Source organism: Astyanax mexicanus, chromosome 16 (assembly GCF_023375975.1).
Source record: "Astyanax mexicanus isolate ESR-SI-001 chromosome 16, AstMex3_surface, whole genome shotgun sequence".
In the NCBI taxonomy this organism is placed as follows: Eukaryota; Metazoa; Chordata; class Actinopteri; order Characiformes; family Acestrorhamphidae; genus Astyanax; species Astyanax mexicanus.
The window spans coordinates 26,048,576-26,336,933 of record NC_064423.1 but is presented as its reverse complement, the minus strand read 5'-3'; the positions used below and the strand labels follow the sequence as shown (position 1 = coordinate 26,336,933).

The 288,358-nt window shown below is 37.1% G+C and overlaps 7 protein-coding genes, 1 long non-coding RNA gene and 3 other non-coding genes across 16 annotated transcripts; 4 read left to right on the top strand and 7 right to left on the bottom strand.

The window, feature by feature from the left end:
* The first annotated feature begins 113,131 nt into the window (after positions 1 to 113,131).
* On the top strand, positions 113,132 to 118,259 carry LOC111192568 (uncharacterized). The gene is made up of 3 exons (XR_002650018.2): positions 113,132 to 113,448; positions 116,649 to 116,712; positions 117,775 to 118,259. It is a non-coding gene; the product is annotated as an uncharacterized LOC111192568 (long non-coding RNA).
* A 20,179-nt stretch (positions 118,260 to 138,438) lies between these two features.
* LOC103043353 (phospholipid-transporting ATPase IF) lies at positions 138,439 to 222,107 on the top strand. Of its 6 annotated transcripts, none has more exons than XM_049465652.1 (31): positions 138,439 to 138,768; positions 160,582 to 160,698; positions 163,918 to 164,007; positions 166,105 to 166,185; positions 166,426 to 166,533; positions 168,043 to 168,171; positions 168,579 to 168,682; positions 169,896 to 169,943; positions 170,082 to 170,146; positions 171,218 to 171,299; positions 171,427 to 171,577; positions 172,993 to 173,190; positions 173,719 to 173,877; positions 174,884 to 175,059; positions 176,478 to 176,546; positions 176,679 to 176,752; positions 177,125 to 177,228; positions 179,759 to 179,940; positions 183,733 to 183,936; positions 186,085 to 186,238; positions 189,466 to 189,568; positions 190,742 to 190,887; positions 191,008 to 191,067; positions 192,363 to 192,490; positions 193,419 to 193,557; positions 194,788 to 194,853; positions 196,646 to 196,749; positions 198,341 to 198,506; positions 201,558 to 201,643; positions 214,052 to 214,182; positions 219,515 to 222,107. In XM_049465652.1, exons 1-30 carry the CDS (start codon positions 138,742 to 138,744, stop codon positions 214,152 to 214,154), a joined length of 3,423 nt encoding a protein of 1,140 aa, XP_049321609.1. In that variant the 5' UTR covers positions 138,439 to 138,741; the 3' UTR covers positions 214,155 to 214,182; positions 219,515 to 222,107. The 6 variants fall into 6 exon arrangements, with proteins under 6 accessions (XP_049321609.1, XP_049321612.1, XP_049321614.1 ...); XM_049465655.1 differs by lacking the exon at positions 219,515 to 222,107 and adding an exon at positions 205,770 to 205,901 and having other exon boundaries at positions 214,052 to 214,130; XM_049465657.1 differs by lacking the exons at positions 201,558 to 201,643; positions 219,515 to 222,107 and adding an exon at positions 205,770 to 205,901 and having other exon boundaries at positions 214,052 to 214,130.
* A 701-nt stretch (positions 222,108 to 222,808) lies between these two features.
* On the bottom strand, positions 222,809 to 238,032 carry mccc1 (methylcrotonyl-CoA carboxylase subunit). The gene is made up of 19 exons (XM_007256778.3): positions 237,700 to 238,032; positions 237,066 to 237,109; positions 235,813 to 235,946; positions 235,491 to 235,586; positions 233,755 to 233,876; positions 233,501 to 233,648; positions 233,217 to 233,338; positions 232,494 to 232,605; positions 232,240 to 232,321; positions 231,848 to 231,975; positions 230,484 to 230,667; positions 230,255 to 230,364; positions 229,878 to 230,094; positions 228,842 to 228,928; positions 227,900 to 227,949; positions 225,425 to 225,562; positions 224,977 to 225,084; positions 224,228 to 224,299; positions 222,809 to 224,143 (listed from the first exon to the last, which is right to left on the bottom strand). Exons 1-19 carry the CDS (start codon positions 237,750 to 237,752, stop codon positions 224,015 to 224,017), a joined length of 2,136 nt encoding a protein of 711 aa, XP_007256840.3. The 5' UTR covers positions 237,753 to 238,032; the 3' UTR covers positions 222,809 to 224,014.
* A 1,647-nt stretch (positions 238,033 to 239,679) lies between these two features.
* On the bottom strand, positions 239,680 to 244,947 carry LOC103044869 (lysosome-associated membrane glycoprotein 3). Its single transcript, XM_007256786.4, has 6 exons — positions 244,572 to 244,947; positions 243,290 to 243,519; positions 242,257 to 242,376; positions 240,709 to 240,781; positions 240,248 to 240,418; positions 239,680 to 239,883 (listed from the first exon to the last, which is right to left on the bottom strand). The coding sequence occupies exons 1-6, from the start codon at positions 244,630 to 244,632 to the stop codon at positions 239,747 to 239,749; spliced, it is 792 nt and encodes a 263-aa protein (XP_007256848.3). The 5' UTR covers positions 244,633 to 244,947; the 3' UTR covers positions 239,680 to 239,746.
* Positions 244,948 to 247,013: 2,066 nt separating this feature from the next.
* kng1 (kininogen 1) lies at positions 247,014 to 252,126 on the top strand. The gene is made up of 7 exons (XM_007256787.4): positions 247,014 to 247,368; positions 247,509 to 247,625; positions 247,972 to 248,041; positions 248,453 to 248,628; positions 249,623 to 249,730; positions 250,769 to 250,867; positions 251,573 to 252,126. The coding sequence occupies exons 1-7, from the start codon at positions 247,171 to 247,173 to the stop codon at positions 251,885 to 251,887; spliced, it is 1,083 nt and encodes a 360-aa protein (XP_007256849.3). The 5' UTR covers positions 247,014 to 247,170; the 3' UTR covers positions 251,888 to 252,126.
* A 1,037-nt stretch (positions 252,127 to 253,163) lies between these two features.
* cart1 (cocaine- and amphetamine-regulated transcript 1) lies at positions 253,164 to 256,631 on the top strand. The gene is made up of 3 exons (XM_007256801.3): positions 253,164 to 254,020; positions 255,738 to 255,821; positions 256,467 to 256,631. The coding sequence occupies exons 1-3, from the start codon at positions 253,910 to 253,912 to the stop codon at positions 256,572 to 256,574; spliced, it is 303 nt and encodes a 100-aa protein (XP_007256863.1). The 5' UTR covers positions 253,164 to 253,909; the 3' UTR covers positions 256,575 to 256,631.
* A 2,231-nt stretch (positions 256,632 to 258,862) lies between these two features.
* On the bottom strand, positions 258,863 to 267,750 carry ncl (nucleolin). Its single transcript, XM_007256788.4, has 16 exons — positions 267,607 to 267,750; positions 265,031 to 265,132; positions 264,768 to 264,912; positions 264,336 to 264,464; positions 263,798 to 263,926; positions 263,448 to 263,603; positions 262,904 to 262,990; positions 262,593 to 262,716; positions 262,089 to 262,225; positions 261,788 to 261,914; positions 261,537 to 261,685; positions 261,230 to 261,356; positions 260,910 to 261,055; positions 260,559 to 260,685; positions 259,608 to 259,897; positions 258,863 to 259,479 (listed from the first exon to the last, which is right to left on the bottom strand). Exons 1-16 carry the CDS (start codon positions 267,622 to 267,624, stop codon positions 259,415 to 259,417), a joined length of 2,058 nt encoding a protein of 685 aa, XP_007256850.3. The 5' UTR covers positions 267,625 to 267,750; the 3' UTR covers positions 258,863 to 259,414.
* Positions 259,974 to 260,111, bottom strand: LOC125782331 (small nucleolar RNA SNORA75). The gene has a single exon (XR_007424948.1). It is a non-coding gene; the product is annotated as a small nucleolar RNA SNORA75 (small nucleolar RNA).
* On the bottom strand, positions 262,800 to 262,868 carry LOC125782334 (small nucleolar RNA SNORD82). Its single transcript, XR_007424951.1, has one exon. It is a non-coding gene; the product is annotated as a small nucleolar RNA SNORD82 (small nucleolar RNA).
* Positions 263,681 to 263,748, bottom strand: LOC125782333 (small nucleolar RNA SNORD82). Its single transcript, XR_007424950.1, has one exon. It is a non-coding gene; the product is annotated as a small nucleolar RNA SNORD82 (small nucleolar RNA).
* Positions 267,751 to 277,277: 9,527 nt separating the features above from the next.
* nppc (natriuretic peptide C) lies at positions 277,278 to 281,790 on the bottom strand. Its single transcript, XM_007256789.4, has 3 exons — positions 281,517 to 281,790; positions 279,375 to 279,673; positions 277,278 to 277,752 (listed from the first exon to the last, which is right to left on the bottom strand). Coding segments are annotated over exons 1-3 (387 nt in total). The 5' UTR covers positions 281,604 to 281,790; the 3' UTR covers positions 277,278 to 277,751.
* Positions 281,791 to 288,358: the final 6,568 nt, after the last annotated feature.

Sequence of the window (288,358 nt, the reverse complement as noted above, 5' to 3'; positions counted from 1 at the left end):
AAGTGGAAGATGGATGATCACAAGCCATCAAACCAAGCTAAACTGCTTGATTTTTTGCACCAGGAGTGGCATAAAGTTATCCAAAAGCAGTGTGTAAGACTGGTGGAGTAGAACATGCCAAGATACATGAAAACTGTGATTAAAAACCAGGATTTTCCACCAGATATTAATGTCTGAACTCTTAAAACTTGTTTTCTTTGCATTATTTGAGGTCTGAAAGCTCTGCCTCTTTTTTTGTTATTTCAGCCATTTCTCATTTTCTGCGAATAAATGCTGATGTTACCTCACACAGTGGACAGCGCAATGGGCGGGAATGATCGTGACTGGACCGTGACATCTGGCTAGATCTCTTCATGCAAACAGTAAAGCAACTCATTCATGTTCAATATACGAGGACCCACATAAATATCCCACAGGTTAGTGCAGCATTCTTCAGCTTCCAAAGGACATGAGATAAGAAGTCATGGGATGGGACGTCACATGTATACATTTTAATTTCATTTAAAAGAATAATCTGAATGAATTTTATTCGTACAAGTTGTCTCTCTGCTGCCTGAGTGCGATTCCAGGAGAAAACAATAATAGTGACACTTTCTTTTCTCACAGAACACAATACACACTTACACACACACACACCCTCCCTGCTGAATGTCTGCCAGAGAGAGCGTAGTATTTTGTTTCTAGCTTTGCGGTGTGTAATTTTGTTTTGATATCCACCTGCTGTCACAACTCTGTGGCAGCATCACCCTCCGCTGAGGCGGAAGAGGGCGAAGAACGACTGCTCGCAGCTGAAACAGTAATGCAGCATCGGCGGAGAGAAAAAAAAGAGGGAAAAGTCTGGAGAATGCTGAGGTGCAATTTGCCTGAGCACAGCCACAAGTGCTTTTTCTATTGAATAATGTATTCTCCACCCCACGGTTGCCATTTGTCCTCCTCTGCATGTTATTATGGCGAAGGAAACACACACGCACACAGCTACACACACACACATTAGGTCTTTTTATTGCCGCTGTGTGTTTTTCAGGAGGTAGGCTGAAGGAGTTGGGCCTGTTCTCCAGTCTGTGGTCATGGCGGTGATGGAGTGTGAGCGTTTCTCTCTGTCTCCGGGGACTCTCCGAGCTGAGAGGATTAAGTGGATGGCATATCAGTACAAAATTCACATCAAAAGGCTAAGTTGGGTCAGCTCGAGGGCTGCAGGCCTGTAGACCAAAGGGATTTCAAAGCCTCCTCCTTCAACAGAAACCCCTTTTTTATCTACAGCCACCCATCGTGTTGGACGTTGGAGCGTGAAAATGGTCAGATAGACGCATCTTTGTTTTAGGCTTTGTGGATGTGTGCTTGTGAGAAGATCTACTGGCTCTTTAATATGGGGCTCAACCAATATGAACCATCTCACCAATACTGATACAAAATTTTAGAAGCAGTTCAGAATTTTGATAATGATTGTCGGCTGAAAAAAATACATATACAGCTCTGAAAAAAATGAAGAAACCACTTCAGTTTCTGAATCAGTTTTTCTGATTTTGTCTTTTTAGGTATATGTTTGGGTAAAATGAACATTTTTGTTTTATTCTATAAACTACGAACAACATTTCTCCCAAATTCCAAATGCAAATATTGTCATTTATTTTTCAGCATTTATTTGCAGAAAATGATAAATGGCTGAAATAACAAAAAAGAAAGTTTTCAGACCTCAAATAATGCAAATAAAATAAGTTCATAATTATAAAGTTTTAAGAGTTCAGAAATCAATAATTGGTGGGATAGCCAGTTTTCATGCATCTTGGCATGTTCTCCTCCACCAGTCTTACACACTGATTTTGGATAACTTTATGCCACTCCTGGTGCAAAAATTTTGATGGCTTGTGATCATCCATCTTGATATATATATATACAGTCTATTCAGTTCACAGCACATTGGTCTGTAAGGACACAACAAAAGGACAGCAACATTAGTAAGTGAACAATATTGCAACATGTATGAGCTTTGTAAGCCAGAGGTAAAATAACAGGGTGGTAAATAGCTTGCAAATTAATCACATTCCCAGGTTCATTTATATGATTTACTCCATGTATATCTCTCCCTCATGCACACACACATATACACAAACACACACACACACAAGTTGTTATAATTGGCACATGTAGCTAGATTGCATTTACTCCATTAACACTCTCAATTATCATTATAACTTAAAGTACTAGCCTTTAATTCAATTTCTTATCATGATTTTAATCATAATTAATCAGAAAATATTGTTGTAATTAATACAATGGAAAAGTTGTTGACACCACTAATACAAATATAGTTTTATTTTACCAATGTAACATTCTTTTATTAACATTTAATGATTTAATGATTAATACCGTAGTCTTCAGAAGAGTCACCATTAATCACATAATTCACTGGTGATTAATCTGATTTTAAACTGACACCACTAAATATTACTTAATATTTAAACTGTGTCTCAAAGAACAACTTAGCGTAGGATCTACTGTATCTAGACATAGTGAAAACAATGTAAAGAGTTTAACCTAAACCAGATTTAAAAATCTACATCCTGTAACGCATTTATACAAGTAGCAAAACACCTCTATCATTACTGCCACCACTCTGCCCATGGTTTTCTACATGTCTGACCTGCAGGTCACCTGCTGACCGCCACTAATCCCCGCGTTAATGCCACGGAGAGGAAGTGAGAGCCGGGCATTTTTTAAAGCCTTTCACTTGTTTCCACTGTTTGCATGACTTGCGGTGGTGGAAAGGGCTTCCTCTGCAGGACACGCTGACACAAGCTCGTTCAGCCTGACCGCACCTCCGATCAACTGAACTACTTTAAACCCAGAAACACTCCTTCCAGCCCAACGCATTTAATTAATCAGCTGTTCCACAACTCTACACTATACATTACTCTGAGAGTGTTTCTTCTGAAACCAAGGAGAATCATTGTAAATTTAAGCTTATATTTTGTTGGAACATTGCTGTGAGGAGGATTTGATTGGATTTATTCCCTCAAAAGAATCAATGAGGTCAGATACTGATGTTGAATGATAGGTTCCAACTCACCCCAACTCAAGGTATTGAATGGAGCTCCATTACTTCAGAGTTCCGACTGTCTAATTTTAATGTCTGATTTTGGGCAGTACACAGCGAAACACGGACCTGTGTACATGACCTTAGGCTTAAGGCTAATTTATGTTCACATTTATGTTAACATACCCTATACTTCTGGGGCTTCAATAGGCAGTTCCAGGGCCAGATGTGGCCCGCAAGCATGAAACATCTGGCCCGTGAGATTGTATGAACTATAGTGAACAATAATTTAAAAAATGTAAATAAAATAAAATGCTTCTCTGGTGAGCTTTTGTTCACATTCCTCCTCTGTCTCTCTGTTGCGCTCGGTGTGACTTTAGTTTCCGCCCGTTCTCATTTTTCCACCGATTCTTGGGCGCTTTTTTGTGGTCCGCAATGTAATGGCTTGGAAAATCCATCTGGCCATCTGAGGCCAAACCTAATTGCCGACCCCTGCCCTACACATTAGCTTTATAGCTTACACCATAGCATATGGCTATTCTTCTGTTATTTACAAGGCAAAGTCGTCACAAAGCAGCTTTACAGAAATTTGAAAACAAGACAAAATGCTTGAAATCTAAAAAAATTGTAACCTCCAGGTGACGGTGGCATGAAAAACTCCCTCAAATCTGGAGGAACAAAGGTTTCTAAGGGGGGCACATCCTCCTCTGTTGACCACTTATACCACTTATAAATGAAAGTAAAGGTTAAAAAAGTCACCTGAACACCTGAACATAAGGCTATTGTTATGCACTGGTTAGGCCTGGTCACTGAAGTGGCTGCCCACCACTATAGGTATGTGTTCTCAGCACCCTAATTTACTAGTGTGTTTGACTTGTGTTGACTTCAATGGATGTGGAGGTTGAAATCCATTGTACTGCTGTGCAAATAACTGTAAACTGTGTTTCTATTTTCAGTATCTGTTTATTTTCCAGTCTCACTTAACCTCGTCCATTTTTTGCCCAAAACATTTAGCAATAAACTGCAGCTGGTCAGAATAACAGCCACCCTTTTGCACCTGATACTGCTGTGTAATCTTCCTCGCTCCTGGCGGTGGGGTGTGAACCCCAGCACGACTCGCTGGAGCTGGCGGCGTTTCAGTGGCGGATTGAAATGTTTATCAATTATCGCTCCATCAGGACGAGCACTTCACTCCGGTAATTGAATCATTAAATAATTTCTGTTTCCGTGGGAGATGCAGCCGCCGTTTGCAAACACGCTGTCGTCCCGGGTCCCCCGGCAGAGTGCCGTTTGCCAGATATGTTTATTAATTTCCCCAAACTGCCCCCCTCCTCTTCAGAGCGCAGAGCTGTCAGGCATGGGCCGTGGCAGCCGTGGGTCTATCTCAGCTGGAGATCTCTCCATTAGAAATAAATGGAAGTGCTGTGCTGGAATAGAGTGAGAGAAAAATGCTCCCTGGTGAGTAAATGTGTTGTTAGTATGGGAAGTGGGAGTGAGTGCATGTGTTCTGGATGGGATGGGGGTGGGATAAAAACATAACAAAACAAATGTTTTTATTGAATTGTTATCACTGGCGCACAGCGTTGTGACTGGGAATACAATGTGGGAGCAGTTACGAGTGCTACTGTCAAGCAGATGTGGACACCTAGTTTCTCAATACAGTACAAAGGATTGTGTTATCGTTCTTGGTCTGCGATGTTGAACCATATTATAGCCTATTTAAAAGCACCATAACATTAAAAACACCTTGATATTGTTTGAGTTCTGGAGTATGTGGGGCATCAAGACAAGATTTTAGCAGCAAATCACCAGCAAAAGTCATGTTGGGATCTGCAATTCATTTTCCACAACATACTTATCTAATAAATCTGATTCTGATTGTAATTCTGGTCCCTTTATACCAGGACAACCCAACAAGATTTTTCTAAAGTTTTGAAGATTCTCTGTATATGTTGTCTAGCCAACACATTTGGCTCTGCTAAATAGTTACTAAGGCTGTACTGCAGAGATGGTATAGTTACTTTGAAAAAGTAATCCGATTACTGATTACTGATTACTCCTTCAAAAAGTAACTTAGTTACTTTATGGATTACTTGATTTTAAAAGTAACTAAGTTACTTTACAAGTTACTTTATTAGTTACTTTCAGCAGCTGCAGACACCACCTCCCGCCGCCTTAACATAAAAATTATGACCAGTTTTGCAAATACTCCCTTTATTGGAAAATGCATTTTTAACAGCAACAATATATTTCTAGACATTTAAAGTTGAACTATTTCCTGAAAAAATAACTTTTTTTTTTATAAAAATAAAAGACCATTTCTCTTGAATTAACTTAACATAAATATTTTTTTCATAAGAAATAAAATATGATCTTTCTTGATTTCACTTAACATAAATACTTGTTTTTATAAAAAAATATATAAAATAAAGAAAGTCTTTCTTGACCTGACATATTTAACACTGTAAAACTGAACACTGAATCTGTTGTTCACTGCAGGGCAGTAAGGAGTGGTTTTATAAAAAAAAAAAACTGTGTATATGGTCTAGGCCAGGGATTACATATATGCGCTCTGCAGCACAGTAAACTTGCAGACCAATCACGTGTGGTGTAAAATCTTCAAACACTCAATCAGATCTGTGCAGACCGCTGCCCTGGCTTGTGAATTGGGACACGGCTGGGAAAAAATGCCTTTATAAAGAGATAGGGAGCCCGAGAAAAATGAGAATGGGCGAAAACTAAAGACATGCCCAGCACAAGAGAGAGAGACAGGGGAGTGCGGTGAGTAAACCAATGGTTGTACCTCATTAACAGAAGCGAGACGCGTGTGATTGGGGAAGAGCGGAGGGGGATGGGGATGGGAGCGCAGTGTCTGTGTGTGTGTGTCTGTGTGAGGTGGAGAGAGAGAGTAACGCACAGTGACTTGGATAAGTAACTTTAATCTGATTACTTAATCGGAAATAGTAACGCATTAGATTACTCGTTACTGAAAAAAGGCTCAGATTACAGTAACGCCTTACTGACATCACTGCTGTACTGTACCCATTAGCCTGATTAAAGATTTTTTTTTTCATTTTCTGCATTATTCTATTATTTAGGGCCATGGAGTTAGCATGCTGGCTACCAGGCTTATCCAACATCACTACCACAGTGCTAGCCTGCTGGCTGTCGACCTCATCCGACATCACTGTGGCATTAGCAAGCCAGTGATCATGTTTGTCCTACTTTACTAGCTTGCCATTTGCATGCCTGCTAAAAGGCTGGTGCCACCCGCTAACAAGATGTTAGCATACAAGCTACAGGCCTCTTCCAACATAGCTAACATTGCAGAAGCACGCCGTCAACCAGGCTTGTCCTACATCACTAATATGGCGTTAGCATGTCAGTGACCAGGCTCAACCCCAAAAAATGGTTTGTTGTCTGAAGGCAATGCCATGCTGCTACTGAACTGCTCTGTGGCCGTAAGTATGATTAACTAACCGAATTGTGAAAAAAAAAAAACAGTCCCAGTCATGTTTGTAAGCACTCCATGCTGAACCCTGTGCTTAAGGAAAAGCTTCTAACACCTCAACATAGAAAACTCACTGTTCACTAGCTCCCTAGAATAACTCACCCTTGATGGGTGTCATTGGAACCAAATAATGAATGTTATTCCATTCACCTGATTGGTTTTAATGTTTTGGCTGATCTGTGTAGTGTGAATGCAGATATTTTAGACATTTTCTCCTCTATAACAAGTGTGGGAGGGAAACGCCTGTGACAGTAATGATGACTGGCATGATGATGATGACGATGACAGCGACAATGATGGCACTTAATGGAAGAAAGCTTTCGCTATAGTGTGTACAGTCTGTCAGTGAACTGCTATGTTCTGCTCTAGTGACCCAGAGACTCTCACAATATTACTACACTGACCTGGCTTCACTACAGTGATCAGACTAAAAATACAAGGTACACTTCCAGACCAGTTTATCAGAATCCCCTTTTCTAAGCAAAAAATTCTTATATAGTGGCCAGTAGGTGTTAATAATAAAGCGGCCAGTGGTAAAAAGCACAGATTAGAAGCCCTATTTTAGCGAGCTATAGCTTGATTTAGGGTGGTGTCAGTGTGTCTTATCTATCAAAACAATGGGAAAAGTACACCTTGCATCTCTTGAAACACACAAACACAGTCATGTAATATACAATAAACCCATCATCGTGTCACTTGCCATTCCTTTAAGAGCCAGGTGCGCTCTGACTTTAGCGGAGTGATATTTCTGGGGTGCAGCTACCTGGACGTGTCCAGTACTTCTCAGCAGAGAAAACTTACCTGCTCTTTTACGCCTCGTTCATTCTGTTTATTCTGGCAGGAACTCTGGGTTTGTGCACTGCTGCATGTCCATGTGTGCATAATAAAGTGTGCTTTTCATGCGTTGGGCACATGCCTGTGTTAGTAATTAATTGCCAAGATGTCTGCCTAGGTTCATTTTAGTCAGCGGCGCATCTTGATTCCAAAAGTGTTTTCTGTTTCCAATATAGCAATACACCAGAAATGTACCTGAACACACCTATTTTGACAGTATCTGTGTAGATATTTACAAGCCCCATTGCTCCATTGACTGTTGGCGGGGTGTAAGGTATGAGCATCATAACACACCAGGGCCCTAGGTGTTTCTAATAAAGTGGACACTGAATGGGAACACAGAAACTGACCATTTTCGATCACTTATTTTCATCACATACTAATAATAAACAGTAATGAACAGTAGTAATACAGTGCGTCTTTAAATACATTATAAGCCCAATTATATCTATCACGACACACTGTACTTCATCACTGAAACACTGTGGTTGACCATAAAAGAATGTAATATTTTGCATACACCGTTCACGCAGTTTAAATACGATGAGTTGGCTATTTTTAGCTGTAATTACATGCCTCGGTTGCCAGTTAATGTTCAGCGATGCTTAGCCCTGAGTAATGTAGCAGCAGAATCAGGCTAATCACACTGCAATTCAACATTAATAATGTTATAAACAATCATTCTTTTGAAAATGAGTTACCACCCTGACACATTCAAACAAGTTGTTGGGTAATTTGTTCAATATCAAATCTGTTACACACTCTATTGCATCATGTTCTGTTGACTTATCAGCAGAATGCACTAATGAGCCCTGGAGTATAGCAGTAGTGTTAGCAGTGGACGAGTGTAGGAAGCCTAAAATCCATAACAATCCCTTTTTCAACCAGCTATTGAGGGAAAATTAACAGATTTTTCTAAATAATTCAGCAGCAAGTTGTAAAAAAGAAAAAAAGGTCACTTAAAGAAAATATGCTGGTCAGTGAAATTTTCACAGATCGGTGATGTTGTGGTTATGAATTCATTTATTTATTTATCGACTAAATTTTGGGATGTAAATGTGTAAATGTATTTATTTATTTATTTATATATTTTTTGACAGGACTTTTCCTTCAAAGTACAGAGAGTTGAGTTGATCACTGGTGTGAGATGGAGCCCGTAAGGTTTGTGATTTGTAATTTTAAGGCAAAAAGATGGGTAATGGGGAAAGTGTCTGACTTCACAAACCTCCCATCGCGAGTGTGTGAAATCCGCAGCATGTGTCTCGGTTCCGATTCGTCACCGCTGCGCGCGCACTGTTCCCAAATGTCCTGTAGTTACATTCTTCAATTATTTTCTCCTCTTTAATGTGCCAAGAGTAAATCGATATTTAGTCAACCAATGTAATTGCTCTTCGTGAAATGCACACTCGTGGTGTTAGAGAAAAAAAAAATCAAAGCGGAGATAAAACGTCCTGGGGCCGGATGGAGATTTGCATATTTTCCTGTTCTCTTAAGGCTACATCTACAATTTGACACACAACAGATCCAGCTGCTGAATCTGGTGGTTTTTCTGTCGGGAGCACTGGGTTTGCAGAAATGCCAAAATGGAAGACGGAGGCCGAACAGTCGGGGAAGTTCTAACCCTAACTCACAGCGAACGGGCCAGTGCTTGAGGAACAGCCAAAGTAAGAGCAGCAGGAAGAGTTGAAAAGTTTAAAAATTGAATTACCTCAGTGTTTCCTCTGAACACAGTTGTTGCTGAGTCAGCTGAGACACATTAGAAATGTGCTTCTTAGGTTTTTCACTGGAGCTATACAGCTAATAGAGTTATTAAGCAATATATGCTTATGTTGCTCACCCTCCACTACAGATTACGTTGAAGTTTCTAACAACTTCAATTGCTCCTGTAGCTAATTACCTGAATATATTAGACCTATGTGGATGTATTATCACTTTTTAATAATTTAATAATCATTTATAAGTTGCCTAACCAAAGGAGGATGGCCCCCCCTTATATATTAGCCTTGATAGCACATGTGATAGTACATGTTACATGAGAACCTTGTTCCTCCCAAGGTTTCTTCCTTGTCCAGGAAGTTTTTTCTTGCCTCTGTTGCTCACTGGGGGCTCTGTGTTATAGCTATATTCTCTGTCCTGCCATCACATTTTTGTTAAGCTGCTTTGAGACAACACCAGTTGTAAAAAGCTATATATAAATAAATGTAATTAGATTTGATGTAAACCAATTAGCATGGTGCTAACTGCAAATCTATAAGTGGAAGTGTTCAGTAATCTCTAACAGACTTATTTATCTGTGTCAGACAGTGTATAATAAACCGTGATCTATAAACATGAACTTAAATACAGAGCAATGCTGACAACAGCAGCAGAATGTAGCATTTGATGGAATAATTGAGCTAAGTAGCTTTATCTGTTTGCATGTTTCACTGTCCGGCCTAAAAAGACTGGGATGTACTTCCAAAACTAAACTGTTAATTAATGTCATACTGAGTGCCCATCCATGAGTGCATTTCAGCTCTTCCAGTAGAAACAGATACTATTATGAAGTTCCTTCTATGCCACTTCGAATAGACAGAACCCACAAAGAACAAAAAACCACAAAGAACAAAGAACCACAAAGAACATTAGTGCATCTATTAAACACAAAGAGTGACAACTCAACGTGTACATCACATCTGCAGAAAATATTAATAGTTCTAGTGAGCACAACGTCAGACCAATTAGGAAACTATCTTTGTTACTTCTTCCGTTGATCCGTTCTGTCTCACTCGATTATTTCAAAAAAGAATGCAAGCATATTGATAGCTTTAGGGCAGGAGTCAGCAATAGGTGGCCCAAGGGCCAGATGTGGCCCGCAAACATGAAACATCTGGCCCAAGAGGTTGTTTGAACTATAATAAACGATAATGAAAAAATAATAAAATGCTTCTCTGGTGAGCTTTTGTTTACAATCCTCCTCTGTCTCTCTGTTTAGTTTTCACATTCTCGTTTTTCCGCCTGTTCCTGGGATCCCTATCTCCTTATAAGGTCGTTTTTTTTCCAAGCCGTGTCCCAATTCATTAGCTGGGGCAGCAGTAGTGTATTGGACTGCGACCCTGGCGGCACGGGTTTGATCGCGTGTTAGGAGTGGTTTGTTTATTTATTTATTTTTTCTTTCTTTTATCTTGAATTTATCTGTGTTGAGGTCCACTGTTCAACAATTGGGTTCAACAACCTTCTGGAATGAAGAGCTACTATCCCATTACACTTCATTTTCCACAACAGAAAATATCTGGCCCATGGCCAAACTTAATTGCTAATCCCTGTTTTAGGAAGATGCTCTTAAGGAGAATCCTGCATGAGACAAGAGAGGTGGGATGTCTGCTTTTAGGGTAAAAGGGGAATAATGAGTAAATCATTTATTAAGGGGAATGATTTTGAGATGAACACATTCTGACTGGGTTTAAGAAATGATCCAGTATGAAGAAACTTAAATTTGTTTAACTTTATATTTACTATCCAAAACCACCAGTGAAACTACCACCACCATGTGTTTTCTGAGTTTCATATGCAGTGTTGATGATGGTAAAATAGTGACATATCTGAACAACTTATCTTCCTTCATCTATAAGACTTTATTATAACAGAGCATGCACTGCTGAGCTTTCTCTGAACTATTCCTGTAGACAGAAACATCCGGAGGTCTGGCTCTGTAAAAATAATGTGAGCTCTCGTCTTAAGCTGCTGCGCTGCTGGTGAATAGTTAAACACAGGTGGCTAAAAATAGCAGCCTGTTGATTATGCGGATGCTAAATTGAGCCTGTGAGAGGATTTGAAAATAAAGATTTGAACCATCATGAGCAAATTAGCTCAGCGTATTCATGAGATCTAGCAGCTGCCTTTGCACTGAGGTCACCATCTAAAATCGGCCTCCGTCTCAGTAAACAGCATCCGCGATGTTTTCTTAATGCGAGCCTGCACAAGCTAAAACTCATGGTTGATAAAATTCTAAATAATCACAAACATAGGGCTCATACCTGTTTACACTGGGAGGGAGAAATTAGTGCAAGAATAATGTGGGATTAGACAAGAGAAAATACTGACTTATTGATAAAATAAATATTTCTGAGAAATGTTCTTTTGTTATTTGTTCACCCTATTTAAAGATTTTATATATTATGTTTGATGTAGTATGTAAACATATGTGTTACTATGAAATAACAACATTTTGGGAGGAGAAACATGCCTGAAGAACCTCCCTCTTCCAATCTACCATCCTATAAACACCATCCTCCTCACTTACCTATCATGACAAGCCATAAATCTGATCACCCATTCGCCACACGGCAAATTACAGTCCAACTACCGACTTATCCATGAACCTCCTATACCTCACTACAACCATTTCTTCCAACACTTTCTACGTTTTTGATAGCGCTCTGTCCACAGCCTTAGATTAAGTTTAAAACTAGGTTTTGGATTGTGGTTAAAGTTAGAACAAAGGCCAGAGTGATGGTCAGGAATATATTTAGGGCCAGGGTTAGATTCAGGCTTTGGACTGAGGTTAAAATGAGCATGTTAGTGGACATGGAGCATGTTAGTGGAAGTGGTATTTTTCATGTAGAGCTTTTGTGTGGTTTTAGTTTAAGCAGACTGTGTTTGTATATTGTTGTGACTTAGATGAAGATCAGAACACATTTAATGACCAATTTATGCAGAAATCCAAGTAAAGTAAAACACTTTTTCTTGCAACTGTAACATATTAACAGTACTATCTATTTAATGTTAATGTTAAAGTGATGCATGAAAAGCACATCTTTATTGTATTTTATCTATATTTACTGTAGTGTATTCAGTTGCTTTTTGTTTTGTCATGTGTTACTGATACTTTGTTAAGAGTCTAGTTACAAAGGACCACCTAAAATAAAGTGTAATTAAGTACCAATTAAGTAATAAAATATTACACCTGTTTTTTTTTTGTTTTGTTTTTTTACAGCAAAATACACACGGACATCATAAGTGGACCTCAGGTAAAAATAATAATAGAAAAATAAAAATAACAACAGGAAAAGTAAATAACAATAATTACATTTAAAAAAATCCTAAAATTAATAATGTATAAGAAGAAATAGTATATATACCTTTAATGCTAATGGTTACACCCTATAAAGGAGGTGTGTGGGAGAAAGGCAGTTGTTGCCAAGAAAATTCAAGCGCACCGCGGCCTGTGGGGGGAAATCGAGGCGGCTTTTAGCAGACAGCTCAGGTAGTTCAGCTGGGCCTGAACATGCAACCCAATGCCAAGAAACCTAATCCTATTAATAAAACAAAAATCAAAGCAAACATGGCAGCACTAACCCCTGCGCCTCCCCTGCCGTGACCTCGGCCTGCGCTGGAATCTCACCACATCCAGACAAGCTCGGACAGAGTGTGTGTGCGAAACTCTGCAGGCCTGACGAGCAGGTGAAGGGTGTGTGTGTGTGTGTGTGTGTTAAGATCATTGTTTTCCTCCAACAGACACACACCTACTCATATATATTGGCTTGTTTGTATAGCTTGTCAGAGATGTGAGGTCATGTACTGTACATATTTCATATGTATTACATTTGTATAAGTTTCTATACATAATAATATTATCTGTTACTATACATTATTAATATAATGTAATATATCATATGGACCAGTTTTAGTAGTGTCCGTGTAAATGTATTTATTGAAGTCATTTTGGAGCCTAAATATACACACTGTACTGTCTTCTAATGAAATAGAGTACGTTCCTAATCCTGATCATAATAACACTTAGTTACTTATCTTTGTTCAGTCCTGTTCACTTTAAAAAGAAAAAATAGTAACTACTAGTAAGTCAGAGCTTTTACTTACCTGTGAGAGTCTATCCTTGTAGAGGGGAAGAGGGATTAAACCTGTAAAACAAAGAGACATAACATTTAAATGTTGCAACTGAGAGTGTGTTGTTTGTTTTATTGTTCATTTTCTTTATGTACAGGGGTTGGACAATGAAACCGAAACACCTGTCATTTTAGTGTTGGAGGTTTCAAGGCTAATTTGGACCAGGCTGGGGGCCATTCTTCATTAATTGCACATTGCACCAGTGTGAAGAGCAGAGTGTGAAGGTTCAATTAGCAGGGTAAGAGCACAGTTTTGCTCAAAAATTGCAATGCACACAACATTATGGGTGACATACCAGAGTTCAAAAGAGGACAAATTGTTGGTGCACGTCTTGCTGGCACATCTGTGACCTAGACGGCAAGTCTTTGTGATGTGTCAAGAGCCAAGTTATCCAGGGTAATGTCAGCATTTCACCAAGAAGGATGAACCACATCCAACAGGACTAACTGTGGACGCAAGAGGAAGCTGTCTGAAAGGGATGTTCGGGTGCTAACACGGATTGTGTCCAAAAAACACGGCTGCTCAAATCACAGCAGAATTCAACGTGCACCTCAACTCTCTCAGGACAATAAATTATTGTGGTCTAAAACCAGGTGTTTCAGTTTCATTGTCCAACCCCTGTATACTGTGATACACTAGTACCCTTGTTTTTACCTCTTCAGGACAGTAAAATGTTCTAAGGTGAGGTGGTCTGTCTATGTCTCTATACAGTTTGTTTGATTGTTTCTTGGTTTTAGTTCCGCGTCAGTATGTATGCTTGAAAATTCGTAAAAAAAAAAAATATTGTTGGTGTGTAAAGGCTGGCCCTGTCTCTGAACGCTCGCCCTGCACTAACCATAAAGTCTGATTCCCATCCTATTTATCTATAAATCACATGGACTGCTACGAACAAGCATCAGGGAGCTGCTTTCAAGGAGAATCCCGCATGTTGCAGGAGAAGTGGGATGTCTGCATTTGGAATAAAAGGGAAATCATGAGTAAATCTGATTTTTTTCATAAATAAAATACAATAAGGGGATGGATTTTGTTCTCTTGCCTCTGATGACAGGGCTTCCAACTGGCAATTGAGCACTATGGGACCAGCTGGGATGCATTAGTGTTTTCTGTTGCTAAGATAGCAATGCGCCAGAAATTTACCTAAACACACCTTACTTAATACCTTACAAACCACCATGCCTATCGGTGTAGATATATTGATAAGCTTTGTTGCTATTTATCAATCCATCCATTTATATTTGTACTATAGTTCATAATATTTATTGGGAGAATGCTCAAAATATTGCAGTTTATTATCACGTTAAAATTAAATACCATATGATGAGAGCTTTTGCGGAGAGAGTATGCATTTATGTAACAGCTCTTTGGCGCATGTAGGCAGCAGCTAATCACCCATTAAGTGAATGCAGTAGGTGTCCTCCTACATCTGGAGATGAACCCTGAGAAGATCCAGTGATGTCAGGATTTGGTAGAGTTTCACTGTGGAATTGAGCAGAGCTGTTCTGACTGGTCTCACATGCCATACATGAAGTGTTGACGGTAAGTAAACCCAGCTTGTGGTTTATTTGATTGACTGGCTTACATTAGAAACACACTCTTCTTCCTGAGATAGATCAACTGAGTCTGTCACTGTGTCTCTCCAGGTTGTAAACTGCTAAGTGTTGGACAACATGAGCAAAACTATTAATTTATTGGGGTGACCACATATCAACTAAAATAATGTAACAACTGAGTGACATTACACATCCCAAGTTCTAGGGATTTAGAGATCTCGTTAAAGAGAATATGTAATTGAATTGAGCATGAGAAAAAGTACTTTTAAAATTGTGGTGATGTCTTCTTTCAGAGTCAATAAATCTTGCAATTTTTATGCTCTTTTTTAGCTCTCTTCAGTTCTAATTCTGCGTTTTATTGGTTTAACAATGTGCAGATATAATATCTCCATGTTTGCAGTAGCTGCTCTTGTATTAGCGCCATTAGAAGTGCCATAATTGATCATATACTTATTACAAACTATCTGAAATCTCTCATAAAAATCTTTCAAAACACAATTTTTTTTTTATAAATATATTTGGTTTTGCAGGGATTGCCACAAAAGCACATTGATGCCTTTTATTAAAATGTTTTGTCTCCTCTCCCATCAGAAAATCTACTTTTTTTAATTTAACACAAAAATCTCGATGAGTGCTGCTTTAAAAAGAATGTTTTACAAATTCAAACATCTGAAAACAATGACTGTGGGGAACACGGGTGCTGAAATTTGGGGTAGGTAAGATGGTTTTAGGCTAAATACTTACCTAGCTAACTAAATTCGCCTCAGCTAGCAATCCAAACGCTGTAATCCATTTACTTAGGATGTTAAAATACCAAATATTTTTTTAAATGTTTGTTGGATGTTCTGATTTTGATACTCGCTCAATACATTTGTTTTCAGTTTGTCGTTTTGCAGTTTGAAACACCTGACACAAAATTTTTAGTCTTAGTAAAAAATGCTGCGTACCAGTGTACACTGACAATCTATTTAAAAATACTATGAATATATGAAACCAGAGGCCAACTTGACAAAACTACTGTCACCTGGACTAACACAACATGCAAAAAAAAATCAATTCAAATGTTGGCAAATAGAGCACATACGTGGAAAAAGAAAGTGAGGAAGAAGAGATAAGCCTAAGCCAGTCCTAATGGAGTACGCTCAGTCGTTTCCTAGCTTGCTATCAGCTTCCACTTCTTGAAATAGTTGTGCACTGGCAAGGAGGGCGGCTTATCTCCCGCTTCTTTTATTTACACTCAACAAGTCAGAATGGGTGAGAAAACAGAGGAATTGTCTGCTGAAAGTTTCACTTGCTGGAATGGAATGACTGTATTTTTCACAGGGCCACAGAGTGGTCACTTCGGCCAAGGAGAAAAGTCAGAAAAGAGGAAAAACACACTGCTGAGATGGAGTCAAGGCCTCGTTTTGTGTGGGGCCACATTTTTATGACTTTTTCTATCCGTTTAACTTTATACTGAAGTATTGGTGTGGACCCGATTCAGAGACAAACCGCATACTCCTTGAGCGGCGGGCCTTTGTCGGCACATGAATGCTTTTTTTTCAGCGGCGGCATAAAAGGAGCTCTTTTCACTAAATGGTGTATCTCTTCTTTAATGTGGAAAAACGATACCTCCAGTGTAATCAAATGAGCTGTTTACAGGGATTAAGTTGTAGCAGTGCTGAATGACAATGTGGCCTTTTACACACACACACACACACACACAGGCCCTCTCTCTGGCTTCCTCGGCCGCTGCCCTTCCCTTTGGACCGTCCACCACAAACATTTGCTTAGGTTAGGGTTTTTGTGTGTCTCTCTCTCGCCTTCTCTTTTCATACACTCACGTTAAAAGAAGTCAAGGCAAAGGGCTTTTTTTGGGGGGGGTCGTCTTTTTGTGTCGGTGCTCGTGGCCTCTAGTCTTCCAGTCTGGGCGACACGACACGACACCTGCTACAGAACGCACGCGGCTGGAGAGAAAAATTAAAGGTCTGCAAAACTCTTCATGGAGGCCGTGAAAATTGCCTTTTGTCTTACCTAATGAATATATCTTTATGGTGGGAAAGGGCAGAGGGGTTTGCTTTTTTTTTGGATGGGGGTTAGTTGGGGGGATGTGGGGCGGGGGAATGGGAACTGCCCCGCATAAGAATGGCCAACAGAAGAGGGACGTGTGCCTTTGAAAATGAGTTGGCGTCTGGGGCGGCCTCCGTGTGCATTGAAGGAAGCGGTAATTAACGTATAGTGAATGCTCCTGAAAGCAGGATGAATGGGGGGGGGGGGGTTGGTGGCGACAATGCAAGAGTTTAGGAGCTGAAGCTGCAGTAAATGAGAGATTGGAGGGGGATGTTAAAAAAAACATAGACGGACACCAGGATATCACCTAGGATTAAACAATCAACTATAAGAAGTGGGTTCTATCAAAATAATCTGTAAACTATGTAACTTTGGTGGAGCGGTAAAAGACCTCTCTGTCTTTTTTAGGTTGTTAATATATGTTATGAGACATAAAAAAATTGTGTTTTGTTATTTTAAAATCCATTAAAACTATCAAATATATAATTTGTAATTTCATAAATATCTTAAAGAGTCATTTTTATCCAAAAATAATCATTTGTGACACCTTCACCATCCATTTCTGACACCAGCCTAAAAATAAAATAAATAAATAAGTAATTTCTTAATTGTAATACTGGCAAACAGGCAACTAATCAGTGTATATTTTTATAATTAGAAATCTCTTTAAACTAACTCAATCTAATCACTAAATAAGAGATCATGAGGTCAGTGATTTGCACCCTACTACAGCCTGTGAAAGCTAAATGTGGTTTAAAATGCTCTGTATGTGCTGAATTGTCTCCTTCTGACAGGCTCTTTTGTGTCGAGAGTTTGTTTTGTGTCACTCAGCGGCGTACAATAGTCTGCGTCTGTGCTGATGTCATTGCTGCGTGCCTCTGAATGGCCCTGGCTGAGCGCTGTATGGATATTTTTAAGTGTGCATACTATTAGAGCTCGGGTAGCTATGGAGGAAACAGCACATAAAGATAAAGGAGCAACTTGAGACACAACTATCACTCACACTCTGATAGACACACACACACACACACACACACAGATCAGAGTAATCTAACCTATTCACAAACCCTCAGGTGACTTAGTAGGAGAGCTTCATTCAGATGTAATCAGATTTCTTCACTCAGCTGCATGAAATATGTGGTATTTATAGGGGAGTATTGATTCCACATGGAGATACGTAAATATTGAACTATTCAATTGTTACATACTGTACTTTTATAGGAGTGAAAACAGATGCATTCCTGTAATATACACAATGCCTATCCACAGGACCTAGTTTTGCTCTGAAATTAGCTTCAATTCAATATGGCATAGATTCCACAAGATGCTGGAAACATTCTTTTAAGATTCTGCTCCATATCAACATGATTGCATCATGCAGTTTATTTTGATTTCTGTGAATCTCCCGTTCTACCACATCTCAAAGGTTTTCAGTTGGATTCAGATCACTGGAAAAGCTACGGATCCCATTGTCAAGTTCATAAAAGCAACTGAAGAAAACCTTATTGACTCATTGCTCCACTGCAGCCTCAGCTTTCTGTTCTTGCCTGAAAAAGTGAAACATAACATAATTTTCTGCTGTTGTAGCCCATCTGCCTCAAGGCTGCATGTGTTGTACATTCTGAGATGTTTCTATGCTCACCACAATTGTACAGGGTGGTTATTTAAGCTGCAGTAGCCTTTCTGTCAGCTCCAACCAGTATAACCTCTCTCATTAACAAAGTGCAGAACTTACGACCCGTGTGCAGAACTTAAGCTCAGTTGATGTGTACTGTTTAATACGCCGTATTGAGGAAAGTGCAGACATTATTGTGCTGAAAAGTTTAGCAGATCAGCAGATCTGGACCTACTTAAAACAAGGCCTTCTGGCACCAACAGTCACGTCACTCCTAAAAACACGCAGATCACTTTTGGACTTGATATTTGATTTCCTGACACATTGATTTTATCCTGCATTGCAATGCTGCCTTTTGATTGGCTGATTTGATAATAAATATTAGGCCAAAGCCAGTATTTGCCAAATTACAAATACACACTAGGTCTGTCATAATAATTAAAATTTGGATAGATTGTAAAATATATGGACACAAAATAAATTTTCCTTGCCTCAATATTGCAGATTATGTTTTTATTTGCTAAGAAAGGTAAATGTACATATGCTTGCATTTTGGCACAGTTGAATTACTTCCGTTTTATTCTAATGATTTAATGTATTCTTTATTTAGAAATATTTATTTCTGAATACTCTTGAGAAGTATTTATTGCTTTTTGTAAATAAGGAAACTGCATTTATGTGTTGATAAATCCATGTCTGTCACGGATGACCCAGGCAGGGAGACGAGGAAAGCGGACACAAGTGCAGGTAAGAACAAAAGGAAATATTTAATAAATAAATAACAAAGATAAACAAAGAAACAAGTAAACACGTAACAAAGATAATAAACCAAAATAAACGAGGGAGACTAGAGAACATAAACAAACTAGAGATAATAATAATGATAAACAAACAGGGAATATATATATGGAGCAAAACTAGAAAATAAACACAAAGCAGGGTATATACAAGAGAATAACAAGGGAAACTAGAAATAAACAGGACTAGGAAGACTAAACTGAGCAGGGCAATAAACAGGGAAATTAACAAGGAACAGAGGCTATGAAAAACGGAGAAACTACGAAACACGGAGAGACAAAACAACAGGGGTTAGTGCAAAGACCAACGGAGACAAAGTGGTAGACGAGGGCTATTTAAAGAAACAGGAAACACTATAATTAGAAACACCTGGGGAAGGGGCGGAGCTACAAATGAGACACAGGTGGAAAAGTACTGAGACAGGAGACACAGGGGAGCACAGGTCACGTGGGGAAGACACACAGACACAAGACGAGACCAGGATGTGACAATGTCACGCCTAAAATGGTCCTAAAATTGCAAAAAATATTTTTTTATATTTTTATTTTGGGACAATATGCTGAAAATTGTCCGACCGAAAATGGTTATTGTGTGACAGGCACAGCTAATATGCACATAGAGGTTTCTATCAAAACAACTTCTTAAAGCAATAAAATAAATCATCCTTAACATTGACACTCAGCTTTCACTGCACAGAAACAACACCTGGGCTTTAAATGTCAAGCACGTTTTCCCTGAATTATGCACCGGGTAAACCAACACCCACACACACACACACGCATGCACGTGCTAACGTGTCATAAAATCGTCAAAATAAAGCAAAAAGAAGGGTGTTATCGGCTGGAGCTGAAGGTGTGATGCTGGTGCTGCTTGGTATTTGGCCTTATCTTCGTTAGATATATGATGTTTGTCTCCCAGTAACATAAATTGGTTGTTGAAGGCCTGTTTGCTGGACAGGACAAACACACCGAGCTACACCTTCAGAGTGATTCAGCAGATGTGTGTGTGTGGAGTAATCACAGTGTTAGTTTAGTTTAGTTTAGTTTAGTTTCGAGCTGATTCACGCTGGCAGTGCTGGAGAAGGAGGTGTTCTGAGTGTGCTTGGTGATGGATGCTGTGGGAGGGGATTCGTTTGCTGACTGCAGATCCGTTTTTAATCACTGATTTGATTTAGCAATAGTGCTCTATTAAAAATCAGCTTACATCATCATAAAACAACCTAAAATAAGCCAATAGGTTTATTAAATCCTGCTAAACAACTAATTATTTGACTTGATTATTTAATTTCAGGGTTCTTTCAGTATTTTTTTTTGGAAATATCCACAGAATGTGAAATATCCACAAAACTGATGATTTTAAATGGCATAATGGCTACTTGTTTAGCAATTAAAATGTGTGAGATGCTACTGGACGAGCTACCAACACTCCACCTCTACCGCAAAATCTGAAAGAACTGTGCGAATATTCAAGCTGCATGCGATGGATTATTACAAAACACCATTAGGAACCTCTACAACATGCTAAGACATCAAATATAAACTTTACACTACTTCTGTACGTGTTACTCAATAAATATGACGAATTTTAATCATTTATTGTTGCAATTTCAGACTTCCTTTTGGGTGAAACTATTTTTGGAAGCATTTCTTGGACAAATTTAATGTATTCAAACATGCATTTTGTCAGCCAGATCAATCAGACAATCAGTGATGATGAGAAACGTATGGAACTGTAGTGCAGAGTGTATCCATGACAACAGCCTGTTTCTTGTTTGTTCTTTTATCTGTGCAAAAATTTACAGTACCTTTCCTGATCGCTTTGGAGTGAAAGTTCACGCCGTCCCAGTTTTGCTCTGTACACATGTCCTATCTGAATCAGAGCGGTTTAAACATTCACACAGGAAACGGCTCTTACTGTGTGTGTGTGTGTGTGTGTGTGTGTGTGTGTGTGTGTGTGTGTGTGTGTGTGTGTGTGTGTAAAAACATGAGTGGTGGAATATGTACATACATAGGTCATCTGTGTGTCAATACATGGAGAGCGTCAATAAAATGACATATAATATTATATTATTTTTTTTTTTCATTGACCATCTTTAAAGGTTTTAGGTTCCAACAGCAACACAACTTATTGCTAACTGAATTTCTTCAACTGAAATGTGTGAGACACTTTTAAAGGAAATTCATACTGAAATTCATCCATTTTATGGGGATTTTGACATGAGTACATACTAGAGATTAGATACACATTTATTTCTTAATTTATTTATACATGAACTGTACATAAAGCATAGTGCAACCTTATGAGACATGATTGGACTTGCAACATACTGCACATGTGTACATGCAATAATGAGCTCAGCAGTGGGTCAGTGAGATCAACACTGATAACCGATATCCATAAATATTAAACAGTATGATATGAATATAATGAGGGCACATGAGTGAAGTGGCACGCAACACCTAACGTGCACTTGAGTGCGTGCCAGGAGATATAACAGCCATTTAGAACGACAAACAGTTTGCAGAGATTGGCCGTACTACTACTCCCATTTGTTTAACACACACACACACACACACACACACACACACACACACACACACACACATACATTTGCACACACACAGGAGCAGCATTAATGAGGCCAATGTATGTTTATCAATGACTAAATTCCCATAAACTGAACAAGTGTGCTTCATCCACTGCATCAGGAAAGGAAACAGGAGTCGAACGATTTGTTAGAAATGTCAAAAATAGATTTTGTTGACTTGTCTGAAGTCAGTTCACCGCAGTTTAATCACATTTAATTACCTTTTTATGCAGAGTATTACATGTATCTGTTTAATTACCAAGAGGAAGTTCAGCTTTATCCTCAAAATCAACTAGCCAGGCCCAGATTCATTAACGAGCAGACGCTGTCAATCAAGCGCTAAAACAATGGATAATTAAAAAATCAATTTAGCTGGGAAAACAGGGATGGGGACGGATGGAGAAATCAACAAAGGGAAAAGGAGAGCCTATTAAAGATGGGAGCTGAAAGCGCCGCTCTGTGATTCACCATTATGGTCCCTGTTTTTATTCTTTTCCCATCACTCCCTGCTGGATTCTGCAGAATTCTCACGCGGCCGTCCCACAGCGGTGTGTGCGTGCGTGTGGGTTCGCTCACGTGTGTGCCTGCTTGCATACGCTAATTGTAAAACAGCTCACAGAAAAAAGACAAGCTAATACATGTTTGGTGTCTAATTTTCTGCTTCTTTCGTTTTACACTAGTACCCTAAAGCTAATGTAACTAACAAGTAATTGAAGCTTATACCTCACCAATTAGCATAACTGCATGATAACTGTATGCTGTATGCTAACACTATGTCACCATACACTGTTGGACTTGCTATCAACACTCCACCCCTACCACAAAATCTGAAGGAACTGTGTGAATATTTGAGCTGCATGGGATAGATTATGGCAAAACACCATTAGGAACCTCTACAACTCTATGCTGAGATATCTGGCATGTTGTGTTAAACATACTTTACACACTTCTTCTGTATGTGTAGCTCAACACATATGACCAAAAGTTGCCGATATCAGTCTACATTTGAATAGAATTTGAATTAGCCATTTAACTCAAAATATAATTTATGACACTTGAAAATTGCTGAATCTTTTGATGTAACTATGGATTAGGCATGGATTGTTTGATTTTATAGAGATGAGATAAATTATGAACTGGATGGTTTGTGGACAGTTGCTAAAATGCTGCTAGGTGGCTGGTAAGGCATTGCTAGGTAGTTTCTATGATGCTAAATGGTTGCAATGATGTCCTACATGGTTGCTATGGTGTTGCTAAGTGGTTTGGTGTTGTTCATTTGCCATTGTGGATTATTATTGTGTTGCTAAGGTATGGCAAATAAATTGACTGATTTGGAATTGCTAAAACTGTTCCTAAGTTTTATGCTAATACTGTTAACTATGTTATTAAATTTCAGCCCAAAAATACAATACATTTGGTAAAAATTACTGTGTCTTCAAGCTTTTGGCTATGTTATAGGTTGCCAATTCTTTGGCTAAATGATTTGATTGTTTCAAAAGCTCTGAAGAAAATGAAGCAATGGATTCAAACACAATAATTAGCTAACTTTTGTGAGCCTTGTTTAAGAGTTGTTACCAGTAAATTCTGTTTATCAAATGTTTTGCCAACATTGATTAGCTTGCTAGCTAGCTTATTGAAATAGCCAGTTAGCAAAGTAAGAAGTTATAGGCCATTTGAGTAAAGGGCAAAGTTATTGACTGGAGAAATTGTAGCTACAGCCACAAACAAGAGCATGGAAACACTCCCCACACATACACTTCCATTCTTATTAGCAGTAGCTAAACTAGCTGCAGTATTAGCCTCCAATCCAGACCTGCTCACTCCTCATTTGCCTGTTAGACAAGGCCAATCCCTGGACACCTCGTATAGTTCTCACATGCTTATGCCCTTCTCATCCCCTTTAGATATTTTTAAACCTTCTTACAACCGAAACTCACCGAAACTACTTTCTACTCGGCAGTAAGCACATTAATATTGCCTCCAATCTCCAATCTGCACTTATCCCCTCAGATTCCCACCACTTCCCCACCAGCTTAGCAGACCCTCCATTTTTGAAACCGTGTGGACAACCTTGCCGTCATGAGTTAAAGAAGTAATCATCCTAGCTAGCCTTCTGCCGCTAGCCACCGTATACAATAGCTCTGTCAGACAGAGAGGATGTGGTAATGGAATTGGTGGGTAAACACAAATAAACTGTACTGGGGTGAGAAAAGCTACACAAAAAAAAAAAAACTAGACAGGAAGTCAACAAGAACACAGAGGAAAAGTGTAGCCTACATTGGGAGTTTGTTCTATTCACACGTATTATTTCACTTATTTATATCACAATACATACATACATTAGAGTGTGTGATTGAGAGAATTGATGGAAACTAGCTTGTTGTATAAGACAGTGACATGCAGTAGTTTTAGCCACTCTGCTAACTCCCTTTAGCTCAATTACAGAACAAATAAACAAGATTTGCCTCAGCTCAAGCCTGGATCATTAAACCTTTACTCATTCTCTCAGCTGTAAAAACTAATTAGACAACATGATGAATGATTACAGCTGACTAATGAGTGATAAACTCCCACAAAAGACAAAACAATCTCATGACAAACAATGTGTTTACATTGGCAACCTTTTAATTAATGGATCTAAACTCGATTCTCTTTTCTTAATATTTCTTTCAGTACTGTTACAAGTGATTTATTGACTTGTCGAGTTGAGAGAGTAACTCACAAGAGCATCTGTGGGTGGAGCCTAAAAAGGTCAATTACAAATCAACTGCATGAGTGAAATCATAAAGCTACAACAGATATCAACATCATTGCTGTTCAAGTGTGACTGATATGAGTTGACCAACAAGAATGGCTTAAAATTATGACATGGAAATTGAATAATAAAAGTTAATTTCACACATGATCTTTATTGTTGCTGTGTTACAATGTTTAAAGTGTTTTGTTTTGTGTTTATAGCTTCTATAAGCTTCTTTACAGAAGGTTATTACACCACATGAATACACCTGATGCCTGAGACACTGTTTTATCATAGATTTAAGGAGTTTTTTTTGGTCAGAACCAAAATGATATTCAGTATATTAAATATGGAGGGATACATGCAGCAAAAAATAGCTTCCAAAGAAAACATTACAGATTTTCATTATTTAATCATCATCAATATTATATGTGAAACTCAGAAGACACACATATAGAGAAAGAGTGGGTAAAAGATATATGGGACATTCCATTTTTTAAAGTTAAAAACACATCCACAATCAATGCATTAGACCCCACACACATACCCCACATATCAGTGCAGCGTTCTTTAACTTCCATCGACATGAAAAAAAAAAGTAAAAAAAAGTCTGAACACATCCAGCAGGAATTTTAATAACGTATTACTCTATGTAAAAAATATCATACTTAGTGTTAAGGTTAAGCTAGCTGTATTTATTCATATCTCTCTATTTACCTATCAGCCTATCAGGTCCGCCAATACTAACACTTTCTAAGAGGCCCTGACCCACCTTGTGCGAAAGCATTATCAGCTCATTCATCTTGGAAGTGTCTCAATTCTGGCCCGAGTGTTTGCGCTGAGTGCTGATATCAGCAGAAGGGGAACTGGGTGTAGCTCTCTTTGCATTCTGCACCAAAGGTAAACCTACAGGCCGTCTTATCAAAGCCCTGTCGGGAGTTCAAACGGAAAAATGGCCGTCAAACAGGGAAAGCCTCGCTGGAAAAGGATCATATATAGTCGATGCCGTCTGCAGTGTGAACACAGTGAAAATCCTTAACTATCAGCTTACGACAAGCCAAAGAGTGCAGAGTAAAGACATCATAAAGTGATATTTTAGGAACATACGCTATATAAAGTTTCTGCTTTTAAAATAAAATAAAGGCAGTCTGCCAAAAATATGATTTGTGTCTGAATTTTACTTCTTAAATTTTACACTGCAGTTCCATGGCTAATGTAGCTGGTAATATACATTTTTACTCAAAAAAGTAAGCATGATTCTAACTGCATGCTTAAATCATCACAGACTTGTAAAAAATATGCAATAATATAGTATAATAAATAACTAATTATAAAGTCAACTAAATGGTAAAGCGCTGCCACTATGAGCGGGAGGTCGCAGGTTTGAACCCCCGCTCATGCAGCTTTGTCATCAAGCTCCCGGCGCTCAGAGGGAGCACATTTGGCCCTGCTCCCTCCAGGTGGGTAGATGGTGCTCTCTCCCCACATCACTTCTTGGGTGATGTCCGCAGCACAGGGCGTCTGTGAGCTGATGTATCAGAACCGAGTCGCTGCGCTTTCCTCCGAGTGCTCTGGCTGCTCTTTTCGAGCAGCTGCGGTGGCTGACTTCACATGTATCAGAGGAAGCATGTGTTGTTCTTCACCCTCCTGGTGTGTTGGGGCATTACTAGTGAAAGGTGGAGTCCTAATAAGTGGGTTGGGTAACTGGCCATGTAAATTGGGGAGAAAATGGAAAAGAAATGAAATAAAATTATAAAAAAATAAATAAAAAAGACACATTATATGGATAAACGTGTTGGGACACCGGCTCGTTCATTGTTTCTTTCAAAATCAAAGGCATTAAAAAGAGTTTATCCTTCCCCTATTATTTAGGGAATACTTTCTTCTATATTTTGGAGCAATGCTATGAGGCTTTTATTGTATTTAGTGACAAAAACATTACTGTTTATCCACCCCATCAACCCGTACTCATCCCAAAAATATTGTCCTTAAGCATAATGTCAGTAGTAATGTCTAACAGCCTGCCTTTAGTGCTACTACATACATAATATAAAACTCTTTTGCCATAATTATGTCCAAAACCCTATCCCCTTTGTAGTGCACCATAGTGTACTGTTATAATCCCACAATGCATGTTAATATGCACTAACCATGTACCATACCTGACATGGGATGCCTGGATACCATTGTGGGACAGTCAGAGTGCTTGTGGTAAAGATGTGGAGATCTGTGCAAGAGCAGTAGCCATACCAAACCAAATAAAAAATACATTTTAGTACTTTATTGAGCCAAACAATTCAAATTATTAATAAGAACTTTGTCACATTTTGTCAGTGAGTATAAAGTCAGCGAGTATAAAGTATGTTTGACCATGTAATTTGACCCTAGGTAAATGCCTGATGGCGTTCCAAAGATGCCAAATGAATAGTCTTGCCTAGAAGTACTTTACTTCTGTTCCCTATACTTGTGCTCTATATAGTGATCTGGATTTTACAAATGTATCAGTCTATTAATGCTAATTGGTGGGTATATGCTTCTATTAGTTTTGAGCTACATTAGCTTGGAGACAAACTTCTGACACCAAACGTGCCTCAGCTAATCGACTACATTTGAGGTAAATTTGTTGCTTTTTTGACAAAATATTGCATTAAAAAGCACCTTCTCTCTCTCTCTTCTTCTCTCTCTCTCTCTCTCTCTCTCTCTCTCTCTCTCTGTCTCTCATTCCAAACAGAGCAAATAAGAGTGTGTGATATTTTTATAAACATATATTTTTTCCATTATAGCGCACGCAGACACTCCCAGAAAGAGGCACTTTTCTGCATGTATTAGAGGTGAATGGTGGGATTATGTGAAGCATAGGGCCGGGAGATAACTGCAGGTTCATTAAAGCGCAGGAGCATTCCCCCATTTCACATCCAACAATGTTCAATTGAAACATGGAGCTCAATTTCCATAAGAAAAAAGGGCTTCTCTGAAACCTAATGTCGCACAGGTAGAGCAAGCCCCCACCACCACCACCAGCACCACCCTCCCCTCCACACTCCACTCCAGCAGAACCGTCTCAACCCTCACCACCCCCCACCATCCAGCCCCACTTATATCACCTTCATTAATACTCTGCACTTTAAACTAGGAGGGGGGAGAAGATTCTGGAAAAGCTTCAATTATGCTCCAGAGCAGCCTCAGTCGCCGCATTTATTAAGTGGTAATTTTGCTAAGCAGGGCTAAATGGAGAAAAAAAAACTTAAAATGCAGGTTTCTGGCAGACATAAAAGGTAGCGAACATCCCTTTCTCTTCAACCAGCCCCGTCTAATCCAAACAGATGAGAGATGGGCCCTCGCTTAGAAGTATGGATTATTTGTTTACGGGAAGCTAAGAGCACTGCATTTTTAAGATTTGTGGCGTCACCGCCGCACCAACAATATAATCGTATATTCTCACGCGCAACACCGTCTGCAGTTCAAAGAGGAGCGGTTTCCAGCACATTAGGATTATTAATCAGTCTGCACTCTCCCAGCGTTCCAAATCCGCAGAGATGCTCTAATTGTAACTCGGAGGAAACGGGGGTGGGTCTGCAGAGTGTCGTCAAAACCTGACCTTAACCCACTGAAGTTCATGGTGGAAAATATAGTCTATACAACCTTATGTACATAATATACTTCCTGGCTGAGGGTTTTTATCTCTTTGTGGGGACCAGATCACTGCACAACTGCAAAAAACTGTACAATTTAGAGGACTCTTTAACCCTTTATGCTCTGTGACAGAGTTGTTTCTAAGTAAAACAGGGGGGGACAATTTAGTACCAACAGTGGTTGTGAGGAGCTTAATAATTAAACTTTTTTTCTAGGTTGTGTTGTTGGGTTGTTGTTGTTTTATAAAGAACTGTTGCAACAAAATCAAAGGTGATTGCCTGAGTAAAATGTTCTTCGCATTGGTGGAAACCTATTTTAGATTCATAAACTGATTTTATAAAACACCAAACATGGTTCATTATGTATAGTGTCTGGACACACTGTGTTAGGAAACTTATTTTTATCTATTTCTTTTTTAACAGCCGTTTAGCTCAAAAAAAGGAGTGTTTTTGATAGTCATGGCCGGAAAAAAGGGTTGTTTTTTGTTCTTACAACAAGTGCTTCAGCACTTAAGTATGATTACTGTTTTCACACCTGCCCAAATGAACCGCACCAAGGGTGAAAACAAACCACTTAAGAGAAAAATGAAACTTCTTGATGTAAAAGTTTGCATAGCTGCCAACTGGTATGCGCTATGGGTTTGTGCACTGCTGCATGTCCATGTGTGCGTAACAAGCGAGGGTCTATGTTCGATGAGCACCGGCCTGTGTTGACAATTCACGGCCAAGATAGGAATGAACATCTGACTGTTGATACCTGTCTAGGATCATTTTAGCCAGCGGTGCACCTGTGTTTTTTGTTGCCAAGATACAATATGTCAGAAATTTACCCGAACACTCCTTATTTCGAGACTATATAAAGATATATACTGTAGATATATTCACAAGCACCGTTGCTACATGTATTTAAAAGGTGCAAGGTGTCAAAATAGACTGTGCGCAGGATTCAAGACTGGACCCACGTGTTCAGAATCTCATCTTTTTTTACGCTAAAGCTTGTGTGTACATGACTATCCGATGGGTCTGAACTCATTAAAGGCTTTCACACAAACCTGTGAAGTTCATCCAGCTTGAGTGCACACTGCCATTATGGAGACATAAGAAATGTGTGGTCCAATTTAAAAAACAGTATTTAATATTTAATTTGTGAAATAAATATTTGCATTTAAATAGGAAAAAAGAGCAAATGAGAAGTGTAAACAGCATACATATATATATTTTCATATTATTAGTATTGTTCTAGCACATCCTCTGGATCTTCACAAATTATGTATATGCTAACAGTAAACAGTTGGGGACAGTGCACTTACAGAGATGCGGATTATCTGCTTTGATTAATTTTCCTCTCGTGGTTAATCCTGCCATAACTCACAGCGTTGCGTTTTTAACAGGCTCTTACAGCGCGCTGTGAAAGTTTGGTTGTAATTATAGAGTATTTCTTTCTAATTGGATAATAATTGGTGCAGGTGCAGTGATCGGGGGCTTTTACAGCTTGTGGCGTTCAGCCAGGATGAAGCTTCAGCTGTGTGCTTTATTTCTCCTTTTCATCCCATGCGTTTTTAATGTTCACGGATAAAAAAAAGGGGAATATTTGATGTTAAGTCACAAGAGGTCACGTTAGCATTTTAACAAAACAGCTCTAATCCTGAGCTCTAAATCTTGCAGTGAATTGTGTTACTACACATACACACACACACACACACACACACACACACACACACGTTTGTTTTTATACTGTGTTTTAAAGGTTTGAGTCAATTGTTAGCAATGGGAAACAGAGGCAGCAGCTCTGTACCGGAACCTTTTACTGAAAGAGGCACAGTAACACAGATCAAAGATGTAGTATAGATGCTTTATAGATGCTCACCTAACATTCAACTGCATGTCTATTAAATGCAACTGAACTGTTCGGTGAAAGTAAATTATACTTTATTGAATGTAACCCCACATCCACCTCTAACCTGAACTCAAATTATAATGTTAGTTTAAAAATAGTTTAAAGGTTTAGGTTCAAGGTTCGGTCAGGGTTAGAGGTTTTAGGGTTGATTAATGGTTAAGGTTAGGTGTAGGATTAGAGTTGTAAAGTGTAAGGATTGAATCTGTACAGAATCATTCCCATTCAACTAAGAGTTAATTTGCATTTAACAGACATTCAGAAATGTTAATTGAGCATCTTTGAGGCATCTATAATGGATCATCCAAATAATGTGTAACCAAAGACCCAAATTTTACACCAACAATAAACAGAATACAAAATGCTGTTCCCGTAAATGACCTGCTTATGCACCTTCAAAGCATGAACGCGTAGGTCAGTTTCCTTGGCTGAGAAGCACAGAAGCGCCGCACCATTTTTTTCAGACAGAGCACACCTGGTTCTTAAAAGAAAAAGCAAGTGACACACTGATTGGTTTGATGCACATTACACCCAAAAACACACCCATGTTTAATTAAGAGAATTAGTACATGCCTTTTGCGCACAAGTCATATTTTCGCATCCTCACAATACCAAACACACACTGACACGCCCTAAATCAAACTGCACAGGGTGCGGTTGACAGCTCACCTATTTTTTTGGCCATTCACAACTAATTTAATAATCACCCTTTACAATTTATAACTCATTTTACAGTCAGATTTAACTGGTCTCAGTTTTTTTTCCAGAGCTGTTGATTTGAGCATTCACAAAATTTATATTATAATCAGTTTTAACTGATTACAATTTGTTTTACAATCAGATTTGACAACACAATTTAGAATCAGATTTAACCATTCGCTACTCATTTCATAATCAGATTGAACTGATTGCAACTCATCAAGATCAGATATGACATTTACAACTCATTTAAGATCAGATATGACATTTACAACTCATTTAAGATCAGATATGGATTCAACAGATTTTATTATGACATTTGTAGGCTTTTCCTTCTATATAACCAGTGTGAATTATTCAGTGTGGGCTTCTAGGTCAGTAAAATGATTGTGTTTCTACTAAAACATAAGGAGTGTCCAATGAAATGTATTCGTTGATAATCAATTTCATCAAAAAGCTGTCATATTCTGTGAGATGTGAAAAGAAGATGATTTGCTAAGTTTGATTTGGTGTCAGTGTTGTTTGGAAAGAAGAGATTACTTCTACTTTCAGTTTGACAACCATCAGAAGTGGAAAAATGGTGTAAAGAGATGGAAGCGAAGGCCTCCAAAGACATGGAAAGTCGTGCAATTCAGGCTCTATTTCAGCAGTGTGTACAACTGGCCCCGGGGCCCATTTCAAGTGCATACCGATTTCGGGGGAAAAAGCGCTCTGGAACATTTCTCAAAAAACAAACAGTTCAAGTCAACACATTTTGAGTGGTGTTGTTTCGTGCATAAGTATAAAACCAGAAATCATTTGGTATTTGTTAAAAAATTGTAGGCAAGAATTTATATTCAAATTGCGAGTGTGTAAATTGGCAGGCCCGTTCCATTTCCATCACATTTCAGGTGAGATTGAAAATGGGACAAAAGAGGCTAGTTGAGGAGAGGAGGCAAAAATAGGCCTGAAAAGAGGGGGGATGACGCCACCTTTTTGGATAATTTGGAAGACCACATGTGATCTGGCTGTCAGAAAAGGGAGATGAAGGAGGGGGGAGGGAGGGGGGTGCACCAAAACGTGAAAGCGGAGAGAGTTGTAATCTATGTCAAAACAGCGTTTAATAGGAAGCACGTAGGGAAAGGGGCGGAGGGAAAAGAGGAGAGCCAAAAAAAGCCCACATAAAGAACAGTGTCATTCACCAGCAGCCCGGTCCGCTCCCTCTCTGATGAAATGCCAGTTTTTTCCGGGGACAGACGGCCTTGTGTTTAGCCCAAGCTCCAGACTTTGGCTTCAGCTCGGCTTCCGTACACTCCCTGCAGTCGTACGCAAACGTGACCGGGTTATTTTAATCGTACAAACTCACCGCTATTAATGCCTATTGATGGATGAAGGGGATTAACTATTTTAATTATAGCAACTATGAATTGGGTTACTCTAGGCGTATTAAAAATATATGAAACTAATTTAGTATCTAAGTTACTACAAAACAATAAAACTGATACATGATTTCTGTATCTATCAGTAATTTTACAGAGAAACTGCTTAGAGAATAACTAAAAGTAGATATTCAGTATATTAAATAATCCCTACAAGAAAATACAAAATAATTAATACTTCAATCATTCTTAAAACGTAGTACATTCTTACTGAATAAAACATTCAAATAATTAAATATTGATTTAAATAATTCATATACATTTTTGAATAATTCATAGGCAACATAAAGATAACGTAAAGATATTATTTAAAAAAAGTATATATGATACTGATTCATTAAAGGTTTGTACTGAATAATTGAAAATATTAATTAAGTACTTCATAACAGATACTGAATAATTCACACTGAATCATTCATAGTAGATACTGAACAATTCATACTTATCCATACATAGTAAATACTGAATAATTGATATTGAGTAATTCATAGTAGATATTCATACTGATGAAAAAGTTCATAGTTGAAGCTTTGTATTTAAGAGCAACTACCAAATATTTTGGAAGATACTACTCATTTTAAATAATAAAAATATATTATAAAAAAAAGTATATATATATATATATATATATATATATATATATATATATATATATATATATATATATGTGTGTATATATATATATATATATATATATATATATATATATATATATATATATATATATATATATATATTCTGATATGTGTGCATGAATAATAAATAAATAAATAATTACTTCATTAAGCAACTACAGTAAAACCTTTTGTTTGTAAGGGTTACATAAAATGATAACCAGCTTTTTCTTCACTTTCTGTCTGTGCTGATATCTTCACGTTTCTAACAGCTCAACAGAGGAAAATCCAAGTTTCATAATCTTTCTTATCTGAGGAATATGTGTGATTTATTAACCAGGACACAGGTTTGCTCTTCAAATGTTTCCTCTGGTTAGAACAGCGTTTCTGAACAGAGCTGTGTGTCAGACGGTCACTTCTGCACTTTTGAACTCTGGATATTTGTCTTTTCCTGTGTGCATATCTGATCTTCATCAGTCGCCTTTTCTTCACACCAGTGATGGAGTGAGTCTTCATCAACATCAGAGGAGTTACAGTGGAAACTGATAGAGCTACAGGTAAACGAGTGTGACAATCCTCTTCCAGCACAAATACTGCTGACATCAAACATGATACACAGAGAGAGAGAGAGAGAGAGATAGAGAGAGAGAGAGAGAGAGAGAGAGAGAGAGAGAGAGAGAGAAAAGATGTAAAGATATAATTTACAATAAAAGGAAAGAAGAGAGAGGGACAAAGAAAATGCATAGACCAAAAAAGAACATTACAAAATCATCAGAAAGTGAGACAAAAAAAGGAAATAATGGAAAAGTGACAGATAGAGGACAGAAAGTAAGAAAAGTCAAGGGATTATTGAAAAAAAAGAGACATAAAAAGTCTGAAGAATATTTAAATCACATACGGTTCTAGCTTACACCCTGTGCTAGGCATGTCACGGTGCTCATTGCTATCTTATACCCCCTCAACAGTCTATTGTCTATAGCCTTGCGCCGTAATGTTAAAATAGCATTGGGGTTTGTGACTAGATCTACACTTATGGTAGAGGTAGTCTGAAAGAGAGGTGTGTTCAGGTAAATATCTGGTGTGTTGCTATCTTAGTAGCAGAAAACACAAGTGCGTCACTGACTGAAAAGAACCTAGACAACCGTCAATTGGCAGACGTCCATACCTATCTTTTCCTCTCCTATTTTTAAGTCTTTATCACTTGCAGTTCAGATATGCCAGGCAGGACAAGCAGTGGCCACGTAATAAGGGCTAAAATCTCAGTGCCAACTTCCACCACAGAACTGGGAGTGCAAACACACCAGACAGTTCTGAGAGTTCAACTCTGTCATTTTTCCTGTGGTACAATTCTGGCATTTTTCAGAAGAGCATTTTGATTTGCTATTTTCTATGAAGTGTAAAAAACAGATCAACTGTGTACTGTATATGCTCTAAGTCAAACAACAAGAATAATATTAAAAATAAATAAAATAATACATTATATTGAATGAAACTGTTGTGCTTAAAATTTGATACGTCATTTATTTATTTGTATAAAAACAAAAAAATATTTTTTTTTGCGTTATTTACACCGCATATTCAGATCTTTTATGCAATATTTGAGAAAGAAAGAAAGAAAGAAAGAAAGAAAGAAAGAAAAAGAGAAAGGACAGAGAGAAAAGACAATAAGAGAAAACTAAGACGAGTTGGCTGGAGACAGAAAGCACAAGAGAGACAAGAATGATGGAGACAGAACGACGAGAAAGAAACAAAGAGAGGGAAAAAGAACTCCAGAGCAAGAAAGAAAAGAAAGTGAGAGAGAGCAAAAGAGATAGAAAGAAAAGAACAGAGAGAGAGAAGTTGATGATAAAGGTGTATTATGTTGGATAAAGGGAGAAAGGGCAGAACAGAGGAGCTTAATGAGCTTCATTAGAAAGATCTAAGTTTCAAGCTCTGGGAGAAATCAAATTCAAACGGCTCTCTGTGTCTCCCTCTATCTAGATCTCTCTCTCTCTCTCTCTTTCTCTCTCTCTCTTCGTGTTGTATCCTGCAGTGCTGGAGTGCAGCAGAGTGCCGGTCTCTCTGATCAGAGAGTTTTAGGTGGTGTCCGTGCAGATAAAGCAGGATTAGTGAGGCCTACTGAGCAAATAATTGCCCTTGCTTTGAAATCCTGCATTTGGAGAGAACGTATACGCCGAGCTTTCGCCACCGAGAGCTCCATCTCACCTAAGAGCCGCCGGCTCGGCTCTGCTAATTTGATTGGTCTCCTTTAATATGTTGTTGATAAAGCGCTAATCAAAACTTTGACCCCGTTTTTCTGGAGGCACCTCATGATCCACGGTGAACTTCGATGGAGCGAGTTCAATTAATTAGTTACTTTGCCTTATCTTCGCTTTCCCTCGCTCTCCATCAGCTTCCCTTAATGAAGAGCACACCTGTGGAGCAGAGCTGTCCTTCGTCCCCACAGAATATTAATTAGAATTAACCAAAATGGCAGGCGTTTATAATTATAATTACATATCCACCTCGTCCACTCAAGCGAAATCCCGCAAAACACTTTATCCATTTAGACTTAAGCTTGTTCCAAGCACTCTCACAGTGTTGCGTAAGATAAGTGAGAGATTCGCTTCTATAGAATCAATACAGTGTACAAATAGAAATGGTGGACTTTTCCTTTTGTAGATAGAATTACACTAATAGCTCTACATATAATCGCCTACTGTTTTTTTTATTTTGAAAAAAGATTAAAGATAGAGAAAAATAAAATTACACTTTATCCAACTTTACAACATTCAGCAAAAAAAAAAAGTTTCAAGGTTTTTCTGTCAGGAGATTTGAGAAGATTTAGAGACCCCTCTGGTGGGAATGTGTAATTGCACCAGGCATGCAAAAGAGTACTTTTAAAACATGCATTGTGGTGCAAACCCCATTTAAAGTAACTAAACTTAAGAGCTCATGGAGGAACTCCCAGAATGCTCTGTGAACACCCTTTTCTCTCTTATTTCGACTATTTAGGGGGTTTATGTTTTTGTGGTGGTTAAGCGAGTGGGTAATGAAGTTTATGTGTTTTGTTTAAATAAAATAAAGTCAAAGATAATTATGCTTTAGGTTCTATGCATTCATATGAGTTCAGGTACATGTAAGAAACAATTTCTGCAGTTGAAGATAATAAGTTAAAGCGACAGTCTGTAAGTTTTTGGGATTTGGGCATTTAGAGACCATTCCGGCCTTTAAAATGTTCAAGATTTCGTTAACCCTTAAGAACAGTGGTTCTCTATATCATCACTGCTGGACAAAAACATTTTTTTTTATGAAAGACAATGTAAAAAGGTTTTGATCCAGTTAATTATGAAACATTTCTTTGGTCCATGTATCACGATATTTTGGTACAATGCAAAAACAACAAAAAAATAGAGATTCTTTTTTGTGTCTGTGTGAAAGTCATACTATGCATATTGTTTTTCTTTGAATAAACCTTTAATAAAGTTATACGTTTTTCTGTTTTTCTCTGTCTGAGGAAAGTTCACAGCGAGTTGATTTAGAGGGAGTTAATTCAGTGTTTGTCTCACAAGGCTGCAGATGTATCATGATAATCCCACCCTCCATAACCACACACACACCCCCCAATCCCCAAACTCACCCCACACTCACCCCCAAACCACTAACCCCCAAACCACTCTCTGAGAAATGTACACAAAGCTGCATTTACTCAAGATGTCATCAAGAACAAGTGTGTGTGTGTGTGTGTGTGTGTGCATGTGTGTTTTGTGTGTTAGAGAAAGCAACGTGTGCTTTACACACATCTGACTTGGCCAGTACTGGTAAAAAATTTGATCTTCATTCTGTATGTTATTAAAACTTTACACTAGATATTAATGGTATTCGAACTTCATACTGATCATTACTGTTATTAGAGAGTTACTTAAATATTATTAGAACTTTACTTTAGATATTAATGTCATTAGAACTTCATACTGGTTATTATTTTTATTAGAGGGTTACGTAATATTATTAGAAATTCATTAGAATTATTAATGGTATTAGAACTTCTCTAAGTTAATGTCGGCGTCATTAATGTAAATTCTGGATTAAAAACATAGACCTATCATCCTTTCTTCAATGGGTGGGACCAAACTGCTTTTGTAGATCATGAAGAGATTCAGTAAACCTTCTATTTGTCAGGCTGGTGTGTGTGTGTGTGTGTGTGTGTGTGTGTGTGTGTGTGTGTGTGTGTGTTACATGTTGAGATATTTATATATTTATCAGTCTAAATGTAAAAGTTATTTTGGGTGGAAATTCAGGCTTAAGGAACTTGTTGGACATTCCCAAAGCATGCTGCACACGCTCCTCCTCAGCTCTGGAGAAACGCAGCTTCACATAATTAAGATGAAGTGGATGATACTGATTGATTTGGCCGTGCAGAAGAAGTTCTAATGCAACAGGAGGTAGTTTCTATGCCGTTTAAAAGCCGCAGCTCTTTTTGCTCAACTCAATCTCGTTCTCCCCGATGGAAACTTTTCAGCAGCGAACAATACCTAATTACACATTGAGATAAACACATCAAATGCCTGTTTCAATTGTTTCAGACACAGATTGGAGCCAAATTAGAATAAAATTGCTCCTTTATACGACTTTTCCGCCTTCAAAAAGTGACTCACTGCCACAATGACAGGACGGTTTAATTTTGTAAATACACAATGGCTCTTTGTCTCTTTTGATGCTTTAGTCTTTTAAAAGCTCGCCAAAATCATTTTTTATAAAAAAAAAAAAAATTGCATTATTAATCAGCACGGCAGCCTACGTTTATATCATGTGAAAACCCCAAATGTCATAAAAGTGCAATTTTCCTTGTTACAGAATGACTGCATAAATACCACATGTCAGCATCATGTTTGAAGATGCACCACATGATATCTTTGTCATTAAACAGGGCGAAATCGTGCTTAAAGACAACCCGCACGCTTTACTGTCAAAACACACTCACGTCGAGTAAAGGCCCCAACTGAAGGCTGTAATTTACAGAGAAATTAATTATCTTGATTAATTCAAACTTCTGCAAAGTGCAGACTTGAGATGGAGAGAGAAAAGAGAGGCGGTGATCATCTGCTAAAATCCACAAACTGAAAAATCCCTCCATTCTCAACACAGGTGAGAATAAAAAAACTTAAAAAGCTTGAAAACGTATTTTTTTTTTATAATTCAGGTCAGATTAGTTGACTTTGCGTATAAAATACAGTTCAGAGACAGATAGATAGGTAGATAGATCTATTGACAGACACATTGTCATATGGATATGTAGACATGTGGACACAGATAAATAGGTATGTAGATAGACAGACTTATACTGTAGATAGACACACAGATAGACAAACCTGCAGACAGACAGATAAATCAATAGACAGAGAGACAAATAGATCCATAGACAGACAGACAGATAGACACACAGACAGATATCTATCAGAAATCACAGCACATGTGTCAGTAAAGCTGTAAGTGTGTCTGTGTGTGTTTGACTCGGCTCTCGGGTAAAGGGAACAATACACTCGGGCCGAGAAGAGAAACAATGGCCTCGGCTGCACAGATAGCATCAGTAAACTTCTCCCTGGGAGACGGTGGGGTGGGGGGGTGTTGTCATGGGGGGAGCAGGGGGCACACGGCTTCACACTGACTTTAGTCCGGATTCATCTCACTGCTCTACAGACGACCGGACACTTGGACAAACAGCAGCTGTACGGCTTTAAAGAGCAGTAAAACCAGTAAAACTACACACTGATAAATGTGAATAATCTCTGCTCTGATTGGCTGTTTTATACTGTGTGACATTCAATAGCGGTTCAGAATGAAAATTCACAGCATTCATACTTGCATAAAAATGTGGTAAAAAAAACTATATTATTTATGCATTAGTTTTCTTTTTATTTAGTGCATTACTTACAAACTGATATATTAAAAAGGCATTTTTTAAATGATTGATTAGTGTGTATGAATTGTTCACATGAATTCAGTGAGTTTTATTTTTTGCTTTGATATTTTAATAAACAGTTAACTAACAAATATACAAGAGGCACTGATTTATGATTTATTAACAGTATGAGTATGAATTATTTGCAACCCTTAATGTAAAGTTTTACCACATACTGTGACATAATTTGTAACCTATTACTGGACCATTAGTGTAATTAAATGATTGCAAAAACATAGTGTTTTATGATAATTATAAGGGTAAAAAAACTTATTATTTAGCATTAATTTGATTCTACAAGACCTTTAAAATTCTTAAACAGGACCAGATGAAAATAAATCAACCTCAAAACTGAGAAATTGTGTAGAACTGGCCGCTCTTTAAGCTTTTGTCCACAGCAGGCCTGGGAGAGCCTCCAATCTGACTGTAATCTGGCATGGTTTGTCCTAGTTCCCCCGCAGTAATCCAGCATGCTAAATTCAAAGGAATTTCAAACCATTACAGAGGACGGTCACACACACACACACACACACACACACACACACACACTGATATTTATATGAATATATAAGGCAATGCACATCACACATAAACCAGATTCCTGGTTTAAAGCATAAAACCAACGACTCAAAGCAACAACATAAAGTTTTTACTGCCTGGTTTTAAGTGTTTTTAATGACAAATAACCATTAATTATTTAATAATGAACTATATGATTTAAGAGTCCATTGGTTGGAAGGCAGTTTACACCCTGGACAGGGCACCAATCCATCGCAGGACAGACAGACACACAAACACATTCACTCACACACTCACAACAAAAGGGGAATTTCTTATTTACTACCCATTATTAATTATCTACTACTATGATTATACAATATCTACCATGATTCACTTCTCCAGTCTTAAAGTCTAAAACGATAGTTTCACTCCTCCAGCCTTAAAGCTCAAAGCGATAGTTTCGCTCTTCCAGCCTTAAAGAGATAGATTCACTCTTTCAACCTTAAAGCAACAGTTTTGTTCTTCCAGCCCTAAAGCAATAGTTTCACTCCTCCAGCCTTAAAGCTCAAAGCGATAGTTTTGCTCCTCCAGCCTTAAAGAGATAGATTCACTCTTTCAGCCTTAAAGCTTAAAGCGATAGTTTACTCTTCCAGCCTTAAAGTGATAGTTTCACTCCTCTAGCCTTAAATCTTTAAGCAATAATTTTACTTTTCCAGCCTTAAAGCTTAATGCCATTATTTCACTCCTTTTGCCTTAAAACTTAAAGCAATAGTTTCATTCTTCCAGGCTTAAAGCAATAGTTTCACTTTTTCAGCCTTAAAGCTTATTGCTATTGGTTCACGCCTCAAGCCTTAAAGCCTAATGATATAGTTTCACTCCTTCAGCCTTAAAGTGATAGTTTCGCTCTTCCAGCCTAAAAGCTTAAATTGATAGTTTCACTCCTCTAGCCTTAAATCTTTAAGCAATATTTTCACTTTTCCAGGATTAAAGCTTGATGCCATTATTTCACTCCTCTAGCCTTAAAGCTAAAAGCCATAGTTTCACTCTTCCAGCCTTAAAGCGATTTTTTCGCTCTTCTAGCCTTAAATCTTAAAGTGATAGTTTCACTCCACAAGCGTTGAAGTTTAATGCCATTATTTCACTCCTCTAGCCTTAAAGCAAAAAAAGCCATAGTTTAATTCTTCCAGCCTTAAAGTAATAGTTTCGCTCTTTCACCCTTAAAGCTTAAAGTGATAGTTTCACTCCTCCAGCCTTAAATCTTTAAGCGATAGTTTCACTTTTTCAGCCTTAAAGCTTGTTGCTATTTGTTCACTCCTCCATCATTAAAGCTTAATACTATAGTTTTACACTTACAGCCACATAGCAATAGTTTTGCTCTTACAGCCTTAAAGCTTAAAGCAATAGTTTAATTGCTCTAGCCTTAAAGCTTAAAGGGATAGATTCTCTTTTCCAGCCTTAAAGCTTAATGCCATTATTTCCCTCCTCCATTCTTAAAGCTTAATGCTATAGTTTCAGTCCTTCAGCCTTAAAGTGATAGTTTCACTCGTCCAGCCTTAAGTCTTAAAACAATATTTTCACTTTTCTAGCGTAAAAGCTTAATGCTATAGTTTCTCTCCTCCAGCCTTAAACTGACAGTTTCACTCATCCAGCCTTAAAGCTTTAAGTGATAGTTTCACCCGTCCAGCCTTACATCTTAAAGCGATAGTTTAACTTTTCCAGCCTTAAAGCTTATTGCTATTGGTTCACTCCTCCAGCCTTAAAGCTTAAAACGATAATTTCACTTTTCCAGCCTTTAAAGTGAACTTATCAACACATACAACGTCTAGGCATTTTACACTTTTTTACAACTCACTCCTGTTACAGACATGGTTCTTTAAAAAAGCTATTTCAATTCGGTTGTTGGAGCTAAAATAATGTCTAATCTACTCGGAGAAATAAAACTTCTCTTTCAGAAAGAATAATAAAAAAATATCTAAATAAAAAAAAACTTTTGAGTTCAGAGAAACAACACTGGTTCTGATGGTGAGAAGTTTGGGGTCTGGAGACAGAAGGTTTTGGTGGCAGATCTGAGAAGGTTTAATTAATTTTAAATGGCACTTTTGGAGGGTTGAAGACTGGGCTGGAAAGCCTTTGGAGTGGTTAGTGCCTGGCAACCAGCGGCACTAATCTGTGCCCTCCTCAGCAAGCTCATTTGAGAGGCTTACATCAGCATATAGGCATGTGGAGGTGGAACCCAACTGGGAAGAGAGGACATGGAGGGGGGAGTACAGGGGGATGGGGGGGTATGTCATGAGTTTGTAAATGCAGGTCAGTCTGTCCCAGAAACGCCTGAGCATGCCCTCATCACCCAGACCACCAATCAGTCTGTCTGAAACCTGCTGCTGTAGTTTATACTCCTTCATTAATTCAGTTATATGGAATTACTCACATCAGTAGACATAGTAAACTACAAAACTACAAATACACATAAAATCAGAAAGTGCAGAAAAGTAGAGCTAGAAAAGCACAGTTAGAAAAACAAAGATGAACACAGTTAGACAAACACATCTACAATATATTTAGAAGAAATATAAAAGAGCACAGTTAGAAAAATACAGTTAGAGAAGCACAGTTAAAAGAACACAGTAAGAACGGTTAGAAGAGCACAGTTTAAAAAGCACACGTATAACAGTACAGTTAGAAAAGTTTGAAGAGCACAGTTAGAGGAAAACAGCTTGAAGACCACAATTAACATAATAAAGTTATGAGAACACAGTTAAAAGACCACAGTAAAAAGAACCGTTAGATAACGAGAGTTTGAAGAAAACACCTAGAAGAGCACAGTCAAAAGAGCACGATTAGAAGAGCACAGTTAGAACACCATAATTTAAAAAATACAGTTAGAAGAACACAGTCAGAAGAACACAATTATTAGAATACAGAAGAGCACAGGTAGCACTGTAAGAAGAACAGTTTTATAAACACAAAGGAGCACAAATAGGAGAACACAGTTAGAAGAGAGCTATTACAGCTAGCACAGTTAGTAAACCATAATTAGAAGAATATAGTTAGAAGAACACTGTTAGAAGAACACATTTAAAACAATACAGATCACAGATAGCCCTGTAAGAAGAGCACAGTTTTAAGAACATAGAAAAGCACAATTAGAAGAGCACAGTTAGAAGAGCACTGTTGAAAGAGCACAGTTAGAAGACCATAATTGAAAAAATACAGTTAGATGAACAAGAGCACAAATAGAAGAAAACATTTAAAGAAGAGCACTGATAAAAGAGCACAGATAGAAGACCACAATTAGAAGAATACAGTTAGAAGAACACTGTTAGTAGAACACAGTTATAAAAATACTAAAGAGCATAGGTTGACCTGTTAAAAGAACACAGTTTTAAGGGCACAGAAGAGCACAATTAGAAGAACACAGTTAAAGAAGAGCAAAGGTAGAAGATCATAATTTTAATAATACAGTAAAAAGAACACTGTTTTAAGGGCACAGAAGAGCACAATTAGAAGAACACAGTTAAGGAAAGAGCACAGTAAATAAATAAATAAACTGAGATTTGGGTGAATAAATGCACAACATCTTTGTCTGTAGTAAAGCAGTGCTGGAACAAATTGTCTTACTGTAGCATTAACACACTTACACACAGCACATTCACACTTTCCTCATATTAACTAGAAAAAGACACAGAAACACAGAGAACTCTGTAACTGAGTGAGGTTAGCACTGTTTTCTACACTTCCAAAAGACCCTTGTACACTGGAGGAAACTGCTACAGGAGGAGTCAGGTCCGGCTGAACCACATGGCAACAGCGCCTTTAGCTCAGCTTAACATTGGACTCACAGCTTAACATTAGAGTCTCAATAAAATAAATTAATAAATAGAGATGTTCTAAAACTTTTGACCGGGAGTGTATATATTATATAATTTAGTTCAATTCTGCGGTAATCACTGGCCGAGCATCTAAAGTGTCTCCTGTCTTTCAGCCTCGGCGATCTCCGTCCTGCTCCCGATCCAAACACAAAAAGCTGCCAAAGCTCTGCAGGAAGGAGGAGGCTCTGTGCTTTTTTGGACAGCAGAAGTGGAGGAACAGTCTTTTCCTTGTTGAGGCCGAGTTGCTGGAGCTTATCACGTCCGCGGCCAACATGACACGAGGGTCTCGATAAGGCCTTCACAAACGCAGCCTTTATTTCCCCTCTGCAACATGAGACTCGCACACACTCGCGTATGACTGGCAGGGACATCCTCAGCAATTCATACTCCATTCACACGCGCATTGGGGAACAGTCAGGCTAATTTGCGGAATTAATCATTCCTAAGAGTTAGAAGATGAGCTGTAAGATGAGTTTGGAGATTGCTCTGAGTGCACTTACTTTTGACTGGCATTGATATTTCAATTTGGAAGCATTTGAAAATAAAATTCTGAACTTCCAGTAAAAAGATCACAGAGTCTCAGAGTCTCAAATTACAGGATTTTGGAACATTATGAAACTGAGAAAACGTTGGAAAAGTTAGTTTAATTTGCAGTGGTGTTAGCATACGCTTATTACATGTTTGTTACACCTTTAATACAACTTTATAACACACTCAGCGGTCTACAAAGGCCTGATGATATCTGTGTTAATTTTTTGTTTAACAAATATAATTTACAGTTGTGTACAATTATTATGCAATAATAATAAAAGGTGTTTCTTGTGTTCACACTAGACTGTGTTTTAACACATTTTATTACTCAGTTATTAAAGTTGAATTGTCACAAACAATAGTCATATACAGTGAGATCAGTAGTGTTATATTAAACTGAACTGTTCTTAATTCAGTGAAGTGAAGTAAACTGTATGTATACTTAAATGTGTTCATTTACTTACATTAGGATGTTGTGGTTATCATTATATTCTTAGCTCAGTAAACTGTTTATTCCCTTTTGTTAGTAATTTTTAAGTTATTATGATCTGCATCTGTATCAAAATCTAAATTAGTTTTAATCAGATTAAAATTACTCAATTGAGACAAATATAAGTTCGTATAATGTTTTATGAAGTTAACCACAAATTTGCGTGAATTTGCAGGGGACATAGGCATACTTTGTATAAAAAATAGAATTAGAGTTGAGTTGCTCATTGTTTAGATGTTGCTGATCTTGCCCTTTAAGAAATAATTTTCCTCCAAACACAGTTTTATCTACTTTTTAGTACTGAATCAAAGCCACACAGACAAATAGTCCAAGTGATTTACCTGCAGATTATATGCAGTTTCTGAGATTTAATTGTAAAACTGTACATAATATAGAATGTTGTTATGTTAGTAGTTGTCTTGTTGATTGCTTTGCTTGGATAATTTTGTAGTCATTAAAATAAAAAAATGTTTTTTTTTTATTGTTAATTGTTGTTAGCATTGTTCAGTTATGCATTAATATTACAGTTATTGTTGTCATTACTGTTGATGTTGATGTCTGAAAACACAGTTTGGTCCACTTGCTGTTGCTTTTAAACCAAACTAAACTGTTTTTTTATGGACTTTATTGTGTTGAGTTTTAAATAGAAAATTATCATATATATATATATATATATATATATATATATATATATATATATATATATATATATATATATATATATATATATTGTTGTTGCTGTTTATGTTACAGTTGTTACAGTTTTTATGATTATTTTTTGATAGTGATATTCAGTTATGTATTATTGTTATAATTGTTTGTTTGTTACAACACAGATTAATTAACTTTGTTAGTCACTAATCAAAACACAGACTAAATAAAAATAAAAACACACAAACATATTATTATTACGTTTTTTTTTTTAGCTAAGCTAACTGCTGCAATTGAGTTTCCTGTTCAGATGGTGATTTTCCTGAGTTTATAAATTTAAAGTTACTTTTGTAAAATAACCAATACTTCTACTGCTGCTGCTGCTGCTGCTGTTGTCGTTGTCTTTGCCCTGGTTCACAATAGAAAACACATTTGGTCTATTTTGACAACCACTCACTAGCTCACAATAAATTCAACTAAATCAGAAATTCGGTCATGAGTTTAACAAAAACATTATTTTCCAGGACTAGAAGTTAGATCACTATTTGCTAAACTAAACTAAACTAAACTAAACTAAACTTTAAACTTTAAACTTTGTACTGTTTATTAACATATTCTGTTATGTTGTTTTTGCTGTGTTTTTTTTTTTTACGCTTGCTCACAATCCACAACAATATGCTCTCATAAACTTCTGTATCTCAGCTCCCTCCTGCTGCTGCTGTTGCTGCTTTTGCTGCTGGAGACTACTGACTGTATTTACTTCATGGTTCAGTGTCTTGTACTGATTTATTGATATATTTCTGTATTTAAGGTGCAGGAGTTAAATAAAAGAACAACAAGCTAAATTACATTAAAGCCACTCAGAAAAGGTTTTTTTAAAGTATGTGCTGTGTTTAAGCTTCCTGTTTAGAATTATAATTGTCATGCAGATGACTCTATTTAATTGACAGATTGAACTTTAATACAGTTTAATAACAGATAATACTGTTGTTGTTGCTGTCTGTCCTTTGGTTTACAGTAGACAGAACAAGTTGGTTAACTGTGTAAAACACTAATTAACTGTTAATTAATGTAAAATAGAAATCTTTGGTTTTATTTTTGTTCTTTTCCAGGACTAGAAGTTAGAGCACTATTTGCTAAACTAAACTAAACTAAACTAAACTAAACTAAACTAAACTAAACTAAACTAAACTAAACTAAACTAAACTAAACTTTAAACTTTGTACTGTTTATTAACATATTCTGTTATGTTGTTTTTGCTGTGTTTTTTTTTTTACGCTTGCTCACAATCCACAACAATATGCTCTCATAAACTTCTGTATCTCAGCTCCCTCCTGCTGCTGTACACAACAGTATGCTCACATTCCGTTATTCACTATTAAACACTGACACTTCAACTTCAAACACTGTAAATCCTACTGATAAACTTTCTCATACATTTCTGTAACTCAGCTTCCTGCTACTGATGCTGCTGGAGACTATTGACAGTATTTACTTCAGTTTCCTGTATTGATTTATTGATATATTTCTACATTTACAGTACATGAGCTAAAAAAAGAGCTAAATAAAATAAATCATCAAGCTAAACTACATTAAAGCCAGACAGGACAAGTTGATAACTGTATAAATCACTAGTTAACTTTTAATTACTCGAAATCAGAATTTTTTTTTTCACTTTTGTTCTTTTCCAGGACTAGAAGTTAGAGCATTAAACTAAACTAACCTAAACTAAACTAAACTAAACTAAACTTAACTAAACTAAACTAAATTAAAGCAACACAGACAATCATCCTAATAATGTTTTTTTCTAGCTTAATCATGTGTTTAGTATTATAGTGGCCACATAAATCACATTATTTATGGACAAAAGTAAACTTAATACCTTTTAGTAACAGACTGTTGTTCTGTTGTTGTCATTTTTTTTTTCGCTTGCTCACAATCCACAACACTATGCTCACATTCTGTTATTCACTATTAAACACCTACACTACACTACACTACCTACTACAAACACTGTAAATCCTACTGATAAACTTTCTCATAAACTTTTATATCTCAGCTTCCTGCTGCTGCTGCTGCTACTGGAGACAACTGGCTGTATTTAGTTCCCCGCTTCAGTGTCTTGTATTGATTTCTGGATATATTTCTATATTTAAGGTGCAGACGGACTCTCTGGGCTGATGTCCACCACGCTCTGCGAGAACGGAGGGCAGCACATTTACTTTCGGTGGGGAGAATTTGTGTTTGTAAGGAAGGTTCCTGGGGGCTTTGTTTTCGGGCCTTGATGTGTGACCAGCCTCCCCTTCACCCCCGGCCCATTCTGCCCGCGTCCTGCCCACCCATACTGACCCAGCAGGGGGAAGGGTTTCAGAGGAGACTGAATCAAAAGCTCAAGGAGAAAAAATTGCTTTTGAGGGGCTCTGATGTGTGGGAATCGAATGAGGGGCCGTGCTCAAATCCCGTCTCCAGGCAACGGCGGGCCGATATGCCGGGGGAATATCATTAAAGTTGGAAAACTAAGCGCTCTCCCTGAATTAGTCGACCTAATCAGCGGAGGAGCTTCGTCTTTAGAGTGTTTTTTTTTTCTTTTGTTTGTTTGTTTGCTTGCTTGTTTGTTTGTTTGTTTAGAGATGAATATAAAAAAATACACAGAAAATACAATATAATAAAAAAAACACAAAAACATAAAGATGACACTTGTTAGCTTTTTTGCTTTTTAGCTTGTAAATGAACAAACTTTACTCTTGAGTCATTTTCTGTAGTGAACTGTATGTAAGCGTAGTGCAGCTTTACTGAAGCTCAGAAATAAGGCCACTCTAAAAAAAAACTGAAAAAAAGAAAAAGTGAGGGAGAAAAAGCAAGGAAGAGGTGAAAAAAGAAAAGTGTGTGCAGGTCGGTGGTGGGATGGTAACAGCCACCGCTGCAGCTGGCCCTCCATCACAAGATTAATAAGTTGCCGTCTCCAGGCCGACCAGAACCTAGTGGGAAACATCCAGCGCCTCCGTGAATTGTGGCTAACGGCCTCAGCAAAAGCTGGCCCGGGTTTACTGGCCCCTGCTTCTGCTTTTTTTTTTTTTTCTTCATCCTGTGCTCCTAAAGTGGAGAAAACATCTGTGACTAGAATGATGTCACCACGAATGATGGACGTACAGAAAGTTCACGAGAGCAGTAAGAGACAAAAACACCTCAGAGGTTGACGTGGCCCAAAAGTTAGCATTGATTAGTGAAATTCTAATGTTTTAATTAGTTTTATCATACTTTAAACACATACAAACTGAGAGAAAAGAACTGATTTGAGATTTGAGTTTTAAGATTGATGCTAAAAAAAGGCGGAAAGGTGAATCATGTAATAAAAAATTGTAGAATGATATTCTTTTGTATTTTTTTTTTTGCAGCAAAAAAATATAAACTTGATAATTCTACCTAAAACATTTCTCAAAATTGTTGTCTTGGGTCTGAATATTCTGGGTTTGTATGTTCTTATTAAGATAAATCGTTTTTCAAAAAACCTTGTTAAACCTAAGCTAAAAATCTGAAAAAATATATATATATATTAAAAATAAAAAAAATGATGCCATGGAAGATAAAATTTTTGATTTTATAAAGAATAGAATGGTTGTAAGATGAGTGAAATGAGTGTAAGATAATCACAAATGTTATTCACATAAGTCTCTTGTGTCAACAGTGAATCCTTTTTGAAATGGTATTGTTTAAATATCTTTAGTTAAAAAAAGTGAATTCATATTTATCCATCTTAAATGTACTTATTTAATATCATTGTAAATGTTTTTTTTTATTTAATAAAATCCACTGTACATACTGTACTGTATTGTATTTTACACAATTTAATAGTTATAAAGCTTAAAGAGTTTCTAACTCTCTGTAGAACTTTCTCTGATCCCCTGGGGCAGATACTCTGGTTCCACCCTGCTGTGGGCAATGCCGGGGCGGCTATGCAGTGGCACTGCCCCCTAGTGGTGCTTTTGCCCCCTGGGCCTCGCTCACTTCAGTGCACTCTACTACTACCGGCTTTTGTGGAGCTCAGGACAATGCAAACAAGGTCCTTTTCTCCAGCTCACACTCAATCAATCCTTTTGTCCGGCACGCTCTTCTGAGCCTATATAATCGAATAAAGACGATCGCAATAGAGAAATTTAATCAACTCATCAGCAGCCAGTCAGAAATCTCTCGGCACTTCTCAGCAGTGTGTGTTTGGACACCCTGTTTTGGGCCGCGGGGTAAAGAGAGAGCGGGCCGCGGAGACGGTTCACGCTCTTGACTGTAGTGAATGCCGCTTTGTGCGCCAGGGCCCATAAGTTTTAATGAACCCAAGTCGGCTTTTGACATCTAAACTGGGCCTTTGATTCAGGTTTCGCGGCACTGTAAGGAATACAGTAGGTGTAATGAAGCACAGCCCACAGCAGATAAGGTCCCATATTATAGGTAATCACCACTCTAATGCAACTTTAAAACCAGAGGGGAAAAAAAATACCCAGGTGATTATTACTGCATAGCCATTGTGTTCGCGCGCTCTAAGCGGAGCAGAACACATGTATTAGCCGTCATATTGGGAAAAGGGTGATAATTACATCAAATTGCTGGTGTCACAGTGCCATTGAACTTGTTTCTCTCCATCAATACCCTTGCAAACTACGTTGGCACACTTTTTTCATAGGCGGCTAAGGTTCGTGTCATGCTAGCTGTGGGCGCCACTGTGTAAAGTGCGAGCTAACACAGTGAACACTGATCATTTCCTAGACATCTTTTTTTTTTTTTTTAAGTCAAATGATTGGATACTTTTCCTTCTTTACTCTTTTTAAAAATAGGTCTTATGTTTATTTCAGAGGTCCGCTTTATACATTCACATTTGGGGATATATTTGGATTTTGCAAACAAAAAAATACATACATCATACATCAGTTCATTTCTAAACCAACACCAGTGCAATAAGGCTAATGTTAAGCTACTGTAAATAATGATTGGAAAAGTCTGTGTCATAGCAATCAGATTGATGTCGTTTGAGCAAATCATCTCACAGTCGTCTTAGAGCATCTTCATCTTCTAAGTTTCTACCAGGTTCTTACAGTGTTATATTGTTGCTTTGTATACTGAACATTTGGTCTGATTAGTTTTGGTATCAAAATGTAGTTTAGTGAGCAGACTAAAAAACTTCTAACTATATCCTGTTGTCATCATATGTCTTTGTGGGCGGAGTCTCTTTGTATTTCATATTAATTCAGTTCTAGAAAAGTGCTTTCACATTGCAGATAAACCAGACCATAATTCAGTAGATCCAGACTGAGACCACCTCTTTTGGTTGGAGTACCCAAACTGAAATGTCCAAATCAAAAAAGGTAAGTTTGAAAAGCCCCTGTAAACTGTATGTGTTTCTTATGCTACACTCCATTTAAACTGGCTTCAAATACAAAATTCCAACTGGAACACTCTTACAAGTCAGATTTCTTACTTAGATAGTCCTTCAAGAATCCTGAGTTCATATTCCAAGATAGACCAAGATTTCACTGTTTACAAAATTCCATATGTGTCCTTTAATAGTTTTCATATATTTTATATGAATCTATAATGTATAACATAAATTAAATAACGGTTTAAAGAAAAATCACTTAATGGAAAGGTGTGTCCAAACTTTTCCAGTTATTTACAGTCCATTTATTGGGCTTCCAATCTGGTTTGATTGTATTCATTCTGAGTATCAGCAGGTCTATTTTATTTATCTTTTTGATTTGGATTTGTATAGTTTTACATGGTTAACTTACATGCCCATTTAACTAGCATTTCCTTTAAAACACTGAAGTTACATTACTTAATTTGTGTCTTATGTGTTTAAAACTGGTGGCCCTGAATCCATTATAATAAAGTGTGTTCCCAATGGTTTAATTGGAGCTTGTGCTCCCAGCTCCCTTGCGATAATTAACGAGTTCCTCCCAACCTTTCTCAGAATCATCCTTACCCCAATAGATGAGCAAGGACGATTGACTGGTATCTTCTATTTCTTGTATCATTATCATGCCAACAGTGCTTTCTTTCTCACCAAGCTTCTTGCTGATGGCCTTGTAGCCTATTCCAGCCTTATGAAGATCTACAAGGTCTTGTTCTAGACATTCTCTGACAGTTCTTTGGTCTTGCCCATGGTGGATGAGAGTTTTGAATGGAAGGAACTGACTTGATAGGTGTGATAGGTATTTTTCATACAAAGAATGAGGTGAGATTAGGAGTAGTTTCTTAAAGGGAGAGGACAAATTTGTTTGTCCTTTTGTTAGAATCCTTTCTGGTTGGTAGGGGATCAAATACTTATTTCTCTTAATCAAATGCAAATTAATTTGTAAAAATTATTTAATGTTTTTGTCTTTGTAAGATTGTAAACTTACAAAATATACATACAGTAAAGTTATACTAACAAATAGACTGCTTCTAGAATTGCTAACAGTGTTTACATACTACATTAAACTTGCCAGCAAATGAGAAAATCAGTCTGTACATAAGGTACTCAAGGGGACCACCAGAATGAAACACGTCCAGTAAGGGTTCTCCTGTGCTGTCTAGCCTTTCTCTTCTCTGTGTTTTGACGTCACTTCTCTGGCTGGGGTACAAGGCCTCATGGTATCTGCTGATCGGCCGCTGCCCCCGGTAAGACAAACCCGCTCCCAGAAGAAAATTAGCGCATTTAGCTGTCAGCACCAGGCTCGCTTTTCAATCCAGACCAGCAGTGGGAGAACCGCTTTTTTTCTCCCCTCTCCCCTCCCTCAGCCTTTCTTTCATAGGAAATGTGATCTCTACATAGCTCAAAGATCAAGAAAAAAGGTGTAAACTGTGGATAAATGTGATCGACTGTCCTTCAAGTCTGCCTCGAGATGCCGCAACCAAATTCAAACTCGCCAGGAGAAGCTGGATAGCATTTTTTATCTGCTCTTAATAACTCTTAAAAGCAGGTTGAGTTACAGAGATCTAAATGTAGTCTAAATGTAAATGAATTATGAGTTAATGTATATAGTCTGGGGTAAATGTAAAAAGTAAGGTGTATATAGAGTATCATAAGTAAAGTGTAAATAGTCTAGCGTTGGGGAGTAAGGTGTAGTAAAAGTAGAAGTAAGATGTATATAGTCTATCATTATGAGTAAATATACTAGTATAAGTAAGAAAGATGTATATAGTCCAACATAAATGAGTTAGTTGTATATAGTTTGACACACTTTAGCATTCAATGTTTTTCGTTTTTTTTCCTACATCACGAATTATCACCAAAGTCATCCAGACTATGAAGGAACACACGGCGAATCCTGTATTAAACTTAAAATGTTAAACAAATCAAAATAGTCTGGGAAGCATTTAGATGTTCTTATCTGGGGTTAAGCTGTTAACTTGTGGTTTCTGAGGCTGGTAACTCATGATGAACTTATCCTGTGTAACATAGAAATGTCTTGGTCTTCCTTTTTTTGGGGCGGCCCGATGAGAGCCAATTTCATCATAACATTTATGATGGTCTTTTAGACTGCATTTCAGGATACTTTAAGAGTAGTTCTTGCCATAATATGGATTATAAAATTACTCAAATAGGGTTATTCACTGTATACCAACTCTACCTCTTCACAACTTTACAGTTGATTTACAGATCATTGTTAAAAGAAGGAGAGGAGATGGTACACGATAGTTTAAGCTTTTTCAAGATGTCTTATCTTTAACATCTATTATGTGTGATATATTCTATTTAGGTTGACACAGGTCAATTATATTGCCTTAATGAGGGAACATCTGGCTTACAGTGAAACTCTACCAAAGAATCTCTTGTTATTTTGGCTACAAAAGGTCAAAGATATCAAGAGATCTTCATACAACTGATCATTATGGAGGGATGTCTAAAAAAAAAATATGACATATTGCAAGTGACCCTTCTAAAATATGGAATTAGGTTTTCTGGTCAGATTAGACCAAATTTAAAATGTTATGGGTTGGTTGGGTTGGTAAAGTAGTTGGTGGGACAACAGTTGGATTCAAAAGTCTATGAATGCTATAACTAACAGCATCTGTGTTTTGCCAAAACGTTATATTTAGATCAGAATCAGACAGTTCACAGCTGGAATCTCATTAAAGTTTCAGCATGTCCTCAAGCTCTGTATGTTTACGGCCTAAATTACAGAAGGTTACTGTAAAATACAAAGTACTTAGCAATTTGTTTTGTTAATTCTGTAAGCTAGACAACAGCTTGTGTTCAGGGGTAATCTTTTTTACTGCTTTGTTGCAATTTGAAGCAACTTTATCCCATATTTTGAGGAGATATTACATAAATTGCACAGCTGGGACACACAAAAAAGGTCTTGTTTACCTAACACTTCCTGATACGGTACATTTAACAAAAGTACATTTCTTTTAGGTGCAGGGCCTCATTTATTTGCATAATGTGTGTGTGTGTCCTCCAGCTCAGTGTGTAGTCTTATACACTAAAAAACAGAGGTACTATATATGTACTTTCTTGTATGTAAAGATACACTTTATATAATTGTTCCCTTCAAAGGTATAATATTGGTCTTTAGAGGGTCAGATATGTTCCATCTAAAAGTACAAACTTATTCCTAACAGCAGAAAGTACAGATTTGTACCATTTAACCAGCCAAAAGGTACATTTAGTATTATGTATTACTGTACTGAGAAACAATATATATTTGAATTATACATTTTTAATGTGAAAGCCAGACAATTTCGGATTATCAAGCTCTTGACACATTTTCATTTGATGATAATGTTTATAATCTTTATAATCTTTACTGGTACAAAGAAGTACTTATTTTTCTTAGTGTGTATCCACCAGGTCTGTCTTCCTTTGGGTACTATACTTTATATACTTTTGGGTTATACTTTATATAATAGTTGAATGCCTGGCAAAAGTGTTGTAGGACATAAGAGCAAGTTACGGTACTGTTTTCTGCAAGTGCGTTTGATTGTTGGGAGAGAACTGTAATGCAGAAATAGTTTTCCCATGTAAGATTTGTATTTTTGTTCAAATCTGATTAAACACACCAAACAGCGGAATTTGCTGTGTGAGTGCATATCTGTCCAGGCTGACAGTCTCTGTGTTACAGCTGCAGCACCAGTACCACTGCTGTATGTTCACCTGTCCCAGGGAGCTGATGAAGAGTGGCGTAGTGTGTGTGTGTCAATGTACGACTGATCTAGTGACTGTGTGCCTGTGTGACTGAGGCAGTGACACAAAGTGTGTATGCATGACTCTGTCTGTGTGTGTGTGTGTGTGTGTGTGTGTGTGTGTGTGTGTGTGTGTGTGTGTGTGTGTGTGTGTGAGCGTGTATGACCCAGATCACATTGAGTCCCGCTGCTGCGCAGCTCTTCTCGTCTATCCGTCTCCGCGCGGGCGGAACAACACTTCGTTTGTACCTGCAGAGGAGGACACTCCTGGGAAACAAACAGATGAGCCGAGTGCTGAATAAAAAGCCTCGCTCTGAATACGAGCCTTTCTCTACCCGTAAACAGAACTGCATGAGAAACACACAAACTATCAGGAGCATCACACTTAACCCTTTCAGCCCTGGGGCCCGGGGCAGCCGAGCGAATCTCTGAGGGGGGGAGAGCTAGAGGGACTTTACTTTGGGCTTTTTTTTATGAATTAATTTACTCAGGGCACACAGAGAAACCACATGCTCACACTGCTAGAAAAATTCTAGGAAATCAGAAGAATGTTCTAAGAAAAGAAATGTTTGTTTTCTCTTAAATTAAAGGCTTGTTAGCATTAATAAAATGCAAGCTTTAAGTGCAATGTTTGGGGTCTGAAGTTTGTTTCCTTAGTTTTACCATTGCAGCTACAAAGCTAACTCAGCTAGCTAAAAAGTAATGAAAGCTAATATAATATCTTAATATATATATATTCTCACAGAATGTTAGCTTAATCCCAATGAATTCAATAAGATGCTATACCAATGTTTCTGGTAGCAGATGTAGTTTTATTCTTGTCATATGATTATTTTCAAGCTATAGTGCTCACTTTCAGCCACTGAAATATAGCTAAATGCACAGTACCAGTCAAAAATTAGGATACACCTTGAATTCAGTGTTTTTTCCTTAGCACTAGTTGAATAATGTACTAATTTATATCATGGCAAGAACTACTCAACTAAGTAAAGAAAAAAAGTCACAAAGACTATCAAAAACATTATGATGAAACTGGCTCTTATCAGGACCACCTCAGGAAAGACCAAGAGTTTCCTCTGTTGCACAGGATAAATTCATCAGAGTTACCAGCCTCAGAACCCGCAAGTTAACAGCACTTCAGATAAGAGCACCTAAATGCATCAATGCTAAATGAGTATTTTGGTTTGTTTAACACTTTTACTACATAATTCCTTATGTGTTTCCTTTAATCAATACAATCAACACTACAGCAAATACATGTAAAGTTAGCCACTGACACCAATGCAGGACCACTAAACACACAATGTAGCTTAAAGAAAGCATCGGATCCCCAGCCCTGAAACATCAGCCAGCGGATGCAGCATAACAATGGTAGTGATGAGTAAGGAGAGTGCAATTCCCACCCAGGGAGGACCTGGCCAACTGAGCTCTCTCGGGCTCTGGCTGCTGATGGCCAGCTTGTGATCCTTTAGACCATAGTGTTTAAAACAGGCGTCATGTTGGGGTAATGAGGTTATTCACAGTTAAACCTGAGTGAGTGTTGAGTGTTGTCACGAAATCAGCAATGCTTGGGAGAAAACTGTTCCTTAGGTAGGATAATGTAGTCATTCGCGTATAACTTATAAATGTAAAAAATGAGAAAGTTTCATTTTTATTAGTAACGTTTCACTCAAACTGGATTTAAGATTCAATTTGCAGTGCTTTTTGTGCGGAATTTGATCTGAAACGTTTCAGTCAATGCGATTCTGCCTGCATACTCAAGGACACTTCTGTCCTTCCGAAACTGGAGAATTTTTGAATTTTGCCACAATGGAAGGTCCTCATATCAACCCTGCCAGCATCTTCTTCTAAGTGTTCCAGACAATAAACAATTGAGAGCAGTCTTTCACGTCTAATTCTGACTCAAAGCAGGGAAAAGTTGGGAAAATTGCGAAATTACGACAGACTCCGTCTCCTGCCTTAAAGTTTCTGGAGTTAGCTTCAGATCCCCATTATCTTCAGCGGGAAGTTAATTAAAGTGGCAAAGTTGAAATCAATGGGGGATTTCTCTCCCTGCGTCCTGGTCCCTGCATAAACTGATGGTCAGGAAAGAGTGATGGGCATGACAGGACTTCATAAGATTACTGACGGAGACAAAACCTCTAATGACTGCGGCCCGCCCGGCCTTGGATTACACGCGGCGCTCCTTTTCCGCCTTCTCTTCTGGAGCGGAGAGGCAAAGCAGCGAGTGAAAAGTCCCCCTTCAGTTCATAATGTGACCACGTCGTGTAATTCCACAGATCATTACCAACTTTCCAAAACTTAATTTCACAATTACACATGCAATTAATTAATAACTGTGCTGTCATTACACACCCCCTAAAGTATTCCCAGCCAGCTTGGAATAAAGTGGTCAAAATGAACCGTGGGGGTTGGATTGGTGGGAGTTGGTGGGGAGAGAGAAAGAGATTGTTATTAAAGGATTGTGGAGTTAATCTGGTAAGAAGCTATGGGGCGGATAGGGAAGAGTTTTTTTTTTTTCTGAAGCACTGCAAGCGCTCGCTCTATCACCGGGAAACGTCTAGTGGGATATGGCGGCCGTTATTGAGCTGCATAGAGAGTTCCCAAAGGAGAAATTAATGAGAAATTAATGCTCACACAGACACACATACTTACTTTCAAAGCACACACACACACTTATACACACATACACACACTCAAACAACATGTCACATAGGTCCATGAGCTGCCATGATCACACACAAGACTCTACTGGTGTAAGCGTGTAATTGTGCAAGCGATCATCTGCACAGTCTAAAAAGCACAGAATTGAAAATAAAACAGTTTGATCGGTTTTATTAATCACACAGCTGGTCACAACTGAAAAAAACATTAGGCAACATCTCATAGCCCCCCAGTGGTCATTCTGTCAGCTGACTGGTTAAATAAGGTTTACTGGTGTTTTGCTCTTGTTGGATACGCTGTGTTTTTATTTTCACAGCTCACAAAGACTGAATGAATAGCAAGAATGGAGTGCAGGGATGCAATGGAATGCATCTTTTTGTTATTTTTGTTGTAATGTTTAAATGTTGTCTGTAGTTTATAGAATAAAACAACATGTTAGTTTTACTCAAACACATATATACACACATCCGTCAAAACTTATGTGGTGTTTTTTTCCCAGTGCTGTATATTGTTAAAATCTTTTTTTTTTTTTTTTTCGTTTTTGCGAGATGAGTGTCTCATCACCGGGTTATTGATACTGAACCTTTACATCATGTATAAACTGGTAACTAAGTTTCACCTCGCTTATAAACTAAGGTTCCTTATTCACTCAGCACCCACTGACAAGTATGTTTCTTTAGGGAAGGAAAATCGATTGTGCTACGGCATCAGTCCAAATAAGCACTTTTAGCCTTCGGTAGCACATTTCTATCAATACAACTATGATACTGTGTCTACTAAGTGCTTCTACCCTGATGGCAGCCCGTCTCTCCTGTGTGCAGAGTTGAATCTGTCAGGTGAGCAGCAGGATCGATGCAGCTCAGGTTGGAACAGGCTCCAGTGTTGACTCTGCAGCTCCACAGGTGTTTTATTACCCGTCTGACAGCACCGGGCCGGCCGATGTTGGTGGCATTTAGAGCAGGGGGAGAAACTGCACGCTTTGTTTCCGAAACGTTCATGGACAGTTAAAGGCGCTTTTGACAACAAACCGCAGCCCCGGCGCCATTAACCCCTCTACAGTTACGCCGAGATGTGCGTGAAGGGGATGAATTAATAACGATGGTTAAACACTTCAGGCTCCGCTTTAAAGGCTTTTTGTAGCGCTAAACACACGCCAAGGACTGGAGAGGTGAGTCATAACAAAACATGAGCTGACCTCACACTAACACACTCTCTCTCTCTCTCTCACACACACACACACACATTCATTTTTATACACTGTCAAGACTTCACGATAAAAGTTACCAGCAGGAGCTATAAGTGATTCAAATTTTAGACTTTTATAAGCAACTCTTGGTCATATACAGTATATTGAGCTACACATACAGTACATAATCAGTGTGTAATTGCTAGACAACATGCTAGACATCTCTGCATGGAGTGTTAGTAGAGTGAAGGTGTACCTTTGATATTTTTTTGATATACCTTTGACCATTTCCAATACCATCCCACACATTTTCAATCAGGGATAGTGATGGAATCTGGCGATGTGGCTGGAAATGGCATAATATCTGTGTCTTAAAAGCAAGCTCCTGAGACAACAGCAGTATGTGGATGAGCATTGTCCTATTGGCATGACCATTCAGAAAAGGCAGGCAGACCCATGGTTGTAGAATCTTATTGATATAATGTTGGGCTGTTGCCTGTCCAAAAGTGATCTGGCATTACACGGAAACGAGCCCCACACCAATAAACTATTGTTCTTGGCGTTGACCACAGTGCCTTCACACATGTATTCATGGGCCATTTCCATTACGACAAAAGCAGAATGGCAGAGAGTCACCTACTGTGATCAGAACACACACACACACACACACATACACACATACACACACACGTTCTACTGAATATTCTGCAGTGTCACTCTGTCTTCTCAGAGATAAGAATGTTTAAATGAAAATGCTTAAATGACAGGCAGTCACCCCTGTAATGACAAACCTGTAATGTGTGTGTGTGTGTGTGTGTGTGTGTGTAATTAGTGATGGGTGAGGCTAATTACTGCTGAAACCTGAGGAATCTCTCTTTCCTTACACTCACTTCACCTGATCGATCAGATGACAGCCATCAGAATCTTCTGGCCTCTCTTTTAACTCTATACCACACACACACACACACACACACACACTCTTGTACCATGTTGTACAGTGTCGTACAGTTCTGTATAATGTTGTACAGTGGTGTATGCTATTGTACCATGCTGTATGTTGTTGCATGGCATCATCTGTTGTGTGGTGCTGTACAGTGTTGTATAGTGCTAAATGGTGCTAAAGGGTGTTGCATGGTTCTGTATGGTGTTGTATGTGGTTGAACTGTGCTGTATTGTGCTGTATGTGGTTGAACTGTGCTGCATGGGGCTGTATGTTGTTGAACTGTGCTGCATGGTGCTGTATGTGGTTGGAGTGTGCAATATGGTGTTGTATGATGCTGTCTGGTATTGTATGTGGTTAAACTGTGCTGTATGGTGCTGTATGTGGCTGAACTGTGCTGTATGTGGTTGGAGTGTGCTATATGGCGTTGTATGATGCTGTCTGGTATTGTATGTGGTTGAACTGTGCTGTATTGTGCTGTATGTGGTTGAACTGTACTGCATGGGGCTGTATGTTGTTGAACTGTGCTGCATGGTGCTGTATGTGGTTGGAGTGTGCAATATGGTGTTGTATGATGCTGTCTGGTATTGTATGTGGTTAAACTGTGCTGTATGGTGCTGTATGTGGCTGAACTGTGCTGTATGGTGCTGTATGTGGTTGGAGTGTGCTATATGGCGTTGTATGATGCTGTCTGGTATTGTATGTGGTTGAACTGTGCTGTATGGTGCTGTATTTGCTACTGCTGTGTGATGTATGGTGCTGTATATTTGTGTATGGCACTGTGTTGTATGGTGCTTTATGGCATTGCACTGTGTTGTGTGGTGTTTTTTTTGGCAATGTATGGTGCTCTTCTGTGTTGTATCAGGTTGTATGGTTTTGTATGGCGCTGTATTGTGTTGTATAGGTGTGCCAGGTGTGGCAGAGACTGCCATTCACGGATTGGGCTGTACAGCCACTCTCGAAAATGCAGTCAGTCCCAGGAATGGCACCATCGTCTCATGAGACGGAAGGATGCTGACAAAGGATGCTGTTGTAAAGGTTCTGTTTTTAATGGAGGAATCCTTATAATCTGAAAAATGTTTCTAAATCATGTGTGTAATAATAGGCTTCATACCATTGTAATATTGTTATAAAACTCTGTGTTTAGAGATCATGTCTAAAAATTCCTATTTTAAAAGTTTCTACACAGTTAGAACCATTAAACTGAAAGATTCTAAACTCAACTAATCAATTAGGTTGTAAATGAAAATTGAATAAAGTTAAAACTGGGATAAATATTGGCTAACATAAACTCTGCCTCAATGGATGGGCTACAGTCTCTAATAACAGAAGGGTGGAGCTACAAGGAAGGGGTTTCTGATTAAGTATCCAGACACACATATATTTTCTGAGGGTTTGCCCTGTCTGTTCAGGGATAATATAATTAGTTATTGTAATTTTAGCTCCAATCCTGTGAAGGAAATACCTGGGCTGTGGCCAGAACGTGGCACCTTCCTTATAGCTCCACCTTTGATTCAAAAAATAAGAGGGTGGGTGGCTGTTACCTAGACTACAGGGTCTCATTTTACCCCGTAGCCCATTTCCAACCTGTCACCAAATTACGCAGCGCCGGGGCAAAGCTTCAAAGAGCCAAGAACGAGGCTGTTAATGTAATGAAACTGTACACTCATCTATTGACAACATGCTGTGTCAGCTTGGAAGTAGGACACACCAATTCCGCTCTTCTGCTCTCGGCAAACATCAACATCTTACGTTTTAAAAGACGACTCCCAGCCCCAGAGCCTCCCAGCAGCACCTCAGTAATGAAGACAATTTTATTTCCGAGGAACATCAGGCTGGACTTCAATTTCAGGGCAGGAAAATTAATTGAAGTGTATGTTAAGATGCTCGAGTTCAAGAACAAAGAGAGATGGGGTTATTTGTACTATCAAAATGAACCGTTTGTATTTTATTTTTATATTTTGTTTACAAATACAATTAATAGCTTTTTTTCTTCATTTTAAATAAATGAATTTCTAAAACAACCTTGCTTTAACATTGGAAAAAAATCCCACTCCTTCATGCAGTATTCTTTCAGCTTTGTTTCAATTTCAGTTTTTCAACAGAACACTCTGATACATCCATTTATCCATAGTGGTTAACAGTCTGTTTTTACAGCAAATTTAAAATGTGTTTGAGCAAAAGTAATCATACGTTTAAACAAGCAACGCAATGCAAGCAATGCATCTCTTCTTCAAAGTAAAATTTTGAACTGTCTAAAAGCAGAGCAACAGCAAATGTGACAACTTGCCCCATAGGCAGGATTAACTGTACCAGAATTTGGGATGAGCTGTAACAGCGACTAAACTACCTGGTAAAACTATACAAGCACAGTTGATTCAATAGACTTCTATGCAGAGTGAATCAGACAAGCTTTCTGAACCTAACCTCATTAAATATATGTAACAATACTGAACACTATACACTAATGTAACATGAAACGTCAATATCATAAGGATCAATCTACAGTACATTCCTGATCAAGCCATGTCCATAAATGAGGGGCGTTTTATTGGATGTATTCCGTAAAAACTACCTGCACCATGTGTGGAAGTTGTAGATTTAGTTGTAGTTGTACTTGTAGTTTTTGATCTGAACAAAGTGCAGTCCACATTGTTCAAAGTACAGTAGACGTCTTGAAAACAGTAATATAAAAATCAAGATTCTCACTATATAAAACATATAATATACTGCATGTGTGTGTGTGCGAGTGTAGATATGAAACACTATTGAGTTTCCTGTGACCTTTGACTCCCAGTAAAGCAGCAGCTGGTTAGCATACTAAAAATGCAGTCCACACACACACACACACACACACACCGTACAATTGATTTCTCCTCTTCTGTCTTTTTCATTTTCTATTTGTGTCTATATCACTCTTTCCCTCCTGTTTGTTTTTATCTCTCTTTTTCTTAATCATTTACTGAATCATTTGCATTTCTCTCTTTCTGTGACTCTCTTTTCCCTCTCTCTCTTTCTCTCTCTCTCTCCTGCACTGCGCTCCACCTTGTAATATTACCCAGCTCCTCTGTATTGTTCTCTTATCCTCTTGGTAACTGACACACTTTTTTCTGGGTTTTCCTGACAGTCGGTCAGCTCCCCTGCGCTCGTCCCTGTCTCTGACCCGTCCCGTCCGCCAGCCGGATAATTCAATCCGTCCCATTGAAGGGACGGGACAGATCCTGCTGCTGCAGCGCTGCTGGATTCGGCCTGGTTGAATTACGATCAGGTAAACTGAGTAATCAGTGCTTGAGGGAACATGTTTTTTCTCTCTACAGCAGGATTAATGAGTCTTCAGGTAAAACACACTGCCCACGCTGCTGCAGGGAACAGGCCAGTGTCCCCTGGGCCATGTGATCTTACCTGAGCTCAGGTAAATCTGACTGGGGCGTCACCACTGACTGGCTTTGTTAACCCCTTAAGCTGTGCGGGTCTCTGTGGAGCTACCCCTTGGTTACTCACTCCCATAACTACAGACTTACACACTCCTTTCACATTCATCACTACAGAATAATTCATTCTAAATACTAAAGATCCTGAAAATTTCATAGTGAATAGTAAAGAATTGACAATAGACACACTTTATATGCCGAATACTTCCTAGTAGGTTAATGCAGATGTAAATGTAGATACATAAGAATATGTAGTAGTTACTAAATAATGAATTGTACATCCTGAATAAATTATAGTGGACACTAAATTCCTACTGGATACTGAATAGTTAATAGTGGATCCTAAATAAGTTATAGAAGACCATAAATAATTAATAGTAGACACTGAATAAAGCAAAGTAGGCACTAAATAATCAATAGTCAATATAAAACAATACATAGTAAATACTGAATTATATATCATCATAGTGGATTCTACATAAGACAAGCAGATGCTGAATCATTTATACAAATCCAGTATATACTGTACTGTATATACTAGAATAGTTCATAGTGGTTACAGAATATTTGTAAAATCCAGTAGATACTAAATAGTTACTACATAGTTACTGAATAATTACTAGTAGATACAGAATAATTCATTCTACATACTAAGGTTCCTCAAAAATACATAGTGGATATTAAAGAATTCACAATAGACACACAATCATTAATACACATTATATGCTGAATACGTCCTAATAGATACTAAATAATTTATAGTAGATAATGAAGACAGTGATTTATAGTAAATACTAGAAAATGCATAGTAGATACATAAGAATTTGAAATAATTGTTAAATAATTAATAGTACATCCTGAATAAATGTGTGGACACAAAATTCCTACTGGATACTGAATAGTTAAAAGTGGATCCTAAATAATTTATCGAAGACACTAAATAATTAATAGTATTATAGACACTGAATAATTTAAAGTAGGCACTGAATAATCCACGGTTGCGATTAAATAATACATAATAAAATAATAAATAATTAATAGTACATTGTGAATAAATTATAGAGGACACTAAATTCCTACTGGATACTGAATAGTTATTAGTGGATCCTGAATAATTTATAGAGGAGAGTAAATAATTCATAGTAGACACTAAATATTCCATAGTCGATATAAAACAATCATAGTAAATACTGAATAACTCATAGTGGATACTACATAAAACAAGCAGATGCTGAATAAACCAGTATATACTAAATAGTTCATAGTGGTTACTAAATATTCTTATAAATGCAGTAGATACTAAACAGTTACTACAATTGTTACTAAACAATTACTAGTAGATACAGAATATTTCAAAGAAGATTCAAATTCATAGTGGATACTGAATAATACACAGAAAAAAGAAAAATACATAAAAGGTTTGATTTAAAATAGATACTAAAGTATGCATTGTGGATATTAATTAATACATAATTAAGCAATAATACACTCGAGGTTTGTGCTATAATGTGTAATATTGGCACCGCTGTGCTGCGGTCGTAGACATGAGGCAAAACAGTGCCAATATTACACATTACAGCACGAACCTCAAGTGTATTATTGCGATTATACTGAAGTTCCATTATCGCTGTTTATTTAAAGAGTTTGAATTAAAGAGGACGAGAAAACACAATCTGGTTGATTATGAACACTCAGCGAGTTAAAATAGCTCCATTGTTGCTCTGTGTGGATAATAGTTACTGAATAATCCATAGTAGGCACTACATAATTCATAGTGGTTACTGAATCAATCATACTGGTTACTAAATCATTTATGGTTTATACTGAATAACTCTTATTGGAGACAGAATTATTTATTGTAGTCAATGAATGTAAAAAATATATAAAATGTAAAAAAAGAATACATTTTACATAAAATAGACAATTCACTCATTTTTATCCCAGTAAGAAGATATGTTCAGTTAGTAGCTATAGATTGGATTGTACTATAGTCCATGCTTAAGGGCATGCTGACCTTAAGTGAATGTCCTCAGAGCTGCTTGAGACAGCGCTATTCTAATGTTCAGTGCTTTTCTCCTTTAAGTGGGTTTATACCCTAATATTAACCCACTCATTACAAGCACGTCTGGTGCCTCTTGTACCAGATATTTCTAAACATGTAAGAATATTTGTGGATAAGATATATAAACAAATTCTACATGAAAAGGAGTGTAATTTAGTAGAAATGGTGTATTTTCAGTACGTTTTCCTACATCAATCAGAAGACATTTTGAGCGGTGAGAGCTAATGTGTGAAACTAGCAACTCATTCAGCTAAAACAAGCGGCACAATAAAAAAAAACAAATTTCTTTAAAAACAATATTAACTGATTGGTTCCTTCGAGACACGGTTGCTAAGGGTTACCAGAACAATTGCTTTTAATCCCTCTTAAATTGGGATGGCAGCGCTGGGATTAGCTTTCCAGCTAAATTAGAACTGTTCCTTTTAAGTGCATCTCCAGTATTTCAGCTAATTTTCTTGGCTGGTTTTAATCAGTGGTAATAAAGTGTTGTAGCACTAATGGTTATAATCTCACAATAGATTTATTTTAACATTCGTTTTTTTTTTTGACACAACAGAGAAACTCGGCCTACATATTTGGCTAGTTGTAATCCTTCACGTCAGATCACAGCTACGCTAACTGCTTAGGGGTCCTTATCAGAGGACTGTCTTTTTGCTCCTCAAACATTCAAAAAATGAATTAAGATTTTTCATTCTTTTGACAAATTATGATATGTATGAGACTTTAGACTAAACAGAAATCATATTTGTAAGCTTAATCATTCGTTATGCTTTTAGGTGCATGTATTTTTTTATTTTAGTGAAAAAAGATATAACAGCCTAACCACTATTCAGATTATAACGCTGTCCCTTAAATTTATTTTAATGCACTTCTTTACGTATTAAAAAATTAAGGGACAGTGTAGTCCATACTCCACCATGGGCTCTTTTGGGTTAAATAATATAAATATAATAATATAAAATTTCAAGCAAGTGTTCCTAAAGTTGTAAATATGTTTTTTATATATATGTGCTTACTATACAAATAGTTAATTATAGAACCTAAATAGTTTATAATACTGTCAATAACTCATTAGCGCTACATGGAACCAAACCTTTGCCTCCAAAAAGGGAACTTTATATCAGAAGCAAAAAACACTTACATGCCTTTCAATAGAAGTCTATAAATATATGCTACATATATTTTTGTCCAAAAGTTTTGCCAACCCCTGTAATTCTTCCAAGTATTTCACTCATGAAAGTATTAAAATTGTCACAAATTATTGCAACTATCCACTACAGGACAGTGTGTGAATGTGTGTTTTTCATTTTATTTGACTTTATTTACAGATTGTAGGTGTGATGCATTAGTGCTGGAGATAAAACTAAATCTGTTTAAAAATATATTTCGTGGGTCTACAGCTCTGTTACAACCATTTTAACTATTCAAATTCTTTAATGTAATTTTTTAATTTACATATAACAAGTACAGAGATATTCCTACAAGAAAATTTACAAATACAAGTTAGGAAATTGTTATGTTATTAAAATATTTACAGTCATGTGCCCTGTTTATCACAACAAGAAAAAAAAATGAGCTGCTCAATTAATTGTAGGTTTTTGGGTCTGACCTCTTACTGGTCTATCATTTTAAGAATTATTCAACTTAACAGGCAAGTCTGCTGACATTGCAACCCCCCCCCCCCCTTCCTCACCTAGCCACCGATAAAAAATATATTTTATGTTTATATTTTTTAGGTTCATTCAGAGTAAATCTTGAAAAATAGTTTTTTTATGAAATTAAAAAAAACATTTGTTTCAATGCTGCAGACACAAAGAGCACATTTAATGAATATTATCGCTGAGACATTCACCAACGTGGCAAGAGCAGAGTCACTCCAGCATCCAGTCTGTTCTGCTCGATGCCAAGGTGTAAAGCCTAATGACTCTCTTAAATGTGTTTACTTTAAGCTTGAAGCACAAAGGATTAAAATGATATTGCATATTGCAGATTTGAGTCCACAGAGGCAGATATCAAGTGTCATCAGAGCATTATGATTCAGATTTCTGCAATTATGGCCTCAATGGGGACAGCTTTGTACATCTCCATTTCTCTGGGCCCTCGCGCGCTTTCTTTCACAACACTATTAAGGAAAATTGGCTCTAACAAGCTAGGCATTGTGTACAGGCTTTTTGAGGCCTTTGCTCTATACGCTGCTAATCTAAGAACATCATTATTTCTATTGAATATGTTATTATAACATTTTTCTCCTCTTCTCTTTATTTGGACTCGGTGTATCAACACCGAGACGTGATCCGCCTGATGCTAAACATTACGGCTTTAAAAAAAGGGCCACGACAAAGACGACATGCGCAGTGCGGTCGGATCACCAGAAAACAAAATCAGAGATGGACCAATTTTGACGAGCCCAGCACCAAATCTGACCATTCTGTCCTATCCATTACAGAGAAGACAAAAGGAGATGACACTTTAGTCTTCATTTGGAAGGAATTAGGGGTGTAAAAATGCAGGGATCATTAGATATAATGCTACATGATGCGAGGTGGTGTAGAGGACACTCTGGTGTGCTGGTCAGAGCGAAAGAGTCTTCAGCTGTAAATAAACAGGAAACAACGCTAAAGTTCACTAAAGGTCTTAGTATATGGCTTGTGTAGATAATGTTCATGTTCACCTGTTTTTAGCAAATGTAATTACAGAATTGGGGGTTTTCTCCTCACTTATGTAATTATGTTTGCTAAAACCAGGTACACCTGAACTTTATTTAATATGTTAATATGTTAGGAAAGCTCTATGCAACAACATCCCACAAGATAAAGCATGTGATTGGTCACAGGAAAGGTTTAAGAAATTTCTACTTTCAGTTTACCTCGAATCATTACCCATCTGTCAAAAGTGCCATCTTATCAGTTTTGCAGCTTTTGACCGAATCTGAGGAGAAAGTGTTGCTCTGCTTGATTCAGAATTTATTCTACTTCTCTCAAAAGTCTTATCACCAAAAAATATCAGTGGCCCAGTTCCATTACGCAGTGCCTGTGCCATAACACTACCTCCACCATGTTTAACAGATAGTGTATTATATGTAGTATTTTATATCATTTTATTTGCTATTTTTTTCATTTTCTCCCCAATTTACACAGCCAATTACCCAACCCACTCATTAGGACTCCCCATATCACTAGTGATGCCCCAACACACAAGATAAAGCATGTGATTGGTCATACTTATCAAGAAACAGTATTTTAAACTGTGCAATTTTCTTCCAGTAATCATGGGAAGGACTACAAAATGTCATAGCGCCACCTGCTTTGTGCTCCTGTATGAAACCAGCAGAATGAAAATGTATTCATTCTGCTGCTAATGAGTTAAACGAGTAAGAGATCTGAATGGCTGCCATTAGCAGCCAGAGTCAGAGAATATAAATATATATATATATATATATATATATATATATATATATATATATATATATATATATATATATATATATATATATGTGTGTGTGTGTGTGTGTGTGTGTATGTGTGTGTGTTTCTGAATCAGTTTGCTATTTATAGGCATATGTTATAGCATATGAGTAAAATTATTATTTTTTTTTTTATTCTATAAACTACGGACAATATTTCTCCCAAATTCCAAATTAAAATATTCACAAAGTTTTAGGAGTTCAGAAATCAATATTTGGTGGAATAACCCTGGTTTTATCACAGTTTTCGTGCCCCTTGGCATGTTCTCCTCCACCAGTCCTACACACTGCTTTTGGATAACCACTCCTGGTGCTCCAGGAGCTCAGTGAATGCCAGCATAGTATCATGATAACAAGCCCAGCCATGAAATTTACTCACTACTAAATATTCTTATATATATAAATATTTTAACATTTTTGGCCTTTGGCTCACCACAAACCCAAATACACAAAATTTGGATCCATGTAGCAATAAATAGGAGTTCTTAACAATAGTGGAACTCTTTAGTCACTATAAAGTACCATTGTCTTGCATATGAATACATGACCATATGAAATATGTTTAACAGAACAATATGCAATTAAATGGTTCTCGGAATTTGGTAAGTTTCTATAAAGTACCACTGCCTTAACTTAACTACCCTTCAAGAACCATTTTTTCAGGGTAAAAGACTTTCACAGTCATGAGATCTAAGCACTAACTGGAGGTCTTGACTCTGTTACACAGAGCTCCTCACCATCATCATCATCATCGTCATCGGAACACTAAAATGGAATTTGGCATAACTTTTCTTTCTATTTCTCCAGTACATTTTCACTAAAGCTCATGGTGGCTAACAGATTCCTAACGCAGTTCAGTTAGTTTTCTGGACATGGATTAGGCTTATTACTGGTCTATACAGCACAGTGGATGAAGATTCTCCACTGAAAGAGATATGTAGTCTCTGTCCAGATTCCTAATACATATCAAAATATATGTAGAAAAAATGTCCTTCAAGGCCCGTGACAACGAATATGAGCAACGTGCTGTGGATGTGAAAGGAGGTGTAATTTTTCTAGGAAAAAAAGAAAAAAAGGACGGTCACCTCCACAGATCAGACTAAGGCTGCTGGCCAATGGATCCGCAGCGTCCTGCGGGATTTACCACACCTTCATTTCAGGACAGAGGACAGACACTAGGAGTAGGACAAGTGTATGTGTGTCTGTGTGTGTGTGTGTGTTTCTCAGAGCAGGAAAAAGCAGCACTTTGATCCTGGCTCAGGTGACCGTCTCCGTACAGGTAGCCCTGATCGCGGCCGGTCTCAGGGGAGGTGTCTGGTTGACCAGAAAGCTCAACTTTAGGCATCCGATACCTAAAAGATGGTCTTTCAAGAAGAGAGTGGGATTGGCATTATTTTCCATCATCCTGTCACTGCCCTCCTCCCTGCCCCCCACCACTGCCCCCCAGTGCAGTCAGGTCTCCAAGGAGCATCACCGTACACACAGCTCAGCTTACACTGTCAAAGTTTGCAAAAAATATAAAATTATCATTTTTATAAATCTCAAAAATGATGAAAAATGCTTTCATGTATAAAATATACAGCTCTGGAAAACAAATAAGAGAGCACTTATAAATTATGAGTTTCTTTGATTTTACCAAATTGAAAACCTCTATAATATATAATCAAGAGGAAGGTGGATGATCACGAGCCATCAAGCCAATTCAAGCTGAACTGCTCGAATTTTTGCACCAGGAGTGGAATAAAGTTATCCAAAAGCAATGTGGAAGACTGGTGGAGGAGAACATGCCAATATGCATGAAAACTGTAATTAAAAAAGAGGGTTATTCCACCAAATATTGATCTCTGAACTCTTAAAACTTTATGAATATGAACATGTTTTTTTTGCATTATTTGATGTTCAAGAGCTCTGCATCTTCTCGACATGGTTAACATGTCTTCTGTCTTGAACATGAAAGGTTTAAGAAATTTCTACTTTCAGTTTACCTCAAATCATTACCCATCTGTCAAAAGTGCCATCTTATCAGTTTTGCAGCTTTTGACTGAATCTGAAGAGAAAGTTCTGCTCTGTTTGATTCAGAATTCATTCTACTTCTCTCAAAAGTCTTATCACCAAAAAATATCAGTGGCCCAGTTCCATTACGCAGTGCCTGTGCCATAACACTACCTCCACCATGTTTAACAGATGGTGTATTATATGTAGTATTTTATATCATTTTATTTGCTATTTTTTTCATTTTCTCCCCAATTTACACAGCCAATTACCCAACCCACTCATTAGGACTCCCCCTATCACTAGTGATGCCCCAACACACCAGGAGGGCAAAGACTAGCACATGCTTCCTCAGAAACATGTGAAGTCAGACACCGCCTCTTTTTGAACTGCTGCTGATGCAGCATTGCCGAGTAGCATCACATCGTGTTCGGAGGAAAACTCAGCGACTCGGTTCCGATACATCAGCTCACAGATGCCTTGTGCTGATTGACATCACCATTTGAAGTGATGAGGGAAAAGAGCGCAATCTACCCATTCAGAGAGCGCAAGACCAATCGTGTTCTGTCAGGGCTCCGGTAGCTGATGGCAAGCTACATGAACAGGGTTCGAACAGGATGGGGTAGTATTTTACAGATCATAAGTATTTTCCTCTTTCTTTATAGTTATATTTAGAATGATTTCATCTGTCCAAAGAATTTTATTCCAGATCTGGACATCTAGCAGTTTCTAGCAGTCATGCCTGACTTTCTGTTCGTATTCGGAAGTAAACCCGCAGTATTTGAATTCATAAGGCTATCTATCAATTGTCTCTCACCTTCTTGGGAATGTTTTTGAGTTGACAAAATGATTTTTCTTCACATTAATAAATTATGCAATCAAATACTTAAGTTTCCAATGGTCTTAAGGCCTTACTAAGACCTAATGATGTTGAGAGTGTATCAAATAAGAATATACCAACTTATTATTTGGCCTCTCCATATATCTCTCTGTTGTATGTTGTTGTTTTTTATTTGGATTACATATTAAGAGTTCACATAATCAGCTACTAAATGTAAATTTAATGCTTAGAATTAACTCCAGACCTCTTATCTTCAGAATTTGTTATGAAGGAATGAATAAAATATGTCACAGCTCTCCATAAAACTGCTTATCACTTAATTCTCTAAATACTTTTGAGACATAAAAAGAAAGGGACATTGTAAAAAGTGTCAACAATTTATACAAGGGAGTAAAAAGTCAATTCAAGTGTAGGAAAATTGTACAAGAAACTAAAAGAAAATTGGAAGAAATGATACTGACTTATAACCCTGACTAGGCCTGTATTCATAATTATGTAACTGACCTTTTGTACAATATATTGATGCAACCCTAAACATGGCAATTATATTTTATTGCATGTTTTTTTCTACATAAGAAAGCACACCACCAGTGTTTTAGTCAGTCACACAATGTCTAATGCATCGGTAATAGTGGCTCCATGTGGCAGATGAAAATATTTTAGATTAATATATTATATATTAGATATAATACATTTTTGTATATATATATATATATATATACAAAAATGACCATTTTATTGCTTATCATAATAATTTAAAGGATCATATATCATTCACAAAAAAATAGGATAATCACCTTGATGAAAATGACAGTAAATATGGATGTTTGCTAATGTTGGCCATGTGTACAGTGAGGCATAGTGGCAGTAGCTGGAGGTAAATAATAATAACGGACAATAATCCATCTTCAGTCCTGTCACACTACGCAGCTGTTTGATTATGAGCCACAGACTATTTATCTTAAATTATTAAGGTGTTTTGCTCTTCTCCTGAAGCAGGTGCTGCCTCCATGCAGATGGTGGAGGTGAATAATTGATGAAGGATGTGCAGGTAAAAAAAAGAAAGAAAAAAAATGGCGCAACAGAATGATCTGCACCGTGGGGCACAACACGACACCATACTGCACTACAACAACAAACAAACAGCAGAAACACGCAGCGTCATCCGGTCAGACAAAGCTCACAGATAGCATGAATAAATAATTATATCTAACTGATTAGATACAGTAGAAGAAACAAGCATCAATAAATATCAGTACATTCACAGCATATGGACATGAGTGTTGGGGCATCTGCTCATTTACTGTTTGTTCAAAAAACAAGAATATTAAAAAAAAATAGTTTATCCTGTAAATGCCTCTACGGTTCGGATCATTTTATACCTACATAACTATTTATATTCCAGGAGCAGGTTTTCCATCCACCAAGTGTTGTCTGAAAAATGGCTTAGCACTGCTCTTCCAAACTGTCTGGTGTGTTTGGACTCCCAAACGATGGTGGCTTGAAAAATTTAGCACTCAAACTGTACAGCTATTAAAAAAAATCACAAAAGGCTGTAAGGATGATTTGGCTAAGACTGAGTTAAATCTCCTGTCTGAACTGTAAATCTAAACTGTAGTGATTTATTACGTTATTAAGTTATGTAAGTGCACATAATAAACAGCCTAAAACAACTGCCTTAAAAAAAAATCCATATTTCAAAAAAAATGCTACATTAGGGATCGGCAATTAAGTTTGGCAGTGGGACAGATATTTTCCAAGCCATTGCATGGTGGCCCACAAAAAAAAAATCTGTTTTGGAAAATAAAGGTAATGGGCTGGTTGAAGTGTTAAAGACTAGTAGCTCTCCCGCCCAGAAGGATTTTGAACCCAATTGCAGAACAGTTGATCTCAAAGAGGGTAAACCCAAGATGAAAGGGAAAAAATAAATAAATAAACACACCACTCCTCATGCGGGATCGAACCCGTGTCATCAAGGTCACTGTCCAATACACTACTGCTGCCCCGGCTAGTGAATTGGGACTAGATATAAGATTTAGTGTTAAAACTTGGTAACAGGGTTGGTTTTCTAGAAAGGGATTAAGCCTAGTACTATACTAAACATCTCTTTCAATGTAGACTCTCAACACACTAGTGCTACTCGGCTTAATTCTTTTTAGGAAATAGCAGATCTCTGCTGGAGGCTCCAATAACTACAGAAACACACTCATTAAAACCCTACATTAGTTTGATCATACATTGCACAAGTGTTCAGTTGCTGTTCATTGTTCTTAAACCCTATGATCCTATGAGTAAAATGCTGCATAAAGATTCCATAAAATGTAAAAATGCCAGCTCTTGTGTAGACCATGCCCACTTCTGGTTCCAAAATAAGGAATGAATCTAGTTACAGATATACAAAGAACCCCTCACTAAAACCAGGTCAACTCTGCTTTAGCTGCTGCTGTAAAGGATCAGACACACTGTAAACACTTTAAACTGGTTTAAAACCTGATGCTGAAGCACAGACGCCTAAAAGCAGAGGATTTTACTTCACTCCACTGTCACATTATCAGAGGGTGTGATCAGGCGAGTGAGACAGGTGACAGCTTTCTAACCCAGCACGCCCTGAGGCAGACAGCAGCTGAGGCCTAACGAAAGTTAGACCACAAAGGTCAGCATTACGAGCATTTAAATAATCCAGTACTCTTTTAAAGCAGCTTCTTGAACGTGTTTACCACCAGGCCATCACCGCGGTGGGCTTATGTCACTTCGGTGTGTGTGCCTGCTCGTTTGTTTGGGCGGGTATTTTTTTTATTCTATGTTTTGTTTTGGTGAATTGGATTTAGTGTCAGTTTGGAAGCGGACTTGCGTTGATGAACACTTGTAAGCTCGTCCGTTTCCTCCGCCCTCCAGAAAACCTCCCAGGCGCCGCCGTTTTTTTCCTTTGGCAGGTGCGGCAATTCAGCCCTCAGCCCTCCGGCTCGGCAGGCCTTATCTCAATTGGACAGAATTCAAAATTCCTTGTTGGTGTCAACTTTTCTTTAAAGGAGCTTGTCAGAAAGCAATGCTTTCTCGCTGGTAGGAGGATTAATGTCCCATACATAAAACTAATTTTATTGCGCAGACTAACCTCCTCAGGCAGTAGCCCGGCGGAGATAGAGAGCCGAAATCACTCCATGTATGTTTAAGTTTTCCAGCCGTTATCAAAGCCTGAGCCGCAGTGGCAACGCAGCAAATTAATCAAAGCACATTTTCCTCCTTGACAACAAGCGCAGCCATCATATTTCACTCAAGAAAAACGTGCAATTACGCATTGTGTGATTACAAGTGGTTGTATCTATAACTATTTTCTTTTAGCTGAGAAGCTCTTTGATTTATTTTACTCCTCCAGTTCAAATTATCCTACAAAACAGAGTGTAATGAGAATACAGAACAAACAAGCACTTTGAAAAGGTAACAGCTTTTTCTTTTCCCTTTTTTGTTTGTCTGTAATGAAGCTTTCAGGTAGACACCATCGTCGCACAGACGCTTTAATGACTGATTGATTCTCAAACGCTGAATATATGCTTTGATACTCAACGTAATTCAAACCCAAAGCCATAAGATTAGCTCCTTTGGCTTTGATGCGACCGTCCAGCCCCCGTCGTCAGAGCAGTGTCAGTTTTTATCCCAGCAGGGAGTTAACACCATAACGCCACGTCCCCTATTGGTTACAGGGGAACAATTGAGGAATATGAAAAAGCGGAAGCCCTCGTGCTCCAATATCGTGTTTTTTTTTTTTTTTTTTGTTCTTCCGCTGGGTCAATGGGGCAGGAACGGAGCTGCAGAACCCTGGGGAGGGGATGGAGACGGAGGAAAGATCACCGAGCGAAGCTCGAGGACAGAAAAGGATCCAGCACCACCCAGCCCCAGGAGACCCGAGAGGAACAAGACATCAGGTACACACTCAGGATGAATAGACAAAAAACAAAAACACGCAGCAGCCTGGCAAACGTGATTTCATGATTTCATATTTTCACTGTAAAATTCTGAACACCCCATCACTCTACCTGTCACATGTCATGACATCGCTGTTTTTAATTGTGTAATACATTGTTATACATAAGACTGGAGCACAAACTTAGATCATGCACACGTATTTACTTATTGACATACTCAGTATTTGTAACACTTTATAACTCTACTCATATTATCTCATATAGTTAAGAAAGAGTTTAGTTTATTTTATCACTTTCTGATAACTTTTCAAAATTATTTTGTCAATAATAAATAATTTGATGCTTAGATATATAATTTTTTTGACATTTTTATTTTCAAAAGTTGCTTTTTTGGCTTATTCTGTCAAATAATGCCTCTAAATAAAATATTTTTTTCTAACTATTGACTATTGATTTATTAATATAATCTGCATTTACACTGAATGTCTAAATAATTTTCTTTTTTGATTTTGCTTAAATTACTTTTTTTTCAACCTGTGGAGTGATGTGGGGAAAGAGCGCCATCTATCCACCCAGAGAGAGCAAAACCAATTGTTCTTCGTCAGGGCTCCGGCAGCCGATGGCAAGCTACATAAACAGGATTCGAACCAGCGATCTCCCAATCATTGTGGCAGCACTTAGCCCACTGGATCACTCAGAGTCGTATGTTTTAATTACTTTTTAAAGGTTTTACTTTATATATTATTGCAATAACACATTGTAGTAAATACATACACTGAATGTCACATGTCATGGGACAGAAACTAGTATCGTGTCCCATTAATTTTGCCATGTACCATGGAATCTACAAAACACTACACTGACCTGCAGGATATGCATGTGGGGCTCCTGTTTTGAATGTTTATTTGACTACTGCAAAAGGCACTTGGTCTCTGTTCACACGGATGGTTCTAGCCAGACGCAGCTGGTCACAATTATTATTGTGCTGTTCACTGTGTGGTAATGCCTTCTATGACAAATTCATTAACTAGCTGATGTCTCACCACCAACTTTCCAGTGCCAAATGCCGTAATGAGTCTCATACTTTTGCTCTTATCTCAACTGTCACGAAGGGGGTAGGGGGTTGAGAGGTTGGTCATGACATAAAATAATTGTTTCCCTCTACACTGGACCCCCACCAATTTGCTCTGCAAGCCAAACCACCACACTGAGGATGCCATGTCCTCCACCATTCACCTGTGAATCACACCAGGACAGCAGGGACACTTACGAATACGTTCATCATTTTTAGCTTAGCATCGCCAGACACTAGTCAATAAACTCCACTACTTAGACTAAAACCATCACTCTGCAATCGCTTCCTAGACTTTCTGACTAACAGCAGGTCTCAGACAGTCAAAATCCCTCTAAACACTGGAGCCCCCCGGGGCTTTGAATGAGACCTCTGCTGTAGACCACCCAAAACAGTGATCACATCATCATCGTCGTTTGCTGATGACACAACAGTTGTGGGGCTCATCTCCAGGAACAATGAGATAGCTTTCAGACAGGAAGCAAGACAGCTTGAGTTCTGATGCAAGGACAGCTATCTCTCTCTGAATGTCATCAAGACAAAAAAATAGATTGTGAACTTCAGAAGGACTCTTTTGAGAACTCTCTGGTCACTCCATCAACAGAAGCATGAAGCCTTGGGGTAGTAACAGATGACCAGTTATCGTTCTCAAGCCATGTTGCAAAGCTGACTCGGTCTTACAGATTTCACCAGTATAACATCCAAATAATTAGACTGTTTCTCTCTCAGGAAGCCACTCAGGTGCTTGTGCAGTCTCTTGTCATCTCAAGACTTGACTACTGCATCTCTCTACTGGCTGGTCTTCCACTGCGAGCCACCAAACCCCTGCAACTAGTTCAGAATGCAGCAGCACGACTCGTTTCCAATCTTCCAAAGTTCAGTCACAGAACTCCTTTGCTGCTTTCCCTCCACTGGTTGCCGCCCACATCAAATTTAAAACCCTGACGCTGGCCTACAAAGCCGAAAACAGACCAGCTTCTTCATATGTGATGGCACTGATGGTCAAAGCCAGATCAGCACCAAGAGCTCTTAGAGCTTCCAGTACGGCTCAGCTCGAACCACCATCCCTCAAAACTCACAGAAAACAAACATCCCAACACTTTTCTGTGCTAGAGGACCAAGGTGGTGCAACGAATTTCCACTGGTTGTCAGAACAGCAAAGTCACTTCAAACACTGACTGAAGGGTTCTAAACAATATCAAGCTTTGTGTATCTCTTTATCCTAGTCTCTACAAACTAGCTATGGATATTTTAAAGTAAACAACAAAGTACTGTTGTAGGTCGCTCTGGATAAGGGCGTCTGCTAAATGCCTTAAATGTAAATTTAGTTAAAAACAAAAAGCACAAATAGTTAGGAAATATGTGTTTGGTTAATTATTTCTTTGTTGTTAAAAATGCTTATTGGCAATAAGCATTGTCCTTAACAATGGAGCCACATTTGTAAGAAACATGCATTTGTGGGATGAGCAGCAGAGCTAAGTATGTCAAATTTGCCAAATCCTCTATGCCAATGCCAAACATCTTATTCTGCCATTGACTCATTTGGTGTTTGACAATCTTCTTGGATTGTCTTCTTCCGTCGCAGACATCTTCCGTTATATGGAACTTGGCCTTTAGTTTGGAGATACTGGTACTAGAGCTCACTCTAAATAATGCCACAACTTGTTTTTGCAGAACACCAGCTTGAAATTGCCCTATCACATGGGACATATCAGTCAAACATGGCCAATTAGGTGTCAATCAGGTATCATTGAGGACCTAGGGTCCCAGAAGGTCAAATCAAGTGTCAATAGCAAAAGCCAAATAATCTGTTTGTCAGTGGCAGAGAAGATTTGGCTAATTTTCATGATCGCATCCCATCCCATGAACGCATCCCATCTCATCCATCCCATACTCAGCTGCTCATACTACAAATGCATGTTCCTTACAAATGTGGCTCCTTTTAAAGGAGAAATTAACAGGCTTTCCAACAGTATAAGATTTATTGGCAAGAAGCACAAGTTACAACAAAAAACATAATCTACTAAACACACATTTCCTACAATTTACAACTAAATGACTTAAAAAAAATCTTTTTTTATGTCAAATTTGAGCAGATGAGGCAATTAATGTGATGAATCACTGTTAAATTATGGGAGAAACTGTGATCCAATATTTAAAAAAGTCTTCATTATTAGCATAAAATGTGGAAAAAAAGTGTAGAGATAATAAAAAGTAATTTTATTGGGATTTGGTTGGTAGATTTAAGAACACTTCTGCACAACAAAATAAAAAACCCTGAGTGAAAGGTACAGACAGAAAGTCAGCTTTAGAAAGCAGGAGCCTCAGCTGAAAGACCTTGGCGAAGCTATTTCTGCCGGTGAATGTTCGGCACTTTTTTTTTTTTAAAGCCAACTAAATATTCACGAAGGAAAAAACGCGACAACGTTGGCCTTGAGCTGCTAGTGCCGTATATTCTGTCACATTCTTTGCAGGACATTCAGCCCAGTCTATCAGAGTCATTCTGTTCTGAAAAGGAGAGTGAACACACACACACAAACTCACACACACTCAAGCACACACACGCACACTCTGAGTGCAGGAATGTAGAATGGCATGTTTAAAACTGGGCAAAACCTCAAGGGCCTCACATTACCCACAGTGCTGTAATGGGCATCCACGGGAGCAATTACATTAGGACTTTACTGCTGATGAGGGCTCATGTCACGCTCACTTAAATTCAGCTTGGCTTCGGTTAGCATGGGTTAGCTTAGCACCGCTTAGCTTAGCAACTGGTCCATGCTGCTTTTAAAGCAGGCCTGGCGTCAAGGAAGATCGCTGGTGGGATTAGTCTGTCCTTGGAAGACCCCCTACAAACATATATTCAGGCTGAATGTAGCAGTGATGTGCTCCTCTGACCAAGTCAAGTTCATGTTCACAACTGACCTTGTGCTGTGAAATTACTTCATTAAAAACACATTTGTAATACTGTGGTACTAGGTCTACATGCTTAACCTACAGTGAGAGAGGTTAAAGAAGAACAATAGGGTTAAAGAGTGTTAGGACTGATGAATCACTTTTTAATCATTATCATGATGTGAGTTTTCATGATCAACACTTTAAAAGAGCTGTGGTAATAGCTTGAAAAACAGCAAACCTAAATTGGGTGCAGCAACAGAAGAAGTTCTTCCCGTTACAGACTGTGCTCATGTGACATACAGTAACAAAGCTGGAGGCAGAGTGAGGCAGAGCTTCACAGTGAACAAGCACACACACTCCTTAGTCTGGGAAAAATGCAGAGTGCAGCCAAGCCAAGTGCAAATAAACCTTTGAAGAGCTTAAATGATTTAAGATCTTACTTTTTCGGATTCCACAATAATATATGGATATCCACCAGCACGGTCAAATATAATTGTCTTTTCCATACTGTGCACCCCAAGAGCGTAATCAGCATAAAGTAAAGCGTAAAGTACTGTAGTACTAGTGCTGTAATTATTATTATTATTTTTTTTTTCTAACTGCCACTTTTATTTCATTACATATTTCATTACATGCATAATTACTTGTTACAATCATAAAAAATATTCGGAATCATTCCAAACCCACATTGTCACTGCCAGAGTGGTTGCTGCTCTGCACTGTCACAGGGTTTGATGAAGTTTCTCATCACTAAGTAAATAAAGTGATCAAACTGATCTTATAAGAAGACCTCCCTGCCTTTCACTCAGAGAACTTTCCACTGCTTTCTGTAATAACTACATAACACAGTACTATAATTTAACTTTCAGTACTTGAGTACTACATTGAAGAATAAACTACTTGCAATGCATAAGTATAAAATAATGTTACGTACTTAGAACTTAGTAGTGCTTTCACTTAAACTTTTACTTTAAACTGTTATTTTTTTGATGAAGCACTTGTACTTTTACTCAAGTACTTTTTACATCTCTGGTAATCAGACTGGTTCGAGCTGACAAAAAGGCTACCATAACACTGAAATAGCCACTCTTTACAACTGTGTGTGTGGTGTGCAGTAAAGCATCAGAATATTATCAGAGCAATCAACACGTCCAAGGCAGACAACATAAAAAAGCAAGATGCTAGTCTGACTGTAGTCGCATTTCGAATCTTCTCCAAATGTGGTCTGGATGTGATTTTAAAAAATAAATAAATAAATAAATAAATAAATAAATAAGTAAAAGTAATCTCAGTGATTTTTTTTGCTGACCAAATTGTTAGAAATTAATCTGGATTCAATCTAGATATATTATATATTGCATTTGGGCTGGCAGTCACATACACTGTGCAAGAAATGATATGTGTTCTGCTGGCTAGACACAAAAACAGAGCAATAAAACAAATGTCATAATGTTAATGGATCTAATTTTTGAGAACATACATTAAGAGTATTTTGGAAGCTCTGGTTTGTTTGATTTCTTTTTTCTACATCTAATACTACTGACTTCAAATAAAGGAACAATACATCTATATTTGATAGTGAATAAAAGGCATTAAAGGCATTAAAATATTTTATGAAAGTTCTAATTTTTTTTAAGATTAAAGATTACATTTCACCCCTTTTTTAACATAAATCAGAACGAACAAATATGTTCTATTTGTCATCTTCTATAAGTCCTTTTGTTGGACTGGGTTCCTGTTACACATTTCTGTTACAAAAATGGTTTCAAACTATAAGCTGTTCTTTTTTAGAACCTAATTTTCAAGAGTTCAAGATGTTATGTGTTATATTCAATTTTATAATGCTTCATTTTATGCACAAATGAAGAAAACATACACAGACTCAGGGATGTTGTATGAGTGTGGTGTTCAGCGCACCTGTAGACACTGCAGTCATGCACTGAATGAACCAGCATAGACGGAGCACGCCACGCCAACCCATCTCCCCCTCTCCACTGCTTAACAAAAGGATCTTCAGGTCTAACAGAGAACAAATGTGATTTCAGTGCTAATCAAAGCGGGACGGCATGCTTTACTTCCCCCAATATAGATAAGCAAATGGATGTGAACCCTCTTTCAAATCATTTCACATGGAGCCCCCCGCTATCTGCTTTCAGGCGGGTCACAGCGCCGTGAGAATTAACAATCATGCTGGGCTGAACTCTCTGCTTTAGGGGTTAAGATACGCAGCCCCGCTCAGGTTTCAGTCTGACTGACCAGAGAGCATGTCAGTCACCTAAGCACTGACCACAGAGGAGAATCACTGGCATCTGCTGCAGCCCATAATTCAGCATTAGATATTTCATATTATTTTATTTTAAACTGTTGGTAAAAATGGACAAAAAAAGGAGATGTGTATTAATAATGTATTAATAAAACATGTATTAATATAAATACAGTGACGTGTAAAAAGTATTTGCCCCTTTACAAATTTATTTAGTTTTTGCTTTTTTGTCATACTGAATTTATCAAATACTGAATTATCAAACAAACTTTAATATCAGACATAAAAAACTTGAGTAAATATAAAAATCACTTTTTAAATGATCATTTTATTAATGCCAAACCAATCTAGCCCTGCGTGAAAAAGCATTTGGCCCCTAAACCTAATAACTTGGTTGTGCCACCCTTGGCGGCAACAACTGCAATCAAGCTTTTTCCCTGTGGAGGAATTTTGGACCACTTTTCTTTAGAGAATTGTTTTAATTCAGCCATATTGGAGGATTTTCAAGCCTAAACAGCCTGTTAAGGTCATGCCACAACATCTCAATCAGAATTTGACTAGGCCACTCCAAAACTTTCATTTTGTCTTTTTTGTTAGTTTTTTTTTATAGCCGTTCAGAGGTGAATTTGTTTGTGTGCTTTGGATCATTGTTCTGCCGCAGAACCCAAGTATTCCTCAGCTTTAGGTCAAATCTTTGTGGACACCCTTTCTAATTAATGCATTCAGCTACTTTAAGTTGCACCCATTGCTGACACATATATGCTCTTGTAGTCCCTGTAGAGAAGTATTGCCATTAGAATAGGACTCACTGTCCAATATACTAATGCCACTAATGGTCTTGTCACTTCAAGCAAACTAATCTAAACACTGGGGCTACAACTCCAAGCATAATATTTTATCGAGCCCTTAACCTGTTCCAAATCACTCCCTACACCTTGCACTGCCCCCCCACAGCATTGTACATTGCCAGTAAGAAACACCACACACAAAACAAGGTATTTAAAAAAGAGTCATCTGGAGAACATAATGTAGTTTTTGGTATCTATCTTTGTAGAACGACAGCAGTATTAGTAATATTAATAATACAGCTGCAGATTAATACTATAACGATATTGATTTTAAGCTAGACTAATCTCAGCTTGTTAGCCTGCTAATGATTAAGTTATTCAACAAGCTAAGAGTAAATGGTGTTGTGTAGCCTTATTATTCGTTTACCTGTGGATTTTGAATTGAGTAGGAAATTATTTAAGTGCATCAATCGTGTAGTCTGATTGGAAAAATAATCATTTACATACATTTAAGTATTTTGTTTTAGTGAGCAAAAGTAAAAGCATAGAAATAGAATTGATACAACGCTAATTATTGACACACAGTTTTGCAAACTTTATTAAAGGACATAATTACTGGGCAAACATCTCTGGGCTGTGTTCATAGTAGCAGCTAGTGATGAATGTTTTTCAAGGTTTTTAGAGTTTGTTACTTTCATTTTCTGTTAAAAGCAGTATGTGTTTTCCGTTTGTTTCCTAGTTCTTTTTCATTATTTGCATTGAATTTTTACACGCTTTGTTCATTTGTCAAATAAATCAATAAAAAATAAACTACAAATTAGTGGGACTATATATGAAAGTGAGTGGAGATCAGAGGCAATTTGTCTATTGCTTTAAACTCTAGTGTGTTCTGATTGGTTAAATAGGTGATTAGCACTGTCTGCTAATAAATATCATATATTAGACCTTTATCTCTGTCTGCTTCAGAACCGTGCTGGTAATCCTCGGCTTCTGTTTGATAAGAGACTGTTTTCCATTACGCCGTGTGTCAGCTCTCCAGAGCAATGGGGGCGGATTAGAACGTGTTAAACGCTGAACTTCCTCTCTGAACTGGGTTCAGGTTGCGTAAAACCAATAAGAGCCGGCATGTGAGGAGATTAACCCCTAAGAAATTACCTCCAGGCCCTGTTTAGTGTTAACCCAGCTACACTGTTCACAAGGTGAGAGAGTGAGTGTCCACTTAATTATTTAATACAAAATAATACAAAACATTTAATACAAAATACACAGTGCTCATTATTAGTTTAACATGTTTTTAAATAGAAAACCCTTTATGCAGAAATCATAATGTTCATAATCGGATTACTGCAGTTTTGTAATTATTTAAGTAATCATGCAAACAGCATACTCCAGTTTCTTAGATCAGAGTAAGATCTAAGAAAGAAATTGGATTAAGAAATCTGATAAAGAAAGCTGGATTTTATTTCAGTAATCGTATTGTTCAGTGCATGTACACATTGAACTGAAGTATTCTCCAATTTCTCAGCCTGAACATTTTAACTAGAAATTAATAATCAGGGTTTAGGGTTTAATATGTGTAACGAGGGGAACAGACGGGAGGCGGATTTATATGCGGGTAAGACAAAGGATTTAATAAATAACAAATAAACAAATAAGGGAATAACGAATAAATCTATGTACATAAACAAACAAACAGGGAGTAAAGTAAAACATAATAACAAACAGGGCTAGGGATATATACAGGGATAAATAAGTAAATAATATACACAATAAACAAAGAAACAAACAGGAAATAAACGTGACTAGAAATATATGTGAAATAAAGGGAACTAGAAATAAACAAGAAATAAATAGAGCGTAACGAAAAACCGTGAACAAACAATAGCAAACGTGGCGAGACAAATGACAGAGGAAGGTGCAAAGACCGACGGATAAACAAGGACTAAAGTGTGCTATAAATAGTAACATGAAACACTGAACACCTGGGGAAGGGGCGGAGCTACAAATAGACACACGTGACTGAAAAGTACTAGAGAAACACACTAGGAAACGGGGAAAAAACAGGAAAACATAGCGAGGGCGTAACAATATGATGTTTCCTTCACGTCTTTTTCTTTGAGCTTATTGGCTGGTTGCAATTCAAAAATCTGATTACTGCCTGACTTATTTAGCCTCACAAAGGTTTCCCATTATCTAAATCTATCTATCTATTCAAGTTCATGTAAACACATTGATCATTTTACTGACAAACTCAATGTCATGCAGTAGAATTATGAAGTGCATTTAGACATATATGTTTTTTAAGGGACTTTCAGGGTTCTTTTATTTGACCCCCTTTAAGATCCTTTAATGAACCTTTAGGAAACATCTAGAAACATTTTAGAGGGGGATAGCACACCTATCTTGTTTCAGACTGAACCAAAGTAGCAGGTGTTAAATTAGCTGTGAACCACAGTCTAGAGTTTAGACCAACCAAAAGAAGTGGTTTATTCGGGATGCACTGAACCATGGTGAAGCATCGTATGCACTGTGAAAGCACTTTTCTAGATGATTCAGACTTTTAGACCAACTGCAAGAAGTTGAGTCAGTCTTTACACCACCCAGAGAAAAAAAGAATTGGTACCAAATTCATAACAGTCTACAAACCAAGCTGATGACAACAGGCTGTAGTCAAGTTTTTTACTCTGCTCACTAAATTTCAGTGTGAAACCAAAACTGACTGGACCAAATTTTCAGTATACAATATGACAAAAACCCAAACCTTGGTGCGAAACTCTGGTCTGAACTTTCAGGTGTGAAAATGACCTAAAAAATACTCTAGAAATTTTGATTTTAACAGTGTACACTGGAGTAGTGATATACTGTATATTATATTGCCAAAATTATTCCCAAACCCATCCAAATCATTAAATCAGGTTCCAATTACTTCCATGGTCACAAGTGTCTAAAACCAAGCACATAGACATGCAAAGTGCATTTACAAACATTAGTTAAAGAATGGGTCGCTCTCAGGAGATCAGTGAATTCCAGTGTGGTACTGTGATAGGATGCAGCACCTGTACAACAAGTCCAGTTATGAAATTTCCTCACTACTATATATGCCACAGTCAACTGTCAGTGCTCTTATAACAAAGTGGAAGCAACTGGAAATGAAAGCAATGAAAGCATAGTGTGTCACCCACTTTCTGTAGAGTCAATCGCTACAGACCTCTAAACTTCATGTGGCCTTAGATTAACTCCTTGAACATTGGAATGTACAGAACTTCATAGAATGGGTCTCCATTGCCAAGTAGCCCATCCAAGTCCTGCATCATTAAACGCAAGGCAGGGGCAGGTGGATACTTTCGGCAATATAGTGTATAACATCTCTACTATACACACTTACATGTATATGTTCCTTGAGGGACTTTCAGGGGTGAATTTGTGTTGAGCTTTTTAACATGCTGTGAGGAACCTTCAAGAAAAGGATATCAGAAGAAAAATGTTTCTCAAAGCAACTTTATATATTTCTCCACATTTACAAAATGTGTACTTTTAACACGGCATAACCATTTACTAAACATGGATTTATTAAAGTGAAGTGAATTTGGGGAGGGGGGGGATTTTTCGGTTTGTTACTTGGCGCCCCTTACTGGTCAAACGAAAACTTTTTCTTTCTGTTGTCAGAAAGAATGCCCCAGACTCAACTATACACTTTACCTGGTTATACAAGTACCGAATTCTAAAAGTAGGCAATTCTCAATGTCTATAAATATTTTTGCTATTGGTGGAAGCCCACCCACCTTAGCTGGAGTTGAGTGGGGGGCAATTGCACCCAGAGGGAAAGCGTATTGTAAAAGGGCGTCACTGAGAAAGCTAGAAACCGTTGTAAAGTCAGGGAGCTGCTGCTCCAGCGTGGCACCTGTGTACAAAAAGTCTTACTCTAAACCAGCTCTCTCTCTCTCACACACACACACACACACACACACACAGTCATCAGCCTTTGGGAGTCGACAGCTAAGCATGAAAGCAAAGGTGAAACAGAATCTGAAAATTGCAGAGCAGTGAGAGAGGAGGCGGCTATCAGTGGGCCGGGGCTGAAACCTCATCGCATGGATAAAGTTTCCGCCATGTTTTCATACCCAGGTCAGCTGACCGGCACCCCAGGGCACCATTGGACGGCCCATCCGCAAACCGCGTAATGATGTAACCAGAGTGTGTGGGAAACCTCGCCTTGCGGACTCTGTGTGTGTGATAAACGTTACTTTCCCACTCCCTCGGCCGAGAACGGACCAGAATTAACCAGGACATCTCAGTCCTGCCACTAGTTATCACGAAATCCTACCTGTGTGTGTTTCTCACTGTGTGTATATATGTGTGTGTGAGAGTGTGTGTGGTTTCACTGCTTTTTCCTGCCCTCTTTAAGGTGGCAGAGAACACACAGAGCTCACGGCTTTTAGCCCAGCTTGGTGGGTGGCACTCTACGTCCAAGACACTCTGTAAACCTCCGGTTTCCATCTTTAAGTCTGTGTGTTTGGTAGTCTGTGGGTGGTAACCTTACAAGAGAAGGTAAAAAAATCTTCTTAACTTTCAGTGTAGGTCAATGGAAAAGTTGTTTTTGAGCATTCCTATTGGGTAATTACTATGGGACAACTACCAGGTTCATAAAAGTAAAAAAAAACAGCACAGATTGACAATACAAGATTTTTGCTTGACAGCTAATAAATAACAGTGAAAAATATAATTTATAAGAAGATAGCCAAGAGCTTTTGCCATAAAGTTTATGTAGTGCAGAATGTTATTAAGAAATAGCAGTTCAGGGGAAATGTGTAAGTCAAAATAAGATCTGGAAGACTAAGAAAATCCTGGTTCTTGGTATTAACCTATATTCAGTTGAGTCAAAAATTTTGGAACACCATTCCATTGTGCAGCATTGCTTGCAAAAACATAATCTTCATGGAGGAGAATTTTTTAAAAAGGTTTTACTGCAACCGCATCACAAATCTCCAAATGAGAATATAAAAAGTTCAATGTACTGGTCAATGTACTTCTGGGACAACTGGCAGATGTAACTTATGTCAAAAACTAAAAATAAACACCAAAAATTAAGATACAAGAATTTAGCTTGACAGAAAAACAAGTGAATAATATACGCTTTAAGAAGATAGCAAAGAGTTTTCAGCAATAAATAAATGATAAATATCATTAAAAAAAAGTTCAGGGGAATTGTGGAAGTCAAGATGAGATCCGTAAAACTCTGATAGAGATTGTTCGATCATATGCTGTTAAGAAGGGCAAATCAAAACCCTCTTAATGCCAAGAACCTTCAGAAAGGTTAATCGGAGTCAAAAAGTTGGAGCACTGTTCCAGTGTGCAGCATTACATATTTTTCATGGAAATGTCATTAAAAAGACTTATCAGAAACTTCATCACAAAATGATCCAAAAAGAATAGTACAATATTTTATAATACACATTTGTATAATTTGTATAATACACAATATTTGTCACAAGATGTACAAAATTTTAACAAAATTCATATTTAAAAACTGCTGTTCAAACACTTTCCCTTACTTAGTACAATGATTTTTTACACAGAATTTGCTACACTGTATTTAAACAAACAGAATAATGAAACATGAAGTTGATAAGTACTGATGATATCTATGATATGCTAAGAAAATAATATTGTGAATAATGATAATTCAATGATGATATTTTCACAATCTCAAATTCTTGACTCTATAAGGTGTTTAAATATCTAAACATTCTAGACCTCAACAGATCAAAATGTGCAGTTCTGTACAATGTCTATGACCAAAACCCAATGTATAACTCAAAAAAGTCCAAAAAATACATTTAATTTTTTTTATTTACCATGGACAATGTAATGGACAATGACTGTTACATATCAGAGCATCAACACAAAGCACAACAAAAAAAAACTCACGGCCAAATATCTTCCTATTCCTCAGTTGGCCAAGATAAATCCCACTGCTAATTGCAACCAGGTTCCCTGTCTCACGAGTAGAGGCTTTAGCATAAAGGCTAATGAGAGAGAACATAGCTGGGATGCTAAAGCTTAGAGACAAAATGGCTCCTTAATTACTCTGCAGCCTTGAGTACTGTAGCTCCTCAATGCGTGCAATTATGCAAGGTCAATTAGCACGGCTGTGCTAGGGCCATTGTGTCCCATTGCATGCATCCAGATGTTTCTGGACAATGGTTCTAATCCTGGAGCATCTTTTCTTACATTTTTTCGAAAGTGGGTTGATGATCATAACAGCATTGACTCAACAACAGTGTCCAACCTTTATTCTATAATATTAAAGTCTTTAAAATGTTGAATATATTTGCAAACCAAAATAAAAATAAAGTTGAATTATGTTAAATAAGTGCTTTTCCACATGTTAAAATTGTAGTAGTATTTCAGCATTTAGCTACTTATTCTATTGCCTGAATTTATGTTGATTCTGTTGAGCTGGTTCAGCTGCTGTATGGTTGTTCACACCTCCACCACACTTCAGATCCAGAGCTGAGAGAGATTTAATGTTCCAATACAGTTCTATAAAAGAACTCAACACTTTTTCATCTGCACTATTTTTACTTGTTCTTCATATTGTAATGCAGTGATCATAAAACTAAAAATTTAAACAAATGAGGAAGATATTTACTATAGACTACATAAAGAGACAGTCAGTCAGACCGATAGACAGACAGTTGTTATTGAGGTGTTATGGTGTTACTTGGTCCCAGTTGCTCTAAGAGTTGTTAACAGATAAATAACACATAATGTTATTACTATTATGTTATTAGTATTGTATTATTATCATGGGTAATGGGTAAATTGTGGCCATGAAGAGATGGTCACACCATTACACCACAATGATGCAGATACAACCCACAGATTCATGCTGTTGGAACCATTTTCTGAAATATATATAAATATAGTACCAAAAAGTTTGCACACACCTTCTCATTCAAGTTTATCTTTATTTCTTTATTTAATTTACTTTCTACATTGCAAACTAATATTAAAATCATAAACAATTAAGGGACACATATGGAATTACATAGTGAACAAAAAAAAGTGCTGAAAGAAAAGCAAACAGCTATTGTTCAGCCCCTCCAGGAACGTAAGATGCTAAAAAAAACTATTTTAGGTGACTCTACCTAATGAAGACACTAAGTGTGAAAATCTGTCATTAAAGCTAAATATGGCTATTTAGCTTTTAAACATAAGTTCAAAACATTCTGTGTTTTGTTGTACGCATTTGATGTACAAAATAGCTCTGCATATGTTTCTCCACAGCTTTAATGTACTCTATATCACATTTACATATATTTAAAATTATGAGTTTCTTTGATTTTACCAAATTAAAAACCTCTGGAATATAATTAAGAGGAAGTTGGATGATCACAACCATCAAACCAGGAGTGGCATAAAGTTATCCAAAAGCAGTGTGTAAGAGTGGTGGTGGAGAACATGTCAAGATGCATGAAAACTGTGATTAAAAACCAGGGTTATTCCACCAAATATTGATTTCGGAACTCTTAAAACTTTATGAATATGAACTTGTTCTCTTTGAATTATTTGAGGTTTGAAAGCTCTACATATTTTTAATTTCTGTAAATAAATGCTCTAAATGACAATATTTTTATTTGGAATTTGGGAGTAATGTCTGTAGTTAAAAAAAAAACAAAAATGTTAATTTTACTCAAACATATACCTATAAATAGCAAAATCAGAGAAACTGATACAGAAACTGAAAAGTGGTCTCCTAATTTTTTTCCAGAGCTGAATATATATATATATATATATATGTAGTGGAAGTGAGAAAGTGTTGATCCACATACGGACCCCTAAAGGTTAAATGGTTAACCCTCCCTCCGTCTCTACATCCTTTCCTCCTCCTCCTCCCCTCCTTCCCCCCTGCCGTCCTTCCCCCGCTCCTGGTGAGTAACCCCACAGTCTTGGCCAATCCTAACCTTAATTAATCCAAGCCAGGCTGGAAATGGGGACGCAGCCGGCTCTCAGGCCCGCTCTCCGGGGTAATGAGAGAGTGATGCATCGTGGGCCGTGGGCCGAGGGGACGGGGTCAGTGGGAATGGATTTGTGTGGAGCTCAATGAGGAGCCCCTCCATGCTGAGAGAATCTGGCCTGCTTTCGGACACCTGGTCATTAACATTGCTAATTAGCGGCCATTAATCAAAGATGGAGGCTTTTAATGTCTCTCTCTCCTCTCTCTCTCTCTCTCTCTCTCTCTCTATGTGTGTGTGTATGTGTGTGTGTGTGTGTAAGAGTGTGTCTTGAATAAAAAGACTGTTCCTCCTTACCTCCAGAAGAGGTGGGATAAAAGCAGTTCCCATCAGCTCGAGATGAGCTGGATTAAAGCGTAAGGTTCCAGGGCTGGAAGCCCCACCGCAGTCCCCCGATAAAGGTAAAATTAATTACCGGTAATTAATCGAACCACTCTCATCTGAAACCCTTAGCTCAGGGGGAACAAATCATTAAGCCCCCGGTCTCTCTATATTTCTCTCTCTCTTTAAGGTGGTGAGAATTCTTATGACAACGAGGAAAGATAATGATGATAATTTACACACTCAGATCTTCAGATACTGAACCGATTTAATCCAAACCTGAAGAAACTAGAAAAAAATAATCTTTTTTTCTGAATTATTAAAACCTTTTTATATTACAGACTGTTTTTTTTCTGTTCTATTTCATTTGCATTGATAAAAACCTCATCAAATGTTTATAAATAATATGACAAATCGAGTTTTAAAAAAGAAAAAGTAAAAAGTAATAAGTGACAATAGCTGTTTTAATTTCTTGATTGTGGATTGAATTCTATACAGGGGGATCTCCATTCAATGTTTTGAATAAGGCATAAACAACTACATTGTAAATGAAAATGTAGCTCAACAGTGTTTCTGTGATACAGGTGTTGGTTGCTAAGGTGTTCCATAATGATATGGAAGTTGGTTGCTAAGGTGTTGCTTGGCACAAGATAAGGTGTTACTAGTTGGTTTCTATGGTGTTGATATTGTATGGAAGTTGGTTGATAAGGTGTTGCTAAAGTATTGGTGCTGGTTGCTATGATGTTGCTATCGTTGTTGGTGGCTAAAGTGTTGCTAGGTGGTTGCTAAGATGTTTCTAGGTAATTACTATGGTGTTGCATGATTGTATAGAAGTTGGCTGATAAGATGTTGTTAATATATCTGTGTTAGTTGTGAGGGTGTTGGTTGGCATTTGTTAAGGTGTTGTTATGCAATTGCGTAATGGTATAGAAGTTGGTTGCTAAAGTACTGCTATGGTACATGTGTTGATTGCTAAGGTGCTGCTATGGTATATATACGTATGTTGGTTGCTAAGGTGTTGTTCGGTGGCTGTTGTGAAGACAAAAATAAAATGTAAGAACATCAATACTGTGGCTATGTATTACAAATAATCCTAATAAGTGCCATAAAATGTAAAAAATGTTCCTTAAAATAAAAAATATATAATAATGCAATAACAAATACACCTTTCTAATACTTTTTCTCATTTCTACCCCACTCACTAAGACTCCCACTATCACATGCAATGCTCCAGACACTAGGAGCAATGCCTCTTTTCGAAGTGCGGCTAACCACTAGGCAGTGAATGTGCTTGGAGGAAAATACTGGATCCCCAGTTCTGATACATCAGCCAAAAGATGCCTGTGCTGGTCAGCATCACAATGGAAATGATGAGGGGAGAGAGTGGCTAATTGTTCTCTCTCTCTGACTTCAGCTGCTGATGCTAACCCACTCAAAGCTAACATTTTTTAAATTGCTACTGATGAGGCAAAATACATACTAACCAATAATATATGTCATAAGTTCAGGTGCATCATCATTAGCTATATGCTAGCATTTTGCTAGATTCCCATAGTAGTAGCAGTAATTAGCATGATCTTTTTTTTTTACCATTATGTTCGCTGAAAGCCTTTTTCCCTCAGTCTGAGAAGTGTTATTATAAGTTTTGCGATTTTCTCAGTAAAGTTCAGCAAACTGAAGCTTCAAACCTGAGAGAAATGGCACGTTGGCACAGCAGCATGCAAATGGAACACATTCCTCTGTTTTTCTCATGATGGATCGCTCCAAAATTAGTGAAGCGGACGGGCAAAATGCTAATGAGAGACGCATCAGTGAGCTGTGTCGTCCCTGGAGGGCTTTCGGAGGGGCCAAGGGGGGACACACAAATTCGGCTAAATCCTGGCACCAGTAAATTCCTTCAGATTCAGAGGAAAGAGAAAGAGAGAGAGAGAGAGCGAGGGTTACTTAGTTCTCCTGTTTTAAACAAAAATGTAGTCAATAAATCAGGAAACACCTGCATCTTAAATATATATTTTTTTAGATTCCCACTGGAGCCATGAGGCTACAGTTGCTAGAAAAAACTTGAGGATTTCTTTAAATACACGCAAACACAGACATAAATTCTTTCCTCAACTCATTTAAACCTGATCTAGGTCTTAAAACAGGTAGGAGACCAGTGGAGGTCACTGATTAAAATATAGCTTGAAGTTTTCATAACACTCATAATGGCATGTGTTTAACAGAGCCAATTAGCGTGCTTCTTACGATGCAAGCAGAGGAGAGTCAGCGTCCTAGAGGGGAAAGCTCTCCTCGACATGGAGATCTGCGCAAGTACAGTAGCCATAACAAGCCGAAAATTACATTATCTATGCATTATGGAGCCAAGACATGAACTGGTCATGAGGTTTTCTTTTAATAAGATTTTATCAGTGATTTAGAATATGTTCTTAAAGGGTTTTTAATTAATTAATTAATTAATTAATTAATAATTAAAACCTTTTAATTTCGAGTATTATAGTTTTTGATCATTCATAAAGATATGTGGCTGGTCTTGTATGACCGTAGATAGTGTTCCAAAGATGGCAGCAGAGTGAACAGACTTGCCTAATAGCTGAATGCTGAAGGCAGCTGTTTCAGGCAAGAAGCATCCCAAATTACTATTGACTTCCATTGCTTGTTAGCAACGTTAGCCTTGAAGCCCCAGCGTAAAACTAATGAAGCAAATTCACACTTCAGATTTCAGTCTTTTCTTTATAACAGATTTAAAAATATGTGAAATTGATTTTAAAGATGACACAAACAACAAGAGAGAGTGAGTGAGAAAGAGAGAGAGATAGAGATAGAGAGACAGAGAGAGAGAGAGAGAGAGAGAGAGAGAGAAAGAAAAAGAGAGAAAAAGTGAGAGAGAATCTCATTTAAGCAGTAGTGGATGAGGTGAGTCCTTGAAGGGAAAAGTCCTTTTGTGAATAGCAGCAGCGGCCTACACACACACACACACACACACACATACTGCACACACTTAGGCTGGAGCCTTAGTGTGAACACACACACAAAAAAATGTGAACACACACACACACACACACACAAACAGTGGTGCAAAAATTCTGCTCCAACCAGCCAGTGGCCTTCGAAAAGCAGAAGGAAATCACACACACACACACACACACACACAGTGAACAATAGCCCTGCTGATGCAGCCCTGTCTGGCTTCATGCAACTAATTAATGCAGCGGCCCGCGTACACTGAGGACACTGCTATTGAAGTGTGTGTGTGTGCTGGGCCCCTGTCTCAGTCTGTAACTCAGCAATTACAGTGTGAATCTCAGAAGAGGATTATATCAAGTGCTTATGGGAGCTGGGATGCCTTGAGTGTGTGTGTGCGTGTGTGTGTGTGTGTGTGTGTGTGTGTGTGTGTGTGTGTGTGTGTGTGTGTGTGTGTGAGAGAGTGTGTGTGATTGTGTGTGTGTGAAGATGATGCACCTGCTTTTCACAGGGCCGTTCTCATGCCACTGTCACAAAACAACGCTCTTTAAACAGCATGACAGAGAGAGAGAGAGAGAGAGAGAGAGTCCACCAATATATATATATATATATATATATATATATATATATATATATATATATATATATATATTAATTATATATAAATATTTGATATTATATATTAATATATTTGAAACTTATTTTAGTATTCTACACTAAATATACAAGAAAATCCATGACAATAAAAGCAATAACAATAATAATACTAACAATAATAGAAGGGCATTTTGCACCTGTATGTCATTTTCTGACATACAGCTTTTACAGTTCCCAAGCAGCTGAACCAAAAATATTGATGCGTGGTTGCTATGGTGTTGCAAGGCAGTTGGTTAGCTGTTACAAGCGATTATGCAGTTGTTGGGTGCTTGCAATAGTTTATTATTGATACATTGTTGCTGTTGTGTGCTATGTGGTTGCTATACTGTTGGTATTTGAGCCTGTTGCTATGTGGTTTCTAGCTGGTTACTATACTGTTCTAGGCAGTATACTGTCTCAGGTAGTTGCAATTCTGTTCTTGTGGTATCCCAGGTGGTAGCAAGGATGTCGCTAGTGTTTAAAAAAACAGAAAAAAAAACATAAGAAGTAAAAACAAATGTTTGCTTAAAGAAATCTGCCATGTATGTGAATAAATAGACATAAAACTATTCAAAATCCATGTTTTGTTGACCTGTTAACAGTAATTGTGAAAAGTTTACTTGAATTCAGATGGTGAATAATGGTTCTCCAATTCCAACTTATATGATTGTGCATGAAACTGTATCACTCCAGAGGAGGGTCATTAGAATAACACTGTGGGTTTTGGCCCTCAAAACATTCAAATAAATGACTTTTTATTACATGAGTTTTAATTACATGGATTTTCATCATATGTCAGACTTTAAATGACATATATTTAATTTTCCTAGCTTAATCACTTCATATTTTAACATTTTATTTCCTGTCATGCATGCATCCATCCTGCTATGATAAGATGCACAACATGGTGGACAATAACATGAAGGACAAACATTTTGCGCAATTAGTAAGCAGCATTTAATAAAGTCATGATTGACAGAGTGTTGCAGACATATTTAATAATTTCAAATAGGTTTCAAGTATACATTCTGATCTTCTAAAAGTGATTTAATTACCTTGATATTTTACCACAACAGAATGGATAGCTTAATTTCACTTCAATTAAATATGGAGACAATTTCAGAAATATTATGTAAAATCAGAGGTGGAAAGTAATGAATTACATTTACTCAAGTTACTGTAATTAAGTAGATTTTATGAGCAATTTGTAATTTTTTAAGTCGTTTTTAAAATAGGTAATTTTTTATATTTTGACACAAGTAATTTACTTCGCTACATTGGAAAACTCCCCATTACTGAGTAAAAAATAAAATGCTGGGGAAAAAAACAATTTTCTGAATTAAAACAAAAACTGTCGCGGATGTGCCGGTGCACGGATGCTCGCCCGTGGAATAACAAGGCAATAACGTCTTCATGCAATGCAAAATGTGCCCCGCCAGACAGATCTGTCAGCTTTCAAAACTTCCATATTAAACCCGCGAAAGCATGTGGTGGTAAGTCTTTTTTATCATTAAACAATCTGCTTAAATCTGTTAAAAAATAACATGTAAATAGCAGTTAAAGCATAACAATGGCAAGTTAAAATATAACAATGACCTGTAAAACTGTAAAAATATGGTTTATAGTCACATATATGACCATAACTTTTTAACAGTAAAGAAAAAAAATGGATCATAGAAACCTATGCCACTTGTTCTTGAAAATGTTATATGGTATGGTCTGAAAAAATACTGCCTGAAAGGTCCAAATTATTACGTGGAATAATAGTTCATAAAAACAATTTAATTAAAAGTAACTATGTAACTTTTACTCAAAGTACATTTTAAATTGAGTACTTTTTTACTTTTACTCGAGTAGATTTTCTGATGGGTACTTTTACATTTACTTGAGTAGAATTTTATCAAAGTAAAGTTACTTTTACTTAATTACAATTTTCAGTACTTTTTCCACCTCTGTGTAAAATTAATATTATTAATTGCTGAACACGCCGCATGTGTCTTTAGTCCCTTTAAGAATGAAATAGTATGAAGGTTTTGATGCCACTGATATCAGATGTTACTTTCTTAAAGGGGTGGGCTTTCCCAATGAGAGGGTTGGACCCATTTAAATAGCTAGATTTTTTTATGCATAGAACTAAATGGATATCATAAAAAAATTATAAGTTCACCAGGCAGTACTGCAGACATGGCACCCTCCCAAACCACACACATGTATAAAAGAAACAAAACAGTATTAAATGTACAAAAATACTTTATAGTTAAGGTTAACATTCCTTTATGCTTGTAATAATGATTAGGCAGTGTATGTGTTTTGAGGAAAGTGCTGGATCCCCAGTTCTGATACATCAGCCAATAGATGCCTGTGCTGGTCAGCATCATAATAGGAGTGATGAGAGGAGAGCGTGGCTAATTGTTCTCTCTCTGACTTGAGCCGCTGATGCTGAACCACTCAATGCTGAAAAAATATATATATTTCTTTTTATTACTTCAGATGAGATGATAGCCAATAACATGTGTCATAAGCTTCAGGTCAAGTCTCAAATGTTTAATGTTCAGGTGCATGATCAAAAAAATAAAACGGTATAAGGGTTTTGATGCTACTGACATCAAATGTTACTTTCTTAAAGGGGTGGGCTTTCCCAATGAGATGGTTGGACACATTTAAATAGCTTGATATTTTTATGAATATAGCTAAATTGATCATTTAAATTCTTCATGTTCATCAGGCAGTACTGCAGACATGACAAACCCCCCAAACCACACACATATAAAAGGAACAAAACAGTTCTGAAAAAAAATACTAAAGTACTAAAAAGTACTTCATGTAATAATGTTTTAATTCAGACTAAATCTTGTTAAATGTACTGTTACACAGTGTATGTATGAAATTTAAACAACTACGCTGAACTATACAACTATACACAAAAGTCATGTCATATTAAAATGTACCCAGAACCCATCGACCCTGATCACAGCCCAGTGCTGGGGGTGGAGGGAGGGGGGTTAAACCCATGTAGCCCGTACTCAGCTTTGGGCAACCCTCAGGCTACTCTAAAGCCTCTCAATGTATAGGTCAATGCTTTTCTATGGAAATTGTACAAGCTCACTTAGTTTTTGACATAAAGTGTCATGTTGTCCTCATTCAAACAAGCACTATATACAGCTGTATTTAAGGGGCTGTATGAGTGGAGACAAACAGAGCTAAAGCTCCAGCAGCCCTGATGTAAATGAGTTGGAGAAGTGAAAGGAAAGGAGCAGGGTTTGGACGGGGGGACTTCAGCCCCACCAGAGCTTTCTCTCCTTCTCCCAACTCCTGTGGATCAACATACGGCGGAGTGTGTGCAGTGCATAGCAATGAGTTAGAGGGGGGGAATTGGCCAAAGAGAAAGAGAGAGAGAGAGAAAAAGAAAGAGGATCTTGTGTTTTTTACTGGTGTAATCACTCAGCAGAGAGAGGAAAAACAAGTGCAAAGTGGAGAAACATGAGAAAAGAGGGTTGAAAGGCTAACGTTAGCATTAGCAACCATGCAAAGCACTGCATATGACAAGAAATATTGATTTCTCACAATCACAAAGTTTACTATCTGATTAAAGTGGAGATAGAAATGTAACCAAACTACACACTTTACTCTATTTTCATAGTTAATGGAATAACTAGGGCCCTGACACACAGAATTATGTGATTAATCACGATTGGTAGCACATTTTCTTCTGCTTAAGGCTAAGCTTTAAATAATAGGTATTTAAATGTAAATAAATAATCAGTGTAAGATAAAAAAATGAAATTATATTTTTATTTATATACTGTGATTGATCATAATTAAAAGCACGATCTGAAGATTTTAAATGCTGCTGTTTCCTTGTATTTTTACTGGTGGAAATGAAAGCTAGCTATATGTTTCACCTTCAGTATTGAAAGGGAGGGGGAGTGAGATTTAATCCCTATACCAGCATGAACCAAAAATGATCTACCCTCTGAACTAACAGTAGTAAGGCTGTAGGCTTACGTTGCTAAATAAAACATGTATATGTATGTAACTGGGTTCTGTAAAATGTGGGAATTACAGGAGGAGGTTGCAGCTTGGTAATGTAATTAATCTGTGCGAAAAAAGTAAACACATTAAACTTTCCAGATTTATTGCATACATTTATGCATTAACGTTATTAGCCTAAGTCTATAGCATTAAAATAAACCTTTATTAAAATTAACATTTCTTTTTTTTTTGAAAAATGGTTTGTGATTATGATAAGAAAATGTTGTGATGTCACAAAACCCAACTTGTTTAGTCACATCAGCCTACAGTTTAGCCATGCCCATTCAGCTTACATTGGTTTTAAATGGTCCTTTCTTCCTATAGAAATGTAGCCCTGCCCATTTATCATAAACTTATAACAACTGCAATATCGCAAGTTTGTGGAATTTTCACCAAAATGTGGGTTTCAACATGTTATGATATTAATAACAATCAATTTTTTCTGGTATTGGAATAAAACAAACAATCGAACAAACATACCGAATAAAAAAAAACAGAATTGTTTTCACTTATTTGTTTATCAGGCAGCAAAAAAAAATAATTTGACATTACAAAAGATGTTGCATAAATTGCACAAAGATTCTGTGACATTGTGATAATTATGCTGAAATACATGTACAGAAAACAGTGTGGCACATAAAATGTGGCACATTTTACATGTTAGAAATTAATAAGATATTGTGCATGGCCATCATGTTTCTTGCCAAGGGTTTGTTCACAAATAAAAAAAAATTGCATGTGATTATGTGTAAATGATCTCTGTTTTAATTGGCTGTACTGTATTGTGTCTTATTTAAAAAGTAGCTCATGCTGAAACACTCCTTATAGCTTCAGCATGAATGAGGGTGGGGAGTTCCTTTAATTTTAAAGTAACGTATGTTTTTATTTATTTTTAATTTTTCGCCAGCTACCATATATCATTCGATCAGCAGGCCATGGATCGTCTCTCTTCCTTTGGAATTGTATCACTTTATCATCATTTTATTCACATATCTATTTAAGCAACAAGTGTAAAACCAGGCCTCTCTCTGACGGTATGGTGGGAAACGGTGCTTGTCTCCTGGTGCAGGAGACGTGTGTAATTAAATCTAATCTGCTGCCAGTCTGCAAGGGTAAGGCAACCTGCGAGCTAAGGAAAACACACGCAGGTGATAAGCACACTTGTGTAAAGTGGAGGATTTGAAAGCATTCCTGTCACGGGATGGAAAGGAGGAAAGGAAGAATACATTACATTACATTACATTACATTACATTTGGCAGACGCTTTTGTCCAAAGCGACTTACAATATTGAAGTGCAAAACAAATGGTTAATTACCATGCATAGTGTGACACAGATGGGACTCGAACCCACAATCCTCAGCTCCGAAGGCTGATGCCTTATCCATAAGGCCACTGGGCCTAGAAACATTAGGCCACTGGGAATAGAAACGTCTGTACCGAACGGATTCTAATAAAATACTGTTGAATCTGGTACTCATGGAGCTGTAGCCAGTTTACTCAAGGATTAAAGGTGGGGGTTCCAACTGAGCACTTAATACACACACACACATACTCTCTCACACACTCTCACACAGACTACTTATTATACACACACTCCACTTTATGATGTCATCGTTCTCAAAGACTGCACTAATAAGCTTAGTCCCCCAGCGCTGGACGAGGAATGAGAAAAAGTTTGTCGACAAATTGCGACGCATTCTCTGAAGCAATGGCCTCCTCCTGGGTGGGGGTTTGGTGGGGGTGTTCCACAGGTGTTTAGATCAGCTTAAAAATAATAAACCCCTACCCCACTGGGTGCTCCCCTTTTACCAGCACCGCTAGCTTTTATTCCCGGCTGTTAAGACGAGCCAGGACAGGAAATTCCTCACGTGATTGGTTCTGGCCTCTCTCAGATGAACAGTGGCTTAAACCCAAGCCTTGGAGGGGTCATTTGCAGACGGCCACGTGAATAACCTTGTTAGGGCCCGTGTTTCTCTTCACACCCAATTAAAACTTCTGCTTACTGCTTCACACCTCTCCTGTGAGGGCTGTTTATGGGCAAGCATTAAAAAAGGTGACAATGGGGGGTCACGGGGTCTTCACAGGCTGTAAATGTAAAGAGCTACTGGTTTGTTTATGCCATTTTACCCAAGAAAAGTTTACAAAATGTAGACACAGTAGAATAAGAATGTTTTTTTTTTGCCAGATGATTTGAAAATGAAACTGTATTAGCGGTATTAGCAAAATTAACAAAAGTAACTCTACACAAAAAATAATTCTTCTACTCAGTTTGGAAACAACAAAAAAAACATTATTTTTCATGTGATCATTGTAATATTGTAATAAAATTCATACGCCTAGAAATCTGTATCAACTTATTTATACCTCCATGGCTAAAATAACAAAAAGATGCAGAGCTTTCAGACCTAAAATAATGCAAAGAAAACAAGTTCATATTCATAAAGTTTAAGAATTCAGAAATTAATATTTGGTGGAATAATCCTGTTTTTAAATCACAGTTTTTAAGCGCCTTGGCATGTTCTCCTCCACCAGTCTTACACACTGCTTTTGGATAACTTTTTGCCACTCCTGGTGCAAATAATCAAGCAGTTTAGCTTGCCTTGATGGCTTGTGATCATCCATCTTTCTCTTGATTATATTCCAGAGGATTTTAATTTGGTAAAATCAAACCAAAGAAAAGGATATTAGCATTAATAATCATCTTGGGCCATCCAAACTTCCAATGAGTCTTAGTAATTTTGTACCTTTTTACTTGTCTAGTACCCATAAATGCACAGTACAATAAGCCAGGGGTTTCCTATTAGACATGCTAAGGAAGAGAACATTCATCGAACAGTCAATCTTTTAAGTGTTTTTTTATTTAATGTTTTTAAATATTTATAAGCATTCTGATGATATTTTAGATTTAAAGTGGGCTCTGGGTAGTTTGTAAGAACAAAGAGGTGGTCTCGATCTGGTCCCAGACAAACTCTGGAGCGGTTCGCCTGTGGTGAGAATGTAATCCGGTCTCGATCCAACCCAGCTATCAAATATACTCCTTTTATTTGAGCTAAACTAAAGGTGCAGCAAAAATCTAATATATATTAGCCAGATAATGATAATAACCACAGCTATGAACAAATGTTGTATCTATTCCATGCTGCAATCACTACTCGCAGCTGTGCACCTCCATTTACTATATGTACATCTGCGCTGCACGTCCTATTAAAAACACTGTATGAAAGCGCAGACTCTTCTTGCTATATTTACTTTCTTGCTCCCATGACAGACAGCTCTGACAATCAGAGAAGACGATATGCTTGCAAGATTTATTGTTGAGCATTTTGGTGCGATTAACTTTGTGCTTGTGTGAAACCAAACCAAACAGAGAAAACGCTACAAATAAGCAAACTCATGAGCTGATCAAGACCATAGAAACGAACTACATGTGTAAAAATGCCCTTAAAGTCTTTAAGATGTTTTCTCTATATACACTGTACTTAGTGTAGGTATTATACTTTGCCTGCAGTTGCCTAAAATATGATAATGTTGGAGGTTACTGCAAGCTGTATTATATCCTAATAAAAATGATACGTCTCAACATGGTCTATTAGCAAAAAAGTGACAAAAGCAGTGCAAACGCAACCACTTCCTGAGTGCTCAGATGCTAACTGTGAACCCAGAGGCTGGTGGTTTATACAAATTGGACAAATAAATGAGCACCGCTGGGTACATCATGTCTTCTTTAAGAGAATGACTTGCTGTTTAGGATGAAGATATTCCCTCAGTGTCGAGCCTGCGAGGCTGAATTATTTGATTAACTGCTATCAAGGCACTCCAATCACACACGGTTAATTATTTGCAAGTAATTACAAGCTTTGGCAAATACCATTATTTCAATTAGCTGAGTAATTTATCAGAGTAATCTTTATGCCTAGCAGCGGCAATTATGCTAGTTTGGCAACGGCGCCTCTCTTGAAGGATCAGGTGTTTGGCCACTGCGGCGCAGAACAGCAACACTGACTACGGGGCTTGAGGGAAAATGAGCTGGACTTAAATTAAGCGCAATCCTAAATGCATCTGTCTAGAGCTTTCAGTCTTAAAGCGTCAGAATGGCAGGTACGTAGTGGATTATTATTTAGTTTATAGTTTAGCTTAAGCTCTCACCTCCTTACTGTAAATGTAGATTATTAAATATTATAGTTTTAAAAGGGTTCTTCAAGCGTTCTTTAGTGAAGATACTGGTTCTACACGCAAGCATAACAACTCCATGAGACCCTGTGTCCTCATATGAGGACATTATATTTCTGCTTCTTTGCACCATGATGCTTACTTTTTTTTAAATGTTGACCCTTTGGCTTCATATGGAGACATTGCCTGTATTTAAATACATCAAAACAGCACACTCAATTGATTTAAAACAAGGTGGCGGGAATCCCAGTCAAAGGTTTTTACAGCCAGTCCAGATAGAATAATGGGCCAGATAAAATTCTCATCCAATTTTATATTTGAAACTAGTTTTTTTTTATTTATTTTGTTTTTGGACTAGGGATCATTTAAAATAGTAAAATAAACTAATGTCTACTAATACTAATGTATTGTGTATATATTGTGTATATAATTTTTGCAAAAACGACTTCCTGTGCAAGGACAAAGTTTAGTTTTTATACTTGCACACCAAGCAAAAGTCTGGGTCTCAGGAGGATATACTGTATCTTTAGGATGCTTAAATGGTTGATTTTTTCTTCAATTTGGTTCTGCTATTATTAGAAGTTAAAGACCATTTCTGCATTGTCAGGTTTAATGGTTTATCTCCAGTTTAATGTTTTTTATCACCCTGTTGAGTAACAGTGGCACTTCTTATTTGAGATCTGAGGTGAGTGTATGATGATCTAAGCATACAGTAATCATACAGATGCTAATTAGAACAGTATAACAAATACTGCTGTTAGAGTTCTTTAACCATGGTGTAAATTATAGAATGACAATTTGGAGGGGGTCAAGTTTTTCTTGCAGTATGTAAATAATACACACATTACACCAGCTAATGTAGCATATACTCATCAGCAATATATTATAGAGCAAAATTACCAGCTTAGCTTTTAGTTTAATGCTCACATTTTTCCTTTCACTCTAAAATGGCGCGTAGGTCACATTGAGTCTGTAGCACATCTTTAGAACTTTGCTGTGAGTTTTATACATTTCTGCCTATATTGTGCAGAAAGTCAAACATTTCACATGAAACTAGATTCTACTAGATTCTTATTTGAATATTCTGTTCCAACTCAAAAGCTAAAGATGTTAAGTTCAAACCACCTAATAAAATGCATCTTCATATATACAGTAATTGGTCTCCACAGCAGCATTTGTGGTTTAATAGGAAATTTGAGGCAATACAGTATATTTTAAAAAACTAGATAGAAGCTATTCCCCATAATTCAAACCCTGCCGTTAACCTGCCAGGGTTACATATAATTACACATGAAATATAACATATTGTCATTGTCCAATAAAAAACATGTATCTCCACAACAGCAACTTTACAGTAGAGAGAAAAAAAACCTTCTAAGCTTTCCATGGAAGTCAATGTAAAAAAAGAGTTTATTTCAGGTCATTTTTACCATTTCTACTGGTCCGTTCATTAAGAAAGTATGGCATAGTGTAAGGGACAATTTGTCTGTTCAAACTGTGTAGTAAACTTTTTTTTTTTATTGGACAGCAACAATATGTTCTAATTTATGGAAAAAGATATTAAAAAAATATATAAAGAGCATCCCTATTGTTGAAATGGCATTGATGAGTCTATGCAGACAATGACTGTCTTTTGGTGGAGAAGTGCAAAAATAATTCCTGTGCAATGCAAAGAAACCACATTTAATCTAGTCAAAATATCAATTTTTTCTTCCTATGATGTTGTTTGAATATTTTAAAATTATATGTAGTAAGTGTTTATATAGACTTTCCTTATTAGTTTTCAATCATTATTTATATCAAATCAAAGCAACTGGATAACACCAGATAAGATCAGATAATACTACATAAAGACCTGAAACAGAAAGTTAAAGCACTAAATGTCTTTCATTCAAGAGCCATACAGGAAGTCCTAAGGGATGAGTAAGGATGATACAAGGGATAATTTACAGAGGGTTTTACGCAACAAGATGAGAACAACCCTAAATATACCCGAGGCTGTGTGTTCATGATCTTTGGAAAAGAGAAAGAGAAAGATTGAGAGAGAAAAAAATGATCCCTTTGAAGAGATTACATTAAGTTGTCTGATCTTTTAGTACATCAGTCTGACTCATCAATATTTCTCTCCAACATCAGTATTAAAACAATTTGCAAAGAAAAAAAAATGTGTCTGACATAAACGAACACTCACCCACAGCGTCTGTCCTCAGGTGCCCCTCCAGCAAACCTGGAGAAACACAGAGCAGAGTTAACAGATGTCCTGGAAGCCCAGCTACACTGTTAAAATTGTTTTTAAGGGCTTTTCAGTAAACGTAATGGTTATATAGAACCATGTACAGTATATACCATTATTTATATAATAATGCTATTCACAATGAATGTTGTCACAATTCAGCACAATTACAGTGATCCAGGTTCAAGTCTTTTTGAGCAAGCCACAGGGCATCTCAGAGGAGGACCACTGCAAATATTGGTGAGTTCGTATAGTGAGAAGAGACTGATCCAGAGGGTAGGCAGGCACCAAAACTGAACACGAATAGTAGCTCATTCTCAGCACTGCAGGGACACTGACTTGTTGGTGGTGTGTTAATGTGTCTTGTTCTAGCTTTAAGAGAACATTACAAGAACAATAAGCAACATTAAACATGTCAACAACCAATGGGAGAGCTACGGGAAGCCGCAAGGCAAGAATATTTTACGTGACTGTTTACAAACGATTTGAAAAAGGACACATTTTGCAGCTAATATGCCTTACATTGTTCTTACTTTAATATGTACAGTATTATAAACACAGGTAGCACTTTAAAGTCATTATATTTAAAGTTATTTTATTTTGAACTAATTTGTCTTATTGTGCAGTGTTATTTGTAATACAACTAAGTTTAATAAATACACATTTTTGAAAGAATGATGTTCTTTACTGCATTAATTCTATCTAAAACAAAGGCAACTTTACAGCAGTGAAACTGTGATTCTTTGCTATACAAGGTTGTAGCAAAAAAAGGGGGGAAAGAAGCTTTTAGGCAGCTTATTGAACACAAAATGTAGCTATTCTATTAAAAAAATATCAAGAACTAACAGTGTGGCAGAAACATAAACTGTTGATAGGGACAGACGTCGTGAGTCTCTGGTAAATCACAGTATTGATATATACATTATTTGTAACTAAATATGTAATATGTATTGAATGTAAACTCCACCAGAAGCATGATGGGAAATAATCTCAGTCTGTGAGTAAAAAGTCTGTTTCTTGTCTTTGGATGTGAGAGGGTGTCAGACTTTAGTCTGTTAAAAGTCTTTATAGAGTCTTTTCAAAGTATGGAAAGCATAACACACCACCAAGTTGATCAGTGCAGTCACTGCAGTGCTGAGAATGACCCACCACCCAAATAATAGCTGCTCTATGGAGGTTTTCTATCCTGTGGGGTCCTGAGCATCGAGGAACAGGGTAAAAGAAGTATGTTAAAGTATGCAGAGGACCGATACAGGACTATATCTGTAATTATAGAACTACAGAATGCTCCAGTATGATCAGTGGAGCTGATAAACAGACAGGGTAGTCATAATGTTCTGCTTGATCGTTGTACACATGCTGTAGGTGAAGGTGAGTGTAAACTGCCTGCATGTGAGTAAAGTGAGTAAAGGTCTAGTTTAGGCCTATATTGCAGCAGACCTGTTGATTCAGACCCAGCTCTAATCCTCTAATGTACACACACACATGGCGGAGAGGGTTTTTAAGAGCAGATCAAACAGCTGATGTTTCGGGCCTGGGGGGGTCGCAGGTGAAGCCCAGCATGAGCGTGCGGCCAGCTGCTGTGTGTTTCCAGCAAAGAGCCGCCGGTTTGTTTACTAATGCATCTGAGCGGCCGGCGGCTCCAGGTGAGCAAACGCTGAGCGGTGTGTGTGTGTTCGAGCGCCGCAGGGCGCAGCACTGTCTCACTTTCATCCCCACCGATACACACCACAAAGCAAACACTGCTTCAAAACACCACCCAACAACCATGCACACAAAACACGCTCAAACACACTCGGCGGACACACACCTTCCATCACTGAAATAAAGAATTAATCAGCTTTTCCATTTTTTATTCTGCTATTTTTTCATTAGCTAAAAAGGAGAAGAACAGTCCCTTGTAAAAGAAAAGTGCACTGAGTATATTTTTTAGAAGTGTACTTAACATGGAAAAGTACATACTTTTAACAATAAATTAATACATACTTCAAACATACTAAATGTACTATTTTGGAACAACTTATGACAAATTAAGTAAATTTCAATTGTAATAGAGCTATATTTAAACACAACATAAAATTATTAGGTCATGCTTTTTTCGTATAATGTCTGAAATCTTAAGTAGTAGGATTTTAGTATGTGTTTTTTAACCCTTAGCAATCTTAAAATTCAGTTTACTCCCCTTGTCCTATGTGACCCGCCCTAACAAAGCCCCCAAATAAAGCAGCCTAACTGAATTTTGAATGCTCCAAATTTGTTTCTCCAGCATGATTTTTTCGATGGCTGGTGTGATGAACAGGAGAAAGGTGGATGGGATAAAATGTGCTGGACATGGGCAGCTAAATACACTGTTGACCCTGGAGTCATCCTTTTAATGTTTGATGCTGTGTAAATTAGACAGAGTTTTTTTTTTGTTGCCTTTATACTTTTTTCTGGTGTTTAAATGCTTTCATAATTCATAATGGACCATAGTTGTGTACAGCCCATTAGCTGAGTGAATGCTTTTACAAAAAAAATGTGATTTGTGTGTTTCTTTTTTCGGAGACGAGTGTAGAAGTAAGTTCCTTTTTAAAACAACTGGCAACATCCTAAAACAGACTAATGTAATTGTACAAAAAATACAATTAAACAGGTAACATAGTCCTTTAACGACTACTGACCATAAAGGCTGAACCAGGGCTTACGTGAGCTCATCTCTCCAGATCCAATAGCAGAAAGAACATTCCTGCAGGACACATGGTCACCCACCCAGCCCCTCGCTCTGCATTCGGTCATTAAGCAGCAGGCACCTGTCACCATACACATGTTTCTAGGCCAAATGCATTCCCTATCAAGTGTGGCAGCTGTCCAGACGTGGGTCTTTAGGGTCAGAGAACCCACATTCGCTAACAGAGGTGTCCACACAACTGACCGTCAGCTTCAGTTAAACTGACTCTCATTCGTAATTGCAAACTGTCATCGTCTATTAAGGAAGAATGTGGAGGAACACACTCTGCTGGAGGCCTTTACAAGCGCTCTGCTGCTTATAGGACAGAGAGCAACAGGAACTTCCTGAAAACAAATTATTTAGATAAAAATGTTTCAAAGTAAATAAGTCAAAGCCTAAAAACATTTCAAACCAAACTCTATCCTAAGTTTTGAAAAAAATGAAACAGAACAAATGTGAGGTGACGCCTGATTTGTAATTTGTATTTATTTTTTCTACATTGTAAATTATTATTAAAGACATGAAAAAAATTAAGGGATCAAAAACGCTTAATATCAACCTCTATTATCTATTTATAATATAGACCATATATAATATTAACATAATTTCAACTTCTTTCTTTTTGGGTGAGAAGGTAAAAAAATGACAAATTTGGGGAAACAATCTACTCAAAAATATTTAAGAAAGCAACAAATAGTTCAAATTAAGAAATACTCTTTTTGCCTCACAGGAAACATCAAAAAGTCTTCAAGTCAACTTCTATCGTATTTTAAAATAATATACAGCTCTGGTTTTAATAACAGTTTTCATGCATCTTGGCATGTTTTCCTCCACCAGTCTTACACACTGCTTTTGGATAACTTTATGCCACTCCTGGTGCAAAAATGTAACAGTTAACTATATCCCAAAGGTTTTCAATTGGGTAAAAAAAAAAAAAAAAAATTAAAACTGAAACTGCGATTCTACTTAATTTGTTTAAATAGAACAAAACGATTAGATTTATAAATACATTTTGCCTTATGTTAAGTGTCAAAAAACTTGAAATCAACATATATACTTTTATTTATATATTTTATTTGCAGTAGATTTCCTTCATTTCATATTTGCAGTAGATTTCCTTCTTTTCGTATTATGTTATGTTAGAAAAATGTGAAATGTGGAAAAATGAGCTTTGTAGAAAATTACAAAAGAAAAATAATGAAGAGTCCTGATTGAACTTCTATCCAATAAATCTGACATAAAATAAAGGTTCTTACTGTAATGATTCAATGTATTTCACTGCACATTTGAACTGAAGTAGCTTAAACCAGTCAGTCCTCAGTGCAGCGTGCCGGTGGGTTCAGGAGGCCTGAAGAGGAAACGTCCAGCTCAGATTGGGTTTGGCAGGGCTGGGTGCGGGTCAGTGCTCAGGGATATTAATGAACGCTGATGGGACACAGCAGAGAGAAACGAACATAAAAATGCAGCTCTAACGACACTCTCTAATGACACTTATTACAGCTGCTTTCTCAGCTTATACCGGATTTAACAAGTCGGTGGTTCTCACCCTGCATGGCGTCATTCCAATCCTCAAAAAACGAGATCCATCGTAAACATCTCAATGTTTTCTGGGAAAACTGTGGCTTCTTACAGTGTAAAACGGTTGTTTGAACCAGAACAAAATATACATAATCTAAAATGAAACTCTCCACACAGTACAAAGGTCCAGAACCAAATAAAAACTAACCAAGGTTTACTTGTTCCCAGAACATCTTTAAGAATTATTTACAAAAGTTAACAATTTTTTTTTAAGTGCACCTTAGTTGTATTCGTACATATTTTAAGTGATTTTAGTGTCTAGGAAGGACATTCAACTGGCTTATTTAAATGATCTAAAACAGGCAATGGTAGTTCTGAAGGAAACGTAGGCAAAAACTATTAAGCGTCCAATTTAATCTTTTTTCTGTTAAAAAGTGTAACCCAGGTTTACTAGAAAGATTAAACAGAGATAGTGGAAACCAACAGCTGAAAGATCTGGGAAAAGCACCAGTGATTCAGGTAAAAAATTATACTTTAGTTCCAGTCTGTCCTCAGCCTGCTTTGACCATTTCATTTCAACGATCTAATCAAACTGTCCAACAGGTGAAACAGAAGCCATATGTCGGTGCTTCAGCTGCCAGCACACCCTGTCCTCCCACCATGAGCTGGGAGATGAATCTTTTCTGCTATGTTGGAAACGGCACTTTGCCAGAACAATAGCCAGCTGGTCTGATGCTGGACATGCAGCCAAACAGCAACACAGCACTATTTACAAAGCAAACTCAATGCAGGGGTGTAGCTATGGGGGGGGGCTTGGTTCCAAATAGAGTATACCAGGCCCCCCAGATATCTGGTTGCTCAGAAAATGATTGATTCGTTCACTACGTGCAGAACTTGTGAAATGTAGGCTCAGTATTTAAGTGATCTTCTTCGTAAAATGTGTAAAAATGTGTGATTTTATATATTAATCAAAAATACTATTAATGCTATTAATTTATTTAGTTTCTAGTCAAAATAAAAAAACAAAACATTATGCAGTTATTAAGTTTTTTAGCATTAATATTATTATCTTAAATTCTCATTAAAAGTCAGTTCAGTTCAGTTTAGTTCCTTTTAAAAACCTCCCTAGTTTATCCTTAGAAGTTGCTTTTTATTATATAAGTAAGCTAACATATTCAGTGAAGTAGAGGTGTGGACACTGCAGGTGCTATTAGCCTGTTGTTCTGAGAACAACAGCCGCTTCAGCTTGATCAAGTTAACATCCTTTCAGACCCACCTTGCGGAGTCAATCGTCTTCTCACAGTGAAAGGATGGGCACCAATACCTGCAAATGGTGGATGATGTTTTAAATCTAAAGCTGACTGGGAATACTTTATTTCCTACTGACACTCTCAAGGACCAAAGTCTTAAGTGCTGTTTTTTTAGGGTTCTACCAAGGTTCCATTAATTCTCTCATGATGCTCCATAACTCTGGAACAACCTTCCTGTTATTATTAGGTACTCTCAAACACACTTTCAGTCTTTAAATCTGGAATGAAATCTTTTCTTTACGCACACACAAGCTTTTGGTCTTTCTGTAATAGTTACTGTGGTGTAACTTGCTTTTATGATACCAATGTTTTGTTTTACTATAATCACATTTTACCATTACTCTATACTCTATGCTACAATATCTCTCTTGCAGATGCTACATAATTTCATGAATACTTACTTATTCATCTTATTCAATTTCTTTTCTCTTCCTCATGTCCCCCTGCTATAAGCTCGATGGAAGTTCGTTCGTGGTTGGGTGACGGTGCCTGCCTTTCCTTTTCAGGCCCTTTCCACAGTGTTTTGACAAAAACCTAGGATAAAAACCTAGGATATATAAATACATTTGTGTTGAATTGAACTGAATTAAATATATTCCTAGTTGTATAGTTAAGTGTGTTGATTTTAAGTATACAATATTCAAAATTTGTTTTTTTGTCATAAGAAAAAGAAGTAGAAGTATAAGCATCTGCATCACTTTTGAATGGATTGTTTAAAACCAAACTAGCAAGTATTCCACTCAACAGCCGCCAGCTTGATAACTAGACTCCAATGACATACAACCAAACCGAATATAATTTTGGCTGCACCGCTGCTCCAAGGCACAGTGGGTGGTAAAATTTGAGGGATGGGGGGGTTGAATGACCACAGAAAGCTGCAAAGCCCCACCCACCTCCCCCCATCCTTCAAGCACTAGGCCTATGTGAGTGAACCATCAATTTGACACCATTAATCTTTCATTGTAATATCTAATTACTCATCCCATTTAGTTGTCAGGAGTGCGCTGGGCGAGTGCACCGCAGGGTTCGGACGCTTAGCAACCCTCTCTGGCCCCTACCTTTGGCTTACCCAGCAGGAGCCACATCTTCACCTGGCCCACAAGCGTCCCTGCCTTGTCCTGGACATCATGATTAATGTACAGCCCCCCCCCCAAAAAAACCCTTAGGGTCATACCCCATGGCCCTCCCGTCCCGAAAGCGAAAGCCTGCGGGCCTTAAGGAGCGTCCAGCCAGAAGCACGGTGAGCGGCGATAGTTTTGGCAGACCCCGTCCTGGTCCGGGTGGAACGGTGACAGCTTGTTGAAGAAGATGAATGAAAAATTCAGCGTATGGCCAAAAGGACGGCAGCCAAGCACTGGCAGAGCTTTCTTATATTGGTTTTAACCATCAGGCCGCTGACATTTGCATTTATTTCTCGTCCCAGGGAAACCCTCTTCACTATAGAGGTGTGTGATTATATAACATGTAAAGGGACGTGTTATGGTAGTTAAATAATTTAATAATGACAGCACATCATTTATAACTAGCGTGCAGTAAGCGTATTAATCTAAATATATTATATGAAGTGCACATGGTCCGATGGTGAATATACAGATCTGGAAAAAAAATTATTAGTTTCTTTGATTTTACCAAATTGAAAACCTCTGGAATATAATCAAGAGGAAGATGAATGATCACAACCATCAAACCAAGCTGACCTGCTTGAATTTTTACACCAGGAGTGGCATAAAGTTATTCAAAAGCAGTGTGTAAGAGTGGTGGAGGGGAACATGCCAAGATGCATTAAAAATGTGATTAAAAGCCAGGGTTATTCCAACAAATATTAATTTCTTAACTCTTAAAACTATGAATATGAACTTGTTTTCTTTGCATTATTTGAGGTCTGAAAGCTATGCATAACTATTGTCCGTAGATACAGAATAAAACAACAATGTTAATTTTCTTAAACATATATCTATAAATAGCAAAATCAGAGAAACTGATTCATAAACTAAAGTCTCTTAATTTTTTTTCCAGAGCTGTATGTATTATTGTCTAATATCTAATGTAATTAATCTATCAATTATGTATACGTTTAATTACAATTAAATTTAGTGTAATATCAAAAATACAACTAGTAATAAATACTCCCTAGAAAGAAAGTCTGTATATTCCCTGGCATCATTATAGTTGAATAATGATAGTTTGGTATATGACAGTGAATAAGCAACTAAAAAATTGGGCATCCCAACACAGAGTTGCCCTTCAACACTGCAAAACATTAAACAAGACATATTAGTCAGCTAAGCAGATTCCGAGTTTGAGAAACTCTTGTATTTGTTTGAGAGCTATTTACAAGTGATACAAACTGTCTTCTGACCAAGACATTTCTTTAGTGTCTACAAACAGCATGTGTTTACACAGTAGCACGGATAGCCTTCAACACTAACAAGCCAAACTTTATTATATCATTATAGCAGTACACAAACACAGATAGTAAAATACAATAAGATTGTTTTTTCAGTACACAAAAACAATCCTTCTACGGTTACAGTAAATGCTATTCTAGATAGACACAAGTTTTGTGAGTTTTGCGGTTCGCAAACACGACTAGATATGGTAGTGGTTTCTGATTTATGCAGCTTATTGTGAAACACAGTAAAAAATAAATAATTAATCAAATAATTGCGTAAATACACATACTGGACTGAACTTCATCCTGGAAGGAAAATTGGCCAACTAGCAAGCAAAGGTAAAGCAGGTATTTTACCTATTTGTTTTTCTGAAACAACAATGTTTAGCCAGCCAGCTAATGCTAGCTAATTTTCTACCTTAACAAACATCCCCACCAGCCACTTAGCTATCCAGCAACTTACATAAAACAGAAGAACAAACACCCTTACAAACAACGACTACCATAGTGAAAGTACAAACATTCACAGAAAGAGAGAAAGCATTTCAGTATTACTTACCAGTCATCCTTTTAGCTCGCTATATAGAGAAGGCTTTCCTGAGGTTCACCCATGTGTGACTCCTTTCTCTGTCCAGAGAACCTTTATTTGGCTTGTAATTGACCAATTCAATCATCTAAAACAGTATGAAACACATTAGTTAACTAAAAATGTTGCATTTAAGTGCATTTAAGTATATTTTTAAAAGTATACTTAACGTTAAAAAGTACATACTTTTAACATTAAAATCAATGTACTTAAATACATGATACATGTACTATTTTGGAACAACTTATGGCAACTTATAGCTTATATAACTTTTTATATAAGCTATAATTAAATACAACAAAAGCATTTAAGTATGTGTTTTTTAAACATAATTTTTAATACATTTGAAGTATATTGTAAATGTACTACTGTACATATTGATGCTCATTGTGTACACCTTAATGCTACTAGGAACAAAAACTACACTTAAGTGCACTTTAAGCAGTATTTAATGCCACAACATATATGTTCTATTAATACAACATATAATTTAAGGCATATTGCTTAAAAAAACATTTTATTGAAATACCTAGAAAGTATATTTAATGTGTATTTTCATAAAGCATATTGAGTAGAAAATGCACTTTTTTAATGCTCTTAAGCATACTTCCTTTTTAACAAGGGTAGGAATAATCAAGAAAATCCTATCTAGTGTCTCTTTAAGGCAGCAACAGCATGTTTTACATAAAAGTCTCTGCTCTTTATTTATTTACACCCCTACAATTTACATACACCCAGCCTACTAGTGACAGTGCCTCACTGCTAAAAGCAATGGCTACTTAGAAAGAACATGAAAGTAAAGCTAAACAATAATGTTTTGAATAATGTTTTAAGTGTTGATAGAAGCAAGTGTTATTATTAGTAAATATAACTTACTTACACAGAAACCACAGAGAGCACTGCAGGCTGTGAGGGGAGGTCAGCTAGTGAAAGGAGTGGCTGCTAAGCTAAACACTAAAACAGCTAGGTTAGCATTAACCAGCCACGGTTAGCTACAAACTCTTCAGCTAGCTAATTCCACACTGTGCCAAGAGGACACTGCTCTGGTAAGATTTAAAAATAATTACTGTACTTTATGTACTATAAGGTGCAATTATTATAAGATGCACTATCAATAAAGGTCTATTTTCTGATCAATTTTCATACATAAGGGGCACTGGATTGATGCGACAATAGTAGGAAACAAGGAAGTCACCATGTTTCCCTTCTAATTCAGCAGAAAACTGTTTTTTTATTTGGGTGAGCAAAGCACTTCTATTTATTAACAGTAAGCGTAGATTTCCTATATTTTTAACAGTGCGGTCAGCAGCACGTCTAGCTGCGGTAAGCAGCAGCTCTAGCTTCGGTTAGCAGTAGTTCTAGCCACAGTTAGCAGCAGCTCTAGCTTCGGTTAGCAGTAGTTCTAGCCACAGTTAGCAGCAGCTCTAGCTTCGGTTAGCAGTAGTTCTAGCCACAGTTAGCAGCAGCTCTAGCTTCGGTTAGCAGTAGTTCTAGCCACAGTTAGCAGCAGCTCTAGCTTCGGTTAGCAGTAGTTCTAGCCACAGTTAGCAGCAGCTCTAGCCGTGGTTAGCAGTAGTGCTAGCCACAATTAGCAGCAGCTCTAGCCGTGGTAAGTAGTAGTTCTAGCCACAGTTAGCAGCAGCTCTAGCCGTGGTAAGTAGTAGTTCTAGCCACAGTTAGCAGCAGCTCTAGCCGTGGTTAGCAGTGGTTCTAGCCACAGTTAGCAGCAGCTCTAGCCGTGGTTAGCAGTAGTTCTAGCCACAGTTAGCAGCAGCTCTAGCTTCGGTTAGCAGTAGTTCTAGCCACAGTTAGCAGCAGCTCTAGCCACAGTTAGCAGTGGTTCTAGCCACAGTTAGCAGCAGCTCTAGCCGTGGTTAGCAGTAGTTCTAGCCACAGTTAGCAGCAGCTCTAGCAGTGGTTAGCAGTAGTTCTAGCCACAGTTAGCAGCAGCTCTAGCCGTGGTAAGTAGTAGCGCTAGCCACTGTAAGCTGCAGCTCTAGCCTCTGTTAGCAGTAGTGCTAGCCACGGTTATGAGCAGCACTAGCCGCTGTTAGCAGCAGCTCTAGCCACGGTGGAGTGTTCTTGAAAGCCAGGGTGCTATCAGCTAGCGGTTCATCCCACGTAACTTGTTTTAACATGGTGAACACACAAACAACAGTCCAGTACACTCACCTCTGAACGACAAAAGAGCTAGCATTGCGGTTAGCTGCTAATGCTAACACTGCTCCAGCCTCTGTGCTGGAGAAACTTCACTGAAACTTCTATGTAACGCTGTACTTCAGTGAGTGGCACCAGATTATAAAGTGCACTGTCAATTTTTGGGAAAATTAAAATATTTTAAGTGCGCTTTATAGTGCGAAAAATACTAACTTACACTAAAAAAGTAACTACAGTGTCTGTAAGTCCTTTTACAGCTTGAGCTAGGCTTGGCTTGTCTTGGTTACGTGCATGGTTGCCACCAGTCCTGTAAAATACGGAATTGTCCTTTATTTGTCAATTAAACGTTTGGTCACATACTAAAATAATACGGGGTGCGATTTGTTCTGTATATCCATAAATTATTATGCAATATACATGTCTGTCGCACACACACATACCCTAATTTTGATAATAAAGATCAGAAGCATTATTTAATATACAGTTGTATTAGTCAATATAAAATGTCATATTAAAGGATTAACAGTTCATACATAAAAAAATATGTGTATATAAAAATAGAATTTATTTATTAATTAACACACCTACAATAGTAATAAGGCAATATTCATACACTAATAAAATAATATAATACATTGTTGCCTCATCCCCTCTATCCTACCCTAATCTCCCTAGCCCACCTAGAAACTCCTTCAAATGGTCATCTTAACTGTTAAGAAGTACTGTTTACACATCAAATTACAAATTAAAATACTTAGGAAACATCTTAGCAACTTTAACCCAAACTTTAACCTAATTTATCTAAATAATTATTTTTTTATTTTTTATTTTTGCAGTATTTGCAGGTTAACTGTGTCTAGTGTATAATTTCACTGACACTGAGAGGTTAACAAAAGTATCTGGTAAGACTAATCAATAAAGATAAAACATAATTACAATATTTTTTTATTACTTTTACAGTGCTAAACTAGGCTTGGCTATGCTTGGCTTGGCTAGGTGTGCTACATCTCTGTGCTGTAAACTAGACAAAAATAGCTTGTCATTTTTTCGTCACAAGCACAGTTATAAAGAAAAACAGCATGGTGCATTCTGAGGCAAAATAACAGGGTTGTAAACAGGGTTGTAAAACTGCATCTGAGCTTCTTTTCTTTTTTTCATTTATCTCCACCCACATACCTAAACTGTCAGACATACACAAATTACTCAAACACTCCATAAATGCCTTAAACAAATTAATTATTTCACAAATGTAAACCAAAATCTCTTTTTTTTATATTAAAATGTTTCTAAAATGTTCTTTCTTTAAACTTGAGTTCGAAACTTGCAGGATGTGCTCGTTTGTATCTGGGCTACAAATCCAGCCATGCAGCGCCACTCCACGTTAAGCACGGTTGTAAAGCAGCTCGTTTATTTGCGTCCCACCCTTTTCCTGGCATTACGCATTCGCAGGGCTTTTGTTTCGGAGCCCTTGTTGTCATTACAGCACGCTCTGTCTCCAGCTGGGAGCATATTCACCCCCCCATCCATCCCTCCATCCCTCCCCTGTGGGTTTGCATGCATGCTGTCAGGCTCTCATGCTAAATGCAAGCCTTTGATGAGGGTTGGCACACCAGAGTATTTAGAAAGTCACTTAATTAAGAGATTTATCAATGGTTTTTAGTCGCTTCTAATACATCCTGCTCTAATCTCGTCCGTAGACGCTCAGTGAGCTGAGTCAGATCCTGCTTTTAAAGCTATCGCTTCAGGGAAAATTTGCTTTTTTGGCTTCACGCTGTAAATGTAGTCAATCAGCCAAGACATGTTTGGTGCTTCTTTAGATTCACACTTAGAATACAAGGCTAATGCAGCTGAGATACAGTATAATGGATGTTTACACTTCACCAGTTAGCATGGTGCAAACTGCATGGCTGAATCACATGCTTCCTTACAGTCAGTTAAATAAACAAACACATTCAATGATGTTGAGATCTGGACTCAGAATAGGTTGCTCAGAATAGGAGGTTGTTTTGAGAACATTAAAAGCTTCAGCAGTTTGATTTATCTGTTTGCTTTTTATCTTAATCATGTCCACCTCCTTATATGTCCACAGTTTTGGGTCAGCTTCTCACAGTGAAAGGATGGACACGAACACCTGTTGACCTTCCAAATCTGAAGTAAGAGTGAAGCTTGATTTTGTGTTCTCTCTTAATGACAAAAGCTGCAGTTCAGGGGTCTGCCAGGTCTTGAAAGGAGTTGTAAGGGCCAACAAGAAACCATTGTACTAGCAGACATCAAGTCAATGTCAGATTAATGTTAAATTGTAGTTGAAACTAAATCGGGCTGTAATTGAAACCCACTGTTTCACAGACATTACATTTTGGTGAAAAATGGTAGTTTGAATGTTGGTCACATTTGGTTAACTTTTGGTAGACTAGAATTTCACATTGTGTGGACATTGTTTGGTCACCATACCACACAACTAAATGGTGATGTTCTATGTCATATGCAAAGTTTAGCTTGCAACATTTGGAAGATTATATATTTTAGTTGCTTTAATTTACAAAAGGAAAAGAAAAATGTCAGTTGTTTCAATATTCTACATCAAACTGGCCTTGGAAATCAGTGTTTTCCCAACATTAATATGTGGTCACCCAACATCATGACCTACACTAACATACCAAGGTCCCTACACCTTAAATCCTAACCCTAAATGTTTCACTGACCCACAGAATACGTCTGTGGAACCTCCTGCATTGAATGTGGATGTGATTTCTGCATTTCGAATGGACAATTCTAGCCAGACACCACCATTTACAATCATTACCACTCACTGCACTGTCCCCTGTTGGTGGTAATGCTTTCTATGAGAAATTATTGGCACAATTTTGTAATTGGAATGTCCCATCCATTTCATGATCAGTTTACACACTGCTATCCATGTCAATCTGGCATAACTATTTCTTTATGATCCTGTGCCCGATTGAAAAACTTAAACAATCTTAGAGAATCATAAAAACTACTCACTAAACTGTCTGATAAAGTGAAATGTAAGAGTCTACAGCAGAGTAGCTTTTATTCTTCAGAAACCAGAGCTTCAAATCTCCACTTTTCTGGGTTTTCCCTTTCTGTTGACTCAACAGAAACATCTGAGAGCTACACAAGCTAATATTTACCTCAACACGGCAGGTAACAAGTTCAGGGTGCATTTTCTACACCAGGCTGTTCTTCCTTTTCAGATGCTGGAAAAACAACAACGCACACTTCACCCCTCCCCTCCCCAGCTGTAATGGAGACGTGGAAGCACACTTTGTTCAGGAGCTTCTGTTGAAACCACCAGAATTTCTGCTCTCACTCCAGAGGGATTAGCATCCTTAAGCCCGCGTTGGAGCTCCAGCCGGCCAAGAGCAAACAAACAAGTAAAAAAAGGATTTCCATACACACAGCTGCCCAGTCACGCAGGATACACACCACAGCACATCAGTCTGTGTGACTGATTGTCATCACGCACCTGTAGAACGTCTGATCTTTACCTGCATTACAGTCCCGGAGTTATATCAGCTTTTACAAATGGGACTGTATGATCAATAGCTGAATTTATTAATAACTAATTAATGCTCATATAAAAATCTTAATTCTTGGCAAAATATTCTGTGAATTTATAGTTAATAGGTAAATATTATTGGGAGTTGTTATCAGCGAGCTTACATATCATTTAAATAGGTTACTGAAGGTACAATCAGTTTTAAAGATTTAAAAAAACTTAAACTTGAATTTAAAGTATTATTTTTTTAACATAAACATCCATTTTTGTCAATCTAAAAAATTGCCAGATAACATAAATCCATATATTACTTTTATCTTAAAATTATAATGCACCCCTGGTTACATTATATGGGTATGTGACTCTCCATAGTACTGTAACATGATATATTAATCTTATCTGTCCAAAATATTTGTTTGTATATATCAGTAATATTTTGAACTTTTTGCTAAGAGTGTACTCCGTCAGAAATGTTTTATTTTCCATCAAGTTACAAGGTACAGAACAGTATACAAGAAATACAAGTGTAATACTGCCAAGTAAAATTAAAAAGCTTTAAATTTTTACAAGATCTTATGTCATAAGTTATTTTGTTATTTTGAGATATGTCTGGAAAATTATAATTTATGTAATGACGTAAATTTTTTTACAAAAAAAAAAATCTTATATTTAGGAGGTTATATCATAATGGCAACTTTTAGTAATTTTTACATAACAACATATTTTCTCATAATTATGACATACTTTTTCATAATTATGGGATGTTCTGTCAAAACTGCAACTTATGATTTTAAAATAATAATAAGCTGAGGGAAAATGTTTATTATAAAACAATATGCTTCTGTGCAGAACTGGACAATCAAAGAACATACAGAATATTAAGTACGGAGGGTGCTTAAGTTGGAGTAATCTATAGAGTGGGTGATCCGGGGATCCCGCGTTGAATACCGCGTCATGCTGTTTTACCATCAGCAGCCAAAGTCTGAGCGAGCACTACTGAGAGCTTTGGCTATGCTCTCTTTGGGTTGGTATTTGTCACTCTTTCCCCTTATCACTCATATTGTGATGCTGGTGTTTTCCTCTTAATGTGTTGGCTGCCTAGAAATGTTAATTTGGTGGCTGTTGTAATAGAGGTGGTGGGGAACTGTACGGAGATGTGCTCTTGTTGTTATCCTTCTAGTGTTGGGAGCATTGCCATTTATATTCACAATATTTGATAAATTAGGAAGAAAATTTAGAAATAATCTGAAAAATATATATGTTGCTGATAGTTTTTTTATTATACTAAAAAAGTTCCACTATTGTTACATAAACAAGTAAAAGCAGTTAAGTACAAAAGTTTAGTTTAGTTAAAAAAAAAAAAATCTATTTGGTACAACAAAGAACCCTTTTTTTACATCCAGGCCAGGGAAGGAACCATCTCTGAGGCTGTATTTATAAGAGTGTAGCTGTATGTCTTTACTGAAACTTATAATGGTCACTGTTTGCTTCTAAAGGCCTGAGATATGACCACTCTTCAGTTCACTCCTCAACAACACACCTGAACACACTCTCAAATCTCAATGTTTAAATCCCAGTATTTTCTCAGCGGTCGGTCTTGGCTGAGCAGTGAACGGTCGCCGGCCCGCAAACAAGCCCAGGGAAACAGAGAGATCAATTTAGCTGCACAAACAATCTTCCATTCAATGATGGCTACTTATCCATTTATGTCATAGCACTCCATCGGGCTGAGCCGAGAGAGTGAGAGAGAGAAGGAGAGAGAGAGAGAGCGAGAGGGAGAGAGAGAGAGAGAGAGAGAGGGAAAAAGAGAGAGATTTTTTTCTGCTTTACTGCTATTGATCTCTACCACAACCATCATTGCACTCAGAAAAAAAAAAATACTACTAGCCTCCCTCAGGTCCTCAGACTCCGTCTACAAGCCGGTAAAAGAGACTGCAGCTGATGAATCAAGTCATTTTGTTTGGATTTGTTCAAATGTACATAACGCAAATAAAATAAACAAAATGTAGTTTAGTTTACTGAATTTCTTTTGCTTCTGATTTAGAGTAACAACAGAAAGAAAGAAAAGTCTGCAGCTACTGAGTGTTATTGTTCTAGGGTTTGATTCTGTAGCTTTATTAGTAGTCACATATAAAATGGAGTTTTGTTTGTAGTTTAATTTGTTTTGTAGTTGTGTGTTTTTTGGTTTATGTTTTATAATTATAGTGTGGTTTTCTGCTTTATGCAGTTTTATTTATAGTCGTATATATATGTACTTGTGTGTGAGTTCATTTGTAGTTTTATGTAGTTGTAGTGTTATGTAGCTTTTAGCAGTTTATGCAGTTGTATTGGTAGTTGTTTTTCATTTTATTTGTAGTTTTATGTATTTACTGGATTAAGCAGTCTAGGCTGAAACACTCTTTATCACTTCAGTGGATGTGCAGAGCTAGCCTGCTATAGTCTCTATGGGTGGATGCACGTGAACTGCTTTGGTTTTTGTGACATCACAAACATAATCAGTAAATAACTGACCATTTTTGACACTTACTTTGCATATTTGTAGTAAAAATTATACAAAAATATATACAAAAATATTTTACCATACACATTTTTATTTTACCATAGACATGGATCAAAGAAAATGTGATTTATTTACAGTAATAAAGACTATTTTATTTGACTTAAATTTATTTGATATAATCTGACTCCCATCAAATACAGTACTGGGTCATATTAAGTTCCACATTGAAAAATATAAATAAAAACATCATTATATTTACATGGAATCTTTTTTTATAATTCAAACAAGTACATGAATTCAAGATTCAATATTTTTTGTATAATATAAAGTATATTTGTATGGGAAATAATATTTCGTTTAAATATAAAAGTTCAAATTTGTGCTGTTTTATCTTCACCTATCCACACGGGCAGTTCTGAGGGAGGAGACTGAAGTTCCTATATGTTCTACACTAATATTGTTCAGCTGTATTGAGCGTGTCTGTATGGATCCTTCTGTTACTTTTGGTGGGAAACCACAAATAGTGACTCAATCTGAACAACCATACAATGCTGAAGATGCCATTGTTGTACAGAGTTCAGGTGATGTCATGGAAAACACAGTCTCTGGATTTTAATCCTACTGAGACCTGGTGGAACTGTGCTGGGAAATGTGTGGAGAGGAAAAACCCAATCTATACAGGAGGTGTGTGGACAGCAGCCTTTTTACATCAGTTTAAAAATATTGGGGAAGCACAATGATATTAAAATATATATGAGAATCAGCCAATAATTGCTTTTTTTTAGAAGCATCAGCCGATTTTTTATATTTGTTGACCTATTTATTGTATGTTGGAAAAGAACCAAACAACTTGCTGCGCTACTTAAAAATCCATTGATTAATTTTTTTTGTTATTTTGATTAGTTTCAATGTTATAAAGTTTTACCAGGGTGTCTAATCTCTGTAACTTATATATTTGTTTATTGGCATTGACATCGGCAGATATATACACATATAATATCGGATATCAGCATTGGCCCAGAATTCCCACATTGGTACGACCATAAAAAAATAAAAATAAAGTATGTAAAGAAAAGTCCATCAAGGCCAGAGGAGCTACACAACACTGACACACACTCTTACAGGCTGTTTGAATTGGTTGGCTGTGTATCAGTGATGATTATAAAAAACATTTAAGCACTTTCATTTTGACTGACAATATATTTATCATCTCAAATCCTGTAAATCCAGCAGTAATTAAAAAAGTGGAGTTAACCGAGTCACAGCAAACTGGAAAACTGTATATAAAGTTTGTGCACTTTTAGAGTCTAATGTTAGTGTGTGTGTGTGTTGGAGGGAAGGATTTGCTGCTTCATTTTCAATTAGCCCTATTGATGGATGCACAGTGCCACCCACTGGCAGCATAAAGAAGTGCTATTGAGTTAAAATTAGTAATACTGATTTTCTACAGTTGTTGTAAAAAAGGCTCAATATATAGTAAAATGTATTTTTATGGATGTATAGAAGCATTTTTACAAAATTATTCATAATGTCTTATGTACATATCTCACAATAATGTTACTGTTTGTTATTGTAAAATATATGAACAACCTGAACAATTTTTACTGACCTCAGTGTTACACATTGTGTTTACTTACTGAGATTAATTGAGCCTGTATGTTGTTTAAAAACAGCGTTTATTTTTATTGTTTTTTTATGTATAGTATTATATTCCAATTATAATGTCAAAAGTAAAAGGAAAAGTAAAAGCACATTGCTCTTATTTTATTTATTTTTTTTACCAAGTATTTCTCGAACAACATATAAAAATCATTATTATGTGAAAGGCCTGGTCCTACACAGATATTTCGCCAGCATGTTCTGTTTAAAAGCAATAGAACGCTTTTATTGCAATTCATTTTGATGCATTTTTATTGGTCCATTCACAGCTGTCAAAAATCAAAAACAGCAAAAATTAAGACAAAAAGAAAAGAACAACTGAAGAAGGAAAAGAAATAATGTATATACAGTAACTAAAAAAGCACTGCAATAAAAACATCTAAGCATGCCATCACTGCCATGTAAAAACCTTGTATCCCCATGTTTTTCATCCTTTTAAATAATGTGTATCTGGTAGTTGTTTACTTTGTAGCAACATTTTATAAAGAATTGACTAATGGAAATGCGCCAAAATGACTTAAAAACATATAAATGTTTTCTACCTTTTTGGGTGAAGTAAATTTTTTGAGCTCAATTAATAATAAGCAGTAACTTGATAACGACTCCCTTCGTCATATCCATAAAAAAAACTTTTTCTTGTCTTTTTCTAGAAATAAACTAGAAACAGGCTGCTGTAGTGTGTAATCCCCCTACATACGGAAAAACGTAAAAAAAAAAAAAAAAGCGTAAATTTAAATTAATTGATTGTGTGGTGTTTTTGTTATAGCTTTTATACACAGCCTGGCCAAAAAAAAGTTGCCAGCCAAAAAAAAGGACACACACTCGCTTTAGCTTTGATTGCAGCACGCATTCACTGCCACACTGTGGCATTGTTTCAATAAGCTTCTGCAATGTAACAAGATTGATTTCAATCCAGTGTTGCATTAATTTTTCACCAAGATCTTGCAGCATTGATGATGGTAGTTGGCCTTTACATTGATGACCTCTGCACAAAGTCTTCTCCAGCACATCCCAAAGATTCTCAAATAGGTTAAGGTCTGGTGAACTCTCTTAATCTATGTGTGAAAATGATGATCTCATGCTCCCTGAATCACTCTTTCACAATTTCAGCCCCATGAATCCTGACATTATCATCATGGAATATGCTCGTGCCATCAGGGAAGAAAAAATACATTGATGGAATAACCTGGTCTATATTCAGTATATTCAGTCAGCATAAAGTCAGTATATTCTGACAGCTATACATTCGCATCTCTCAGAAACCTGCTGCCGTGCATTTTACAGGTGTACATCTCCAACAGCCCTATCCATCTCTACCCCTAACCCCTGTTTAAATACTCCACAATTATTACAGCTTTCTCAAAACCAAAGCTGTTATTGATTCAGGCTTCTTTAGAGAGCACATGTGGGGATGAGCCATTTACGGCCTGCCTTTCATGTCGGCCGTGCTGTGAAAACAGCGTCTTCACGGCTCTACCTCTTTCTTATTGTCCCGGCTTGTTATCCCTGCTGGCCGTGAGCCAGGAGAAAGAGAGGGAGAGCTGCTCTGTAAGAGTGTGTGTGTGTGGGGGGGGGGGGGGGGGGGGTGTCTAGAAGAGTGTGTGTGTATGTGTGTTTGTGTGCATGTTTTCTTACATTTATTTCATACAGTATTCAAAATGCAAAAAATAAATTAAAATAAATTTGAACAAAATATATTTAATATTGTATCTGGCCAGCTTAATTCATTTATTAATATACAGCCATGACTGCATTTCAGACCTGCAGCACATTCCAAATAGTTGGGAATGCAATCTTGGACTAGTAACAAGTCTTTGAGGAGCAAAGGTATACAGCACTGGAAAAAATTATGAGACCACTTCAGTTTCTGAATTGGTTTCTCTAATTTTGCTATTTATAGGTATATGTTTGAGTAAAATGAACATAATTGTTTTATTCTATAAACTACGGACAACATTTCTCCCAAATTCCAAAATATTGTTATTTATAGCATTTCTTTGCAGAAAATGAAAAATGTCTGAAATAACAAAAAGATGCAGAGCTTTCAGACCTCAAATAATGCAAAGAAAACAAGTTCATATTCATAAAGTTTTAAGAGTTTATAAATCAATATTTGGTAGAATAACCCTAATTTTTAATCACAGTTTTCATGCATCTTGTCATGTTCTCCTCCACCAGTCTTACACACTGCTTTTGGGTAACGTTAAGCCACTCCTAGTGCAAACATTCAAGTACCGTAGTTAAACTTGGTTTGATGGTTTGTGATCATCCATCTTCCTCTTGATTATATTCCAGAGGTTTTCAATTTGAGGAATTTAAAAAAACTCATCATTTTAAAGTGGTCTCTTATTTTTTTCCAGAGCTTTTTATGCACTTGAATGTGTATAATATATATTGGAATATGCACACATGCTCTCATGTCCCTATATGGTATATAATCTCTGTGTGTGTGTGTGTGTGTGTGTGTCTATTTGACACTTTGTTACATTTCTCCAAGTAGCTTATATCTCTCTCAGATTGCGCTGGCGTTGTTGGGGGTCCAGGGACAGCAGGTGTGTTCCGGCACACTCTGAACATTCTTCACTTCCACTTAAGCAGAAAAACTTAAACTTAGTGGGTTAAGACTCATGCAGGTACTAACAGCCCTGGAAGACGTCTGGCAGGGTGCTTCACTCTCTCCCTCTCCCTCTTGATGTCACAGCAAAGTTAAAACATGTTCTAGCAAAAACAGACACACAGTGTCACTGATGAAAAGCACCATGATGTTTCCGTGGCATTTGAACCACAACTTACAATGTACTGGGAGAGCCCTTTACAACTTTTAATTTTAGGTAAAGTCGTTTGGGAGAAGCTGTCAGATTTTTCAGTTTGACTTTTTGAACCAAAATAGCAAATGCGAAAGGGGCTGTGAATCCAGGACCAACATTTGGCCCAACCACAAAGAGGCTATCTTTGGTCCAGATCAGCTCAACCATGGACCAGTAAATGGTTTGGACGTTTGGACCATTTAAAATAAGTTGTGGCAGGCTATTGCCACCCTTCCAGCAGTATCAAAAGAAAAGAATCAGTGTTTTGCCAATCTGACCTGTTGTTTGTACATGCAGCAATATTTATTACAGATTATTACATATACATACAGTTTATGCAGCACGTTCTCCCCGTGTCTGCGTGGGTTTCCTCCGGGTTCTCCGGTTTCCTCCCACAGTCCAAAGACGGCACGTTCAGGCTAATTGGAACTTGATTGAAATTTCCCCTTAGGTGTGAGTGTGTGAGTGAATGTGTCTGTGTGTCTGTCTGTGTCTGTCTGCCTTGCCATGGCTTAGATTGTAGAACCTTGTGATTAGACAGTACCTTTCCTGCCGCGAAATAGCCGAAGAGCTGATGTGGCGTTAAACTCGACTACCCAACCCAACCAACCCAACAGTTTATGCATTTATTGTAGCTGTAGATTAACAACTATTTAAAAGAATCCAAGGGAAATGTGTTGCACTAATTCTTCTGTTGATTAACCATGGTCTTGAAGGTAGTTGAAATCTGGTTGCCAACAGAATTTGCCACATTATCATGAAAGGCATTTCATTCAATTCAATTTTTCATTCAATTAATCTATATCAGGCCCTTTTATATATGGACAACAGGATGCAGTCAAGTCCTTTAGTCTGCTCACATAACTGAAGTCAGACATCAAAATAATCAGACCAAATAATATAGTGTAACAAAAACATGATCTTTGGTTTTTCATGTGTGATATATATATATATATATATATTTCATGTGTATATTTCATGTGTGATATATATATATATATATATATTTTTTTTTTTTCCCCACAAATGAAAGTCACATATATATATATATATTACATGCAATCACTGATATAATTAAGCATTGTCAGTCAGTATTTTAGATTAATTTAGTAATCCTATAATTTTATATTTTTTCCCCTTTTTAATTGAGTTGTTTGACTATGTTTTTGATTCATTTGGTTTTTGATTACTGAAAAACCCATTCAGTTAAAGGCAGAGATCTATAGTATAAAAATAGAACTCTTTCACTACTGTACTTAAGTACTGAAATGCTGTATCTATATCTAATGGAGTATTATCCTTTTATCCTATTTTTAACTTTTACTTCAATACCTTTTTCAATGAGTTTAATACTTTTACTAGTTTTAATACTTGTTTTAATACTTGTTTACTTGTTTCAATGCATTTTTTATGTACTTGTTATGTTACTCGTTACAATTATAAAAATGTTAAAAATCATTCCAAACCCACATAATTATTAAAGCCAGAGCAGTAAATGCTCTGCACTGTCACCGGGTTTGATGAAGCTCATCATTGAGCAAATCAAGTGATTAAGCTGATCTTATAAGAAGACCTTGCTGCTCCTGTTCTACCTTTTGCTCTGCTGCCTACATAACTACATAACACAATACTTGTACTTTCACTTTCAGTAAAGTCTTCTCTAGTACTTTATATATGTCTTGTTAGAGGTGAGTAATTGCTAACACCATTAGCATTATGCTACTTGATAATATATAAACTTCCATTGCTTGTTAGCAATATTTTCCTAGTAGTTAACAAGCAACCTTGTTTTGACTGATAAATTACACCTTAGGGAAGTGTGAGAGAGACTGTGCAAATGTGATTTTTTTTTTTTTTTGTCTAAAGTATTCCTCCAATATTTCCTCATAAATCCGCTAGCCACCACAGAAGGAAAGGTCTCTGTTGAGATATGTTAGATAAATTTGCCCTGGATTGACTCGCTAAAGGGCACAATGGCGAGGAAAAGAAACGCAGACGTGTTTCATGTTGAGCTGCAGTCCATTATCTTATCTGACATATGAAAGGCATGTGTTGGACACACATGATTTATTGCGGTGAACCTGTTTCAGCTTTATCAGCGAGGCGCAGTCTGCAAACGACTTCAAGCGGCTCGATTTAGACGAACTGTCAGAGGCGAGGGTTCAGCTCCAGTACCGGCGATAACATAGACAGAAACACCTGGGCGCCCACACCCACATACTGAACACTCACCTGAGAGGAGAGCGACACGTTCTGAGACAAGACAGAAAGCAGGAGGTTCAAATAGCTTCCTAATTAAAAGCTAGTCAGAGAGATCCACTCAATGCAGACACTGAGCTCTATCCAAACAAACTCTTACACTGTCTGCAGAGGCCCTTACTGATTTACAGTCACTGAAAAAGGTATGCGCTGATGTTACGCCAATCAAATGTGGCCAGTTTATTAGAAACAGCTACCTTGTGCTTCTACTAAATGGCCAATTCTTTGGAAATATTAAGTTGTATTTGTTTTTATTTTACTGATCTTCCATTCACTGGCCACTGAAACACCAGCTCTGTCCTTCTGTTCACTGGCCACTTTATTAGAAACACAAGCCCTGTCCTTCCTTTCACTGGCCACTTTATTAGAAACACAAGCCCTGTCCTTCCATTCACAGGCCATTTTATTAGAAACACCAGCCTTGTGCTTTAACTCTATGAACACTTCATTAGAAACACTCATCTTATGCTTTCTCTTAGTGAAACATCTGCTATGTTTTTGCACTCATTGGCCACTTTATTAGAAACACCCGCCCTGTCTTTTCCCCACTAGCCAGTTTATTAGAAACACTTATCTTGTCTATTCACGCTCTGGACACTTTATTAGAAACTCATCTATTGCTTTTCTAATCATGTGGTCACTTTATTGGAAACACCAACCTTATGCTTCCACTTTTATGCTTTGACTTAGTGAAACATCTGCTATTTTTTCCACTAACTGGACGCTTTATTAGAAACACCAGCTTTGTGCTTCCACTTAATGGCCTCTTTATTAGAAAAACGTACCATGTACTTTTACTTTTTTGCCACTGTATCAGAAAGCTCTATCTTGTGCTTCCATTCACTGATCACTTAATTTGAAAGATCCATATTGTGTTTCTTCTCTGGTGGCCATTTTATTAGAAACATCAACCTTGTGCTTACATTCATTTGTCACTTCATTAGAAACACCAATTGTCTCTCCATTAAATAGGAGTACCGAGTGGCCTATTCTGAGCAATATTAATGGTAGTCCATGTGGCGCTGGTACATTACAGTGTTACAGGGGGGTTTTGCTGAGACCAGGTTCACTACCCAAACATATCCAGGCTAGATTGAGCAGCTCTGCAGTCAGAAACTGACCACTGGTGAAAATCTAGAAGAAAGTTACTACAGACTGCGCATCAACACATGGGAAGATTGAGCACCAAAGGAGAGGTTTCTGATAAAGTGGCCAGGCTGTTTGTTGTGCATATCAGCAAGAGTGGATCTGCATTTTGGACACTTATTCAGTCCACCATGTTATTACTATAGGAAGTCATGTTTTCTCTTTTTAATGCCGGCCTTTCAGTAAACTACAGCCTTTCAGTAAACTACAAGGCCATGGTTTTATTCCATTAGCCACATTTTCGTAGCCTTGGGCTCTACGTTTTAAAAAAAAGCCCACGACTTTCATCCAGACGATCAGTTTGAAACCATCAGCAGCGTCTGAGGAGGTCCACACTCCCATTACCTGAGAGCATGTGTCACACACTCCCTGGCAAACCCTGCAATCAGCCTTTCCCCATTTACCACCATTAGCGTGTTGTGATAGCTGCAGTCTGGGGCTTTTCCTCAAGCTTCGACAAGCCCCGCCGCAAACGGAGCGCATCCAAAGCCATCGCCAAATCCCTGCTAAATTCCTCTAATAGAGTGCAGGGCCTTTTGGGCCTCAGCCTGCTCTCGCTTTAAACTCCATAATTACATTATCTCTCCTTACCACTCGCCTACGGGGCCAGAAAGAAAGAAACACGAGTACAAAACTCACACAGAGCGCTAACACCACCGCCAGAAAGACTGTGGCTCTGTAATGCTGAGGATAACTGTGATTATCGCAGAAAATATGCAGAAACTAATAGGCTGCTGAGAGACTCTTATGAAAGTGCATTGCGTGTACAGTTGGGAAATATGGCGAATAAATAAATCTAATGCTGTTTTGACAATTTGTTATGGTACACATATTGGCTCGTGTTGGTTCGGCTTAATAATTATTTGCTAGTTTAAGAGTTTATGTATATTTAAGAAACCCCTAAGCTGAGGCCATCTGTCCCATACAGCAATCTGTTATATGCAGAATAAATTGTTCATTTATTTATAGCAATATAGAGATATAAAATATAGCTATTGTTGCTGTATCTTAAAAAAAAAGCAACTTCAAGAACCTAAATTGGACAAAATCCATTGATTTCTCTAGTCACACCCGGGCCTGATTACTGACACCCACTTCAATTGCCTGACAAAGCCAAGTAGACAAAAAGATACTCAAAAGCTAGATATCATTCCAATATACAAAGAAGTTCAGGAACAAATGAGAAAGAACATAATTGAGATCTATCAGTATGAAAAATATTTATAAAAAGGAAAACTGTTACAAACACAAAAAACACTCTCAGTGGAAGTAAATGTATTTTGAAGCATTTCTATTGCTTCATTCATTATGTAATTATGTAAGTTAAAGAAAAACTGATTAAAAACATAAACAACATAAAGTCATATATCATGTAAAATAAGTAAAATGTATTATATATATACACTACTCAAAAAAATAAAGGGAACACTCAAATAACACATCCTAGATCTGAATGAATGAAATATTCTCATTGAATACTTTGTTCTGTACAAAGTTGAATGTGCTGACAACAAAATCACACAAAAATCATCAATGGAAATCAAATTTATTAACCAATGGAGGCCTGGATTTGGAGCCACACACAAAATTAAAGTGAAAAAACACACTACAGGCTGATCCAACTTTAATGTAATGTCCTTAAAACAAGTCAAAATGAGGCTCAGTATTGTGTGTGGCCTCCACGTGCCTGTATGACCTCCCTACAACGCCTGGGCATGCTCCTGATGAGGTGGCGGATGGTCTCCTGAGGGATCTCCTCCCAGACCTGGACTAAAGCATCCGCCAACTTCTGGACAGTCTGTGGTGCAACGTGACGTTGGTGGATGGAGCGAGACATGATGTCCCAGATGTGCTCAATCGGATTCAGGTCTGGGGAACGGGCGGGCCAGTCCATAGCTTCAATGCCTTCATCTTGCAGGAACTGCTGACACACTCCAGCCACATGAGGTCTAGCATTGTCCTGCATTAGGAGGAACCCAGGGCCAACCGCACCAGCATATGGTCTCACAGGGGGTCTGAGGATCTCATCTCGGTACCTAATGGCAGTCAGGCTACCTCTGGTGAGCACATGGAGGGCTGTGCGGCCCTCCAAAGAAATGCCACCCCACACCATTACTGACCCACTGCCAAACCGGTCATGCTGAAGGATGTTGCAGGCAGCAGACCGCTCTCCACGGCGTCTCCAGACTCTGTCACGTCTGTCATGTGCTCAGTATGAACCTGCTTTCATCTGTGAAGAGCACAAGGCGCCAGTGGCGAATTTGCCAATCCTGGTGTTCTCTGGCAAATGCCAAGCGTCCTGCACGGTGTTGGGCTGTGAGCACAACCCCCATCTGTGGACGTCGGACCCTCATACCATCCTCATGGAGTCGGTTTCTAACCGTTTGTGCAGACACATGCACATTTGTGGCCTGCTGGAGGTCATTTTGCAGGGCTCTGGCAGTGCTCCTCCTGTTCCTTCTTGCACAAAGGCGGAGGTAGCGGTCCTGCTGCTCGGTTGTTGCCCTCCTACGGCCTCCTCCACGTCTCCTGGTGTACTGGCCTGTCTCCTGGTAGCGCCTCCAGCCTCTAGACACTACGCTGACAGACACAGCAAACCTTCTTGCCACAGCTCGCATTGATGTGCCATCCTGGATGAGCTGCACTACCTGAGCCACTTGTGTGGGTTGTAGAGTCCGTCTCATGCTACCACAAGTGTGAAAGAACCACCAACATTCAAAACTGACCAAAACATCAGCCAGACAGCATAGGTTCTGAGACGTGGTCTGTGGTCCCCACCTGCAGAACCACTCCTTTATTGAGTGTGTCTTGCTAATTGCCAATAATTTCCACCTGTTGTCTATTCCATTTGCACAACAGCAGGTGAAATTGATTGTCAATCAGTGTTGCTTCCTAAGTGGACAGTTTAATTTCACAGAAGTTTGATTTACTTGGAGTTATATTGTGTTATTTGAGTATTCCCTTTATTTTTTTGAGCAGTGTATATATATATATTATTAATTATTATATATATATATATATATATATATATATATATATATATATATATATATATATATATATATATATATATATATATATATATATATGTTCTCTGATTTTGCTGTTTATATGTATATGTTTATTTTATTCTATAAGTTACAGACAGCCTTTCTCCCAAAATGAGAAATGGCTAAAATAGCAAAAAAGATGCAGAGCTTTCAGGCCTCAAATAATGCGAAGAATACAAGTTCATATTATAAAGTTCAGAAATCAATATTTGGTGGAATAACCCTGGTTTTTAATCACAGTTTTCATGCACCTTGTCATGTTCTCCTCCACCAGTCTTACACACTGCTTTTGGATAACTTTATGCCACTCCTGGTGCCAAAAATGTAAGCAGTTCAGCTTGGTTTGATGGCTTGTGATCATCCATCACACATTTAAGTAACTTATCTAACATTTACCAAATGTCTTATTAATGCAACAGAAGAAGGCAAAAAATTCTAATTAATTATGTTTATGTATGAAATCTAACACTACATCTAACAATGATACTACAGCTCTAACCTTAATCTCAACCTCCAATCAGCCCTAAAACCCAACCTTGTCTAAAATGTATATCTAACCCTAAAGGGTGAGCTTAAGGTTAGGTTTACGGTTGGGAGTAGGGTTACATAGGGTTACATTAGACCAACCTTATTTGAAATGGGCTGTTTTGGTAGTGTAGTTTTCTCCTAGGGGCTTTATGTATTGAGGAACTAATGATATATTTTAGATCTTTAATAATTAAGACACAGACAAGAATGTGTTATACATTATATTGGCCCTTTAAAACATATCAGTCAAATAAATAAATAAATAAATTGTATTTTAGAAGACAAAAAAATGACAAAAAATTATTTGGTGTTACAATGTGGTGAGGACATTTTTGTCCTAAAACAAACACCTAACCACACAACACACCCTTCCCCACACTTAAACTCCCATATACACACATATAGACACACACACACACACACACACACACACACCTGACATACCATTCGGTCATCCATAGAGAAATACACAGCAGTATTAAAAGGCTGCTGTGGGTCAGTGACTGTGAGCGATGCAGGGATTACTTCCTGAAGAAACTCAATCCCACACACACACACACACACACACACACACACACACACAGACTCAAAGCATACAAAGTCTGCCAGGTGCAGCCAAGCATGACCAACAGGAACCTGCTTTAAGCATCCTAAGTGGGCAATTACAAGTATTTTCCATTAAATAGGATTAAAGACGCAACAAACAGAAAGTGGAACTGGCTGGACTGTACGTTTACACACCGGCACCGTGTCTACTGCAGATCATACATGTTCACACTCACCATGCTGCCACAGCTCCAGCTATGCTCCAGTGTATTAGTCTTTTAGAAATATATGGCTTGATTAAAGGGGGAAACAAGGGGATGCCAATCATAACCACTGCCTTCTTTGTAAAACCTCATCACCTCATCTCTTTCTATTTGGATCACTATTCATCAGATGCATTTTGTCTTTTAGAAGATGCTTCTGAGGAGACTGGACAGAATGGAAACCCTTACAGACAGTGACAGTTTTTTTTTTTTTTTTTTCATTTTATTTTACAGCACTTTGACAAAAAAGGTTCTTTACTGGCCAAAAAATGGTTCTGCTATAGTAGCAGCCCATATTAAAATGTACCTCCTACTAATACTACTAAATTAATTGATTGTAGTAAAATTCTTAATTTTAACAAAACATGTATTTTTAAACATTTATTTATTATGGGTCAAATTTATGTTTAAAAATTAAATAAAATACAATACATTAAGCAATGTTTCTGATGCACCAATACTAACGTGACTAGGTTGATAATCCACCATCTGGCTTTGTTGTTCATTTGACTGTACTGTACCAGACCAGTAAATTAGCTTTATCTAAATAAAATGATTAATTCCTGCACATAATAAACTTAATATCTGTCACATGACTCTTACATTTACTAATATATTGGAATGATTTTTTTTACTTATTTTACAGGCAAGCACTTTGTTTTTGGTTTTTCTCCCTTTAATGGAGGTGCTCCACCTCCTGCTGACCAATAGGAGTCCTGCCTTATGTTATTGGGGAAGAAGCCAAGATGGCTGTGTAAGTACTGATGTTGCTCCATGCCCTGTGTGGTTAGTTCGGTTTTAAATCTCTTATGTTAGAAATATTCTGTTTGAGTATTTTACTCTTCTAATGAATTTTACTCTTTTTACTCTTTATTTTATGGAAGAGGTTGGTTTACAGTAGTTTACCCTGTGGTTGGCAGATGACATGTCTCTCCAAAACATCACTGATTGTGGAAACTTTACACTAGTCCCAATCAGTTTGGACTGTGTGTCACTCCACTCTTCCTCCAGACTCTGATCCCTTGATTTCCAAATAAAATGCAAAATTTACTGATGATCAGTGATGGTTTGGTGTTGATCCACTGTGTTTTATCAAGTCCAAAGTCAGTGCAGTGTTTTCCCTGAAAAATCTTACCGCACTTCAAGCTTCCCTCTGCTGACAACTAATACGGAAATGTGGATTTCATTTTCCAGCAGAATTTGGCACACTGCCAAAAGTCCCAATTGGTCTTATTTATTGACATTTGGGTTTTCATTGGCTGTAGCCTATTATCATCGACAATAAAACAAAATAAACACTTAAAATTCAAAGTAGAAAAGAGTAGTTGTTTTGTTATCTACCTTTCTGTCTGGTTTGATTATCTCAGTGTGGTACTTGAGAACAGAATGTGTGATGCTATGGTTTTAATAGCTTGGTTTTAAATAAAGCGCTTAACTTTTCATGTATATTACCTGATTTTACTGTTTTTATATTAAAAATACCACATGTAAAATGGGATTGTAACAAATATATTTTTGGCCTACAGCTCCCTAACACCTTCATTGTTCATTAGTACCATTTTTTAAAAGTGTAGCTTTGTAGAATGATTTAAATAAGTAAGTTACTTTGGAAAATTTATGTGTGTGCACTGAATTAAGCCAAGGTTTCCAATTTTCCAGATTATTTACAGTGACAAACTGTAAAAGATCAGGAAACAAATATATAAAAACTGACCTACTATAGGTTTCTAGTAGTAAAAATATGAATCTGATTATAATTCACTGAATATTTAATCTTTTATATTATAAAACACATTTAAAGCCTGAAAGCTGAAGCTCACCACACATTAAAATTTGTTTTGATCAGTGTTTCTTTCAGTACAGAGTCCTGATGCTGCTGGTTTCTAACAACTCCCTGAAAAGTTCCTTGCATGTATATTCTTCAAGAGAAAAATGTTTTTTAAAGTTTCTTTGACATTTCGAAGAGTGATTGATTGTTTCTGGAGAAGGATGTGGTGACATGAGGTAAGAGCCTGCTGGTGCTCATCTTCAAATTTCTGGACACTCCAGAGTGGAACTCTTCATAGCCATTAGAGCTAAACCTGTTAACCTGATATTACTTATATAAGCATACTGGTGATACCATCATATCATATGAACTGAATTTACCAACAAATCACAACTAACTGATATAAGCGACTTTTTAAATTGGATTCCTCAAAAGGATTATATTTTATATATATTTTAAATAAAAACTAAGCCGTGACAAACTATTCTTGAAGATCCTTCAGGGCTCACATCATGGAAAGTATATTTTTTCACATAGTTAAAAGTGCCAAAGCAAACTGTGTAAATGATAATAAAGAATGTAATCTCATTAAGTGTAGTTTAATAAAATCAGTGGGTTACTAAAACCAAAGATCTGTGCCTGGTACAAGATGTTCTCTCTCTCTGTATACTGAAGGGGGCGGTGTTGTCTTACTAAAGGAGTGAAGAACATCTGTGATGATAGGAATAAATCACACTCACACAAGCAAGTTATGAAATAATAAAAGTACACTGTATGACAAATAAGTTCTCACTGAAATGCCAAAACAATATATTATAGCTTTAAGTGAAACAGTAACACCACAAACCAACAGAACACAACTTTATATACAGAATAAAAGAGGAGTATGAGAGAAAGTTACAACAAGTCAAAAGATAAAAAAAGAAAAGGACTGATGATGGGAGAATGCTATAGAAAAAAAGAAAGTGAAAAACAAAGAAAATGAAAAACAAATGGAAAGATGGGGAAAAAAGAAGAAAATGAGAATGAAAAAGAAAAGACAAAAGAAGGCAGTGAATGAATAGAAGATAAGAGAATGGGTACCATTTTACAATAAGGGTAGATTAGTTAACAGTAATTACTACAGAAAGTCTTAACCAATGATTAATTAACACTAGTCAAGACTTTATTAATCATTATAATGTGTTTTAACTTATGTCTTTTCAATGTCATTTTATTATTATTTACAACATATATAATCGTTGACATTTTGTAATGTTTAGTAATGTCTTAAGTATTGTCAATTACTGTTGATTGTGACCCTTATTGTAAAGTGTTACCAGAGAGTGTTAAAGGAATTAAAAGAAGCAAATGAGAGTGTGAGAAAAGGTTAAACAAAGAAGGCAGGGAAAGAAAGATGAAGGTGCCAAAATGCTAGAGAAAGAAAGAAAAGGTGAAGGAAAGGTCAAAGAAGGTGAAAGAAAAGGGAAAACAAATTGAAATATAGGAAGAAAGAATAAGAAAGATTAAAAACAAAAAAGATGAGTGATGAGTGTACAAGTCAAAGAAAAAAAGGAAATAAAAAGATGAAAAAAGATGTGTAATGAATCAAATAAAACAGAATGAAAAAAAATGAAAAGTGGAAGACATGAGGCCTGGTGGGGAGGTTGGGTGGAGCACAGTATTAGATAGTGGTGTGTACAATCATATACACTAAAATATAGTAAAATAGACTCCATACAGTTTTGTCTCTAGGAGGAACCACAGTGTAAACCCTCCCCTCATAACTGAAATATTTAAAATATATATACACATTTTGCTAGTCTGGAATTTGGAAAGCTTATAAGAGCAATGCATCCTAATAACAACAAAGCAGTGTGATAGGATACAGTCATACTGAGTACAGGCCTATGAGCTTGTAGCTTAACACTTCCAAAGGGCCTACTACTTCTATTTAATATCTGGCTATTTTTGACATGCCACTTTTTTACTAGTTAAACAGATGCAATTTTTCCCCAATATTTATTTGCTGTTTTGTTTAGTATAAGAGCAGGTCAGCTCTGCTTTTAAAATGCAGGCACTGAGCCATCTACAGTCTGGCCAAAGTAAATCATAAATCATTCTGTCGTCAATTATTCATTTTGTTCTTAAAGAGAAATACAGACAGACTGGCTTTACTCTGCATTGAAGGGCCTTTTAACAGTAGAGCATAACAAGCAATTACTTCACTGGACATAAACACTGTTATCACCAGTATTTACATACTTCATGTTTGAAAAAAATGATGTCATATAATTAATACAACAGTTTGACCCTACCCTTTCCCAATGACGTCATCACGGCACTGTTTACATTACCTGGGTAAAGTGACTCAAATCAGATTTTTTTTTTTGCCTTATCGCACATATCTTTTTTTTCAGGGCTGTGTGAACATCAGTTTATCTAAATCAAATTTCAGATTAGTTCTAAAGGTTTACATTTATAAATGTAACATTTATGAATCTGTCCTGAAAAAAGCAAATCACCAAGCAAAACTTCTTCCATCCATCCATGCCGTTCTTCCCCTGACTATTGTCACAGCTGTTCCTCTCCTATTGAACAGTCAAGAATGCATGAAATCTAATCTTTTTTATAATATAGACGCTAGTACGTGTACAGGGGTGATTGTGTCGTTTTAGATACAGTTTAAATAATAGAGACAGAAAATGAATTCAACTAAAAATAAATAAAATAAAAAGCTATGTAGACAATAGGACCTTAATTAATAACTGAAAACAATACAAAGTTTAAAAAGCATATATACAGTGCTAGTCACAAGTTTGGACACCTTCTCAGTGTTTTTTTTCCATTGTAGATTCATTTTAAAGTCATTAAAACAATTAAGAGACACATATGGAATTACATAGTAAACAAGGAAAGTGTTTGTCCTCCACAATCCCCCTTCAAGATTCTGAGAAAACTAATTCAGGTGATTCTACCTCATGAAGACACTGAGATTAAAATACCAAGAGTGTGCAGATCTTTTTATCAAAGTTTAATGTGGCTACTTAGAAAAATCTAAAGTATAAAACATAATCTGGTTTGTTTGTTTAACACTTTTTGTTTACTTAATAATTCTGCATGCGTTCCTTTATAGCGTTAATGCCTCAATATTAAATTTACATATTTTTTTTTATTGTTTTAGCTTTTTAGCTGTTTTCTTGTATTTACAATACAAATCATAATAAAACCCTGGGGTGTTAAAGAATACCCTAAGTTTGGAACTGATAATATGGCTTTCACAATAAGGTGACCAGTTTCAAAACCTGATTTTATTTTTATTTTATTTGTAAAAGTATAGTGTATGAACAAGACCACCATATCATTTATATCAATGCATTTGTCTAGGGAAATAAATATTATAAAAAAAAAAAACAAAACAATTGAGAGTACAGGTACAAGTGAGTTTCCAAAGCTGAAATATCAATTTTAAAAGTACTGGATAGGACAGTACATAGGTAAAATCTATATAGTATTGTTAAATATATTTCTTTAACTTTGTTTGGAAGCTGATAGCAGCATTAACTCGCCTTTTTCAGTTGTAAATGAAACTCAGCTATTGTCCAGTTTATTGTAAAGTTCCTGATAATGTAATTGTTACAGCTCTGTTCCCTTTTATAGCTCGCTGTAGAAATAAGAGTTACTCACACTTAAGCACTTCTCTCTGCTTACTTGTTTTCATCACTTCCTAGCTAGGTGTTGCTGAAATCATATGTCTCAAACGTCTCTTTGATCCCTACATAGTGAACTACATAGGCGGTGAAGTAAAGGCCTGGTCCCCCGAGAAGTGCACTACGTGTCCGGAGCGGGGGTATTTGGGACGCGGCCCCGAAGGTTTTAGGTAGTGGGTTTGTTGCAAACGTTTGTCGTTTCAACATCATTCAATCTTCATGAAGGAAGCAGCCTCTCCAGCCGCGGCGCAGAGACGGGGGCAGTGTTTTGCGGGTGTCGGCGCTGCGGGGAGCTTCCTGTGCCTGAGCGTCTCCCGATGAAGGGATTTAAGGATAGACATTTATGTTCTGCTCTTGTTTTGGCGGAGAGGCGAGCTGGCTAACTTGGCATTAGCCAGTTAGCATTAGCCAGTTAGCATTAGCTGGCTGCTAGCTAACAGCGTAAGGATGCTACGGTGGATCCGGCAACAGCTGGTGAGTTTGAAAAAGCTGCATTTTAAGCTTTTTTTAAAGGAGAAAAAATACTAGAAATAAACGTTTAGTAATGTTATCATTTACTGACAGCTTACAATTACAGCTAGCGGAGTTAGTTAGATAGTTAGCCTAACTCACATAAGCTGTGTTTTTCTCCACTGAAACTGTAGTTAACGCTAGTAGTAATAATAGTTTAGTATTAAAAGTTGCTAGGTAGCGTTAGGTTATAATAGTTTAATAACGTATATGGTTTAGCTAACTACTGTGCCCATCTGGAATTTTAAAGTTGAATCAACGTTGGATTTTGTGTTGATATTAAAAAGTGAATCAACGTTGATATGGCAACGTTGTGTCAACGTCGTACGTTCAACCTTTAGTAAACTATAGCTCACATTCGGGATGCTCAAAATTGTTTGGAAGAGGAAAAAATTACAATTATATTTTTATTCTCTCTCTCTCTCTCTATCTAAATATATAACGTTATATATATATATATATATATATATATATATATATATATATATATATATATATATATCTAAATATATATATATATATATATATATATATATATATATATCTAAATATATATATATATATATATCTAAATATATATATATATATATATATATATATATATATATATATATATATATATATATATATCTAAATATATCTGCCCGGGCAGATGAAAAAACACCATGGGATGGATTTTTAGTTTATGTATCTGGATTAACTACTGATAGGCATCCACTACAAATATAGTACTTTGTAGAGTATTTTAAGCGTTTTTACATAGGTTAGCTAACGAGTTAACATAGCTACATTATGTTAAATAGCTTAATATAACTATTGGCATGTAGGCAGATATATAAAATACACATTATTTCGATTATTTAAATGAAAGTGTTTAATTTGTAGGTAACGTTAGCTTGCTAACTCTAACTACATACTTCCAGAAGCATTAGCTAGCTAGGTTAGCCAACTAACTACTAACTAGCATTCTTAGACATTAATGTTTACCTTTTAACAATAAAATAAACTACACTTTAAACCAATTATTTATCATCTTGGTTAGTTTAAACTGCCTTAAGACTACCCAAATAGCTTTCTCACTCAGTATTTAATCAGTCAGCACTGTTTTTCTCTCTGTGAAGCTGCTGAACTGTCAGGGTTGAAAATGACCAGTCTGTTCTCTATTAAACTGAAAGAACAATCTCTTTAATTTGAAGGAACAATTTAATCAATTAAAGGAAAGGATTAATTAAACTGACGAAGGATTTATTTATTGAGTTGGGGGAATGTTTCAGGTCTCTGAATTAAAACTTTGTACCTTGATGCCTTAGGAATTCTGTAGTAGTAAAGCTGAAACTAATGATTATTTTGGTGAATTCCGAAGATTTTCTTTTTAGATTAGTCACTGATTATTTCGGACATGCCCCTCATCTCTGCTTCCTGTGGATATAGCTCCTGTTTCTAGCTTTCTTCATTGCTTAAAATCTGTATCAATATCTGAATGGGGAAATGCTTTTTAAATAATTAGAACACATTTAAATGTGTAAGGTTCACGATGTGTTTTTGTCTCTGACACTTTGTGTAGTGCATGGCTGTTAGAAATAAACAATTAATTAAATCAAATATAATTTAAAAAAAGAAAGTAAACTAATTATTGCAGCTTTACTATGTAGCACTCAGTATAGGTTGACTTGAAGGTGTATGGGTTGCCGTCCTTTGCATTTAGTAGCTGCTGCTGTTAAATGATTGAACACATTTTATTTGGTGTCTTAATCTGGTATCAGTTTTGACTCCAGTGGTCTTGGCATTAGTGGGCACAGTAGTGGGGACTTTTATTGTAATGTGTTGTATTGTATTGCTAAGATGAATATTTATAGAGAGTATAAATATTGTGTTGTATTGTATTGCTAGGATGAATATTTATAGAGAATGATCAGTAAGCTCAAAATTTGTGTTTGTGTAGAGAGGCTACATGAAACAGTGAGCTCATTTTTACTTTTTCTCTAATATTTACAGTTTTGGCATGAGGCAAAGCTTTACTTTTACATATATGGTCTGTTAGGAAATGTTCGGTACTTTGTATGGTTAACTGTACAAAGAGTAAAATGCACTTCCTCAGTTCTCATAATACTATGAGGCATAAATTATAACTGATTGTCATCCACACTTCACTACTTCTGGTAAAAGTTTATCAGATATCTTCTTCCTCCTATTTTTTCCGTGTTACTGTCCTGTTAATCTGTTAGTAGGATTTAATATTTGTTTGTCTGTTCTATAACTGAGACTGTGTTTATATTCCATGAGATTTGTCTTGTAGTAGTTATATATTGAAATTTAAATTGTTTTAAACATAATATATATTTTTATTGGGATCTATGTTGGTATCTACTTATTGTATATCCTTAACTAGAGTTTGTACAAACCTAAATTCATTTAGTAAACTGTTATGAAGCATAAAACTTTACACAGTACTGCGCATTGTATGTTTAGAGCCTGTTTCAACTAAATACTGCTGTATTTAGTTGGGAATCAGTGATGAGGCTAAGTCTCTATTGTAAAAAATAATAATAAATAATAATAAACAACAATAATAATAATAATAATAATAATAATAATACAATTAATTAATTATTCTGTCCATGACCTCTATACACAACCAACTGCAGTATGTGTGTGTGTGTGTGTGTGTGTGTGTGTGTGTGTTACCATGGTACTAGTTGTGGTGTGGCTGTCATGCTTGTTGATGGTGTGATGGTGTTCACCACTACTTTTAAGTGTTTTTCACAGCAAATGACAAACCATTTCCTGCATGATGGGTCATAAGTTTGCACAACTGTTCATGCACAGTGGTGGAAAAGAAATGGGTCTTATATGGTAACCAGGTGACTGTGCAGTGCAACCTAGCTTGCACCTTTGTAGCATAGACCTGAAACACACAAATAGCGAGTGCAAAATATGTATTAAAAAGAAGTAAGAGGGGCTAATCTATTCTATCTTGCTCTCTCCAGTGTCACTTTGCCTTCCCACCCACCATATATTGAAACTGTGTAGTTGGGGTGTATGCTTGCTGCTCACTGTGTAAATAAAAAACTTTGCTGTGAACATGTTTTAATGTGCGATGCTAAACTTACATTCCTAGCAAATACTGTATTCGTCCATTTTTTTGTTTGTTTGATACATTTTTGATGCAAATAACTAAAGATTTTTTGAAGAGGCAAATTGATATGAATTAAAGCCAGTGTTTATTAGCAACATTAGCCTAGCAGTTTAGATTTAAAACTAAACATTTAGTTCAGAAGTTTTGGCTGATCTTGATTTGTGTCAAGATTGTCAATCAAGCCAGTTCACCCTGCGAACATCTTTGCAAAGTGGCTGTGCCATTACAATACAATACCAGTCTCCCAGCTGTTTGATAGGGAGAGACCAAAATACTCAAAACTGAGGGTCTAATTACTATTTGAACATTTATATTTTTTATCATTGATATAATCAGTTTGTTTGGCTCAAAAATGCACAAAAAAAAAAAAAAAAGATTTTTCAGCTTGTAATGGCTACTGCACCTACACAGATCTCCAGAGCGAGGAGGTTTGGCTTTCCCAAGAGCATGCTGATTCCTCTGCTCTCTGCACAAGCTGATTGGCTGATTTGTTGGAGTACAGGACTTTATCTGTAAACAGGCACCATGATTAGCATTACTAAAAATCATAGTCATACAGCCTTGTGATTAAAAATGTCTCGTAATTCAATAGACACTTGATTATCAATCAGTAATGCTTATTAGAATATTTGGTCACATCTACACTTTACTTACATAAATAAAATTAACAATTAATTGTCACATTCTTTATCAGTTTCCTACGTCTAAGCTGTCTGTTTTGGAGCTGGAATTTATGAGCTGTATAGGACTAGGATAGTAGCATTAATTGAGTTGAACTTTTTTTTTTTTTTTTTTAGTTTAGGTGTTAGTATGTATTTAATTTAATGTAGTACGGTCAAAATGCTAAGTGGCACGTTATGGAAGAGTTGAGGGATCTAAACCGTGCGTTGGTGTGTTGTGCTGGTATGTGACGCGCTCTTGCAGTTAAATAATGTTTAATACAATTCTGAAGCAGGGGCAGCAATCATTTTTAGCAGTGGACCACCTCTACCAAATATATATAATATGAGAATATAAAACTAAACCTAAACATGGTTAATTCTCAAAATAATCAGTAGATTGTATATTATTATTGATTCCAAAACCAACTGCTGGAGCTGCATCTAATAATGTTTCTAAAAGACGTACCACAGAGCGTACACTCCTCTGTACTCTGAAGTGCTTCAGGTGTTCTGTACAGTTCTGACATACTGAGCTGCCTGAATGCCTCTGTGAGCAATATTAATGTGTCATGTGACCAGTGCGTGCGTGTGCATGCTGTAGATTCACAGCGATGCCCGATGTGCCACGTGCGGGCTCCATGTGCCAGTCAGGAGAGTGCTGCAGAGTCTTGAAGCAACACTGGTTGAAGCGTGCTGGCTTGCTGGAAGCCACTACTGTGACTTTTCGTCTGTAAGGATGATGAGTAACCCTAATTTAAAGGGCCAATAGCATGGAAGACTGGTTTTATGAATTTCTGAAAACAGTGTGTTTAAATTGTGTATGTACCTTTTGGCGCCAATCAATTTGACTAAAGTTAGGTGAGTCTTAAAGTTGACAGCTTTTAAATCCCTTTAGATCAACTCTGGCAGCATGCCCATGTGGGGTCTGTACAAATGGAACAGCAGCAACCAGAGAGTTATATTCACACATTCCATTCTAAGTCACTGATGGGACCAAGAGGGTGTAAACTTAGACCCCGTCCATCTGGGTTATATACACTACACTTGAGGCCTAGGTTGGACCCGTGTAAGATTTAGGTGGGCAATAACAATGAGGCACATTTGGAAAACCAAACTGGATCCCAGCACCAACACATGTACAGTACATATCCATTCAGCGCACATGCCCACCTGAAACCCACATAGCCCTTGCTTCTGCCATGTGAGCCCCCACACAAGGCCCACATATGCATGTTGGCTTGGAACACTTGTCTGTCACTCCCATAACTACATTACTGTCACTACTAATCTCAGTTTTGTAGGCCCCTAAATATAACCCTGTGGGACTCCACAATATACAGTTCTTGAAAAAAAATAAGATTCTTTGATTTTACCAAATTGAAAAACTCTGGAATATAATCAAGAGGAAGATGGATGATTACATCCATTAAACCAAGCTGAACTGCTTAATTTTCTGTGCCAGGAGTGGCATAAAGTTATACAAAATCAGTGTGTAAGACTGGTTGAGGAGAACATGCCAAGATGCATAGTTAAAACATGATTAAACACATGGGTTATTCCACCAAATTTTGATTTCTGGACTCTTAAAACTTTATAAATATGAACTTTGCATTATTTAAGGTCTGAAACCTCTGCATCTTTTTTTATTATTTCAGACATTTCTCATTTTCTGCAAATAAATACTCTGTTAAAATTTAATTGGATACCAAATCAATGACACTAGGTTCTGCATTAGTATTTGTAACTAAATAATAAACCAAAAGTCATGGCCAATGTGAACAGTGGTCATTTAAACATCAAACACAGGAACCAAATCAACCTGTTCAATCTTAGCAAAGTTACTCGGTGATAAGAGTTTAAGTCTATGAAAGAATCTGTGCCTTTTAAGATATGAAGCAGCTGTTTTCATGGGAAGAATTTAGGGTTTTCCATAGAAGTAAAATACTCCACATTGTTCAATCCATTTTCCCAGCACAGCAGCCCAGAATCTGCCATCCGAAACAGTCGTCCCATCCTAACGTCCCTAATCACATCCTGTTAAAACTGAGTCACTCTATTGCCTGATCGCCTTGGGGAAATCCAGCAGCTTTAGAGGCATCTTAAGGGTTATTTTCTCATAGTCTCATTTATTCAGGCCCTCCCTGTATTTGTGCTCAAATCATTTCAGTTAGTTTTTCTCCTCCCTTGTTCTGCAGAGGCGTTCATAGTTTCAGGCAGAGATATGACCTGATATGATCCTCCCTCCATTTATTTGGGTGATGATGCCAGCTCCCTGTTGCAGGAGGTCTTCAGCTGGCATGCAGGCTCTGCTGTGGCTTGCAGGGGGAGGGTGGGCAGTTGGATAAAAAATATTATAACACTTTGAGACATTTTTACATAACCTGTTATGCTTTTATCAGCGTTTGGGAATCCCAGCTGCATTCGGGGAACAATACATGTACAAACCCATTCAGCCCATGTCCACCTGAAACCATCATAAGAGTGTTAGCTGGGGACACGTTGTCATAGGCAACATTATATCATTAATAAAAGTATTTTCTTAGACCCCTATATTGAACACTGTGGGATCGCCACAAGATATGCTGAACCAAATGGTTAGCACATTTATTCACGGTAGTTTTGGTTTCTGCGTGAGCTTCCGGTTTAAAGTAAAGCAAAGCACACTTTTCTTGCTGTAGCAAAGCAAATAAACAGAGTTAAATGAAAGTGAACTGGCAACCTTCTGGTAACAAGCCCATTTATTTCACCTTTAGGCCAGAGCAGTTAATTATTGAAGGGGTTAACAGGGTTAAAGGATTCTCTCAAGTTCCCTGGTTCTCTTAGGGTGTTTTCACACCCGACTATTTAGTCTGGTTAAACTGGTCTTTAGTTTGTTTGAACCCATGGTGCGGCTCATTTCAGCAGGTATGAAAACTGTACACTCTGGTGCCGACCAAAATAACCCTTGGGGTTGTAGATCAAATAAACTCCTCATTTTTGATCTGAATGGCTGTTCAGGTTCAGTTTACCTTGATTTATTTCCCAGATAATTACTACAGCTATGAACAAATGCTCTGCAGCTTCTTCGTGTTAGGCTGTTTTCACATTAAACGCGATGTGCAGCACTCCTGGCATCTCTGCATTAAGGTAGATCTTTTGGAGACTTCTTTACACGTTCTCTAATCTGCGCTTGAGCTGAATTTGCTAGGACAGCTTGATCTGGTCATGTTGGCAGTTGTTTGACTTGTAAATTATTTTCTACACAGTGGAACAACTGATTTTTAGCTGTTGACCTTTTTTAAACCCTTTCTATACTCTTGTGCTTCTGCAGCCTTGTTTCTGAAGGCCTCAGAAAGCTCTAAGCTCCCATGTGCTCGTCATATGTGACACACATGTGTTATTTGTGTGGCAGTGTGAATGACAAAAAAAAAAAAACTTTGAATCTGATTTGGCCTGATTTCATATGTGGTGTTGAAACCTGATACATATTCAATACACGGCAGTGTGAATGCATGTTAATGCTGGGTGATAACACAACCTCAGTATGAAAATTGCATTGAAAATTATACAGGCTTTATATCAAAACGAGTGACTGAATAACATGCCCTTTTTTTACAGCAAACATTCAGTCTAGGTGATAAGCCCAGCTGTAACCAGGGGAACTTCTGAGAGCTGAGCAATGGAGATGCATTGTTCTTTTGAAAAAATTAGCTACTGCATTTACCTTATCTGTTTTCATTTGATACATATATATTGCTGCACTAAAAGGGAGTAATTCTCATTTGTAAAAGTTTGATTCAATGTTGGAAAAAAGTAAGCGATTAATATTCTTTTGTCATTTTTCGAAGAATAACTGAAAACATACTTAAATGTGATATTTCATGATATATATCGTTATCGTGATATAAAAAATACCATATGGTGATGTATGATTTTTCACATATCACCCAGCACTGTGTCATTTTAGGAGAAAAAAAAAGTTCAGCTAATGTAGGATATAGGTCACATTGAACTGTGTAAAGAGTGTAAAGAGCCTTAAAAAATATTAAACATTACATTTGGTAAGAAAGTCAGGTTTAGGCAGTTTCTGTATGATCTTAATGAAAGTCTGAGGTTTAATCAGACAGGCTCCTCCAGAATGTTTTCTAATAGTGTTCTAATGATCTGCAGCTGTAGCATTTAAAAAATGTGGGGATGACCTAGCTTTTTCCAGGATGTGTTACTTAAGCACCTGCCCACTGACACACTGAAACGTGTGTTTCAAGTTAACAAGGATTCTGTTGTCCTTTCTGTTTCTGTTCTTGAGAAAGTGCTTGCATTTTTCTGTGGTAATCAGCTGTAAGCTACAAACACAGCTGATAAAGACTGTGCTGGGACTCTCTGGAGTATTTCTTTAAGTGCTGTAAAACAAGGTTAGAAACTCGAATTGAGCGTGTGTACTAATGTAGCCTAATGCAGTGCAGTTGTTTGCTTTGTTTCTTTGAATGGAAAGTTTCGCGCTGGTTGTGATTATTCATGTTCCTCGGTGGCTCCTGCCCGCAGCCCATGGAAAGTAGCCAAGATGTTAGCCGGCGAGATCTCATGAATATTTTCATGAGTTCTACTGCAAGCAGAAGCACTCGGCTGTGATTAAGCGGGAAGTTTGGTGGAAAGAATGTGTTTTACTGAGTTGCGTTTTCACGTTTCCTATGTTAAAGCCACTTTTAGAACCTTTCTTCTTAACAGCCCAGAGGTGTACAGGCATTTAACAGTCATTAATAAGCTGGTTAAGTGTTTTCACTTAATTGCGACACAGGGGAAGCGGAACACAAAGTTTGTGACATGATTGTGCAGGGATGTGCATATTGACTAATTCTGGTATTTGTGAGTATTTGAGTTAATGAATGGATGTTTAGTAAAACTATTATTTAAGCTAAATTAAGTCATCTTTAAAGTTCTCACTTATTTTCTCAATGTTATAAATAATTAGTTAATTCTTTTTCATATTAATCTTTTAAGGCTGGTGTGAAAAGCTGATTTTAGGGTTTGCAATTTAGTCTAGTCTTCTATGTACATAGCTTTGAGTGTCACAATTAATTAATTTACAATTATTTAAACAACACAAATAATCACTTCCTGATCTGTAGACAGTTTTTCCCATAGGGCTTACGCCTGAACTGCGCTCATTTGTACTAAACACTCATATAGATATGGGTCTGGACATTAATATAGATAATAAAGACTCCAACTCTGTTAGAAAAGAAACTTCTTTGCACTGTTTATGGTTGCACCTTTAACATCTTCTTTTTTTGTAGTAGCAAGTACCTTATCTCAATCTCCTCTATGGGTGAGAATCACAGGGCATATCATGATACGATCTTATCGCAATACATTGCCTATGGTAACGATGAGATCATGATATTGAGATTCTGCGATACTCAATGTATCAAGAGATAATTCTCAGTTACTAACTATACAGGATAAAATACTCCTTATTAAGTAAATACCCAGAATTTTGAGTTTATTGGTGTAAGAATAACAGAATTTTTAACATCCAATAGGGGTGGGAATCGTTTACTATCTCACGATTCGATTCGATTCCGATTTTGGGGGCCACAATTCGATTCAAAATCGATTTTTGATTCAAAACGATTTGAATTATAAAAATTTCTGCTTCTGGCTTATGAATCTTATTGAAAAAAAACCCTCCATAATATACACTGGTCCTGGAGCAGGTAATGTGTTACAAAAACAATAAAATGTGCAGGAATGTGGGTCCTCAGTGACAGAGGAATCACTGGGATATCACAATGACGTTAATGAACAATAAATAAATAATAAATAACACTGCTTTATTACCAGGCTACTAGCGGTGGTGTGTAGGTGACGCTGCTGGGCTGATGTGATGATAGCAGTGGAGCGCTAAAGTTCAGGAGCAGCTGCTGATTAACTAGTTAATTTAAGGTCGTTGTATTTCTTCAGAAAGGGGGCAGGAGGTGGAGAAATTAATTCATATGGTCCATTCCTTAATTCCTCTGTGATGAGGAGCTGAAATTAGCTCTGATTAGCTTATTGTATTTTTCCGTTCCGCCTTAAATGCTGCAGCCCGCTGCCACCTGTAGCGTTATTTAAGGTGGAACTGGAAAGTTAGCTAGTTAGCTAGCTAACAGTTACTGAAACTAACTACTAGCGATCTTTTTTATGCTTGTTATGAAGCATTCTGCCATAAAACATTGAAACTACACGTTAATCTAATGTAATATAGTGCTTGTTCTGCCATCTTACCGGTGATTCTCAAACACCTACGCTCTGTGTGTGTCTGGAAGATCTCCGTTTGAAAGGACAAGCGCTATCCCCAGGGTTGCCAGGTCCAACAAAAATACCCAGCCCAAAATCAGTCTAAAACCCGCCCCTCAGAATCGATTTTGGGACATTTTAAATCGATTCTGAATCGTAGTAAATGAGAATCAAGATTCTTATGTGAATCGATTTTTTGGCACACCTCTAACATCCAATATTCTTTAACATGAAGTAATGAAGCAGTAATAATTCAAATTGAGGTAAGTCTTGAGTAGTTTATGCCTTATACGGATAAAGTATTGCAAACGTAAACGATATATCGCAATATCAATATTGTGCCCTTTTTGACTATGTGTATCTTTGACTCTGAACTGCCCTCGTCCCAAAGACAATAAATTAAATTTATAATTTATTTTCCAATTTTTCCAATGCAGGTTAGCTTAGCTAGTGAATTACTGATTTACCAGCAGACTGAATGAAGTTAATTCTGTAGGCATAGGGAAGAGTAAATCTATTGAGAATTGGTTGCATTAAATTTGGACTGGACCCTGTTTCCAGTGTATAAACTATTTCATTTTTGTTTGTGGAAAACAGTTTGTTTGTTTAAAATATTGGTTCGTCAGTAAAGGTTCCTGTAATGTCTTTAAACTCTATTTTGGTGTCTGCTTTTAGTCGCCGAGTGTCATTTAGGATACTTCTCAATAATCTTACAGTTTTAAAGCTAAAATTACAGAGTGTATAACAGTTTTATTATTGTAAACTTTTATTGCAAGTCAAGTCAAAACAAGCTTGTTTATGAGTTTCTAAAAAGTAGGGGTGGGCGATATGGCCCTCAAAATATCACAATATTTCATGGTATTTTCATGATAATGATACTGTTGGCACTATGAAAAAACACTGAATAAAAAAATGAAAAATGAAATGTTATTATTGCATACAATATGATATGGCACATACCTAACTGAGATATTAAAATATATAAGAATTTTGTCAGATTTGTAACAGAAGTTCATTATTCAGAATGTCATGATAGTAATGCACTCCATATTATTTCGTATGATATGATATGAAACACCTCTAATAGAAAGTGTACCTTTTGTATAGCAAATATTACATAGGAATATTAACTTTTGACTGTGAACATTAGAATTTCTTTTAAATGTAACAAATTTCTATTTAACTTGCTTATTTTTGAGCTAGTTATCGTTTGTGGTATATTTTCATTTAGTGGAAAGGAAGTGTGTTGAATAAATGAACTGCAGTGATGCTCACAGGCTTCTCTAATACTGAAATGAAATCTGTATAGTGATATGTGAGCTTGTGTGGAAGAGGAGCTGTGAGTTTATACCTGTCGCCTGCAGTTGTTGTTGTTGTTGTTGTTGTTGTTACTGTGTGATCAAATCACAGAAAACATCAGCAGCCTGAGTTCCTGTAGATACTGCAGATTCAGAAATTATGTAAGCCTTTTAAACCTCCAGTCATGTTGCTTCCGAATTCTTTGTACGCAAGTAATGTTTTAATGGATTTTCTCTGTCCTGAGTCATTTTAAGCATTAGTGTTACTCTGTTACAGCAGCAGATCAGCTCTGTTTTAGTCATTAACATTTCGCCTCTTGATTCTTTTTTTTGGGTTTAATTTGGCTTAGTCTAGCACTCTTCAGGTCTTGTGCTGAGAGATGTTAGATGTTCCTCCGCAGTTCTATTGGAGAACAGTTCTGCAAAAGCTGTTGGATTTTGTTAGGTCTAATAATCGCATTAACTAGATTTCAGTGTTTGCAGTTCAATCTGTATTCTAATATAAAACAAGTTTTTGTATAAGTTAGCTTGAAGTAAAAAAAAAAAAAAAAACTTTTGATTTTACATGTATGTAATAATCAGATAACTGAAGAAAATCTGATTTTCAGTAATCATATCAATGCATTTACATGCACTTCGACACATGCACTTACCAGCATTTTTCATTCTACACAGTGCTTCCCTTCTTACAGCTTTCTCAGTATATTTCTGCTGCATAGACCCAAATACTATAACACATGTCCACTTACATTCATACATAATATCACCACCAGTTTTGAATATCGTAAATATTATACCCTGATATATCGTGCCATAACACCCACCCCTAATTATCACATCAGAATACCACTACTTTCCTGTTTTTAGCAAAATAAAAAAATCAGTGTTCTTATTTCCCATTATATATCTACTAGAGACAGATTATATCTGTCCAGTATCATTCCTTTTATTTTAATCCTGGATATATATGGAGATATATGGAGAATGCATTTTTAGTATCATGACATCCTGGATCGTTGACTTCTGTTGCAAATCTGATAAAAGTCTTGCATATTTTAAATATCTCAGTTAGGCGTGTGCCATTATCATACTGTAAGCAATGATGAAATTTAATTTTCATTTTGTTGCAGTAGTGTATTCTTGATTATTATTTTTTTTATTCAGTATTTTGTCATATTGCCAAGAGTATCGTTATTGTGAGATATCCTGATTAGGGCTGCCACAAACGATTATTTTTATAGTCGACTAATCACCGATTATTTTTTATGATTAGTCGACTAATCGGATCATACGTTAATTGAATATAAAACACAGTTTATCACAATAGAATGCAGCTGCTATTATACAACCATCATTAGATTTCAGCTATATGCTAACTAAAAATAAAAACAAATAAAATCATAGTTCATTAAACCTTTAATGAAATATGCAGCTTGTTGTAACAGACAATTATTTTACTGTTTAGCATAAAGTGTAAACAACTGTGTAAAATAAGGATAAGGCACTGGCATTTATGAAACATCTCAACCGTGAGCTTGTTTGAACTATTATGAAAAAAAAGTATATTAATAAAAAATGCCTCTCTGTCCAGATATTGTGTACATTACCGTCTCTCTGTCGCACTCAGTGTGTCTTTAGTTTCTGCCCGATCTTGTTTTTCTGCCAGTTCTTGGGCTCCCTATCTGTTTATAAAGGCGTTTTTCCCCGTCCGCGTCCCAATTCACTAGCCAGGGCAGCGGTCTGCACAGATCTGATTGGCAGAGGAGAGCGTTTGGTGATTTTACACCACACATGACTGATCTGTGAGTTTACTGCACCGAAAAGCACTGAAAACAGAAGCCACTGTCAGAATGAAATCCTTCTCTGTAGTTTATCGGTTTGGGACGGCATTTGTGACAACGTCTGGGTCTGGATCCGGATCGCGGTCCGCCTATTAGTGACCTCTGTTTTAAAGCTATCAAGATGAGTAAGTTAAGTACTAAGTTAACGCTCTGTTTACGCTAATTTTAGCAGCTAAATAGCAATTTAGCTTCTTCGTCATTTAATCAGCCACAACATGCCTCCTATTCAGGTACTCGTGCATCGCGGTTGTGCTGCCGAGGAAGACAAGTTCTTCATTGCAGATATTGCATTGCACGCGTTTCACTTTTATTTTCTTGGTGATCCCACACTTTTGAATTCTGTAGCGGGGTAGCCATGAAACCAGAGCCTGTCTGTATAATGTCCTGAGATGTCGTCCACTACCTACCCCGGTTTCCACTACTGCGCATGTGCGTCCAGGACAGAAAGGCAGTCGCAGCAGTTTGGAGAGAAAAACAAAGAAAAAAAAAAAACGACTAATCGACTATTAAATTAGTCGTCGACTATTTTAATAGTCGACATAATCGTGACTAGTCGACTAATCGTGGCAGCCCTAATCCTGATATTATTTTAGGGCTATATCACTCACTTACTCACTCACTCACTCTCTCTCTCTCACACACATATACACAACAAACACACACACACACACACACACACTAGGACTGAATTATTTTATCTTTGTCATTTTTTTTTAGTAATTACTGCAGTTGGTTTTGTTTCTAAGTTGAAGCTTTACCTGGGGTAGCTAGACCTGCTGCACACCTGTTTTTTCACTCTACAGCGGGTTCAGACACATCCTCAGTTCTGTTAAATTGAAGTGTCATTGAGTTCATTGTGTGTGTGTAACCATAAAGCTGTGAGTGGCTAAAATAGACCTAATCCTATAGCCGTTTATTAGTTTTCATTTACAGTATTCTGTTTTTTTTGTAAATATACAGCAGATTTAAACAAATTGACAACTTAAATCAGACAGAGTTTCAGACCTACTCTCTTCCCTCCTTCATTAGTAATGTTTAACAGTGCACTACCCTTTGTGATGTTAAAAATAAAGATTTGTTGTCACTTCACTGCAGAATCTTGTCAGTATTCAGCCCACAGGCACAGGCATTCTCACCAGACAGGTTTTCTGGTGACTCTGCTGTAGACTGTTATCAGGAGGTGTTACCTGAGCTCAGCACCTGTCCACGTAAAGAGGTGAGGCCGATGTGTGATCTGCAGAGGCTTTTCCAAGCAGCAGGAACCTGCCCATGTGTGTTCCTCACCTCATTAACCTCAGGGCAGCGTGCTGGAACTCATGTTTAATTAGGCTGGGTTCACTAAAGAGCTGAAGAGTCATAATGAAAAATTCTCAGGCTGTCGAGAAGAGAGCATGTCTTGGTGGTGTTTTTAGGTTTCGTTTGCTTTAGAATTAGGGGTGGGGTATGGTGTCGTATGGTACGCAATAATATCGCCAACATTTTTGAATATCGTGAACGATATTATACCCTGAACTATCGTGCCATATCGCCTACCCCTAGTTATTACATCAGGGTACTACTTTTTGGCTGTTTTTAGCAAAAGAAAATTTTATTTTCACATTATATATCTACTAGAGACAGATTATATCTTTTCAGTATCATTAATGTTACTTTAATCCTGCATATATGAAGATATTTGGAGTGCATTATTGCTAGTGTCATGACATTTCACTTCTGTTACACATCGGATAAAATTCTTTTTTTTTTTTTTTTATATCTCAGTTAGGGGTGTGCCATATCATATCGTATGCAATAATACAATTTTGTTTTCATTTTGTTGCAGTAGTGTATTCTTGAAATTATATTTTTAAGTCAGTATTTTCTCATATCGCCAAGAGCTTTGTTATCGTGAAAATACCATGAAATATCGTGATATTATTTTAGGGCCATATCGCCCGTCCCTATTTAGAGTGAGCTTTATTTGTCTCTCTACCATGAATTACTATTAAAAGTTTGAGGCAACCAAACAAATTAAAAAGTTTGATGGCTCTCCTTTACATTCTTAATGAAAGTATCTTCTGTTGTGGTTTTGATTTGTTTTTAGTTAGGACTGAACCTCTTATTTATCCATTCATCCATCCATTCTTCCATCCATCTATCTCTCCCTCCCTTGAATTGTATCCAAGTCTGTACCATAGTGCTGTGTATTGTCAATACTGATCCAACATACCAGTATCAATAATTTGCCTACAGAAAAACACTAATATGTGTTTCACTCAAGGATCTTAAAATAAATGTGCTTTAGTTATTTAACAAATTTAAAAGAACCAGTTTGGATAGTTATGTATATATTAGAGACCCTTTAAATTTGATACTTATATGGTATTACTGAAAGAACCATTTGGGACATTGTTATTTTTGAGGGTGCACCACCATTACTGAATGCTCTCCTCAGGGTGGGTTGTAAATAATGGCATTGTAAAAGCTTTGTTTCACTGATGTGTAACGTGCCCTTTCTGTTCAGATGAAGAATGTGTTGTGTTGTCTCTGAAGTAAAGGCTGGACTTGCGGCCACAGTTTTCTTTTCTTTTTTTTTCTTCTCTCTCTCTCTCTGTCTGCCGCTATACCGCAACCTTTTCAGTAAGATGATGCAATTTCCTAAGTGGAGCTCAGAGCAGATGTATGAATTAAAGAGCCATTATTTTTCTTCCAGCCAGACACAAAGGCGCAGTTCTGGAGGAGGTGGACGGAGACGCTGGGCTCTGCAAAACGAATAAAGCCAGATGAAATGTGGCTGGCTCTTTTAGAAAGTGCATGGGGCAGCTGGGTGTGTTTGTTTCTGTGTGTTTTAGTGGGGCAAACCTTAAGGCTCAGACAGGAGGCTGCTGAAGGTGTGTGTTCCTGGTGGGATGGATGATGTGGCTTCCTGGCACTCTGATTTACATAAAGCAGCAACAGTAGCTTTACCTTAGTTCTGTAGCTTCTGTAAGTTGCTTCACATGTTTATGAACACACATCAATGCAAACATCCTTAAAATGTTTTTTTTTTATTATTATTATTAAAAGCAGTTGTATTCCTGAGTAGGAAAGGTATAAAAATCTGTAAGAAACTGGCATATTAGTGATTCTGCGACAATCACTGCAAAGCCAAATATATTTATTCTAAAATCATGGTGGTCTGGTAGATTATCCCCTGGAGGGGTTTCTGTCCATGATAGTTTTGGTTATCTGTAAACCTGCTTTGCTGCTAATGGTAGTGAGACAAGATCTACTGCAAACGTGGAAAAATATCAGGGAGGAGTTTTCTCAGAAGGTAACAATATAATTTACAGTGAGGAACTATTTTGCTGTGGAACATAAAAAAAAACAAAAAAACAACATAACATACAGTCTATGCCTCTTGTGCTTTGACTGTTCATAGCATTGGGACATCCGTTAAGTATGCTATTTAGTTTTAGACTTATGCATCTTTATGGCCCACGTTTAAGCTTCTCTTCTGCTAGAACTGGCACAGGAAAAGCTGTGGTCAGGAGGCCTAGTTTCTGTAGCACACCTGTAGCACATTTTCTGCTAACGAGCTTACTTTAGTTTACTGCTTACTTTACTTTATTTCGGTAATTCAGTTAAAAATGTGAAACTCCTATTATATAGATTTATTACACACAGAATTATCTATTTTAAGCTTTTTTTTATTTTATTGTTGATGATTATGGCTTATAGCCAATGAAAACACAAAAATCAGTATCACAGAAAATTAAAATATATAGAAGACCAGTTGGTACTTTTGGCAGTGTGCCAAGTCCTGCTAAAAAAAATGAAATTCACATTTCCATAAATGTTGACAGCTGACTTTGGACTTGATATAACCCAGTGGACCAAAACACTTGTAAATGACATGTCTATCCAAACCATTTGGAACCTTCAGACTAGACCTCAATCAGCTTGGACTGTGTGTGTCTCCACTCTTCCTCCAGACTCTGGTTCCTTCATTTACAAATGAAAGGCAAAATTTACTGATGATCAGTGATGGTTTGGAGATACATGTCATCCATGTCACCCACTTTGGTGCATCTAGGGTTGCAGCGGTAACCGGTTTCACGGTATACCATGGTATCAAAATGCACGGTTATCATACCGTGTGTGTTTGCTTATTACCGGTAAAACGCAAGCCAGCGGAGAAACTCACCCGCGCATGCGCAACTCTGCTCCGCTTCAGCTACTCACAGCACACAGCGGTGAGAACAACAGAAAGTGCATCAGACTAAACAAATCTCCGTCCGCCTAAAAAAAGGCTAAACTAAAATCAGCAGTGTGGGACTATTTCAGAGACCCGCCGAACGCACCCGAGGATGGTTATCCGATTTGTAATCAATGTGGCTGTAAAGTCACAGCTAAAGGTGGACATACGTCAAACCTGTTCTCCCATCTCCGAGAACACCACCCCGCCGTGCAGCGCAAAGTATGTGTTTAGTTTATAATTTTAATCTGAACCTAAATAAAACCTCTTTGTAGTCGTGCACAACCCATGCGGTAAGCGCCCGCAAAAGCGCTGAGAGCGCTGAGAAATTTGAGCACGCAGGTACAGGCGTGAAGTGCGTGCTACGATGGATTCACGTGTCCGTGTAAAGGTGCTCGCCGGACTGGATGTGAAAGACGCCATTCATTTACATGCGTTCATTTTCAAATTCTGACGTGCCTGTTTTTCATATGTTAAAACCAGACTCGGTGTGAAAGCATTAAAATAGAAATCTCTATTGTGAGGATCATGTCAGAAATAAATCCCCTCTTTCTGCAGTATCTGGTTATATACCAACTTGGCAGTAAAACGGACGTTTACAACAGTTGTTGATCAGACACTGACCCAGGCTCAGTTTATTAAATAGTTTAAATAATATTTAAATAATTTAAACTTAAATAATTGTACTGAATATTTTAAATACAGATATTTACTTCTTAGAGGACATGTAATGTGTGTAATGTGTGTGTGTGTGTGTGTGTGTGTGTATGTGTGTGTATATATATATATATATATATATATATATATATATATATATATATATATATATATATATAATATTTTTTTTTTTTTTTTTTTTACATACACTCTTAATGCCCTTAAGAGTAGTGGAAAAACCCGGTTTCCTTCACCTGATGGTGTACAGCTTATTTTTCTTTAAGGAGACATTATCTATATAATTGTTCCAGGTTTCTACAATAAATAGTTAATTGAACAAAAAACCTTTGTTGTAATTTCTTTAAGGGTCAGTTTAATAATATATGTAACAAACTGTGATACCGTGATAACCGTGATACCGCGGTATTTTCTGAGACGGTTATCATGCCGTGAAAATCTCATACCGTTGCAACCCTAGGTGCATCCCTAGATGACATCTTGAGACTGGCATAGGGTTATGGCTAAGCAATATTGTAAAAATAAATACATAAATAAATGAAATTATCTTGATGTTCTTCAAATATATGAGCGATTCTCAATTATGATTCTTACGATGCTTAAAAAAAAATGTAAACAGACAGCACCATTTCAAGTGATACACAAGCTGTTGTTTCCTTTATATTTATTTAAAACTTTTTTTTTTATTTTTATTTTTTAACACAAACAGTTAGCAGACCCCTTCAACCTTACATGCAGCTTTTATATTCACCATGGTGCAATCATAACCTCCTCATATTTCAGTTAAGGAAAAGTGTACAAGTTTGGCAAAAGTCTGGAAGTCTGGACTCTGGACTAAATGGAAAGATGTACAATCTCCATCACACTTTAATTAATTAAATTATTTTGATTAACCTCTCAGCCCTCTGTAGGGTAATAAATGTGGGTTGAAATGGCACTAATGAAATGTAGTTTGTATGCTAAAGAAAGAGGTTCCAGGTTTCCTGAATTCCACTATGATGTTAAACACTCAAGAAAGCAAAGCACACCATCCTGAGACTCTGAGGAAATCACTCTTGTTCTCGTTACTATCGATCAGCCTCTGAATTGCTTGGTATCCTCTGTAGGATTAATTATGCAGGAGTACGCCCAGTCGTTACAGGAGAATCCTAATTGCGCTCTAATCCTGTTACGCCGCAGTTAGCCGAGTGCTGCCTGGAGGGGATTTACATAACGTCACAGGTGCAGCGCTAGGTCGTGTCCTCAGGAAAGTGGGAGCATCCTGTAGGAGCAAGCGAATGATAAAATGTGCGTTAGTGTGGAATATTATATGTTCTGGGAATTTGATTTCCTCCAACATGACGCCATGACTGACGTCCTGTGCCCTGCCCTGAGGGAGCGTAAATATAAACACAGGGTGAGGCTGTAGTGGAATTCAATAGTAAGTGATTTAGGTGAGTGGTGCTGTGGGCGAGAGACGTCTGTAATGAATTGTTTTGCTGCTCTTTGTCTGAATTAATAATGTAGAGTGGCATATGGATAACCTCTGATGTTGATGGGTCTCAGGACCTTTAATATGGAGAAGACATGTCTGCATGGTTTTCACAGAAGCAGAACTCCTATTTTGATAACCGTGCCAGTTATAGATGACTATATGACCAAAAATTTATATCCCTTAAACAATATATATCACAATATAGAAAATACCCACATGAACAACCTGTTTCTTATTATACAGCCCTGGAAAAAAAGAGACCACTTAAAATGATTGAGTTCCTTTGATTTTACCAAATTGAAAACCTCTGGAGTATAATAAAAAAGGAAAATGGATGATCACAAGTGATCAAATCAAGTTCCAGCACTTTCGTCACATACACCCAGTGGCATAAAGCATATATTTCGCTAGAAATAAACCCAACCACTTTTAAAAACTGTAGCATCATCGCTCTCCGGTGAGGATGCGTGATTACTGTGGAAATCAATAATAATCGCAATTTTCTGTCATAAACTTACAATCTGAAGTGTAATCCAGCTTCCGTCAGTGTGCGAGTTTCTCCCTGGGTGTGTACACGAGGTCAACATGTGATATAAACGCAAGGGCTTGTAAACAATGTTTTAAATCACTGATTCATTCAATAAATCGACTCAACCCAAAGTATCTGAACACCAAACAGTTTACATTTCCCATATATCTATATCTATCTTTACAGGTAAACCTAGTTTGAACCATTTCTTTGTCATCTGTAGTTGAATTTTTTAATAAAATAAATAAATAAAAATAAATATTATAATCGGCCATAATCGCCCAGCACTACCCCAAACCCAATATTTCCACAGAAGTTCCCAAGCGTTTTGACCCTTTCTCCAAATTGAAAAAGCCTTGGTATCTAAGTAGTTAACTAAACAGAGTAAAATTGTACAGTAGATGTACTATATTGTTATTGTAACGCTTTTTGTAACTATTCCCAGCACTCTTCTTGACACGGGTCAGGTGTTTAATATTTATCAGTACTTTTCATTAAAATAAATCAGGTGAGCTTCTGGTGGAATCTAAAGAATCTGTGTATAAGATCAACACCCAAACCTGTGATCTTCTGTGTTCTTCTGACCAACATATCTATATATTTTTTTTACTAACAAACAGCACATTCTCACCACTGACGTTTTAGTTTATTTCAATTTATTCAAATGTTTCACAGGTAAACGCACTCCCTGACCACTGACTTTGTTTATTTAGGTTTGGTTGAATATTCAGTTTAGTATATGTAGTTCACAGTATGGATTAGCTTTGTTGTGTCTAAAAAAACTCCAGAAGTAGCTCTTGAGGAAGAACCGTGCTTGCAGAGCTCTTGTTCTGTTGAATTATTCTAGTCTTAACTGTGGTTGATGGGAAACTAACTTGACCTCCACTGTGAAACGGGAGTGTGTGATTCATGCTCTCTGACACACAACTGCAACACACAAACCTCAGAGAGCATAAATCTCTGGTTTTATGTTTTCGTCCTCAGTGTGGAAATATATGGGGATTAAATGCATCATATATTTCAAAAATTGTTTCTGATGTAGCCAGAAAGTTTGTGCTCCTTAAAATAAATATTATTACAGATATAATTTAACCACAAAAGAGTGAATGAATTTAGGATATTAGTCACTAGTAGGGGTGTGCCATAACATATATATTGTATGCAATAATATTGCCAACATTTTAAATATCATGATTAATATTATACCCTGAAATATTGTGCCGTATTACCCACCTCTAATTATCAAATCAGGGTACTACTTTTGCTGTTTTTAGCAAAAGAAAAAAAAAAACTTCTTTTTTCTTTTTTATATATCTACTAGAGAAAGATTATATCTGCCCAAGATTATCGTTATCACAAAAATACAATGAAATATTTTTTAGTTTTTTCTTAGGACCATATCGCCCACCCCTAGTCACTAGTATTCAGAAGTAATAAGAATAATGTAAATAGATATATTTGATGGTCCAGATGGTTCTCCCAAATATTAAAAATGGCTTTTAGACATTTTTAGTAAAAATTATTTAACTCAAAACTAGGTGCCCTATATCCAGTTACAAATTGTAGTTACGCTATTAGCAACATTTAGCGTTACTGACATAACTCTTCCTGTAGCAGAAGCAGCTAGAACTGAGCACTGAGCATTGCCCTGGCCAAATGCACACTGACCTGTTTGTGTTTATTTCTTGCAGGGCTTTGACCCTCCTCATCAAAGCGACACCAGAACTGTTTACATCGCAAACCGCTTCCCTCAGCATGGGCATTACACCCCCCAGAGGTTTGCGGACAACAGAATCATTTCCTCCAAGGTAAGACTGGACGTTATGACTTTCCCTAATAGTGTCATAGTGTCTTAATGACCACAGTTGCCTGTTTATGGAACCTTGGGTGCAAACTTCTATACATCTCAAGCTCAGTGTTTTCATTTTTTTTATGTTCTACATTCTAGATTAATACTAAAGTAGGCCTGTCACAATAATTGCAATATCGATTTATAGTACAGTAAATGAACATGACCGCAATCATTTTTGATAATCGTGATATCGTCTATTGTGTTTATTTGTATGTTTTTCACATATATAACAGTGAACAGTATTTTAGCCAGTCATGTTTAAATAAGTGTGACTCCATACACACAGTGTGGACTAAAGTAGGTGAAGCAACAAGTAATTGTAATACATTATTGATTCAAATTTTGTTGTCTTTAAAAAGTGTATAATTGCTTTTTATGCTATTCTGTCAGTGGCATTTAATATTTAAAAAATTACAAAAATATCGTGTATCGCAATAATTTCTGGGACAATATATCGTCCACAAAAAAGTCTTATCGTGACAGGCCTATACGAAAGTCATCTAAACTAATGATGAAAAACGCACAAGATTTTTTAGTAAACAAAAAAAAACAATCCAGATTGTTAGTTAGTAAATAAAAAAAAAAAACAATGTTTTATATTTTAAGAATCTTCTAAGTAGCATCTCTTGCTTAGATGACTGCTTTGCACACTGGATTTTCTCAGTCAGCTTTGAGGTAGAGTCACCTGGAATAGCTTTCAGTTAACCGTTGTGCTGGACATGTCAAGAGTGCTTCAATTTCTTGTCTCTTAATGTGTTTGAGAGCATCAGTTGTAAAGTTGTGAAGAGGTAGAGTTGGTACACAGCGAATGAATAGCTCTACTTGGGTAATGTTCTAATCCCATTAGAGCACGGACTACTATTGGTGTATTTTTTACATAGCGAGAAAATCCCTTTATCATAAATGAACTGGCATGAGGACTTTGTTAAAAACAACGTTTTTATTTATGATTTAAAATTGGGCTGTTGTTCATCACAGTAATAAATAAACTTCTATCTAATTGCACATTCAGTGCACTTTAAAGTGATACATTTGCTTGATTATGCTATTGTATTATCTTTATATGAGTGGCATAAAATGGGTCTTTAAATGATATTAAATTAATTTATGATTTTGATATTATTACTCTTTTTTTGGTGCTCATAAACTATTTTGCCAAAAATATTCGCTCACCCATTTAAATAATTGAACTCGGGTTCCATTCACTTCCATGACAACAGGTGTATAAAAACCAAGCACCTGAGCATGCAGACTGCTTCTACAAACATCAGGGAACGAACAGGTCACTCTCAGGAGCTCAGTGATTTCCAGCATGTTACCATGCATAGTGTGCAATCACTACAGACCTCCAAACCTCATGTGACTTAAGATTAGCTGAAGAATAATGGAGCGTAGAGAGCTTCATGGAATGGTTTTCCATGGTCAAACAGCTCTATCTAACTTACTTGTTGCTGTATAGTGTATGCCAATACAGTTAACATGCATTATCAGACAGGGGCTTCAGGAAAAGGAGTTCTAGGAGTCAAATTCCAAATTTTCTATATTCCCTAAATCTAAATCTGTTCCAGCATCTATGTTGAGGCTCAAACTTCCAACCTGCAAGAATTAAAGAATCTTCTGGAATGTTCTTGGTGCCTGAGACCACAGACACCACCTTCAGATAGCTTGTAAAGGGAGCTGATTTGATGGCACATGGCAGACCAGCAGTATTTTAGGCAGATGATTACAGATGTTTTGGCTAATCTGTGTGTATTTTGTATGTGTTAAAGCTCCCATTGTTAGAGAGGATGAAATGTTACCTAGTGGTCTGGGATAGGAAATAGTCTTACCTACATATGTTCCTACCTGGACAGCAAATTAGATGGCTGCTTGCTGTAAAAGTGCTGTAAAAGTCTGGTAGTTATAAATAAACTGTTATAAATGGTAATAAATAAACTTTTTTTTCCCTCGTGCTCTGCCTGACGATGTAGTAAGGGCCTGTTTACACCTGACATTAACCTGCTTTGTATATCTGGAAAGTATCTGGATATACTTTGACCACATTCTGTTTACGCTAAATTCATTAAAATGCATCTACAGTGTGACCACACAAGATTAAACTTTACTTTCCCTTATAAAAAGTACACAAACACGTGAATCACTTCCTGAAAACAACTGTTTCTCTTTAAAATTGTCCTTTTCCGGGAGCCTTTACGTAGTTTTAGAGGATCACTTAGGATTCTACAGCACCTTGGAACCATAAACGCTTCTCGCATTTCCGTAACTGCTTTGTTTAGGGGAATGAACTCTAATGCTTTTATCTACTGACAAACATGCGTACAAGCACATTCTCACACAAAAGTATACACACAGTGAGTGATAGCGAGTGAGATGGAGAGAAGCATAGATTATCCACAATAATAATTAATAAATTTTTTAAATTATTATTTTTTTATTTTATTTTATAAAATATTTTTTTATTTTTTGCAAAAAAAAGGCATTTTAATAAAGAATTATAAATAATGGGAAATATACGTTAATGTTAGCAATGTGTAGCCTGAGTCTAAGTTGCTTTAATAAACTTGAGTGTATGGGTGACTCCAGTTTTGCCATCCAGTCACATGACTCTTCAAAGGGGCTGGCTGGTGAATCCACGTGATTTTATTTATGTCAATTTATTGTTTAAAGTAAAATAAAAAAATGCAATAGGCTATACAAGCTTATTTTAAACAGAAGTATATGTGTGCTGTCTCTCATAATTCCACAAATCCAAATCACTGCCCTGAGATCGGTAATTAAATCAGCCTGCAATTCAAGTCATTAATCATATGCTGCATCTTATACTGACTTTTAAATGCTCAAAATGCTTACATCACTGGAGCCTAGAAAAGTGTAGATACTTTTTTGCCAAAAACGTTAACAAATGGTAGAGTATTCTTTCATATCTATATCTATCTATTCATTTCAGTGTATGAAAATATTGCTATTAACGGTACTGTGTTTTGCAATACTGTATTTAATGCAAATGCAAAACTGTATAGTGATGTTCTCACTTCAGAGCTATAAATTTATTGCATCACAATATACTGCAGTATATCATAATCCTTGTATTGTGATGTATATGGTCTTGCCATGTTCTTGTAAATACACACATGTACTCACTTGTTTTTGTTTGTGTGTTGTTTTTTTTTTGCAGTATACTATATGGAATTTCATCCCTAAGAATCTGTTTGAACAGTTTAGAAGAATAGCCAACTTTTATTTCCTCATCATCTTCCTCGTCCAGGTAAGCAGCTCTTCTTCTGTCAATGTTTTACTCAGTGAGATGTTTTCTATAGTGCTGCTTAAAGGCTTTGGTGCAAGTCCTACTGTTTGCTTAATTGCTGATTGTTAATTATTAATTATTACGATGTCAGAGGTCACTGATGTCTATGGTGTAGGTACTCTGCCTATTCCTTGTCAGATTTCTGAAATTAATGGTTTGGCCCCAGTTGAACTGTAGTGGAAGTGATTTAATGTTTTGTTTTTTAGTTTGGTGCTCTGTGATAAGTTTTGCTGGCCGGTTCTGTCTGAGGGGACTTCATTTTGGACCTTTTAATTAATCATGGTGAAGCCTTTGTGGAGGCTAGCTCTTTATCAACTGTCCCATGCTGGATAAGGGATAAGAGGGTCAGGTCTGGGGGATAGCACATGGTGGGGGATGGCAGATGGGGTACAACTTTAAAATATTGTCTGCTGGTTTCAAAATGGGCCTAGTATACCTCAGTATATAACTTTTATTATTGTGTTTTATGGTGTTCGTAGATATTAACTAAATTGCCTAACACTGAGTGATTTGCCATAGTGGACTAATATAGGAATGGTAATAGTTGTGGTTTAAAATAGATTTCAAAGGAGAATGTGGAATGAATTATTGAAATGAATGCAACCATGTATGGAACACGTTATTTTATTTACTTTCCAGAACCACTATAGAACTTCTCACCATCGTTTGTCTTCTGAGTTTATATACAGCCCTGGAAAAAAAATAAGAGACCACTTAAAAATGATGAGTTTCTTTGATTTTACCAAATTAAAAACCTCTGGAATATCATCAAGAAGAAGATGGATGATCACAAGCTGTCAAACCAAACAGAACTTTTTAACTTTTTTGAAGCTTGAATTTTTGCACCAGGAGTGGCATGAAGTTATCTAAAAGCAGTGTGTGAGACTGGTGGAGGAGAACATGCCAAGATGCATGAAAACGGGGATTAAAAACAAGGGTATTCCACCAAATACATATTTCTGAACTCGTTATGAATATGAAACTTTTTTGCATTATTTGAGGTCTGAAAAATCAGCATCTTTTGTGTTATTTCAGCCTTTTTTCATTTTTGCAAATAAATGGTGTAAATGACAATATTTCTATTTAGAAACTGGGAGAAATGTTGTCCGTAGTTTATAGAATTAAACAACAATGTTCATTTTTACTCATACCTATAAATAGCAAAATCTGACAAACTGATTTAGAAACTGAAGTGGTCTCTTATTTTTTTTCCAGAGCTGTATAGTTTTGGTGATTTGTAAAATATGTAAAAAAAATAAAATAAAAAAAAAAAAGTGTTCTTTTGGGACTCTTTTTCCCCACTAATTGGCATGTGTTTCCATGGCCAAGCAGCTGTTTACAAACCTTACGTCATCAAGCACAGTGCAAGGGTTGGATGCTGGACACTGGATAAGAGGAATCCTGTTCTCTGGAGGGTCGAATTTCTCCTCTCTCTCTCTATCTGGCAATCTGATGGAGAAGTCTGGGATTAGAAAATGTCAGAAAAACATACCTGCCTGACAGTTGGTGGAGGAGGGATAATGCTGTGTCCATTAAAGTGCACCAAGCAAGGTCCATAAAGGCCTAGTCAGTGTGGAAGAATTAGACCTGGCCACCCAGACTCCAGACCGCCTTTGGGATGAACTAGAATGGAGATTGTGACGCAGTTGTGAGCCACGCCTCTGGTCCAACCTCAGCATCTAACATCACTGATGCTTTTTTGTATGAATGAGCAAAAAAAAAGAACGCTTTTCCAGATCTTGCACAATGCCTTCCCAGAACAGCTATTATAGCTATGACTTAGTCCCAATGAATTAAAAATAGGATGATGTAAAGTGTAAAAACATCTATAGGTGCAGTGTGTAGGTGTCCCAATATTTTTGGCCATATTGTGTATATGACAAATTAACTTTGACATGATTTGATTTGATCTGGTTAGTGTGTGACCCAGGGTTTGCTCTTCTGCCGATTGAGTTTCAATGCGAGTTACTGTAATTTTAGAAGTGTGTTGAGCAACATGTGAGAGGAGGTTGTGATACACCAGGTTTATGACACTACCTCTTTTTTTTACTCCTACAGTTAATGATAGACACACCCACTTCCCCGGTGACGAGTGGACTTCCTCTGTTTTTTGTCATTACAGTAACTGCCATCAAACAGGTGCAGTATTATTAAATGATTAAATTCTAACTTTAGACTTAAGAATAGTTACCCATACAAGTATTAAGCCTGGCCCTGGACTATACAGCATTTTAAAATGCAAAAATAAAAGAAAATCTAAAACACGGCTAGACTTAAACACTATATAAAAAACATGCATGATTTATAAAAATGTTTTATTATGTTATTAGATGCTGTATTAAGAACCTTTCTAACTACATACACTCTGATACTCTGCAGGGATATGAAGACTGGCTGAGACACAAAGCGGATAATGAAGTGAATGGAGCTCCTGTGTTTGTGGTGCGCAGCGGCAGTCTGGTTCAGACCCGTTCCAAAAACATACGTGTGAGTTACACACTCTTTTAACATGAGCCCAGAAAGTAATCACACACATTTTTCACTCACTTATACACCAGTCGTAAAAGACTAGCTAGTGGTGGGACATGGACAAGAAGCAGATTTTTATGTGCATTTTTTTTTTTTTTTTTTTTTTTTTTATATCCAGTTAAAATGGCATGGAACGCTCGTTCAATGTTAGGCCTAATTAGTGAACAGACCTATAATTTTAAACTGAACTTTCACATTTTTATAAATTACTGTTCAGTGTTCAATAAATATTTATAAATTGCAGTTTCATAATTGCTATTTCTAACAGCAAGGCTAGGGGTTTGCCATATTGTATAGTACGCAATAATATCGCCAACATTTTTGAATATTGTGTGATATTATACCCTGAAATATTGTGCCATATCACCCACCCCTAATTATTACGTCAGGGTGCTACTTTTTTGCTCTTTTTAGGAAAAGAAAAATTCACACTATCCTCATGTCGAATTATATATCTTCTAGAGACAGATTATATCTGTTATTTTACTTTAATTCTGGATATATGGAGATATTTTGAGTGAATTATTTGTATCATGACATTCTGGATCATTGACTTCTGTTACAAATCTGATAAAATTCTTGTGTTTTTCAATATCTCAGTTAGGCGTGTGCCATATCATATCAGATGCAATAATATAAAAAAAATAATAATTTTAATGCAGTAGTGTATTCTTGATTTTTTTTATTGATCATATTATTTTAGGGCCATATCGGCCACCCCTAAGCAAGGCAAAACTTCAATATTTAACTTTTTCACAAGTATAAAAAAAATAAAAAATTCGGGCAGGTGTGAATACAGTAATTGCACTCTAATGTAGACAAAACACACATAAGAACATGATCTGACCTCGATCTGACCCAGCTATCAGGTGTACTCCACAATTTTGAGGCGTTGAGATAAATGAGGTAAATTTCTCGGATAATTACTATTGTTCTGCTATTGTTTCATTTTCCATTAAACAGAAATATGCACTAATATACAGAACACAGGGTTTTTTCTGTATTTACCTTTTTGCTCCTGCTCCAAAATAGTCGAACCAATACGCAAAGATTTATTACATGGTTTGTTAAGACACAGTTTACTTACAATTTACTTGTTTGAAAAGTTTACAAACTTAATAACTAATATAGACTAGAGTAAAATCAGCTCTATGTATGAAAATGCCCTGACATTTTTCATTCCTTTTTTAATTTAATTTCCCATTGAATTTAAACGCAGTGTCTGTATGGAAACTGCCAATAGAGAGAGAAAAATATACGTCAAGTTTCTTAAAAAAACGTCAGATTTATTATCTTCAAACTGTGTTTTGTATAATTATAATTCAGCTACACTTTGGCCTCCCAAGAAAAAAACAGTTTGTTCACCCCTAGTTAAAGTATTAAACCATGTGAGAAAGAAGTTAAATTGTTTTTTTTTTTTTTCCTGTAAGTAAACACCCTTCTGAATCCTCTCCTCTCTGTGTGCAGGTGGGAGATATCGTAAGAGTAGCCAAAGATGAGACTTTCCCCGCCGACCTGATCCTCCTGTCGTCCGATCGAGCCGAGGGAACCTGCCACATCACCACAGCCAGTTTAGACGGGGAGACTAATCTGAAGGTGTGCTCTTCTGCTGTCAATTCAATTAATAATTAATAAAAACATCCCCCACAGTTTAGCACTCGGTTACACCTCTTACCCTCCCCATCATCTGCCATGCAGGTGTGACTTTTCACTGTAGTGTGAATATAGATTCTCACTCTCCTTTTCTCTGCTTCATGCTAATGGAGAAGTGGGTCAGCCTTAGTGCTAAATTCTTAAACTCTTGAACACTGAGGTTAAACGTCTCTTTTTTGCCTTTAAAATGCTTTTTTATGGCAATGGCATGATTTCTAAATCCTATTGTCACATTTACTTTGATGTAGCTTTCTTTTTGCCTTTTTACTGAGCTTAAGTGAATCTACATTTTATATGTCAAAATTAAGTATATTGTTCAGAGTTATATCTTAATTTGTGTTTCTATGCAGACTCACTATGCAGTCCCAGAGACGGCTGTGTCCCAATCAGTGTCCCGACTGGAGGCTTTGCAGGCCGTTGTGGAGTGTCAGCAACCAGAAGCGGATTTATACAGGTAACAGATAAAGATCTACCTTCGACTTTACAGTGATTTAAATTTAAAGGGGCATTAAACCTTGCGATTTTTGCTGATTCCATCCTCAGCTCAAATAAAAAAAAAAAAGGCTAAAAAAATGGGCGGTGGGCACTAGTTGATGTATAGGTTTAGAGGGAGGGCAGGAGGGAGAGCTGATTGGCTGGGCTGCAGCAGCAGCAGTGTGCCTCTGATAGAGGTGTGACATAGATAGTTGGACGTAATCAGGGGGGCAGTATTATTGATTATTGCAAACTGTGATGTGTCTGTGAACCAATGTTAGCAGAAATTACCACAATAAAAGTTTTTTTTTTTTTTAATTAGGAAATGTTTATAAAAATTGTAAGCAGGACTGGTATGTTTCATTACTTCAAAGGAACACTTTTCAGATATTAATGGGAAAAATATGGTTTATGGTTTGGTGGCTCTTTAAGATTCTGCACACGTCATGTGATCTCAGACAATCACAACAGTCTCTACAATCTATGTCCTCTAATGAGGTGAAGGACAAAGGTAAGGTGGGCTGTATAGGAAGGTACAAACAAACACGCCCTGATCATTTGGAATATTGTCCTGCTTATTTAATTACTGAAGCTAAAAACACTATTATATTACATTATATTTATATATTATATAAAAACTATTATATTAGGGACAACTTACTCGCTTGTGGTTGGATTGTGCCGCTCTAAGCTTAGCTGTATCTGATTTTACAATGATTCCTAATGATTAGGGCTGCAAAATAGCAAAATTGATCTTGGGGCCTAAATGTTTAGCTGTCCTCACCAGTAGGATGTACAAATGGAGGGCAGGACAGTAAATAATCGCAGCTAATCAAACAAATAATCAGCAGATTAGTCGACTACGAAACAGTCATTAGTTGCAGCGCTACTAATGATAGTAAACTGATAAACTAATTTATGTTTAAAAAAAAGTACTAAATGTAATACAGACAACAACTATGCAAAACACCTTGTTTTACGTTTAAAAAATATCCTGGTTACTTTTAAGCTCCTCATATCAGACCCATCCCAGTCCACTGAACACCCTGCTGAAACTTACTGCACAGCGATACCTCAGCTCATTTAAAGGTTTTTGTAGAATAGGCCTGACTGGACACCATCAGGTCCGACTCTCTCTCTCTTCTTTATACCTGGTTTCTGCTTTACTCAGCGCAAGTGTCACCCTCTCACAGGTTCGTGGGGAGAATAACAGTAACACAACAAGGAGAGGAGATTGTGAGGTAGGTCTGGACACACCTGCAGTCAGCATTTTGTGAGGAAGCTGTGTTTCTATTACTTCATCTTGTTTTAATTAAGAGAAATAATTACATGGCTTTGTTATGATGAGGGTGGGGCTGACGTTTTTTCTTTCCTCTCAGACCTCTAGGACCAGAAAACCTTCTGCTTCGGGGAGCCAGATTAAAAAACACCAAAGAAATTTTTGGTATGTTTTTGTGTAAAATGTTTTTATCTCGCTAGTATTGCATAAGCATGTTTGCAGGAAAAATAATAATAATAATAAGAAGAAGGATTTAAACTTATATAGTGCCTTTCTTAAATCCAAGGACACTGTACAAATCAAGTAAAAAAAAAACTAGAGACCCCTTAAAAATGATGGTATTGTTCCCTTGTTTTTACCAAATTGAAAACCTCTATAATATAATCAAGAGATGGATGATCACAAGCCATCAAACCAACTGAACTTTTTGAATTTTTGCACCAGGAGTGGCATAAAGTTATCCAAAAGCAGTGTGTAAGACTGATGGAGGAGAACATGCCAAGATACATGAAACATCAAATATTGATTTCTTAACTCTTAAAACCTTATGAATATGAACTTGTTTTCTTTGCATTGTTTGAGGTCCGAAAGCTCTGCATCTTTTTGGTTATTTCAGCCATTTAATAAAAACATCCAAGGAATTTGGGAGAAATGTGGACCGTAGTTTTTAGAAAAAACAACGTTCTTTTACTCAGACATATACCTATAAATAGCAAAATCAAAGAAACTGATATTACTGATATATTGTCATATTGTAAAATACAAGACTTTTCACCATATAACTCTAGACGTCAGTGATGCAGCATGATTTTAAGAATACAATCTTTTTATCAATGATTGGAATAAATATAGTAAACATAGTAAAGGTTCAAAATATTTACTTCCCAGTCCATACCGGTAAGAAAATAGTTAAATATTTTTGATGTCACCAAACCCCCCCCCCCCCCCCCCCCACTAATTTTTGCAAAAGTACCTATTGTGCCTGTAGATAATTTTTTAGATCTTTACAGTGAAGTTATAAGGATTGTTTCAGCCTACAGGCACAGCCAGAACAGAGCTCATTTACAAATATTTTACTTAAAGTCATTTACAGTTTTCTGTGATAAAGAAAGGCTGGAAAACAACATAACCGGAGCTCAAGGGAACAAAGACAAATAACAGAAAATGTAATAATGTTGAATGCAGCTGTTGGTTTATTAATATTTTGTTTGTTTCTTTTCCTCTATTTCCACTCAGGTGTGGCCGTGTACACAGGCATGGAATCAAAGATGGCTCTAAATTACAAATGCAAGTCTCAGAAGCGCTCAGCAGTGGAGAAGTACGTGAGCATTGTCATCCTCCTCCTCCTTTTAAATTGGCCCCTTTTTTTTCTTTTTTGTCCCCCTCATTCATTTTTCATTTTGGCTGATAATGACTATAATCTTTCTCCCTCTCCCTCCTCTCAGGTCGATGAATACGTTTCTCATCATCTACTTGGGGATCCTTCTTTTCGAGGCCATCCTCAGCACCATATTAAAGTACGCCTGGCAGGCAGAGAACGAGTGGGACGAGCCTTTCTACAACCAGAAAACTGAGCAGGAACGCAACAGCAGCAAGGTAAGACCACCTGTTGTCATCCCAGCACAATCACACAGTCACTTTAGAGGTAGGAATATCTTAGCGTTTGTAATGTTGCATCCCTGTAAAGTGTCTAGACTGTAGCATCCAGCCCTGCAACTTTAGTATGTTTAGTAATACCCAGACCTGTAGCTTTTCTTAAGTGTAACAACCAACCTTGTATCCTTTGTAGAATGTTTCACTGTATCATTTCAAAATTCAATGTCCAACCCTGTAATATTAAAAAAAAAGAAAAACCCTGAAACATTTCTAAAATGAAACAACCAACCCTATGACCCCCCTCTTCCTCAGAATAGAAGGTAGAATAGAATAGCACACCAGTTTAAAAGTCTTTGCTTAAATACCTGCAAATAAACACACTCCCTGTCACTCACTAACACTTCTTGACCATTACACCCAGCCTTGTAAAGTTTTTTGACAGCCACACCCAACACTGTAACATTTGAAGTCATGACCAGTCTGTGACTGTTGGAGAGTTTTGCTCAGCCATGTAACATTTCTAGACTGTAATGTCTGGCCCTGTAACATTTCTTAATGGTCATGCTCATCCATGTCACTTTTCTAGAGTGTGGCAGCTAGCTCGTTAATGTTCCTTGACAGTCATGCTCAGCTATGTAATGTTTCTTGACAGTCATGCCCTGCACTGTTTCGTTTGTACCCTTTCATGCCCAGTTCTGTAACAAGTGTAGTCACACTCTGTCCTGTAACATTTCTATACTGTCACACCCTACTGTGTAATGTTTCTTGACTGCCCTGCCCTACAGCAACTCTTGAATGAAATGCCAAGATCTGTATCATGTCTAGATTGTAACATTCTGTATGTCGTGCATTCTATGAATATGCATTCATTGTTTCTTCTGAAATCAAGAGTTTTAAAAAAGGTGAGGATTTAGATAATCACCACCTGACCTCTTCACAAAATGGAATTGTATGGAGTACAATCAGGCCTGGCATTAGGCATGGTGACAACAAGTTCATGTTGCTCCAGAGAGTCCTAAACTAAACTGGAACTAGTTCTTTGGAGGGACTAGGCAAGCTGTGTGTGCGCATCTGCAGAACATGTCAGCAATAGGTGAGACTTAAAGTTGCTGAATGCGTTCATTAATTGGATGTCCATGAATATTTAAACATGTAGTGTACCTGGAAGTCTGGAATAAGTGGCTGCTACAGCTGCTTATCTGTTTTCTGTTTCAGTATTAGAGCTGTGAATATCACTGCAAATATTTTGACAGAGCAGCAACATGAAAAGCGTCTCATGGAGAGGCGGCTTGTCTGGCTGCATGCTGCCTGCTGTCACTCAGAGTTAAATCAGCTGCTTAACACTAACTCTCATGCCCGTTTGAGAAGTCCTTAAGCGTATGTGTGTGTGTTTTTGTGTGTATGTGTGTTTACAGATTCTGAAATTTATATCAGATTTCCTGGCCTTCCTGGTTCTCTACAACTTCATCATCCCCATTTCGCTATACGTTACTGTGGAAATGCAGAAGTTCTTGGGTTCATTCTTCATTGGTTTGGACCTGGACTTGTACCATGAGGAAAGTGACCAAAGGGCACAGGTCAATACCTCAGACCTCAATGAAGAGCTGGGTCAGGTGGGTCTTTTATTAAATAAAAAAATAGCCTTAAGTAGAAAACCACATCTCCTCAATGGTTTCATAGCTAAAGTAGGAAGTATGAGGGGTGGTAAAACAACAAACAGATAAGCGGTGGGTCAAAAATGGGTGTTGAATAAAGCTAGAATGCTTGCCCTAAAGGAGTTTGTACAATAAACTTTAGGCCTTGGGCATGAATGGGATTGAATAGAAAAAAAAGAGTAATGAGGGATGAAAAGGAAACAAGAAGTAAACGAGTTCTAGTGAAAACGACCAATAAATGTGCTCTCAGGGGCCTGCCCTGAAATAGTGTGGATATACAGTGATGTACGGAATTGTGCACCCATCTGTTCATGCTTAATAGAAACAAAATTTATTTGCTTGATTTTTCTATGAATGCTGTGTCCTATTAAAAAGCTGTATACAAGCACACGTTACAAAATCAGACCAAACAAGCCGGAGTTGTAAACTGATCTGAAAGCTTGGCGAGTTACTGAACTGAGAAACAACCTGCTAACGTTGTTTTAGGTGGAGTACGTTTTTACTGACAAGACTGGCACTTTGACTGAGAATGAGATGCAGTTCCGGGAATGCTCCATCAACGGCATCAAATACCAGGAGATCAACGGCAAGCTTGTCCCTGAAGGAATGACAGACGACACCCCAGACTCTTCTGCTCCTCGACTGGTAAGAGTCGTAAACAAATACTGGAAAGTTCAAACAGAAAAGCTTCCCTAAAAAAGGACAAAGAATCTTAAGTTAAAATATGAATTTCACAAGAATGCAGTACATATGAATACATACCTCTTCAATATCAGCAAGGTCGAAAAAGCATGTGTTCGGGGGTTAAGAGCGAGAGTGCAGAGGTGGCACCAGGAACATGGGTGTAAAAATGTTTGCAGACAAACAAAAGTCTTATACCGTAAAAATTCTCAATAAAAATTCTATTTTTTTTATTTACTATTTGTAGTGTCAACTTTATTCTGCATTTTAGAGCTGTCAGAACAGTGTGAATCAAAACAAAATGATAAAAATGACCCAATTTAAATCCTTATGGAATATAATCAAGAAGAAGATGGATGATCACAAGCCGTCAAACCAAGCTAAATTGCTTGCATTTTTGCACCACAAGTGGCATCAAGTTATCCAAAAGCAGTGTGTAAGACTGATGGAGGAGAACCTGCCAAGATGCATGAAAGCTGTGATTAAAAAACAGCTTATTCCACCAAATATTGATTTCTGTACTCTTAAATATGAGTTTGTTTTTTTGCATTATTTAAGGTCTAAAAGCTCTGCATATTTTTTTGTTATTTCACCCATTTCACATTTTCTGCAAATAAATGCTCTAAATGACTATTTTTATTTAGAATTTGGGACAAATGTTTTTGTAGTTTATAGATTAAAGCAGCAATGTTGATTTTACTCAAACATATACCTATAAATAACAAAATCAGAGAAACGGATTCAGAAACTTAAGTTTGGAGACATCAAAGAAAGTAAGTAAAAGCTTGTCTTTAAAAAAAATCTTTGTTTTTTTTGCAAAACAAATCGAAAATATTCTGTTGCTTTTCCTTGGTAAGGATGTTAAATGGTTAAACTGTACTTAAATTGACACACTGCATCATACTCTTATTTCAAACAAGCAAGCAAGTGAATTGAATTGTTGTCCATGTTCTGTGTCTGTGTGTCTCAGAGCAGGGAAGAGGAGCTGTTCCTGAAAGCTGTGTCTCTGTGCCACACGGTGCAGATCAGTTACGACCAGGCAGACGGCCCGGGGGACCCCTTCTCCCACGCCAACGGATTCACCACACAGATGGAGTATTACGCCTCCTCTCCTGACGAAAAGGCCCTGGTGGAAGCCACTAAGAGGTGAAGGAAAATCTGCTGCATTTCTTTAGCCCACACTGCGGTGTGTAAACACGCAGCGTCATCTTGGCAGGCAGCTCTAAAGAGACGTAATTCAGCCAGGAGGAGGCTCTTCATCATGCTGCATAAATGTTTAAATAAACATATTTGCCATCTGAGTTTAACAAGTTTAAAAACCTGTGACAGCCAAGTTCATTTTGATTTTATCACGCTCATATCTTGCATTTATTATGTGTTTAGTTAGGCCTTGAGGTGGATTTATGCTGTTTGAGTGGGTTTATGCATCCGGAGAGTAATAATTTTTTCTTAAACAGGCTGTGCCTATAAAACTGATGCACAACACACTGTAGCCAATCGTAATATGGCTCATTTACATGCCTCATACATAGCTGAAACATAGCTTTAGTATAGCTTTAGTGTAAAGGGGTGATGCAAACATTATGAGCTATATAAATGACAGTTCTCTTAAGAATAATGATAGTGTTCTTTAATCAGTGGCAAAAAGTAAGATGTAAAGTGCCATTTCATGGAATAGCAGCATCTAAATTTGATCACAAAGTGTTATCTTGGTGGGTGGCTTAGTATTGTATTGTAAAAGTGAGACTGACTGCTGGTAGGCACAGTAGTTTGAGTGAGGCCTAATGGTGTATATTGGGGAAAACTTAAAAAAATAATAATAATAATAAGTTAACACCGACAGAAGTTAATATATTGGGTGTTAATGATTGTGACCAGTGATGTCTGACCAATCAGAAAATTGCATTTACATACAATGCTGAAGGCCACACTCGCTTATCCCAAGTAAATGAGGCTTTCCTTAGCTCCCATTGGACATGGCAAAAGTCATGGGAATTTCAGTTCTGTGACCTATCCATATATGTTGACTTTTTCATGAAATTTCAAAAACAATGATATCAAAACAAGTCAAGTCAAGTTTATTTATATAGCACCGTCATTCAAAGTGCTTTACAAATAAAAAAAACTTGTAAAAGAATAACAATAAAAAACATGTAATAGAATAACAATAAAAATGGAAATAAAAACAAAAATAAGAATTAAAAACATGTAAAAGAACAACAATGAATTGTAAATAAAAATAAGAATAAAACATGAATCAAACATGATAAAAAATGTATATAATTAAAAGAAGGAAAATTAACAAAATTAATTAGAATAAAAGTGCCGTTTCAGAAAAACACTTCATTGGCATATACTGGTGCTGTAATGCAAAAATCTTGTCTCCATTATGTTTCATTAAATTTGAAGCAGGAACACAAATAAACCTTTACTTTGTCATTTCACATAAAACTTACGATGTTATTTGTAAAGTCTATAAAGGTTTTTAAATGACAATATTTATATTTATTCTCTTTATTATTCATATACAATTACATTTCTGAAATCTGTTTTTTTTTTTGCAGGATGGGTGTGACATTCACAGGAAGCAATGGGGAAATCATGGAGATCAAAACATTTGGGAGATCTGAAAAGTGAGATCAGTTTTAAATAATTTGATGAAAGATGAAAGAGGACACCAATATGATTGTAAACTCCAGATTTGCTTATAATCACTTGTGTGTTTTAAATATGATTTTTAAAGCCACATTTTACTCTCCCTATAGGTATAAACTCCTCCATGTGTTAGAGTTTGATCCCAACCGAAGGCGAATGAGTGTAATACTGCAGACTCCTTCAGGTAAGTGTTCCGAAAGTCTTTCTGTCTGATATTGAAAAGGTAGCTCGAGAAAGAAATCAACACAACTTTCATATCTTGCCCTAAATAGGATCGATCAGTGAAGTGTGTGAAGTTTTTTATTTATTTATATATATATATATATATATATATATATATATATATATATATATATATTATATATATATATATATATATATATATATATATATATATATATATATATATATATATATATATATATATATATATATATAGAATTTTTTTTTTTTTTCTTTCTATTTGAAACCCAGTTTTTGGGCTCTAAATCTTTGGACAAGTGAGTCTATTTTTGCTCTAAATCAGTCTAATCTAGTACTGTTTTGTGTATTTCAGGGGAGAAGATCTTGTTCACTAAAGGAGCTGAGTCTGCAATTCTTCCCTACACAACGAGGGGGGAAATAGAGAAGACGAGATTGCATGTGGACGAGTTTGCTCTGGTAAGGGACTTGTGTTGCATCTGCATTGCGGCCTGAAGGAACACAAAAACAAATCAGATTTCAGGAGATTTTTAAGGAATATTATGGGGTGTATTTAATAGAACAGCAGTAATTGGTGTAAAGCTTGCACTGTCTTACTATGACAAACATCTTTAACAGTTCCTTATAAACAGAAACATGTAGTACACAGACAGAAAACAGTTGGGTTATTATTGATTACTAATATTCTAGTATTATTGTTGTTAATTAGCTTTATCAGTCTCTTGGCTCCAGTTTAGAACTAAAGACGTTAAGTAAGGCACAGTATAATGGTACTGTGCCTCTGGAGCAAAGAAGGTTGGCCAGCTTAACACTTCTGAGAATTGAGCCCACAACCCTGTGGTCAGTAACCCAGAGCTCTAACCACTGATTTTTATCTTTATATCAAATGAGCAGACATGTGACAGCACTTCTTAAGGTTAAGCTTCTTACTTAAAGGCCCAATACTGACAGTGTAGCAAATCTGGGAATTGAGCCATCAACCCTGTGTTCAGTAATCCAATTGCTCTATTTTTTGTATTTTAATGCCAAAGCTTCAAACTCATTTACAGCCTTATTATGGAACTCCTTAAGATCAAGGGCCTTGCATTGGCAGCTTAGCAAACCCAGGCATGAGACAAACAACCTTGTCATCAGAAATTCTAGGCCTTAACCACTGTTCTCCAGTTGAGTCGGACACTGGTTCGATTGGCACCCTTGATGCGATTTGTTTAGACATATGTAAATACATCAATCAAATGTGCACTAGTCCAAAACATGGGCATTTCTTTATGTATTTACCTTCTTAATCCTGTTCAAGATAATAAATATTGATATTCTAAAACTATTTTATACAAGATATCATATTTGTTATGTTATATCGTACCTGCTCTGCAGGCTAACACCTTTTATGAGTGTTTCTGAATGTTTATGGGTTGTCTGTGTGGAAATGATTTGGTCTTCAGTAGTTTGGCAAGAGTCTGTCAGATTATTAAATGTAGTTTTTAAGTCATATCACCAAGCCCTATTAGAATTATAGGACAATTAAATGCCACGCCCATAAGACTGAGGCTAAAGATCACCCACAGCCTGTCTGTCACATGTTCAAACACACTCTCACTCCCTTCCTTCAGCAATGTTGTAATGGGTGACCCTGATACTGCTCAGATGTGGATGAATCCTCTGCTGAGTGAATGGTGTGTTTATCTCTAAACTGCATGAGTTGCAGGATCTCAGTAATAGATTAGAATTCCTCACATTTTTGAGAAATAGGAATTTTACCACAAGTGTTTTCCCTGTGTTTCTCTCTGCTGTCTGTTACCTTGGTGATAATCAGTTGTGTTCATGTGATGCTGAAACCATTGCTTATACTGGTATACTTGTTTCTTCATTATTTTTTTATTGTATGACCCTGCTTATAAGAAAATAATCAAGAGCATTTCAACTTTAGGTTTTAAAATTCGGGACTGACGTTACTGTTTAATTATCACATGGAATTCCGTTTATTTCAGATATGTAGATCAAAACATGAAGACAAATGACTGTAAATTTCTTTATAGTTTTCTTTAAGTCCTAATGTCATAATATCCACAGGAAGGCATTTAATGGTTTGTGATAATTGCATCATTTGTTATTGAAAGCAGTAGTAAAGATATTTTATTTTACTGTTAATGTGGTAACGCACAGGGATTAATCTGGAAACTTTTAACACATTATTTTTTATTAACAAATGTAATTCACTCTTTTAGAGAGCCTTGTGATAAATTATCTGTATTTAGCAGTATATAGTAGTATTTATTGGTATAAACATGTCAACACAGTTCAGAATGTAGATTACTTCTTATTTAGGTTGAAATATGGATTTAGTCTGATGTCTTTTCTCCATTTTTTTTCTCACTCTCTCTCTTCCTTTCTCTCTTTTTTCTTTCTTTTATTCTTTCTTTCTCACATTCTCTCTCTATTTCACACATCCTCTCTTTCTCTCACACACACTCTCTCACACAGTCAGTGGTGGCTTAAGTTTGCCATGTTTTCTCTTCACCTGTTTATCTGTTAAATATTGAATCGATCGATACCGCTAAAGTAAACTGTTTTTTTTTTTTTTTTTTTGGTCAGTAACTGTCTAAATGTGAATGAAGAGTAAACTAACCCACAGACAGAATATGATTCAAACTGTCTGACTCTGTCCTTCTTTCTTTTACATATTTTTCATTGATGTGATTTTTTTTTTTTAATTCAGCTGGTACTTTAAAATATTAAAAGGTAAAAAGGTACAAGTAAACAAACATATTTGAATAGAAACAAGTCCTGTTTTGTTGAGCTAACATTGACTATTTTATTTTACAGTTAGATATCCATTCAAATTTCAGTGTTAAGAAGGAAAAATGTGAATAATCGCAGTTACATTTTGTATGAGGGTATGAGTGTTAAGCAATCTAAAGCATCCCCAGTAAGGCCTGTATAGAAGCCTGTCTAGTGCCTAATGCAAGTGTTCTGACTCTTCTGTTTACAGAAAGGTCTGCGGACGCTGGTGGTGGCCTACAGGCTCTTCAGTGCGGAGGAGTATAAGGAGGTGGAGCAGCGGCTCCACGAGGCTCGCACGGCCCTGCAGCAGAGAGAGGAGCGACTGGCCGAGGTTTTCAGCTTCATCGAGAAAGACCTGGAGCTGCTGGGAGCCACCGGTGTGGAAGACAAGTGAGTCAGGACACAAACAAATACACGTACATACAAGACCACCGGAGTGTGGAGTAAACAGGGCAGTGGCCCATATTCATCAAAGCTGCGTTTGGTCAAATATTGCAGTTTCTGGGGCAACAGAGGTCTTCCTTTCCCGAGGTGGACCTGATGAGAGCCAGTTTCATCATAATGTTTTTGGTGGTCTTTGTGAATGCACTTGAGAAAACTATCAAAGTTCTTGAATTTTTGGGGCGGGGTTTCATTTCTTAAACTATTTTTTCTTTGCTAAGTTGAGTAGTTCTTGCCATATTATGAATCAGAACATTACTCTAAATAAGACTGTTCACTGTATACCAACACTGTATACCTATTCACAAGTTTACAACTGATTCTCTCGAACACATTAAGAGGCTAGAAATTTAGTAATTAACTCTTGACAAGTTCAGAACAGCTGTTAACTGAAAGCCATTCCAGGTGATTGAGAAAATTGCAGGATGTGCTACTTTAAAGATTCTAAAATATAAAACATTCTGGTTTGTTTAACACTTTTTGTTTACTAAATTATTTCATCTTTTTCTTCATTGTTTGGATGAGTTTAGTATTAATCTACAATGCATTTTAAAATAATTCAAAACCACTAAAATTAAAGGTGCGTCCAAACTTTTGACTGGTACTGTATGAAACAAAGTACTTTCTAGAGGTGCCTGTATGTTCTCACTGTCACTTAAAAACCTTGTATTCCTTAAAAATAGCAACTTTACTGGGGAAATTTAAATGCAAGTCAATGTACAAAGGTTTTATTATTATTTTTATTAATTTTAGGTGTTTCCAATCTTTTCATACCATACAATAAATAAGCTATCTGTTGTGTGAATGTAGCCTTAGTTGAGTTACCAATTAGTGTTCTCCATTCAAGCTTGTTGAGTTTCATTGCCTTTTTTTTTTTAGCAGATGTGTGAAAAGGTTCTATATATAAAAGGTTTTCACACCACTCACTCATGACTCAGACCTGTGACACGATCAAACTATGAGTTTGTAATCTGTTACACCACTCTTCACTACAGTAGCCTTGAGGGAAGCTCAAACGGACACAGATTACATTCATGTTCACGGTGTGTGTGAGATGGCATGGTGTTGTGGGCCTGAAGCCAGCCAGGTTTGGTTCAGCTCCTGAGTTCGGTGTGTGTAATCGCACTGATCAGCCTGTCATTTCGATGTGAACACAGTGGAGTCACACACACTTAACACACTTATGCAACAAAGGCTTATTCTCTTCAGCTCACATTCTGAGGAACGCTGCACCCTCCCTAATATCTCCTGGCTTTAGGATTAGCAGAGATATTTCTAACTTTTTTCTGGAGTGCCTCAGCAAATATGTAGTCCTTTCTGACATGTCTTCACACTTTTGGGGCTTCAGTGATTAGTTATTATACCTCTCTATGTTTATTATACTAATAATAAGTAGCGTCTAGATTATTTGACATATACTGTACAAGATAAGGCTACCTCCAAATCACTTAAAGCTCCAGTGCATCTTTTAAAAGTGTATTAAGCTCCAGTTCAAGAGAAAGCCTAACTACTAAGAACCTTAATGTGGAGACTGAGCAGGTCAGGGAAGTGTTGCAGTCCAGCGGAGACATTCTGAGGAAAACCTTGTTTTGTGTGTGGGTGAGCATTATCCTGCTGAAAAATGTCGGATGGAAACCCTGCCATGAGTGGTAATTAGTCCTGGGTGATTATGGCCTAAAAAAAAATCTTGTTTTCGATTATAATCAATATCAATCGAGTCACAGAAGAAACTTTGAAGAAGAGATTATTATTGTTTTTTTTACAATCATGGATCCTCACCGGAGAAGGATGGCGCTGCAGTTTTTAGAAACAGTTGGGTTTATTTCTATATATGCTTCATCTCACTGGGTGTTTGTGTCGCGAATGCTGGAACTTTTTTTTTTAGTTCTAACTCATACCTTGGAGAGGAATGAAAATATATGCATGCGTTAGTCTGTGGGAGGCGCCGGTAACCAGGGTAAGACAGATAAACATTTCAGAAATAAGTAAACTTTTCAGTTATTTTAGATTAAAAAGATAAAATATCTGTATTGTGACTGCGCCCCTCAGGATAGGGGCGTGGCCACCGTGACCCAGCAGTCAGGAGGCACAAAGAGACACAGACACAGGGATCACGTGAACTCCAAACGTACCGTTATTTAGGTTCAAATGCCCTCCACCAACACCCAAAACAACTCAAAATAAAACTACGCTGGCCAAGTGGGGCTCTCGTCGCTTCACCTGTGACTTTCCATTCTGCCTCAGCCTTCCTCTCATCTGTAGTGTCTCTCTCTCTGAGTGAGGACTGAGTTTAAGTCTTTATGCCTGAGGCTGCTTGTCACGACGTTGGGCAAAACCACGGCTCCCCGCCTCTGCACATCACAGTATGTAACATCGCAATTACTCCATTTTGAAAATCACATTAAAACTGTAATTCGAATTAATCTAATTAATCATGAAAATCGCCCAGCACTAGAGGTAATGTGTGTCACAGGGTGTACTGCACATATTGCTGAGCTGTTAGTCCCCAATATCACTACTAGGGGTGACTGACAGTTGTCTGTGAGAGCTCTCCAGATTATTACATTTACAACTAATGCAGTGTGTTGCTCTGAGTATCCCTGAGTGTGTTCCAGAGTCAAGTATCTCTTACCAGGAAGTATACTACCAAAAATTAGCCTTTGAGTGCCTCTTTTATAGAGTGATGGGCAAAACAATGAGTGCAAAATTAGTGCAACACCTGGGGAAAAAAACAGCTGTAACCACTTGGGATTGAACCTGCAGCCTCCTGATAAGTGTCAGCACTTAGACAGCTTGGCCATCTCAGAAGCATCTTTTTATGCCATTATACTGTGGTAAAATGAGTGGGCCTTGATTTTTGGTGAATATAAAAAGTATATAGGTTGTGGAGTTTGATGTTTGTTGTGGAGGCAGAGCTGAAAACTTTTTCTAAAACTACTGGAGAATTTTTCTTCATCTGAGCAGAAGTGACCTGTGAAAAAAAACTAAATGGAGATCTTCACACACTCCACAGCTCTCAAAACAGCCACTCTGTTACAGGCTATCAAGTTATCTTGTTTTTGGCTTTAATACGCATATGTTTGTGTGTGTGTGTTTGTGTGTGTGTGCGTGTGCGCGCACACTGTGAGGCCAGCTCATGCCATCTGCCTGAGCCTTTGCTCTGTGCTTCATTAATTCTGCCCCGTGGCAGGCAGGGTGCTGCAGTGACGACACACACATATACACACACACACACACACACACACACACACACACACCATAGAAAGTCTCTCATCTTCAAAGAGGATGTGTGCAAATGGAGGAGCCATTAATCTCCAGTGTTTCCCTTTTCTTTCTTTTCTTTCTCCCATTTCCTCATCATTGTGTGTTCCCTTCCAAAGGAGAATGTTTGTCTTAATCAGTATAATTTGGGGATTCTGTCTGTCTCTGTCTGTCTGTCAGTCTGTCTGTCTGTTTAAAGTACTGAATGCAGTAATAATGCACTGAACTTAGTTTAGTTTTAGTTTTTTTTTTGTCTATTTCAACATATTGACATTTGATATGCATTTGCACTGTATTTAGAGATGTAGGCAATATAACCAAACTAATAAAACTTTATAAAAAAAAAGCTTTCAAAAATCACAATCAGGTGCAGCACATCAGATGATAAAAACATCATTTAAATATGATTTTGGAGGAGCCTGTCGTATTTAAACCTCAGAATGTGTGACCCGTGTGTGTTTTTAATGTGTGTGTCTTCAGGCTGCAGGACAAGGTGCAGGAGACGATCGAGGCTCTCCGGCTGGCTGGGATTAAGGTGTGGGTACTGACCGGCGATAAACACGAAACAGCGGTCAGCGTGAGCCTCTCCTGTGGCCATTTCCACAGAACCATGAACATCCTGGAGCTAGTACAACAGAAGTCTGACCACGAATGTGCAGAACAGCTCAGAAGACTTTCACGCAGGTAACACGCACACACACTTCTTATAGTGTTTCTCTCTTTTATCACTCAGTTTCTCCTATCGATTCATTTTAGGACAACAGGTTGATACCAAACCTAAGTGCTTTCAACCAAAATGTTTAGTACCTGCTCAATTAAATCCCAGCAGACAATAAGAACACTGCTTTCAAAATCTAATTTGCTAATCTGCATTACACCTGTTTTTATGTTACTTAATGCATGCAGGTGTTGTCTTCCAACTAATACACTGAATGCTGATTAAGGCCATACCCATTTCAACTCCTTGTGCTCACTTCTGCTTTAAACCATATTACATTTGGGCAGCTTGGTCACACTAGCAGAACCTCATATTCACTTCTGCTTTATCCACAACCACTACCAGCATCTAGAGGGTTTCTGTAATTGGCCACACCTACTTCTGATTTAGTTATCTACACACATGTTCAGTACCTCACCCTAATTTCTTCTTTAAGCCACACCCACTTCCAGCAGCAGCATAGGCACACTAGTTTCTGACACATTTCTGCTATGAGCAATACACCTTAGTCGTTTATATTTTAAACCACACCCACTGTCAGCATCTCAGTCATTTTTTCATTAAGCCACACTAGTGCTAGGCGATTTTTCATGATTAATTCGGTTACTTCGAATTAGAGTTTTAAAGTGATATTCAAAATGGAGTAGTCATGATTTTACATACAGACATTTGATCTTTTTAGCCTAAAATATCTGAAAATGCTACTCCTTTCTGAAGTGGTTATACGTCTTACTTTGGTTACTGGTGCTTCCCACAGACTAACCCATGCATACATTAATTCCACTTAGTCCGAGGACTAAGCTCATGCTGAAAAAAAGGTGTTCCAGCACTGTTCCAACACATTTGACACAAACACCCGGCGGGATAAATCATATATTTAGCTAGAAATAAATCCTACTGTTTTTAAAAACTGCAGCACCATTACTCTCTGGTGAGGATCTGTGATTAATTGTGAAAAATCTAAATCAAAATTCTTTTGTGACTCGTTTAGTGCTTTATTTCTTAATTTTCTGTCACAAACCTGTGTTCTGAAGTATGATCCAGTGTTCAACAGTGTGTGAGTTTCTCCATGGCTCTTTAAATACTAGGTCAGAGCATGATTTGAATGCATGGGCTTGTAAACAATGTTTTGAATTATTAATTTGCTTAAGGAGTCGACTCAGCCCAAAGTGTCTGAACACCAAACACCATTTTTTTGTTTTATATGATGTTATGTAATAACAAAAGTGTGGGAGAAGGACCACGCCCGAACCCTATGTTCTAACTCCACCCCATATCAATCAGCCACTATATAAATACCTGCCCTAACTAACTACCTCTCATATTGAAAGTTCGTAACCCACCTCCTCCCCAACAACCCCCCTTCTTCTACTCTATCACTTCCTATTAATGAAAAAGGGGGGTATAACTGCACGCTACTTCAGCACGCAGTTCAGAACTCCAGCCCAAAACTCCACGAGTTCCCTCCCCTTTTTTCTTTCCTTTCTCTGCTTCCTTTAGGCGTGGTCTGCACTTAGCAAATTATTGTTTTACAGGTAAACCTAGTTTTAAACCATTTCTTTGTCATCTGTAGTTTTATATTTAGTAGTGGGGAAAATAATTGTGAAAAAATCTAGGATTTTTTTTTAGGCCATAATTGTCCAGCAGTATGGAGGTTAAACTATAAATATTTCTATACAAGAAAAGCGTAGCTAGTGAGGTCCTCTAGCAGTTAGTGTAGCATAGTGCTTTCTTCACTAGCTTCCTCAGGGCAGATTGAGATTTGATTCCCCGCAGGGTGAGCCCAACAACACCAGTAAGAGCCTGTGGGTGAGATTTCTAACTCAACATTCGCCTGTGTATCATCTTTTAAATATAAACCGCTCTAGATAAGTCAGTCTGTCAAATGCTCTAAACGTAACGCATTAGTCAGGCTTCACTTGCTGCTGACTCACATAAACTCACATGGGTGTGTTTACCCTGTAATTAGTCTGAAGGGAGAGGTGTGCGTTACGTTCAGCACTGTGTTAAACTGTACAGTGTGAGAAATGTACACTAGTGTAAAATATTTGGGTTAAACATGATTTAGGGTGTGTGTGTGGAGGGTTTAACACAGTGTTTGTGTGTGTGTGCAGGATCAAAGAAGACCATGTGATTCAGCATGGACTGGTGGTGGACGGAGCTAGTTTGTCTCTAGCTCTGCGTGAGCATGAGAAGCTCTTCATGGAAGTCTGTAAAAACTGCTCTGCTGTTCTCTGCTGCAGGATGGCACCCTTACAGAAAGCCAAGGCAAGTTTCATTTCTCTAATGCGGTTCTGCAGGTGATCACAAATTTCTGCATGTCAAACGAAAATAGCAGAGGTTTTAGGTAAAATCGTGTAAATAGTGCTTGATTTGTGGCCAACGCTCCTGTATTTTAAGTGAGTTAGCCTTATTTTCCAAGGAATTACTGAATAATCCTCATTGAATTTTGTACAAAGTCACACCTCCTTTTTTTGCTGCCACACACATGTTTAGCACTTCACACAGATTTCTGCTCCTCACTCTCACCTTCTACTTTAACCCTTTTAAGACCTAAATAAATTCTAGTGATAAAAAATATAAATGTTTTTTTTTGTTTTTCTGTTTGCAATGCATTTAAAAACAAGATTCAGTAAAGTAATAAATAAAATGATTAATAATTACTTGTATTTTTTGTTTACGGCAATAAAAAAAACTTTAACATTTGTATTTTTATTCTGTATATCTTTTACCTAATTTTCTGTTACACAAATTATTCATAAGTGGTAAAATAAACTAAAAAAAAAAAACTTTACATGGTTCCCCATTAGGTGGGATTAGTGCTGGGCGATATGAAAAATTATATATCACTATATCAAATTTTTTATAACACGATAACGATATATATCATGATATACCACATTTAAGTATGTTTTCAGTTATTCTTCAAAAAATGACAAAATAATATCATTGCTTATTTATTTTTTTTACTTTATTTTATAGTGACGTTTAGTGCAGCAATATATATGTATCAAATGAAAACAGATGAGGTAGATACAGTAGCTAATTTTTTCAAAAGAACAATGCGTCTCCATTGTTCAGCTCTTATGAGTTTAATAACGTAAAGCATGTCACAAACCGCATGTTCGTCAAATAACATAAAGCAGCGTCACGTCACACAACCACATTTTGAACCTTTTTTGGTGAAGATTACTTTATTATCACTTTTATAAACCGAGTTTATGCAAAGTGACCACGCCAATACATTTCATCGTGGCCTGCTTTATATATTTTCATGAATAATTGAAGAAGTTACTGTAGAAACGATAGGGATGATAGAAGGTAAGTAGCACGATAGACACTTTCTATCGTCCCCATGATATTTATCGTCATTTCGCACAGCACTAGGTGGGATGCTGCCATGCTTTACTTCAGTGATTTTTTTTTATTTTTCCAATGCAGTGGGCGGGGCTGAACTGCTGTTTGATTGGCTGATTAAATGTATATTCTGAAGGACAGTGGGTCTCGATCTGAGTTATGTAAAAGGATATGCAATAAAGAAAATGCATAATGTCCAATGTAGTGTACTCTGGAAGGGTTAACTCAGATGCCCTTCATCACCTCATACCCATTTCTATTTTTTACATTAAGCCACAATGATATTTGACACCTTAGAATTATTTCTGCTTTAAGCCACACCCCATTTCACCACTTCAAACTAATTGATGCCATTTACACAAACCCTTAATGTTGCACACTTATTGCTGCGTTATTGCTACACTCACTAGAGCATCTCACATGTTAGTGTTACAGCTTAACCCACACCCACTTCTAACTTACTTCTATTTCAGACCGATTTCTGCGTTAGGCCACACTCACTTACCTCATCTCGGACATTTCTGTATTAGGCCACACTCACTTGTTACTACATGAAGCCACACCCACTTCAGCACTTCATACTCATGTTTATTTCTACATTAAAGAAGAAATCCAGTGTGAAATGAACTTGGGCTATAGTGAAACATGATTACGTCTATGAGCTTTTGTCAAATAGCTCCCCCTCTGTTCACCCCGAGCATTTCTAAATACAACGCTTTTAGCCTATGGTTCCAACAGGCTTACAATGTGAGTGATGGGGCATAGTGTTGCCCATGCAAATAAATTACTATTTTTATACCATTAACTGAAGCTTAAAGTAGCTCCACACTTCATTAATAAAATTATGAGGGTCCTGAAGTTAAAAATGATGCACTGTGTGTGTATACACACAGTACCTACAGCGAGTTCTTATAGTATTAAGTTTTTATATTTCTATATACAGCTCTGGAAAAAAATAAGACCACTTAAAACCACTTCAGTTTCTGAATAAGCTTCTCTGATTTTGCTATTTATAGGTTTATGTTTGAGTAAAATTAATATTGTTGTTTTATTCTATAAACTGCAGACAACATTTCTCCCACATTCCAAATAAAAATATTGTAATTTGAAACATTTATTTGCAGAAAATGAGAAATGGCTAAATTAACAAACAAAATTTAAAGATTAAAAAAAGATGCAGAGCTTTTAAAGAAAACAAGTTCATATTCGTAAAGTTTTTAAGAGGTAAGAAATCAATTTTTCGTGGAATAATCCTTGTTTTTAAATCACAGTTTTCATGCATCTTTGCATGTTCTCCTCCACCAGTCTTACACACTGCTTTTGGATAACTTTATGCCTTTACTCCTGGTGCAAAATTTAAAGCAGTTCAGCTTGGTTTAATGACTTGTGATCATCCATCTTCCTCCATCCTGGTTATATTCCAGAGATTTTCAATTTGGTAAAATCAAAAAGAGCTGTATATATTAATTAGGTATTTGCTAACTCCTGTCCAAAAAACTAATGCAAGTGTTCATGTGAATTATCAGCTGTAGTATTGCTTGTGCTCATCAGTGGACTTACATAAACAGTCTGTTTTTTGGAATGCTGGGGGTGAACAGAGGGCTATTTGATTATTTTAATTACACGTAATTATGTTTCACTACATTTCAAGTCCGGATTTCTCTTTTAAGTACTTGACACCGATCATCACATATTTATAGAAATCCAAGGCAAGTTTAATTTCCTTGTTGTGGTTCGTTTAGGTGATCACATCATATCAGTATGTCCAAAGACAATAAAAGGCAATGGTTGCCCCTTAATTGAGAAATGTAACTGCAAACAATACTATTAACTTATTTTTCCATAGAATCAATAAATATCAGTTCTTTGTAACTGAATCAACTCATGATATTATATGGTTGTATATAAGCTTCCATTACTTGCTAGATACACTAGTGTCAGCCTGCACAACTAAAGAAGGGGTGATAGTGCATGTTTATTTTGCACCAAACTGTTTCTTTAAGCCTGACAGATATCTGTATCCCTGTGCTGCTGCTGCCACAGGTCAGTTACTTATGTCCCCTGTCTGAGCTTAATCGCCTTGCACTTCCATGCTGTTCACCCCTGAGCTCACTCTGATGGCGCTGTGTGTCTGGCAGGTGGTGCGTTTGCTGAAGACGTCTCCAGAGAAACCCATTACATTAGCCATCGGGGATGGAGCCAATGATGTCAGTATGATCCAAGAGGCCCATGTTGGTATCGGTGAGTGCCTGTTAAAGATATGAGTTTTTAGCTTATGTTGAGGAATAAAAGGAATACAGAGATTAGAAATGAAAATATTTGAAGGTTTCCACTTCTGAAATCAAGATTTGATCTCATTTATTGATTTCTTTTATAAATTTGTTTTATAAAAATGTTCATACACCAACATACCTTGGCGAACGTTAAGGCATAGCTGGACCTAAATTGACCATGAATTCTCTGTATAATAATCTGCTCTACTATATAATCTGCTCTGTGCTCGTTCTGTGGGCTTGTGACCATTAAAGGACAGAGTAAAATGAGGAGGATAAAGTATGCAGACAAAAGACAACAGAGAAAAGACTGCAGTCTTTAGTTATAGAATGTTTCCTTTATGATCCTTTAATAACAAAAAAGGAAAAACAAGGAGTATGCTTAACTGGTATGTATACAGGTACTGGTATGTATATGTTTGAGTAAAATAAAAAATGTTGTTTTATTCGATAAACTACAGACAACATTTCTCCCAAATTCTAAATAAAAATATTGTTATTTAGAGCATTTATTTGCAGAAAATGAGAAATGGCTGAAATAACAAAAAAAGATGCAGAGCTTTCAGACCTCAAATAATGCAAAGAAAACAAGTTCATATTCCTAAAGTTTTAAGAGTTTAAAAATCAATATTTATCAATATTTTAATCATCTTGTCATATTTTCCTCCACCAGTCTCACACACTGCTTTTGGATAACTTTATGACGCTCCTGGTACAAAAATTCAAGCAGTTCAGTTTGTTCTGATGACTTGTGATCATATATCTTCCTTTTGATTATATTCCAGAAGTTGTCAATTTGGTAAAATCAAAGAAAGCTGTATATAAGCTGTATATAGATATTCAGATTGAAGTTGAGATAAACAGAGAGATGCATAGACAGACAGGTCTTGCACAGAAAAATATAATTACAGATATTCCCGGTTAGAATTGTGCCGGGTATTGGATTAGTGGGAAATACCAGAATATGATTAAATAACTTTTTGGAGAATCATGATCAGATCGATTCCGCTCTTACCGGATGCAGAGAAGAAGCAGTGCTGTGTATCTCTGTCAGACCCCAGAGAACTCCTGAACAATTAAAATGTTAATGTAATGCTGCCTCACTGTGCTGATGGAGCTAACAGAATTGAACTGTGTGCAGGTATCATGGGAAAAGAGGGAAGACAGGCTGTGCGAAACAGTGACTATGCAATCGCAAGGTTCAAATTCCTTGCCAAACTGCTGCTTGTCCACGGCCACTTCTACTACATTCGAATAGCAACCCTTGTTCAGTACTTTTTCTACAAGGTACGTTTAGCAGAAATAGAGATTTTTATTATTATTATTGTTAGTATTACTGTTATTTTGAGTTTTATATAACTGTCATTGTGGCATGTTGCTTATAAGATCTGTTTTATTTTCTTGTAGAATGTGTGCTTTATCACACCCCAGTTTTTATACCAGTTCTTCTGTCTGTTTTCACAGCAAGTAAGTGTGTTCATTTCTGTGCCTGTTGTCGTGTGTCTGTGTGAGTGATGTAATGTTGTCGATTGACAAAAACAATTTTTATTATAACAAAAAAGTCTGATGATTAATATTATCTGAATATTGAGTTTACACTAGTGTTTAGAATTATTTTATTATTATTAGTTTTATTTGATTCTTTTCTTTTTCCTCCTTCATATAGATATTTAGATTTTTGCTCCAGATACTAAAGTTATTACAGCTTTGTACCCAATTATTGCTGCTGTTACTGTACCTTTAGGTTACCCTGTCTGTGTATCTGTCTGTCTTTATTTATGAACAACACTATCTAATCTGTCTTTACACCTTTCACAAGGCACTCCATAACACACACACACACACACACACACACACACTTAATACTGTACACCACACACACACTCTCCACATATAGGCCTGTCTGTCTGTCTGTCCTTCCTTCGATCTCTCTCTAACCATCCGCCCATATGTCTGTCTTTTTCCATGTTTGTCTAATTATTGGCAAGTTTCTATCTATTGACAACCTATATCCATCTGTAGCAGCCATATATGGAGCACAGTTCTGATAACAGCAAAATGTAATTTCATTGCACTAATTTTCATTTTATTGTTTTAATAAAATCAGATAAGATTGATATCTAAAACAAAATTCTAATAATAGCAGTATTCAAGCAAAGTCCTAATAGCATCAAATACCATCTAATCTAAAGAACTAAAGAACATGTGATTTAGAAGATATGATTTGCCTGCCATTCGATGTTAGAACATTGATTTAGATAGTCATGTTTTGATTTTTCTATTATTTTGATGTGATATTTTGCTACTATTTGATGTTAGAACATTTATCTAGATACCCATCTCTTCAGATTTGACTTTTATTTGTTGTCATATGATTAGGCTGTTTTGATGTGATTAGAATATTTTGTTGTCAATAGGATAGGCATGTATTTTGATTAGGCTGTTATTTCGAGGTACATTTATGTTTTAGCTTGTTTTATGTAATTACCCATGTAATTAAAGTTAAATAAAGTTATCTTATACTATTCAAAATTAGGTTTACATATTAATTTCTGCATTTGGTTGACTTAATACAGCAACTGTTATAATTGTTCTGTTATTCGGTTTCAATGCAGAAAATGTGATCCACAGGAATCAATGCTGATTGAGATGAGGATGAATTTTAACTTTAAGTCTGGGATAATAAGGTTTTAACATGGCACTGACAGTGTTGTGTGATTTATGGCAGTGCTCCCTCTCACAGCTTGTCCTGTGTTTTTCAGACCCTGTATGACAGTGTCTATCTGACTCTGTACAACATCTGCTTCACCTCCCTCCCCATCCTGGTGTACAGCCTCTTCGAGCAGCTGGTCCATCCGCATGTGCTGCAGAGCAAACCGGCACTTTACAGGTACTGCAGCCATCTCTGTAAAATCAGGCCTCTAGAATAACGCTGTCCTATTGCTCAGCTGGACTGTTAAAAACGCTACATGGTATGAGAGTAACAACAGTATTGCACACAGTAAATCTCTTTGTGAGCAGTTATATGTTGGGTGACTTTGCTCATTAAAATATGTATGAAATATGTATGGAAGTTTTTGTAAAGGTCATCATGAGTTTTTTTTTTTACAGATAGTAACATCCTATTACAAAAAAGAGCCAACCACTAAATAGAACTGCCAAGCTTGCCCACAGCTTCAGACACTTGTTAAAGTCAGTGTTGTATTGCTCACAGTAGTTGTGTTCCAATACAGTGTTTTTTAGTAGAATAAAAACTGCCTGTAAAACAGTCTCTGCCTCAGACTTGCATGAAGATTAACACCACTAACCAGATAGCCCTCTCGAGGGTACATTACTCAGCCCAGTACAGTAAGTATCGGAACACAATAGAGCTAATAAACACCACTAAGCGCACAAAAACAACAAACAATATAGACTACATTTAACCACAATTAAAATAAACTGGTCAGTCCACCTCTATTAATACCTGACTGAACCAAATGACTTATTGGCTTATTATCACATTGTCCTAAAACATTCTACTGATCTGTTGTCATCTCTTTATATCTTTCCAACATTTAAGAAGAGTTTCATTGGGTAAAAACTGAATTTGTAATTGAAAATATTGCACAATGATTTTAACAATACTTGTTCTATACATATGGTCAAAATGTAATTTAAATAAATTACACATATAAAAATAGAAAGCTTTTGTGAGAATTGTGAGAAGTCTGTAGTCCTGAAAATTCTGCAGTAGTATTTTCATTTCGTATTTTTCATAACATATATTTGGCTACAGTAATATTTAACCTAAAAACATTATTTTAATCCCTCAACAGAGATATCAGTAAAAATTCCCTGCTGTCCTTCAAAACCTTTCTGTATTGGACGATCCTGGGCTTCTGCCACGCCTTCATCTTCTTCTTTGGCTCATACATTCTAATGGGAGAAGACACCACTCTGATGGGAAACGGGCAGGTCTGAGACTATGAGCGCATACACACACACACACACACACACACACACACACACACACACACTTACAGACCTGCTTTAATGCTGTGCCAGCACACAGAGTAAATATGTTTGTAGACACCTGCTCATCCAGTGTCTATTAATTTCACTTGTGTGGATGTTTGTAATATATATATATATATTTTCCTCTTTTTCCCATGCCATTGGTGTTTTTCCTTATTATTTTTCTCTCTCTCTCTCTCATTTAATCATTCCTTTGGTACGGTCATTCAAATTTTTAAGGTTAGATTAAAACTGTACCTTTACTTTACATGGTAAATGACTATAACACAGATTTTTAGTGTAGTAAAGAAGATCCAGGACTTAGAGTAGCAGAGAAACTGCAGTACAAACTGTCTTGAACAGAGAAAAACAGACGATGACCAGTTCTGACAATTCAGTCCATCCTAATGGTGTTGAATGGAGCTCCATTACTTTAGAGAATGCAGTTCTGCAGTTTAGCAACTCCACAGACTAATGGTGGAGGGCTTTGTACCTCTCTGTAGCCCACGCTTGACATTGGATATGGAATTTACTCTAAATCTAAGCATAGTGATATAACCTGAGGTGAAGTAACAGTCTCTCATTAGGGTGAATAATAACAGTAAATAATAAAAATAACACTCTAAATGTGGGTATTGTGATATAAACTCATGTGGAGTTATTGTTTGTCGTTGTGGAGCTTCGTCTTGTAGATTTTGGCTTGTTTTTTTCTCCATTTCTTTCACCTTCCTTCTCATCTTTCTATTTCTCTCTTTTCTCTTCACGCTCTGCATGTTTTCAGATTTTGCGAGCTAACAGGCAGCTGGTAAGAGTTGATTGGATTACAGTCGATGCATGTCCCCCTTTACAATGAGCAGCTGTCACTGGCGCATGGTTTTCCATCCTGTACGAGAGCCACTCATCAGTGTTCTTTTGATGTAGTGCCATCTTCAATTATAGGCGCGTGTTAGGACACGATGTTAGAAACGTTCTCCCACTCTGCTTTGCATGAAAATTCTCTGGGATTTTCTCCCCACGTCAAGCACCAATGTTTTAGTGTTTAGATGAAACAACATTGAGAGCTTGAAGATATTTTTGACACTGATGTCTTCAAGCATGTTAGCAGTGGGTGGGATAATTAACCTCTTTGCACTGGTCATTGATTTTTTTTTTTTTAGGTCTTCTGTTCAAAATGTCGATTTTGTTTTGCAGATGTTTGGAAACTGGACTTTTGGCACTTTAGTGTTCACTGTGATGGTCATTACAGTAACCTTGAAGGTAAGTAGACGTGGATCCAACAAGTGAAGTTACCAATGATTTTAAATAATGGTCAAAAAAGAAATGATGATTTATTATTATTTTTTATAAAGTCTGACTGTCACACACAAACCTTATAACTCTATTTTTACCTAAATCTGGCAACTGTTCTTTCCATTGTGTTTGAATCAATAGAAATATTTCTCCTGTAAACTATTCATTTTTTGAGATGAGTAGGTTTGTCCAACAGCGGCTTTATACACTCTATGAATTAGTGCTGGTCGATTTTTATTATTAATTTGGTTAATTCAAATTGCAGTTTTCAAAATGAAGGAATCATGATTTTACATACAGACATTTAATCTTTTTAATCTAAAAATATCTGAAAACGCTACTTATTTTTAAGTGTTTCTCCATCTTTCTCTGGTTAACGGCGCCTGCCACAGACTAACGCACAAATATTTTCATTCCACTCAGTCCAACTTCCAGCACTGTTCCAGCATTTTCGACACAAAACACACCCGGTGGAATAAAGCATATATTTCGCTTAAAATACACAAGAATGTAGCAGTATTTTTAAATATGTGCAAAGATCTGGATGTTTGCCTTTGAGGGGCTTTGTTAAGTTTGAGGTCTTTCCTCCTTTCAGTCCAATATATGATATGATATATATGGTCTCTGATCATCTGATACAAAATGACTTGAAATTAAGTCTTTTTACATGGACTTAAATTAAATATCTTCTCTTAGCAAAAAGGTGGCTTTTTAGAGATGCTAGGTTTTTGTCTGACAGAAACAATATTATGTTATTTGTTGTTAGTACAATCCAGTGGTTCTCAAACTGTGCTACATTTTAAAGGTGCTATGCCAGATGAGAATTTACTGTGTGCACTAAAATATTACTCATGAAAATCTATTATGCGATGTTAATAATACATTTAGATTTGTTTGTACTTACTGCCTAACCTTATGGACATAGTGTGTAAGCCTACACTTGTGTTCTTCAGTCTCATATCCGCAGTTAGCGTATTTAAAATCTTAAAATCAGTACAATTTTAATTTTCCCAAACATCGTCAGGGCACCCTATAATCTGGTGCACCTTATGTATGAATTCTACCAGTCCGGTTGTAAGGAGCATAGTAAAGCCACTCGGCAGAAGTGCAGTATTATAAACAAGTTTCAGTAAAGTTTCTTGAGCACCGAGGCAGGAGCAGTATTAGCATTAGCCGCTAGCTGCAGCAATAGCTCTTTTGCTGATTACAGTTGAGTATAGCGGACTGTAGTCTGCGCTTTTACCGTGTTAAAACTATGTGGGCCTAACCGCTAGCTGATAGCACCCTGGCTTACAAGAACACTCAAGGTTCCTCAGTATAGCGCTGTCGGGCAGCGTTGACCAGCACTAAGCCCTGCTAACTGTGGCTAGCACTGCTGCTAATTGTAGCACTGGAAATCAAAGCTTACTGTAAATAAACGGAAGTGTTTTACTTGCCCAAATAAACCGTTTTCTGTGTAGATTAACAGCTAGTGCTCGTTTGATTTTGAAAGAAAATGAATAACTGACTTGGGTTTTAGAGAAAGCCATGTAGATGCTGTTTTTTACTACATCATACTCTCAAGATGTCTCGGTAAGCAGACTGACCAGAAACAATAATCAGTAATTTGTAGCTTGCTAAAGCAGAGAAGCATTATCCCCAGTGAGTGGTATTAAGTGGCTGAAATAAACGATTATCAGCCCTGCCAATAATCAAGTACCGAACTAAAACACGTTCCCATGTTGATGTTCTCTGTTGATGTTCTCTGTTCTGTTCACAGCTGGCCCTGGAGACGCACTTCTGGACATGGATAAACCACTTTGTCACATGGGGCTCCATCGCCTTCTACTTCATCTTCTCCTTGTTTTATGGAGGCATCATCTGGTACAGCAACCACTTATGTTTCTACTGTAATGCATGAAAACACAGCACAAATCTGATGATTTTACATCACTGCAGTAAATCTGCTCTAGATATCTCTCAGATCCCATTCATCTACATACTGTATGTTGGCTATTGTGTATGAAAAGCATCATCTGTGCTGGAAAGGATTTTTTTTGGGACTCCAGCCTGTTTTGCAGTAGCTTAAGGGTGCACATGTTGTCTTTACAACTAGACAACAAAGCACTTTTATACTGTAAGTTCCTCTATATAAAAGTGAGATAATCCCAAATGCATAAGCAAGGTAATGATAATGTGGTTATTAGTAGTCATCTACTGAGAAATATGGAACGTTTATGGCACCTATAAACCATATGCATGCTTTATATGTACTGTACTATATGAAACATGCATCATGATTCCTAAATTTGCCCAAAATGATCTTGTAAGAAATCTACAGTTTTAGAAGTTGTGAGGCTGTGTTGCGACAGGGATGATATTTCTGCATGTGAAGAAGCAGTGTCGTGTGTCTTTTGTGTCTGTAGATGTTTTCTCAGTGTCTTGACGAATGCAGTGAAATTTACTCCCGTGCTTGGCCACACCAGCCGCAGTGATCCTAATCGTGTCTGGCTCGTAATGAATAGGCCTGGCTGTCAGAACCCATTACTTTATCTCCTCTGGAGAGGGAGGGAGTGAGCGAGTCGTGTGGATGTGGGGAGAGGAGCACTCATGTCTCCAGACGTCTATTCATTACGGGGCTGATTTCCTGTCTGAGTCATGCTCTCCCTCAGCTCGCTGCAGTCTTCTCTTGATAGCCATTTGATATTTAACATCAGATCAGGGTACAACATGGGATTGACAGAATTATATGTGTTAGTAATAAATAATCTGATTATTTTTATGTTTAGTCAGGAAAATCAAGAATGATGCACATTTATTATATATATATATAGTAGTCAATAAGGCAGCATTTTCCTAGAATTGACATTTGCTGCTCTTCATTTGGAAAGTGGAATTTGCACTTTGAGATTTAACGAAAGAACATGCTTTTCACATGCATTTTATAAGCAGAATAGAGACGAATCAGCACCTGCAAGCATGTAAAACTGTTCTAGAAGAGTAAAATTACAGGATATTATACAAATATTACTGGTTACTTGATGCTTTTACAGACATTTTCTTATCTGCTTCACCAGAGTTACAAAGTGCAGTAAGCATTGTGCCAAAGGCAGAGTAGGAATGATGGTGATGAAATTATTTAAAAACTTTTTTTAAGGTACAAATGCTTAGTGTTTATATAATATTTGAATGAGTTCTGTTCAGTTTGAGTTTGCTGTTATTTACAGTGTTGTCGTGGCTCTATCCATGCATTTATTGTAAAAACTCATTTTGCGATAACTATCCAAATATGATTTATTTTTTATTGTTCATAATTTTGTCATGATATTGACCATTTATAATGTAGTTGGCCAGCCATTATCATGACCAGCACAATAATTTACTCTAGATATTCACACAAGCCGAGTTTATTTTTGTTGAAACATATTTTAACTGATGTTTTCCCTTTTAATCATTTTCCCTTTCTCCCCCTCAGGCCTTTCCTGCACACACAAGACATGTACTTCGTCTTCGTCCAGCTGCTGTCCAGCGGCTCTGCCTGGTTCGCCATCATCATCATCGTCATCACCTGCCTGTTCCCCGACGTCATCAAGAAAGTGTTTTATAGACACATGCAGCCCACCAGCACGCAGAAGTCTCAGGTGAGTGTAATGCATTTTTACCCTCCCACGCTGCACTGACCCCTCCCTCAGCAATCACTAACGTCTGTTACCATCATCTAAACTCAGTCTAATGAGCCGGGCCCGGTCTGGCGTTTTGCATGGACGTCATGTGACCCCTCCTTCTAAATGGCCTGTGTGCTGATAAACGGTTGTAATGGATTGAGCACTCGGGCACTTTAGCACCCGCTGCGGAAGCTGACACTGATTGACGGAAAGCATGTCTCTCACACCACAGCATGGCTTCCCACTGGCCCATCCTCCACACACACACACACACACACACACACAGTCACACACCCGCTGCCTCGATTCACTCGCTCTGACTCACTCACACTCACTCACATGCTCAGCAGGGTAGTTGTGACTGTAGGTCTACAGTGATGTCAAACAATAGATACCACGGCTTCCTGAGGAAATGCAATCGAGACAGTTGTATGTTTTTATAATGACTCCGACCCAAAACCAGAAGAAAGAGTTTTAATCATGCCAATGGAAATATGAACGGTATGCATTTTAAAATGAAACTGAGACTGAAATTGAGTTTAGTTTTTAAAGGAACACTGAAAAACTGAATTTCAGAAAAGCTTAAATTGCTATTAGTATGTGTTTGTATATACTTTGTAAGTAAAATGGAAGTAAGCAATATGCTTTATTCAGTATCTATGGTGTATTTTTAATTAACCATATACCATTATTAAATATCTAACATGACATATTTAGTACTGACTATGAATTATTTAGTAGCTGTTAAGAAAGTAACTATTGTAAATAAGTCTGTATTCATTATGAATTATTCAGTAGCTGCAATGAAAATAACTACTGTAAATTAGTCAGTATATACTATGAATTATTCAGTATCTAATATGAATTATTAAGTAGCTGCTGTGAAAGTAACTACTGTAAACTAATTAGTATATACTATGAAAAATTCAGTAGCTGCTGTGAAACTACTGTAAATTAATTAGTATCTACTATGAATTGTTCATTAGCTGCTGTGAAAGTAACTACTGTAAATTAGTATCTGCTATTAATTATTTGGTAGCTGGTATGAAATAACTACTGTAAATTAGTCAGTATCTATTATGAATTATTTAGTAGCTGCTGTGATGATAACTGATGTAAATTATTAAGTATCTGATATAAATTCAGTAACTACTGAAAGTAGCTACTGTAAATTATTCAGTGTCTACTGTGAATTAATTAGTATCTACTATGAATTATTCAGTAGCTGCTATGAAAGTAATACTGTGTATTGGTCACTATCTACTATCAATTATCTAGTAAATACTGAGTAGTTCTGTGTTTACCATGATGATTTTAATGGTTCTGTGGATCATGTAGGAGCCACTCAACATGTTTTAGTAAATTATATACTCTATAATGTCAAAAGTTTCCTCTCGCCTTCCTTGTGTTTGGTGATGTATGGATTGGATAGAGCTGCTTGGCCATGGGAACTCATTCCATGAAGCTCTCTATGCTCTACTGCTCTTGAGCTAATCTAAAGACCACCTGAAGTTTGGAGGTCTATAGTGATTGACTGCACTGTTATTTGCAGTCAAAATATGACCCCGCTCTGTTATTTTACACTGACGGAGCAAGTTGCTTTTGTTCCCAGTGACTTTCATGTTTAATGTCATATGTGAAATATTTAATAGTGAGGAAATTTCACGAGTGGTCTTGTTGCACAGTTGCTGCATCCTGGAGTAGAAGTTAGCTGAGGAGATGATGCTGTGGCTGTCAGCATTTTGTTTACACGTCTCTTTGCTCTCTGACATCTGTTTGTTTCCTGTTTCCTGTCTGTGTCATATAGAGACTTCTACTCTATTTTGTATATTCTAGCCTGTTTATATGTCTGTCTGTCTTTCTGTCTGTCTGCCTGTGTAGAGTGTAATGTATTGTATTTGTGCCTTGTTTGTATGTATGAACTCTGGATGTGTGTTTGTGTTCAGTTTTAGTGCTGAATGATATATGTAATATTTAAAAATTCATAGTTATTTTTTTTCTCATACTGGAATAATGGTCTTAGTGAACTGTGATATGCAAATGAGCATACTCTAACCATTCACAGGCCCAAATGGGTTTTTGCAAGTTTTGAAAAGTTATTATTGTTATTAATTTAAGAATAATTGGTAAGTAAAATCATATATGATAAGATATAGGCCAGTCACAATAATTGCATCATTGATTTGTTGTAAAATATATGGACCTCAGTATTGTCTTTTTTTTTTTATATATATAACCATGAATGAGCTGCTATGCTGACTCTAAATTATTGGCATTAAATTGTCTTAATATTGAATTTCAAACTTATAAAACATTGTTTATCGCAATTATGTTTGAGACAATATACAGCTCTGGAAAAAAATAAAAGACCACTTCAGTTTCTGAATCAGTTTCTCTGATTTTGTTATTTATAGGTATATATTTGAGTAAAATGTACATTGTTGTTTTATTCTATAAACTACAGACAACATTTCTCCCAAATTCCAAATAAAAATATTGTCGTTTAGATCATTTATTTGTAGAAAAAGAGAAATGGCTGAAATAACAAGAGATGCAGAGCTTTCAGACCTCAAATAAGAAATTAAGAGTTCAGAAATCAATATTTGGTGGAATAACCCTGTTTTTTTATCACAGTTTTCATGCATCTTGACATCTTCTCCTCCACCAGTCTTACACACTGCTTTTGGATAACTTTATGCTACTCCTGGTGCAAACATTAAAGCAGTTCAGCTTGTTTTGATGGCTGTTGATCATCCATCTTTATCTTCATTAGATTCCAGAGGTTTTCAATTTGGTAAAATGAAAAACTCATTTTTTTTTAGTAATCTCTTATTTTTTCCAGAGCTGTATCATCCAAACAAAAGTATAGTTATTGTGACTGGTCTAATCAGATATATGCACAATTTAAAGAAAGAATAGATACTGTGTGCAAGTGTGTATGTGTGTCTATGTAAGTCTGCTTATCTCTGTCCTGTGTCTTTGACCCTTTACTGACCCTGTGTGTGTTTCACCCTTCTCGCTCTGTAGATGTACTCCAACCGCGTCGCTATAGGTGATGACTTCATCGCTCTGCAGCCGCTGTCCAGAGCCAAGAATCAGCTGGGAAAGATTAGGTAGAGTAGGAAAAGCCGCCCCCCTTTTCCCCCAGTGTCATGCTGCATGCTGTGGCAGAACAAACTAACCGGCATTCAGCTCAATAGAGTGAATGATATAGAGATGGATGGAGGAGGGAGGAAAGGAGGGAGGGAGGGAGGGAGGGAGGGAAAACGGGTGGGTGAGCAGAGGACAGAATAAAAGCAACACTGAGCCGATACAGAAGTCACACAGTTCACCCTGCATGCCTGTAAACACTAATCCTCCCCCAGCCTGACCTGCATGACTCTCTCGCTCTCTGTGGCTGAAACACAGCAGCCTGGAGCATGACCTGATACCTCTGAATGACCACTAGAGCTCTGCTGCTTTACAGACATACAGGTACACACTTCTGTGCAAAAGACCTAAACAGCCAAAGAACATGTTTATATTACAAATGTTTATATTTTTAAATCTAATTCCAGCTGGCAGCTTTCAAGACAATAAAAAAAAGTGTAATATTAGATTTTTTAAGATTATTCTTAACAGTGTTCAGTTTGTACATTAAATACTTATAAGCAACCGATAACATATTATTTATTCAGATGTTCAAAGTCTTTTGTTGGGCGATATGACCCTAAGACATAATCACAATATTTCAGTGTATTAATGATATTTCTGACGATATGACAAAATATTTTTTATATTATTAATATTAATATATATTTTTTTAATTTTGAGAATATACTGCTTTCAAAAAAATAAATATTACAGTTTTATTTATTATACATATTCATTTTGTACATGATTTTTGTAAAATAAAAATATAACAAACTTACTAATAATATAAAATATATACAACTAAAGTGATATACCACAAAGCTGAGGTAAAATATATTTAGTGCATGTAAACTGCAAACAAGCAATTATAACTGAATACAGTAAATAGCTAAACAAATATACAATAAACTGCTTTTTAGGAACATTGTGATACATCACGGTATCATCTTAGAATTGTTTTAGCGATTTTATTGCGTACAATGCGATAGGATATGGCACACCTCCAGTACAGAATATATCCTTTTAAATCAGCCATCACTACAGAACCTGATGAGATAAGACTACAGAACCAAATGTGGGAAATGTGTCTATTGAACTTTTACATTATTATTGAATTAATATGCAGTAATATCAGTTTATTTAACAGTCAGTTTTTAATATATTATTTAAGATCGGTAGGTGGTTTCCACAGGTATACAGTAAAATACACTAATACAAAATAATACTATGTTCAGGTTGTTTTAAAAAATGAAAATGTCTTCAATGCAATAATAAAACATTGTCCACATTGACATGTTTTCACCTGCCAAGCGAGCAGATTCTGCAGTGTGTGCAGAGTTAACCTACACTGCCAGGTCAGCAGAAACGTCTTCCTGTGGTCTGAAGCACACATGCCCTCTCTATACTCTGCTGACAGGTATGTGATTTCATAGCTATTGTTACTCTGAACAAAGAATATCCATGATATTTAACTGTAGCAAGATTAACATTTACTCTGTAGTAACTAAATGTTAGTACACTATAAGGCGCACCAGATTATAAACGATAATAAACGTCTATTATCTGGTATATTTTAATACATAAGGCGCATTGGCTTATAAGGCACATTTTAAAAGACACGATAAGGAACTTCTAATTCAGCAGGTCTCACTGGTGGATACTAACAAAGCTAAGCTAAGTAAACAAAACTGTAATAAAAAAGATGGATGTAAATCTACACAGACTTCTCCCCTGAAAACTGTTTATTTGGGTTATTAAAGCGCTTCTGTTTATTTACAGTAAGCTTAGATTCTAGAATTTCTGCAGCAGTAGGGCTGGAGTATTCGCATTAGCAGCTAACTGCTAGTGGCAGCGCTCCACTAAGGAACCCTGAGTGCTCTGGTGGGCCAGGGAGCTATTAGCTAGGAGTTTGTTCCTCGTAGCTTGTTTTAACACGGTAAATGTGCAGGCTGCAGTCTGATATATTCACCTCTGAATAACGAAAGAGCTAAAGAGGTTAGCGGCTAATTTTAACGCTGCTCCCGCAGCGCTAGCCGGGGTTAGCAGCAGGGTACAGGCCGATAATACTACCCTCTGGACGGCGAAAGAGGTACTTAGCGGGGTTAGCATGTAATGCTAATGCTGCACCAACAATGCTAGCCGGGATTAGCAGCAGCAGGCTATAGGCTGAACAGGAAAATAGGGGTTAGCAGCAGCAGGCTATAGGCTGATAATTCTCACATCTGAACAGGGAAATAGGGGTTAGCAGCAGCAGGCTATAGGCTGATAATTCTCACATCTGAACAGGGAAATAGGGGTTAGCAAGGATTGCTAATGCTACTCCAGCCTCGGTGCTGAACTAAACTGAAACTCCTGTATAATGCTCTACTTCAGCGGAGTAGCTTTACTGCTCTTTACAACCTGACTGGTAAAATTCATACATAAAGCACACTGGATTATAAGGCACACTTATGATTATTGAGAAAATTAAAGGATTTTAAGTGCTCCTTATAGAGTAAAAAATACGGTAATGTGATCTTAACTAAGGCGGGGCTACATAGTCTTATTTGGTTGAAAAATAATTAATAGCTCACTCAAATTCTGTAAAACCTATTTAACAACAATATCTATAAAATACTCATACTGTAATTAGTCTAGCTGACCATCTCCAGAGCTCTGGTAGGTCTTGTACTGTATATAAACGAGAGAGAGAGAGAGAGAGAGAGAGAGAGAGAGAGAGAGAGAGAGAGAGAGAGAGAGAGAGAGAGAGAGAAAGAGAAAGAGAAAGAGAAAAAGAGAGAGAAAGAGAAAGAGAAAGAGAAAAAGAGAGAGAAAGAGAAAGAGAAAGAGAAAAAGAGAGAGAAAGAGAAAAAGAGAAAAAGAGAAAAAGAGAAAAAGAGAAAAAGAGAAAAAGAGAAAAAGAGAGAGAGAGAAAGAGAGAGAGGGAGAAAGAGAGAGAGAGAAAAAGAGAGAGAAAGAGAGAGAGGGAGAAAGAGAGAGAGAGAAAAAGAGAGAGAAAGAGAGAGAGGGAGAAAGAGAGAGAGAAAGAGAGGGAGAAAGAGAGGGAGAAAGAGAGGGAGAAAGAGAGGGAGAACCAAAGCACCAACCTGTCAGACAGGTGTGAAAGCGAGCACTGCTCACACTGTCTGTACCACAGCTTGAAATCAGCACGGCCTCATCACGCTTTCAGAGGTTGATTAGTATCTGCATGTCTGTGCTGGATGATGATCTGTGGCTGTCTTTGTTCTGGACTACATGCTACTGAACCGGTCAGTGTAGTATGTTGTACGATGTTGCAGTGAGCAGAGGAAATGATCTCCAGCCCATGTGACCTGAGACTTTTAACTAATGATGACTAGTTAAATACTAATATTACCAATCCTGTTGTTCATTTCTTGGTCAGCATTTTGCATAAAGTGCTAGAATGGCTTAGTTTAACCTTTCTGTTTAGTTTAACATGATTTTTTAATATTATTGGATGTCTTGTCATTCTGTAGTCGGCACCAGGACCTCCAACCAGTTTTTCTCTGTGAGGAAAATACTGTATATCGCATACTTATAGTTAAATGATTGGTTAAACAAGTTAATAATATTGTTTTTTAGTTACTAATTTAAAGCTTCCTTATCGATGGAGAAAAACTATTTTGAGCTAATATATATATATATATATATATATATATATATATATATATATATATATATGTCAGCTCAGTAAATACAGTGATTTAGCCATACATAATGGAGCTCTCAGGATCGTACACACATTTTATTATTAAAGATTGTGTCAGATTCATTTTAGGCCTACTTTAATCATAACATTATATTATAGTTTTAGTTAATTTTTGGTTTTATTGTTCATGTCTGCTCTGCTCATTAAAATATGCATTAAAGGCAAAAAATCCTGGAAATGTAGTGATTAAAAAGAATATGAACCCTGTAGTGTTGCTCTAATTTAAAACTGGCATGATGCCGAATACAGAATGGCACCAGACTTTAAATATCCGTGTATTTAAAACGTACTGTTTCCGCGGTGGATCTGGGTCATTTCCATGCTCACTCTTTTTTTGCTCCGCTCTCCTGTTTACCTTCCATTCGCGCGGGCCTTAACCAGCTGTTTTGTCCTTCCAGATGGAAGAGGATAAGGTTTCAGTCGGCTCAGAATATGACACTGCTGAAAGCAGGGACAGAGGGGAGGACAATTGGCAACTGCTAGCTGCTTCTCCTTCTCCTATCATTGATGCAGCCCCCTCCTTTATCTAGGTAGTACTGCCCAGGCTGGACCTGTGTGGGGGTGTGCGAGTGTGAGGGTGTGTGAGGGTGTATGAGAGTGCAAATGTGTGCAGGGATGCGGGAAATAGTTTATCTCCAACAGGACCATCAGCTTTAGCCTAAATGAGAATAGCTAGCTAACAACATAACAACATATAATCTCTTAGTGTATGCCACATGTATGTTACTTAAGCATGTAGAATATTGATAATAATAATAAGATCTCCAGTTGCTGTTGAAACCAGTCACTCTTCAATCTATACTGTCCGTGTATAGAACTAACAATCATTTTGGAGCTCTTTTTTTTTGTTTGTTACAAATGTTTTTTTGTTTATGTTACAAATGTTACAAAACACTACTTTCACACTACCTGTTAGACATTTGGTTTAAACACAGCTGATAAAATGTGTTTTTTAGAATTGCTTATATAAATATGTAGAGGTTTTAGGCACTTAAACAAATGATTTTAAAGTATTTTAGGCACTACAGGTATTTTTTTTATTATTTTTTTCCATAAAAAATCTCTAAATCGCATTAGAACAGATGTAGGTTCAAATAAATACAATTAAAAAATCACAAGGATTTCTCATTCTGAGGAAATCAATAATATCTCATTAACTTGTTAATTAATAAGCACTATTTCGACCCACATTCTGGATTCTTTAGTCCCCCCCCCCCCCCCCAAGAGAAGAAAAAATTGTTGTATTAAAGTTATTAGTGTTTTTGTTCTTATATTAGTGTTTTATGAACTTCTGCACAGTGCTGTATTCAAAGAAGGAACCTTTTATTTTTGGAATTAAAGTAGAATTTAAAAGCCAAACAGGTTTGTTCTGCTCATGAAGCTGCTTAAGAGAAGGCCAAATATGTGTTAAGCTGCGTTAGTCTGTTTACGCCTGGCGTTAACATACAGCTTTGGGGGAAAAAATAGGAGACCACTTAACAATAATGAGTTTCTTTGATTTTACCAAATTGAAAACCTCTGGAATATAATCAAAGGAAGGTGGATCAAACCAAGCTGAACTGCTTGAATTTTTGCACCAGGAGTGGCATAAAGTTATCCAAAAGCAGTGTGTAAGACTGGTGAAGAACAACATACCAAGATACAATACAAAACTGTGATTAAAAAACCAGGGTTATTCCACCAAATATTGATTTCTGAACTCTTAAAACTTTATGAATATGAACTTGTTTTCTTTGCATTATTTGAGGTCTGAAAGCTCTGCATCTTTTTTGTTATTTCAGCCATTTCTCATTTTTTGCAAACAAATGCTTTTTTATTATTAAAACAGCAATGTTTATTTTACTCAAACATCTACTTATAAATAGCAAAATCAGATAAACTGATTCAGAAACTAAAGTGGTCTCTTTTTTTTTCCCCAGAGCTGTACGTTTCATATCTGACCAGATTGTGTTTACACTGATATGTGTTTCCATCTAGCATTACTTTCTACTTTAACTCCTAAACCTGATGTTTTTTTTTTACCAAGGTTCCCAGACTGCAGGAGATTATATACAGTAGATTTTAAAGAAAGGTGAGGGAGGAATATTGGGGTTGTTCACCTCACACAGTACAGCAATAGATGGGTTTAAGATTCACATATTGAGTCTAATAGAACCATGAGGGAATGCACACTGTAATACTGCCAGCTGTGGTCGATCATCTACTGGTAAAGGACCCCGAGTTCCCCCCAGAGCTATATATACTGTGAAAAACAGAATCTATACCAGTAATACATACAGACATGTACAGTATCTGCTTACCTGACTGTATCCAGACACTAGAAATTCCACTTGTGTTTAATGTGAAGTAAAATTTCAGCATAATTCGATAAACGCACATTAATGCAGGGTATAAACAGGTTCTGCAATAGATTTACATTAAATTGTGTTGGTTTGTTTTAGTTTCCCCTTTTTATTATACAACATCTCAATAGATAAAATTCTTTTCTTTGACTTGAAGTATAAATACCCATCTATCCAAGAAAATGTAAGACATGAGTCTTTAAAATTTTAGCCCCTCCAACTTCAAACACTTTCCTGCATCCCTGAGAGAGTGTGTGAGTGTGAGTGTGTGTGGTGTGTATGCAGGCATGTGTGTGGACCCATCACTCACTCATTCCCCTTGTAGTCCCGTCACCTCGACCTCAGTCACCCCAGAGACTGTAGCCTGGAGCATGATGGGAAATAATCAGTTTTTATTACCCCGTTCCCTCCATTCTGTGTACCTGTGCCATCCACACACTCCAGAGCCTGTGTGTTCTGATCCTTCTTCACCCTCGTGCCTTAAGTGGAGCTGCCTGCCTCTGCCATGTGTCATAATCATATCTATATGTGCATGCTTTTAAATAATCATAGGCTATATTTTTGATATCCAGCATATGAAGTCATTTTTGTTTCGAAGGTACGATCATATCATTTTTAATTATTTTTAATTATTTTATGTTTATGAATAATTTCTGAGCAATTATGTCAACTGTTTCTTTTTTGCTTTTTCATTACCAATAAATCTGTAATGTCTATCTGTGTTTAGCCTCAGTAATGAGAACCGATTCTAAAGGCTTTTATATATGGAACACTGTTTATTTTGATGTCAGTAAATTTGTATTTATTCGAACAAGTTTATTACTGTGAATAGTTACAGTGTTCAAAAGATTTGGTCAAATTCAGCACGGCAGTTTTGTTTCCATCATTAAATCACAGTTTCAGAAAGTTAAGTAGTTGCTTTACGCTGAAAGGCAACCATTGAGGCACTGCTTTAACAGACTTTACACATCATTAGGCAGAAACAAACATTTTAAAACTGGTATATTTATTTTCTTTCTTTTTGTAAAAAAGTATTTGACTTTGCCCAACCGTAAGAATAATGGGGTCCCTTTTGTAATGCAGAAGAGTGCAATAAACTAATGTAAACTAGTGTGTCAAGTTACCTGCTCTATTGAGCTGGCATACACAAATCATTTAGCAATGGATGATCAGTATTAACAAGCTTACCTATACCCATTCATGCCCATACATACACATAACTATACATACCTAATTATAGTCATTAATACACTGCATATATTTGGGCAAATGAAATTGAAAAGTTACTTTATTTCAGTAATTCAGTTCAAAATGTGAAACGTATATATTATATGGATGTATTACACACAGAGTGATCTATTTTAAGGGTTTATTTCTTTTATTGTTGATGATTATGGCTTACAGATACTAAAAACCCAGAAGTCAGTATCTTAAAAAAAATTAATCATAAGACCAGTTGGTACTTTTGGCAGTGTGCCATTTCCAGGGCAGTGTTTTCCCAGAAAATCTTACAGCACTTCCCTCTGCTGATGTGGGTTTCATTTTTCAGCAGGACTTGGCACACTGCCAAAAGTATCAATTGGTCTTATATAATCTAATTTTCTGAGTCATTGATTTTTGGGTTTCATTGGCTGTTAGCCATAATCATCAACAATAAAAGAAATAAACACTTAAAATAGATCACTCTGTTTTTAATACATCTATATAACATATGAGTTTCACATTTTGAACTGAATTACTGAAATAAAGTAACTTTTCATTAATATTCAACATTTTTGAGATGTACCTGTATTTTAGTCTGTATTGGTGAAACAGGAGAAAATTTACATGACAGATATGACACGTAATATATATAAAATACCTTCCTTGTTTGGAGATACTGTTAAAATACTGTTTTAATACCGTGGTATACATTATTAAGCATGGTCAAAAAGAGTATGGAAAGTATATCTCTAGCATTATTGTGTATAAAATAACACATTAAGTATAGCTTAAAATAAAGATATTTCCTAAGCTCTGGGGTTTCACACATTTTGAGACTAGCGTTTTTCTCTCGACTCCAAACTAAAATCTCATTGGATTTATGACTCGGCACATTTCATTTCTACTGCTGGCTCTCAGTGCAGAGGGCTCGTTTTTCATTAGTCGCCAGCAGTTACAGTGCGGAGGTCAGTGGCCTGCAGGCTGGCTCTGATTAGTACTGCTCTTTTATGGCCTGCTGCTGATGAGTCTATTTACAGTTACAGTAGCACAAGGCTAAACCATCACTACAGTTTAATCTCCCCTGTCCAACTGCTTTCCTGCTGCTATTGATCTTCAGCAGAACTGCTTCAGCACCAGATATTAATAGCTCAACCATTAACCCACAACACACAGTTTATTTCTGAGAAAAATGCTTTTCACACTGGCAGTTACAGCTCTTCCTTTCACAAGTGCTCACCAGGAAGCAGCAATAAAATCAGAGCCACGGTGAGTAGGATTGGTGTAGCTGCGCAGATGGACCGTTACTCACGACAGATCTCTAGGAGAAAGGTGTGATGAAATAATGTGTTTTTCTGTAAATCAGTGAACAGGTTTTCCACATGTAGATGCTAGATTTTATTAAAGAGCTCACAGTTTCTGTGTTTCATTTCTGGACCACACAGAGAGTTTTATACATACAGCTTTGATAAAAAATTTAGACCACTTCAGTTTCTGAATATGTTTGAGTAAAATGAACAAAGTTGTTTTATTCTATAAACTACAGACAACATTTCTCCTGAATTCCAAATAAAAATATTGTCATTTAGAGCTTTAATTGCAGAAAATGAGAAATGGCTGAAATAACAAAAAAAGATGCAGAGCTTTTAGACCTCAAATAATGCATAAAAAAACCTGGTTTTCAATCACAGTTTTCATGCATCTTTGCATGTTCTCCTCCACAAGTCTTACACACTGCTTTAAGTTAACTTTATGCCATCATTTAAGCAGTTCAGCTTGGTTTAATGGCTTGTGATCATCCATCTTCCTCTTGATTATTTTCAGAGGTTTTTAAATTGGTGAAATCAAAGAAACACATCATTTTGAAGTGGTCTCTTATTTTTTTTTTTCCAGAGCTGTATGTCTCAACCAATATTAAAAACGTGAAGCATAATGACGTCTTTTACTGACGCTTTTCCTGTGCTTGGTCGTCAATGTTAGTCATATAGGTCCGCACACTACGCCATCTGTTCTGAATGATACACCACACAGTTCTAGATGATGCACACAAACAAGAGTTTCAATCTCTGAATCTTTGGACCTTAAACTATCGAAGGAGTTTATTTCAAACTGCACAGGTAAAAAAAAAAAAGAAGAAAAAAAAATGAAGGGGTGAAAAGATGTTCCAGACAACACACTACAGGATAAGCTAGGAATATTATCATTAAGGAAAACTCTGATATTGGAGATTTTTGTTGGGAGAAGCAAATCGGTGTCAAACTGAAGTAATTATCCTATAGTATGGGTCATGCATTAGGTCTGCTTTTATTATATAATGAGGAATTGTATAAGAAATGTCTGTGTGAACAGCAAAAAATAACACACTAAATCTGACAATCTGACTTTTTAAACACAGGGCAGTGGTGGCTCAGTGGTTAGAGCACTGCAGCAATAGCTGCCCATCATCACAAAAGGATTGTGTGTGTCTGAGTGTGCTTACTGGTGTGTATGTGTGCACGGAATGGTTGGTTGTCTTTCCTTTTTTGATTTGGGTCACTTCAGTATGTGGTATTGAAGACCTATACATATCCGATTCATGGCGGTGCAATGCATCAGAGCATCCACCTGTCCTACTCGTTAGACTAATCACAGATTTGCTCAACTGAGCTTTCCAAAAGGCCCATTTAGGCCATTTAACTGTGACACTGTTGTTTTATTGAATTAGAATAATGGAGAAACCGTTTCATTGAATTAGAATAAATGCTCGAATTTTTGTTTTCTGTGAAGAGTGTTCACTGTGCAGTATAAAGTCAGGGTTGAGTAGAATTTCTAAGTTGTAAAATCATTCATGGGTAAGCAGCGCGACCTCTCAACCGGAATAGTGGCTCAAATTCAAGCCCTTCGCCAACAAGGCTTGACCCAAACTAAAATTGCTGAGCAGCTCGGCATCAGCCAGTCTTCCGTCTGCAAAGCTCTCAAGAAAAACTGCAGCAAGCGCACCAACTGTTCCGGCGTCCGAAAAACTTCTGCTCGCGACAACAAGCAGCTGAGAAAGATCCCAGTCAGCAACCGGTTCAAGTCCACTTCCGAGCTCACCGACTTGTGGAACAAGCAGACCGGCGCTGACGTCTCCAGATCAACCACTTACCGTCGTCTGCGCGAACTCGGCTTCAAATCTCGCGTTCCAGCAGTAAAACTGATGCTGAACAAGAAACAAATGGAGAAACGGCTGAAGTGGGCCAAAGAACACGGCGAGTGGACTGCTGAAGCGAAACCTACAACCACGACTGCGTGAAAAGATCCGTCAAGTTTCCCCAGAGCGTTATGGTCTGGGGATGCATGTCCGCTCGAGGTGTAGGGAAACTCTGCTTCCTCAAGAAGACTGTCAATGCTGCCGTATATCAAGATGTTCTGGAAACGTTCCTGATTCCGACTGTTGAGGAACAGTTCGGCGAAGAAGACTTCATATTTCAACAGGATCTTGCACCGGCTCATGCGGCAAAGTTGACCAAAGATTGGTTCACTAAAAAACAGCTTGAAGTTTTGGCATGGCCGGCCAACTCGCCTGACCTCAATGTCATTGAAAACCTTTGGGCCATCGTCAAGCGGAAAATTCGCGACAGAAAGCCTACTACGCTGGACCAACTGAAGCAGAACATCGCCACTGCCTGGGAAGCTGTGAGTGCGGAAACTTGCGACAAGCTGGTCAAATCGATGCCGCGGAGACTTCAGGCAGTCATACAAGCCAAGGGGGCAGCCACAAAATACTGAGAAAGTGATGATTGTAATTATAATAAAAATTATTCTAATTCAATGAATTATATATATATATGTTTTCCATGTCCAAATAGCACATTCTCGATGATGAGCCCAGTTGAAGCCTGAACTCATTCATAGCTCCTAACATTTTGACATGAATTAAACCAGAAATTAATGTGAATCACTGCTGTTCAGCACATGCACGTCACCTACAAAACACTAACTGTGCAGATAGATCTCAAATGTGGATTGCACTAAATTTTTTTGAACAGCCTAAACTAAACATCAGGTTTGGTTGCAAAATCAGATTTGGGCCAATTTTTCCTGCTGTGTGAACGTAGCCTTAAAGACAGTTCTGTATCTCTCAGCTTGTCCAGAACTGCATGTGTTGAGCATGTCTATACAGAGTGGATCAAAGTGACAATTATAGTCCTGACTGTGTGGGAACCCAGAAGTGAAAAATCAAATTATCTAATTCTCATACTGTTGCCTTAATTCCACATAAAAGTTTTTCCTCACATAGTAACAGTTGTCAAACACACAGAAATGCCTTTTGTTTACACTAATAAAATAACTGTTAATACATTTAGAAACCGCGGGTTAGAACTGCATGCATCACCACGAGTCCTGCAGTCTTTGCTGCAGCAGCTCGTCTCTAAGGACTGCACTGACTGCTGTCCTGCTTAGTCAGGATGAGCAGAATGAAGATTTGGCTGTGAAGGAGATTACAACAGTTTACCATCGACTTTTCTTTCAGTGCAGCTCACACACACACACACACCGTTCTGCTGTGAGAGAGAGGGAGAAAGAGAGAGGGAGAATGGATGTGTGTGTGAGACATGCTTACATCAGTGTGAGGTGTTGTGTGACAGGGCTGTATGGATCCGGGGGGGTGGGCCGGTGGTCCGCTGTGCTGGCGGGCTGTAATTTGATTACATGGTCCAGTCATGAGGAGTCCAAGGACGTCCTCCGCTCTGCATCCATCCAGCTTCTACTCATCGATTCTGAATTTTTTTTTTCTTTGTTTTGTTTGTTTTGTAAGCTCCGCCCTCCTCCCCTACTCATTTTTTACCTGCATGTGTGATGTAATGGTGATGTAATGATGTGAGTGTCACCTCAGTGTCCAGTCATCCTGGTTTCAAATGCAGGTTTGTTTAATAACTGATTTATTTTCAGATGTCTATCTTCTTTTATCATTCCTTTTAATTTTTTATTTTTTATTTGGGTTTTTCTCATTTTCTCTTTTCTCCTTCTAATTTTGACCATTTTTCTTTCATTCGTTTGCTCTTATTCTGTTTCTTTGTCTTTCTGATCTTTTCTTCTTCACTTACTACTTTTAATACTTATTATTTCTTAATTTAATTTTTGTATCAATATATTTTTATTCTCTCTCTCTGTAGTTTATTGAGGCCAGTACAGGGATCAGCTGTATGGACTCGCTGTGCTGTTACTCAGAGGGCCGGAGTGGCTGTTCCAGGCTGGCCGGGCTGCTGGAGAGACTGATGGGCCGCTGTGACCCTCGCGCCGCCAGGTGTGACCTCTCTCTCTCTCACTTCTGCTGTAAACACACCGCCTACAAGCTGGAGTGCGAGGACGCCGGCGCGGCGCCGGAGTGAGAGAGCGGCTAGAGCAGAGCTTCAGCTTCAGCGGTTCTGTAGCAGGGAGGGGGTCTGACACGGGGTCTGCACTGTTACACTTGCCTTTAATAGATCATCAGTTACAGCTGTGTACTGATTTTTCTGGGTTTATAGAGTTTCGGTGGAGCTTTGGCACTGTAGTAGGAAAACCTTGTATCTCAACTGACATCGATATTAGATCAGCCAAAATCTAGTTTTAGAGTGAGACACTGCAGACATCTAACATGAAACTATGAATTAGAACAATATCTGAACAAGAGAAATACATTTATATCAATTTAATTTGTCCGTTGTCTCATACATAACTCAATTTTCAACCCGCTTTGGCCAAAACAAGCCCTCATATATAACTGTAGAATCTATGTAGAACATTGCTAGATCTGTGCTACGAAATTACTTCACAAAGATTTAGAATACCTGTTTTCTGAATTAAACAACAGTTAGAGATTTCATCATTAAATTCTGTAAAATGATTTTTCATTGTTCACAATAATATAAAAATGTTATATATAAATGTTCTTTTTTATTTTTTATTGGGGATGCATAGATGTTTACATATGCAATCATGGTACATTACAGTTTGAAAGCCTCAAAATCAATTTTTTTCTTATTTATTCAAAATATTCTTTAACACAAAGTTCAGTAATAAATATATCCACAGTTAACATGCAGTGTCTCAGTAAAGCAATGTCTTGCTTAATTGGCTAATGACTAACAAAGAATAAAAGTGAGCAGGAGGTTTTCTTAAAACAGTGCCGGCATGAGGCTGCAGGTGTGCCTGGAAATGTCTCTGAAGCATCTCTAAAACCACGAGGAGAATCTAATGGAATCTGTCTGTCCCTTCCAGCTGTGTCTCTCTTTCGTCTTCTCTAAAACCGTGTCTCTGGCATGTTCTCTGTGTCATTGGTCAAGTTCTGCTACAGTTTTTGTGTCTCTCTTAACTCTCAGCACTGTGCGCTCAGTGTTGCTCGTCTTTCTGAGGATCCAAAACGCACATCAAACCATTTTTTATGCAACTTCTATTCTCGTTGAATGTTAAAAGCATACGATGCAGCTTGTGGAGCATCATCATTTTCAGAAATGTTACATCTTACTTAATTGAAGTCTTGTCTTATGTACTCTGTGTGTGTATGTCTGTGTATGTGTGTGTGTGTGTGTTTGTCTCTCAGTGGACACGGTTATTGACGGCATGCAGTTGTAACGCACTCGCAGGCCTCTGCTTCCACAGTCCTGTCTTAGTCTGTGTGTTATCAGCACTTCGGGGGGGGCTCTCGAGTGTCCGAAAGCTGTGAGACGAGCACTCTGTCCTTTTAATGCTATTACACTGCCACCCCAGCAGGGGGCGATAGCGAGTCTGAGGGTGGGCAATATGACTATCTTATCTGTTGTTTATGGCGTAATTAATTACTCTCTCTTTTAAGTGATTAAAATAGAATAATAAAGCTTCTTTATTCATTACAAATGCTGCATTGTATAGCGATGCCATAGAAGAAGCACTTTAGATTTTTTTAAAAAACTATATCAGTAATGGAGATGTTATTATTGGGGCTCCTCACCCTCACATGTCTCTCTTACAAGAACCAAATATGGTTCTTCAATGGCATCACTGAAAGAATCATTTGTAGTAGTGATATTTTTAAGAATGAAACTCCGCCCACAAATACACTAAGTTTAGAACTGCATAACATATTTATAATTCACACATAATTTTACAGTAATATCTATAATAGATTTTAAATTAATGTTAGATTATGGTCATTTGTGTCTTTTGTGAACATTCTTTTTTCCAGAACTTATTTGTTGATATTCAACAGTTATTTACAATCATTTTGGGATCATCTGTTACCTGAAAATCTTATTTTTTATAGTTGTTAATTAAATGTTATTTAAATGTTAAATGTTATTAAATGTTAATTAAATTTTGTTGTTAAGTTAATTTTATTTGTTTTTCATCTTTTCACAGCTTTTTTTCATACTGAATATATTTATAATATAATAATAATATTTAAATTCTTCTATACATTTGTGTGTATAACAGGTAATTTTGTGTTCTATTTGTGGGCGGAGCATGGATGGATACATTAATAGACACCCTTTAAACAAAAAGCACTTTACACTAACTGCATAAATACATATCAAAAAGTAGCTGATTTGAAAGTCAGCACATTATGCAGAATCTTTCTTCTTTTGGTTACTTTTTAAATGATCGATTTAATTTTTGTGCAGTATATCATCAAACCCTTAGTTTGCATTTTCTTATTGTATCTATAATATGCCTATAAAGGATAGCATCAGTGCTTAAAGAACACTGGGCCGACTGTACATTTTGTAAAAATCCTGTTTGTTTAATCATAAAATGATCTTTTAGTACTGTATTATAATATTTTGCTGTGTGTGATTTAGTACACCAAGCGTTGTGGCTTTTATACTGTCCATATCAATATAGACGAAAATCCGACTTATATTATAATGTAAATTTTGCCCCTATCTTTTAGCACTAGTCTCAATATTTGTTTTATATCAGTAAATGCTAATACCTTAACCTTAAAAAAAAAGGTAATTATCATTATGATTTATATCATATATCGTGGCAATGCCTTCCTCCAGTATCGTCATATCGCCCACCCTCTCGGCGAGTCAGTTGGGCTCTAACTGCAAATAAGCCCTCTGTGTTTGTTTCCACAGCCAAAATACTACTAATAAGGGACCACATCTTGAAGGAGAGAGACACTGGAACTGTAGAACTGTAGTCTAAAAGGGTTCTTCAATCTTTATTTCATGTTTATTTGTTCATGAACTTGAAGCCTTATTGAAGAGGATGCGGGAGGGAACTGTCAAATGTCTGTTTAAATGCATGAAAGGGGCTGCCTTTAGTGTTTTCTATGCTATGCGTGATAGGTTAGTGTGTGGGTGAGAAAGCTGATGTGTACAGTATGTGTGTGTGTGAGAGAGTGAGAGTGTAAACTATTTTCCTTGAACTATCACTATAGACACTTTCCCCTGCTTTGCTGCTCTTTTTTGTCCTTTTTTAATGTTTAGGATTTAAATCTTCTGTCTAGAGCAGTACAGTATCTGATAGCATATTTAAAATGACAATAGATATATGGCCTGTTATACAAGCTAAACTGTACTGTTTTCTTTTTTCTTTTATTTTCTCAAAACGAGAACGTTTAGTGTGGTTATTAAGCCAGAAAGCCACATTCTTACTCCACATATACTCCTCAGATAGGCCTCGTATAACTATATTTAGTCTGCTTTATGAAATTAATGCATATTTGGATGCATAAAGCCTTGGAAAACATACAAGATCTTAAAACGGTTGTCCGTATCTGAGAGGAACATTGATTGTGCATGTTTTAACTCCTTGCCCCCTTTCCCCCCAAACAAAAAGGACTGTAACCCTAATCCAAAGCTGATGATGCTTGCTGTTGTATTCATCATGATATCCTTGCTCTTGCTCTGCCTATAGCATGCGTCTATTTATGATATATGGTATGGTATGATATCATGATATGATAGGAGGTTTCAAAGTGGTGAGTGGTGGTGTTGTAGACTCACATGCACCCCCTGGTGGTTAACTGTAGCTTTTGTCAGAGGAAGATTATTAAATTATTCAAATATTAGATTTAACTCCACTGTTCCTTACAGGAGCTCTCGTTTTTTGAAGGGCTGTCTAGTTACACTATTATATGGATTTTATATTTACCCTATAAATATATATATATATATATGCTTTAGATATTTTTCTACAAGCTGTAACATTCTTTTTCTTTTCTACTTTACAGTACGTGTGTGCATAATAATTTAACAAGACGCACACACACATATATATATATATATATATATATATATATATATATATATATATATATATATATATATATATATATATATATATATATATATATATATATACTCAGTTTCATATATAGCAGCAGTATGCCAATATAGGTCACAGAACAAAAGTAGCTGACTTTGAATATGAAGAACAAAAAAGAGGGAGCTTGTTTTTTCATGTTTTTCTATGTGTTGTTTTTGTCATTATTCATCATTAACCCGCCTGCACTAACATACCATTCTCCTCATCCCTCCATCAGCTGTGCCTCTTACTTTTGCTGCGGTTAGCTTGTGCTGCTCCTGCAAGTGGCTAGAGTGGGACTAGAGCTGTGTCCATTCAGGATGAACACACCTAGCCTTTACTGAAGCTTCCAGCCCAGCGTTTGCAGTGCTGCAGGGGTGTATAGATCTTGGAGGTCTTCTCCAGCTCAGTTTGGTGATTGCTCTGCTCAAACAGCTCAATCTAAAACTTTTAAGCAGCTACACACAAAAAAAAGTATATGCAGTGATTAAAAAACACATGCATTGCATGGAAGTACCTTTTAAAGATATGGTTTCATTAAGAACCATGTTTGTAATATATGTGTGTAAAGAAGCTTTTTTAACCAAATTAAATGCAAAATCTTTTTTTTTTTTTGCTTCAGACCTGATTATATAGTTTCCCAAAAGCATTTTAGCATTAAGAACATCTTAACTTGGAGAGGGAATGCTCACTCGACCATCTAAGAATCATCTTCGTGCTAAGATCTTTTGGGAAACCTGTCTGTTAACATAGGGTTAAAGGTCTATAGAAACATCACTTAATGAAAGCCAATGTAAATGTTCTTCACACTCACATATGAAACATGCTTCTTTATTGGACCAAAAGTGCTGCTTCTAGTGCTGTGTTAGTCCTGGTCCTCGAGAGAACCTGCCCTGTTTATTTTATTGCTTTCCCTGCTTTAACACATTCAGTGGTACCAATTAACTTGAATCAAATATTTTTGGAAGTGGGAAACATTTAAACACACAGGAGAAGATTCCCAGACTGGGATCAGGTGTAGTCTTGTTAAAACAGTCTTGTATTAGATTGACTACTAGAGTAATCTATATTTATTGTTTTGGTCATTTCACAATAAAGACTTAACACAAAATAATGGATAACTGCTAGATATAAATGTGAAAAATGTAATTAAAAAAATGCCAAAACTGCGGTACAAGGTTTTTAGTCCAATTTGACACAACATGACCATTTTCAAAATTATTGACCAGGTTCAGTTAGTATGGGTGAGCTCTGAAATCATCAAACTGTTTGTTAACTGAAACTGGACACCCCTGAATTAGTGCTTTTAGCTTGGATTTGTTTGCTCCCCTCATACCTCACTGCCCTCCTATCGTTGATGCTTCCAGATCATGGACAGACTCAGACCCTTTCTACTCCAACGACCGCAGCGTCCTGACGCTTTCTCCTGTGGAAGCCACTCACTGCTAGGGCATCATCATCATTCCATCTCTCCGTCCCGAAGAGGAGCTTCTCTCAAACTGGAGTTAACCTGACCTCACAAGAGCTCCACTGACCAGCTCAGACAGACTCGTACCCCTGGGATATTGAAGGAGGTGACAGTTTTGAGAACTGGAGATCTGAGAAAAGAGCAGCGCGCCAGTTTCCTCCCTTTCAAAGGCTTTAATCCGACTTTTATGCACCGTGGACCCTTTCATCTTTCCTGAGGAAACTAGTGGTCCGCCTGAAGCCATACTACCCTCTTTATTACCTGATTTTCAAGGTACGAAAAGCCAGAGCAGTGTAGAGTTACAGTTAGCTGACTTTGACGACGTGCCTACCCGTGAACCCGGTCTCATGCGCAGATGCAGCTGCAGACGATGAAGAAGGAAGAACGTCTCTCGAACGCCTCCAGAAGGAAAGAAACTGACATCAGCTATGGCTTTTTTTTTTTCTTTTTTCTTTTTTTTGGCTAGAGCGTTCATCAGTCGTTTGCCTGCCTGTAATTTTAGTTTTCTTTGTGCACTCAAAGCTTTACTTCGTCCCATAATCCATTGTTTGTTTGTTTCATCATTGAATTAACATACTGTTGCTGTGTTTTGTTGCTCATGTTAGTTGTTACTAACATTTGTTATTTCTTCATATTGTTTTTTGTTTCGTTGTTCATTCTTATTCTTTTGTGTGCATTTCTGTGTTTGCTCATCTTTCCTGAGCGAGGCTGCAGACTGCATGTGGTTCTGGAGTTCTCCTCAGCTTTTTAGAGGCCTTTTTGGGTTCCTTTGACTAAAAGTCCTCCCCCAGAGCAGGGGGTTTGGCTGAGGGTCACTGAGACAACCGTTTTAAACTTGCTTCACGAAGTTCAGATGCATGCGTCATTTCCGATAGAATCAATAACCAATACTCCTCTACTTGCGCAGTTACAGAGAGCTGGACCTGTGGGGACTTCTCTCTTTTAAAGAGGGGCTCTATGAACTTATCTTGGGATTTCTGACCTATTGCTGTTATTGCAAAGATATTTTTATTGCCATATCAAATCATTTGTAAATTGTTGGCTGCCATTTACACTGTGTGAACATTCATGTGAGCTGAGTGGAGCTTTGTTGTGAATATTACACAGAATAAACCCAGTGGTTTCCATGATTACTACGAGCCAAATATAGCTAGTTTATTAACTATCCAAAACACACCAGTGAAATTATCACCACTCTGTTTTCTAAATTGTATATAGCTTTAACGGTGGATTACATGAAATGCTAAGGAATTTCTGGTAATAAAATTTAAGATTTGTCTACTTATTACTGCTTGTTTTACATGGTTATCTACCGTTGGCAAAGCATTTTGCTTTACTTAAGTTGCTACAAATACTTAAAACAAACTACCATGTTTTCAAGTTGAATAGTCCTTTATTTAACTGTGGTAAAGTTTGATAAACCTATAATACTGTATTAAAAATAGTATTTTAGAAACTTGCATCAGATTTAAGTGGAATTCACTTAATACAATACATTATATTTTTTGTGGTTTGTCTTTATATATACCAAAGCCTCATAGCTCTAGAATGGTGAAATGTATAAGTAGACTTATACACTTAAGTAAAAACTATGGATGTTTTAACTGTATTCCAGGTAATTTTGGCCCATTTCTACCCATCCATTTATTCATTCTGACATGTTCACACACTGTAAATAGCAGCTGCTCCTTTTAAATGTTAGAAACAAATCAACAAAAACAGGTTTTTGAATTGACCTTAACATTTTTATCTTTTATCTTATGAATTTTTAATGTGGCTATCGTTCTATAGAATAAGCCTGTCTGCGCTGAAGTGCTCCAAACAAAGGACTCACAGGGCAGTGACGCCAACAGTAAAGCATTTGATAGGAATCCTAGTTACTGAAGGACACTTTATTAGAAAAACATTAGTAGCTAATAGTGGGACAGCGGTGTAGATGTTTTTGCTCGTTTTTATTTTTGGTTTGGGTGGGAGCGAGCGAGTACTGTCCGTACATTTGCATATCAGACAAGGAATTGTAATTATTTTTCTATCTCTGTTTCTCTCTGGCTGTTCTCTGTTCTGTTTAAATTAAAATGTAATGTTTTTCACGTCAGGGCGCTTGCATCGCAGATCTGTTCTTCAAAAATGACGTTCTATGTGATGTTCTGTTAGCTGTGGGTTAAAGTTCATAGAAATACTCTATTTTTGATTTTTGTGTGACGTCAGACGTCGCTGCTGGGCGTTTATTGCTGAGGGTCAGTATGCTTTCCAGCAGGGCGTGTCTGCTACGTCTGTTCCTCAAAGAAGCATTAGCAATAAGAATCTCTCTGGCTCGGCTGAAGGCCGGTCCAGCTGTGATGTCAGCGCATTTTGTTCTTCTTCCATCGTTTTCAACAAAGCAGAAACAGAAGTATGTTCTATTATTGTACTCTCCTGACAGTGAAAGTGTTGATTTGCTGATGTTTATGAGAATTCTATTTACAGAATAAACACGTTTTTAAGAAACTGAACCGCAGTCGAGTGTTTTCTTTTGGTTTGGAAGAGACTAAAGAACCAGCTGCTCTGCTGTTGAGCCTGTGAGACTGATATTGATCTGTTCATTAAAATAATTACACTCTAATTAGCCTCTGTGGCCTTTGCTCTAGCTGGAGTGAGTGCTAACTGGAGTGAGGTGATAAACCTGCTTCTATTTAATTGGGTATTTTGGTCTGGATGAAGAGCATTCATGAGCTATTTAGCTAACTTGATGCCTACACTAACATGCCAAAAGTCATGGGACATGAACTAGGATAATGTACAATGGAGCTGAATGGTGCTGCACTGACCTGTAGGGTTTGTGTGTGGTCTCTTGCATTCAGTGTGGATGTGATTCTGCCAGTCATTTGTTGGTCTGAATGGACATTCTAGCCAAATGCTGCCGGTCACGATCATTACCTCCCACTGCAGTTGCTGTCCACTGTGAAAGATGATAATGCCTTCTGTGATGTAGTCCTGGCCCACATGCAGCTCTGTGGATTGAGGGGTGTTAAATGCAGAGACAACTTAAGAAACTGAATTTATCATCGTAATTGTCAATGTTTTTCATGAAGGTGGGTCTTTACTTTTCTTACCAAATTTTCATGTTGTCAAGATCCAGAATCTTCTGTCTCAGGCATCAAGTGGTGTACTCAGAACAATTATTTGTAATAACTTTAAACACCAAACTGAATGCTTTAGTTTATATCTTAATACTTTAATCATGAAGAGAACTTAAAAAAAAAATCAACAGAACAAATCAACTGCTTTAACGGATACCTAGGAAAGAACCTGGAACATGTTAAGAGGAAAACCGTGAAAGGACCTTGATGATGAGTGGACTTAAGTAGGTTTTTTTTTATTTTTTATATAGAACTGAAAAGACTCAAGTTAACAATTCTGGAGTGGACAATAAATTAGTTCTAAAATTAGTGAAGAGTAATTATTTTTAAAGGCTTAAAGGAGCAGTTAACCAAGTCCCAAATTTTTGGTGAGACATTTGTATTATTTTAGATTTACGCCAATAAAGCAAAAAAAAAATTTGACTGGTTGGCTAGGCAAATTTCATTTTTGGGTACACTGCTCCTTTAAACTCACATTACATCTAAATGGCCTACTAATGGAAGTTTTATTTTTTAAGTTTTACCAACAACTATTAAATATACTGTATTCCAACCAACCAAGAACTTTTTTTTGTCCACTGGAGAATGGCATAGTAATTTAAAAAGGCACAAGACAAATGTCAAACTGGAAGAAAGAGTAATGCATTACATGACCCTGACCAGGAAGCACCACATACAAATCAGAAAGAAAACCACACAGACAATACAAGAGTTTACAGAAAACATGAACCACAAAGTAGCTGGAACAAAAACCCAACAGCATCTTATAAAGCAGATTCTCTAGATTTTAAAGCATCCAACAAACTTGAGAGCACTGCACATTAACCAGAATTTTAGAGTAATGAACCAAACTCATCCAACATGTGCTCAAGAGTTTACTCACTAACAGTAACTACAGGTGAAATTTACCTTTACTCCAGGGATTATCAGTCATCAGATGTAAATTTGGTGTTTTTTGTGTGTTTTCCTAACATGCCTCATTATGCTAGCAGTAGGGCTATAATGATACTGCATTTGTTGATAATATAATTAGTTATCCCAATATTGATTGGAACATTGCAGTTCTAATAATTCAGCCTGAGCACTACACTGAAATTCACATCACAACCAGGCTGCAATATGCAGCAATACTACCACAATTCTGTCAATTTCGTTCAGTGCTGGTTAACAGGGTTAACAGGTGTATTAAAGCAGACCAAAAAAAAATAATAAATCACCACCAAACTGTGCTGGATTATTTTTTTATCTTCCTAAAAACCTCTTCAGCTTCTCCTGCCCTCTCAGGACTCTGACTTTGCCTCTTCAGCCACCTCCTCAAACTCCACCAGCGGTGCGTGCCGGCTGGCCTGTGACCCCTCCCTGAAGAGGACCTTCTTAATAACTCCAGCTTTGGGAGCACGGATGGTGTGCTGGAAGGAAAACAGGACTGGATCAGAGGCAAAGCCAGAAATGAGTGTAGACTGAAAAGAGAGAGGGAATTATCTGCTTTTTACCTCCATTTTCATGGCGATCATCACCACAAGAGGATCTCCTTTCTGGACAGTGTCTCCCGCCTTCACAAAGATCTGCAGATACAGCATAAGGGATATCAGATCATATCATGCTGGTACAAGTTTACTAAACAGAGAGGATGACCAAAGGTAAGGAAGATTAACTTTATACAAATTTGTCGACTATTAAGACCAATCAAAGTGAAGGAAAGATCTCAGAACAAACCAACAAAGCTGTTGTTAAGTCCAACTGAAATCAGGAGATCTCCAAACAAAATGAAGCAGTGATTAGGACTAATAGCTATGAAGGGAAGGTCTTAAATCAAATCAGTTGTAGGGGGGAAGGGGACAGTCTCAGAAAGAAACAAGTTAGTCATTGGGACAAATCACAGGTTTGTCTTTATGACCAAAAAAATTCATGAGAGAGGAAAAAATGTAGGCAGTGATTACAAACAGTTACAGACAAGAGTAAGATTTGACTTTTTGTGCAAAAACTACCACAGACATTAACCTCTAATTCCAGTGCAAATCTGAATGTTAACATGCTAATTAACATGCTAATTAACATGCTAATGCTGTAAAAGCAGTGAACATATAATGTCCTACAGTTTATCTACTGATGCTATAATTAGTATCAAACAATGTGTTGTGGTTAGAGAGTCTAACTGCATTCTACCTCTTCAAAATACATTTGGCTGAAAACATATACAATGGACTCCAGTATTAGAATCAATAACAGTGTCATACGGTACCTTTTCAATGGTGCCACTCATGGGTGCCACAGCTCCACCCTGTGCCCCAGTAGTGCCAACACCAGCCAGGAACTTGGGCAAAGGCACAGTTACCTGGGCACTGCCCTCCTGCAGAGAGAAACACATACAGGTCAAAAAATTTCATGAAACCATAATAAATTCTTAATAAATACTAATATGATTTATTCATCTACTGTGTATTATGCCATTATTGGACCAAGGACACCTTCTCCAACGTCTCTCACTTTGCCTCAGTCATAAACTACACCGCATTTTATTAATAGCAGCCCTTTACCAAGAGCAAGACATATTTTTAATAATTCCTTTTTATTGGTCACATTTTTATAAGAAGCACAGGGAAAGCTATAAGTCATTTCCGGTAATAGAACTGCATCTATGAAACAGTCAGTCATCAAGCTTCAATCAGTTTTCATATGCTGTAACCCACCATGGAGAAGAGGTGGACTGTGTTGTCCACGATGACCAACTTCGGCCGACTCAAAACTCCATTCACCCAGCAGCGCAGGTATGTAGCTCCGCCCTCTTTCTGCAACTCGCCTGAGACATGGAACACCTGGCCTCCAATCTATCACACAGAAACACACAATTTCCATTCAGTATACAAAGTTACTAGTGGTCATTTTAATTACACAAAAAATACAATAAAATAACACAAAAAATCTGTCCATAAACAGATTACTGCGGTTATCTCATTTTTAAAGTAATCATGTAGTCACAACTGCATTCTCCACATTCTTAGATCAGAGTAAGGTCTAAACATCCAATAAAAATAGCTACATTTAAGCTCAGTGATCAAATTTCTCAGCGTATATGTATAACTGGAGTATTTATAACTGGAGTATTTATAACTGGAGTATTTATAACTGGAGTATTTTCAGATTTCTCAGTGTGCACATGCATAAAAACAGACAGGCACCAGAAATAAGTGAACAGTGCTTAACTCATCACCTGCAAGATGGCAAGAAAACACATTTGAAACAATGCTTTAAAAACTAAGCATGCATTTTGGGTTTTAAATGTTTACAGCGCATCTTATTCTGCGAGTTGATTGGCTGGTTGCAAAGCAGAAATACAATTATTGCCTGACACATATAAACTCTGACTGTGTCAGTAATCAGTGCTATGTGTTTACATGAACTCGAGAAGTCAGATTTAATGGAAAAAAATCCTAATTTTCTGCAGTAGATTCTGATGTGCATGTGAACACATTTTCTGACATGCTTCTTTTTTATATACCGTATTTTTCGGGCTATAAGGCGCACTTAAAATACTTATTTTTTCCCAAAAATCGTCATTGCGCCTTATAATGCAGTGCGCCTTGTGTATGGATTTTGCTTGTGTTTACTGACCTCGATTTTTATGTGGTACACGGCGCTCTGTTGTGCAGAATTCCTCACCCACGCCAGAAAAAGATCCCCCTCTTGGGCTAGCGCACGGTTACCTTTGACTGCCGTACTGCCTCTCGGCTGTGGTTCAGGGTAGCTAGTTTCCACTGTAGCTCCGTGGCCAGAACAAGGTGCCGGTAAACTTTCCTTTCCACCCGTTCTGGGTTAATAGCACAAACTGTTTCTTTTTAGCGCCCACTTCTAAGTAAAGTTAACCTCTTAACAAGCGCTGGCCCACCGGCGGGCCAGAAATATTTAATATTTCATAACTGGCTGTGTTTCTGAATAGTTATGAACAGTTACAGGTTCAATATAGACATCCAATATACCATTTTAAAGCTTAGAATCTCTGCTTTTGAGCTATTTAGCCTATTTAGCGGAATATCCTTTCAGAAAATAAACATTTAGGGCGAAATATGCCTTGGTTATGATTTTAATAATTCATAACTCTCATATTTGCGTTTATCGTTCGTCCATATTTCATCGAATGCGGTCATGTCATACACCATTCGAACCGTCTGGCTCTCCGGATTCCAGAACTGTGCTTTTACTGTAGGATGTATGTTTCATGAATTAGAGCTGCGTCAGAGCGCATGTTTCCAGTAATAAAAGGCTCTCTCCTTTTGTCCTGGGGTAACCTCCGGTCACTGCCGCCACCCCCCGAACACACACCCGCGCTCAGCCACAGGTCCTACCTTCAAAACGCGTCCAGACTAAAGAGAATCCATCAATCCAGTCTCCTGTAATCCACAGTTATATCCAAACAGCGCTGGAAATCACTTCATCCAGAAATGAAACTTATCCAATCTTTATCTCTGTTTTAAAACCGTTTTATTCACCGAATTCGGCACAACACGCTATTATAGTCAGAAGCCTCGCGGAGTAATGCGGTACTTGCTGTGCTTCAACATAATATTATGGTCTGTCGGAGCGTTGCGGCTACCGTTGTCAGGAGCGTCGCGGAGTAATACATACTTGCTGTGCTTCAACATAATATTATGGTCTGTCGGAGCGTTGCGGCTACCGTTGTCAGGAGCGTCGCGGAGTAATACGTAAGTTACTTGCTGTGCTTGTTGATTTATTGCTCAGAGATGTTGTTATTTTTCACAGATATTGTGAAGGATTTATTGCTCAGAGTTATTGTTACTGATATAAATAAAGTTTCATTTAGTGCGCCTTATAATCCAGTGCGCCTTGTGTATGGACTAACACTAAAAATAGACCGTTCACTCATCGTGCGCCTTATAATACGGTGCGCCTTATAGTCCGAAAAATACGGTATAAAATTATTTAAAACACTGATTTAAAATTGTATGTAAATAGTATCAGTATTAGCGTTAGGATTTGCTGCCTTCGCCTGTTTTATTTCTCTTTTTTTAAGTGTCAGTATTTCATATTATTTCTATTATTATTATTAATAATTTTTAATACCCATTTGTTGTTCTATCTATGTAAAGATGCTTGCAAATGTGTTTTAAATAAAATCTTTTGCTACATGAATATAAGTTATTACTTACCTCCATGCTATATGTCCCGTCAGTGTTGTACGTAACTGCTACAGCCACTTCTGCAAAGACATCAGATTCCATCATAACTTCAGTAATAACACTTCAGCATCACACACTCAGATTCTTTCTACTCGAGCAGTAAATCAGACCTTTTTGCTGAATGAGGGAAGAAAAAAAAAAATCTTTCATCATGATCAATAACCTCTCACATACACATTAGAGCTCATCTATAATGCAGGGGAACATGCTATTCCAGGAAAACGGTCCCCTGCTTCTGACACATGGAGGAATGGAGAGGTATTTTAATCAGCATAATTGATCATGTGTGCATAAAAGAACATGATTACAGCACAGGTCGGCATGTTCTCCAACTCTGCAGACCTGATGTCTCAATATTAAGAGAACACCCTACACAAATTGAATTTTATTACACATAATGTAATAAAAAATATCATCTTTTTGTGAATACATTTTAGTAAGCGAAGAAGAAATGGACAATAAATGAGGATCTTCTATTTGAGTGGCACTGAAGTAGTGACAAAGACCACATGTATATTTCATTTGTATATATAAAATATGTAAGTCACAAGACTATTATTGTGTCCCAAGACTTTTGCCATGTCCTACAGAACCTAAACAATGTTGTTCTGACCTTCAGGGCCTCCTGTACTGATTGTTGCAGGTATGCTAGGGTAGCATGGAAAGTTTTTTTTTTAAAGAAAAGCTACAGAATCAGACAACTCTGAATCTGAACCATTCACTTCTTTTGTGAACTTCCAAATGTTTGTTTACAACATGCTTTAAATACATCTCTTGTTCATACATGAGGTACCTGAAATGGTACTTTATAACCTCATTCAGTGCATGTAGGACTGCAGCTATGTTTGATTCCTCTGAATCAGAGCGGAGAGATTGTGTTTGTGTGTATGTGTGTACATATTCAACACTCACTGTTTTCCCCCAGCTGCAGCGTCAGGTTCCTGCAGTGCAGCACGTTTATCCGACTCCCGTTACCCGTGCCGAAAGGGGAGTAGAGGTCTGCAAAAGAACGGCAGCTGTTTGCATCTTATTCAAAATACATTAATTTAATTCAGAGGATTCCAATCTAGAGTAGAATGCCCTCATCAAATTACATGTAATTCTTTGTCATTTTCTATGCGACAATAAATGCAATAAATGAATCTACAGAGACACATTGTTACTATTTTTATTAAAATTGGAACATTCGCGTTTTAGTTTCCAACGTAACTTTGTGTAAAAATTTCCTGATGAATGGGCCAAAAGAAACGCCTGAAAAATCTTTTTACACTAACTTCAATTAAAAGACTTGTTTTCACCTTAACCTGCAAATTTGTATTTCCTGAGATTTTGAATAAAGGCAAATACATTCTTGTGAAGTATTTATGTATTTTACTCATAAAACACTACCAGACATTTCCCCTAACTGCATTACTATCAACAAATCTTCTAATATACAGGGTTCATACACTTTTTAACCAATACATTTCCATGACGTTTTCCATGCCTTCAAGGCAAATTTTCATGACCATATGATTAAATCATCAGTGCAGACATGGACAATAAAAACAAAAATCCACTAAAACTATAATTAAAAATGATTATAGTAGGTCTAAAATGAACCCGACACACAATCTTCAATTATAAAATGAGAGCTCAATTGTGTAGGGCGAAATTACTGGCTCAAAATAGATTTTCAATTCAGATTCAGATTATCAAAAACAGAAACACAAATATTTGTAGACCAAATTTCCATGACTTTTCCAACACTTTTTGGGTATTATTATTTTTTCTTGCTATTTCCGTGACTTTATTTAATTTCATGACTTTTTTTCAGGTTTTTCAAGACTGTATGAACCCTGAATATAACACATTTTCTTTTCAACGGAAAACCTTCACTCAAAATGCTGTGCAGTCCACGACAAGACTTATTCCTTGACTTTGTGCGTGTGTTGGTGTATTTTCTGACCTTCTGACTGACACACAAAATTCTGTGTGTGTTTTGTCTCGCGGAGCAATAGGCCCAAAGCTGCTTGGCAGGCCTCCTCTCCTGTAGGGGGCACTGCAGCTGGGAAAAGTTGATCGTGATGCTGCGGTATGAAGCTGGTGTGCACATTTCCCGCCTCAAACTCAGGATGCCCAGACAGGTTCAGCAGGAAATCTATATTAGTGTTCAGACCCACAATCTGGAAGCAGAGGTTAAAGGTTATAAACACAGCTCATGTGAATTAAAGTCACACATTTGGAAAATGCAGTTAACAGTTAAATGAGATATGTCTATTATGAGGCCTATTGATAGAGAACAAAATGTACTGAGTGATGTTCACCACCAGAGCGCAGACTTACATTGTACTGCCGTAAGCAGTAGCGAAGTTTCTTTAGAGCTGCGGGACGATCCTCCCCCCACACAACAAGCTTAGCAATCATAGGGTCATAATGAGCGGACACCTCATCTCCTAAAACACAAACACACACAAAACTCTGTGCTTCTTAGGGGAAATTTGATAAAGTTAATGGCTAGTTGCTTCAGCAGTATATGGACCTACTATACTATACTAGAATGAACAGTTCTCACCATCTCTGACCCCGGTCTCAATGCGTGTGTGTTCGTCTGCCTGTGGATTGGACAGGTGCTGCAGGTGCCCTGCTCCAGGCATGAAGTCGTTATTGGGGTCTTCAGCATAGATTCGAGCTTCAAACGAGTGACCTCGGAGCACAATGTCCTCCTGAGAGAGAGGAATTTTCTCCCCAGCTGCCACCTAAAAAACACAACTCCAGCTTAAAAATGGCTTATAAATAAAATCTAGTAGAGAAATGTGCAGTTAGGGTGCCAAAGGGTCTTTTGCTGCATTTCATGAAATTCTAAAATCTGGGATATCTGACCTCCTAAATCGAACTTTTTACAACTTATTACAACATACAACATTACAACATAGCACTTGAGTAAAAGACGAGTTTGCTAATATGGACCACTTTTTATTGGTTTGGTTTGTTTTCACAAATAAAAAACAAAAAAGAGAACCAAAAGAGAACAAAAGTGCCACTTATTGGATCTGTCTAGGGCAGAAGAAAAAGGTAAATACAGAAAGAGGGTTGCACAAATTGCTCCAGAGTTTAATTACTGTATTTCCAACTCCAAAACTAAGGGGGATTTCACACCTACATTGTTTGGTCTGGACTTTGACTTTTTAGTTTGGTCTGAATTAAAAGTAGAGGATTAAATTTTTCTGGCCAATTACAGGAAGTTGAGGCAGTCTTGAAGATAAAAAGAATTGCTGGTGTGCCAAAATCTGACTACCCTTTGCACACAGGCATGTCACGCAGCACTATGAACACAATTTATTCACAGTAACAGTAGATTAAACCTTATTTATAAACATAAATAAAAGGAATCTGAGGATAATCTTTTACACTCATTCTGCTGTGAGTCAAATTCTGACAGAGAGCTAGAATTCGTCACAACACCTGGCAAAGATAACACCAACAAATCAATGAATATGACCTATACAGAGACTCTGCCTATGTAGCTGAAGACAACAGTAACGTTCTTTATTCCCCTCACCAAACTACAGCGTGAAACCAAAACTAACCGAACCAAATGTTCAGTATACAATGCAAAAAATATATAAAAACCTTGGTGCGCACTACGGTCTAGACTTTCAGGTGTGAAAATTAACCAATAACGCGACTGAAATGTGTATGTGTCAAAAAGTCTTTAGACAGCGGATTTAATAGAAGTGTTGGCCTGAAAATTACCAAACTGGACAGATGACTTCCACAACCTGGCATGGCACCTCTGTTCTATTTGATCCCTTCTTAATTCTGATGTTTTTTTTCTACTACATCACTATGACACTATGAATTTATGTTTTCCAAAATCGTTTCCACCATTTACAAGACCTTTACATTCAGTGCAGTCACACTGATTTAATTTCTTACCCTGAGCTGCCACTCTACCAGATCTGTGCCTGTGATCATCTCAGAGACCGGGTGCTCCACCTGCAGGCGAGTGTTCATTTCCATGAAGTAGAAATTGTGCTGAGAGTCCATGATGAACTCCACAGTGCCTGTGAACAAAAACACAGCATAGTAAGAGTCCAGGCAGGAAGGTATAGTTTCACGTATAAACAAATATACAAGCGCATGTTACAGATAACAGTAAGTCATACAGTGTCAGAAACCACAAAAAATAAGTCTTTTAAAAGTTTACTGAACACAACCACACGGTTTAATAGTGGGATGAACGCAATTATTTAATTGAGAGGTATGCTTTACATTACATACATTATTATTACATTATTTTTGAGATTTTGCTTTAAACAGCCTATTACCTGCTCCTACGTAGTTCACCGCTTTAGCTGCTCGGACTGCTGCTTCTCCCAGTTTACGCCTCACCTCAGGACTAATTCCAGGCTGATTTCACAAAAACACAAATAAAAATATCAGACTAATTAGGCATTGAAATGCAGCCAACAGGAATCCAAACAAAACAGACTGCATTTGTAAACATAGTTGACAACCCGATCATTAAGAGGACCATTCCTGCCTTTTAAAAGAAAAACAATAAAGAAAAAACAACACTGACCCCTGGTGCCTCCTCAATGATCTTCTGATGCCTTCTCTGAACACTGCAGTCCCTCTCAAACAGATACACAGCATTGCCATGCTGATCTCCAAACACCTGCACCTCCACATGCCTAAACAGAAAAGGCAACACTTATTAACTACAGAGGAGTGATTTTCAGGCTGTATCTGGCTGCCCCACATAATTATAATTCGTTACATTTAACATTTAATAACATGGAACTGAATCCAATGAATCTAAGCAGGAATGTTTCCCAAAAGTCTTTATATGTTTTACACAGTTAGATAACTCATTAAAATACATCTTTTTGTCAAGACATAACTGGTATAGGCCATTTTTTATTCTGATAATATACATTTTCAATCAATTCAGTGATATTCTTTTTAAATAAACAAACCACACAAAATCTCTCTCTCTTATTACATATTGCATTACACTCAACAATTAAAGGTGTTTTCATATTTTATTACTTTCTTAATTTTATTGAGAAATTGTTCATTAAACATAAAATATAAAAGTAGTAAAACTTCAACAGCCTGAGGTAAACCACTTCATCATTGTTTCTCCATGCTGCTTATTCCATTTGGGTTTGGGCTCAATTGCGGCTTACTAGGAGTTTAGTTACTCCTAGTTACATATTAACTTAGTGATACTAAACTATTTACACTTTTCTTATTTTCGTACAGCCCTAATTCAACATGAAAAGGAGCTAGACCAACATACCTAGGATTCTCCACAAATTTCTCCACCAGCATGACATCATCATTGAATGATTTGCGAGCTTCTCTTCGTGCTGACTCCAGCTGTTCGTGGAACTCTGCTTCTGAGTGTGCGATACGCATTCCCTGAGCGAGAAAAGCAAAACAAGCATTTACCTTTAAAGGCACTATATTGTTATTCAAATCATATAGTGGAATTTAACCAACATAACTGACACTCATTTTTATGGGCATCATCTAAGGTTCTTTGTAAAAATGTGCACCAAAAACACTGAAAACTTCCCTTACTTTTCCACCTCCACCTCGTACAGCTTTGATCATAACCGGGTAGCCAATCCTGGCAGCCTCAGCCTGAAGCTTCTTGTCCGATTGGTCCTCTCCATGGTACCCCTCGATGATCGGCACACCAGCAGCAGACATAATGTGTTTGGATGTGCTGATACAAAAAAATATATATATATATTACATGACCAACAAAGATTCCTTCAGGAATTAGACCTTGCTGTCAGTAATGACAAAAGTGTGTAAAGACTGGCGGGCACCTCTTGATCCCCATGTCACGAATAGCTGATGAAGGTGGACCGATGAAGATGATGCCTTCCTGCTTGCACAATTCCGCAAATTCTGTGTTCTCAGAAAGGAAACCATATCCAGGATGGACAGCCTTTCCAAACAAACACACAGAAAATTCAAAGGAATGCACTGATGGACATCTAGTATTTTTGATGTACATATGTGCGGATGGTGATGAAAGTTTTAAAATGTATAAACCAGAAGTAAATCCTGCTGGATTAGCATTAGAGAGAAACATACATGTTTAGATGTATTTGTAAAGGGTTACAAATTCTGTAAAACAAACAAAAATGCTAATATTTCAGCACAATAGTCCAGCATGACAAACATTCTGCTTATGTAAAATTCAATAAATACACTGTCAGAAGTCAGCTTTAAAAATATTAAACATTTAAACATCTTTAACAAAATCAAGACAATTCTGATATTGTGCATCTCAAAATAATAACGAGAGATATGACAGAAAAAGAACTAATTCCAAGTCATATTGGAGCATTTATATTGGTCTCTCCTTTCTATAGTTTAATATTCTGGAAAAAAAACACAATGACTGAAGTAGTTTCAAGTTTTAAAAAGGATGCTTAAGAGTAGGACTGTATTATACACATTTATTTCAAACACCTCACAAACCTACTTTTACCAATTCACCCACTTCCTCCCATTATGCAGGTAAGATAAGATAATCCTTTATTAATCCCACAATGGGGAAATTTACAATGTTACAGCAGTACAGAGGAAAGGACAGAGAAACAGGTTGATGAGTCTACACTATTATATATTATTAATACACTAACAGATTTAGCTGCTTGGCATTAGTGACACGGTGTCCTTGTCACTTAATGTTTTATATGCTGTGTGTCACTAAATCTAGTTAGGCAAGTCTGTATTTGCTTCCTCGGACTAAGGACAGTTTTAGAGTTTTTAAACAGTGATTCGCAGAGCCGTATTTCCTACTGGGAAGAGTTTAAATTAGCAGTGTGACAAGCTGTAGTTCAGTTGGATCCCCAACATGTCTGAAAGACTGATTTGTCTCCAGTGCATCTTGGCTGTGTTTACATTTGGCTTTGGCACAATTAGTTAAAGATGCATTATGCAGGTTAGGGCAATCTCATAACTTCCTGAAAACAGAGCAAAACCGTAAAAGACTGACAGACGAGAGTCCTGGCTAAGGTTGTGTTATGAAATCTCCAGTTGTTCAGTGGTCTTTATGGTTTATAATGATGTAACATTTACAAGAGAACTGCAAAGGCCCTATATTTGAACCCTGTGGGACACCAGTATTGATATTACAAATATAAAACTGCACAAAGCAAGCAGTTTTTTGTTTTTGTTGGCAAAGAAATATACAAATATATTAATTATATAAATATATATATACATTTTTATTACTATTATTATTTAATTAGCAGTGTGGCATTCTGTATGCCATGAAAAGGAGAACCAGCAGCTGTTTTATAGAAACTGAACTCAAACAGATTTTTTTGGCAATGTATTAAAAAATTGGGAGTCAGTTTTAAAGAAATTCACTCATTCAATAGAATCAAATGGAACGAGTGGCTTGAATGAAAGGATAAAATTGCAACCATTTTCGGATGGCACTTAAAAGTGTTTGTGTATTTCAACCTATTAAACTTAAGAAAATCAACATACTTACTTACATATGTACTTTCCACATAACATGACCTGCACACAACAGGGGACATACCTGTGCAGAGGACTTCTTGGCAACTTCAAGAACTTTCTCCATACACAAATAACTCTGTTGTGACGGTGCTGCTCCAATGTGATATGCTTCATCCGCCTAGAATTTAATAATAAAAAAAGTTAATTGTACACTAAACTCTACAGCGGTTATCAATTACAAGATATACATATGAAGAAGTATGAACATTCCTTTGCAATGGCTGATTAAGATATGAAAATGTGATTTTAAACAAAAGTGTGATCTTGTCCACAGTTGACTGCAATGAAATGTTCACATTGCAACACTTGAAAACTTGTGTAACCACAACGTCTCTTTTTCTCACCATGGCCACATGCATAGAGTGTCTGTCAGCATCACTGTACACAGCCACAGAACGGACACCCATCTTTTTTGCTGTCCGCATCACTCTGCAGGCTATTTCTCCTCTGTTTGCAATGAGGACTTTCTCTATCCTCGCTGTAGAGCAAAAACAGTCCAATTATTTTTGAATGTCATATTTAGCTAATAAACTGCTACTATGCTAAACAAATAACAAGTGGGTAGGTACAGTCCAGTATTATAAGTATTATCCAGACAGAAAAAAAATATTTGAAAGGAAATAATACCATTAATTTAATTTTTCTGAATTTTAAAATAGTATGAAGCTGGCATGAAATTACACACGCTTTGTCTTGATTTTCTAACCAATATCAAGAATTGCAGTTTTGGTATTACCTGCTACTGATCACAAAATGTTATTCCAAATCTTACATCATAATTTACTACTCTCCCACAGACACTGCACATTGGATCATTTTGTAATTTTATCCTCTATATATTTATTTATTTATTTATTTATTTATTTATTTATTATTATTATTATTATTACTACTACTACATTTTCTTACTGCTATTGTGAATGCAATACACAAAAATATGTAAACTTGCATTGCCATGTGTTTTCCCTTACTCAACATTTTTATTAATAAAAGAACAATTTAAATGTTATAAATATAAAATACAGTATGTACATAACCATCTTGGAACTACAATTTTAGGTAAAATATTGGACACCAGGTCCATAAGAGTTTTTTTTTTTCCCTGAAATCATGGGTATTAATAAGCAGATAGCCCTGTTTTGTTGCAGTGAGATCCTCTATTTGTCTGGAGGATTAACACTAGATGTCAGAACACAGCTGTGCAGATCTGATTGTGTTTAGCCTCATGAGAGAGGCCTCATAGAGGAAATCTGCTGGCACTGATTTTGATTTGATTAGTTCTGCCACTCCCAGCTCATCCCAAAACTAGTAAATGGAGCTCAATCTTTCTAGAGAACGCAGATGATGCAGCTTCACTGTTCATCAGTCCTCTAACCCAAGCTCAGCAATGGGTATGATGACCATAAGCTGCTCCAGAGCATCTCATACCTCTGGCCAGTGTTTTTGTATAGAACAATTTGTACAGCTTGTAATATACACAAGCTAAATGTGTCTAACTCCAGCACACCAGCTTACCTACTAATTATCTGCCCAAACACATCTGAACATACAGTGAATCTTAACTGATCTGAGAAGCTTCTGATTACAATGCACTTACCCAATGAAGCATGCCTGACACATCCTTTGGTCCATATTAGTTTCCTGTGGGCAAGAGAACACCTTTAGTTTAGTCTGTAGCTAAAGGAGGCAGGTTTGGAAAACAAACACGCTGACCTTCACTGTCAGAACACACAGCTGAATGACTTGCCACTGGTTTATTTAAATGTTACATGTCATGTTAAATTTCTCCCAACAATATTTAGCTTGTCTAAATGCCAGAATCTTGCAAAAAGAGTTAACTAGCTAGCTAGCTTAGAGAGGTGGTCAGTCTGAAGTGCCTGGAATGCCTTTAACCTTGCACCCTACCAGCTCTGTGCATTCTGGCTCTGTCTGTAAGGGTTTTGGAGATAATAAAAACACATTTAAAGCAAATAAAGTTGTGCACATGAGTGATACTGAGCTAATTTTGGTGTTAATGCGTTTGCTTAGCCGTCTGTTAGCTGTAACTTTATAAATTAAGCATAAACAGAAGCTGGTAGCTTAGCTTACAACCAACTTTACTTGTTAGGTAGCAGCTAGATTAGCTATAAACACTAGGTTAAATAAACTCTGGCCACTGCATTTTTGTCTCTGCTCTTTACATAAAACCGGAAATACATGCATAAATATATTTTAAAGCTGTAATAACTTACTGGATGTGTGCTCTCAGTCCCTGACTGAGCTGTGGCTTCAAGACAGCTGCCATATTCACAAGCTAAGCTGAGGTAAATGCTAAGCTAACTATCTTAGCTTAGTTAGCGTTAGCTAACTGACCGGTTTGAACTGACGGAATTAATTAAAACCGTCTCATGTCCTTCAGTTAGCTTCACAGATATACTTTTTCCTATTCCTATGTAACTCTAGAATTTATTCAGTTTCTTAGTCCGTGTCTCCGCCATAAACAGCCTCTATAATAGTGTAGTTTATACTGAAGTGTTTGCTAATACTAGCCAGCGGGCTACATGGTCTGAACCTACCCGCGACCCGTACTTTAGTTACACCAATGATATTAAAGCCTGGGGAGGCGTGGAGCAGCCATGTAATATGAATGAAAAAGAATATAATTTATAATATAATTTAGATATAAAAGGAGTGTTAAAGCCTGAAAGTGAGGGAATGAATAAATTGGGGTAAAAATAAAGAGTAATGTAAAAAAGAAGAAAAGATTTTTGTAGGGATTAACCCAATATTTGGCAAGCAAACATATTTAGCAAACAAAATTATATATAACAGAGTAATTTATACCAAATAATATTGTGCTTTCTAAGTATATCTGTTTAAAATTTTATCATGTATAAATATGTGGACATGTTACCAATATTAAGAGATGCACAACTAACTAACTAAAAAAAAAAAAAGAACTATGATAAAACGGAATAAGTAGAAGTAGAAAAATTTCTTAGGATAAGAAAAAAAAGTTAGGATACCCCCAGATTTATTACTTAAAATTAGAATCAGGTGTACCATACATTTGCTACAGATATACAGAACATCCCTACAGAAGGTCTATACATGTGCCTGAAACTGGAAATAGCTAGCTGACTTGATTTCCACACTTTCCCAGAATGTAGCTAGTGTAACAGTGAAGGTCTGTTTAATCAAATCACAAAGGCAACTATCTGTACCGGTATAGTTCACTGCTGGATATGAACATTTATTTGTATAGTCATTACCCATTAGCATTTTTTTTAGATTATTAAACTTTTATTAGACATGAGCGCACTCCTGCCTCAGATACTTGTCTGAGGAGGCAGTATTTAATTTGGTTTGCTCTTGATTGTTCAAGTGAGTGATGAGATTCGGAAGTTTAAAGAACAGGCCATTAATTATTATTTTTTTTTAATAAATTGTCTAGAGCACATTCACACACTTATTTACTCACACTCACACGTAAACGTTAAAATTGCTATGAAGTCCCCACAGTCAGTTACTTTTAGAAACATGGAAATGTATCATTATTTTCACGCCAAAACATTGATCTCTATTTTTGCTGTTGTTTTTTTTACATTGCATTAAAATTTAATGATGAAGAACGGACAGAAATGCTTTAAAATAAATGAAATAAAACTGGTTTTCACATTTAGCAACCACAACCACACAATCACTGGAAACAGCAGCTTAGCATCAGCTCCCTTTTAAACCGAGCACAGAAATAACAGTGCTTAAATAAATGTACAGCACATTTTAGTCTATAAATGGAAGAAAGGCTTGTAAACACTTGTGAATGCACAATTATGTAAACAGAAATATAGAATGTTTTGCATTATCTTAAAAAAGACTCTTTTAAAATGCAGTACAAAAATGACCTACAGAAACATTACAAACACTGATGTAGGATTCTAAGAGTAATATATATACATACATGCATACAGTGGTGCTTTAAATGTTGTGAACCCTTTAGTATTTTCTATTTATTCTGCATAATCGTGACCTACAATGTTATTAGATTTGATTTTTTTAAGGATTGATTACATAATCTAGGTGTTAAATGAAAACGGGAAACACTGGCCCTTTTTAGTCGATTATATCTATATGTCTTTCTTAGTGTGAAACAAAATAAAAATGGATTGTATATTTAGATTTATTCTAATTATTCTAATTTGCTGCTCAGAGAAACAGTTCTATAGAAAGCATTATTTCAGAAGTTTTATGATTTTTGCACATCACTGTACAGTATATTGTATGTACACATCATAGTCCTTAAAGTGGTTCGTAGCCGCCATGGCGATCGCGAGTCAACACAAAAATCAGCACACTGATGAGGATGAGACCCACTGCTACAGCACCCAGTATGATGGGGAGGATCCGCTTGTTGTAATCAGCCCAGCACTCTTCTCCTGCAATGACATTACACAGCAAATTCTTAGTGTGGCTGCTGATCAGAGAAATGTGGGACATATAGGCTGGAATTTTACTTATACCAAAGAAATCTCTTTTAAAAAAGTGCTTCAAATGGTCCTTTCATTGATATTATTTTAGACCCATATCACCCAACCTTATATAGGACATGTTTAGAGATATTCATCACTGGAATTTATCTGAAACCCACTAACCAGACAAAGAACATTCAAGTAGTTCTCCTCATATTGTCCTAACTACATTAGCTGTGAGTTTTGTCGATATTCTGACTCCTTTAAACAGCATAAGCTATTTTTTAGGGCTATTGTGTATTTGTGTTCTTGGAACTAAAAATCTACATACCTTTTCCAAATGTTCCATTGGGCAGGTTAAATGCTTGAATCTGCAAAGGGACAAGCTTAATCCTGAGACTTTCAGACAGAATAAGGTACGTCCCAGACTTGCATGTGAAACTCTGGTTACTGTTGACTGAGAAGAGCTTCTCATGGTCCATAACACCAGAATAGGTTTTGCCTAAGAAACAGAAAAATACTGTATTACCACCAGCAAAAATGATCCAGCAGCATGTATCTTTATTGCATTATAGTATACCCTAAATATTCTACTGTACATCATCTGTATTCTATATTGTGTTATGAATAATGGGTGTCCTATATTATATAGTAAGTAAAATATACAACTGAAATTTTAAACAATACTACAAAATGGTTGACACAGTATAGGGAACTATTTCTCTAATTAAAAGCAGTTCCAAATGCAGATTAACTCTAACTTCACTGGTTACATATTGAGGGTGTACTTACTTTTGCATGTCTTACATGAAGGCTTTGGCTCCAAGGAGGCTTTCAGCTCGCTAACATAGGAAACACTACCATCCTGCAAAAGCCATTGAAACAAAGCATGATCAAAATACCAGTGGAATCAGAACTCCTTTACCCTAGTACAACATCATAGTCTTAACTATGTTCTGCAGCGAGACAAAATAAAGAGGCTAGGCATTACAATGAGGGTCTAATGAGTTCTAAAACACATTTCTATTATTTATTTATTATTAAAAGTGGCCTATGCTAGGGGGGGCTCCGAGAAGTCCAGCGCTGCTACTATGACCAGGAGAGCGCTTGTTTGAATCCTGTTCATGTAGTTTGCCATCAGCAACCGGAGCCCCGAGAGAGTACAATTGGCCTTGCTCTCTCTGGGTGGGTAGATGGCACTCTCTCCCCACATCACTCCAAAGGGTGATGTCACTCAGCACAAGGTATCTGTGAGCTGATGTATCGGACCTGAGTCACTACATTTTCCTCAGAGTGCGCTCAAAATTAGAAATAAAATAAATAAAAAAGTGGCCTAGGCTGACTTTGTTTGTTTGGGCTTCCTTAGGATTGCAAAGGCTCAAGCTTAAGATGCATCATCAGCTATAACTGTAATACTGGAACCAGCTGAATCAAATTTCCAAGCTTCAATAATTCTCTGACTTCTTCAACCACATACTAACACTCGCCAATCATGATTACTTCTAAGCAGCTGTCTAAAGAGAAATAATATAAAAAAGATCTATAAGTAGTTAATGAGGTGTTTTCAGCCTGTGGTCTCAACAGTGTGAAATGTCAAAAATACTGCAGCGGTCAGGATGAGATCAAGAATATTCTCAGAGTATATTCTCAGAAAGAACCACTGTACCAAGTTATCATAGAAATTTAAGTCGGGAGGATGGTGCACTATTTTACTGTGCAGCATTGCTTGCACAAATATAATTCAAGGTGGTCTAAAACTGTGCCAGATTTCTGGGCATGAAACATTTCAGATATGTCGTGTTTTTTGGTCTTTCAGTGTGTACAGCCAACATGCTTGTGTGGGACTCACAGGATGGAACCCTTAATATCACATTGGTCCCATCTAGGCCCTATATGCATTACCCAACCCAGATGAGGCCCATGTCTAACCCATCCTGGACCCAGCACTGATCAACATATGGAGCCAACATGAAACCCATGATCAAAACTCAGCAGGGCTAAACATACTGGCCGCACATGTTCATGTTATCTGGGTGGGTTTTTGGTCTTCAGGTTCCTGATGTCAGAATGTTACAGACGTGAAGCTTTGGCACTAAGTTAGCGTACATTTCACTGTGTGTTTTTGTTTCCAAGAAAAGCTTTAGTTAAAGTGACTGGATGTGACTGTTAGCTAAAGTTATCTGCTGACCTGGTCAGTCTGGACTAATGTCCACGTCTGATCAGGTTTTAGTTAGGAAGTATTGATATACATAATCATCTGAGCTCATATAACGACGATAACTGAACTCACCCATGATGCATTACAACAGATTTGCTACCAGTGTGGTGGAAATTATTTACCTTGACGAAAGTGAAGGTCAGTTTTCCTCCATCAAAAACGAGTGAAAGAACGCACTTCACAGCTCCACAGGAACCTTCTGCCCTAGTGGATCGGGGGTCAATGTTGAAAAATGATTTCTTCTGCAAAATTAGAAAGAAAAAGTATATTTTGGGAACAGTGGATATTAATTACTTAATCATTTAAACAATTCATTAATGATACAAATCATCCATAGAAAAAGTAACTTACATTGATTGTATAACAATTGCAATATATATGTACATGGTAAACAACATAAAAAAGTGATGATAATGTTTCTTGCATAAGTCATAAATAAATAAATAAATAAGATTGTGAACACAAAAGTAGTGGTTTTTTTGGTCAAATTGTTTGTTTGACATGCCAAAAGTCTTGGAATAGGAGTTCATAAATCATTAAATCATGATCATGAAGCCGTGTCTCTTGTGTACAGCTTGCAACTGCAAGTACAGTTGTGAGGTGTTATCAGGTGAGTGAGGTTAAACACCCTACGTGTTAATTATCAGAGTTTGAGCGAGGCCTGATAGTGGGTGCCAGGTGGGTGGGAAATTTTATTTTTAAAGTCGTACAAGCATTTAACATTCTTCCATTCATCATTTTTCATTTACTGCATTGTGATATTGTATTGTGCAGGTCTAGTATTGGTTTCTTTATGATTTGTGTATGTAAGTGATACCAATCGATAAATGTTTCATATGGTGTAAGAAATTGGATTGTAATTTTAGATCATTGAATTTTTTTGTGTTTGGAGGTTTTAGGCAATTTTCTTCCTTTGGTTTTATAAATAAATATATATATTTAGTGGACAGTTATTTAGTACTGTTTGCTGTCTAAAGTTTACTGTCTCTTGTGTAAGTGTTGTCTTTTGTATGTATGTATGTGTTTGTATGCGTGTTTTAACTGCTCCCCTCAGTGAGGTGTGAACTAACTCAGCACCACAGAGTGTGTTCTCACCCTCTCTTTGTTAAACGCTGAGAGAGAGAGAAAACGAGCTTAAGTTTTAGTACACTTTACCTTGTTGTCTATCACTATAAACTCCACTCCCAGAGAGGCCCTTGCACACATTCCGGCCTGCGGGTCTACCAGGATGTATTTCCCAAGCACTGGAACGGATTCTTTGGGCTGGAGGATGGGCTTTTTGGAGACATTAAGTGAGGGGCTTTCTTCACTGGCAGAGTGGTCTGGAGGGGCCTTCCACAGCACAGGCTCCGTTACCTCAGACGCCTCAGAGACCAGAGTGTTTCCTGTGTGCACAGTGCAGTCGGGGGTTTAAAAGAATTGCACTGTGTTAATGCAGGCAGAACACACTGCTTACAGCAGAGCTCAGTTCTCAACACTATGCACACTGCCCAGGTGTCACAGGCTCATTTACGAAATTACAGAATAGATTATCTAATGTTATGAATCCAGTTAAATTACTTTATGTATGAATAGTTTATTTTTTTATTCTTAATTAACCAATAATTCATACTGGACAATGGAAAATCCACAATGACAAATCACTAAATAATGAATATTGTATACAAAATAGACAGTAGTACCTAATTAATTCTTTGTGGTTAGTAAATGATTCGAAGTGGGTACAGAGAAATTAATTGCGGGTACTGAATAATTCATAGTAGACATTTAATTATCTATATAATGAAAGAATTAATTCACACTTTGCTGAATGTTTCATGCATGTTATTGTAAATAGGAAGAACTGAATAATTCACAGTAGATACTAAGTAAATTCATGGTAAATACACAATCATTCATATGGGACACTGAATAATTTATTTTACTGTAGATTCTGAATGATTTTAATTAGATACTGAATAACTGATGATAAAAAAAAATCATAGTATCATAGTATAGATACTAAATTAATTATTGTAGATATTGAAACATCATAATGAATACAGAATAATTAATAATTCACCCTATCAACATGTTATTGTAAATGGTGGTTCTGAATAATTAATAGTAGACACTAAATAAATCATGGTGGATACAGAATAATTTATAGTGGATAAAGAATAACTCATAATTTAGCATAGTCAAATTACTAAAATAAATACAGCATGAAAGTTATTGTACAGGGGGAGTAAATATTCTGATTCTAACCTGCCTTCACTTTTTACTTTCAGTGTCTGTCCAGTTTAAATTAGGACACAATGAGAGTATTTACATGTATACCTCAATGCAACTAATAAAACCACTCATTCAAGCCTCTTCCACTGAAACTAGTGCTCTTTAGAGTTAGTGCTGTACCACACTGAATTACACATCATAAAATGTAGAAAATGAAACTCACCCAGGAAGAGCAGAGCAGACAGGATGAGATACTGCATGGCGGAGAGTCTTAAACCAGTCATCTTGAGAAACAGCTCTGTTTCTTGTGGGTTTTGAAAGAAACTGCAATGTATGATTTGTTCACAAGCTTTGTTACCCTAATCGTGTCTTCTTCCTTGGGAGGGGCTTTAAGTTGTGATGCCATCAGTTACTGCCCATATCCTCCCCACCTCAGCTGCAAAAAGCAAAGCTCTTTACATTGTGTGCATTATTTCCAGGTGAACAAATGCAACTGCAACAGTACAGACATTATCAAAATAAATCAAACCTACAAAACATAAAAAAGGTTTCATTACAAGACTGGCCATACGTAGAACAACATACCAATCACAGACTTTAATCTATTAGAACACAAGCCAACCAATCACAGACAAACTAATAAAAATAGCCTAGATTATCATAGGCAAACCAATTACAGGTTAACTAATCACTGGGTTACCAATCCCTGTCCAACTGTTTAAAGTCCAAATCATTATAGGCTAACCAATCACAAGTGTATCCCCAACCGACTAACCAGCCATTTATTAACTAATCATAGACTAATCAAACATAGGCTATTCAATAATATGGGCTGGCCAAACACAGGCTAACCAGTAATATGGGCTGACCAAACACAGGCCAACAATAATATGGGCTGGCCAAACACAGGCTAACCAAACATAGGCTAACCAATAATATGGACTAGCCATTAATATGCACTAACCACACATAAGCTAACCAAAACTAGTATAACCAATAATATGGACTGACCAAACATAGGCTAACGAATAATATGGACTGGCCAAACATAGGCTAACCAATCACAGACTAACCGAATACATGCTAGTCAATAATATGGCCTAATGTGGGGAACCATTCATAGGCTAACTTGAAATTTAGTAACTAGCTAGTTAAACAGCCACAGGCTAACCAAACACAGGTACATCACAGATTTGCCAGTCATAACATAGGGTAATCAGCCACAGTCTGGAAGACAAGAGGCTAAATACGTACACCTTTACAATTCTTAACAATTTTATGTGTTTCTGTGAGCTTCTCTACAACTCTCTGAACCACTTTGCTTACATCTGTTCTCTTTAATTATGCAGAGAATTTGAGATGTAATAATGCTGATTTACAGTTGCGTTGTAATACACTGCCAAGCCAAATGTAGTTGGCCATGGGACTGTCCGTTAGTATAATAGTATAGTACTGGTACCTGTGATTTCTGCTAGAGTCTCTTGTCCTGTAAGCTGCTAGTCTCAATAATTTACCAGTACACCCTTTCTGATGTTCACATCACCTTAACATGAGCATGCTGGCCAATGTTCCACCGCACTCACAAGAACTCACAGGTGTACAACTCGAGACCTTAAAACTAATACTGGTGTGAGTGTTCTCAAAAAGTCCCTTGAGGTAACACTTGATGATCAATTTACATACTGCTATCCCATGGCTACTGGGCTGTCAGTCTATGTCCACAAAACATCTAATAACAACAATCTGCATTTTAAGCTGATCATTTCTGCAGTGTTTTGGTCTAATGGCTGTGTTGAGTTCTTTATTGTACTCTTCTCAGCACAGCCAGGGCAAATCACAACAGTTGTGCCTCATATACGACCTCTAAAACAAGTTAAATATCAATAAACCTATATTCAAATTCAAAATACTCAATATTATTCAGGCCTACTCTGTAAAATGCATGTCGTTTTTGTACACAGTGTCAAAAATATCATTTCTGAGAAGAGTTGTGGCTCTGGTGCGATTTTGGAGAAGCAGCTCGGGGTCAAAGGACAAAGTGTGGCTTTAATTAAACAGTGGAGCGGCTGTGTTTACCCATCCAAAGTCTTTAGGAAGAGCTGGATTGTACTGCATTCTTTCCTCCACTGGAGATGGTTGCATACATGCTTATTTTTAATAGGTAAAATGCGTACAAAAAACGTTTTTTATGTTTTTCCAATATTGTGACCATTTGTGACTTTACAAAAATACTACCACATGTGAGCTGTTGAAAAAGATGATACTAGGAAGCATTATTAATAACATTGTAGTCTAGTACAGTACCTTTAGCTATTTAAACTATTCATGTATATGCTTCATCTCCTCTTTCTTCTTTTGGTCGATTACCAGAAAGAACAATTTTGATGCACTTTCCCAAAATCAGAAAAGGACAGAAAAAAATTAAAGGATTAAAGAAAAAACTGAAATCTATGAGCCCTTGCCTCTGCATCGGCCTATAAATGGATTTTCTTCCAGATAGAGATTAATTTTGAAATAAAGTACACCTTTAATATGTGACAGCATTCTGAATCCTCTGCAGTGGGAGGCACTATTGATTGAAAAAACACACACGTGGGCTGGAGAACTGAGTAAACATTTGCATTGCATTCAGTGGAAGACTGCATGCCTCGGTGCATTGACTCCGTTTATTCAGGCCGGGGGAGGCAGACAGAGTTTCTTTACCTATTTAACAGATAACGGTCAGTCAGTCACTACACAGAGAGAAACCAGTCCATAAGGGACAGTGCAGATCCTCTTCATTCCCCAGAAGCAGCTCCAGGAACGTCCATGTTGTGGGAATAATGAACAGAAACAGGATTTGCGTTCTTTTCGCCCTGACGTGGCTCTTCTACACGGGCTCACTAGGCCAGGGGGACACCAGGCTTCAGTGTGATGATAAATCTGTGCAGGACATCGTGGAACTGGCCCTTTTACAGCATAACAAGAACGTAACTGAAAGTAATCAACTGGCTCTGTATCAGATCGTGGAGGCTACAAAGGTCAGCTGTATTCTGCCTTAGAAGAACTGATTCCTTTTAATTGTAGAGTTGTGAGTTTAACATTTTATAGATGTCATTTCCAGTGGCATTTTAGTCCTTCTTTCAGAAAATCAAGATCCAGCTCTTTTTCTCCATCCTAGGCCAAGAATGAAACTGAGGAAACTGTATCCGTGCGATTCACAGCCAGGGAGTCTGACTGTCCAGCAGGTGGAGACAAGCTGTGGCATCAGTGTGACTACCTGCAGGACTCACTTAAAGTATGCATTTTAACCTTTCACACCTAATACTTATCTTAAATCATGTTTAAGTTAGGTTTCCATTTAATGTATTTTAAATTTACACAATTTAGCCCCTTTAGAATTTATCTGACATAGATTTTTCACTTGTTTTTAGATACATTAGCCTTGTAACTTGTAAAGTACAACCTTTTACAACTTTTTTCTTTAGTCTACATGTTTAAAACTTTGCAAATTAGATTTTTAAGTTTAAATATTAACACTAATAAGAGGAAGGGCATTATAGTCAAGTCTAGTATAGCACAATATTGTTATTTTTTATTTAAAAAAATATATTATCATAATTATATATTTTTTCATTCTGTAGCCACTCTATTACTGTAACACACAAGTCCTGGTCAAAGAAACAAATGAGATCACCTCACATGAATGTTCAGGTATGTTATGAATTAGTATTTTATGTAATAATGAGGTCATTGTTGGATGTTCTCCAACCATGAAACGTTGTGTTTATATTGAATTATATTAGGTTATACTGATTTATGCCGTTTTAACCCTACCTCACTATTTCTGAAACAAAATGCTTTAGACTAAAAATTTAATTGATTTAAAATAAGCAAATTGTCTAAATACACATCTTTACTCTAACAACTTTACAAACAGATTTGCTTGTATCAATGTGTAAATAAAATTACATTTTGATTTACACAGAACAATTAAGCTCTATATCAGTAAATTCTTCTATTACTAAAATATGTTTTAACCCCAATCATTAATATTTGATGTTATGTTATATTTATTTATTTAATAGTCTTTCCCACTTCTCTAATAATATTATCCTCACGCAGTGGATCCACCTATAGTGCCTGTTGAGCGTCCCCCGTGTTTGGGTTGCCCCATAAAGATTGATGTGGAGAGCGAGGATCTGAGAGAATCTCTGAGTTATTCTCTCGCCAAAGCCAACCTGATGCACAACCACCAGCACTTCTTCGTCCTCAACTCTGTCGGCTCTGCAACAAAGCAGGCAAGTCATTTTCACATCAGATGTTCTGTCTGAACTAGTCAAACTTTTACTCATGCTAAAACCATCCAATTAAAAGAAATGTTGTCGATTTTTTGTCCATTTTTGTCGATTTTTAGTTTACTTCATAATTTGAACAGACAAACTGTCTCTTACACTGTGCCAAAATTTCTTGATGAACGGACCAATAGAAACGTATTACCTGGAATATACTCGTTTTACAAAGATATGAATTCAAATTTCACCTGCAACATGTTTCCGTCTAATTCAATTCAGTAGTCACTACTATGAATTCACAGGTTGTAAATTGCTTTTAATTAAAAGAAGAATTAACCTAAAAGTAAATATTACTATTATATGTGCTGAAAAGACAATTATTACACTTTCAAACTGACCTAGTAAAAGGTATACATGTTATAATTGGAGCTTAAACTAAAGCTTATATAAGCTTATATTAAAGCATAAACTACTTTTGCATTCTTAAAATTGTCTCAAAAAATGTATACAGATAATTCAGTAATACTTTATAGTAGAAGTAAAACTGTGTCTTTATAGTGAAAACTCGAATTGTACCTAATAATAAATAAAAATAATAAATAATTACATATGGTGCTAAACAGTTATATTTCTACATAAAAAAAAATTATACTTAACATTTTACATGAGCAGAACAAATGGGTACACATTTGGGTCAGTTTCCTGGAAAAACGTTAAGCCTTGTCATTTCAATGAAAAAAAAAATCATCCAAAATGCTGGCCATTTACATATGACATTCAGTAAAAATATTTTTAATAGTTCTTATCAAAAAAATTTAAAAAGCTAAATCATTCACTGAACAGCTGTGAAAACTATAACATTTTAATATTATTTAAAATTAGTTTGAGCGTCATTATTTTAAAAGATTATTTTTTATAGCCTGCAATTGCCTCACTGTGTACACAGTTTGGAACAAGTTTACTGTAAAGAGTGTGTTTGAGTGTGTGTTTGTTTTTCCAGGTCATTGCTGGATTCAGGTACCGTTTGCGGTTTGACATGCAAAAGAGTAACTGCACCAAATCAGAATTTAAAGAAGTTACTGAGGAATGTCATCCTGATGAGGAGAAGGTGAGACTGGAAAGATATTAAAATTAAATAATAAACCACGTGGACAAAAGTATTGGTACACCTGCTCACTCTGTGTTTCTTTTCAATCTTAGAGCATAACAAAAAGTTGGAGTAACTGTCTCTACCGTCCAGGGAAGACGTTTTACTAGACCTTAAAGCCTTACTGTGATGATTTTAATGGCATTCAGGAACTACAGTGTTTGTGAGATTGGAAATCATCCTTAACTCACTAACTCATCCCAATAGTCCCCCAGCATTCCAGAAAACACAGTTCTACTGCTCTAAAGATAAAAAACTACAGGGCTTTTTTGCCTGGCAACAAGGCATAATGGCATAATGGCAATAGGTTTATGTTGATCAGCTCCAAAGATTCATTTTCTACAATACTGTCAAAACTTCTTTTCAGAGACTAAACAAGCTACGTGTGTGCATTTGCACATCTGTGTCAGCAATGCTTGCAACTTAAAGTAGCCAAATGCATTCCCATCAGTAGGGGTGTCCACAAATATTAAGAGATGTATTTGCATTTAAAAGTCTTTGCATGTTATCTTTTATTCTTACACATTAAAGCTGATGTCCATAAGTTTTGCAATTTAGAGCCCTCTCTGGTGAGAATGGGTAACTGCACCAAGCATGTGGAAGAATCAATTTAAACTGGGCGGGTGTGATGCGGTCTCCTTTCAGAGTGGATGAGTCCGATTCCAGGTTATGTTCAGTCACAGAGAGAGAGAGAGAGAGCTCAGACAGAAACTTCACTTCTTCGTTTCTTTGTTTTTACTGTGAGTGAATGAGCTACTGAGCTCTGAGTTTCCCCTTCTGAAGTCTCCATTGCTCCACCTGCTGCTTGCGTTCGGTAAAGCCGAGATGGATCCTCTTTTAGAGGCTGTACGTGTGACATAAGTATGTAAAGACGCGTGACATGGCCAGAAGAACTCACTCAAAAAGCGACCCGACACCCCAGTTTTTAGGGATGGTCGTTCCAGCACACTGGGTACCATTAAAATCTTTTCAAATATTTTTTTTTTGTATTTTCTTTAGCTCTTCATCAACTGCAACTCCACTGTTGATGTAGCTCCATGGAGGCACGAGATGCCAGAGACGAATGTGCAGTGTGGATCAGGACCTTTACCCCCAACGGTGAGGCTTTTTGGTCTGCTTTTAAACTCTCATACAATTAGTTGTAAAAACATAATTTTGTATAAATAAATATACATTTCTCAGTTTTTGCTTCCTTACACCCAAATATGGTACATTTTCTGGGGCCATAAGGGTAATGTAGTTAACAGCCTTGAGTAGTGTCCCCCATTAGAGCATAGGATTTAAGCATGTAAAAATGTATTTGATAATTTTGTTTATTTGTACATAAATAAATAAATAAATAAATAAATGTATGCATATAACAAGTTAGCATTGTTAGAGATAGCATTTGTTAACAACACATTTGAACACCATGGAAACATGTCTACAGAAATACATTGAGAAACAGTTAATGAGATACAAACTGCAGCTATAATACTATTGACTTTACTGCTGTTGATCTTGAATTCTGAATATAGGGTTTTGTAAAGTGGTTCTTAGTATATTTTGTCATCCAAGATAAAGCTTAATTGTGTTTATAATTAATATATAGCTAGCTATGTATGTATACAATTCAGAAAATTAACCAAATCCAGGTTATTTAACAAATGTAGTCAGCCAAGACACACTACAAGATTAATGGAGCTAACAATTTATAAACCAATTAGCACAGCAACATCTAAAACAGTCTGAAGTTGTTCCGTAATCTCATACAGTCTTATTTATGTGGTTTCTGACACTGTCTTACACATACACACATTTCAGGGATTTTCTGTAAGGAGACGTCCTCCTGGCTGGTCTCCTCTGAGGAACATCCACAACTTTGCAGTCGTGACTCCAGTTAAGCCACCAAAGAAGGACGAATCCTCAGAGGAATGCCCAGAAGGCAAAGCTCCCGCCGTGGTTGTTAAAGAAGGCCAAGATAAACCTCCACGTCCAGTTCCCCCACCAAAACCCCGCCAGGAGCCCACAGCCGCCCCTACGCCTCCTCCTTCCTGCCCCAGCAAACCCTGGAAGGAGTTCAACCCAGTCATTGCCACCAGCCCTCCTCCTCCCTCAAACAACACAGAGTCAGTGTAATAAACACAGAATCTGCAGGTGGTTAACAGTCCAATGTCAGATGCATTCTTTTATGGAGTAGTGAATAAAGTATTGTCATTTCCTTTAACATTTTAAACATAATATTACCACAGTGACAGGTGGTAGTTATTAAGTTTGTCTAAATAAAAATTCATACACTCAACTCATTCAGATTCTGGAGACTCGGCACATGTAGATATGTAATCCTCAAATAAAACCATTTTAAATGCCTAAACCAACCTATTTTTTGTAGATTATCTGTGGTTTATTAAACTGAGATGTTGTACTTTTTCCCTCAAATAGTCCTTTAAATTTTCTAGTAGAGGTGGTAGAAGAATGTGTTCCACTACATTGTGAAACCCCCCACTATTGACTTTAATGAGAAATCATTTGTCAAAAAAGATAAAATGGAAATAAAGTGTGTTTTGATGAGTTTTACATTACATGGGGAAATAAAACTAGATCTCACCTATTTACAGTGGATAAGAGAATTTAGATGCTGCACTAAACAAACACATAATCACTTACTGAGAGCAAAAAACATCTAAAATGTCTCCCGATATAAATTGAGAAGCATGTGTCAGATAACCAACAGGTTTGACTGATTTTCTTTCAAGTAGCTGATCAATCAAGTTCATTAGATTTTTCGAGTCGAGTAACTAGTAGTGTCAGGTATGGATCAGGTTAAGATCATCGCAACTGGTGTCATTAGATCCAGCTTAGTGGGCCTAGCTCATTGCTTCACTATTTAAGCACTGACTCTACAATTGCTGAACACTATAAGGCATACTCTATATACTAATCTTAATATTATGGGTTTGGTATGTAACTGTATGACATGCTAAAACAGGTGGACAAAATTTGTATGTAACTTGAAATGTACACTCAGTTATAAAAGCCCATTCTGCCATCTAAATAGACGAATAAAAGGATCCAGCACATATTTTTCTCATAATTAAGTTAATTATCTTGTTGTTTTGAGACACTAAGTCATTATTGTGATGTGCTCTCATTATTTTGTGATACAACGTTGTTATTTTGACATGCTATCTCATGTTACCTCGTTAAATTTGGATACAAAGTCATTATATTGAGATGCTATCTTATTACAATGAGAAGTCATTATTTTAAGATACTAAGTTGTTATTTTGAGATACTGTGATTATAAAGAGATACTAAGTTGTAATTTGAGATACTCTGATTATACTGAGATACTAAATTGTAATTTTACGATACTAAGTCAGCAAAAAAACATCTGTAAATACCTACCTACTATCTTAAAATAAGGCAATGTACTTAATAATGAGAAAAAAATCGTGTCTATTTTAAGTGGAGTGAAGTTGGAGTAAGCATGGAATAAAGTAGAAAAGAGACCATAGCTACCTGACAGAACTGTAAATGTAATAATCAAGGCTCGGGGCACAAAAACAGGTATAAGAGAAGAACTGATGCATGAAATTAATTTGTACACTGAACATACACACACAGACAGCCTATAATATGTTTTAATATATAACAGAATACTTCAGATTACATGACTTTTCCTAATATTGAATTTCACGCTGGCACCACGAGGTGAACTGCCGGTAATGAAACCAATCTGTTTCACCGCACAGAAATAAAACTTACAGGAAATGTTGGAGCCGTGCTGCAGTCAGTTAAACAAGCAGAGCTTAAAATTGAAAGGCCAAATTTGAGGCTTACAGGTCAGTGAGGTTAGTGTAGTTTTACCTCTATTGTTAAATCCAGTGGCTAAAAGAAGATGAGTGAAAGGTGTGAAGGTGAAGGTGTGTGGTCTGTTAAAGGCCTCTAGCTGACTGTTTGGCCTGCAGACGGATGTGCACAGATGAGTTCATGACCTCTCCGTGTCTATCTAACCCAGTTCTGGACCTTCTCATGAATGTATTAGTGAATTGATGTCACAGTCGGGTCTATAAAAGCTGAAGAGGGACATTTTCACTCAAAGTTACACTTCGACTTCACCACCTACGGTTACCGAGACAAACCAGAGTCCTGGACACCATGCTGAGCGAGCGCCTGCTGCTGCTAACGTTGACCTGCTCCATCCTGGTGTGGTGTGTTAACTGTGATGATTTAGTGGAGGTGCGCTCTGCAGAGGAGGAGAAAGAGCTGGTAAGATCTCTGTTTGCTCTGTTTAATTTAATGCAGAAAAACTGGAAGTTAATGGAAGTTAATTAATTAGAGGTTAATGGCTTGAGGCTGTTTTATTCAAACTGGAGGGATTGTCCTTCTGGTGGAATAGGCTGGAACTGCAGGGGGTGCACAAATGATGCCTGAACTGTTTTATATATTGCAAGGGCCCCTTGTCACTTCCTACCAGAGCCCACACCTAGGCCTATAACAATAACCACATTTTTGTCATTTTTGTTCCAAAATGTATAAAATAAGGTATATTAGCATTTTTTTTATATACATGGAATATAGTTCAAGTACGTTACAAATACAGCCTGGAAAAAAATAAGAGACCACTTAAAATGATGAGTTTTTTAAATTTTACTAAATTGAAAACCTCTGCAATATAATCAAAAGAAAGATGTATGATCACAAGCCATCAAACCAAGCTGAACTGCTTGAATTTTTGGCAAACATTTATACAAAAGCAGTGTGTAAGATTGGTGGAGGAGAACATGCGGAGATGCATGAAAACTGTAATTAAAAACCAGGGTTATTCCACCAAATATCGATTTCTGAACTCTAAAAGCTGAATTTTAATGTGTTTTCTTTGCATTATTTGAGATCTGAAAGCTCTGCTTTTTTGTTATTTCAGCCATTTCGCAATTTTTTTTTTTCTGCAAATAAATGCCCTAAATGACTATTTTTAATTGGAATTTGGGAAAAATGTTTATAGAATAAAACAACAATGTTCATTTTACTCAAACATACACCTATAAAATCAAAGAAACTGATTCAGAAAATGAAGTGGTCTCTTATTTTTTTCAGAGCTTTGTATTTTACAATAAAATTGTTTTTTCAAACAGCTGCAGTATTTTAGGGCAAATGTCTTTTTTAAAAATATTAACATTGATTTACAATAATTTAAAATGCATTCAAAGTCATTAAAAAATATATGTACAATTATTTTAAAAAATAAACATGGAAAAACATTATACGTTTTTCAGGAAATACAAAAAAACAGTTATTGCTATGGCTTTTTAAAAAATGAGTAATGGTTTAAGAGGATAGTTTGTTATACAGTCGAGCAGTAGTACCAACTAGAAACAATCCTGATTCAAAAGTAAAAAATATATCTACTGATTGAAAATATGGAAAAGTTAGCTTTTAACATTTTAACAGCCAGAAACTTCTAGAGCATTTCTAGCGAACTAGCTTTATTCACTTAGCTATTTTGCTGATTAAAATGTAAAAAACGGAATAAAACTCAATAATTAGACAATACGTATAGCCCCAACAGTAAAATAAATGAACTTTATATTATAGTAAAAATCTCATCTCTTACCGATTGAGGATGAGCCCTTGAATAGTGGAATTTACTTTCAGTGAAGGTAACCCCCATCTTGGAAAGCTATTAAAGTTGCCAAAGTCACATTTTATATATAATTAATTTAAAATGAATTAGCTTAAGTTTACACTCTCAAAGACCATTATTCAAAAGGAAAACCTGAGGGTGTGAGAGATTTTATCACAGGTGGCCATGCAGCATCACGAAAAAAAAAGAAGACTTTTGTTATAGGAAGGTGACGATATCCTAAATAGATAAAAAATAAATTAAATATCTGTCTTAAAACAAGGTCTACATACCAACATACTCACATGAATAAACTATTCTCAAAAAAATAAATAAAAATAAAAATGTTTTAATGTTTTACAGATTGATGCTTTACAGGAAGTCCTTAAAAAACTGAGGAATAAACAAATTCCATCCACCGAAAAGAGGCTGGGCTGGGTGCATTCAGTAAGTTTCATTTGTAAATAATGATGTTATATAATCTTTGCATATCTTGAGGCACCGTGTGTGATTAAAGTATATAGCAGCTTTTCTTCATAGAATAAAGATTCCAGCATAGTTAGCTGATTTTCCTGCGCTAACAGACGTATTAAACCTGGCAATTAAGAGATTAAACAATTTAATCAGGTGTTTGAAAAGAAAAAGCAAAAACTGTGCAGAAATACAGCCTACAGAACTAGATTTGCCCAGCCACCTTTAACATGTCTGAACTAGCATTAGAAGTTTTTATAAGAAAAAATGCAAAGATTCCCGAGATTTTTTCTGTACAGTTTTTGGACAGAACACATCCAGAATAAGTTTATTGCAGAAAAAAACACAGACTTACATGTTTATATTATATTTTAGTGGTGCTGAGAGAAACAATATATTAAATATTACACAAGTATAAAAAAAAAACTATCAAAAGCCTCCAATGAACCTATCTTTTCTGAAATAGAAACATTTAGTGCAATAACTCTGCTTTTTTAATAAATCTGATAATTTTAATCAATGAAATTTCTCTTTAGGTTCTCCTGGATAAGAGCATGTGAAAGATTCTGTAAGAGAAAATGTATTAAACTGTATTAAATGTATTAAAACCTGTTTCTGCAGTGTGAAGTCGGAGAGCAGTGTGCCATCCGTAAAGGTGCTCGCTTTGGAAAGGTGTGCACCTGTCCTGAAGGAACCGCATGCAGCTTCTCAGCTCTGCAGTGTTTTTGAGATGGTGGAGGACTTTTGACACAATGTAGATATTCATAAATAAATGCATTTTATACATACATGCAGTCTTTAGTTAATTCTTTGGGGATTGGTGGGTTGAGATGGTACTGTAGGGTAATTTACCACAGCATGACTTGTTGGATTTTCTCGGATGTGAGAAATCCCAGAACATGAAAAGATGACCAATGAGTCAGAGCTTAGAATTTAAAATATATTAAAGTTTACTGGAAAAATAGTTTCAGCATTACAGATATGCATAAAAGGAACAAAAATTAATTAATATATATTAGAAAAGAGTAAAAGTACATCAACGAGTCAACAGAGTGTAATAAAATCTCAATAGAGATTTAAGAGAAAGAGATAGAGAGAGAGAGAAAAAGAGAGAAAGAACGAGAGAAAGGTTCTTGTCATGGTGTTGTTCAGCTCTGTGTCCTTCATGAACACAGCAAACAGTCCTTGTGTTTTTTCAAACAATCCTTAAGTGTCCTAAAGTCTGTGAGAAGATGAAACAGAGGAAAAGAGTGGATGGAAAGATCTTCTGGTCTGTGTACGACTTTACGCCGTGTAGAACAGGCATGCGCTGGGTATCTGAGGAGAGGTTCCCAGCACTTCAGATAGCTTGTTGTCTCCTAACGCATATGCACTGGTCCCAGAACAGCAGAACAGCAGTGAAGCTTCTCTTCCACTCAGGGTCACGTTCTCCTCACAGCTCTTACTGTTGATGAAAACACTCTGACCTTCCTGATTCCTGAAAAAGTACAAACAACCTCCAAAGCCTTGTCATTGTGACAGTTAAAAAGAGAGCAAAGTTCATAAGGTTATTAAGTGAACAGTAAAAATAATAACTGTATATATACACATGTATAAAACAATGAAGAGTAAGAGTGTGAAGGTGTGGTTATCTCCAATCACACCCTTCAGTACCAAGCATGAAGATTTATAAATCATGTGACGAGTGTCTCCGAACACCTTGCGTCCTCCTCATTCTTCTTCTGCTGCTGGAGGTGTGAACCTCTGCCTAACAGGGGTTTTGAGGTATTCCAATGGCTGTGTAAAGCCCTATCTGGATGGGATTAGTTTCTCCGGGGGATTTCTATGAAAAGCTTACACTTCTACTTCGTGATAAAACTCTTGCATCTGGACTGCATTTGGAAAATCAGGAGGACCAGTGAGTTTTTTTGGCTTTCTTGGTCACGTGACAATGTTAATAGCTCCTCTATTTCCACTGCTGTTGAATTTACATGGATCTCCGTGAAAATGCACACCCAAAGTGTAATTGTGCGTAGCAGTGAACAAATAGCTATTTTATTAAACGCGAGGCAAAAAAACTCTAAAATTACCGGAGGACTACGGAGTTCAGTGAAAAACAGGAGGCACTTCTACCTGTAATTTTCTCAGAGGATGTAATTTTCTGAGGTCGTTCAGGACAGGAATAAAATCACAGGACCCCCCCCTATAAAAGAGAAAATTACCCCGGGACCAGATAGGGCTTTAATTAGTCCTGTCCGGCACATCTCTGAGTTTCATCATTTTCATCAAAGGCCAAATCAAATAACATTTATTTTGTGACTTACTGCTCTCTGTTGTAGAGGTCAGAACTCCTATAAGCAGGGACAATATAGCCATTTTATTGCCTGACCTATTTTCTGCATTTTTGCACAAGATACTGCTGTTTTTATTTCTTGTTTAATTTAAGATGCATTAATTAATGACTGTGCTGATCAAGAGGAGCAACAAGTCCATTGCTGCCATGGAAGATCCAAGATCACCCAAAGCAAAAAAGATACTGCTGAAGAACATTAAATATTATGAAGGTTTCTGAAAATGTTTTAAGGTACAATTACAAGTGTGCTTAGCATGTAGAACATACTCAAGTTAAAATATACTATTTATTTAGCAGAGAGTTAAAATGATGAATCTTAAATGGTAAATGTTAGTTGGAGCTGAGATAGTTGGAGTCCAGTTGGGACCTGGGCTGAGACCCTGAGTCAGGCCAGCATGGTCAGGTCTGGCCCGGCTACTGTTCGATACTTGCTTACAAATAAAAAGCTGTTTCTTCCTGCAAGAAGCTCTTACTCTTTTTTTCAAAAACTAAGGCCACACTAACAATTTGGCACTGCAAACAGGATCAATAAGTTCACTGAAAGATTTTAAATATAAAATTGCAATATGGAAGACTGATGAAGGCATCAAAAAGAAAACACTAAGACCCATTTCTTTGGACAATTCTCCAAGTCTTAATTTACCTTAAGGTTAGCTACCTTAAAAAAAAAAGACAGAACATTCACTACTTTACAAATCATTTGTTTAATCAAAATTTGTAAGTTTCTTCGTCTTCTAACATTTGTGAAAATTACAGACATTAAAGTTCTTCACTGCAGTTTCCAGAGGCGATGTTTAAAAAGAGTACACCAGCTTAACAGAGTCTAAATACCCAAAACAGTTTGGGTAAAATTTTACTTTTCATTACAATAGATTTTTATACATTTATGGTAAAACACACCTAAAGCAAACTAAAAAAAATAACCATTTAAGGATACTTTAACAAAAAAACAACAAAAATAAAAAAGAAAAAAATAATAATAATAAATGTATCTAAACCGACAGAGCATTATTCACAATATTCACATTTCAACTTTTCCCCCTCAAAAGGAGAAAATAATGAAGATGCGCATGGGAGCAGAGGACACCTCAGACAGGAGGGCAAAAGAGCCAGAAAATCCGAACAGACACACACACTCAACGCTTTTCTGGAAGGGCTCTGTCAGAGCAGACGCGTGAGGGGTGAAAAAAAAGGGGCGAGTTCATTCAAATAGAAATACAAAAAAAAAAAAAAAAAATTAATCCTCAAATTTGGTCTTCTTTCCTTGTGGCTTCATAAATCCTCCCCGCCCTCCTCTGCCACCTGGAAAGCAGAAGAGAGAAGTCAAAATTAAGGTCAAACACTAAGCATTTTCAATTCTATACAAGAGCCTCACTCTGTTGAGACTCAACTGAGCAGGTTTTTAGAGGTAGACTCAAGGTCTGTATTACCTCCGAAACCTCCCCGTCCTCCTCCACGATGTCCTCCTCCTCCTCCTCTACCTCCCCTGAATCCGCCGCCTCGGCCTCCGAAACCTCCACGTCCTCCCCTGCCGCCGAACCCACCTCGCCCTCCAAATCCGCCTCGGCCTCCGAAACCTCCACGGCCCCCGCCGCGGCCTCCCTCGCCCTTAGGCTTGGCGTAGTCCAGTGTCACTTTGTTGCCGTCGATCTCTCCGTCATCCATGGCCTCTTTGGCAGCTTTGCAGTCTTGCTCACTGTCAAAGTCTACAAAACCAAACCTGGAGAAAAGAGAGGAGGAGTTCCATCTTAATCTGTTTCACTGCAGAGTGTAATTAAAACATACAGGTTAAGGTCAGTTGTCTCACATCAGACATAGGTAACTCCCGTTTATTCATTAAGGGGAGAGACCCGTTTAAATGTGATAGTTACTCTACTTCTCGTGCGAATCCGTGCACAGTCACTGAATGGACAGAGAGGAGCTCATGAGAAGATGCAAAGACCTATCGGAGCTTTACTTAAACAATACTAAAATAATGCCCTCTATACAGACATACCATATAAACTGCACTCGGTAGCATACTGGTTACAAACATGGACCAAGCTAACAATTGCCTGTAACATTCAACAGCATTATGTCACCACCTTCCTTCACATAACTTAAACACTTAAACTCAGAAGCTTGGTAAGGCATTGGTTCTGCCATTTTCAGGCAATTTCAATGGGGCTGTTTCACATTGCACATTGAGAGAATTTTGGGTAAACAGTCATGGACACATCAGTTGAGTCCTCAAAGTCAATCAAAAATTTGTTAGCTGTATTTGAAGACCTTTACTTTGAAAGAGCTGTGTGTTGTAGAGTCAAGAAATGCAGCCCACCTTAGCTGCTGCCTAGGCTTTTGAATGCAGGTAATGTGCACACAAGCAGTGAATGCTAAATTACCCTTTAGATGCTCCTGTTTCCTTATCTGTGGCTATTCTGGCAGCAACAGCCCCTTCAAAAGAGTCCTTCAGTGACTCATCTGTAGTGTCCTCAGACAGACCTTTCACAAACAGGGTTTTTGTGGGTCCTGCAAACATAAAAACAGCAGTGATCGTCAATTACTTTTGATATCAAAAAGAAAAAATCAGGTCACAAGTGTTATTACATTCTATAGTTCAGGCCTAAAAGCTACAAAAGTTAACATGCTTATTAAAATAATGGAAGATTATTTTGGAAGATTTGTTATATTGGCATTGCTGTTTCAGGTCAAAACTGAAAAGCTCAGACAATATGGAAACTATAGGGTCATACCTGAAGAGCCTTTTCCTCCAAAGCCCTCTCCTCTGTCTCTGCTCATGTACTCCAGCCTTACAGATCTGCCTTCGATGTCTGTGTTGTTACATGATTCTAGCGCTTCCTTGGAATCATCTGTGTTCTCAAACTCCACAAAGGCATACCTAAAAAAAAGAGCACACAATCATTGTTGCATTTGAGTTCCCATGATATATCTAAAGTCATCAGTTTATGATTGTGAGGATTAAATGTTATGCATGCATGACAACATAACTGTTCCTTAAATATGTGCAAAATACAATTAGGAATTTTACAGCTTGCACAGAACTTGGACTTACCCTTTACTCCGACCGTTGTTCTGTGGTATTCTGATGGAGACTGCTTTTTCAAATACACTCTGAAGAGTGTCTTCTGTGGCACTGAAGGCTAAATTGTTTACAACAATGACCTTATTTACCTGGGAAACTAGAGAAAGAAAGGAAAAAAATCAAATAAAAGAAAACTTTGTACTTCTGTAATTGACCCCACTGGATCTGTGTCAGATAAGTACTTGACTACCTTGAGGAATCAAATAATCTCAGCTAAGTAAAGTATTAATTCTTTAGCATATATTCTATTCCCAATCTATGGAATTTTCTAACTCACCAGCTCCTCCTCTTCCTCCCTGCTGTTGCTGTTGGCTTTTTGCACCCGTAAAATCCACCATGATTGACCGACCCTGAACATCGGACCCTTGCGTCTCCTCCAGTATTTTCTCAGCAATAGCCTCAGTCTTGAACTCGATGTAAGCGATTCTGAAAGAGAACAATTTATCCATGTTCACACAACTGCTTTGATTAAAAAAAAAAAACACAAACACGACGACGACAACTTCCCCCGCCATCCCTAAAACTTACCCTCTGCCACTACCAGTGTGTCCAAGGGGTATCCTGATGTCAATTGCCTGGTCAAAAAGCTCCCTTAGCTCATCCTGAGTTACAGAATATGGCAGATTCTTTACAAACAGCGTCCGAGCGTCTTTCTCTGCAGAAACATACAAAAACAATTTAGCCACTTTCTGCTTTCAACAACTTTATAACTTTATAAACATTACAGGCTATTTGGTACTCATGGTTCACACTTTATTATTATTAATAATAACAACATGAGTCATACCTGGACATCACATTAAACCTTTATTTACTTAAAGCATTTTACCTTTTTTGTTTTCCTGAATGTTTTCTTTGCTTCTTGCTCTGTCTAGTTTCAGCTCCTGACCCATACACTTCTTTCCATTTAGAGTGAGCGCTTTCTGTAGTTCCTCTTCAGAGGCAAAGTCCACATAACCGAACTTCCTGCAAAAGCAAATTCACATGATTAAAATCTATTTAAGATAGTAAATTATTTATATTTTAATAGCAAACAGTCAGATTCTTAGTCCAAAATTATAAATAATTAATAAACAGGACACTTTAAAGTTGACTACTTTGTGTTGCATTGTTAATTTTACAAAGTCCTGGTCCTGAAGTTCTGTTTTTGCTCTTTTCTAAAGCAACTTTAAAACCTTGCATCTTTAAGTATTATTTATTTTTTTAAACAGCCACCCTCAACAATCACATGATGCAAAAACTTCTATATCTGCCAAAACATAGCTTAAACCCGTTTAACAACTAACTAACTCTGACCACTCCTCCACAAAAAAAAAAACAAACAAACACTCACTTTGACCCTCCAAGTCGGACATCCTGAATCTCAAGACTCTCCTTCTTGAAGAACTTCGTGATGGCTTCCTTGAGTGTGTCGTAGTCTTTTTCTGGATTCAAGTTTCCCACAAAGATGCTGAACGCTGAAAATAAAAGTTCAGCATCAGTGGCCAGGTGTACACAAAAAACTGAATACAGATTTATGGTAAGGCATACAGAACTATGCTAAGGTCAGAAACTGCAAAAGTGACATCATACATCAGTATTAAGTCCCTTAATGATCATCATTCCTTTAACATACTGCAATCCCCAATATCTTAGAAACCTTACTTTCTCCATCAGCCTTGGGTTTTTTGGCAGGTGGGGTTCCTTTTTCCTTTTTCTCCTGAGCCTTCCTCTTTCCTGGAGTGACAGGGGCTGGGAAAGGAGTGATGGGACAAAAGGGGTAACGTAAGAAAATTTTTAACCACCACATTATAAATAAACACCCCTCAAGCCCACATCCATCATGACTTAACTGCATGTTAAGTCACATTCTATGACTAAACCTGTAAACAATACATTAAACATGTCAACACTCCTTTATTTTAAAATCTACAAATCACAATTACCTAAAAGCACACCTTCCACAATAACCATACCACAAAATTTACCAGAAATAATTGCAATAAACCGGGTTATTTTAAAGCCAATTCATGTTGTCAAATGACTATTTCAGAATGTTAAAATATTTGTACTCACTTTTAGGAAGCTTTTTGCAAAACATATCCAAAATAAACTGTTCTAAACAGAATAACTACACTTACATTGCTGGGTTCTTTGTGCCAATACAAAAATAAATGGATATCAATCAAGGCCAGCTGATTAAATATACCTTCTTCCTCATCGTCTTCCTCGTCATCATCATCATCATCATCGTCGTCGTCCACATCATCATCGTCGTCGTCCTCTTCTTCCTTGGCCTTCACCATTCCAGCTTTTTTGGCTGCAGCAGATTTGGCAGGAGCAGGTGTGGTGTCCATTTCCTCCTCTGTATTATCAATATAAATGTAGTAAGCATTAAGGCTGAGAGACACAGCAGCAAAAGGTATAGCAAGAATGATGAGTGCACATCAGACCAAACAAATCAGCAAATAGTTTCAGTATTAAGTCCCTAAATGTTCATCATGTGTGCACAATTACTTTGGCTAGTCAGAAACAAAAAGCACACCAACATGGACCTACCATCTTCGTCGTCATCATCATCATCCTCATCTTCTGACTCCTCTTTAGCAGCCTTGGCTGGTGTTGGTTTAGCTGCAGGTTTAGCTACCACCTTCTTTGGGGGAGGAGCTTCCTCCTCAGACTCATCATCTATTGTCAAACCAATGAGTAAAATTTTAGGTTTAACCAAAAAACAAGTCTCCAAAGCAAATTCCTTTCCAAACCCATGTGTCACAGTCAAGTAAAAGTTACCCAGGTAGCCAGTCTTGGCTGACAATTAAGACCGAATTAGGTGCATCATTACACATCAACAATGTAACACTAAAAGTCGACCCAATCAATTCTTAATAAATATCTATCAGGTTTGTTTAATTGCAAAGAGCACATTCCTTAGTCCATAATTCACCAACACAAACCATTTAAAAATAAATAAATGTACATAACCACAAAGACTTTTCCATATTACATTTTTTAATGGTTCAAGTAATGTGATCGCAGTCAGATGTTATGAGAATCTCTATACCCTTAAAATCTACATCTTACAAGAATTAAAATATACCTTCATCATCGTCGTCGTCGTCCGAGTCTTCTGCAGGTGCCACTTTCTTTACAGGAGTCGGTTTTGCTGCAGCCTTTGCTGGAGTTGCTTTGGCAGGAGTGGCCTTCTTTGGTGCAGGAGGCTCCTCTTCTGCAGCGGTAAAAAAAAAAAAAAAAAAAAAAAAAAAAATTAATATACCTATACTATTATAGTAGCCATGGCAAAGGGTACATTTTAAGTAGTGACGACCTAATGCACACTACAAAAAAATTAATTAAAAAAAAGGTATTAGCTATAATTGGTAGCTACAAAAAAAGTATATATATATATATATATATATAGCATTAGCACAAATGATGACAAACTTTACGCTTCTGCAGAGATTACTGGATAATTTCTTACAATCATGCAAGTATCGTTAAGCAAATCAATCATTCACGTAAAAACACTAACCAGACTCTTCATCATCATCATCATCATCATCTTCGTCGTCGTCATCATCATCCTCACTTTCTTCCTTGGCAACAACTTTACCGTTTTTTACTGCCTTTGCTGGAGTTGCTACAGGTTTCTTGGCAACTGCTTTGACTGGTGGTGCCTGTAGCAAAAAAAATAAAATTAAAATATAATAATAATAATAATAATAATAATAAATAATAATAATCAAGCCAATAAAAAATATTTAAACAAAAAGTAACTTAAAAATAAGACCTTACCTCTTCCTCATCTTCATCACTGTCCTCCTCCTCACTGGACTCTTCAACTTCTTTTGGGGGTGGGGGTGCCTTTTTCTTCTGTGGCACTTCTTTTTTAGCTGCCTGCAAAACATTATGGAATGGAGGCACATGGAAGAAAAGGTTAATCAAAGTGCCAAAAAAAATACAAAATTGTGCAGAAAAGATGAGGAAGTGAGTAAAAATGAGATTCAGTAAAATCACCTATTTAAAGTGGTAACTTTACTAAAGGATTAGAAATTAGAAGTGTGCACCATCATATCAATATTTTTAAAAAGCACTCCATTTTATATTAGTTTTTTTCTGTATTAACTTAATTGTTAGCAGTTTACATGAACCAAATATACTGCTTTTGTTTTGTGAAACATTTGTTGTGTGTTTTTACAAAATAGACATTTATAGTTTTTTTTTGGTTCCTACTGAATGAGAAATTATTATATGTATAACAAATTATGTTTTGATATTTGTTTGGTTGTAGCAGCATATTCATAAACGAATATTTAAAAAGGCAACGTTTTGTCACACTGCTAAGAAGGTCATTATCGCAAAAACATATCGCAAAAACATTTACTATGAATCGTGCTGAAACACATAAAAAGACAGTCATGTTCCTGTGAAGGAAAAGAAGATTTACTATACTATGCGAGACTAAAAGATGTGCCCCAAAACATGCAGAAGTGTCATTTATGTTCCTGCTGAGAATGAGGAATTGCTGTCTAAATCAAGAAGGGTACAAGGACATGTGCTCTAAAATAAAAGTAAAGTAACTTAAATGTGTGTAGAAAATAAGACTTGAAGCCTATACTTTGTTGGTATTGACATAATTGATTTAATCTTAAAATGTTACTCATTTAATAAAAAGTTATCTTATACAGTTTCTGTAGAAAACGAGGATCACACTGTGCTGTTTTATGCATTCATTCATTCATTCATTCTTTTAATACATACTTCACCCCATACATTTATATTTCATTCTGCACTGATTTTGGACTTGATATAACAGTCGACAAACACCAGCAGATGACATGGCTCTCAAAACAATCACTTATTGTGTAAACTTCACACCAGACCTCAAGTAGCTTGGACTGTGCGCCTCTCCACACCTCCTTCAGACTCTGGACCCTTGATTTTCAAATATGTGTCAGTTATGGTTTGGTGAGCCATGTCATCTGCTGATGTTGGTCCAACTTGTAACAGAAACAATCTTATTCAGCTTCTGTAGAAAATGAGGATCACTGTGCTTTTATTTATTCATTCTTTTATATATACATACTTTGCCCCATAGTTTAAATGAGAATAATGATAGGAATCGTCCTTAAATGTACAATAACGTCCTTGTTCATATATATTTTTTTACATTTTACACAAAGGGCGACAAAATGGGTCACTGAAGCAGGGCTACTTTAGTACAGGACCAGTTAACTAATTATTTTTATAGGTAGCTAGATCCTGGACAGACAGAAAAACAACTTAAAAATATATATAAGCGTGCATGTAAAGTAAATATATAGCTTATCTAGCTTTATTATAAGCAAGAACAATAACTACGACCTTATTTAGTCCAAAAACTAAGCTCAAGACTCGCTAATAAGCAGAATGGACGGGTCTAAAAGCCACGTGTGAGGAGGACGAACCCACGTGGGGAGCGCCAGCGCGCGGCCTCGTGCTGAAGCTAACGATGCTAAGCTAACCCAAGTGCTACAGCTAAATTAGCCTAGCTTGGCTAACTCAATGCGGCCTTTCCTGGACGGCTATGCTACGCTGTGAAAAGCTAACTGTATTCTGCACGTTTTCGAATACACCAACTAGTTACCTAGCTTAACGAATTTCCAGGAAAACTAGATTAGGAATTTTACTCTTGTTTTTTATATATAATTTATTGCTCTTAATCTTATATAAATTGCGTCCCAAATAAGCAAGAATAAAATAGATAAACACGGGTAATCTGCGGCTAGCACGTGGCTAATGCTAGCTGGCGTCTTTCAGTTTAGCTCGCCTTGCTAAACTAAGCTAACTAATCTCAGCACAGCTGCGTGCAGCTCCGCCACACTGTAGCTAAAGGCTGTATATGCTATTAAACTAGATTAACACACATTACAGACGCTGTTAAACAGTATTAAAAACCTTTCTATAGCTACCCATATAAAACCAAAAGCCCCAAATATGAGAATTAAATTGCTAATGATAAAAACGTGAGTTAACAGCAGACTGAGGGGAAGGCCATTTCAGCCCTCCAGCCTCCATTTTGCACACTGTAACTACAAGATTTATCAAGCACCCATTTTAAAATATACACCACGCACATTCTATTCTTACATATCACCGATAAACAACCCTACATCATATTTAAGGTAAAAAGCTTAGCTAGTTAATTAATAAGCGCTTGAATAAGATGTTAGTTGGGTTAGCTGGATAAGTCAGATAACTAGTTAGTTATGATACGCCAAACTGAGTACCTCATTTATTCACCACGTTTTATTATGGTTAGCTACCAGAAACAACAATACTATATTTACATACATATTAAATTAAATTAGAATACTAGTTATAACACTCACCTTCGCCAGCTTCACCATGACTGCGTGGTGTTTCGTCGAAACACGAAAAAACCCGAATAAACTGCTGTAAAGTCTGCAGTGTGCTCAGGCTGGTTCCACGTGTTTCACTCTGCAGTCGCTTCAGCTCTGAGAATGAAACTCAACACTCCGCCGCTTTTCTGTACAGGGGGATTTTTCCATTCACACCCGTATTCAGGAACCGCACCGCCCATCCTTCGTTCGGATTGGTCACTTATTCAGACTCAGAGCGACCCGCCGACAATTTCAGCTAATCACAGTGATGGAAGGCGGGATTTGTCTGAATACAGGTGCAACAAAACCACGCGTCTCCTCCCATACAAAACCATGCATATATTCAAACATACCAGTAGCAGAATGAAGAACCAAGCTAAACATAAAACATACAACATAGAAGCCCCAGTGACTAACAGTGACACGGATAACTCCCTTAGAGATGGGAGAAAAAAACTTGGGAGGAACAAAGACTCATAAGGGGGACACATCTTCCTCTTGTCGGACTACTTATAAATTAATGACAAAAATTCCTAGAAAGACCAGAGTTTACCAAGTTCCTTTGATCTTCCATAAAACTAATTCAGTTTATAATTTACTTGTATTTGCCTAGCAGCACTTGAGAACTTCTTCTAAACATGGCTATTTGGTGAATTAAATAATAGAACGATTATTTAATAGCGATCCTTTAGATTGCAGTACTGCAATACTGCAATTTCATTGAGGCGAGCAGCTTCGCCGCCCACATTTGAGCTCCCGGATTCTTCTACTCATCTTCTCCCTCTCTCTGATGTTGATTGCTAAGACTGAACATGAAAAACACGCCCCTTAATTATCATATGGAGGAAAAAAAGCAGAAATAAATGAGTGAAAAAGAATAAATAAACAAATAAATACATACATCAAAATACATTTAGAAATATTCTCATGAAAAACTATATAGGCATTAATTATATTAATTATACAATAAATCATACATAAATCAAATCAAATCAGATTTATTGTCGCATCACATACAGTGGAGAGGTGAGCTTCCACAGCAGTGGAGCTGAATCCAAGGGAACGTTTAAGCACCAGGTTATCATATTTATTTTATTTGTGCCACTTCATGTTAGGCATGTAAGGAACCACATGGGTGATTTCAGTCAGTACAAACACTCTTATGAAGCCAGGATTGCAGAGGGGGCGCTGTAGTCACCGCATAACTTCTGTGAATCAGTGGTGACAGTACCAGAGCCAGTTTCACTACAAGGTGTTGGACTTCTGACTGTTTAATATAAGCTTAATGTGGCAGGACTAATTATTTCTAATAATAATAATAATAATAATAATAATAATAATAATAATAATAATAATAATAATTTGGGGGTACCTTTTTTTGTTAATGTTTGGTAGTATTAATTTAAATATTTTAGAATTATGATTACCGGGTGGTTGATGTGAGTTAGTTATTTGGGGCTCCTATAAAAGGGCTTCTTTTTGCATGCTGCAGCGTCTGCCTTGGGTTCCCCCCTCCCCCTTCCGCTTCACCGCGTGGCTCAGAGGTATGTTTGGCTTTGTGTGTGAGGGAGAAACGCACGTGTAAGTCGGCGTTTAGTTAATTTATTTGTTTTATTTAGAGCGTTTTGTTGCTGTCTCATCCTCTGAAACTGCACTCGAGTCTGGCTTATCCCAGTTCTCAGGTAAATGCTCCGTATATGCAGCGTAATTTGGTAGTATAGCGCTGTACCCGTGAGTTACTGTTTGTTTTGGTTTCAGTTTAACTCCTCAGTGGGAATTGTTGGCGTCTGACCAATTGTAACGCTGCCTGACGGCATTTTCATCAGCTCTGTAAGTATACGAACCGCTTATCTAGTCAGGGGGTAGTAAAATGGGTTTAAACTTTATATTTATGCCTTCTGTGTTTTTAATTTAGCGGGTCCAGCCGATCTGGTGTGATTACTGGCTGTTGCATGAAGATAGCATCCTGTAACGGTGAAATAAGCTGCCGTTTTGCCTCCAGCGAAGTTTAATGAAGCTCTAAGACACTTTTATTCTCTTAAGTGTGTTGCTAACTGTGGTGGGAACCTATATCATTCTGTGCTGAATTATCGGACTGCAGCTTGTGCTCATGCACACTGTTTTATAGCTGAAAAGCTCTACTCTTACTTACTTACTATTTGTTTATAAAACTCCGTCTACTATCAGTGCAACTATATTACACCTGTGGTGTATGCATTGTTATTTTTGTGCACTGATGCTTCCTCTGTAAATTGTTTGCTGTGTGCAATAGTTAATCCAATCTAAACTGTATTTTGAGCCATTGTATTGTGGTCCTTTTTATATTTCTGATTTTATTTGGTAGTTGTGGAGTAGGTGCATGAGGGATCCAGGAGGGGAGATTTAAGTATTATTTTCACTTTGCTTTACTGGTTGGGATTTGATTTATTTTCTGGCACGGGTGACTTTTGTTGTGATTTTGATATTTTTTTTTAGTTAAATTTTGGCCCCCACCTGGTGAGCTTCAGCCCTACAACAATTAAAATGAGCTTCTTTGTAATTTCTTAACTCAAATGACCTGTGGTTGATTTTAATGTGTTTTTGAGCATTGAGTGGTTCTGGTGATATTAATATTAAAATTTTCTCTGTTTTGCAGCCGTGTGTATCTGTCTATCTATCTGTCTATCTATCTGTCTATCTATCTGTCTATCTATCTGTCTATCTATCTATTGTTTTATTTTATTTTTTATAAGCCTATTTTGATTAATAAAATCTTTTTGGTTAATTGAAATCCTTGTCTTTGTACTTTCTGGTACCCACGAACCTGAAGTGTTAAATTTCTTTGGGTGCAATTCCCAAAGTGGCGTAGTTGGCTGCACTGGTGTAAGGGTAACTAAGGTATTTACATAGTTTAGGTAAATTAATTATTTTTATTAAGTCCTACCGCTCGCTCCCCCGCCACATTAAGCTCAACCTATCACATACATATGACACTTCTGATAGGAAATTGAGGCCTCAGGAAAATCAGTTCAAGAAAAAATCCAAGGCTATATGATCCAATGGAGTTTGGTCTGATTGAGTTTGATTTAAGAGAGTTTGTTCTGTGGGAGTTTTGTCCAAGGCTTTTTGGTCTGACAGAGTTTGGTCTGAAAAAGTCAAAGTCAAAGTCAAAGTGGTCAAAGTGGTTTTTATTGTCATTTCAGCTATATACAGAGTACACAGTGAAACGAAACAACGTTCCTCCAGGGACCATGGTGCACATAAACACAGTGTAGACAGAAATAGTGCAACAGTACAAAAGTGCAGACAGACAATACAACACAATACAAACAAAGAATAATAAATAACAAGACAGTGTGCAAATTATGCAGTGTGCAAAAAGTGTGCAAAAAAGACCAGTGAGGTAGTAATTACCTCTATTACACAGTGTGCAATAGAGTCCAGTGAGGTAGTAGGGTTTTTAGTGCTTTCCATTTTCTGGGGTAAGTGGGGTAAGAGTGTGTGTGCATGTACAGAAAAACCATCAGTTCAGTCTCTGCAGTTGAGGAGTCTGATGGCTTGGGGGTAGAAGCTGTTGCAGAATCTGGTCGTGCTGGACCGGATGCTGCGGTACCTTCTTCCCGAAGGCAGGAGGGAGAACAGTCTGTGTGAAGGATGGGTGGGGTCATTCACAATGCTGGTTGCTTTGCGGATGCTGCGGGTGGTGTAAATGTCCGTGATGGAGGGGAGAGAGACGCCGGTGATCCTCTCAGCTGTCCTCACAATACGCTGGAGGGTCTTGCGGTCAGAGACGGTGCAGGTCCCAAACCAGGCAGTGATGCAGCTGCTCAGGATGCTCTCAATGGTCCCTCTATAGAAGAGTGTGAGGATGGGTGGAGGGAGAAGCTTGGTGTGAGGTAGAGCTTAGATTCTCTGCCCGAACTGAGATTTCCCACCACTTGCCTCGGTCCAGGTCAGGTCGGGTTCCAGAAAATAGTCTGTGACATAGGCATCTGCTTTGAATGCTATTTTTATTTTATATAAAGCTATGGAGTGATAATCACAATATAGCAAAGTAATCAAGTATTATTGTTAACGAAAACAAACGAAAAAAGCTAAAAGTGAAAAAAACATTTTTGTTAACTAAAACTAAGAAAAACAGTAATTAAAAGAAAAAAACATAACTAATTGAAAATGTGTTTTGTGTTTATAAAACTAACTAAAAGGAACTGAAATTACAGATAGAATACTCTTCGCTTTCGTGTTTGTTAATTTATTTATAAGAGCTGTTTCCACTTCAGCAATTTTACAGCGATTTGGTCTGAAGAAGCTTGGTGTGAGGGAGTTTTATCCCAGTCTTTTTGGTCTGAAAGAATTTGGTATGATGAAGCTTGGTGTGAGGGAGTTTTGTCCCAGTCTTTTTGGTCTGAATGAGTTTGGTATGATGAAGCTTGGTGTGAGGGAGTTTTGTCCAAGGCTTTTTGGTCTAAGGGAGTTTGATCTGAGAAAGTATGGTTTCAGTGGGAGTGTTTTTCCAAGGTTTTTTGGGCTGAAGGAGTTTGGTCTGAAGAAACTCGGTGTGAGGGAGTTTTGTCCAAGGCTTTTTGGTCTGAGGGAGTTTGATCTGTGAAAGTATGGTTTCAGTGGGAGTGTTTTTCCAAGGCTTTTTGGTCTGAAAGAGTTTGGTCTGAGGGAGTTTGGTGTGTTTTGTTGTTTTTTTTTTTTTCCAAAAAAAGTTATAGAGTACCAATACTGACCACAATACACCTTTCCACTGTGTGGTGGACCATCACGAATGCTTCCAAGCCCAGAGAAGCTGATGCCACTTCTTTACATGGTTTACACAAGGCCTCTGTTTTGCACAGTAAAGTTTTAAGTGTCATTTTGAATGTAACTCTGTATTGCTTGATATGTGCCCTTGCATTGTATGCATTGAAATTCCTCTTGATTCCTTAAATCATTTAATAGTGTTATGCAATTTAGAGGAAGAAATAACAAATTTTGTTATATTTAGCCATACATTGCCCTAGTCCCAGTGTTTTTGGAAATACAGCAATGGATGTATATAAACAAATCAAGTTAAGTTTTTACAAGACAAAACATGAAACTTGCAATTCTCAAATCCATCCAGTAGTTTTGAGATGATTTCACTTCCCAATTTTTTTTTCAGTAAAAGAAGATTCCAAAAACAGACTCTGCGTGAAAGACCACTAGAGGACAGCATTGGAACATAAACGAGCCAAGGATGTGGCCTCCTTCTCCATCCCCAGGACCATTTTACACCATTCGGACTGAGCTGAAGTTTAAATATAATTTTCACAAATTCAGCGTGGGTGGGTGTGTGTGTGATATCACACCCAGCCTATTAATGCTATTTACGCTTGAAATGTTCCACTAATGTTTCATATTTCTGAACTTGGCAGCTGCTTCGTTTTCATGTCTAACAGCTTTAAACCACAAAACTGTGAGGAAAATCTGACTGTGTGTAATATATTCTATTTTATTCCAACTCACAGTTATATAGTTTTCCTTTGCAGAGCCTGATGTTGTTATGACTCTGTTTTGTGTACCTTTATGGCGTTTCTTGGCTTATACAGACTTTCTTCCTCATTGTTTCCTAGCTCTAGAAAAGAAGGTCAAGGGATCAGGACAAAGATTACGACAGATCACTATATATATAGCTATTATATTGCTCTGTCCTTATCTCTAGCTTATCTTATTGGACACTATCTGTGGAAAGGACATAGACTTCAGTGTTTTTTCTTCAATAAGCTATTACTAGGGGATTTTCCCTCCTTTATCTGCATCTTCCTCTACTCTTCTGAGATTTACGTGGACATCCAAACATTGTTGTGAAGAGGATTTATTTGATTGCATTTTTCCTCAAAACAGTATCATTAAGGTCATGTACTGATGTAAGGCTGATGTGGCATCCTCACTTATCTCAAAAGTATTGGATGGAGCTTCATATGCCACTAGCCCAGGCTTAACACTGCTGGACAAGGTGACCATATACTCATGTGTGTGTGTCTGTTCCTGAGACCAAAAGCTGTGTTTTAGTTTTTTTGTTTATTTCTTTGCAACAATAATTTAGAAATAATTGAAATACATTTAAAAACTAATTTTGTACAAGAGTCTTCGTTTTATACCATTTTAAACAATTTTCTGGTGCTGTTTTTATTTTTTTTCATGCTGCATGTGAATGAATTTTCACATTCATGCTGGATGTGACCACAAATTTTGTGTAATGAAGGCCCGAGAAGGATACATCATTTGTGTCCATTAAATGAATGTAAGCTGAATTTCTTGGCCGTCCTTGGGAGTCCTTATAGGCAAGTCAGTTTACATGGCGGCATATTTGCAACATGACTGAGTAGTTATTTACAATCATGCAAAACCAGCCTTCTGTTAAATTGGAAGAGACAAAAATACTTGAAACCAAAGGTCAGATTACTGTTTAAAAATCATATTTTAAATCACTGATAACATCTGATAAAACCTCATTAACCGTTTGTAGCATGACACAAAACATGTACAAAATGTTTAGGCTTGTTATGGCTACTGCGCCTGTGCAGATCTCCACAGCGAGGGGGAACTTCCCAGGGTTGTGCTTCCTTACTAGAATGACCCTGCCTGTCCTCACAACCAGCAAGCTAATTTGCTCTTTTTGATAAAGGGCAGGATTTGGAGCCTATAGATGAAGCCTAGAATTTGGAACACAGCTAATATGTGTCTTTGGGTGTTTTGTGTTTGCATAGTTTTGCCTGATGTCATCATCGACTGCACAAATTGCATTCCAACACTCAAAAACTCATTTGCCAAAACCAGTCAAAGTTCCTGTATATGTTCTTGCTTCCTTGAAATGGAGAAAAATCAATGAAAATACCCAAAATTCGTTGAAAATTCAATGCAGACCTGATGGTAAAAGGTGCTGTTCAGATACACAATTATAAGTTAATTTAATTTCTCTATGCACTTCATTCTGCTTTTAACAATTGAAGCAAGAAATGGGTAGTTAAGTGACCAGGTCCTCATCTAAGATGGTAGAAAGGTAGATTTTACTGTTATGGTCTACATTACTATCATTTATTACAAGAAAAAGCACATACACAGCATTTTAATAGGTTATTTATTCTTGCATTTTTGTTCTTGTGAGTGTGTTCTTGCAAAGTAACTTGTCAAAAACGGTTCTTGAGAAACACCCCAGTTCTCTTAGTCAGGGCAGTTCTATGAAAAAGGAACTAAGCAAACATTTTAACAGCTGTCCGAATTCTTTAACGTATACAGACATGTATAAAGTACTAGAGACCCAAGCTTGAGTAAAAGTACTAGAGCTCTATCAAAAAAAGTGTCCTGAGAAGAAGTTGAAGTGTTCTTTAGGCTCTTCCACTTAAGGGGAAGTACTAAAGTACTCAACTTTTTTTTGTAATTTTTTTGTATTGTAAGTAGTTTATTGTAAAATGTAGTACTGAAGCACTGAAAGTAAAGTACAATACTGTGATATGTAGTTATTACAGAAAGTATTGTAAAGTCAGCAGTGCTAAAGGCAGAATGGGAGCAGTGTGGTCTTCTTATAAGATCAGCTTGGTCATTTAATTCACTCAATGATGAGCAGCTTCATCAAACCCAGTGACGGTGCAGAACATCTACCGCTCTGGTTTTAGTGATAATGTGTATTTGGAATGATTAACATTTTTATAATTGTAAAGAGTAATGAACCAGCACATTAAAATCAAATAAATAAATAAAAATATCAGAGTAAAAGTATTAAACTCAATGAAAATATGTAGGGAAGTAAAATGGAAAGTAGGTGAAAAATTAAACTTAAGTAAAGTGCAGATACATTATTTGTATATGTAAGTACAGAGGTGAAGTATGTAAATTGTCTGTGTGACTACAAATAAGCCAAAAATACTGAGCTCAGTGGCGCCCCCTTGTGATTTTAAATTAAGCAGCAGATTTTAAGGTATGACCTCAATTGAGATGTTAATAAGAAAAACTGGTACCACTTTAAAATAAGACTACCTTTATAAAGGGTTTATAAATGGTTTACAATTAGTTTATTAATTGTTACTAATTAGGTTACAAATGCCTTAAAAAACATTAATAATCAGTTATAACACATACGTAGAAAGGGCAACAATGACCTGTTGTTTGCCAAATAATGAACTCACAGTCATCTATTTTGTTGCCCTTTCTAATTATGTGTTATAACTGATTATTAATGATTTTTAAGGCCTTTACAACCTACTTAGTAACCATTCATAAACTAATTGTAAACCATTTATAAACCCTTTATAAAGGTAGTCTTATTTTAGACTTTTAAGTGGTACCGAAAAACTAATAGAAATCAACCTACATTAATACAAAAAATAAATAAATAACTATCAGATATGATTAATTTTGGAAAGATGAAGGAATGTTATACCCAAATGAATGGTAAAATTATATTATTTTCAATGAAAGACCCATATGTTTTTCAAGAAATGTTGCGATGGAATAAATGGGCAAAGTTTTATTTTTCTACAAAATAAGACAATTTAATGAAATAGGTTATGTAAAGCAAGCAGTAATATCTTGAAATGATCTGAATTAAGCCAATTAATACAAACATGCTTGCATTAGAGAATTGAATTAGTCTTTTTTAATGGTAGGTGACTCTTTTTCAGTGAGTTTGCTCATCTTGCTGTTATATATTAGAATATATAATAAAGAAAGCATAAAATTAAATAGACACTGTTAAAATAAATAATTAGATTTGTTTCAACAAAGCATATTTATATATTTGTGTATATATATGATCTAATGTTGATTAGGGTAGTGGTGGCTTAGTAGCAATAGAGTGCTGGGTTATTAAAATACTGCAGCAGGACTGACACTGGTTTTGTAAGGTGTGTAAAATACAGAAATTGATTTATAATGAATGAATGAATGAACAAATAAGAATGGGCACATTAAGTACCTTAAAAAGTAAAAGAGACAAATACAGTAAAAACTTTTATGTTTGTTTATCTAATTGAATTTAAGAAGCTATAAAAGCCATTACAATCAGACATTTCCCATAGATGGAAAAGTAAGATTTCTGTATTATTGATCACAGGGTTGTGTGTTTAATACCCAGGTCCACTAAGCACACTTAACCCCTTTCTGGTTGAAAGGTGCTGACCCTGTGCTCTGACCCCAACTTTTTCAGAAGTATTCATTGTACCCTACTCATCTCAATGTCAACACACAGTTTTACATTAAGGAGTTTAAATAGATTGAGAAGTTTGCCTGAACCAGTCTTCTTAGCAACAATTCAGCATAACACAGCATAATCCTGTGATTTCTGATTTCACTTAAATCAGACACCATGTGAACTTATGGTAGGCTATCATTCTGGATCCACTGTGTTGAGGGTTAAAACCACTGTCCAAATACTTATGAACTGTGTACAAAGTGCTAATTCTTATTAAAACCGAGTAAAAAAAATACTTTTTGTTGCTGTGGTTAAAAAATTACCTTTGAACTCTAAAGAAAAAAACAACTTCTTAAGTTTCAATGGAAGATTTTTTGTTGGCCCATTTATCATGATAGTTTAGATAGTAAAGAACAACTGCCTGATTGGTAAAAATGGCAATACAAGGTTTTTGCATGTCACTGACAATATGCAAGATTCTTTTAAACCACCATTCTTTTAAACACAGTCTTTCAGAAAGAAACTCAGTTATGCATGTTTTTTAATCATTTTTAAAACATTTACAACTATTTGAGACAAAAAAAGTTACAAACAGAGTTGACCTGCAGTTTTTTTGCATTCATTTCAAAATGTTACATAAATAAAACTCATATTTATAAATATCTCTTTTTATAAACATATAAATAGTTTTTTTTAAAACATAAATACATTTATGCTGGAATGACGTACATGAATGTACAGCAGCAGCGACAATATACAGCTTTGCGAGTGTTTTCTTTTTTTACACCATTGTCCGCCGTTGTGTGGAGGGTGTTGTCGTTTATGTGGGGGGGTTATTTTTGTTGTTGTTGTTGTTTCTTTTCAAATGATGTTCGTCCTCAGATCACTGGTCATGGTGCTTCTGTACCGTTAATCCGGCGTTTTTAGGCGTTTCCCCAAAAGAGGAATAAGTCAAGTCATTATTGTCCAAGTCCAAACTGCATCCGTTTAAACACACTCTGGAAGAAAAAAGAAGGAGAAGAGAAGGCATTGTTAAAAAAAAAAAGTCCCAGAAAATCTGAGAAAAAACAAGGCTTCTGATTGGATTAGACACTGGATTTTGCCGCATTGGTTTCAAGCAAAACACATTGCCTGAAAAAAGGCAGTGCATTGAGCTGACCTGATCCAAATATGTGCATCATTTCCACCTTAATTTACATATATGACCTCACACTCAACTTTGTCTTTGGGTTTCCTAATTCGTGGTGATTACGTAATTCACTTGATTCATGTGGAAATGATGGACACCTTTGATTTCTGAAGCCAATTCAGTGGTGGATTTGGTGCACAAACACAGCGTCACCTATATAAAAAGCCAGGTGAATCACTCCGCGCTCAGAGGCTCCAAAAAAGAGCCCCCGCCGTGATGTAACCACTTGGTGTCTCTCCACTAAATACCCCAGTGCCTTCGGGCCAGTCCGGCTTACTGCCTCACTGTTGCCTCACCACTTTCGTTTCTTTCATGTTTCAGCATTTACGTGACTCAGGTGGAGGATTTCCCGTCCGCTCTGTGCACCAAAGACCAGCGGAAAACACTCTCAGCTACATTTCTCACTCTGTCTCAGCCTTTATTGGGTTGTATTAACTGCACAGTGATGCATGGTGTTGACATGCAGCACAAATGTACAAAACTTAATCTCACAAAACTGAACAATTCTTGCCTTTTCTTGTGATTTCGTTTCATCATCAACCTACCTATTTCTAGCCTGTTATTCCACATTACCTTTAACCCACTTTCTCTAGAATAATCTACTATAATACCAATCTGAATTAAACACTGTAACACCTTCAATTATTAGTGAGACACGCTTCCTTTGTCTGTATGATTAAGAGGTAGCTTCCCAGACAGAGAATTTAAACCTAGTCTTGAGCTACACAACATTTTAAATAGAGATTTTCCTTTGAAAGGAAAACACAGTCTATGACTAAGCATAATTCTTGTCCAGAAAATTGACCCAACATGTTTTTTGTTTATTAAAAAGGGTTCAAATGAGCTAAATATGATTTGTTAACTGTCTATAATGAATGATTTTATGACCAGTATGTCCATATACTAACCACTATGAATTATTCAGCATCCACAATGGACCATTTAGTAGCCACATCTGCTATGAATTATTCTTTTAATTGAATTAATTATTTAGTGTCTATATTGAATCACCCAGTAACTACTATGCATTAATCATCTACTACAAATGAACCACTAAACTTTTTGACTTTTAGAATCCACTATGATTTTTTCCTTAACTGGTAATTATTGTAGCATAGATTTGAACCTAAATTAATTATTCACTATCCTATATTAATGATCCAATATCTACTATGTATTTTTTTTACATTGCATTACTCAGTAAATACTATGTATTTTTCAGCCACCACTCTATATTTTTCTATGACTATGAATTATGCTTTATCCATGACTTGTTCCATGTCTACTATGCATAACCCTTAAACCAGGCTAAATTGTTCATTTACATAGTTTTATATGTATGATAGGTTTTTAGAGATTAAAGGTATAGTATAACATGCCATGTTCTTTTAGAACTCATTGGTTTGTGGTAAAAGAAGAAGCCCCACTTACCACGAGAGGTTGCTTGCGGATGGGTAGTTTGCAGGTTGGCAGCCCATGCCGCTGAGGGTGCCTATCCTGTCCATCTTGTGTCCGAAGCAGCCGCTGCGGGTGGTGCTGCCTGCTTTCTTTGAGCCCGTTTTGTGTCTGCGTCCGCCGGGCTGGTCGTTCATGATCCTCGCCCACATGCCCTTCGCCCTCGTGTCCATGCGCAGATCCCTCAACAGCCGGGCTCGAGCTGCCAGCGTCCGCTCAGCATCCGCCGAAATCACCAAGTCAGCCAGCTCATCACCCAACAGCTCCCTCAGAGTCTACAACACAGAGAGCAAAGCTCAGGAAACACGGGAGGACAGCAGTGCAGCAGGACACTCACAGGGTCAGCACAGGGTCATTAGTTTATTACTGTTACAGATCAGCATGGGGGAGCTTCTGTCTGTATTTTTAACGGATAGTTGTTGTTGTTGGATCTGCTTTAGTGACAGTTTAGTGCAGTTTTTATCTGAATGTTCTATCAATCTGTCTATCTACCTACCTGTCTTTCTGTCTATGCTCCTTTAAATCAATTTTCAAGCAATATCATAGATGAGGATTTAAATATTCTACAAGTATTATGCATATATTATTCAGTATCTACAAAGAGTTATCCAGCAACCCCTATGATTTAGTAATAAAATACAATTAAAGATTAAATATCTACAATGAACTCTACTAATCTACTAACCACTACGAATCTATCAGTAATCACTATGAATTGCCTTTAAACCAATATTAATGATTCTGCTATCTGCTACGAATTAATTATTCAATTTCTACAATAAGTTATGCACCAATCACTATGAATTATTTAGTAATTGCTAAGAATGATTCACTAACCAGTATGAATTATTAAGTTTCTATAATGAATTAGCCACTACCCCTTATGAATTACTCAACTTCTATAAATGATCTCCAACCCAGTATACATTATTCAGCATCTCCAATGCATTATTTACTAACCACTATGAATTATTTTGAACTACTATAAACAGCATTAATTATTCATTAGCCACAATGGATTTATAATCCACTAACCTCATGCATCATTCTGCATAGAACTTCTCTATAACGTATCTTTTTATCAGTATGAATTATTTATTAACTTCAATTAATTATCTTCTATATAACCAGTATGGATTCCATAGAATACCACTTTTAGGCACCATTAATTTAAGTGGTCCCTGAATCAAAAGCAGTTCTACTATGGCACCGCACCACAGCAGCCTTTTTCATCATCAATTTTGAGGGAGTGCTCCAAGTTGAGAGATGGCTTTGCCACTTATATACAAATACAATTATTTATTAATTTCCCTAAAACCAACATCATCTCTTTTCTTCTTCTCTGCAGACATTTCAGTAAAGGTGTAGAAACCAGTGCAATGATGCTCTGAACACAGGCAAGTAATATTCACACTGACACCAAGAGGAACATCACAGGGAAACTGATTCTATTGTATGTATCCAATCCCTGGACAAAGTCTTTTGCCAAAATTGTGCCGTTTTAAAAGTCAAACAAGCTAAAACAATACAACAACATTAACCAATGGAACCAATGAAACTATTGTACTTGGAAGATCAAAGACCAAAAAACACTTAGATATGTCTTAGATATATGTTCTAAACTGACTTCCTCCAAAAGCTACTCACTAACTATACTCTGCACTCTTTTTTTGAGGACACGTTTTCTCTCACTTTGGTAAAAGTGGATAATGAGTGAAAAACGTGCACTGCGTTAAAACGTTAAAAAAGATATTTTATATTTGAGGTTATATTTAATATTTACAGGCAAAATGTAGAGCTAGATATATGCTAGAACTGTAATAGAAGCCTAACTAAATAAGAGACGCTAAGTGTTCTGAAGGCAGAAGGAGCTTTTACGCACAGAAGCTGTGCGTAAAAGCGCAAAAATGCAGAAAAGCGCACATGCGCAAAGGCTCCCGTGCGCAACGGACACCCAGAGTGGCTTGAGGAAAGTAATCAGACCTACACACTAGTTTCCTCTCATGTAACGCAGATAAAACGTGCGTAAAAATCTCTGCAGAAAAGTGTACAGAGTGTGTGAATGGGAATGTGCGTGTGTGTGTAAGTGTGTGCGTGCGTGTGTGTGTGTGTTCTCACCTCCTGCTGTGTGTGAGTAGCCGGTCTGCTCTCCACGCTGACGCACAGTAGTGCCACCAGCAGCCCAAATGCAGCCCAGTGCGCCATAACGACCCTCAGAAGGACAGAAGAAACGGACAGACGGGAGCGCGCACAGTCGCGTTACAGCCGCGTTACAGCCGGGTAACAGTCAGGTTACACAGACGCCTCAGCTCGGCTCTCTCTCAGTGTGTAAAGCTGATGCTGCTCAGAGGCTCAAAGTCTCACACTTCTCTCTCCCACTCTGCGCCGCGCGAGCGCTCTTATAGCGCACCCAGCCTGACGTCATGTGAACCTGCGGCTCCCGCGTGCGTAATGCTTTCTTACATCCCTCCTTTTCTCTCTCTCTCTCTCTCTCTCTCTCTCTCTCTCTCCCGCCTCACACACTCCCACAACATGCCTCCCCCCAGACACACACACTCTTGCACCCCTCTTTGTTTTCATCCCACCTTTCCTCCTCCTCCCCTCCTCCTCCTCCTCCTCTCTCTATCCTTTCTTTTCTCTCTCTATTACCTTCCCTCTCATTCTCTGTTTTGCATTTTTCCTCTTTTTTCAGAATCCATCTCTTTCTGTCTCTCTCCGTTCATCACTCCTTATCCATCTCTCTCTTTCTCTCAATCTCTTAAACACACTTTTTATTTATCTGTCTCTATTTTTCTCTCAGATGTTCTATTTTACATCCCTTTTATCTTTCTTTCTTTCTTTCTTTCTTTCTTCACTCCTTATCCATCTATCTCTGTCTTTCTCTCGCTGTTTTTCTTTTCTTCTTATTTTCATCACTCCTTATTAATCTCTCTCTGTCTTTTTCGCTCTTTCTGTCTTTCTCATACACACTTTATATATCTGCCTCTCACTCTGATGTTCAATCTGTTCATCCCTGCGTTCTCTCGTTCTTTCTTTCTTTCTTTCTTTCATCACTCCTTATCCATCTCTCTCTCTCTCTCTCATACAGACTTTATGTATCTGCCTCTCTTTTTCACTCTGATGTTCTTTCCCTGATAAACTCATTAATCTTTCTTTCTTTCTTTCTTTCTTTCTTTCTTTCTTTTTTTCTTTCTTTCTTTCTTCACTTACTTTTTTCTCCCTGTCTCTCCCTCTTTCTCCTTCTTTCATCCCTTCTTACCTCATTGTCTCTTTGTCTTCTCACAAATTACATTTCTTGCACAGTTTTTTTTCTCTTTTTTCATTTTGTTCATATCTCTTTCTCTGTGTCTCACTCTCTCTCACTTTGTGTGTGTGTGTGTGTGTGTGTGTGTGTTTGGGTGTGGGTGTGTTGCTTGTGTTTTTCTAGACCATTCTTCCTGATCAAAACTCTCTTCCTGAACTGATCAAAGGGTGAAAAAACAAATAAAGACATGTGCATACACACACACGCACTTTTATGCAGTATCTTTATCAAGTGTGTAAAATCTTCAGAGCACGGTTGATCAGTGTGGAATTGTATAATCCACTAAAAATGGCATCCAAAACAAACTCTGCATCAGAAGAATTAAAAATGACTAAACAAGAAACAACCTCAGGAAATGAGTCAGTGAGTTATTTTCTAATAGAAATGAAGGTAAAAGTTATTTGTATGATGTTGAGTCTAATTATGACTCAAGTGTTTTTAGCAGAGCTATCTAAACTTACCTTTAAAAGTAAAGCACAATGCACTGCTGTTAGGCTGAGTGTGTATTGGAAGAGTAAGAGAAGTGTGTGGCTGCAGTGTGGAAACACTACGGGGCAGTATAAGCTACACTCTGCACTGATCAGCACAGAAGACCAGTGCAGAAGTGTGTGAATATCTGGATATCCTATTATGGTCTCAGGCTGAACACCATTAAATCTGAGTACACACTTCCCGGCCACTTTATCAGAAACCCCGTTCTTGTACGTCCACCTTGCTTGTGTGCATTTAGATTAGATACTGTTAGCCATTTTAGACCAGGGTTTTTAACCCTTTTGTAGCCCACCTGTCTAGAACTAAAAAGCATTGCGGCCCACAAGAAAACACCTTTTAACTTTTTATGTAAATTAATTTTTGTGCAATTTTAGTCATTATTAATTTTTTAATTTATTATTTTTGTAGTAATATGTTAAATACGATTGTGTTGTCTCAAACTGATGACGTTCAATATGCGTGTCAATATAGTGTGTTTTTTTTGGTCTTATTACAGCATTCACAACTGCTAAAATAAATTTCACCAAAAGTGCAAACAAATCAGAGTCTGTCTGTTTTAACCAGCAACAGAACTATTCCTGATACACTTGTACCAGCACCACACAAACTACCATGAACACTAAGTTTTTAATGTTGCTAATTGCTGGAGGACTTGCACACGTATTTGCAGGCTTAAGACTTGACTTAGACTTTCATCCCTTGGGCCTGAGACTCAACTTGGATTTGCATCCTACAAACTACAGACTCACATCCTTGAGACTCAAGAATTGCTTCCAATATTCTCAACTCAGATTTGCATCCCAGAAACTCGATTCAGACACACATCATAGAGACAACTCAGATTCATATCCCAGAGGCCCAACTCAAACTTGCATCCCAGAGATGCAACTCAGGCTCGCAGCCTAGAAACTCGACTAAGGCTTGCATCCCAGAGACACAGCTCAGACTCGCATCCCAGAGTGGCAACTCAGACTTGCATCCCAGAGTCTCAACTCAGATTTGCATCCCAGAGACTCACCTCAGACTCATATCCGAGAGGGACAACTTAAACTCGCATCCTAGAGTCTCAACTCAGATTTGCATCCCAGAAACTCGACTCAGACTTGCATCCCAGAGTCTCAACTCAGATTTGCATCCCAGAGACTCAACTCAGACTCATATTCCAGAGGGACAACTTAAACTCGCATCCTAGAGTCTCAACTCAGATTTGCATCCCAGAAACTCAACTCAGACTCATATCCCAGATACCTAACTCAGACTCGCATCCAAGAGACTTTACCCAGACTCACATCCCCGAGACTTGACTCAGACTCACATCCCAGAGACTCAACTCAGACTCGCATCTTAGAGAGACAACTCAGACTCGTATCCCAGAGTCTCAGCTCAGATTTGCATCCCAGAGACACAACTCAGACTTAATCTCAGAATCATGCTCGCATGTCAGAGACTGACTTGCAATTGTAGACTTGAGGCTCATCTCAGCTCTGCATTCAAGTGACTCAACCAATACTTGAGACTCAATTCATACACAGACATGTAGTCTTGTTAAACTTGCTCACAGAGAGAGAAAACTGTTGCAAGTCTAAACTGACTTGCAGTCAGAGAGCCGAGACAGAGACTTTTGACATACATTTAAAAAACTCAATAAGGTTTCAAACCCAAAAGACTCATGACTTGACTAGGACTGTAACTCAGAGACTTGTGACTCAAGACTTGATTCAGACTCACACCCCAGTGACTTAAACCTTAGACTTGCACCCTAAAGACTCAACTAGTACTCACTTTCATAGACTCAAAATCTGTGGCCTTACTTCTTCAATACATGGCTCAGAGGCTTTTTGGCACATGGGGGTTTATATAGTCTACATCAGTCTATGCAGAATGAAATGTGACAGGGTGAAATATGGTCCTGATCAAGACGGGCACACGTGGCATAAATGTAATGATCAGCAGGCAGTAGGTGGTTTGGGCCGAAGTGACAGAAACTAATATTGAATACAACGCCTGCCATGAATGGCCTTTTTATCTTTTCTTTCCCAGCGTTTCAGATCCAAACTGAAGCAGAGAAGAATACAGCCATCGTCATAATGTCCCATAAAGCCAGTGATCCATTTTGTCTCTGTTTTGGGCAGTAAAACTGACCTGTAGCTCGCATTAGCGGGTGTGGCACGGGGAATAAAGTGGTAAAGCGTCAATTATAAGAGCCGATGACCAAAGTAAGATAAGAAGAGCAAAGGAAGAGACTTTTAGAGCGTTAAACCATAACATATGACGATATGTTCATAAACCTTCATAAACCGATTACAGAGCGAATAAGTGTGCCTGACCTTTGGAAAAACCCATTGCCTCCTCTGCTCTATCTCTCCACATTCAGTGAGCTTTCCCACAGGACTCAGACAGAAGGGCTAGTTCTTTGGTGGCCGCCTTATTTTAAGGAGAAAAATCATACGGGTCAAGTACCGTACTCAGCTTAATGCGAGGTTGTCATGGAGTAGAAAAAGAGACAACTCCCTTAACAAGTACATGTACATTCATTCATTTAGCAGACGCTCTTATCCAGATCCACTGTGCAAACAGAGGAAGCTAAATGGAGATAATGCGCCAAAGTACCTGGAAAATGTGCAAGGATTTATGGCCCTGTTGTAGCCAGGTCTTGGTAAATAAATACAATCATACAGCATTTAGGTATGACCAAACAAGATAATTGGTGTTGTCTGCTGGCCGGAACAAACTATTGTAAAATGTAGGACACAATAACAAAAAACACGTTTTATTTTTATTATATATGCATGTGAACACTAGTCAATAAGAAGTAATCATTCATCATAAACACAAATAAACATAGTCAAGTGGCATAGTCAGTGTGTTTACCTCTATACAACTCTATATAACATTAGAATAAACCCAAATGAACATAAAGTCAGTGCTCAGTGAATGTGTTTACCTCTATACAACTCTATATAACATTAGAATAAACCCAAATAAACATAATGTCAGTGGTCAGTCAGTGTGTTTACCTCTATATAACTCTAAATAACATTAGAATAAACCCAAATAAGCATAAAGTCAGGGGCCATTAAGTGTGTTTACCTCTATATAACTCTAAATAACATTAATATAAACCCAAATAAACATAAAGTCAGTGTTCAGTGAGTGTGTTTACCTCTATACAACTCTATATAACATTAGAATAAACCCAAATAAACATAAATTCAGTGGTCAGTGAGTGTGTTTACCTCTATATAACTCTAAATAACATTAATATAAACCCAAATAAACATGAAGTCATTGTTCAGTGAATGTTCGCCTCTGTATAACCCTATATAACGTTAAATTAAATCCAAATAATCATAAAGTCAGTGGTAGAAGTGTGTTTACCTCTATATAACTCTTTATAACATTAGAATAAACCAAAACATACTGTAACGTCAAATGTGGTGTTGGTCAGTAAAGTCATTTAAAGGTTTGTTAGACTGTGAATACCAGGTAGATACTGTGTGGATTAGAGGGCCAGTTAGGGACCAGTTAGATAAACTAGGTGCTGGATGGGAACTGGGAATATTGGCTTTTTTCCAGGAGCGTGCTGGAAATTATTCTAATTGCTGCCCAGATAAACAGTTTTGCAGATTTGTCAGATATCTGAGTGCTTTACTATACGTATCAAACAGTGGTTGGCACTTAAAAACACCTGAGGTGATGTGTTATAGTAAATTACAGCTGGGGTAATTTACTGTAATCTATCTGCTGATATACTTGACACATGCCCTGCCCTAAATCAGACCTAGGGTGTTGTACGACCCGTGGGAGACTGAAAATGGAACAGAAACTAGTTTTACAGCTAAATAAACATAATTTAACCAGGTCAACCAAAATACTCCACAAACACAACTACCTATCTGTAAAACAGTGTAACAATTTTTGGAGTGCTATAAAATGACCAAATTGTAATCAAATTAGTCTTGAAGAACATTGTTAATTGTATTCATTATGTATGATTCCAGTAATAATATTGAAAAATAAGACAGTTTGGAGTCCTATAAAACATATCAAAGGCTTATCACATCACACCACTACTTTATCTCTTTCTCATGTCTTCAAGATATAATTGATATCACTGCATCATTTTGGAGTAACGGGATACCAAACTTAAAATCTGTTTTTGGTTGTTAATTAAACAGATTTAATCACTTGTGTGCTGTACTCCACATTTCCACATCATATATTTATATGCCCAAAACAGGCTAGATTTCTGTCACTGAACACAAAATAAAGAACTGAGGTGGAACAAACATACAAATCCATTTTTTGCATTTTTTGTATAAATTTAAGTGACGCTGGTCTTTTGAAAAACTTAAATTGTCGTGTAAAGTTGTGTAGCTGATAGTTTTAACACTGTTAATGTTGCACATATTCAATTTTTTTTTTCATAAATGTTCATCAAATGTTTATATAATTGCTCAACATTTTCATTGCATCGCTGTAATACTTAATGTACTTTTCTTTATTAAGTTAAAGCAATGCTGGTCTATTTTATGTCAGGTTGTGGTGCTAGTCAAAACAATGCAAAATACAGTTTACAGTTTTCTTAACTGAACTATCACATGTGTATTAAATAATTATATAATCCGCCTTATTTTATTGTATAGTTGTAATGTTTCATTTACTGTTTTTGTTTTATATATAAAAAAAGGTTATTAAAAATGCTGTATAGGCCTACAGTCTATATGTATTGGGCAGAACTGAGCTAGGTCTATTAGTTTAGTCAATTGCTCATGTGGCCCCTTAGGAAAATGAATTGCCCATCCCTGCTCTAAATCCTTGATTGTGACTTAAGGTCTAGACCAGGGATACTGAAATATGTATCTTAGAAATCTCTTCACAAACTTTCCACTGGGTTGAAGGTCTGTAGAGGATAAACCTGTAAAATAAGTCTGATAAAGAAAATAAATAAATTATATGAACAAAAAGTATTGGGATACATGTTCATCCTCCACAACGAATATTTTTAACTGTTGTATTAGGTATGAACATCTTGCTGTGTAAAGAAACGCCACACCGACATGCCCTAAATTAAGCTGTGATGCACAATTGACCAGTGCACTGTAGATCATTAATACAGGGTCTATAGGGTTAAGACTGACAAACCTGACTTACTGATATTAAA

Coding starts and splice junctions, on each gene's coding strand:
- LOC103043353 (XM_049465651.1), top strand. CDS start 138,742: ATGCTACGGTGGATCCGGCAACAGCTG. Junction 160,699..163,917: donor ACAGAATCATTTCCTCCAAG/GTAAGACTGGAC, acceptor TTTTTTTTGCAG/TATACTATATGGAATTTCAT. Junction 171,300..171,426: donor AAGCGCTCAGCAGTGGAGAA/GTACGTGAGCAT, acceptor CCCTCCTCTCAG/GTCGATGAATACGTTTCTCA.
- mccc1 (XM_007256778.3), bottom strand. CDS start 237,752: ATGGCAGCTGTCTTGAAGCCACAGCTCAGTCAGGGACTGAGAGCACAC. Junction 233,649..233,754: donor CGTGACATGGGGATCAAGAG/GTGCCCGCCAGT, acceptor TTTTTGTATCAG/CACATCCAAACACATTATGT. Junction 230,095..230,254: donor ACTGCTTACGGCAGTACAAT/GTAAGTCTGCGC, acceptor CTCTGCTTCCAG/ATTGTGGGTCTGAACACTAA.
- LOC103044869 (XM_007256786.4), bottom strand. CDS start 244,632: ATGACTGGTTTAAGACTCTCCGCCATGCAGTATCTCATCCTGTCTGCT. Junction 240,419..240,708: donor TTCATGTAAGACATGCAAAA/GTAAGTACACCC, acceptor TCTGTTTCTTAG/GCAAAACCTATTCTGGTGTT. Junction 239,884..240,247: donor CAATGGAACATTTGGAAAAG/GTATGTAGATTT, acceptor ATGTCATTGCAG/GAGAAGAGTGCTGGGCTGAT.
- kng1 (XM_007256787.4), top strand. CDS start 247,171: ATGAACAGAAACAGGATTTGCGTTCTTTTCGCCCTGACGTGGCTCTTC. Junction 247,626..247,971: donor ACCTGCAGGACTCACTTAAA/GTATGCATTTTA, acceptor TTCATTCTGTAG/CCACTCTATTACTGTAACAC. Junction 248,629..249,622: donor TCGGCTCTGCAACAAAGCAG/GCAAGTCATTTT, acceptor TTGTTTTTCCAG/GTCATTGCTGGATTCAGGTA.
- cart1 (XM_007256801.3), top strand. CDS start 253,910: ATGCTGAGCGAGCGCCTGCTGCTGCTAACGTTGACCTGCTCCATCCTG. Junction 254,021..255,737: donor CAGAGGAGGAGAAAGAGCTG/GTAAGATCTCTG, acceptor AATGTTTTACAG/ATTGATGCTTTACAGGAAGT. Junction 255,822..256,466: donor GGCTGGGCTGGGTGCATTCA/GTAAGTTTCATT, acceptor CTGTTTCTGCAG/TGTGAAGTCGGAGAGCAGTG.
- ncl (XM_007256788.4), bottom strand. Junction 264,913..265,030: donor GTGATGAAGATGAGGAAGAG/GTAAGGTCTTAT, acceptor TTTTTGCTACAG/GCACCACCAGTCAAAGCAGT. Junction 264,465..264,767: donor TGATGATGATGAAGAGTCTG/GTTAGTGTTTTT, acceptor TTACCGCTGCAG/AAGAGGAGCCTCCTGCACCA.
- nppc (XM_007256789.4), bottom strand. CDS start 281,603: ATGGCGCACTGGGCTGCATTTGGGCTGCTGGTGGCACTACTGTGCGTC. Junction 279,674..281,516: donor CTACTCACACACAGCAGGAG/GTGAGAACACAC, acceptor TCTGTGTTGTAG/ACTCTGAGGGAGCTGTTGGG.